This window comes from Lontra canadensis, unplaced genomic scaffold (genome assembly GCF_010015895.1).
Source record: "Lontra canadensis isolate GAN:19392208 unplaced genomic scaffold, GSC_riverotter_1.0 scaffold14, whole genome shotgun sequence".
NCBI lineage: Eukaryota > Metazoa > Chordata > Mammalia > Carnivora > Mustelidae > Lontra > Lontra canadensis.
Genome location: NW_022631008.1, coordinates 26165270 through 26424528, shown reverse-complemented (window position 1 = coordinate 26424528; position 259259 = coordinate 26165270). Strand labels below are relative to the sequence as shown.

At 40.2% G+C, this 259259-nt stretch overlaps 4 protein-coding genes and 1 pseudogene across 8 annotated transcripts in view; 3 read left to right on the top strand and 2 right to left on the bottom strand.

The window, feature by feature from the left end:
* Positions 1-10128, top strand: part of METTL24 (methyltransferase like 24) — a 99330-nt gene extending 89202 nt beyond the window's left edge. Inside the window, exon 5 of the mRNA XM_032858311.1 lies at positions 8109-10128. Coding sequence (XP_032714202.1) covers positions 8109-8423 — 315 coding nt within the window. The 3' untranslated portion in view covers positions 8424-10128. The remainder of the gene's footprint in view (positions 1-8108) is intronic.
* Positions 10129-19000: 8872 nt separating this feature from the next.
* On the bottom strand, positions 19001-69183 carry CDC40 (cell division cycle 40). The gene is made up of 15 exons (XM_032858305.1): positions 68924-69183; positions 56024-56110; positions 50669-50798; positions 41698-41781; positions 39700-39839; positions 37553-37649; positions 36094-36233; positions 35176-35250; positions 32613-32658; positions 30328-30429; positions 29211-29326; positions 28847-28980; positions 22324-22400; positions 20673-20817; positions 19001-19455 (listed from the first exon to the last, which is right to left on the bottom strand). The coding sequence occupies exons 1-15, from the start codon at positions 69110-69112 to the stop codon at positions 19278-19280; spliced, it is 1740 nt and encodes a 579-aa protein (XP_032714196.1). The 5' UTR covers positions 69113-69183; the 3' UTR covers positions 19001-19277.
* Positions 44203-46955, top strand: LOC116868018 (annotated as a pseudogene).
* A 718-nt stretch (positions 69184-69901) lies between the features above and the next one.
* WASF1 (WASP family member 1) lies at positions 69902-130148 on the top strand. Of its 5 annotated transcripts, none has more exons than XM_032858309.1 (9): positions 69902-70088; positions 113005-113165; positions 118701-118835; positions 121177-121330; positions 122422-122539; positions 124240-124412; positions 126504-126683; positions 127767-128395; positions 129292-130148. In XM_032858309.1, exons 2-9 carry the CDS (start codon positions 113033-113035, stop codon positions 129447-129449), a joined length of 1680 nt encoding a protein of 559 aa, XP_032714200.1. In that variant the 5' UTR covers positions 69902-70088; positions 113005-113032; the 3' UTR covers positions 129450-130148. The 5 variants fall into 5 exon arrangements, with proteins under 5 accessions (XP_032714200.1, XP_032714201.1, XP_032714197.1 ...); XM_032858310.1 differs by having other exon boundaries at positions 69902-70115; positions 124243-124412; XM_032858306.1 differs by having other exon boundaries at positions 69902-70115.
* A 104650-nt stretch (positions 130149-234798) lies between these two features.
* Positions 234799-237155, bottom strand: GPR6 (G protein-coupled receptor 6). Its single transcript, XM_032858374.1, has 2 exons — positions 237077-237155; positions 234799-236443 (listed from the first exon to the last, which is right to left on the bottom strand). The coding sequence occupies exon 2, from the start codon at positions 236422-236424 to the stop codon at positions 235336-235338; it is 1089 nt and encodes a 362-aa protein (XP_032714265.1). The 5' UTR covers positions 236425-236443; positions 237077-237155; the 3' UTR covers positions 234799-235335.
* Positions 237156-259259: the final 22104 nt, after the last annotated feature.

Sequence of the window (259259 nt, the reverse complement as noted above, 5' to 3'; positions counted from 1 at the left end):
GGGGCTTGATCCCAGGACCCTGCGATCATGACCTGAGCCAAAGGCAGAGGCTTTAACCCACTGAGCCACCCAGGCGCCCCTGTTTTAATCTTTAATATACATTTTCTGGGTATGATAAAGACGCTTTATCCTTTGAAAGATTTAATAGAGACTAATAAATCATCTCTTATTAAGAGGTTTTAAATAAAAAGGTACATAGAAATAATTTAACATGTACTTAGTTACAGTTGGTTTGTCTTGTTTTTCCTTTCTTTAAATGGCATGCAGGTTTTTGTCTAATCTGGTGACTCACTTAGACCCAGAGACACAGGTATGTTTAGGAACACTCCAGAGTGTCACATGGCTTTGGCGTAAGAAAACAAGGGGTCATTGACCCAGCTGATACAGTGGGGAGGCTTTGGCAGTGCGTCTGTACAGGGCGCCCAGCCTTAGTGGCCCTTCGTTTGTCCTCAGTTTCCCAAGAACACGTACAGGAAGGGTCCACAGGTTAGAAAAATTACTGAAAATTGTAAGCTGTGCCTGTCCTTTACACATGCTGTTCCACTCCTGGGAGTGTCTTCTAAGGAAATCAGAGAACATACTTATATTTAGCTCCTGCTTCATTGATCACATCAGTGGGTCATAGCCAATTAATGATAGGAACCTCAATGTCCATCAGAAGGGGGATTGGTTAAGCAAATTAAACCAATATAAAAGTCATTATGAAACACATTATAGAGAGAGGCAAACTATTTCTCTTGGCAGGAAAGCTCTTCTTCAAGTTAAAATTTACAAGGGAGTCCAAATATATAAAAGAAAGAAAAGGGGAGTTGGTCCTCTTGGGTCGAGGTAGAGGAACCAGAGCCTCCCCCACATCTCCCTCAGGCCTGCAGGTGCCCCAGCCCATGTGTTTGGGGGATGATTGCCAGCATGTATCTTGGGGGTTGGGGGTAGAAATAAAGGAAGTTTCCAAAGGAATTTTATATGTTAAAGAAGACTTACAGTGTCCTGGGGGATTGGGTTAAGATCACTTTTTTCCTGTAGCGAAGTATTAATACCGAGGCAGCAGAGTTCCTAGAGGAATGTCACTCTGCTAGTTTTAAGGACTTGTGAATGGGTTGTAAGTAGTAAGGCAATGTGATAATTTTTCTTATGCCTTTGTTTTCCACATCAACTGGTAGCCTGCTGACTTTTTATTATTATTATTATTATTATTATTATTACTAACATATAGTATATTATTTGTTTCAGGGGTACAGGTCTGTGATTCATCAGTCTCACACAATTCATGGCTCTTTCCAGAGTTTGGCTATTGTGGACACTGCTGCTGTAAATATTGGGGTGCACGTGCCCCTTTGGATCACTCCATTTGTATTATTGGGGTAAATACACAGTAGTGTCTACTGACTTACTGATTTCTGAGCAGCTCATCACAGCCTAGGTTTTGGGAGCTAGGACTAGGTTTTAGTACCACATCCAGCCCAGCAAATTGTCACCCAGCTGTCTGAGATTGGATTCTTCGGAATAGGCTGAAGATCTGACGAAAGAGTCTTTGTAAATATTTCCCTTATTTCCTTGAATCTCCTTTGCAGAGTGTTGCTCCTTGCTGGGGCCATTTCTGTGATCTGATCACGTGCTTGTGACATCCCTGGGGGACACAGAGAACACTGATGGAAATGTATTGGCCTGGAAAGATAGCCATGGTTTGTTACATTGTTACATTAAAAAAGCATATTTGAAAACACAGTATGATTCTAATTTTATAAACAACAGGTGTGTTTGAATTATGCCTGTGTATGCTGTGATCTGTGTGTTGTGTGTGTGTGTGTGTGTGTGTGTGTTTATGGCAAAGAAAAATGTTTAGCAAGAAATACACCAGGTATTCAAGAGTTAACTCTTTTAAACTCCGGATTATGGGTGTCTTAACTCCTTTTCTTTTTTCTTATCTGTAGTTTTCATTTTTAAATAGTGACCATGTATTGATTTTTTAATAAGAGAGTATTTTTGGTTATATATATATGAATCTCTAGGAATCACAGCTTTGGAATATACAGTACTTGATACTGTACAAGTAACCTGTAACTTTTGCATAAATAGTATTTGGTCTCTGTTCTAATTATCTACTGCTATATAATGGGTTATCCCCCAAACTCAAGTTCCGTGATGATGACATTATTGATCCCAGTTTCTGGAGTCAGTGTTTGGGAAGGGCTCTGCTGGCTAGTTTTGGCTCAGGGTCTCTCCTGGGGTTACAGTCAGACGATGTCTAGAGAAACCAGGGTTGGTCGGCATCTCTTTCTTCTTATTGACCAAGAGCCTCTTCATGTGGGCTCTCTGCAAGGGCTATCTTGGACTTTCTCACGGCCCCATGGTCTCGGGACAGTCAGACACCTGGCCTGGGGGCTAAAGTTTTAGAGAGTGAGTGAACAAAGTAGAAGCTTTTATGGTCCAGGCTTGGATGTCGTCTAGAACCACTTCTACCATACTCTTAGTAAATGGTAACGAGCCCATCAAGATTCCAGGGGAACATCACAGGACAGGAGACCTAATCTGTGGGGCTCAGTGCAAAATGAAAATTCAGGGTCCCTTGTTCAAAACTTATTAAGAATTTCAGCAACAACAGAGCATTAAGCCAAGTATGGAGTCCTTCAACTTGGGGGGTCGGGTGTGGCTGTGTAGGTTGCATCCCATGAAATCATCCCTGGGGAGGGAACATCAATTCCATCTCTTGATGAGAGGAGGGTTAAGGCCACGTTGAAGAAAAGCAGGAGATGGGAGTTAATGGGGACACATCTTTGAAAAAGAAAATCTGCCACAGTCTCTGTGACTCATCTTCAATTAAGGAGGTGGCTCACATTTTTATTCCCCAAAGCTGGAGTTAGCCATTAACCACAAAGGAAGGACTACCGGCTCTCCTGCAGTCAGGCTGCCATAACAGTGACAGGGGTATATTTTAAAACTCTCTGTGGAGAAATACTGGTTGCCTCTAAATAGACTCTAACAAAAATGCTGGTTTTATACCCCCTCCCCCCGCCAACCCCACCAAATTAATGGGTTGAAGCACTTACCCTCAGTGGGACTGTATTTGGTGATAGGCTCCCTAAGGAGGTAATTAAAGTTAAATGAAGTCATGAGAGCAGGGCCCTAATCCAATAAGACTAGCATCCCTCTAAGAAGAAGGAGAGATACCAGGAGAGCATGAGCCCAGAGAAAAGTCTATAAGAGGATACAGTGTAGAAATAGCTGTCAGCGAGCCAAGGAGAAGCCTCAGGAGAAATCATGATCTCCCACACTTTGATCTTGGACTTCCCAGCCTCTAGACCTGGGAAAAAAAATATAAATGTCTATTGTTTAAGTGCCCCCCCACCCCCCAGTCTGTGGCATTTTGTTATAGCAGCCCTGGTACACTAATAGGATATCTGAGACTTACATGTATTTATTTTACTTGCCCTTTGCAGTATTGTCTTTATTAGTCATGCTTAATCCATTCTCTCTCCCAGGGTCTTTGTCAACTTCCAAGGAAAGCCAGCTCTCATAGCAAATGCCATGTTTTGATGTTTCTTCTTTAATAATATTCCGATGAATAAGGGCTTTATAATTTATTTTTCTTGGAATGTTACTTGGGCCCAGCCAAGGTTCGCATCTCACCTAATACTGTGGCTCATTTATGGATTTGCATATAAATTTGAATATTGCTTTCAATCCCTGGGGTCAATTATTTGCGACCATGAATAGTTTGTCTCCTCCTTTCTGTGTAAGCCACTCTTCCCCTCAAGGGCTGGAAATCTGTTTCCCCTCACCTTGAATCTGGGCTGGCGTTGTGATTTGTATTGCCCAATAGAACACAGTGGAAGTGATGCTGGTGAGCCCCAGACCCAGTCCTTTCAAGGGGCGGAGTGCCCGTCCTTCCCCTTGAAAGGGAAAAGGCTCGGATGGGGAGCTGCAGGCATGAGGGTGACGGGTGCCTGAAGAGTCCCAGGAGCGAAAGGGAAGCGGCTAGAGAATTGGGGGGAGCCAGAAGACAAAGTGCACCTACTGGGCCTGCTTGTGTGGCAAAGAAGGAACCCGGGAACAAAGCACAGGGCTTTGACAATGGTGGTTTTAATTGGCCTTGGAGCCCTGTTGACCTGCCCTGGATGTTGCAAAATTGGAGCGGTCAGAGCTGGCTGCTGAGGGACTGGCAGGACACAGTTGCCTCAGAGAGTCACTGGCCCTTGGGTCTCTGGTATGGGACACTTTTGCCAGGCACTGACTGGCGAATGGGCTCTAGGTCATGTACCGCCTCACCAAAGCTCTGGCAGTGAGAGTTACCTCACGCACTGTGTGGTTTGAGTTGTGTGCCCCCAGACTCTCTTGTGGGAGTCCTAACCCCTAGTACCTCAGAATATGATCTTTATTGGAAATAGGGTCACTGCCGAGGTAATTAGCTTAAATGAAGTCATAAACGGGTATAGGCTGGGCCCCTAACCCGGTATGAATGGTGTCCTTATAAAGGGGGGAAATTTGGATGCAGGCAATGGGTAGATGAATGAATAACCCAATGTGAAGATGAAGAAATAGATCAGGGTAACGCAGAAGCCAAGGAATGATGGAGACTTCCAGCAAACCAGCAGGAGCTAGGAGTGGGGCACAGCCCTCAGAGGGAACAATGCCGTCAGCACCTCCATGTCAGGCGTATAGCCTCCAGAACTGTGAGATGGTATGTTACCGTTGCTGAAGCCCCCCAGTCTGTGGTACTTTTTTTTTTTAATGGCAGCCCTAGCCAATTAATACAAAGGCCACTGCCCCTTTGCCCACTTTTTCTCATCTCTGCTGTTCCGGGCAGATGAACCCAGACATAAGCTCATGCCCATGATGAGGGGGCTGCCAAATGGCCTCACACCCTAATCCAGTTAAAATTAAAATTCTAATTTCCTCAAAAAGTTCTGCGAAAGGAGATTTGTTGGGTGTTTTAGGCACAAGGGAAAGGAGTTTTTTTTTTTGGCGGTAGGACCTCTTTAATGCCCCTGAAATTGTAGCAGGCAGGTTGCTTGACCTACCTCCTTCTAGACCCTTCCAACCAAGAACATGTCTTTCATTATAACAGAGTTTACAGAGAGTTAACACCTCATTGCTTTTCCTCAGGAAACCTGATTTAACCTAACTGGATTTGGATTGGCACTTGGTTATTCGGATGTAATCATTTGCGTGATTTTTAGGGCCGTGATTGTTGAGAGCTGATGTTCGAATCTGAACAGTGGTGTACCCGATGCAGAAATGTTTGGTGCCTTATACAAACAATGACATTGCATGCATTATGCAGTAATAATGGAAATTACATTTGCAGAATAGTTGTGGTGGTAGAACATTCTGAAATACAAAAAGTGGAAAAAGCGCACAGGGAAAGAAACCCATGTTTTATTCACAGCATTTGGCTTGCTCTGCTTGCGGGCTGGAAGTCAGGGAAGAAGTTGATGAGCTCCTTGGTCCTGCGCGCTCCCAGGCTGTGTGATTTAGATCAACCTGCTCAATTATGATTGAAGGGGAAATTTCCAGTCATTGGAATCAAACAGGGTGGGCAGAGTTGTCGTATGTGGAAATACTTTCCACTCTTTTGATAGGAGATAATATTTTGTAAGTGAAAATTGTATTTTCACAGTAAGCATATATCTGCTATGATTTATCCTACTTTTTTTTTTTTTTCTGTTGCTCATAACTTCTGATTGATAGCTTATTTTAAAAATAGTTTGGGGTGGGGGCGCCTGGGTGGCTCAGTGGGTTAAGCCTCTGCCTTTGGCTTGGGTCATGTTCTCAGGGTCCTGGGATTGAGCCCCGCATGGGGCTCTCTGCTCAGTGGGGAGCCTGCTTCCCCCCTCTCTCTCTGCCTGCCTCTCTGCCTACTTGTGATCTCTCTCTCTCTGTCAAATGAATAAATAAAATATTTAAAAAAAATAGGTTTGGGGGTTTCTAGGAGGTTCAGGTCATGATCCCAGGGTCCTGGGATCAAGCCCTGCATGGGGCTCCCTGCTCGGCCTGCTTCTCCCTCTCCCACTGCCACTGCTTGTGTTCCCTCTCTCTCTATGTCTCTCTTTGTCAAATAAATAAACAAATCTTTAAAAAAAATAAAAATAAGTTTGGAAAAAATATGAAACATATATATATTCTAACTCCCCAATGTAGTTTTTAGGTCAGTTGCAGGCTGATTAGCTTTGCCCTGTCCCTTTAATAGTTTGATATATTGGTCACGTTCAGCATATGTGAACTCACAGAAAACCATGGTAGAAATACATCTCTAAAGATTTTTAAAAAATTCTTAGCTATATGAATTGACACAAAATGTGAGTTTTGGATATTTTCTGTACTAATTAGACAATTTTGTAAAGTTTTAATTACATACTTCTTCTGGCAGTTTAATCACCCCAATTCAAGAGCATTAAGCTTAAAATTTCAGTGATTAAACAAAGTCAAGAAAGTGGCAGGGCAGCAGGGATGAAGACAAAAAGAGTGAGTTAATTCTTTTGTGTCCAATTCGTAAGAATTATCTTAGCCTCAGGCATGTTTGCATGGAATCTGCCTTTGTTCAGTTCCTCTCAGAAAAGAAAGGAGTTTTTGGTGTTTTGTTTTTCATTTTACTTTTTCTCTTTGAGTTTGGACAGGGTGGTTTACAGATATCTAGATGATTCCGAGGCCTCTTGATATTCTTGGCGTGTTACCATCACTCTTTCCCTGGTGGACCATGGGGAGCTACCGTCCAAGGCAAGATAGTGAAAGCAAGCATCTCCTTTGGGATGTCAGGACACTGGACAAGGACCATTTTCCTGGAGCAGTTGTGTCTAAATCCTGTCCATCTTCTCCTCCACCCAGCTCTTGAAATCTCACAGGAGATGTTGGGAGCCCAGACTCATTTTTACGAAAGCCTCGTCTGCATATAGGGCTGTTTCACTGAGATTATGTATGTAGAGAGTAATTCTTTGAGCTGTAAAGTGCTCTGCAGATGTAAGCTGGGGATATTGATAACAAGGCTTCTACTCATGGGCCCTTATTCACTCTCTAATGGCACCTTATTTTCTAAACCAAAAAGCCTTTTAGGGAATCCGAGTTGCCTCATAAACCTCTTGTGGGTTTATGGGGAGTGAGCATCATGGAGTGGGTAAGAACAGGGGCCATGTGGACAGACTCATTCCCATGTCCCCATAGCCTCTCCAGCTGCGTGACTGGGGACGGGTTCCTCTCTTGAGTCTGGTTTCCTCAACTTCAAACAGGGAGAGCAACAGGGTCAGGCTCGCAGAATCGTTGAGAGGAGTGAATGCATATTGCAAAATGCATATTGCAAGCGAAGCACTTTGTGTGGTGCGGGGCGCACACAGGCGCTCAGTAAGGGATTAGCTTTTGTTGCTTCCTGGAGGCATTTGGGGTTCTGTTATTCTAATAGCAGAGCCAGGAAAAATGAGCTGATTCTCCTAACTTAATTAATTGCAAAATCTCTCCTAGCCTACTCTTCTCCGTATATTTCATCCTACCTTGGATGTGAACTTAGGTTCATTAAATGAATAGAGAATGGTGTTGCCTTTTTTCCTGCCTCTTTAAGATTCTGTGCTGGTGTGTACCTTTAAAAGAAATTATGTGATAATCATCATTTTTTTTTTTTTTTAGAAGTCTAATGTTCAGATACCCAAGAACTCTCCCTGGCTTCCAGTCCTGAGAATTTGGAGGGGGGTGGGGTTTGTGACGTGGTCCCGGCAGGCAGTGGCCGTCTGTCCATTCCTCCCCTGTGGGCCACCATGCTGTCCTGACGTGGCTGGGTTCCTGAGAGCAGAGTCTGGGTTGTCGGGGAGAGTCTGCGGACATGCAGCTCTGTGAAATCTCCAGCATCTCCTTCTCAGGCATCCATTCCCACTGGGCAGAAAGTAGGGAAGGTCCATTATGATTTCTGACTGGCATTTCATTATTTGTACATTAACATTTGGTGTGGCGTGCGGTTAGAAACTCACGTCATTCGTGGCCCCAGAAAAAGGCCTCTAACTCTGAAACTTGAAACATTCTGCTCTTATAGGAGGTCCTTAGTTATACAGCGCCGCTCCTGATGTCAAGGTGGTATTTTTAACAATGTTTATTGAATCTGCTAATCTTGCTTCATCATTTTGTTACAGATTGATGTTCTCAAAGCAGATCTGGAGAGTGCAGAATGGAAAGTTTTAGAAAACCTTATTCTGGAAGATGTCCTGCAACAAATTGGACAGCTCACCTTTGCGATTCACCTCCACTGGCCCGGTTTCGAGGTCAGTGGCGGCGACAGCAGTGTTGTGCGATTCTGGTACAGCCTCCTCAAGGAGGTAGAACTAAAGGGCTTCAGGCTTTTTCATAGTTACAAAGATTTATCTAAACCCCAGCTGTTCCTGAAGAAGGACATTTTCAATGCAAGTAGCTGTTATACTCTGAGTTGGGTGAATACAAGATGGAGCTAGGGTGACAGACCTCATCAAGAACTCCGGGACATAGCTGCAGAATGAGGCATGTCCCGCGTGCTAACGATTGGTGTCCTGTCCAGCCTCCTCCCACTAGCCTGTCAGCTGCTCTGGGCGGGGGTTGTGTGATTGCCTGTGGCAGGGACACACTCAACACCTGTGGATGGGATGGACACAGGAGTGCCACCGGGGTCGATCTCCATCTGTCCAAAGCCCAGGCCTTTCACCTGTTTGCCTCTGGCAGAGCAGGGATGCTTGTCCTTCTTCGTTGTAACTGGGAGGATAACCCCCCACTCATCTGTTTTCTCTAAAATCCACTATGTATCTAAAATCCATGAATTCACCAACATGAAAAAGAAATTACGTAACATTTCCTTTTTTCCTGGGTTGATGAGATTCTTAAGTTTGTAGCTAACTGTTTAAAATAGGGCCTTTCCCTTGACTTTCACTCCCCTCTTTCAAGATTGTTCTTGTTCAGCTGGTCCACGACATTCTTTAGGACCTTGTAGATTTCAGCCATTTGTCCTCAGCCTTTGCGGAGGCCATGCTGTGGCTTTAGAAGCACCCCTGATTCTGGTTTCTGGGGACTCAGACACACCAAAGTCTGCCACTGAGTTTCAAAGACTAGACTGTCAAGAACTTGAACTCAGGATCTTTTCATACTCAGCCTTAAATCCCCTTCTGCTTCTACGAACTAAACACAAAGCAGTATTTGGGTGTCTGTGCTATTGTCTCCACTGACTTCAAACGTGATTTCTCAACCACCGCCTTGCTTATGCTGTCAAATCTTTTTTTTTTTTTTTTTTTTTTTTTTAGCACATTTTGTCAAAGATTAAGTGAGTTTTTCCTCTACTGCCAGTGGGCATTTGTTAGAAGACTGCAGCCTGAGAGCCCAAGTCTGTCTCTTTCCTGGGATGCTTACATTGGGTTTCAGTAACCCCAGTCCTTTCTATATTTTTAAAAATTAAACAGGAAATGTAGGTTCTCAGTAGATCAAGTGATCTCCATCATTTTTATTTACAGGATTAGACATTTACCCCCATGAATGATTTTCAAAAAGTCTACTTCAGACAAGTCAAGTAGTTAGCATAAAAATAAACCAAATTATTGCCTTATTATAAATTAAGTATATTTTCTGGCTTTTTTTTTTAACATCACAAGAGAGCAAGAAAACTATACACTCATTGTCCAAGAAACTTGGGGAGAGAGTAGAATGCTGGTTGCTACTAGACTTTATTCCTTCTCCCACCTTTGTACCGCCTTCTACCCCAGATGTTCCCTGGGTTGGCTTTTTGTTTCTTGCAGTGGTTTGAAAATACCATGCCCTCAACTGAGAAACCAAAATATAGTAGAGTTAGATGATCTTACTGACTTCAGTTCAAAAGGGAACAAGACTTTCTGAATTTTTAGAAGTACAAATAAGCTTTTTAAAATGCACAGTACATTAGTAAAAGTCATTGAGATGGGAGCTTAAAATAGCAGCTAAGTTGCTTTCTATGTCCTTGGGCATCTCAAAAGCACAAAGGGTCCATGAAAAACTCTGAAATGCCTGGTGTCACAGCCCCTAAAACAAAGTTACCTTTAGTCCACTTCCTGCTTGGATTGTATTACAGATCCTCTCTTTTATTTTTTTAATTAAAATTTTATACAGTGAAGTCTATACAATAAACCTTTTTATACATTAAACCTTGTGAGCCTTCTTCTACACCGGAGTATGAAGTGTGCAAATCTGATGTGTCCAGTCTGATCAGATTTTAGGTATGTACACGCCCATATTAAGATTTTTAATTCAGGGGATTGAAGATTGATGGACTCACTGAAAGCCCCCTTTGTTTATTGCAGACTGGTGGTACAAACATAGACTTCATCACATGATATCTATCTATCTATCTATCTATATATCTATATCTATATCTATATCTATATCTATATCTATATATCTGAAGCAAGAATGGCTGTACTGTTAAGGAAAAAAAAAACCACAAACTCAAAATAAATTGCAAACACACCCACTCACACCCACCTACAAGGCAGCTTGTTCAATAGTTTTTTGTACTTATTTTGTGCTTATTTCTAAGACTGTCCTTCATTCCCTTCATGGATAGTTTGAAATTTATGATGACTATCCTGACTGTTGCTATGGTTTCCCCTACCTCTGAAATTTATTATGCCTATTGTGTAGGCTGGGGTTTCTTAACCTCAGTACAGATTGTCATTTTGGGCTGGATTATTCCTTGTTGGGGGAGAGAGTTCTGTGCCTTGTACAATGTTCAGCAGCATCCCTGGCCCTCCCCACGAGCTGCCAGGAGCACCTCTCCCCGCCCCCTCAGTTGCAACAACCAGAGACGTCTGCAGACCATCCCCCCCGTGGAGAGCTACAGGTGTGGGCCACGAGCAAGGGTCTGGGGTACCACAGCATGGCTGTTTGGGAAAATCCAAAAGGCAAAACAAGAGCCAGCACCACTGTGACCCCCATAAAAGCAGCACAAACAGAACCCAGAGAAGGGGCAGAGTCAAGAGCTGCTATGGAGAGCATCCTGTGTGCCCAGCACTGTGCACAGATGGTTCCCAGTTCTCCCAGCAGCCCTGCACAAAGGTGTAATTTTCCCCATTACGCAGGTGAGGAAACTCTGAGAAGGTTAGTAGCTTATGCAGATGCTGCCACTAGTAGATGGTACAGTAAGGATCCACTCTCGCTTTCAGATCCCTCCACTGTGCGGCCTCCACAGTCTCTAACAGACGTGGACTTATTTTTACTTCCTTACTAATAAATTGGGGCGGGGGGGGGTGTGCTACAAATACACTAACACACTAACATCAGACCTGCCAATCTGTTAGAGTTTGGGACGTTTTGGTAGCATGCAAGTTAATAGTTTAAGCAATCTACTTAATTAAAATATGCCTGCCAAATGGAAACTTCCTGAAAGGATGGGGGCGCCCAGTGACTTCTCTGTCAATATTTCAGGTTGCCAGAAAAGCTCTTGCGAGGCCTGGAAGCAGCTCTCGGCCCTGGCTTGTCCCACTTTGTGGCACTTTCCTCTTGGGTTTTAGAAAGGGCCCAGTCACTTGGAAATGCACTGTTTCCTGTGTTTTCAAGCCAGTTTTGACCTGCAGGTGCACGAGCCTCATCTTACCAGACCAATGCCCATAAGTGAATCTGAAAATATAAATTTAATAATGTTCTTCAAATGATTTAAAAAAAAACCTTATTTAGGTGAAAGACATAAAAGACCTATGTCAGAGATTCAGAAATCACCTTTTGGCACAAACTCTTTCACAATTCGAGATTAAATTCAAAGGAAAGGAATTTCCCTTTCGCCTTCTCTTAGAGTGATTGTATCTGATGCAGCTTTAACAGGTTATCATATAAATACTTGCAACTCTTTGATGTGTTAAAATGAAGAAAGTCATGGAGAAGTAAGCAAATATCTGTTAGAATTCACCCATCTATATTAGGGTAGAACAAAAGTAAATTCATGAGTTTACAGTGTTTAGTCCAAGTTAATTACTCATGTATGCCATCTCTGCCTTGGCTATACAATCTTAGATACAGTAAATACAGTATAAGATCTGTATCTCCCAAGTATTACATGTTTGGGTTTTGCAAAGCTTTAGTTAATACCAGGGAGCTTGCTTTATCATCGCATTTTGTCAGATTAAAAGTGAAGCCCTCATTAAAACATTATTATTCTTGACAACACAACAGTACCTCCAGGCTCCATTAATATAATTGTTCTTTTCAGCTGGAGATAAGTTTATGTTTGCCTTTGAAGCAATAACATAAATCTTTTTGTATTAGCCAACTGCCGCTTCTTTGTGAGTTCAGAAACACATTTTAACTTTATGTAAAAATGTCTTTTTCTTATTGAAAGGGGTATTTGAACTTGACTTACCACATGAAATCATAACCCAAAGATTCAATGTATTTTTTTTTAAGATTTTATTTATCCATTTGACAGAGATCCCAAGTAGGCAGAGAGGCAGGCAGAGAGAGAGGGGGGAAACAGGCTCCCTGCTGAGCAGAGAACCTGATGCAGGGCTCGATCCTAGGACCCTGAGATCATGACCTGAGCCGAAGGCAGAGGCTTAACCCACTGAGCCACCCAGGCGCCCCTATCCAATGTATTCTTAAACTGCCTAAATTTAGAAGATACTGAAATTCTTTAAATAATTATGTTTCTGTCCTTAAGGAAAATAAATCAAGTGAGCTTAATGTCACATTTTAACACTATATGGAAAAATGCTAGTTTCATTAAAATTAATGCTTTGTGGGGCATCTGAGTGGCACAGTCAGTTGAGCATCCGACTGTTGGTTTCAGCGAGGGTTGTGATCTTAGGGTCATGGGATTAAACCCAGTGACAGACTCCCCACTCAGCACGGAGTCTGCTTGTGATCCTCTCTCCCTCTTCTCCACCCCACTGTGCATGTGTGTGTGTGTGTGTGTGTGTGCGCACACGCACGCATGCTCTCTCAAATAAATAAATCTTTGGGGGAAAAAACAGTAATTAATCCTTCTTAAAACAAGCAACATTCCCGTGGGCACACTGATGGGGCCCAACTCTAATGGAAGAGACGAAGAAAATGTCGTTCACTAGGTTCTGTTTTACTAAAGGATGAAACACAGTCTCAGTAGCTGAGTGTTTCTCTTGAACTACCTCACTCGGAGAGAGCAAGCCACAAAGATTATGCCACAAAGCTGACAGTTTAAAAAATCCACAACTAAGTCGATTATGGGGAGGAGGCAGAACAGTAGGATGAAAGAAAGATTGTGCTGCTGTCGCTGACTAGCTGTGTGGCATCGAGCAAATCATCACCTTTATTGGCCTATTTGCTTATCTGAGGTTGGAATATTTGATTTTTGAGGTTTCTTCCAGCTTGAAAATCTCATTATTCTAAGATTTTTGTGATTAGAGAAGGCTCAGACAGTGGCAGGGTAATTTCTTGATTTGTGTGCTATGAAGAGAAGCCTTGGGATAAATTTAGAAGAATGCAGATGATGTGCTTATTCAGAAGAAAAGGCCTGGATAACAGAGGAATGAATTCGTGATGATGGCTCTCCAGTCAAATGAAGTGCCCTCAGGCCAAGTACCTCTTCGGATAATATGCTTAAACTCACAGGGTTCTAAAAACTGGAGTGTTTCAGACTGTACTGTTTTATACATCTGTTTACAGAACATCCTAATGAAGTGGCACTATCTGAAGATACTAGATTGTGTATATCTGCGGTGATCCTTCTGTATGTGCACGTGTGAACGTGCATGTGTGTACACGACACACACATATGTACATATACATTTATATGTATAGCAGAACGCCCAAGAGGGAAAAATCTTCAGACATACCAAGCTCAGAGGGAGCCTAGACCCAGACAGGTAGAGCGGGAACCTACTCAGCAGGAGTCCGAAGGGGTTAGTGGACCAGCGGTGCTAGAGGCCTACAGCACCAGAGATAAGGCTGTGTCGGTGGAAAGGACTGGCACGGAGACACCTGCACAGTGGGCCCTGGGAGGGCTATACGACCTCAATGCAAGAGCCCTAAAAAAAAACCTACCGCCCTCATCCTCATCCCCCAACACAAGAAAGCCTATCCTTGCTGCAGCTCTGGGAGGAACTACAAGTTTCCCATGAGAATTTGAAACCTCTGGTCTGCTTGAGGAGTTGAATTTATATTAATCTCATGGGGAGGAAAACCGTAAGCTGAGAAATGAAGATAAAAAACTGGGAGTGAACCTAAGGATGTATGGCAGAAATGAATGTAAAAGCATTACAGGTACTCTTCAACTTAGGCTACAAAGATTTCTTCAAAAAAGAAAAAGCAAGACCTGCTTAAGATGAATGCCTGATAAAAAATTACAACTGACAAGGTAGCGGCCCACCATGAGGTAAACGCTGGGGTTTTCAGCTCAAGCACTTGATGTAACAAGTCTTAAAGTATAATATCAATTGTTTAAAATGATTAAAGGCATGAAAGACTATATAGAAACCTTAAGAAAATGATATATGAAGAACAGGTAGATATAAAAATCTATAAAACTACTTCCATAAAGGGAAAGTCACTGGAATACATTTAATGGATTAAGTGGCTGATTAGATACAGCTGAAGAGATTGCAAAGCAAACTGGGAGATAAACCTGAGGAAACTACCCAAAATGGAGCAGAGAAAAAATTATATTCTTAATGTATTTTGAGTAGTCTAAACCTTTGATTCCTTTCCGAAGATAAAGCAGTTTAGTTGAATATTTGAGCCATGGGTGTATAAAGCGGTGCTAGACCCATTTCATGTAATATGGTAGCCATTAGCCACAGGTCGCTACTGAGCACTTAGAATGTGGCTAATGTGACTGAGGAACTGAATTTTAAATTCTGTTTACTTTTAATTAACTTAAATTTAGAAACGTCTACCTGATTCAATTACTAGAAAGCTCTGATATATTTGCAACAACTTGGGCTTGGTACATCGACTTAGTGTGAAACAGGTAAAATTATCTGATGAATATTTAGTGTCTAATTGAGACATGCTGTTATGTGTGAAATACATACCAGGTTTCAAAGACTTTAGTATGAGGAAAGTAAAACATTTATTTAAAAAATAATCGAGGGGCACCTGGGTGTCTCAGTTGGTTAAGCTTCTGACTCTTGATTTCAGCTCAGGTCATGATCTCAGGATCTTGGTATCGAGTCCCACATTAGGCTCCATGCTCAGTGGGAAGTCTGCTTGAGATTCTCCTTCCCCCTCTTCCTCTGGCCCTCCCTCCCAGCTTACGCTCTCTAAAATAAAATAATTTTTTTTTTTAAAGATTTTATTTCCAGAGAGAGAGAGAGAGAGGGGAAGAGGGCAAGAGTACAAACAGGGGGAGTAGCAGGCAGAGGGAGAAGGAGGGTCCCTGCTGAGCAAGAGAAGCGGAGTCCCTGATGCAGGACTTGATCCCAGGACCCTGAGATCATGACCTGAGCTGAAGGTAGATGCTTCACCGACTGAGCCACCCAGGCATCCCTAAATCGATCTTTTAAAAAGATAATTGAATGCTGAACTAATACTTTGGCTATATTTTATTAGATGAAATGTATTATTAAAATTAATATCCCATTTTTTAATGTGGCCATTAGAAAGTTAAAAATTGTACACATGAAAAAAAATTACACACATAGCTCACATTTTCTATTAGCACTATCCTGGAATGTGTACTTAAAAAATGTTTGAGATTTGAGTCAGTCCCTCAGATTGCAAATGCTGAAGAGTGAAGAATAGGATGTGGGGGGCTAGAAAATTCCCCTAAAGATTGTGATTGCAGTTACAGGAAGCTGTACAGGCAGAGGAGTTTGCTCTTTCTTTGTCACTAAAACTAAAGCCCCTATAAGGACTCTGGTTCCAAGCTGCAACTTTTTTTCCTTTAAGTTCCAGATAAAATGACAGTGTTTAGGTTGAGAAAGCTGTTTCCACAATGATTAAAGTGATTACGAACATATAAATTCAGAAAATGTATATACATACGTATCTTCACATGCATATATATACACATACCTAAATGTACACGCACACACACATGTATTTATGTCTGGCTAACAAAATTTCTCTTACGTGTACCAAAGAGTGCCATTTCTGAAATACTTAAGACAAACTCAGACTCTGCAGTACCGGCTCTCATCCTTAGTGTGAGGATCAACTGGGGACCTTGCTAAAAGTGCTGAGTTTGACCCAGTGAATGAACATACAACTTTTTTGGTATATTCACATTAATATACATTCAAATATATATTAATATAAATATCTCTATATTTCCCAATGGCAGTCTTTGGTTGGTTCATTTGTTTTATTTACCCATTGATCAAAGCGAGAACATTTGAGAACATGGGTGTTCTCTGCAAATTTATGGGCTCTCATGAATTTGGAGCCACGTGCTGTGATAGAACCTTCTTTCTACTGGATCATCTCTTCTTCATAGGACCCCTAGCACCTGCCTTGTTTCTACTGTATTTTATCAGTTACTGTATGATCCACTAAGAGAGAATGCAGCCAATTAAACCATGACACAGCGCTGATTTTAAGACACAGCCCTATTTCAGAGATGTCAGTATGTGGAAAACATGCATCTTTGATGGCACACAGCATCCGCGTTCCCTAGGTCTCACCCTGAAACCCACATTGACTGGATGGCACTTCGTACGTGCCTTCCTCATACCTCATTTCATGATGGCTCTTTCCTCTTCTGTATCTCAGCGAGCAACACCGTCTCTAGGTGATTCTCATGCAGAGGGTTCTCAGTCTGCACTGAGAGACACTGTTCTTCAAGGAAAGCGTTCTATAATCATTGGTGGTGCCGCAGTCCTTACGGCTGTCATTCAAGAGTTTAATATTTCACTGTCACTGTTTTCCCTCTGGTAATTTATAAATATGCCAATAAGGGCATCAACCAGCCTCACAATGCATCGTCAAGAATCACTCTACACTTTTTTACTTAGAGAAGTGCCTGTTTGATACTGTTTCCTGTTCCTTATCTTAAAACTGTCTCCTTATAAGGACAAAATATTCCCAGCTTCTGCTTCAATATTTAAATATTTATTTAATTAACACTTTCAGTAAAGCATCACTTTTATGCTAACCTTTAGGAGGGAAATCTGGGTGCGATCAAAAGGCTGCAGTGAGGAAAAGGGGCCAGAAGGTAACCAATTAATTCCAATAACAACACAATTTTGAGACTTTTTTAAGCTGGAAAAGAACCCCACTCATTTGTATACTCTGAAATGGGTGCAGTCATAACTCAGTGCCACCACTGAGTGAACAAATATGGAATGTGTTAGACTCAATCTGTGTGCTGTCAGCGTGCTGCCCCATATTTCTGATATTAACTAGAATAAATCCATTAATATACCATATTTATATATCATCCCCACTTCTAAAAGCATTTCTCCCCATAAAATAAAAATGACCATTTAAAATCTGCAGATGGTTTAAGCTGTTGTCTCAACAGTTAAGACTTAAGACTAAGAATGAAAATTTTGGTAACACTTTCTAGAAAAAAATGCTTTATTTAAAAATATGATTTTTTTAAAAAAAGAGACAACTTTTATATACAGTTACTTAGTTTAGAAACAGTCAAAAACACAATAAAATAAATCCAGATTTAGAAATTATGATTTGCAACATATACAATACTGATGCTAAACAAGATCACTTAAATGTATGATTAATTCTTTCTGTCCCATCACAATTCAATCATTCACATTTGTTAAAACCAGTGGTTTGGGACTAAAGAAAAGGTCTTGTGTGAATTCCTTCCTCTTCGGGAAGGGCAGCCACTCTTGCTGGCAGATACACAAAGGCAGAGGCCGGGTAGTATGTTCGTATTTCTTTGAGTGTCTGTGTGCCCCAAAATAACATGTCTTACCATTTTTTATTCTCTTTTTCTATCTTCTTTGAAATTTATTTATATGTGGCCATAGTGCCAGGTCATCTATACCGGGCCTTTTTAAAAGTTAATTTTTTGAAAATGGAAGTTCTTAAGCACAAGGAGCATGAATTGCTCTCGAGAGCCCAATGCCCTTAGGATATCAACATTCAACATGATTTTGGTCTCTAAGTCAGCACTCTGAGCAGCTATGAACCAACGTCTTTAAGCATGGTACTGAAATATTTCAAAGCACATTCAAATATTCACATATCTTACAGAGATTTGTAATAAAACAGGAGAAATGGCTTGTCAACCAAAGTGCTGTTAGCTACTCTATTCAAGAGGCTATCCTGATTTCACAATCCGAGTTCTTAAACTTTTTTTTTTTAAACCAACTAGTTATTGCTTCTCAAACTGGGGAATGACAGCCATCTTCCTGGAGTGTCAATTTTATTCAGAGATTCGGAGAGAAGTTAAAAATTTTTCTACTCCTTAAAAGTTCTGTTGCATATATTCATAAGCAAAATCAGAATAATTTTAAAGATCAAACACACTACTTCAAAGAAATTACAAGTTGACATTTTGGACAACGCCCTCATACCCTATCTCCTATGAGGAGTATTTCAGTAGTAACATCTATGAATCGATGACCTAGGAGACCCTGATTTCTGGAAGTGTAGCCAGGTTCTTACAGATAGTAAATACAAATAAAACTCAAAGTCTTGACTCAATTCTCTTGAGTTTCACTTTCAAAAATAACATAATTCTCTGATTACCTATAGTCCTGTCTATACTGACTGGGAAGAAAGCCAAGGAAAAAACTCTGGACTGTTTATTTTCCATTGTTTAATAGTTAAAGGAACACTGCAGTCAGAGAAGATTGCTGCCTTACAAGTAAACATACGATATATCTCATAAAAAATAGAACTCTTGAATCCAAAGATTTGAACTTGACCCACCAAAAATAATGGGAACAGTAATTGTGCGTGGTTTTATTTTCTTTCAAATTCACATTAAATTACATCGTCCCTGCTCCTACTTCCCTTTTTGTTGAAGAGGTAAACATGGTGCCTTTCAGAATTATCTGTCATTAATTATATTACCTCCTTTAAAACCCCCAATCCACCAGGGATTCTTCCTCAACCCCAAAGAGATCCTTTTGCTATGTCAAGGGGGGGGGAGGGGGGTAAAACCAAACTGCCTGCCAACAAATACTACTCACCACAATGAAAGCCAATGGCCATTTCTGTATAAATAACATCTATAAAGAACAAAATGAAGTTGCCAATGAGATTGTATGAGCCAAATTTACCAAAAAAAATTTTTTAAGCAATGGGTCAATTTCATAAGGCCATGTAAGGAAATCATAATTTGTAAATCAAGTTGTCATCCAATACATTTAATAATTAAATATAGTTAAATATGATATTGGATCAAAAATGACCCTAGATAAGGATTAATCTCATTAATCCCACAACTTAATGAGACCATCCCAACCACACGTTATGACTTTAGATGTTTCATGAGGGTGCCACACTGCCCCTATACACACTTTATCATGAGCTTTAAATCGACTGTAGAGTTTTGTCGTCTTCCAGTCCCAGATGTTCAGTTTTCCATTGCCATCTCCTGAAATCACATAGCTAGAATGGGAAGAGAAATAAATTCAAATTGTTAAATTCACCTTGATTAAATTGTTAAATTCACCTTAAACTGACAAAATGGATAAGAAACAGGGAGTTTATATTTTCCTTTTTTTTTTTTTTTAAAGACTTTATTTATTTGACAGACAGAGATCACAAGTAGGCAGAGAAGCAGGCAGAGAGAGAGAGGAGGAAGCAGGCTCCCCGCTAAGCAGAGAGCCCCATGCGGGGCTCAATCCCAGAACCCTGGGATCATGACCTGAGCTTAAGGCAGAGGCTTTAATCCACTGAGCCACCCAGGCGCACCGGGAGTTTATCTTTTTCATGGTAATGTAAGTAAGTCAGTGCGAACACACAATGCTCAGTGAGAATAACAGAGTAGAGCATAAAGCAGTCTATGATTTAAACTTCTACCCGAAACACTCTCCCCATCGAGCTACCAATCTGTGAGTAAAAAATGGATTAGCCTGGAAGGTTGGGAAACCCAGGGGCCACAACAGAAGCAGTATCCAATCACTCTTTAGAGAGAAACAGTGCAGGGGAACCGGCCTCACACAGTGCCCGGGGACACCTGTTCTACTGTAATTGGACTCAACCACCTTCATAATTACTTTTTGGCTTCAACACTTCTGAAAATGTTTAAGACTAACTCGGAGGCAGGAGTCTACGGTATAATTCCTAGCCTAAAATATACAAGGTTACACAGACTTCTGGATTACTTCTCCTTATATATTTTAGTTAAGAATGAGGGAATGAATGCAGAGTTTTACTCATAGAGAGACTTTGTTCGGGTTTCACAAACAGTGCAGCCTAGAAAGACTCAAGAGCTGGATTTGAGGTCTCACCACAGAAAAGCTACAGGAAGTTTTTAATGTCAACACTGCAATACAGAATTAATTCTGCCAGTGTTTGATCACAGCCATATAGTGATTCAGAAAAGCAGAGAGAAAATACGGCATAGACTGTATGGACAGGAACTTATGCTGTGGTTAAAGGGCACAAGACTAAGCAAGATAAAGAGACCCACTGAAGAACTTAAAAAAGCCAAATGTAGTTTTCAAAACTTGTTCTTGTCCTTCCATCAGGCGTTGTGACAATCTGCATAGTAATCATGCGATTACATATGGGACAGTGATTTTTAAACTGTTACTATTTGTACGACATTGTTTATGTCATCACATTTGAATACGAGAATATAAAAGAAAATTTAAACTTACCTCATGTCTGGTGAAAAGTCCACCTGACAAGCATAACCCGCTACCATATGGCCCTTAAAAATTTTTTTCTTATTCAATCTAAATCTGTTCTGTGCTCCAAAAATTAAGATTTGATTGTCCATTGATTGGCAGGCTAGCCATTTCCCTGTGAATTCAATAAATGAGACATGTTAGAGCAAGATTGAAAATTCTGAAAAGACTCATTTTCAATCTGTTCAGATGTTAATATTCTTTTGTTCCCAATTGCTTTATAATAATAGGAAAATGAATTTACCATACCAGCTATAAAGCATTACAAATTTGTCACTGACAAGAGGGATTTATATATAAAGAAGTAATGGATTTCACTCGAATAATCCCATATCATTGAGCACGCTTCATATAAAAGCCTTTTTTGTTTGAATAAGGATATACAGAAATTCTGAGTTTAGCATTAACAAAACTAAAGAAAATTTTATGAAATGAAATTAATTTTAGGAGTAAGCACAGACAAGAGAACCATGGGGGAAAAGAGGCTTATCTGTGTTAATTATGGAAAAAGGAAAGATTAATGCTAGGTGAGAAAACCCAGTATTATTAAATAAAACCGTACAAAAAAGAGATATTGGAACTGTTCCTGAAAGGCCAACCTGCTTTTATCTACCCAAGATTCACCAAAGTCTCTAGAGCCCAAACTGTAGTTATCTTCTTGCATCCGACATACTTGCACACTTATTAACGAAGGGAATGCTCTTAACAATATTCAATCTGAGAGGGTAGATGGCCTTGTTCAAGATGGGCACAATATTTGTGATGGGGAGTGTAAAAATTACTACATAAGGTGTAGAGAGAGACAAATGTGATGGTATACAACGTGGTGGTTATCAAAATCAGACCTGGTTAGGTGGCTCTTCTCATAAAAATCATAAGGCGCTTGACAAAAATGATCACTGATCTGCCTGTGGCAGACGCCTGGATGGATGAGCAAAGGATTTCTTGCCGCCTCCTCCTTGCTCCACACTCACAGGAGCTATGGGAGTTAAAAGGGGCCTCGGTGACAGTGCTGCCCAAACATCAGACCGTCTACTCCAACACCCTCATGGACAGGGCTGAGTCTGTCAGTATACTGTCAGGATATCTGCAGTATAAGTTACTTCGTACTTAGAAGGCGATGCGCTATTGAACAGAAAACAGTAGCAGCTGGATTTATCGTTTTTATTTTGCCTGAGAACATCTTTTACAGTAAATTGCTAAAGTATTCTTATTATGGGGAACAAGATCAAAATTGTCTATCCTCTGAAAGAAAAAGAGCTCACAATAAAATCACTAAATGACTGAACATGATTCTGCTGGAAGGAGAATTATTAAACAAACAAACAAACAAACAAAAAACCCTGATCCTCAGATGGAATGTTCTGTCAGTGTTAGCTGCAGTTCACTGTTTCTCCTCCTCCTTCTTCTCATTATTATTATTTTTAAAAACAAGAGAATGGGTGAGGTGACTCACAGATGAAAACCAGTGACTACTTTTAATATCGAAAAGGTTTCCTTATACAAGTATGGCCCTGTGACAGACTTTCCCTAGGAGGAAACGGCCAAAGTTCTTTTGAATACAGAAATCACACTTTGTCTTAGAGGCTCATTTAAAACCACATTCTACCTACTCACTCACCGTTTGGAGACAAAGTCACCGCAGGCATCGAGTGCATACTGGGCTCTGCTATATACTTGAAATCCACAGGGATGTCCCTAAAATTTAAAAAACAGCTTCTCAGAATTAAGTAATTTCTAAAAAAGTACCTTTGGAAGAGTTCTCTCTTAAACTAAAGAGATATTCTTGAGATTATATATTTAATTAACCTTTCATGAGACTTCCTGGGGGGGAAGGAAAAAAATCACAAAATGGCCTCCTGTTGCTTATTGCTTATTACCAGTCTTGTACTTCACAAGTGCCTTTCCATGATAATTATAACAGTGTTAGTGACTTAGTTTTCCAACTCTATTTGACTTAAACTTTGGCCTTTATGTTAAAAAAAAAAAAAAGTCTGTAATTGAAGTTCTCTGACAATGAACTCATCCAAAAATGTACCATGGTAGGCAGCAGCAAGATGTCTGAGGCAAGCCTACAGGGAGGGAGGTGTTCTTAGTTTACCTGCCAGTCAGCCTTAACTTGTTAACTCTGCAAGCAGGTGAGAGGGTTAAAGAGGCTTCGGCAGTGCAAGGGGATAGAGGCGAAGCTGTACAGGGATCTGCAGGCAGGCAGAGCCCATCTGGAAGTAATGAGATTTCTGAATGGGTAAGGGAGATTTCCTTACCTGGGTACCCGGTACCCAGGCACCGGGGCATCTTCTATTATTCTACATGTATATGGTGCAGGAGAAAAGTGCATTAAAGAAATTCTTATGTGAGTGACACAAAGAATAAAACAAAGACAACAAAAATCCAAAACTAGTCACCTAGAGCAGCGAAAAGTTCCAAATGCCTTTTTGTTTTTAATATTCTCCATGATAAAAAAAAAAACCTCTTTAGTAATTCCGAGGGATCTTGATCTTGTTGCTTTTCATGAGTAACCAGAAATGTTTTTTTACAGAATAACGTGTGGAAATCTGCTGAATAACAGAATATCAAGCAGCACTATCACTTTCTAACTATGGTTCAAGTTCCAAAGCTTTGATTAGTTAGAATAACAATAATAATAATAATAATAATAATAATACTTTACGTAAGGATATTCTCTATCCATCTATTTACCCAGCCAGAAGAAGCAAATGATTAGAAAAAACATCTATGAGGCTGTTGGTTAGAACAAAGTATTTTTAGGTGTAACCTGGGGAACAGTATCATTTATCAAATTTCCAACCCTTTATTCCTCTCTAAAATACCAATGAGAAGTGACATTCAAAATAACCCACATGTACTGAAAAGAACCTCAGTCTGAAAAAGGTTCAACTGTTTTTTCCTCATATAAAATTATTAGCCAATAATAATCAATAACCTAGATTAAAACAGAAGAGCATTTCTAAATTAACCAGAGTCTAGGTTCAGATCAATCAATGTTTTCCTAAAAGTAAACAAACAAACAAAAAAAACTATACGCAGATCCCTTATTTCAAGGACTCGATACAGTGAGGTCTAGAACAAGAAATGGGTCTGAACACTCTGTGAACATTGTTAACTGCTAGTGAAAATGTCTGCTAGGCATAGTTACATTTAATAAACACACTATTTTCTCATTTGAAACTAATTCAGTATAATAAGCTAGTAATTTATATCTTACATATAATCTTCAATCCGGAAATGAACTCTTTGAAAAAAACTTAATAAAAATCTGTGAAATTTTAGGGCACCTGGGTGGCTCAGTGTAAAGCCTCTGCCTTCGGCTCAGATCATGATCTCAGGGTCCTGGGATCGAGGCCTGCTTCGAGCTCTCTGCTCAGTGAGGAGCCTGCTTCCCCCTCTCTCTTTCTGCCTGCCTCTCTGCCTACTTGTGATCTCTATGTCAAATAAATAAATAAGATTTAAAAAAAAATCTATGAAACTTTAAAGATACAAGATAAACAGTAGGATCAACGTTTGTCAAATTTTCTTCTAAAAATATTTTAATGTAATAAATACCTTTGGGAAAAAACACGTCTATGACATCTCAAGAATCCAGCCAATGAGCATACCAGGCTGTTCAATATCTAATGATAATCTCTTATTCTCCTTTAAAATTGTCTAATAATCTTAATAATCTAGCATTGTTCATGAAAACCAAGTTTCCCTTAGTTTGTCTTCTTGTATCATTGTGCTACTCTTAGCAGGCATAGGGTGTGAAAGTTTGGCAAACATCATCCATCTGAATCCTAGTAATAAGAATTTTCCTACCGTTGGGGTCAGTTTTCACTTTGAGGTGGTTGGGGCCTCCCTTTTTGCAAGCTGCCAGTAACACTAGTAATTGCCTTCAGGGACGGGTGTATGTGGTAAAGGTCAGCTCTAGGGATCCTGAGGTAATTTTGCTTCCTATCTGGCTTTGTAGCAAGACTGATGCTCACGTTTCCTTCTGACTCACTAAACTGGATGCAAGTTACCTTCTCTCCCCACCAGACCCTTCATCATCTAACTAACCAGCCATATGATTAAGAATGCAAGACCTGCATGTTTTATGTAAGCCTCATGGTATGCACAAAGTAAAAACCTATTGATACACAAAAGAGAAACAGAAGGAAATCAAAGCATACTACCATAGAAAAATCATCAAATCACAAAGGAAGAGAAGAAGAAAGAAAGGAACAAAGGAACTATAAACAACCAGAAAACAATGAACAAAATGGCACTAGTAAAAGTCCAGACCTCTCAACAATTACCTCAAACATAAATGGACTAAATTTACAAAAGACTCAAGTTAGTTGAATTGAAAAAAAAAAAAAAAAAAAAAAAAAAAAAAAGACCCAACTATATACTGTGTATAAGAGACTCACTTCAGTTTGAAGGACTGATAGTGAAAGGATGGAAAACATATCCCATGAAAGTGGAAACTAAAAGCCGGGGTAGTTGCTATGCTTGTATCAAACAAAATAGACTTTAAGCCAAAAACTACAATAAGAGACAAAGAAGGCCATCAATTCATTAAGAAGATACAACAAATACAAGTATTTATGCACCCAACATCAGAGCACCTAAACACATAAAGCAAATGTTAACAGATCTGAAGGGAGAAATAGATAGCCAGCAATACAATAATAGCAGGGGACATCCATATTCCATTGTCAACAACAGACAGGGCATCCAGACAGAAAATCAATAAGGAAACATTGCACTTAAATGACACATTAAACCAGATGGTCCTAACTGATGTATACAGAACATTCCACCAAACAGAGCAGAATACATTCTCAAGTGTGCATGAAATATTCTCCAGGATAGATGATATATGATGCCACAAGACTATCTTTAATATAGTTAAGACTGAAATCATATCAAGCATCTTTTCTGACCACAAAGGTATGAAACTGGAGATCAATTACAAGACAACTGGAAAATGTACAAGTATGTGGAGATTAACAACACGCTACTAAACAAAACATGGGTCAAAGATGAAAACAAAAGGGAAATCAAAACCTATCTTGACACAAATGAAAACAGAAACACAACATACCAAAACTTATGGGATGCAGCAAAAGCCAGTGGGAAGTTTATACTGATAAATACTTACATTAAAGAAGAATCTCAAATAAACAACTTTACACTTCAAAGAGCCAGGAAAAGAAGAACAATCTAAGACCCCAGTTAGCAGAAAGAAAAAAAATACAAATGTCAGAGAGAAAACACATGAAATAGGGACTAGAGATAATAGAAAAGATCAATGAAACTAAGAGATGGTTTTCTGAAAAAGAAAATTAATAAACATTTAGCTAAACTAAGAAAACAAGAAAAAACTCATATAAAAAGAGAAATGAAAGAGACATTATGACTGATAACAGTGAAGCACTAATGGTCATAAGAAACTACTATGAACAATTATATACCAACAAATTAGAAAACCTAGAAGAAATGAATAAATTCCTAGAAACATGCAACTTACTAAGACAGACTCATAAAGATATAGAAAATCTGAACAGACCAATGATAACTAAGGAGATTGAAACAGTAATCAAAAGCAACAAAAAATGCCCAGGACCAGATGGCTTCACTGGTGATGTACAGTAAACATTTAAAGAAGAATTAATAGTAATCCTTCTCAAACTCCCCCCCCCAAAAAAAAAAAAAACCAGAAGAGGAGGGAACACTTCCAAACTCATTTTATAAGGCCAGTATTACCCTGATGCCAAAGCCAGACAAAGACACTACAAGAAAACTATAGGCCAACATCCCTAATGAATATAGGTGCAAAAATACTCAGTACAATTTTAGGAAACTGAATTCCACAGTACATTAGAGGAAACATATACCATGATCAAGTGGGATTTATCCCTGGGATGCAAGGAGGTTCAATATATACATCAATGAAATACAAAAGGGAATGATAAAAAAAAATCATACAATAATCTCAAAAAATGGACAACATTCAATATCTTTTCATGATAAAAAGTCTCAATAAACTGGGTATAGGGGGAACATAGCCACGTGTGACAAGTCCACAGCTAACATCATACTTAAATGTAAACGGCTGAAAGCTTTTACTCAGGATCAGGAAGGATGTCTGCTCTAACCACTTTTAGTCAACGTAGTACTGAGTGTCCTAGCCAGAGCAATCAGGCCAGAAAAAAAAGACATCCAAATAACAAAGAAGTAAAACTGTCTCTGTTTGCGAATGACATAGTGTTATATATAGAAAACCCTAATGATTTCACACACACACACACACACACACACACACACACACACACACAAACTGTTAGAACCAATAAATGATTCAGTGAAGTTGCAGAATACAAACTCAGTATTAAAAAATCAGTTGCAAGGAGAAGAGTAAATGAAGCAAGATGGGATTGGGAGGGAGATAAACCATAAGTGACTCTTAATCTCACAAAACAAACTGAGGGTTGCTGGGGGGAGGGGGGTTGGGAGAGTGGGGGTGGGGTTATGGACATTGGGGAGGGTATGTGCTATGGTGAGTGCTGTGAAGTGTGTAAACCTGGCGATTCACAGACCTGTACCCCTCGGGAAAAAAATATATGTTTATAAAAAATAAAATTAAAAAAAAAATCAGTTGCATTTCTAGACACTAACAATGAACTCTTGGAAAGAGAAATTAAGAAAACAATCCCATTTGTAATAGCCTCAAAAAACAAGAAAATACTTGGGAATAAATTTAACCAACGTGAAAGATCTGTACTTTTTTTTTGCTGGACATATTTTGCTGACCAATGTTCTAATTTCGAAAGCACATGCAAGTGTTCTTAGAGCCCTGTAACTGCTACTTCATTTAAATATTTACCAATTTCGTTTAAACCACTCCACGTTTTAAAATGGAGCGGAAATATCATCTGAAGATAGAAACATCTGAAAGTTTAAGTATAATCAAACTGTGTATAAACAAAACAAGTACACGGATATGTTTATGCTTCAGGCTATGGTGCAAGTAATGTAAGGCGGCTCATATAAAACTTTAGGTCCGTATGGGATTTTTGGCATGTAACATCATTTCTGAAGTAAAAAAAATCTTAGTTATGAAACAGTCTCAAATCTTGGACTTTTAAGGATGACATTAAAACTGTAGATAGAGTACACAGCTGGCTCTCCATGAGTGGGGGCAGTTTGAAGAGGTTTACTGGTGGTGAGCATGGGATAAACTGTGGTTCAATCACATGAAACCTTCAATTACCCAAATTTCCCTGACGAGGGTTAGGGACCTGCTGAGTTCCCCAGAGAGACTCAGTTTCAGAAGCAAACTCCTGGCTTCCCACTTCTTAAAGCAGAGCATCTTCCAGGGTGTGAAGTCACACTTTTTAGGCCCTGCAAGGCTATAACCACGGCTGAGCTGTGTTTCATAACGGACTATAAAAACGAGCTGGGCGCCATCCAAACATTCCTTTGAACAAAAAGACTCTTACATATTTCTTCATAAATAAATGAAAAAACAAGATCTATGATACTTAGTGAAACCAGTTTTAGTATTTCTTTAGGAAAGTTTTTCTTTCTCTCTCAAGGAAAGCAAAACTAACTAACATATTCTACAAATAAAACATTCGATTTTTACCATTATGTGTTACGAATGGCAGGACACAATGGGGCCATTTTCAGTACTGAATAATCATAATGTAGACATTTAAAAACTTAAGAGATTTTTAAGTATTCTTTCTTTTTTTGGGTTGACTCTGAGGTCAGGGTCTAATGTTTAATTCCAATGGTGAATAACAGAGTCTATACATTTGTGGGCCCTACATCTCATCAGTCATTTTGCAAAGACAAAGTACCTAATAAACAACGAAAGGCAACACAATATATAAACATTTCACCAATGCAAGAAAAAATGGCTCAAAATATATAACCTTTAGATAGACTGCCCAAAGACTATGAAATGTAGCGTGTCTAAAGTTTTATTTCCATATTCTGGGTACTTAAATGTTTAAAACAGTTTGGCTGGCAAGCCAGATATCATAGTTGTGGAAATATTCACATAGTTGCCTATTATCAGGCTTTTCTTTGGCTACAGATTTTTAAATTGCTTGATATAATTATATAAATCAGATACTCTACTGACAAAAACTCACCATTCCCAAACTCTTAGGCTCTTATCATCAGATGTGCTCACAAATCTCCTGTTCTCGTCAACAAAAACAATGGTGTTGACGGCCCCCAAGTGCCGGTCATACTCCTGAACAATTTCCCCACTTCGAATGTCCCACTGTGGATCAAACAAGAGAAAAGGTAAAGACAGAAGTGGAGCAGATGTGAAAATAAAGATCAGAACTTTGGAAAGTGAAGAAAAAAATCTCTAACATAATGACTGTTTTCTACTAAAAATAGACCATTAGCAGCAAGCACTAAACAAGTTAACATTCCTTATTCCATCCCCTTAATACAACATAAACTATAGGAATCTTACTAAAAAAATACTGTAAAAAAAAGATTTACCTGCACAATCTTTTTATCAGACATACCAGCTACAAAGAGATTTTGCTTATCTTCATCGGGATTAAATTTAACACAATAGGGCACTTTTCGGTTTGTAAATCTTGATATACACTGTCCTAAAACCAAAGACTCAAGTTAAAGTAGGGAAGAGAAATTTGACCACTTCAAAGACCGCCTGAGGATTAAAATCTAGAAATCATTTGCTTAATACATTTTGGAGAAGGCAGACTGCTTGTTCCTTACTATAAACGCTAATGTTCCTTTTCACAGATTCCTTATGATTAAAAATATTTTTTTCAAAAGTAAATCTGGATCATTGACTGCAGAAGAGAGAAAGTGATTACGATGTGGAGCCGGAGTTGAGAACTACTGTGGGGTAAGTGTAGGGGCTCTGGCATCAGAGAGACAATGGTTTAAATCAGTTCAGCCACTTATGAGCTATGTGGCTCTGGAAAAGCTCCCCCTTTAAGCCTCAATTTCTTCATCTATAATAATAATAGTAATTATAGGGCTATTTTAAGAATTGGATGTGATGCTGGATACAAGTGCCTAGCACAATGCCTGGTAAACAGTAAGTGTTCGATAAAAGCTATTATCTTGATCCTTAGAGCTTGGTAAATGAAAGATGGTTCTCTAATTATGCAAAATTATAGTAGCCACAATGTACTAAAATAATTAACGTCTGTGAATACATTAAACCACCTGACCCGTGGGTCTGTAGACAGACTTACTTTGTAATCAACAGAGGCAATTAAATTAATTCTGTTCGTCAGAAATTTATTGTGCTTCTATGTGCAATGCAGTGTCCTTGGTGGTGGAGGGGAACAAGAAGATAATTAACTCATCTACGGAAGATTTCAAATTTGCTTTGCCTATCAGGATGTTCGCTTTGTAAGTTGCATTTGATGGAAACAAAGGTTCAGAGTAAAAGAGCTACTTATGTAGCTGAGTTTGAACTCTACGAACATTTTATGGTATTAGCTGACAGTCGATGATACGAGAATGAGCAGCTACAGAGGCACCGTTTTGCCACAGAAGACCGCTCAACGTTCTATGGTTTATACGTGCTAATTTGTAAAATGAATGCGTATTGGCATTAGTGTAAGTGAGCTCTTACCTGTCTCCGTGTCCCAGAGCTTAAGGTACCTGTCGTAAGCTGCGCTGAGGAACTGCGTCCCTGCGGTATTAAAGCAGATATCCCTAACGGCTTTGCTGTGGCCTAAGGCAGGGACAACAGAAATGGAGGTGAGGGGAAGGATTTTCTCTTAAAACAGAAACACCGCGAGAGAAATAGCATTTGCAAGCCACCCTGTGAGTCAGAATCTCCGGAATCCTATCCTGACTTACTGACGCAGAATATGGTAGGAGTGGGCTTGGGAACATAAGCGGTTTTTTATTTCTCCTTCAGAAAGCTCCCTAGGTGTTTCTGATGCCTAACATTTAGGTAAGAGCCAAGAGAAAAGATCTAACATTTAGAGTTTGTCAGAGAAATCTTTTAATATGCAGTATACATAATTGATGACTAAGCAGCCAAGAATTTAAGGAAACATAACCAATTATTGCCAACAAAAGAGGAGGGCCAAGTGACATTTGGGAGGTTTGTTCTCCAGACTATTCACTAAGTGAAACAAAGCGACCCAATCCTAAATTTCATGGAATCATAGCTCTTCTCCAATACCTGCGGATTTCTGTGATCAAGTTACCAAGTTTCAGAGAAGTGACTTCAGAACCTCAAGAGACTAAGCCTTTTGGAATCTAACATGAATGTCTATCTTGTTTTAAGATATCATCCTGACAATAAATTACCTTAAAGGTGCTTTGCTTGGAAACCAGTCTGCCAGACCAAGCCACTCTTTTGAAAGTTACAGGGACGAATAAAATGTGGCTAAATCAAAGCAGAAAGTTCTGTTTTTTACCACCCCTCATGACCAAGACTGACAGAATATGGGTCGCATGAATCGTCAGCCACACACAGCAGCCCTGGACCGCCATCACCAGTGAATTCTAATTGGGCTACGTGCGACAGTAATTAGGCATTCTTTTCTACAGCAAGAGTCCCTTCTTCCAAAACCAGTCATTTCATTTTCCACTGAAAAACTATCTGCTGGTTAGATAGTTTCTCCATCTGTCCACTATGGAGACCAAGTCCATTATGCGTACAAGATGGAGACCAAGCCCACTATACGTACAAGATGGAGGCCAAGCCCACTATATGTACAAGATGGAGATCAAGTCCACTATATGTACAAGATGGACACTAAGTCCACCATATGTACAAGAGGCATTTTGTTCCCATCTGCTCCTGAGAGTCTCCCTGTAGGATGCTCTGGCACCTTGGGCAGTATTCATTTGTTCAGCGAGGCCCCAAAATTCTAACAAGGCATGCAGAATGGACTCCCACTTAAATCTAAAAACAGAGCCACTACAAGTCACACAAAAATTCAGTAATGTACAGTTACATTTGGAAACGTAACCAGCCTTCACATGAAATCTCACAAAGACAGTAAACTATCCTCTATCCAAAAGGCTAGTTGGCCACAAAGCTGTTCTCTTTTTGGCCTTGTTTTCTCCTTCAAGGAGTTCGCTCAGTCTTATTCTTTTGTGTGCTTTAGCTGCTGATTCCTAACCTCTTTTCGAAGCTCAACACCCGGCTAACTGCTCACTGGACATGTGCATCTCCATACTCCAAAGGCAGTTCAGGTTTAACAAGTGATACATCGTCACTGTCTTATGTCCCCTCTCATGGCCAATGGCACCCCCTGTTCAGTCAGCCAGCTGGAAGTCACCCTAGATTTCTGCTTCACTCTTATTACTCACATCCAGTGACTAAGTCCTGCTGATTTTAACTCTTGATTGTTCTTTTCCTCTCCATCAGCTCCTTTAGGCCAGGCTCTCATGGTCTCTAATCCAGGCCAATGACATAACCCTGTCATTTGTCTCCCTGCCTGCAGACCTGCCCTACCAGAACATCTTCATACTACCACTGTGATCTCTGTAAACTTCAGATTGGACCGAGTCAATTTCCTCAAGAGCAGTTTAATGGCAGGCTTTCCAAGGCCCTCTGCATAAATTCTCCACTCCTCACTGATGGCACCAAAGGTCTGTCATGCTCTGCCCCCGGTTATACTGCTGTTTCCTCTTGGCACCTCTCACCGTGTCCCCTCCTTGGCAATTCTGCATTATACCCGGCTGTCCCAAAGAGCACGCTTTCTCAGACCACTTTTGCTTCTGCTCTTCTCTCTTTTTTTGTCTATGTGCCTTCGTGGGAGGACTTCCTCTTCAAGACTCAGTTCGAGTCCTTGAAGACTTCCCTTCATTAGCAGTGTAGTAACATTATGGTCAATGATGGAGTTTAAAAAGTTTTTCCAAACAGATTATAGACAGAAAGGAAAGGAGTATTACCAATAAATGTTCGCAGACAGCGTCTGTCTCCATAAACCTCCCAGAGCTGGGGAAAAAAGCACACAGAAATATTAAATTGAATACAAGACTTCCATAGAATGACAAGTTTCAATCAAGAGCAACAACCATTTGCCAGCTATGTGTGTGCGTATCTGCGGGTACTGGGGATTTAACCAAAGGCATCATACATCAACGAACATGATGCTTGGTGCTGTTAGTCTGTGTTGTACCATTTGGACTAAACACACACACACACACACACACACACACACACGCACACCCCCCTGAGATCTGACAAAGTTACAGCAAAATATCAAGAGCACTTAGGTGGAGCTGATACAAGTGATCCTCCCTTTCTTCTTATTCTTTTCTGTATTTGACATATTTTCCATGATGAAAAGTTTCTACTTATGTAATATGAGCTACTTCCAGAAGAACTAAATGTTATTAAAACTGCCATGTTTATAACATTTTGGTACTGAAGATTTTTTTTGAACTTTCTAAAGTAACAAAATATTATAAAAGCTATATGAAAATGATCTAAAGTATAATGGGCTAATAATTCTCATCATACCTAAAGTGAATTAGTATATACAATAGCTTCAAAACTCCCTTTAGGGGCGCCTGGGTGGCTCAGTGGTTAAAGCCTCTGCCTTCGGCTCAGGTCATGATCTCAGGGTCCCGGGCTCTCTGCTCAGCAGAGAGCCTGCCTCCTCCTCCTCTCTCTCTCTGCCTACTTGTGATCTGTCTGTCAAAAAAAAAAAAAAAAAAAAAACTTAAAAAAAAAAAGGAAAAAAAATTATTAAAAAAAAAAAACCTCCCTTTATTCTTTCTTCTTTTTTTAAAGATTTTATTTATTTATTTGTCAGGGAGAAAGAGTACAAGCAGGGTGAGCGGCAGGCAGAGAAAGAAGCAGGCTCCCTGCTGAGCAAGGAGCCCCTTGCAGGACTCCATCCCAGGACCTGAGCTGAAGGCAGATGCTTAACCAGCTGAGCCAATCAGGCACTCCTAAAACTACCTTTATTCTTGCATGCCTCCAATCTAATCCTCAATAATGTTACAAGTGTTCTAAAAGAAACAGCACTCTGGCCACCCTGTGCCAGTAGGATGAAGTCTCAATCCCCACAGCATAGAAGGCAAGGACCTCCAGCACCTGATCCTTTGCTGATGCCTGTCGCCATTCTGTATCTCTCAAATTCGAGACTCCAGCAGCCACAAACTCATAGTGTTCAGCAGAGGCCATGTCTATCTACTACTACTACCTATGCTCCCCTCACCCCCACCACTTTTTATTTAGTTACCTTTCTGCTGAAGGACGTTTTCCTCTTAGAAACCAGAACTTTCCACCTAACTCTATAACCATCATTTACATCATAATGAAATGATCACCCTGAGGGCAGGGACAGGGCCTTGATAAGTTTTCAGTCTCAGCCCCTTGCAAGTAATGGATACCTAGTAAATGTTTATGCATATGAACAAAATTGAACACTAGGCTTTTTTAATTGGTCAGAAGACCTTCATCTCAACAAACATAGCTTGTATTAAGTCAAAGTTAAAGGAAACAAAGGGGGCCCCTGGGTGGCTAGTTAAAGCCTCTGTCTTCAGCTCAGGTCATGATCCCAGGGTCCTGGGATAGAGCCCAGCATCAGGCTCCCTGCTCCTCTCCTCTCTCTCTGCCTGCCTCTCTGCCTACTTGTGATCTCTGTCTGTCAAATAAATAAAGAAAATCTTAAAAAAAAAAAAAAAAAAAAAAGGTTTTCACTCCAAACAGTTGGCCTTTGATTTTAAGCTACTGAGTAGAGACAAATGCCTAAATGATTGCTCTCATCAAGAAAAGCTACTTTCATATATTGTTAATATCCATGAATTGTTTACAAAGAGTAAAATTTTAATGATTCAACTTTCCAAGCCTCAAGAGTATTACAGAGTTGATATTTCTTGACCATCATAACAAACTAGACACAGAAGACACAGAAAAAGAACTATTCTTTCAGATTTACGATTTTTTAAAAAGGCTTTCCCCATGTTCAAGCTGACATGTTGTGGCAAGTGAATTTTTCCCCACATACTCTATAGCAGAAATCTAACTTAAGGTGGAGCCTCCCGAGACGAAAAAAACTGAAAGAAGCTAGGAGCATTTCTGCTACTTGGTATCTACTTGCATTTATAAGAAAAAGTGTGAATTACATTATCTATTTTCTAAAATGGGATTTCTAATGCATGTTCTCTCTAGCTCAAACGGTTCTGAGGAAAAAATGAACTCAGTTACATATCCAAAACCTCTAAAAAATGCATTACTAGTGGTTAAATATTTGTGTATCTAAAACCAAAGTGACTGATTACATTCTAATCAGTTATCTAAGCTTACAAAAGAGCCTAGCCAATTGGACCACAGAGCCACACATGTTTGGAAGGAATTCATAAATGGCTGTATTCACGGGGCCTAAGAGAAAATAATTAGGCTCTAATTGCCTATCAAACACAAATTTCTTTATAATTAACCAAACAGACTTCACCAAAGCACTAGCTCTGCAGCATTCCTACTCGGTTACTGAAAACTCACCTTGATTTTACAGTCCATGGAACAAGACAGCAATAAATGGCCAGATAGAGGAAATAATCTGACAGCACTGACGCCCTATAAAAAGGTATTATAGTAATCAATCAACTGAAATGAAACATAAGGAAAGGACAGTGTATTTTTAGGCAATCTAATTTACTTTTTTCTTCATTCCAAAAATCATGCTCCAGAATAAGCTTTGTTAGTATTCCAAGAACAGCCTTTTTGACACTAAACTTTTGAAGATATGTTCTTTAACCACATCCTCTCCAACACTTGTTGTTTACTGTTTTGTTAATTTTGGCTGTTCTAACTGGTGTAAGGTGCTATCTCAATGTGGTTTTGATTTGAATCTCCCTGATGGCTAATGATGATGAACATTTTTTCATGTGTCTGTTAGCCACTTGTATGTCTTCTTTGGAGAAGTATCTGTTCTTGTCTTCTGCCATTTTTTGACATCAGCTTTTCTGTAATTTTAGAATTGGTGGTGGGTTTTATTTGTTTATTACTACTGACTTTCTCAACAAGGGAATTCTTAAGTCAATCAAGTTGGTAATGCTCTCTCTCCTCTTCCTTCTTTCACTCAGTTCCTTTGCTCTTTGCTAAAAGCTGGGAATTATCAGTTGGAATACTGCAGATGACAAGGAATATCAACATCAGAAGTTTCAAGTATCTTGCCTCTGCCTTAGTCTCAATATGATCATAGTTTATAAACCAGAAACCATCTAATCTTCTCTTAAGCACGGTAATCCCAAGAGCTAAGGCAAAATTACTGACGTTTTGGTGCTACTACCGACCCATTATTCACTGACATTGTACCCTAGAAAAAGCAGAATGTGGCAGGAATTTCTAGGGAAAGGCTTGGGCTACCAGAACACTGAATTATGAATCATGGCCAATCCCTATGACAAACCTGCTTACCTTTGTATGTCCAGACCACACATGAATTTGCTTTTTGGGAAGGTAACACTTCTCAGGTGGCACAGTCGACCGAAGATTAACACCAACATCCTGAGGTATGTGAAGATAGGATCTACCTTGGTAGTCATACATTTCTTTAACTGAACAAGACAAAGGAAAGCAGTGAACAAATACAAGCTATGGTCAAAAAACCTGTATCCTTAAATGGTAACAATTTACTCACAGGACTATTGTTCCTTATTAAGGTTTAGGTAACAACACTCTGATGAAGTTAAGCTAAGAGTCAGCTAAAATTGAGCTGTTTGAAATCCGTGCTATTATTTACAATTAGAGGTAGTATTTTGGAATTTCTAAATACCCAGAGACTATCAGTCCTTTAAATAAGATGTGTAATTCTTTTACTTAGTTACACATTTTAATGATATTTAAAGAAGATTTCACCGCAGCATAATTATATCGAGGGAAGAAGAGAAAATGCTTGGGCCTTGTGAGTCACTGGCAAAGACCCAGAAGCAAAACAGGATAGAAAAGAAGTTAAAACAAAAATATCAATTATCCTTGACTTCCTCTTTTGTGCCCTTCCAGGTTCCTTTTCCATTCTCTTTTCCACTTTCAACACAAAGTTTGCAGTGAAGTCACTAGTGGGATTTAAATTGCATAGTGTGCATAAAGCATTTAGTAACCTGCCTGCCACACAGTAAGTTCTGAGTAGCTGTTGGCTGTTATTTTGATCATGGCTGCAAGCAATTTAGTATTAAATTGCGTCCTTGGAGAGAAAACTGGAGTTTGAGAAACCAAATATGGTCATCAAACCTAAATATTTGATATTTGTGATCTAACATTAGAATAATCAATACAATGGTACTAAATTATTCTTTACAGTTTGATAATCACTACATAATTTTCCAAATATAACTGGTTATGAATGAACCAGGAACATTCTAGAATATTTATAAATCCTTTTGGAGTACATTTCCTGAATATGTATTTTCTTCCACATATCAAAATTAGTCTGAGAATCTTAATCTCCAGTCTATTCACATGAAAAATAAAGTCTTTCTTTTAAAGTATAACTTAGTTATGAATGATGTAGATATCTGGAGAATATTTGATTTGGGTTAAAAACAAAAGGGTGAAGTGGCTGAGGGAAGAATCTGTTCTTAGGAAAGAACAGATTATGGGCAATTCAGATTTCTTCTTTATCTACTATTTTTAAAAAATTCACTAGCACTTCAAAGAATCATCCGTGGCGATCATTAATCAAGTTATTTTCTCTCCTTTATTAGAATATGAAGAGTCTGCTGTAATTTCTTTGAGATGCAAATTGTCAAATATAATTATTCTTAATATAGTGAAGTACAGCAGCTGATTAGTAAGGGCAGCTGATACATATGGACAGAGAACAGCCGAATATATGAAAGTTTATCATGAAAATGAAGAGGCATAAAAAATATATTACCATGTAGGATTGTCTTCTCCTCCCCAGGTTTCTCTTCTTCCTGTTTGCCTTTTTTCTGCCTCTTTGCTGTAATTTCATCCAATTCTTTTTGTTCTTCCTAAGGAAATTAAGGAGTGAACTTTGAAATAGATGTTCTAGAACCCCACTGTGCCCAAAGCTGCTTATAAATACTTTATACTGAGCACCAATTTTGCGTGAAACAATAGCTGTTACGTATGTCTCCTGGGATAATAGTCTCAACTCTCTGACTGATTACAAATGACATGAAACACATAATGGGTACTAGTTAATACTTTTAAACTCATTTTATACAAAATCCACATTTCTGGAACACCTAGAAACAAATTTATTGTAGTATGCTAATTATGTAAGCAAAAAAAACAAAGTAGCTAGAAAATCTGGTATTGGGAAGGAAACTCAATTTTTGTACACAATGCTGTTCTCCAGTAAACAGCTTTTACTAAATCATAAGGATTTAAGCAACGACCACAGATTTGTGACACAGCTTTTATGGGAGGAGCAGAGGAAAGAAGGTGGGATAGTAGTAAATCTTTATCTATAATAACAAAGAAGTCAACAGATGATGTCTAATGTAAATAAAAAGCGGCACATGTATATGACTGAGATACATGGATGAAAGATACAGCTAAAATATAAGCTTCACGAGGACAGGATTTTCTTGATCTTGTCCACTGCTATATCCCTAAGACCTAGGTCACTGGCTCATAGAGACAGTAGGATTAGGAGATAGAGAAGGACAGGTAGAGTTCTATGGTTTTACCTTATAAAACTTCATAGTATTATTATTTTTTCAAATATAAATTATTCTTTGTTAAAAATTTTTTTGAAATTTTTTCAGTGTTCCAAGATTCATTGTTTATGCACCGCACCCAGTGCTCCATGCAATACGTACCCTCCTTAATACCCATCACCAGGCTCACTTATTCCCCCACCCCTTTCTTTTCCAAAACCCCCAGTCTGTTTCTCAGAGTCCACAGCCTCTCATGCTTCATCTCCCCCTCCGATTTACTCCAATTCACTTTTCCTTCTCCTTCTCCTAATGTCCTCTATGTTATTCCTTATGCTCTATAGGTAAGTGAAACCATATGATAATTGAATTTCTCTGCTTGACTTATTTCACTCAGCATAATCTCCAGTCCCATCCATGTTGATACAAAAGTTGGGTATTTATCCTTTCTGATGGCTGTATAATACTCCATAGTATATATGGACCACATCTTCTTTATCCATTCATCTGTTGAAGGGCATCTTGGCTCTTTCCAGTTTGGCAATTGTGGACATTACTGCTATGAACACTGGGGTACAGATGGCCCTTTTTTTTTCACTACATCTGTATCTTTGGGGTAAATACCCAGTAGTGCAATTGCAGAGTCATAGGGAAACTCTATTTTTAATTTCTTAAGGAATCTCCACACTTTCTCCAAAGTGGCTGCACCAACTTGCATTCCCACCAACAGTGTAAGAGGGTTCCCCTTTCTCCACATCCTCTCCAACACTTGCTGCTTACTGTTTTGTTAGTTTTGGCTGTTCTAACTGATGTAAGGTGGTATCTCAATGTGGTTTTGATTTGAATCTCCCTGATGGCTAATGATGATGAACATTTTTTCATGTGTCTGTTAGCCACTTGTATGTCTTCTTTGGAGAATTATCTGTTCATGTCTTCTGCCCATTTTTTGACATCAGCTTTTCTGTAATTTTAGAATTGGTGGTGGGTTTTATTTGTTTATTAAAATTTTCATATAAGTTAACAAATAAAACCCACCACCAATTCTAAAACAACAGAAAGGCTGATTCTGTGGTTACTATCGGAGTACGTGGTATCAAGAGCAGCTACCAAGGCAGCTTAATAGCATTATCAATTTTTACTAAATTTAAATTATTAAAAATTGTTCAATGTAGTATTTTAATTAAAAATATGGAAGAAAATAAATCAGAAAAGGATAAATTAAAAATATTCCCAAGAAAAATTAAAAAATCTGACTCTATTTTCTCAGTCAACCACAGCAGAGAAATACTGATGAGTCATCATTTGGTTCTCTAAGGAAATCTCAAATTTATTAATATAGATCTCTTTCACAGACACACAGCATCTACCTGAACTGTCAATGAAAAACATCAGAACTTACTTCTGAGGGTTTGGCTACATCTTTTTCATCCACATATTTTGCCCATGGTCCCAAGAAACCATCAATATTAGATGCATCATTTTCTTTGAACTTTTTCCTCTTCTCTATCTTTTTCTGACCAGTTTCAAACACGGTTAAACCTACATTAAAAAAAAATGGATATTTTCTAAAGAAACAGTAGCATATATATAATTTTTACTTTATGTGGTTAAAGAAAAGTAATTGTTCAAGTGACCAAAGATTCATTAAAGAACACAAAATAAAGTCTGTATGAATCTGCCAGGTATACCAACTCATGCCATACAAAAAGAAACTCAACCTTCTGGGAAGAGAAGCTTTCTACTACTGCAATGTTTTGAAAGTCCTAATATATTTAAAGAAAAGACCTGTTTATATAATCCTACAAGGTACACAATCCTTTTTAATGAATCAAGAACCTATATCAGTGGATTTTACCACTTTCTGAAAGGAATCCAGCAACTTAGTATCACTAAATAATGATAAAACTACTTTTTTGTTGTTGTTGTTTCAAGAGAGAGTGTATATACATGGACAGAGGGAGAGGGTGAGAGAGAATCTTTAACAGGCTCCACGCTCAGCGTGCAACCCAACACAGGGCTTGATCTCACGACCCTGAGATCATGACCTGAGCTGAAATCAAGAGTGGGGTGCTCAACCGACTGAACCACCCAGGTGCCCAGATAAGGCTACTTTTGAAAGCAAGAATAAATTTAAATTTATCATTTAAAAAGTGAATTATGGTAAGGAATTAGTAACTTAAAAATTAACAATATATATATTAAGCAACGTTTCACAAGAATCTGGTATTCTTTTAAGTGATCGAAATCTAAATTGGACCTCTCATACCATAAATCTTAGATTAAAAAGAAAACAGGAAAGAGGATGTTTCTGGTTGAGATTCTGATTTGATCAGTAGGATGCAGCAAGTTGCGTAGTCATTAAATTGGAAAAAGAAAGGTTTATGGGAGTCATAATCACAATTTAACTGTTAACAGAAAATCTAACTACATAAAGATATGGCTTGTAGACGTCTAACTTATTCGAAAAAGCCTGCCTATATTAATTCAAATGAGTTTCCTTTAGGTTGTGAGCTACAACAAAAGCTTGTCAAATTCTATTTTAACAATAATGTAGCTCATACACTGAAGGTTGCTGGATGATACAGGGTCTTCTAAGTAGAAGTATCCTCGTACAAGCAGCATGTTCTTTTCCTTTTTAAGATTTTATTTATTTATTTGACAGAGATCACAAGTAGGCAGAGAGGCAGGCAGAGGGGAGGGGGAAAGCAGGCTCTTTGCTGAGCAGAGAGCCTGATGCAGGACTCGATCCCAGGACCGTGAGATCATGACCTGAGCCGAAGGCAGAGGCTCAACCCACTGAGCTCCCCCCGAGCTGCCCAGCATATTCTTTTTCTAATGAGCATATTTTATGGGTAAGATTCCAATGATGAGCTTTGTAACAAGTCAGCATTTAGAGTATGATACTTTGTCTTATAAGTACAAAATGAATATGAGCACAAACACATATTCTAAAACATATTCAAACTCAGCCTTCAAAGCAACCCTAAGACAATCTCCACAGACAATGTATAATAAAACTTGTTCCGCTCTGTAAAAATGTAGCTTGACATCTGTGCTGAGAAATAAACTGCAAACATTTGTTACACATTAATTATAATTTATTGAATGAGTTCTACAAGGTTGGCACTGTGCCAAGTACTCATAACAACACGAATGATAGGTACCAACACCTTCCCTACATTGCATTCCTCATAAGTAGCAAAAACAAGCTTTAAACTATAATAGTTCTCAACTATATTGCTCTATATTATTTGTCTCAACTTAAAAATAAAATCAATCTAATAAAACACTAGTTTTTCCTACTATCTCAGGTCAATCTGCAAGACAGTAGTTGTAAGTGTGTGTATATATACATTTACTTGATATGAAATATTTCAAATAAATTTGAATAAATTACCTTGATTTTTTTCAGCTTCTTCTACTGAACCAATATATTTAGTAGACACTTGATGGTTATCTAATGAAGGATCTAATGCATAACCTGTAAGGAAAAAGTCCATATTACTCATCCCACTGTTGCCATTTAAAATTCATTTTCTTACATACAGATACACTCATCTCACATTTTCCTTCCCAGATGCTGAAATGGTTCTCAGCATCTGAGGGTGGACCATGAAGGACTTCAGCTGAGTAAGAAGTATCTTCTAGAATGAATCTAGCATGCTGACCTTACATTATTAACAGTCTCTCTGGCCAAGCAAACGTTAGTCAAATTTCTAAGATCTTACAAATATATGTACATCACACATTTGGAAGTTTAGAAACCATTCCTTTTTGCTTTTGGTACTAGATAACAGAGGGCTGTAGCTTATCAAATTATATAAACTATTAAATACTTTTAAAAAGAACAGAGTAAGAAGAATTATATAAAATCTAGCTATTATTTTGAAAATGCTATGCTCTGTAAAGACACCCGTCCCCCTCGATTTTAAAATAATACATTTTGACTTCATAAATCATCATGTATGTTTCCTTGGTAAGAAAATTAAGTAAGAATATCAAGTGGCATGTGAATAACTCCTTCAATAAGTGATGAAAGTATGTAGCTACTATCTATATAAAAGTAGTCTGCAGTGGTGTCTGGGGACTTAATTAAGGAAAAAATCTATATTAACTCAAATCAATTTTTCTTAAGTGGGGGTGCTATAACATGATATATGTTTGGTAAAATTACTTCTAGTAATCAGCATATTTACAAAAGAGACCCAGTCATTAATCAGTTTATGGTCTATGACTCATGTGAATGATCACAAAATACATTAAAGTACTAGCCACTTTTTTAAGGGTACATCCTAATGGATAAAGTTGACACTTTAATTTTCCAGCTAAAGATTAAAGAGAACTTCCTTTGGGGAACAGAAAAAGATTTGTCATCGAACACACTTTCCATATAAGCTAAGGATGTAGGTATTCAACGCACCCTCATGATAGACTAGACTAGAACCTACCACCTGGCTATGAACTGAAATGCATATAGTTTTTTTTAGTATTAAAATATGTTCTTGGCCCGAGGAGAGAGCTTGGTGGCAGAAAAGCAGCTTTGGAGTAAACTCTCTGAAATCACAGATCCAAATCCCATGAGTTACTTTTATCTTTTGTCTCTTTGAGGTACAGAGCAGTCTTCTATAAAGGCCTTTTTAAATGAGATTTTATAAGGCTCATACAAAATTTAGACCAACATATCTGATGTTAAAAATCCCCATCTCAATCTAAGAACTGATCTACAATATAATTCTATCTTCGGAGAGATATATGTCTATACAGATGACACTGTGTTATTTTTGTTTGGAGGGATGGATTGGGAGGCAGAGAGGAAAGGGAGATCCCTGGTACTTCCTGTGATACCTATAGAAGCACCAATCCCCAGCTCATCTGGCCATAGCCTTGTTTCTGAGCACAGGAATTCATGTTCTCTTCCTTCTCCACATCATCTACAGTAAAATAAATCTTTACTGCCAGTATCACCATTACTACTGCTACTGCCTCCCACCTCAGGTAGTTAAGGGACAACAATATTCTCCCTTCACAAATGAGAGAAGTTAAATATTTAGCTATATGCCCTACTAGAAGTCAGCCAGGCACAGAAGAAGATACAATTCTAACACTACAGAATTTTAGTCCAATTAGTTTTCTAATATCCTATGCTTCAAGAACGTGACTATGTCTGCATTTTAGTTCTGAGGTAGTCTCATCTATCTTGCTAAAGTTTATTTTCCTTTTTATATTTTTAATATAGTTAGTATCTACTTTCTTCCTTTATAGTCTTATTTGAAATGGCTCTATTTCTTAAAATTTTTTACTTCAATTCAATTCAATTTTATTTAAATTCAATTCAATTCAAAGTATACCAATAGAGTGTATTATCAGTTTCAGGGGCAGAGTTCAGGAGATTTATCAGTAGCATCTACCACCCAGTGCTCGTTACCTCGTGTGTCCTCCTTAATGCCCATCCCCCAGTTACCCCATCCCCCACCCACCTCCCCATCCCAGCAACTCTCAGTTTGTTTCCTCAAGTTAAGAGTATCCAATAATACCACTTTTATTATTAGATCCGAGAAAAACAATCCGCAAAGAATGGTCACAAATACAGGGAAAAACCTTCAACCTCACTGGAGGTCCAAATGAAACAAATTAAAGAGATTAAATATTATATATTTTTGTTATCACATAAATAAAGGAAAAATGATCAACCAGATCTTGCGTAAAGAGAAAGAGGACTTGCACATGTGGTGGTGGCCGTGTAAGGTGGGAGAATTCTTTTGACAAGATGTAACAAAACCTTCAAAAACATTTATATTCAGTTAACGTGCAGGAAACTGTTACACCACCACTTGGACCATGTTGGCTGGCTCCTGCCACCATTCCAACCCTTGCCTCTGGTGCACAAGAAAGATCCAGAACCATGACTGACTCCAAGTATTTCCCAATCAATAAACATGGAGAAATCTTTGAATTGAAGGCTGAACTCAACAATGAAAAGAAAGAAAAGAGGAAGGAGGCTGTGAAGAAAGTGACTGCTACCGTGGCTGTGGGGAAGGATGTCAGCTCTCTCTTTCCAGATGTAAACTGACAATCTGGAATTAAAGACACTTGGGTATCTCTGTTTGATGAACTATGCCACGAGTCAGCCAGACATGGCCATCATGACTATCAACGGCTTTGTGAAGGACCGTGAAGATCCCAGTCCTCTCATTTGGGCCTTGGCCATCAGGACTGTGGGAGTGCATCCGGGTGGACAAGGTTACGGATGATCTCTGTGAACCCCTCTGCAAATGCTTGATGGAGGAGGAAGCTATCCCTGTGTTTGGAAAACAGCAGCACTCTGTGTGGCAAAGCTCCATGGTATCAATGCCCAAATGGCGGAAGATCATTTTGAGATTCTCTGTGCAATCTCAGAGCAGATTCTAACCCAACTGGCTAATGCTGTAGGAGCATGCTCTGAAATCGAATCTTGCCCAAACAGCAACCTACTTGATCTGAACCAAAGAACATTAATCAGCTGCTGACAGCCCTGAATGAGTGCGCTGGATGGGGTCAAATTTTCATCTTGGACCTCCTGTCTCATTACAACCCTAAAGATGACCGCCAGGCTCAGAGCATCTGTGAGCCTGTAACTCACCGGCAGTTTCGTGCCAACTGAGCAGCGGTGCTTTCAGCAGTAAGAGTCCTAGTGAAGTTTCTAGAGTTGTTACTCAAGGACTGGGACTACTGCAATATGCTGCTGAAGGAGCTGCCCCTGCGCTTGTCACTGTGCTGTCCAGGGAGCCGGAGGTGCAGTATGTTACCCTGAAGAGTATCAGTGTAATTTTCCAGAAAGGCCCCAAATCTTGAAGCAGAAAATCGAAGTCTTCTTTGTGAACTACAGTGATCCCATCTATTCTAAACTAGAGCAGTTGGACATTGTGATTCGTTTGGTGTTCCGAGACAACGCTGCTCAGGTTTTGGCAGAATGAGAGGAATACACCACAGAGGTGGATGCTGGCTTCGCTCGCGAGGTTGTGCAGGCCACTGGCTGGTGAGCCATCAAAGTGGGCTATCCGCAGGGTGCCGTGTGTGCACGCTGTTTGAGCTCCTCCAGACTAGAGGAAATTATGTGATCCAAGAGGTAACTGTTGTTATCAGGGAGAGCTTTCACAAATACTTCATCAAGTAGGAAAGCACCATGCCACTCAGTCTGAGAACTCAGACCGGCTGGATGCACCAGACGCTCGAGGAGCTATGATCTGGACTGGGGGAGAATATGTGGAGAGAACTGACAGTGCTTCGAGTCACTGGAGAGCTTCCTGGAGGGTTTTCCTGGTGAAAGCCCAGGTGTAGCTCACTCTTCTTACTGCCATCGTGAAACTGTTTCTCAAGAAACCATGAGAAACACAGGAGCTGCTATAGTGAGTCTTGAGTTTGGCAACACAGGATTCTGCTAATTCTGACCTTCGAGGCTGGGGCTGGATTTATTGGTACCTTTTCTCAACAGACCCTGTCACAGCCAGAGAAGCAATCTTGTTTGAGAAGCCACTGGTGTCTGAGGAGACAGTCTTAGTAAGATCAACTCTGCTGGAGCTACTAATCTGCCACATGGGTTCTTTGGCCTCCATGTACCATAGCCGCCCAATGCTTTTGTAGAAGGGAGTCATGGAATCCACCACAAACACTTGCCAGTACACCATGGGAGCACTGATGCAGGTGACAGCCCTGCCCACACCACCACTGCCACCAACCTAAAACAGGCTGAGGTTAGCTGCTCCCAAGGTGACCTTCTAGGAGACCTTTTAAACCTTGACCTTGGCCCCCAGTCAATGTGCTACTGGCGTCCTCCATGCAGATGGGAGCAGTGGATCTCTCGGGAGGAGGACTAGATGGTCTGGTGGGACAATCCTTTGTCCCTTCATCAGTGCCTGCAAACTTTGCTCCTTCACCTACTCCTGCTGTGGTCAGCAGTGGTCTGAATGACCTGTCTGAACTCTCCATGGGGATAGGCATGGCACCTGGTGGATGTCTGGCTGCCTGTAGTAAAAACTAAAGGCCTGGAGATCTCTGGAACATTTAGTCACTGCAAATGGCACATCTATATGGAAATGAACTTCACCAACAAAGCTCTCAAGCACATGACAGACTCTGCAGTCCAGTTTAACAAGAATAGCTTTGGGGTCACCCCAAGCACTCCTTTGACCATCCATGCACACTGATGCCAAACCAGAGCATTGATGTCTCCCTGATTCTCAACACCTTGGGCCCAGCCATGAATATGGGACCTATGAATAAACTGCAGATAGCTGTGAAAAGTAATACTGATGTCTTCTCATCCCACTCAATGTACTTTCTGTAGAAGATGGCAAAACGCAGCACCAGGTCTTCCTTGCAATGTGGAAGGATATTCCCGAAGAAAATGAGCTTCAGTTTCAGATTAAGAAATGTCATTTAAATGCTGACACTGTTTCCAACAAATTGCAAAACAACAGTGTTTATAACTATTGCCAAGAGGAATGTGGAAGGGCAGGACATGCTGTACCAATCCCCGAAGCTCACTAATGGCATTTGGATTTTGGCTGAGCTATGCGGACAGCCAGGAAGCCCAAATTATATGCTGTCACTAAGTGTAGAGCTCCTGAAGTCTCTCAGTACATCTATCAGGCCTACGACAGCATTTCTGAAAAATGAACAGACCGGTCTGGTGACCTCTGGCCCCCCTGTGATTGGTACAAACCAAGAACTCTTATCTGAAAATACCAAGACATTGTATTACTGAGTAAAATCTGAATCCCAAAAACACTGAGGCCACCCACCAAGGTAGTGACTAGTCTAACCTGAGCTAACACTAAAGCACAATCTGTTGGATAGTTTTAGCTTTCATTTTTTAAGTCTTTAACTCACTAAATAGTTCAATCTGTGTTTTAGCCCACCACTCCCTAATGGGAGAGGCAAAAACCACTGGCTATTAAAAAAAAACAAAACAGGCCTATTTTTGAAACCAGGTCTAAAGCCAACTTAGTAGTTTTTTCTTTTTTCTTTATTTGACCCACAGAGAGAGTGAGCACAAGCAGGTGGAGTAGCAGACAGGAGAGGGAGAAGCAGGCTTCCCGCTGAGCAAGGAGCCCAATGCCAGGCTCTATACCAGGACCCTGGGATCATAAGCTGAGCCCAAGGCAATCCCTTAACCCACTGAGCCACCCAGGAGCCCCAAACTGAGTAGTTTTAAATGCTTATTCTTAGTATAGGATAATTTAAGAAGGAAAATAGATATCAGATAAACTTAAGCCTTTTCTTTTCTGTTTTGTTTTAAAGTAGTCATAGCTCTCTAAATTATTGCTTAAGTCCTTTCTAAAGTCTAAGAAAACAAGCAAAGTCTTTAAAAGTCTGTTTCACAGTTAACAAAACCAAAAGACAACTGACAGAATGGGAGAAGATATTTGCAAATGACATATCAGATAAAGGGCTAGTGTCCAAAATCTATAAAGAACTTAGCAAACTCAACAACCAAAGAACAAATAATCTAATCAAGAAATGGGCAGGAGATATGAACAGACATTTCTGCAAAGAAGACATCCAGATGGCCAACAGACACATGAAAAAGTGCTCCACATCACTCGGCATCAGGGAAATACAAATCAAAACCACAGTGAGATATCACCTCACACCAGTCAGAATGGCTAAAATTAACAAGTCAGGAAATGACAGATGCTGGCGAGGATGCGGAGAAAGGGGAACCCTCCTACACTGTTGGTGGGAATGCAAGCTGGTGCAACCACTCTGGAAAATAGCATGGAGGTTCCTCAAAATGTTGAAAATAGAACTATCCTATGAACCAGCAATTGCACTGCTGGGTATTTACCCTAAAGATACAAACGTAGTGATCTGAAGGGGCACGTGCACCCGAATGTTTATAGCAGCAATGTCTACAATAGCCAAACTATGGAAAGAACCTAGATGTCCATCAACAGATGAATGGATAAAGAAGATGTAGTATATATACACGATGGAATACTATGCAGCCATTAAAAGAAATGAAATCTTGCCATTTGCGACGATGTGGATGGAACTAGAGGGTATTATGCTTAGCGAAATAAGTCAATCGGAGAAAGACAACTATCATATGATCTCCCTGATATGAGGAAGTGGAGATGCAACATTAAGGGGTAGGAGAATAATAAATGAAACAAGATGGGACTGGGAGGGAGACAAACCATAAGTGACTCTTAATCTTACAAAACAAACTGAGGGTTGCTGGGGGGAGGGGAGTTGGGAGAAAGGGGGGTGGGGTTATGGACATTGGGGAGGGTTTGTGCTATGGTGAGTGCTGTGAAGTTTGTAAACCTGGCGATTCACAGACCTGTACCCCTGGGGATAAAAATATATGTTTATAAAAAATAAATAAATAAATAAATAAATTTAAAAAACGTTGAAGAGAAAAAAAAATAAAAGTTTGTTTCACTATAGACTATAACAAACTCATGATTCAATAAAGTTGATTTTTGTGTGCCGCATATATACTTGATATTTACGTGTGATCCCTCTCCAAGTTACTCTGTACTATAATCATTCTATACTGAAAAATATTTTTATTGGTGTTCTATCATAAGCACTTTCCAGTGTTAATATGTAATCTCAGTTCATCATTTTTAAGCACTATGTCGTGACTGTACCATAATTTACATAATTATTCTTATGTTGGAAAGTTACTTTTTTTCTAATTTTTAGAGAGTAATGTAAACTGACTCACTGTAAAGTAGTTTGAAGTTTTAGTACAGATAGTCTTAGTGATTTATCACAATGTAGTCTTGGAAATTGGTTGTAAAGATTGTCATATTTCATTGATCATATTTCACCATGACAAGGTTATAATTGACAGTGTGCCAAAAGCTAAGACTATGTACCTCTGAAATCACCTAGAAGGGTTGGACACTTCCAGTCCAAAAAATGGTTATCCTGCATTGTACGCATCACAATGCATTATAAAGACCATCTGCTTTTAAAGTAGACTCCCAATCTTGTGTGCATGTTAACTTTCTTAAAGTCTACCACTGATAGGATATAATTATTCTACACAATAAATCTGTAGCCACTCTATTTCCTGATGTCCTTTAGTGAACAAAAGAAAACATTTCAGAGATAAGATCTGAGAATAAATAAAGAATAAAGTCCATCAGTAAATAACACGATAAAAAGAATGTGCCAAAAAAACAAATAATCTGATGAAAAATGGGCAGGAGACATGAACAGACGTCTCTCCAAAGACGACATCCAGATGGCCAACAGACACATGGAGACATGCCTGACATCACTAATCATCAGGGAAATGCAAATCAAAACCACAATGAGTATCACGTCACACCTGTCAGAATGGCTAAAATCAAAAACACAAGAAACAACTGGGGTTGGCAAGGATGCAGAAAAAAAGGAACCCTCATGCACCGCTGGTGGGAATATAAACTGGTGCAGCCCCTATGGAAAACAGTAGGGAGGTTCCTCAAAAAGTTAAAAATAGAATTACCATAGGATCCAGTAATTTTACTACTATTTACCCAAAAGAATATGAAAACACTAATTCAACAAGATATATGTAACCCTATGTTTATTGCAGCATTATTTACAATAGGCAAGTTACGGAAGCTGGCCAAGGTCCAGCTGGCGGATGAATGGATAAAGAAGATGTAATACATATGCACTGGACTATTACTTAGCTATAAAAGACAATGAAATCTTGCTATGTGCAGCAACGTGGATGGATCTAGGGGGTATAAGGTCAAGTGAAATAGGTCAGTCAGAGAGAGACAAACACCGTATGATTTCACTCATATGCAGAATTTAAGAAATAAATGATCAAAGAAAAGAAGAGACAAAGCAAAAAACAGACTCTCAACTAGAGGAAACAAACTGATGGTTACCAGGAGGGAGGGAGGTGGGGAGATGGGAGAGATAGGTGAAGGGGATTAAGAGTACACTTATCATGATGAGCACTGAGTAATGTATAGAACTGTTGAATCACTATACCATATACTGCAAATTAATATAACGTTGCATGTTCACCATACTGGAATTAAAAATAAAAGTAACCTCTTAACACTATCTGGTCATTTACCAACTTCAACAGCAATCTGCATATGATGGGCATTCAATAACAAGTGTTCATTATCAAGTAAAACAGAGAATATTCTGTTTTTAAGGCCACAGACTATTTATTTCTAGTACTCAGAAATAACAGCATATTTAGAATGATAGCTAAAAACATGAGTTCATCTTCCCATGTGTATAAATACAGATGTGTTTAAGGAAATACACTACCTTAAAAAGGAAACTAGATTAGTAAATTTAAAAAGAAGATAAAACAGATTATTCACACAAAAGCATGTCAAACTAAATCTTAATCACCTTACCGTATGTGGCAAATGTTCTTCTTTGCTGTTCAAACATAAAATCATTGATATGAGCTGGTTCGGCATATCCAGAAAGCATATTCCTAGGGGCAGCCATCTGCTGTGTCCTAAAGGGATTTTCTGGTCCAAACTGCAATGTTATAAGAAAAAAATAAACTTAAATTCTGATTTATAAAGCTAAAAGTACTAGAATTATTGTACAATATATTATCAACTCTAAATCATTAGGGGCTATTGGGGGACATACTGGGTTCCTATTGGGGAACATGCTCCCCACACTTGGTTCGGTACAGCTGGGCAATGACTGATTAGCACTGTTTGTCAGCCCCTAGGTCAGAAAGAGAGGAATCCAGCTCTCCTAAGTCTATGGGGGCGGGGTGGCTGGGGGGGGAAGCTATTTAAATTTAAATTAAGTAAATTAAATTAAGTAAAAATTCAGTTCCTCAGTCACACTAGCCAAACTAAGACTTCAAGAGTCACATGTGGTTATTGGCTAATACATTTCCACCATTGCAGGAAGTTCTATTTGACAATGCTGCTCTTGATAATTGAAAGTAACTGTATTTTTGTCTAAATCCTGATTTGGGATTTTTTTGGCGGCTTTTTTTTTTAATTTGTAAAGATGATTTTTGGTGACTTTTATTTCAATAATGGCACTGTGATGTAATTTTAAAAGATACATGTTTCTTCTCCACTAGATTATGAGTTCCTCAAAGGTAGAGACTTAAAATCTTCAATTTTTCCCATAATGCCTGGCATACAGAAATCACTAATGAAGGAAAGATTACTCAGAATCCCACTGGGGGCAGAGAATAGGAAATAGAAAATAAAAGTAAAATGCTTGAAAAAGTCCCCAGAAAAGACATTACAAATGAAAATAAAACTTCTCTACTGTGAAAAGCCACACTAACAAGTCTTATACAAAATAGTACATTATTCTGTGTTTGGTTTATAATGCTTTAAGCTTCCACAATGGTTTCTAAATGTTACTTACTTTGATCTGTGCAAAAATCCTGGAAAGTTAAAGCGGTATTCTCCTTTTCATGTTAGAAATGAAGGAAGAAAACTGAAGATGATGTATTTTATCTGTCCTAATGTCGGAGTTTTAGTCTTAATTGGTAGAACCAGGTTAGAACAAACCCTAGTCTAGGATTCCACTGCACTGTAACATTCTTTAAATGTCAATCATAGTAGCTTTTTAAAAAATTGGGTAAAAAAGTACCAGATTACATCAAGCACTATTAACTTAAAAATATTTATTTAATGGTAATGGAAAAATCCAACTTTGTATTTTTTTTTAAAGATTTTATTTATTTATTTGAGAGAGAGGGAGAGAGAGGGAAAAGTGCAAAGGGAGAGTGAGAGGGAGAAGCAGACTCCCAGCTGAGCAGAGAGCCTGACATGGGACTCAATCCCAGGACACTGAGATCATAACCTGAGCCAAAGGCAGATGCTTAACTGACTTAAGCACCCAGAGAAAAGCATTTTTAAAAAAAACTTATTTATTTATGTATTTGAGAGAAAGTGAGGGCATGCGTGTGTGGGGAGAAGGGCAAAGGGAGAGAATCCCAAGCAGATCCCCCACGGTTCGTGGAGCCCCACACAGATCCCACGGCCTCTGAGATCACGACCCACGCTGAAACCAAGAGTCCAAGGCTCAACCGACTGAGCCACCCAGGGTCCCTGAGGAAAGCATTTTTAATTTGTTAAGACACTGGTAGATAAATCTAAGAAACCTGTGTATTGTAAAGCAGTGGTTCTCAAAAGTCTTCAGAAGGTAGAATGCTTGAAGGTCAATGTCTTAGTAGTAAAACATCAGAGGAATTAAGAAAACTTACACTGGTAAAAACTGACTGTATGAAATCATAATAATAAGTTTACACATAGAATACCCCCCCAAGTTACTGAACTAATAGTCATATAATACTTAGATTGCTGGTAAGTTTTTCACTAATATTTACTGTAGTCATCAATGTTTAAATACTTATAAACAAACTTTAAGGTAAGAAGAGCCTTTTGAATAACTAAATTATTTTCCACAAATTTGGAAAAGATCACCACCATTCAATTTTATTGGCAGAACACCTTGATCTTTTAAGATATAAAAGCAGTTTAAATATTATTAATATAAGAATATTTTATTAGTGTGGGTTTTATGACCTTGGGCCTCAGTTTCCTCATCTACAAAATAAAAGAACTGAACTATCTGATTTCTAAAGTTTACTCTAACATTAGTATTTATAGCAGCCCTCTGGCCAAAAAAAAAAAATCTCTGGCCAGATTTTTTAAAAAAACTAGGATTTTTTTTTCCTTTTAATTTTGGTATTTTTTTCTATTCCTAAAAGTACTATTATTTTAAATCTGAAAATCTCCCTGAGGCTTAGGGATTTTATATGAGTCTACAAAAGCTGGCAAATACACATTTCTCTAAGTAGATCCAAAAAGGATGGAGTGAAAGGAAGAAAAGCAGTGGACTAAACAATGGCTAGTATCTCTTCAAGTTCTGTCTGTAATTTGAGAAAGCTTATCTGGATACTAAGTTAGACCATTTAGGAAAAGTCCCTGGTTGGGAGGGAAAAACATATTTTATAAAATGAAATGGTCAATTCAGTTAATTTACTGAACTAGCAAAGTCAAAGTATGTGCATAGGGGTGTGACATGTAAACCCCATAACAGTCTGCAAACTGGTCTTCCAGCCACAGAGCAATCGTTAGGAGTTACATGAACTCACATTCTCAAATATGTTACTCCCTCACAGTATAACCTGAGACTTGGTTTCCTCGAAACAAAACAGGTGTTAGAGTACTTATTGCACAGGATTATTGTGAAGACTAAAAGAGATAAGGTACCCAAATATATAAATTCCTCACTATGCTACCTGGTATACAGAAATAAATGACAGTTTCATTTCATTAGTTTCTGTTCCTGTTCTTTTCCATCATGCAAACCCTTATCAAATTAGCCTTCCTACAAATTCAGCTCTGATTATGCCACTCTTTAATAAGAATTTTAAAAATCTATTTATCATCTATTTTAAAAAAAAGATTTTGTTTATTTATTTGACAGAGAGAGAGATCACAAGTAGGCAGAGAGGCAGGCAGAGGGAGAGGGGGAAGCAGGCTCCCTGCTGAGCAGAGCTGGATGTGGGGCTCAATCCCAGGACCCTGGGATCATGACCCGAGCCTAAGGCAGAGGCTTTAACCTACTGAACCACCCAGGCGCCCCAATATTCCTTAATTTAAATAGTTCTTCCTCTGCGCAACTTTTTCTTATCTTCACAATCAGATACAATTTCTCCCTTAACTTGAATACCACTTCAGGCATATACAAAACAGTCTGGTCTCTATCTTTTTTAACAACAACACTGAACGTATCATCTCTGGTAAACAGTAGCTCGAGGAGAAGGATTGTATCTTTTTTCCAACAATGGATTCTCACCATATGGGAACGTGAATTTCATCAAGCAACGTTCCTGCTAACACCTTTCCACACTTTGCAAATTATACAGATCCTAGTCATAAAATTCAAAGGTAGTAAGTTCATTTAGCAACCAGGAAAAATAGTAATTTTTTTCTCATTTGTCCACGTCATCTCTCTTTTCTTAAACTGATGACAAGCATCAGTGTTCTAACATAAATTAATTTATATTTTGAATGCGAGGCTCCTTAACATGAGAAAAAAAACCCAGAATACTAACAGGATTGGTAATCTCACAGAGGATGATAGGCCTAATGCCTCACCAGTATCACCAAAAAAATCTTAATCTCCTAAATTTCAAAAATTCTAGTCACACAGCAATATATTGGTTATGCAAAAGGTCTAAAAATGGAAGAGAAAGAGACTTCATATAAAATGCACTGACATAAGAACGTCACACCACACTACTTCCAAATTTTCTTTTTCTGCATTTAGTGGTCCTATTTTATGGAGGCACTTTTCATTTAAAAAATCATGAAGCATATATGTGATATACAACCTTTCTTCATTGTGCGAGCTAAAATGGTACCAAGGGATATGAAACAGTCTATAGGTTCAGCAGGCTAGAAGGATTTAAGAAAAATAAAATAAGATTTAAAATGTGCTGCAGTACGAGAAAGAGATCTCTGCTTACTGGACACCCTAGGAACCGCCGGAGCCCTGTCATCAGCTGTGCTACATATTTCAATTGCCATATTTTAAGTAACTACAGAAACCTGAGCAGGCAAATTATACAGAACAGCTTTATGACTCTGCTTTATCCAAAAAAAAAAAAAAAAAAAAAAAAGGGACAAGTGACTACAAGCTAAAAAACAAAAAATTAAAAAGTACCTCTTTCTCTATCCAGTTGCAATAAAATATGATCCCATACCCCATTTTTAAAGTATTTCTTAAAGACCCTGCTACTGAAGGCCTATTTTGTTTTATAATGACCATTTTTTGGCATCTCTATTTCTCAATCAGGCATTCTTTCCTTTTTAAAAATGAAATAGCTAGAAATTTTTTTACACCAAGACTTTCCTAAATGGACAATTTTCACTGTTTTTTTTTTTTGCCTTTCTTCCTTCCTCATCTTCTTTATGCTTCCATCACCATTTATCACCATCACCATCATCTTCACCATCACCACCATCTTCATCATCACCACCATCATCATCATCACCATCGTAAGATATCTTACCCAGAGCAGGCAATACACACTGTGACCACTACTGAGCAGCGAACACGTTAGCATGGCATTTCTTCCCAGCATTTAGCACAGGAGCATTTGTAACCAGATGTTTCACAATATACTATGCACTGATGATGTTAATAATAAATTCTTTTTCCCTCATGGTTAATTTGTAATACTCCCTAAACAAAACTGAGGAAGATGTTAACTACATTCTCGTCCAAGAATCAGATATTTAAAAATTTCTTTTTTCAAAAGGCATTGTTTCATTCTGTCAGATGTCATATGTTGGTAGATGAACAGTAGTGGATTTTTAAAAGTACATTTTCTTGGGGCACCTGGGTGGCTCAGTGGGTTAAGCCTCTGCCTTCAGCTCGGGTCATGATCTCAGGGTCCTGGGATCAAGCCCCGAAGTGGGCTCTCTGCTCAGCAGGGAGCCTGCTTCCCCCTCTCTCTCTGCCTACTTGTGATCTCTCTCTCTGTCAAATAAATAAATAAAATCTTAAAAAAAAAAAAAAGTACATTTTTCTTTTCCTTTTATTTAAAAATTGAGATATAATTGGCATATAATAGGACATATTTTTTCAAAGTTTAAATAGCATACTCTCTTGAGAAAACTCTGAAAAATTCACCAACTGTTTATCTAATTATGTATAATTCAAATGCTTTAGCAAAAGGCAGAATCTTGAATAGAATGTCTTCTTACCTCAGGAGCAAACATGGTCTCATAGGTAGGATTATACTGAACTTCTTTGACAGCAGGGTCAAGGTGAACTCCAGTCTCCAAATCTTCCTAAAAGAAAACCAAATGAACATTAAAGATCTGACAAGTAATCATTTTATTCTGGAAACTATATTAAGGTCACACTAGCTATTTTAATACCAATTTTATGATTATTGTACTAATACCATATGATTAATAATTCTAATACTCAAAGACTAATAAAAGTAATGTATATAGGTGTAAAGGTTAGAATGCATAACAATATTTTTTTCCTTCCAAAATGCTGATTTTATCCGACCTGAACAAATTTAAAAAATTTCTAAATAGGCTAATAAGCTACTCAAAGCTTTAAATTAAGAGAGCCCAAGTCCTCTTTTTTATGAATTCAAAAGACCTAACCTCTGGTTCCAAATTCAGGACAACTACTTCTTTATTCAGCAAACCTTATTAGACATATACCCAGATGGCACAGGTTCTGGGCTACAGAAATGTCAGGGCCCCAATATTCTAAATCTAAATCTTACATTCTACACCAATGTTTCAACCTTCTGAAATTCACCCCCCAGTTTAATGAACATAAAAATCTCATGTCCACTACAGAATCACTGGTGATCTCTATTTTATGTAACTACACCACCTGCTACAAATATAATAAGTTCCAAATTGGTATCTCTAGCCTGGGCCTCTGCTCTGAATTCTAAAGACTTGTGTATCTAACTTTTAGCTCGACATCTTTTCTCCCAGGATGCCTAACAGACATCTCAAATTTGCTATATCTCACTTCCCGTTCCCCCCTTCCCCAGTGCCTTCTTCCAGCCTTACATTTGCTTAGGCAGAAACTCCCAGAGTTATCCTCACTTCCTCTATCTTTCCTGTTGTATCTCCAATCCATCAGCAAAGCCTCTACCTTTTACATACATCCAAAGTTCAACCGCTTCTCAAGTCCTCTTTCATGGTCACCTCACAGTCTAATTTACCATCTCACACCTGATGACCAGGCTCCCTGCTTTTACCCTTGTCTATCCACAGCCTCACTTCATGGAGGAAGCTGTGTGATTTTAAAATACTATATTATGTTTGGGTTATGAACATTGGGGAGGATATGTGATATGGTGAGTGCTGGGAAGTGTGTAAGCCTGACGATTCACAGACCTGTACCCCTGGGGCAAATAATACATTATATGTTAATAAAAATAATTAATAAAAAATATTATATTATGTTACTCCTGTTCCAAATCCTCAAGTAACTTCTCCACTCAGAGTAAAAGCCTAATGAAGGCCAAAGGCTCATTACCAGTTGTTCTCAGTGAGTAAGTATGGCTCCCCGGGTAGTGCTATAGGGGATTTTATCTTCCTGTATTGTCCTGCCTGAGTATTTACATATTAAAAACATGTTATTCATACATATGTTTAATTCACATATTAAACAGGCTATATATACCTTTCCTTTAATTAGGCCAGTCAAGTTATATTTTGAAATTTTTAAGGAAGTTACATATCATCTCTGAATTACATTTCGGTAAAGCAGAATTACAGAACTGCTATTAGAAAATGAGGATGTTTGAATCTATCTGGTTGAGAATTAGCCTCCTCTTCTGAGATCTCAGAATGGTTGCCCCCTGTGAAACTTGCCCCCACAAACTTCCATCTTCACCAAGTCCTGTGCCAGTGCTCATCAACTCAGGCCTCACTGGCTCACTTGCTATTCCTAGAATTCACCAAAGGTCGATCCTGCCTCAGGGTCTCTGCATATACTATTTCCTTTTCCTGGAATGTTCTTTCCCTTGATAGCCACATGATTGTTTTCGCTCCTTTATCAGGTCTCAGTTTTTCTACTTTCCTCTTACCTTGCTTTATTTTTGTACATTATATTTATCATCATCTGCCACAGATGTACTTATTGTCTACATCCCTTACTAAAGATTGGATTTCAAATGCACGCATGTATCCTCGACCCCTAGAATCAACCCTACCATATCACCTTCTTTATTCTGTTGGCCTTTTGCTAATGTAACATACATCTGTCTATATAATACAAAACACAATTCAAAGCAGTATCAAATAATTTTTTTAAAAGGTGAGATATCATGAAGTTGATAGTGATCGTGGAGAAGAAGCAATGTCACTGACCAGTGAAGACCTGGTAGACTCAGAACAACTAATGACCAAAGACTAGAAAACAACAACAAAAAATAGTACTAGAGGCACACAGTGAGTATTCCAAAATTTTACCATTTGTAAACCATCCCTCACCCAAAGCAGGCAACTTAATTTCTCTACTTCTCAAAGATAGGGTTCCTCAGGTATGACTCCCTTGGACTTCCATCCTCTCTAGTTTTGGAACTGTCCATATTTTTACCTTATCTTCTTTCTCAGGACTTCAATCTCCTCCTCAAATTTTTATCTGCAATCTTGACCACAATCCTGGCCTCTGGATCTATATTATCTAATTGCCCACTGAACTACATGATATGGATGTTCTACCACATCAAACACTTTGCTATGTCTCATTCCATGACTCCACCTTTCCTTGGTAACAAATAAGGTACTGAATCTTACTGATTCTATCTCTGAAGTATTTCTCCAGCAACCCTACTTCTACTGGCCTTCTCATCCTTGTCCCCATTATCCTAGTACAGACTTCATCATATCTTGTCTCATCCATTGTAATACCTCCTTATCTGATAATACACTCCCACCTTTGCCTTATTAGATAAATCTCTGATTTTTAAAAATATCAAGCACTTTCACCCTAGCTGTGCTATTGGCGATATTACAGTCTTTGTTCCTTATGCATTTCCCTTTATTATCTGATAATACGTCATCTTCTTATTTTCTCTTTTACCTTCCCTTCTCTTGACTCAGGAAAACTGCTCTTCTACAATCATTTTACATAATTCCTTACAGCAACTATGATATTATATCACTTGTTGCACATGGTTTTTACTAACATTTTACATCCTCACTGCCTAGTAGAATGCAGCGTAATCAGTGCCTGTTCAATAAGTATTTGTTAAATTGAAAAAAGAAAGAGTCAAATCCATTGAGAAAGAGGACGAAGGCTGACTAAAGATCATTGAATTTGGGCAATTACGTCACATGAAACCTTTGCCAGAGCGATTCAGGTAGTGGGGTAGAGTATGGAAAAGCAGTCGTAAGAGACAGAACTATACCTAAGGATTTAGAAAAACAAGACAGTAATCATTTCTACTCTCTCAAGACATTTGGCAATAAAGAAAAGAAGAGATGGGGTGCCAGACTGAAGAATTTTTGAGGTAAAATTAAGTTTGTTTTTTCCCTCCTTAAGGAAAGACTAAGCCAAGATTTAGTCAATTATAAGCTACAGGATAAGAGAAAGTAGGGAGAAATCCAGGAAAAAAGCCAGCACAGTTGGAAGGTTATCCTCTGAGAAGAGGCGAGTCCTCTCTGAGATGAAACAGAGAGGACAAAGACAAGGATAGATGTTCGGAGTTGGTGGGAGATGTTAGAACTCACAACTGATGTTATTTTCTTTGCGTAGTTGGGGGAACAGACCTCTTCACAAAACAAGTGTGGTAACTTCAAATTCATTTATACATTTAACAAATATTGACTGGGTGCCTACTATGTGTCAGGCATTGTTCTAGGCCCACAGAAACAGATATTGCTCCCCGTCCTTGTGGAGCTTATATTCTTGTGGGGGAGACATACAATAAACCATATACTAAGTGAATTATATAGTTTGCTAGAAGAGGGTACGCACTATGAAAAAAAGTGCTTAACGACCTTACTGTTGTCTCATATTGTCTCATATAATTCCTATAGCACTTCTATGAAATAAGCACTAGCAACATTAAGTCACTGACCCCAAGAAGCTAACAGAATAAATGAGGAAAGGAAAAAATTGCAAGTAACCACAAAGAATGATGTTAAAGACACCCAATTAGCAATAAACCAAAAAAATCACTGACAGATTCTCAGTCAGGGTTCTTCACTGCAAACAGGGGAAAAACCCTTACAGACCAATTAAACAGCACTGAATCCTTTTGAGTATCTCATCTTTTCTCTTGGAATTGCCAAGAAGGGTAGAGACTTGGTTTGGGAAAATAGGGTGAGTATACAGATGGAATCCCAACTGAAAATCAAGCATGTCACAGAACCAGTCCACTGAGGACAAGAGTTCACCATTCCTGAACATCATTACTAAACCACTGTGGCTGCCACTGGATGCTGTTGAGACTACTGCCCTAGTTGGGAAACCAGACGTTGGCCACCACTGCCACTCAACATATTCTCTTTTCTTGCTTCTTTGTGGGTTGGTTTTAGATTAGAATTTAGGTGCGTGCCTTTGTCTGCTCAGCCTAAGTTACTGTCCTGAGCCTTAGCTGAAAGGGAGCTGGGGGAATGAGAATCTGGGCTTTTCACCACTGAAGGCTGGGGGCAGCAAGGGCTGTTCCTCACATTAAGACTCTTAGGAAGGGGATTCAGATGCGAGGCCATCTAAAATATGATCCCTATACAGTTAACCCCTGCACAACAAGGGTTTGAATTTGTAGGCAGATTTTTTTCAATAAATACGGTACAGTACTATAAATGTATTTTCTTTTATGGTTTTCTTAATAACATTTTCTTTTCTCTAGCTTCCTTTATTGTAAGAATACAGTATATAAAAGACATGACAAAGTATGTTTTAGTTGACTATTCATGTCATCAGTAAGGCTTCTGTCACCAGTAGACGATTTGTAGTTACGTTTTTGGGTAGTCAAAAGTGATAGTCGGGGAGGGGGGGAGGAAGGGAGAGGGTTGCTGTCCCTAACCTCTCATTGTTCAAGGGCGAACTGTTTACTACCCTAGAATGCACACTAGAATCTTCACCGATGAGAGACAGTATCTGCTGAATGTTGAGTAGAAAAATTCTAGGATCATAAAATTAAAATGTCATATACAAATGGCTTCAACTGCATAAAAACTAAATTAAATGCATTTCTCAATATTCAATTCTAGAGTAAACTGCTTAAACTAACAAGGCTTAGCCACATTCAGACCTCCCCAGTGGATTTCACAGAATATGTTTGCTAGAATCACTTTAAAATGTGGTTTATCAGATCTTTCCGATTAGGAGTATTTTGAATTTGAATTATTTTGAACAGAGTGCCATGAGATACCAAATTTTAAGGGCAAAGTATAATTTAAAAAGAATTACTCTTATATACACATCAGTGGCAACTGATAAAAAATATAAATAGATCCCAGTCTCTGGTTCCTGCTAAAATTGTAGAACAAATTGAACAACCCTCCAGAAAATGAAGAGTTTTTAATTAATTATACATTTAATTAGAAAAACTTGGACAATATCACAACCTTGTTTTAATACCCAAGAGGAGTTTAATAATAATTAAGCATGCAATTGAAATTACCACAGAATTAGAGAGGACTTCCATTCAGTTTTAATTATCCATAAAAATTAAAGTGCAGTGAGTGAACGGTACCCTATGGGTCATATAAGTTTGAACGGGTTATCTTCTGTTGAATCAAAGTAATTTGAGGATAATTAGATAATATTTACTTTTGAGTCCTTTTCACATTTTTTACTCATGTACATGATAGATGGAAAAGCACTCTGTAAACTATAAAGCAGAAAACAAATATTAATCATTATGAGCTATTTATCAATTTATAGTGCCCCCCCCAAGAAAGTAGAAATGAATAAACTTCCTAAGATGGACATTTACATGGATGAGATAAAAGAATAGAAATTCACATAAAGATATCCTTTGGGTTTGGCCCTTAATAAATGCAGAGGAAAAAAGTGATCTAGTTGAAGTTCATAAGTATAAGAAAGATCACCCATAAAGAAATTAGAGGCCGAATTCTCATTTTACTCAAGTTGGCTATGTTAAAGCAGGGAATGCACTCGGGAAAAGTAATATTCATGGACTACAATGAGAGAAAGCCAGGCCTGCTTTTACTTTTTTAACTTTAAAGTCAATTAACAAGCAACTCTTGCAACCCATTCATTACATGATTTCCAAAGTGCCAAATCTGACAGTGTTGCATTAAAATACATTTTTAACCAGAAAATAACTGTTCTCATACACTGGAGAAAACAAAAATGTTTGATGGGAGTCCTAGCAGAAAAGAAGTGAGAACAGGACTAAGATAATACATGAAGAGATAAGAACTGAGAACTTTCCAGAAACACTGAAGATCCATACTCCAAACCCATCAATTCCCAATTAAAGAAACCCCACAGATTCTGAGCAGGACAAACAAAAAGAAATCCACATCTGGGTATCCCATAATGAACGTGAAGACTGAAAACCACACCCCCCACAAAGGAGGCAGAGGGTAAGGGTCTTAAAAGCAGTCTGAAGAAAAAAGAAAAATATTTTAAATATGCTGAGAGAAAAAACTGCCCACTAAGTAAACCAAACCTGGTGAAAAGATCCATCAAAAAAAGAGGGTTAAATAAAAACATTTTAAAACAAACTGAGGGAGCATGTAGTTGATGGCTCAGTCAGCTGAGCGGCCAAGTCTAGATTTCAGCTCAGGTTGGGGTCATGGGATCCAGCTCATGTGGGGCTCTATGCTCAGAGGGGAGTCTGCTTGAGATTCTTTCACTCTACCCTCTGCCCACCCTGCCTCACTCAATCACTCTCTCTCTCAAATAAATAATAAATACTAAAAATAAAAAAAAAAAAAAAAGACAAACTAAAACTACAAGCATTTGCCACCAGTTAGCCCTTACAAGAGGACATGAAGTATGCACTGTAAGGAGAAAAAAGCAACCTCTTGCATACAAGATGCAAGAATCAGCTTGGCTTAAGGTCATCTTCTGAAGTTTAAATATATGTGAAAAATACAGGATGCTAATAGCTAAAGCAGGGGTAGGGGAATGTTAATAAAACTGAAATATTCTAAGGCTTTTGCACTGTTCAGTAAGAAGCAAAGTACTGATTAATTCAGGTTTTAATGTCTACGGGTAACCACTCAAAGAGCAGAAACTGAGGGCATAATTTACAAATCAGCACTGGAAAAGGATGGAATGATTAAAAAAAAAAAAAACAATCCAAAAGCATGGATGCCTAGTATACTAACTTCCTGTGAAGTCTGTCTTCTTTCCCATTACCGGTATGTAAGACTATACTTAAAAAAAAAAAAAATTGCTATGGCTGCACCTCACAAGTTCTGGTGAGTATTATTTTCCTTATTGCTCTGTTCAAAGTATTTTCCATTATTATTATTTTTTTATTTTGGCTCCTGGGTTACTGGGAAGTACAATTTCATAATTTTCAAATAAGGGAATTTTACAGCTAACTGGTTAGCTTAGAAGCATCGTGGTCAGAGAATGCGATAACATGATTTAAAGTTTATTGAGGCTTGGGGCACCTGGGTGGCTCAGTCGGTTCTGCCTTCAGCTCAGGTCGTGATCGTGGGGTCCTGGTGATCAAGCCCTGAATGGGGCTTCCCTGCTCAGCAGAGATCCTGCTTCTCCCTCTGCCTCTGCTGCTCCCCCTGCTTGTGCTTGCACTTTCCTCTCTGTCAAATGAATAAATAAGATCTTTAAAAAAAAATTATTGAGACTTATTTTATGGTTTAGAGGGGTTGCCAAACTAGTTTATGGGGAAAATCTAGCCTACAGTCTGTTTTTGTACCAACAAGCTAAGTATGGCATTTATTTTAAAGGCTTGTTTGAAAAAAGGAAGACAAATAGAAGGTATGACAAAGACTGTATGTGGCCAGCACAGCCTCAAATCTTTATTATTTGGCCTTTTACTGAAGTTCACCAGTGCGTGGCCTAGTGTATGGTCAGCTTTTAAAAAATGCTTTATTAGTGCTTGAGAAAAATATTCTGCTTTGAGTGCAAGTTCTTCATACCCTTTACATAGTTTGTTAATTTTGTTGTTCAAATTCACTCATAATTTTTCTTTTTTGCTTGTTCTATCAATTATCTAAAGGTATAGTAAAATCTCTGCTGTGATGGTAGATTTATCGGTTTTTTGTTGTAGTTCTATCAATTTTTACTTGAATATTTTCAGGTTACATTATTAGATGCATATGAATTTAAAACTGCCATATACCTCTTTGTGAATTGAACCTGTATCATTATGAAGTCTACTTTATTGATCTTAATACAACCAATGGCACTTATTTTTGTTGTTGTTGTTCAGTATTTGCTGGATATATTCTTTTTCCACCTTCTTACTTTTGATCATTCTGGAAAACTTAGCAAGCATGGCAAGAAAAAAAATGAAAGAAATAGAGTCAAAGAAAGAAAAAAATATTGTCATACTTGCAGCAGATCTAACTATATAAGTAGTAAGACCAGTTAAATTAATAAATAGAAAAAATAATGCTATTTATTAATATATTAGCATAAAAATAAGACACACTTAGAAATACTGACAGCAAAACTGCAAGATATTGATGGAGAAAATTAAATACTTCGGAAGAAATTAAAAATCTAAAGAAAACCTAAAGAAAAAAATAGATATAATATTGTCTCTAAATTGATCTGTGGTTCACTATAATCAAACAAAATCCCACCTGGATGTTAGTAAAACTCCACAAGTCAATTCTAAACTGTATATAGAATTACAGGGGATAAGAATAGCCACAACATTCTTGACTAACAACAACAATAAGGGGTGAGGGAAAAAGTCCTACCAAAAGATCAAGCCATAGTATTAAAAATGTTCACACCATGGGGCACCTGGGTGGCTCAGTGGGTTAAGCCTCTGTCTTCGGCTCAGGTCATGACCTCAGGGTCCTGGGATTGAGCCCTGCATTGGGCTCTCTGCTCCTCCTCTCTCTGGAGCCTGCTTCCTCCTCTCTCTCTCTCTCTGCCTGCCTCTCTGCCTACTTGTGATCTCTCTCTGTCAAATAAATAAATAAAATCTTAAAAAAAATAAAAATAAATAAAAATGTTCACACCATAAACAAAAATTAATTCCATGAGGATTTATGACTTAAATGTAAAAAGCAAAACTTTGCGCTTTCAAAAAATGAAATGGGAGAATATTCTTATAACTTTGGGATAAGAAAAGCTCTCAAACAAGAAACAGGAACCACAATTCATAAAAGACTAATCTGCTAAGACTAGACAAGTAAACAACTGTTTATCATGACAGAATAGAGAGTGAGAAGACAAGCCGCAAACTGGAAAAGATATCTGCAGCACATGTAACTGACACAGGATATTATCTGGACTATACAAAGATTTCCTATAAATAAGAAGGAAGACGACCCAATAGTCAACTTCAAAAAGGAAAAAAAGTCAAATCACCAATAACATATATGAAAAGATGTTCAATCTCATTAGTGTTCAGTTAAGCAGTGTTCACTGCTTAAGTTTATACTCTTATCAAAATGCTTGCTATTTGTCATAATACAATTAGTCAAATACAGATGAACATATTTGCATGCTTCACATTGCCTCCCTTGGTCATTTTTCTATCCTCACACTTACTATGTGTAAGGTTTTAAGGGCTTATTTGTTTATTTGTTTTGCCTACAAGCATGCGTTGGTTCACAAACTAGTGATAACTGATGTCCCTGACTCTCTTAGTCATAGAACCTTCATCAGCTGGGGCAGGCGGGCTCTGTACTCTGCTTCTAATGGACCTTTGGTACCTTATACAACCTCTCTTTCTGGATTATCTTACTTAAAAGTTCAGGTGTTTGAATTCATTCTTTCACCAAATATATCTCCCTCAATCTTGTATACTAGGCATAGGAGACATGAAAATAGACACAACCATCTCTGGTCCCCAGGGTGTCCCAAGAGTTCAGGGTAAAGGAATAGTGAACAAGTCACAGATATGCAGCAAGTACTACATCTGAGGTACCAAGGAGGGCTGCCTGGACAGACAGAGGAGGAAATATGTGCACTGAGATGGAAGGAGAGTAGGATTTTTTTTGGCGGGTGGGGGAAGCAGCATGAGGAACAAGGAAAGGGATTTCCAGGCAGAGAGACCAGTGTGGCCAAAAATCTTGAGAGAAAAAAAAAGAAAATAGGGCTTTGGGGGTTTATTTTGTAGAGAGCTCAGTACGGGAGAATGGCAGGCCTCAGGTTACACAAGAACTTAGGAATTAGTAGTAACACAGTGTCTTTGGGCAGGGAAGTGATACAACACTGGACTTTAGAAAGATTACTTTAGATGCATTGTGAAGGAAAGAATGGATTATAGAACGAGGAAACAAGAAAGGAAAAAGTAGAAAGATCAGTTAGAAGGTTATTATAATAGTCTTGCAGAGAAATAAAAATCTGAAAGAAAATATTTGATAAATACCATTGTGTCACGATGACAGGATCCACTACCCAGAAGCAGGGGTTGAAAGAGAAAGGAAAAACAAGAATGACTCCTGGGAGAAGTAATGCAGACATGAAATAAGGCTGTATCAGTGAAAATGGACAGGAAAAATTAATTTTAGAGAAATTAATGGAGCAGAAATGTTAGAACCAGCTGAACGACTAGCTCCAGGGGCTGAGGAAGAAGGAAAAGGAAGCCCCTTCTATTTTGGCTCGGACTAGTAAGTGGGTTGTGGGATCATTAACCAAAACGGGAAAAACAGGTGAGGCTGACCTTGAGAGGAAAAAAGTAGTCTTAATTTTTCAGCACATTGGACTGGAGGTGCCTGAGAACCCTCCAGAGAGAGTTGTTTAGTAGTTCTGGAGCTAGGAGTTGGAAATAGCACAGATAGTGTGTCTGACAGTGTTATGTATACATAAGTGCTGAATGTGCTTTGTAACAAATCTCTCCACGAGATGGGTCCTAGTGTCATCCCCACTTTACAAAACAGAAAAACCTTTGGCACAGAACACTTAGGTCACTCATCCAAAGGGCGCCTGGGTGGCTTAGTTGGTTAAGTGTCTGCCTTTTGGCTCAGGTCATGGTCTCAAGGTTCTGGGATTGAACACCACGTCGGGCTCCCTACTTAGCGGGGAGCCAGCTTCTCCCTCTCCTCCCCACCTGTGCTCTCTGTCACTCTCTCTGTCTCTCTCTCTCTCAAATAAATAATTAAAATCTTAACAACAACAACAAAAAAGTAACTCATCCAAGGTGACCATTTGGGTGAGTGCTGGAGCAGTATTTGAATCCCGGCAGTCTTGCAAGACTCCAGAGCCTGTGTGAACCACAGTGCTCACTTGTGAGGCATCACAGACTGAAGTTGAAGGCATGAGAGAATATGAGGAGTGAAAGGGGGACAAAGGGCAGAGTCAAAGGAAACATACAAGGGAGCACAGAAGAGCAGGGTTTCGGAAAATGGATGATGGCCCTATGGAAGCCACGGGAGAGAAAGTTTCAAGAAACAAGACCTATTTAATAGTGTCACTTGATACAGATATTCAAGTCAGATGGCAGAACTTGACAAGTTCTCAACTAGTTTCCTAAGAGGCTAGGTTGCACTTGGTTGAGAAAACGAGATGAAGTGAGAGCTCCAAAAAGCTAAGCTGTGCAAAGAATGACAACTCAGGAGGCTGCTGGAGTGGGTGAAACAAATTTGGGGAGTTTGTTTTGTCATAAAGATAGGAGGATCCTAAGCATTCTTTCATACCATTCTATTAATAAAAACTAAAATTCATAAAAACTTGCAGAAGACCTGCCTCGGGAACATCTTTTTTTTTTTGGTCTGATTTTTTTTTTAATTGAAGTATAATTCGCATACAATGTTCTATTAGTTTCAGGTATACAACATACTGATTTGACAATTCTATAGGAAACATCTTAAGTACAAAGTAATTTTTGCACACTGCCTCCCATCATCCGATCTTGAACTTCTGATCACCCCCATTAGGCTCTACTGGGCGTACACTACCAATTGGGAGATGCTTTCCTCTGGTTCTAGACACACCAACCTTTCCTCAGATCTTCAAACCCACTAGGCTCTTTGTCATCTCCAAGCTTGCTTGGAAACTCTTGCCTTGTCTTGCAGATGGCTGGTTTCTCCTCCTCCTTCAAAGCTACTCTTTCAGAAAAGACTTCCCTGACCAATCTATGGAAGTCATAATCCTATCTTCTTCTCTATCACAGAACTCTTATTTTTTCCTTCATACTATTTAACTCAATCTGTAACCACTTTATTTGCTCACATTTTATGGGCTGCCTCTTCCACTAGCATGTATGCAAAGATGTCTGGCTTGTGGACCTCTGTGTCTTCAGCCCCTAGGATAGTTCCTGGCAAATAACATGTCTTCAGTAAATATTTGTTAAATGATCCATACAACCAATGTCTCCCTCTATCACTTTCCTCAACTGGGATCAAGCACATTGTTTCTTAAACCTAAGGGCTTTTGTCACTCTTTGACATATACAATCACAAGGGTTAAACTAACTAACATTTACTGTACTTTCATTAGATACTAGGCTCTGTACTATAACCTACATTTCTATCATTTCACTTAAGTTTTACATAACGCTCTCGTATAAATATGTACTTCTAAAATTATCTCCATTGTACAGGAGATGAAACAGAGAAGGTTGTAATTTCACACAAGTGGTAGAGCGGGGATCAGAATCGAGTTCTGACTTCAGAAACAGAACAAAGCCGGGCCACTACTCACTTCAAGTGAGGGTACATACTCTAGTTTGGGAAGTTCTAATTGAAACCTGCTCTACCCAGGCCACATCCTAATCACAATAAATTCAAATTTCACAACCGGACTCCCCTTCCCACTTGCTTGCTGGCGGGAGGCGAGAGCGGGGAGCAATGGAGAGCTGTCCTGAACTTCCAAGTCCCGGCTTCTCCCGAGGAAGACGCAGGTAGGAAGAAGAGATCCGAGCGTTAGCAACTTAAGTCTCCTCACCGAGGAAGAGGTAACCCGGGGGCTAACGAGAGACTGCCGGACTTTGGAGTAGAAGCAGACAAGTCCCGCACTGCATCAGTGACCAAAGAGCTTACCTTAACTGCCACCTCCGGAGCGGAGTCCACCGCCACTGCCAGAGAGGGTTTGGTCGAAGCTGATTTCGTCAAGTGCATGAGGGAGTCGGCAGCTGGCAGGGAACACCGACCGCCCTCACTGTCCGAGTCCGATTCGGACCCTGAACCCGAACCGTAGGACGCAGCCAGAGCTGCAATCGCAGCCGACATGACGGCACCAGATCCTCTGCGGAGACCAGGCCCGGGCGGAAGGAGCGGCTTCCAGGTCCTGACAGATGACCATAACACACAGTATTTACTTCCTTGGTAAGAATTCACTTACGAAATTTTAAACTGTACACTAATTAGCACTTGAATACGTATAAGAGAACCGAGAATATGAAAGCATTGATCTAGGGAAATAGAATTATAATACCTTTAAACTTTCAGGACCTTTGTGGCCTGATTAAAGACTACGAGTTCCGAAATACCTCGAGGCCGCAAAGTCCTACACTCCCGGCGTGCAGCGCGGCGGGAAGTTGGAGAGGTACAATGGGAAATGTAGTTTGGAGCGAGGGGCGGGGCGAAGTGGGCAGGCCTCTCTTTGACCCCTCCCCTGAATGGATGGTTCATTCAATTGGCTATCATCTTCCCTCACTCCCCGGCCAAGCACTGTTCTCTCCGTCCCCTTCCCCCAAATTGAGGATTGGGCAATACCAAACAGCCTCAGGAAATGGGGGGGAAAGCCGTATTCATTCCCTCTGTTGGGTGGGTGGGCGGAGGCTGAGTTTTCCACCACGGCTGCACCTGGGCACTGGGAGCTGAAGAGGAAAGCGAGAATCTTAAGCTGGAAGAGCCTGAGTTGTGGAGAATAGCTCCTGTTGGGAAGGATGGGAGATTAGGTGGCGTGGGTCAGCGGTCCCCCCTCCTTCAGGCGCGGATCGCGGCGCCCGGTTGTGGAGCGTCGCGCGCGGGGAGGGGGCGGGCGGGGGGCGGCGGCGGCGGCTCTCGGTGTTGTTCGCTCGCGCGTCGAGCACACGGTGGGACCGGCGACCGGCGGGCGCCGCAGGCGGCGTTCCCAGTAGTCCGGTGCCTCGGCCGCTGCCCAGAGACGATTCCACGCCGGAGCCTGTCGCTCCTGGAGGCTCTAGGTGGAGTCCCGGGAGCTGAGGGGGACCGGCGGCCGCCACCGAAGCATGAAGACGGGGTAAGGCAAGACCCCCATGATTTCACGGTGAGCGCCAGTCTCTCAGGAATTGGTATTTGGTGGGGAGAGGGTGCCGGGAGAGGAACTCTTTCTCACCGGCCAGAACGGAGAGAGGTGTGTGTGGCGCTCTTGCCCCGCAAAGGTGACGGGGATGGGCGCGCCTCCCCCGCGACGGCCCCCACCCCCATTCGCGGGTTTCCGGAGCTCCGGCCGCCCACCCGCCAGCCGGGCTGGGCTGCCGAGGGAGACGGCAGCCGGCCGGCGCGCCTGGGTCTCGGTTGCAGGGACCGCCCGAGGCTGCTCTAGGGGGGGAGACTGCGGGGCTCACCTGGGGTGCCACCGTCTGAGCGCCGCTGCCCTGGCCGGGCACCCCCTTGCCTGCTTGCTCTGGGGGCGGCTGCAGCACCGGGTGGTAGAGAAGCCCCCGCTTGCGCTACGTGCGGGAGGCTCCGTAAAGCCGGCTAGTGCGTTTGCGTGTTTGCGCCGCGCGTCTTTATATTACAGACATGAAGGTAAAGCGAGTGCGGGGATCCCTTTCTTCCCCTGAAGAGGGGGCGAGGCGGGGAGGTCGCCTCCGATGCGTGGTAATGGGGGAGTGCCTCGAGCAGAGTTAGGGAGCCGCTTACTCAGCTCCGATGTCGGCAGGACTCGCCCATTGTGCCACCCAGATAATTATTCAACTATGCAGCATCCATTGCACCTTTCCCATTTTTCTTTTCCCCTTGCTACAGCATGCCCCCTAGCTTCGGTACTCTGACGCCTTCTCTTGCATGCGCTTGGGTGCTGAACTGGAATAATGATGAAAAGAAAGCACCTCTGACCTGAACATTCACAACCTGTCTTACAGCCGATTAATTAACTAATCTCTAGCTAGACTAGATACTTTAATATGACTCAGTCTAATCCTGACCCTTTCTGTATAAGGTGCGCTTTGGATTAAAATTTTATTTTTTTCTTTGGTGTTAAGATTCACGTATTAAGTCTTATTTCTTGGGCGGTAATTGGTTTATTGCTTATTCAACCCATCTAATGTTCTTAAGTGTAATATGTGTGATAGGTAACTTTCATCTAATTGTTGATAGTGCTATCTCGTAATTAGAAATGCAGTCTGTCTTTGAACTCTAGGGCACAGCTTTTCCCATATGTTCTAAGTTTCTGTTAGCAAAGTATTTTTATTTATGGCGAATATTTGAATAAAGTACTGGATAGAAAATTTCTCAAGTTTTGGATAAAAAAAGTTTTGTATTTTGTTATTTTTCGGTAATATTTTATTGCTATTCATAGCTTTCAGTTGAATGAAAGGAAGCATTTAATATTTAAGGTGGGGTTTCAACTGCCATAATGAGCATTCGCTAATTTCTCTAAATTTTATTTTTCATTCAGTTCTTTGCAATACCATGTATTTAATTACTTGTTGTGGAATTTTTTTCCTATTTTTTTTTCTAACTTCTCTCTCCAAGGATGGGCAGGCTCCAGTTTTGCACGAACTACCTGAAAGATGGAATATTTTTTTGAAAACGGAAGAAACAACTGTTGGTTACTTGATTTTTGTGTTAAAAACTGCTTACCTCTCCTTACCTAAAAATAAATGATTCACTGCCAAAAATAAGTGTTTCCTTTTTGGTTTTTTTTGTGAACCTCCCCTTTGGCCTTTCTCCTTTAAGCTTGTTGCCATACCCTCTTGATAAAACAGAATTGCACATAGGCATTGCAGAGGCAGTTGTTTTAAGGTACAGTAATTGTTTTACCGCGTTTGGAAGTGGCGCACTTATAACTTGATGGTGTAGAATCAGTGCTTGGTTAGGAAATGACCTTGCAATTTACAAAATGGACACCTCTGTGCCTTGGTTTCCTTATATGTAAATGGAGACAATACCCATTTAGGTCATTGAGTAGTATGCATAAGTTCAATAAAGATGTTTTCATAATGCTTTTAAATTTTTAGATATTTTAACTGATGGATGATGAAAATATTTCAGGGTAAAATACAAGATAAAAACGTCATTAGGATATCACCTGGCATGTTAGAATGGCTGATTTATATTGAATTTTGCCTTGGAGATATAGGGCTATAAATTGAAAAATGTTTCTCATCCATAAAGAGTTTTTAATAATTGCAAATTTAATGGGTATTGTAGTTAATACCTATATGTAGATATAACTATGGATATAGTTCATATTCATGAGAAAAGTTATATGACTTGATAATTAACAAGTAGAATCTTGAATTAAGTTTGTAAACATAAAATTTTTTTTCCCAAAAAACATTAAGGCCTTTTTCATTGAAAAATTTGCAGATGACATGATCCAAAATACATAGTTGGGATCATTTGTAAGGTGTGGTATGGAGTTTTGTTCAGGTTTATAAATAATTCCATATTCAGATGCAGTGTATTAATGTTGTATAATACTATATTACCCTTTTTTTTTTCATTTTCAGAGTAGTTTAAGGTATCCATTTCCAAGTGTTTGGTTTTCATTATCACAGAGATAGTAATAGTAACTTTTGATCTCCTTATTGGAATATTATTAACTCAGTTAATTTTCATAGCAAAAGTTACTGTTAAAATATATTATTAGAACTTTTACCAAAGCTGTATTTCTGGTTACTTTGTGGGGAAGCTTCATATAGAGGATGAGTTTATTCAAACGTCTTTAAAATTACTATTGTGTAGTTTCTTTTTTTGAGAATGAATTTGATTACATTTTTAATGTTTTCTCAAATGACCAACTTAAAATTCAGCTGTCATTTTCACTTGGGTAAATACAGTTAATTAAAGGATTTTCTAAGCTTCTTGAGGACAGAAACTATCCTGAATCTTATTGTCAAAAATCTAAAATGGCTAGCACAGTGTTTAGCAAATAGTAGGGCCTCATTTTTGTTGTTATGAGACAAACAGAATGAGTGAAGAATATCCATTGATTTAGTGGATTGAATAGAAATTTTTAAAAATATATTTATCCATAAATTTTAAATCACGAAATATAGCTTTATTTCAGGAGAAAAGAGAGAAATGCTTTGGAGGTTCTTGGAACTTTTTTTGCCTGCTCAGTTAGAATTCCTTTACTCACATTTTTTGGAAGAGTACTAAATATCTGTATACAATAATGTGAGGGATTGTCAACCTTTCATTCATAAAATGATTAATTTTCTTACCTCTTCTAGGTCACTTCATGAAAATATGCATTAAAGGTTTTTTGTTGTTTTTCCTAAATTAGATAAGTATAGAAATGTTTTGGTTCTTTTTTGCTTACTTCAGTTTTCCAGTGAAATATTATTAAAAAGATGCATGTTAATCATATCCTGTGTCAAATGTGCCTGAATACCAAGTTTTGAAAATAAATGACCTTGAGGTAAAGCTTTTTATGAAGTGAAGAATCTTGAATTTTTAATTTATCACATTCAGTTTATAATTTTGAGTCTTTGTGTACTGCTGTTTCCTAATTAGCATGAGATCTTTATTTTAGAATTTGTAAAATGGTTTGGAATTGGGAACTTCCTCAAAAACAATATTCTTGGTGGCTAGATTCGCAGGCAGCCCACCAAATTTAACCCATAATGTACCTAAATTATAAGATTTATAATACTAGAGAATTCTATTACTAATAATTAGGATAAATATTATATTGAAAATAACTACAGCTGTGTACAACACTTTTTCTTTTAGAAAATCCATTCAGAATTTTCTTTGAAATTCTAAGAATACATTTCTATTGTGGTAGACGTGACAACATTATTAGGAACTGGTTCTCTAATACCCAGTGGATGTGAAGAGGAGGATCTTCCTCAGTTCAGTGAGCCTTACATCATATGGGGCAGGAGGTGAGAGAATGAGAGAAATTGGAAGGAGCTAAGGTCTTCTGTGTGATGTTTGATAAGTCATTTTACTTTTCAGGGTCTTTGGTTTTCTGGATTGTAAAATGAAAAAGTTGAAGTAGATAATCTCTGAGGTTCCTTTCAGTTACAGATAAAATTCAGAGGCATTTCAATGCTCAGTGTAACCACTTGTTTATGAGAGCTGATTTTTCCTTTCTAATATTACTGCCTCTGTACTTCCTCCTCTCAGGGAATTTCTTCTCTCTGGATCTACCCCTGAAAAGATTAGAGTCTTAATCTTTCTCACATGCCTATTCTTGGAAGCCAGACTTTTTAGGGTTTTTAAAGGAATTTTTTGTCATGTTGTTTTGTCTGCTTTTCTTTTTATTCTTTTTTGTTTTTTAACTCCTGGTTCCACCAAGAAACAAAGATGATTTGCTTTGTTTTATTCTTTTGAGTTTTTTACCGACAGCTGTTAGATAAAGTCAAGGTAGATTTTATTTATACTTTGGAGGAAGATCATATCCAGTGAATCTTCAGAGAAATTTTTTTTTATAAGGAAAAATATTGGAACTGGGGTTTTGGAATGGGTTTATGAAGGTAAAGTGTTGGAATATGTCCTGAGAATAGGGTTGTCACATACTGTGTGGGGTATCCCGCAGTTTTATTTGTTAAATCTGACAGTCTTGCATTGGGTGCTGTGGAACTTTGGGCATGGCCAGAGGATGAGTATGGTGGGGTTGGAGGCAGAGTGAGAAAGTGTGTTTATGGATCCATTGAGAATAGAGACAGTTTTTTTGTCTTGGTTGGTTGTTTTGTTTTGCTTCATTTTTGTGTTTCTAGAACTCGTTCTGTAAGTTAAATAGATATTTGAATGGGTACTTAAATTACTACAGAATAGCAAGTAAGTAATTCCCTTAGGTGGAAAGATCAGGATGCTGTGAGAAAAAGGGTTATGAAACATAGCTATGTTGGTCATACACATTGGAGTATTTTGTAGATTTTTAATTAACTTCTTATTTGGAGGTTAATAATATTACAAAAAATAATAGGTAACATGTTTTCCTAAGTAGATAAAAAATAACATTGCATGCTTGCTATATATACAAGTCACTGTATAGCTACCATTGTATTTGTTATTTTATTTCATTGGTATCATAATCCTATTAGAATTTAATGGAAGAAGGGGGTTAACTGAAATAAACATGTTGTTTATTGGCTCAACAGAAGCACAGGTTGTCTGGAAACCACTTTCTCTTTCCTTTCCTCAGTAAGTTAATGTGGAGCAACCATATTAATAACTTGATAACAGTAATTCTGCCTGCCTGCTACCCTTCCCCTCATCTGTAATTGGTCAGTCTAGTGGTGGTTACCACTTGTCCTAGGCTAAACCAATTATTCATTCAGCACATAATTATTGAAGGCCAGCTGGGTGCTAGAAGTATACAATGGAGAACAAAATAGAGGTCTCAGTTCTCTTGGAGTTAACAGTATAGTAATAGAGACAGATACTGAACAAATACATGAGTCTGTAATTAGAAATTGTGGTGAATGCTATAAAAGAAAAGAACAGGGAACCAAATTTACCTTGGGAGTCAGGGAGGGTGCTTTGAGGAAAAATTAGTGGAAGTTAGCTATGTGAAAAAGGAAGAGAATGCAAACGATACATATTCAACAGTTTTGAAGTGGGAAAGAGCTCATTAGATTCCACTAAGAACTAAGAAAAGGCCAAAGTAGATAAAACGCAACTATATCGTGAGCAAGAGGGATTGTGGCATAATGTAATAAGGTTGTTAAAGGTAAACGGGGGTCAACCATGTAAGGCCCACATAAGTCTTATTTCAATTAGGGTTGTGGATTTTATTGTAAGTGTATTGGGGAAAGCCAGGAAGGGTTTTTAATCAGGTTAACAACTGGACCAGATCCATCTTTTAAAAAGATCACTCTGGGAGATGAGTCACAGTTCTGCCCATTTCTGTAGTTTATAGGTGCAGTTCTATACACCTGCACTAAGCCAGGAGGACACTCAGAGCTTTTCCTGAATTCTAAGTGCCCAGAGGGTTTTGCTCTAGTGACTGAAACTGGAAGATCCAAACCCAGAAACTGTTAGTGGTGGTGTTTCTTGTCTTGTGAACTAGATAAATGGGCATCTGGAAGAAAGAACAAGAGCAGATACAGTCCTAGCTGTAGTCACCTGTCCATGGTCCTGAGATTGGGTTCCAAGAGACACCCAAGTGTAATACCACTACTACTACTGTGTTTTTGTAATAAGTTGTCTTTTTTTTTTTTTTCCATAAACTAGTTGGAATTATATTTCTGGTACTTAGCAGCCAACTAGCCAAGTCCTATCATAGATTAATTTGTATTCATAAAAATGATAAAGGTGAAATTGAACACAGATTTTAAAATCCCATTTTTTTCCTAACTGCCCTGTGCTGGTAAAGTACCACTTCTTAAACTAATGGTTCTAATGGAATTCTAAGGAGGTGGAGGTTGGGTGTGGTTAACACCTATTGGGTGATGATGGCAGCAGTGCTTTATTTTGGGTATGTTTGACAATGATAGAGCTTTCTGCCATTCTTTCCTCTTGAGTAACCGTTACTCAGGTCTACTCTAATTAAAGTAAATGTTTCTATACTGACTAACTCATTTGAAAAGAAAAAAGAAAAGCTTGCATGTCAGGGCATAGATTAACTTATTTGATTTCTCTACCAAAAATACGAACTTTGTCATTTTTTTCCCATTGTGCTACAAAAGTAAGTCTTTGTTTTCCACTTTTTAATAAGACTCTATTGTCTCACCTGTGTCATGTTTTTGGAGGGGCAGTGATAAATTTTGTAACATACATGTGCTAGAAATGATGTTAGAAAATTGTGGAAAGGTTAAGGAAAAAAGGAACAGGAGAAACATTTTATATTTTAGTTGAGGATGAAGACTAGTACTTATTTATTCTAAAAACCAAAATAAAAGCTTTGTGTGATACATCATCATGTCCGGATAGAAATTTATCAATTTTGTTGATATTTAAAAAGAATCATTTGGTTTCATTTGTTTTCTCTGTTGATTTCCTCTTTTTAATTTTGTTGATTTCTTTGCTGCTGCTGCTTGCTTTTCCTGTAGTTAAGATGGAACCCAAGATTATTGATTTTAGATCTTTCTTCTTTCCTACTATATGCATTCAGGGCTATTAATTTCCCTCTAAGCACTACTTTTGATGGATTCCACACATTTTGATAAGTAGTATTTTTCATTTTCACTTACTTCAAAATATTTTAAAATCTCTCGAGACTTCTTTGACCCATGTATTATTTAGAAGTGTGGTGTTTAATCTCCAAATATTTTGGGATTTTCTGGCTGTCTTTCTGCTGTTGCCTTCTATTTTAATTGTTTATAGTCTGAGATCATACATTGTATGATATCTGTTCTTTTAAATTTTGGAAGGTGTGTTTTATGGCCCAGAATGTGGTTTGGGTGAATGGTCTATATGAACTTGAGAAGAATGTGGTTTCTGCTGTTGTTGGGTGAAATACTGTATAAATGTCAATTAGATCCAGTTGATTGATGGTGTTGTTCAGTTCAACCCTATCCTTACTAATTTTCTGCCTGTTGGATTTGTCAGTTATTTATAGAGGGGTGTTGAAGTCTCTATAATCACGAATTCATCTATTTCTCCATGCAGTTCTATCAGATTTTGCCTCACATATTTTGGTTCTTTGTTGTTAGGTGTTTACAACATTAAGAATTGTTATGTCCTCTGTTTCATGAATTTACCCCTTTAGATTTTGTAATGCCCTTCTTTATCCCTGAAAAATTCTCCTGCTCAGAAGTCTGCTTTCTCTGAAATTAATATAGCTACTCCTGCTTTCTTTTGATTAGTGTTAGTATGTTTCTATCCATTTATTTTTCATCTATCTGTATCTTTGTATTTAAAGTGGTATCTTGTAGGCAACACACAGTTGGGTTTTTCATCCACTCTGGAATTGTCTTTTAATTGGTGTATTTGAACCATTCATATCTAAAGTGGTTTTGATATAGTCAGATTAATATCAATCATTTTTGTAACTTTTCATTACAGTTGTTCTTTGTGTTTTTTTTTTTTCTCTTTTTCAGCCTTCTCTGGCTTTATTTGTGCTTTTTATATGGTTCCATTTTCTCTCCTCTCTTAGAGTACCAATTATACTTCTTTTTGGAATATTTTTAGTTATTGTCCTAGAGGTTGCCTGCCGTTTCACAGGTATTGCAGATTTCTTATAATGGAGAATTCCCAGTTTCTCTTTCCCATCTGTTGTAACAGTGCTGCCATTTATTTTGCTTATCCATATGCTATAATCAACTGGAATTTTGTGACTGTTATCACTTTGAACCAACAATTATCTGTTAGATTCAGGAATAAAATATTTTTTTTATCTGTCCTTCATTTATTCTTCTGTGTAGCTCTTTCTTTATGTAGATTGGAGTTTCTAACCTATATCATTTTCCTTTTCTCTAGAGAACTTTTCTCTTGCAAAGCAGGTCTATTGGTGACAAATTCAGTTTTTATTTGGCTGAGGAAGTAGTTCTTTTCATTTTTGAGATAATTTCTCAATGACAAATTCTAGGTTGGTGGTTTTTTATTGAAATATTTTACTTCACTCTTGTTTGCATGGTTATGGATGAGAAGTCCAGCATAATTCCTATCATTGTTCCTCTATAGATAAAGCGTTTGGTTTTTTTTCCTGATTTCTTTCAGTGTTTTTCTCTTTAGTTTTCTTCAGTTTGAATGTTATATACTTAGGTATAGACATTTTGGTGTTTCTCTTTGCTTGATATTTTCTGAGCTTCATGGATTTATAGTTTGGCTTCTGTCATTAATTTTGGAAAATTCTCAGGCATTATTACCTCCACCAGCGCTTCTCAGCTTTTCTTCCCCACACTATAGGTATGTCAGTAAGGCAAAGGTGGGCGGGAATTGGGTAGTTTTCGTTTCTCCAAGTTGGATAAGGCTCTGGTGAAGTCTTTTCCTTTGCTAGTGTGGAGAATTCTATGGACTTGTTTCGAAATGTTATTTTTTCTCTTCCCCCCAGCCAAGCAGAAGGGGATTTTTCTTTGATTTTAACTAGAGAAACTTGTGGGGCACAAAACCTTGGAAAGTGTTACCAGCCCCCTCAGACTAGACGTCCAGGAGTTTTAAAGTCTCAAACTAGTCCACAATCAGCCTCCAGCAACTTGTTTAAGTTACCATTTAAATGTTCATATCAGTTCCTGACTTCTGTACCTTCTGCTTCTGTTGGCTAATCTGTATTCTCTGTATCATTCTTTCTAGTTTCTTGGGTGAGTGTCCTCTGGTCTCAGTATCTCAAGAACTAGGAAAAGTCCATTATTTTTCGGGTTGTTCAACTTTTATTTTGTTGTGAGAGAAGAGTAATGACTTTCAAGTGTTTTACATGTCGGAGTGGAACCTGGAAGTAACCAAATATGAAAAAAAAAATGTGTAGTATTCCACTGTATGGATATACCAAAATTTATTTCATTTGTCCCCCCCGTTAGATGCTTAGGTTGCTTCCTTTCTTTTATATGGCAAGCCATGCTCTAGTAATTCTCCTTGATAAACTGCAATTTTGATTTTAATGGCTATTTTTCAGTTATCTATATCTCCTCCTGTAATTACCCAGAGATTAATTAGGAATTGGCATACCTAAACCAGAAGACTGGGTTTAATTCTTAGTCCTTTCTCTTAGTCCTTTATCTTGGATCATTTTACTTCTGATCAGTTTCCTCATTTGTAAAATGTGTATGATAACCACCACATGGAAGAGCTATTATAAGGATTAAAAATACCTTAGAAGGTGTTTGTGAACTATAAAGCACTATGTAAAAGTTAGGTAACTTAGGTATATTGAATTGTGATATAAACTATGAAGCTCAATAATAATCAAGCACCTCGGTAATTAACTAGCTTGGGACCAGGCTGCCTAGGACAATGTTTTGAAAGAAGATATTATGATTTATTGATAATTCTGAGAAAGGAGGCACAGTTGGTTCTGAGGGAGATAGCTAAGTAACAAGTACGCCTTAAAAACTTGATGAAATGATATGTTGGTAGGGAATATTGTTTCACTTATGATATGCTGGCATACATTGTTATGTTTGATACTTTGAACTTCTTTAAAAAAAAAAAAGATTATTTGGGAGAGAGGAAGAGCATGAATGGGGCAGAGAGGCAGAGGGAGAGGGAGGAGCAGACTTCCCCTTGAGCTTGGGAGCTCTGTGCAGAGCTCCACAAGGGACTTCACCCGGAGCTCAGTCCAGGACCCTGAGATCATGCCCTGAGGCCAAATCAGATGCTTAACTGACTGAGGCACGTAAGTGCCCTTGAACTTTCTTAATATTTCACTGTCAGTGTTATATATCTGCTTCTAGTAGCTTCCCCCTCTAAATTGTCACATCTGATCTACTACATTCTAGGAAACCAAATGAAATTATACATCATAAGACGGTCTTGTCCTCTCTATTAATTAATATTATATTTATTGAGCAGCTGTTAGGTGCCAGATTCTGCTGAGTGCTAGGTATTCAGTGGAGAAAAAACCAAAATCCTTGCTCAAATGGGGCTTGCATTCTAGTGAGTGAAGTAGGCAATAAACAAATACCAATATGGTATGATGATAAGTGGCAATAAGTGCTATGAAGTAAAATACAGCAGGGCAAAGATACAGAAAGTAATAGGAGGAGCCACTACTTTAAATAGGGTTGTTAGGGAGAGAGAGGAGAGCAGAGACCTGAATGAAGTAAAATGAGATGTAATAGTTTTTAAAAGAAAAGTACAAAAATTAGGGGCTTCCTCTGCCTGGAGTCCTTAGGTGTTTATTTAAGGTATACATTTTAAGTATTTCTACAGTTTTGATTTTGTTATATAACATGGGAACTAAAAGTATGCATCACACCATCTAAAAATTTTTATGCTTACTTCTGGGATGAAAGGCAGGCTGAAAGATGAAGTTTAGATAACAAAATGTTGGAACTTTAGGAACTTCGAAAGGTTTAAAAGAACCATTGTAATACAGTAATCTAAATTAAAGTTGCTCTAGAAAATGTAGGACATTGATTGATTCAAAATAACACCGTAACAAATGTGTGCTATAAGCAGTGGCTTGGAGGAACAGAATGCCTTCCCATTTGGCTGTATTGCTCCTGACCTCATAGTGACATCAGTAATAACAGTAGTACCATTTTTTTGAGCCCTTATTTTATGCTAGGCACAGTGCTAGGCATATGTGATAATACAGTCTGACAACAACCCTGTGAAAAGGTGTAGTTCTAATTTTTATGAGGTACAAACTTAAGCTTTAAGCTGCAGAATCTTTCAGTAGTAGCTAAAATTTAATTGCCCATTCTCGTAATGCTTATGCTTGACTCAAGCTTTCTCTAGATGTAGGGGAAAAATGGAATTATTTTGATTTACTTGTTAGGTTATAAAACTGGAGGTATGTGTTGGAGATTGGTTCCAGAGTTTAAGCCATGCACAGCATAAAAATAGTGTTCCAAATTAGTGTACCATCAAAGGAATTAAATGAAAATGACTATATCATATTCCTTTGATGAGCTTGCAGTTATTTTTGCCAATAATTCCTACACAATCAAAGGATTAGCAAATTGATTAGTAAGGAATCTAGTACTTGGCTTTAATTTAAAGGTGATCTCATATTCTAAGTGATTCAGTGCTGCTAACCGGAAATAGAGAAGTCCAAAGAATGAGTACATTTTCTTTTTGAAGAGTCATGGAAAATGACTTTGAATGTGGATGTGTTGAATTTGGATTAATGAGACATTCTTGTGGTATTGACTGGTAGACTGATAGCACAGATTAAATATTTATAGGGATGTTGGGGTCATTTGTATAAGTAATTTTGAGGTGATAGTTCAAGATTTGAAAACAGATGGATTTATGAAGAAGAGAGTGGAGAGGAATGGGGTGTAACAAAACTCCTGACTTAGGATTTACAAGGTAAGAATTAAAAGGAGAACCAGAAGAGAAATGCTGAAGATGTGGTCAGAAGGTATATAATATGTTACATTCTGATACGGCGGTTTTTTGGGACCAGAAGGTAAGGTCTTGTGGTCTGGGGCCCTTTTCCTTTGAAGAGGCATCTGAAATGCTCGTGAGGTAGGAGGGGGAAGCAAAGCCAAAAAGTTATTGACGGTTTTGAAAACAGAGGAGTGTGAAAGGATTACAAGGACCGTCTAAGGTTAAAAATTTATAATGAGGAATTGAAGAGGTAGGATAGACTATTTAAATCAGGAACATTTCAGAAATGGAGGTCTTGGAGGTAGAACTGTGTAAGAATGTGTACACAGACACTTCATATAGTTTGTAGAAGGGAAGGTGCTCACTCCTCAATCCTCAGGTCTGGAAGTACTAACAATGGAGCCCTCAAGAGAAGAGTGTATGCTTTGGAAAGCCTTGCTTTAGTCTACATGCTTCTAACACTTGATTTGGGGTTGGCAAGCAGTACATGCCATGTCATCTGAGGTGGAAATCTTGGAGGGAGGAAAGGAGTCATGGACTACTAGTGAGTGCTCAATTACAAATGCATTCTACTTCTTGCTTGCTAAAGTAAATCTTTTTCATTGGAATAGAGGCAGCTAACCAACATTCATGTACCTTAAATCTTCGTCAGTCAGTGTTAATATCATAAAAATCATATTTTCATTGTCAGTCTAGTCATGGAAGTAAATGAAATAAAGCATATCTCTACCGATTTTTCTATAAAGGACTTAGTTTCATTCATTAGCATTAAAAAGAAAATGTAAATTTCCTTTTTGTAATGTTATACTAAATACAGAAAGATGACATTAATGACCTGCCATCCTTTGAGCATGAATTTTAATATATATTCCTTGTGGTGGGGATGGATTTAAGATTCTCCAACTAATTTTAAATTCATTAAATTCACTCATTTAAAGTCTTACTGTTATGTGAGAGGTCATATTAGGAGCAGAAACTGCTGGTTAAAACAGTATTTACTGAAATATCCTTGTGGAGTCTTTTGTAGGGTAAAATGAGATGATTGTTGTAAAAGGGCTTTTGAAACAAGTCTATATTAATATAGGATGTTATTGTTATGTTATAGGCCCACAGGACTAGGACTGTATATAAGGCCATGATTGACGTTTTTAATGAAATATTTAGTGTAATATTTAAGTGTTTCTAATTTAATAAATGACTAGACTGAATATAAATTATTTGTTTTGGTACTCATTAATTTAACTTTATTTTTAATTTTAAAGTAACTCCCTATCTGTTATAAGTAAAACTAAAGAAAGATGGTGATGACTTATTGAAAATTAAGTCACTTACTCTACTTAAGATTTTTGTTTCTATTTGAATCTGTTTTTATAGATAGCTGCATCTGCAAATAATGATAGCTATATCTATAGTTTATTTGGGGATGACAGTAAAGCGTACAAATTCTTCAAGTTAAATATAGATATATCTCACTTTAAGAAAATGTAATATGAAATCAGTAATGAAGTGAGTGTAAATAAAAATAAGAAAATAGGTCTAGGGACTAAGTCCTGCCTGAAGTACTTAGTAAGTATCTTAGTAAGTAAGATTTAGACGTACAGAAGATGAGAAGGTGGTAGGAAGCAAGCCAGGAATTGAAGTTTCCAGAAAGCCCGATTTAAAAAGCGTTTTCAAGGAGTGAACACCTGTGTCAGATGTAGTTAATAGGTTGAGTGAGAAGAGGCCTGAGAATTAGAGCAGATCACTAATCGTGGTGAGTGGTTTGGTACGCTGCTGGGAATGAAAGCATGGGACAGATTTAAGTAAGAATTAGTGGAGAGAATCTGAGAGCTCAAGGAATATTGCCATAAAGGAGCCCAGAGAAATGGGAGAGGGGTTAAAGTTGCTAGAGGGAGAAATGGGACCAAGAGAGGTCTGTTTTTGTTTTTGATCTTTTTTACAGAACAATGAACTTATAGCATGTCTCTATGTTGATGGCAGTGATCCAGTAGAGGGAAAAACAGTGATGCAGAAGAAGGAGAGGCTAATTAATCCCTTACTGCTTAAATAAGATTTGGGAACTGGTCTGGAACTTTGTCACCATATGAAATGGTTTCTGTGAAAAAATATTTGATTTTGACATAGACAAATTATAAATTTCTAGTAATCCAGTTCATCTTCTATTTTATAGTTGTGTGGATTATTTTAAGTGATGGGGTGGGAATTGTTAAAGTTTTACTCTTACTAGTTTTCCATGGTGATTACTGTATTTACTTTCAATTCAGTAGGACTGTTGTATGTGGACAGAGGATAGCAAAGCTCACTGATATATCTGAGCCTGTCCGATTTTGTTAGTCCTTAAGATTTTTTAGTCCTTAAGATTTTTTGCTTGCATATTTCCAGAAAAATTTTTATGAACAACCATATCCTCTTGTACATTGAAGTTGATGTCTAATATTACTATTGTAAGTTTACATCATCTATTTTTTTGTTTAAAAGCATTGTATAGCGTGATATGAGTATTGACTATATTGGAATAAATAGTTAATAAATGCTATTTGATTAAGTGGATTTTTGATAGCTTTATTGAAATATAATTGACATACAATTACACAATTGGATAAGTTTTGACTTATGGATACTTTATTGAAACCATCATAAGATAATGAATCCTCCCAGATTTCCTAGTCTTCCTTTATATTTTCTGCATCCTACCTCTCCCTACACCTTCCACCAACCTCACCAACCCCACCAAACCTAACCTTCACCCTTGGCAACTGCTAATCTACTTTCTGTCACTATAAGTTAGCTTGCATTTTTCTTGAACTTTATATGAATGGAATAATGTAGTGTATAGTCTTTTCTTTGGCTCCTTTTGCTCAACATAATGATTTTAAAATTCACACAAGTTGTATCATCCATAATTAGTTCTTTTTTTTTTTTAAAGATTTTATTTATTTGACAGAGATCACAAGTAGGCAGAGGCAGGCAGAGAGAGGGGGAAGCAGGCTCCCTGCTGAGCAGAGAGCCCAGTGTGGGGCTCCATCCCAAGACCCTGAGACCATGACCTGAGCCGAAGGCAGAGGCTTAATCTGAGCCACCCAGGCACCCCCATAATTAGTTCATTTTATTACTGAATGCTATTTTATTGTATAAACACTATTTCAGTGAATAACAGTTTGCTATTCATTCATCTGTTGATGGACATTTGGGTTGTTTTCAGGTTTTGGCTACAAATACAGCTGCTATGACCATTCATGTAGAAGTCATTATTTGGACATGTGCTTTAATTTTTCCTGAGTAAATGAATAGAAGTGGAATGGCTGGGTTATATAGTAGGCATTTCTTTATAAGAAAGTCCCAAAGTGTTTTTCCAAGTGATTGTGCCGTTTTATATTTATCTATTTATTTTCTTGGATTTTAGATTTGAGAGAGAGAGAGAGAGAGCAAGCACAAGTCAGGGAGAAGGGCAGGGGCAGAGGCAGAGGGAGAAGCAGACACCCTGCTGAGTGCAGAGCCCCGTGCAGGCTGATCCCAGGACCCTGAAATCATGATCTGAGCCGAAGTCAGAGGCTTAATCAGCGGAACCACCCAGGTCCCCAACTGTGCCGTTTTTCTACAAGCAATTTATGAGTTCAGTTGCTCTACATCCTTACCATTCTGCTTTTAGCCATCTTAATACGTTTGTAGTGGTATCTCATTGTGGCTTGAATTTGCATTTCCCTAATGACTAATGATCTTGATCCATCTTTTCATGTGTCATCTGTATGTTTTCTTTTGTAAATTATGTGTTCAAATCTTTGGTTATTTATTTATTGGGTTGTTTTCTAATTGAATGTGCAGAGATTTTTATTCTGAATGCATGTACTTCATCAGATCAGTGATTTGCAAATATTTTCTCTTAATCTGTGCATTGTTTTTCCATTCTCTTAACAGTATCTTTCAAAGAGCAGAAGTTCTTAATTTTGATGGATTCTAGTTTACTAGTGATTCATTTTATAGATTGTGCTTTTGGTGTTATATGTAGGAAATCTTTACCTAACCTAAGGTCACAAAGATTTTGTTTTTTTTCTAAGAAGTTTTATCATTTTATATTCTACATTTAGGTCTGCAACCCATTTGTGTATGGTGTGAGGTAAAGATAAAAGTTTTTTTTGATGGAAAAATTAATTGAGCATATATATATATATATATATATATATATGGGGCTATTTTTATAATAAGTATGAAGTCCAGTAGTATAAATTCTTCGCTAGTATTTTCTTTTTTCAATGGGCTATGTAAGTTACTTGTTTCTTCTCGAGTGAGTTTTAGTAGTTGTTTCAAGGAATTTTTTCATTTCACTGAAGATGTTGAATTTATTAGGATAGGTTGTTTATAACATTCCCTAACTATTCTTTTTAAAAAAATATTTATAATTTTTTTTTAAGATTTTATTTATTTATTTGACAGAGATCACAGAGAAGCGGCAGAGAGAGAGGAGGAAGCAGGCTCCCCGCTGAGCAGAGAGCCCGATGCGGAGCTCGATTCCAGCACTCTGGGATCATGACCTGAGCCGAAGGCAGAGGCTTTAACCCACTGAGCCACCCAGGCGCCCCTAAAAAAATATTTATTTAAGTAATCTTGATTTACACTTGAGTGGGTGGGGCTTGAACTCATGACCCTGATGAGATAAAGGGTTGCATGTTCTTGGGACTGAGCCGGTCAGACGCCCCTCCTTAACTATTCTTTAATATCTATAGAATCTCTGTAGTTATATATGATATAGTTATCACACTGCTCATTCCGGATATTGGCAATTTGTATCTTTTTTTTTTTTTTCTTCCCTGATCAGTCTGGCTAATTGTCAGTTTTACTGATGTTCTCAAAGAACCAGCTTGTGGTTTCATTTTTTTTTCTTCCATTGTTTTTCTGTTTCTGTTCCATTGATTTCTGCTCTCATCTTTGTTATTTCCTCTCTTCTGTTTATTTTGAGGTTAATTTACTCTATTTTTTCTAGTTTCTTGAGATGAATGTAGTTGAGGCCTTTCATTTGAGACTTCTTTGCTAATATAGACACTTGAGTGCTAAATTCCCCCTGTGTGCACTATTTTAGTTTCTTCCTTCAAATTTTAATATGTGGTTTCCATTTTCAGTTAGTTCAAAATAACTTTTTTCATTTTATTTCTTCTTTGATTTGGGATTATGTAGAAATATGTTTTCTAGTTTCCACATATTTTTTTATTTTCCAGGTATCTTTCTGTTACTGATTTCTAATCAGACTGGTCAGAAAACACATTTTGTAGGACTTGAATCCTTAAAAATTATTCTTACATGTTTTACATTACAGAATATGGTCTCTCTTGGTAAATGGTACTTGTACATTTGAAGGAACATGTATCTGCTGTTTTGAAATAGGACATTCTATAAAGTTCAAGTAGGTTGGGGTACCTGGATGGCTCAGTTGGTTAAGCATCTGTTTTCCACTCAGGTCATGATCCTGGGGTCCTGGGATGGAGCCCCCCTCAGTCTCCCTTTCTTTCTGCCCCGCCCACCTGCTTGTGCTCTTTCTCTCACATGCTCTCTCTCTAAAATAAATATTATAAAAATTTCAATTAGGTCTAGTTGGTTGATGGTGTTCTTCAACCTCTATATTCTTATTTTCTGTCTACTTGTTTTATCAGTTATTGAAAAAGATGTTGACATTTCTGACTACAGCTGTGCACTTTTTTTCCTTGAAGTTCTATTTTTGCTGTACTTTAAGGCTATTTTTATTAATTTTTAAAGATTTTATTTATTTGAGAGAGAGAGAGCAGGGGGAGGAGCAGGAGAGAGACAAACAGACTCCACACCAAATGCAGAACTGAATGTGGGGCCCGATCCCATCCCGAGACCATGAGGGTTGCTAAAACCAAGTTGGATGTGCAACCGACTGAGCCACCAGGTGCCTCCAAAGTTGCATAAATATTTTAGATTTGTGTGTCTTTTTGATGAATTGATTTTTATTATTACAAATGATCCTCTTTATTTCTAGTAATATTATTTGACTTTTCGTCTGATGTTAATGTAGTTGCTCCAGCTTTTTATTCATTAGCATTAGCATGAAATGTCATCCTCCATTCTTTTACTTTTATTTAACCTATCGGTACCTTCGTATTTAAAGCAGATTTCTTGTAAACGGTATATGGATGGGCCTTACTCTTTTTTAATCCAGTCTCACAATCTCTACCTTTTTATTGGCATGTTCAGATAATCTATGGGTAATGTGATTATTGATATAATAGAGTTTAAATCTATCATTTTGTTATTTGTTTTCTTGCTGTCTTGACTCTTCATCAATCCTATATATCTCCTTGTTTGTCTTTTCTTAGATTGAGTAGTTTTGGGTTTTGTTTTTTTTTTTTACTGCTTCCTTAATGATTCCATTTTGTCTCCTTTGTTGGCTTAATAGTTATCAACTCCTGTGATATTTTAGTGTTTGTTTTATAGTTTATAGTATACATTTCTAACTTACTGTTTTGTCAGGTGGAATGGTGAGTTTTTCACAAATTAATTTATCCAGTTTTCAGGTTAACATTATGTCATTTTGCATTCATATTCCTTTAAGTTTTGAAGTCATAGCTACCTGATTCAAATCCTAGCCATGCTACTTCCTCATTGTAGGATTACTTATACTTTCTGTGTCTTAATCTTCTCATCTATAAAGTGGAGTTAAATTCTTTCATACTCTTTTGTGAGATAGAAAGCATTTAGAATAGTACCTGACATGCAGCACTAGAATTGGTAGCTACTTTTACTAAAAATCATGTTGATGAAACTGTCTTGGGAATTTTAGTTATCTTATCCTGCTTCTCAACCACCCTACTTAAGATACTTAGGACTTCTTCAGATTAGTCACTGGTCTGCTACTCTTCTCCTTTTTCCATTTTGAATCAATCCTGCCAAATTAATCTTTCTCCAGGGTAATACCAATCATATCATGTCATTTCTCTGTTCAGAATATTTCTAACTAACTACTCACTCTCTCCAGGATTAAGGACAAACTCTTCATCCTGACAAGCAACATAACCTATTGTATCTGTACTTCAACTTTCTTTAATTACTCTTTTAATTTAACTTGATACAGTTTAGTCAAACTGCAATTCTCTTTCTTCCTTCAGTGTGTACTGTATGGGCGATTCTTGAACAACATGGGTTTTGAACTGCATAGGTTCACTTATATATGTATTTTTTTTTTACAGTATACTGTAAATATGTTTTCTCTTTCTAATGATTTTTTCATTTTTTTCTCTAGCTTACACTAAGAATACAGTATATGATACATAATAACATACAATGTATGTGTTAATCGACTATATTTTGGTAAGGCATCTGGTCAACAATAGAATATTAATGGTTAAGTTTGGAGTAGTTAAACATTACAGGTGGGTTTTCGACAGTACAGGGGCTTAGCACCTCTAACCTCTGCATTTTTCAAGGGTAGTTTTCTCTGAATTTGCTGTTTTGGGGAGCAATTATGTCTGAAAATTACCTTTTGTAAGGTTTTCCTGTGTTCATTTGTCACAGTCCTTTCCATCTTTTTTTTTTTTTAAGATTTTATTTATTTATTTGACAGAGAGAGATCACAAGTAGGCAGAGAGGCAGGCAGAGAGAGAGAAAGGGAAGCAGGCTTCCTGCTGAGCAGAGAGCCCGATGTGGGACTCGATCCCAGGACCCTGAGATCATGACCTGAGCCGAAGGCAGTGGCTCAACCCACTGAGCCACCCAGGCGCCCCTAGTCCTTTGCATCTTTGAAGGCTCTCATCAAATGCTATCTATTTCATGAAGCTTTTAATGGTTGTGGTCTCTCTGTTCATTATGTTTTTACAATTATCCTGTGCTTTTCTTTTATCACTGCCCTTACGTTCCCTTGTACAGGCCCCAAATTCCTTATCTGTATTTCTGAAGTCCAAAAGACTCTGAAGGCTGGGAGTATTTTTTTTTTTTTTTAACTTACTTGGTGGCTGTGGTGTACAGGGTAACGCACCCTCAAAGATGTCTGCGTCCTAATCCCTGGAGCCTGTGACTGTGCTGCCTTACTTGACAAAAGGGACTTTGCAGAGGTGATTTAATTAAGAATCTTAGAATGGGGAGATTAGCCTGGATTATTAAGACAGGCTCAATATAATCAGGGAAAGAAAGAAGCAAGAGAGTCAGAGAAGGAGATGTGATAGCAGAAGCCGAGGTCAGTGTGATGAGATAACTGCTCTGAAGATGAAAGAAGGCCAGGATCCAAGGAACACTGACAGCCTTTAGAGACTGGAAGGGACAAAGAACAGATTCTCTCATAGATTTTCTAGAAAGAACCCAGCCCTGTAGACATCTTGGCTTTAGCTCAGGGAGATGTCTGACTTCCAAAACTGTAAGATAGTAAATTTGTATTGTTGAAGCCACTAAGTTTGTGGTAATTTGTTATAGCAGCAGTTAGAAACATACAGTGATAAAACCTTACCTGAACTGATGTGAGGCTATTTGTAGTCTTCATTTATACCAGTTAATATAAATGTTCATACATTTTATTATATAAACAATAAAGTTTGATCATATGGTACTGACCTAAACCTTGCTGAGAGGTTAATAGGAGTATATATATTGTATTACCTTTCTAAAATTTGAGAAATTCTAAATTCTGAAACACATTAGTCCACAAGGGTTTCAGAAAAAGAGTTTGTGGATCTAGAGTCATTTACACTAAATGACCTCTCTTTTTCAACTACAAGGTTATAAGCTATGTGAGGGCAGAAACTGAGACTTATTACTCATCTCTGTCTGTCAGTTTAATGATTTACAGGTAAAGTTTGAAAAAATATATTGAATTGACCATAAGTTTCTATATACACTAAAAATGTGGGAGACTTGGGAACTGCGCAGATCATCTCAGATCCTAGTAAGGGAGATAAGACCTATGTTGGCCCATGATGAGGAACCATAATGTAAGTGACATACAAATAGTAAAGGACTGAAATAATCTGTGGAAGTCCGACCAAAGAGGTGACATTTAGCCATAACAGTGACTATTATTTGTATAGCACCTACTGTACTAAGCTCTTTATGTGTATCATTATTATTATTTTAATTGAAGTAGAGTTGACACACCATGTTACATTAGTTTCAGGCGAACAACAGCAATTCAGCAACTCTGTACATTATGCTTACCCACAAGTGTAGTTACCATCTGTTACCATCCGATGTTATTACAATATGACCTACATTGACTATATTCCCTAGTTCTATGATTTATTCACTTATAATTGGAAGCCTGTAAATCCCACAAAAATCTTGTAAAACAGATGCTCAGAGATGTTAAATAGCTCTCAGTCTTAAAGGTGAGTAGATTAACATTGGGTTCGTTCATTGAGGAGGGAATGGCATGAACAAAAATCTGAAAATGAATAGGCACAGAATATATAGAATTAGATTCTCTTTCGGAGTGTATCTACTTAATACTGTAGTAAGTCTGAACTATGGTTATTTGTTGAATAAGATGTTAACTGTTCTCTGCTTCCTGGGATTTGAGATGATTTTTATTTTTAGGTATGTGAATATTTCCCAAATTTCCTTCAAGAAACGTATTGATTATATAAAAAGCAGAAGTAAATGTTCTTTCACAAAATTAAGAGATAGGTTTGTTGTTTCTGAATATATTTGGAACACTTTGTTTGATGCCAGCTACTATTTGAAAAAAATTTTTAAATTAATGACCTATTTAAATTTAGTTCATTATACTGATTTACATGCCATACAGATATGTTAGTCCCCTTTAAAATAACTGACCTTAGAAATTCTCTCTTTTCAACGGCCTGAAAACAACCATTATTTAAAAATCTGTTTCAACACAGTTACTGCTTTTTTACTAGAAACAGTGTGATCCTGTCTTTGGAACTACACTATGCTGTGTTTGGGAATTACTATATAAATTTCATTTCTGTATGTTTCAACAACCTCGTATTTAACCTGGTAAATGCTCTTATAGTGAAATAGGAAAAGTGGAAAGCCTATTGTGAAGTCACAAAGTCACACTAGCAGTGATATGATTATCCCTGTGTTTCTAAGTAGCAAGATGCTTATCCTAGATACTCCAGGCACATTGGAACTAGGTTTTATTTGCCAATTAATAATTTAGGTGATGGTAACAGGTACACATTTTTAGGTAATAAATTTTCTTTTCAGGTTGGGTGTTGACCCTGGAGACTTTCTCATTTTAATTCCCTGTGGTGAATTTAGTTTTGTCCCTTCTTTTACTCTCTGCTCTTGGAGAATAAACCAATATGGTGCCATACAGAAAGTAAACATTGCCTGTTTTTAAAATACTTATTGAATACTTACTATGTAACAAGCAGTATGCTAAGTATTGGGACAGTAATGAATGAAACATAGTTTCTACTCTAAGGGAGGACTTTATAGCCTAGTAGGAAAAATACATTAAACAAGTAAATACACATTTATAAATTGAAAACATGCTATGAAGGAAATAAATAGGACACTATAATAGGATAACAAGGGGATCTATTTAAGAGGAATTAGGAAAGGCTTTCTGAGCCTTGAGAAATGAAAAGGAGCCAGCAATGCTAAGGGGAAACTGTGCATACAAAGGCCCTACAGTGGCAAAGAGTGTTGTGCCAGGAGAGAGTGTTTTATACAACCACTAGGATCTTGTAATCAGTTTCCAGACAAATAGGGATACAGTGGGGGGGGGGGACATTGAACCTGATTTCTAATTTTGATTCAGCTGTGTATAAATAAGTATTTTGGACTAGTTACTAGCTTCCTAAACTTCAATTTCCCTTCATGTAAAGTAGGAATAGCCTCTCTCTCCCCTAAGGACTTTGTAATGACTTAATATGATGGTTAAATACATAAAAACTTGTACATCTACATGTATATAGCATTTAGCAAAGTTCCTGACACAAAGTAAGAGTTTCATTTCTCTAAAAGACCTTAACATAATACCCAGTATGTAGGTCTGTGGTAGATCACAGAAATGACCAAATGAGCAGCTTGGCTTGGTATATCACCTATTTTTCTCATGAATGTTTCTTTTTTTCCAACTATACCCCATATATCTAATTTTGCATTACTGTATCCCTATTCCTTTGATAAAACCTTGGCCTATCCATTTGACTTTTGTACCTTGCTCCCTTTATTTCTTTATTTCTAGAATTCATGCCCCTTGTGAGGAACCTACAAGAAGAAATAGAGGCGTGCTAAGTCTTCTAGAATACTGTACCCAAACTTTACCATGCATCCTGATTACCTGGGGATCTTGTTAAAAAGCAGATTCTGATCAGAAGCTCCAGGGTGGGACTAAAATTCTATAGTTTACACGTTCCTGGGTGATGTTAATGTTACTGCTGCTAGTTTTAGGACCATACTTTGAATGAGCAATGCTATAGAAGGTCTAAGCCAGAAGGAAGTTGTTAAAAAAAAAAAAATTGCCTTAAAGGAGACTTAAATGATAATTTTTTAAAAGATTTTATTTACTTATTTGACAGACAGAGATCACAAGTAGGCAGAGAGGCAGGCAGAGAGAGAAGAGGAAGCAGGCTCCCTGCTAAGCAGAGAGCCAGATGCGGGGCTCGATCCCAGGACCCTGGGATCATGACCTGAGCCGGAGGCAGAGGCTTTAACCCACTGAGCCACCCAGGCGCTCCATTAAATGATAATTTTTAAAAAATAAAAGCTCCCTTGCTTTTTCCATCATGTGAAGACACAGTAAGAGTACAACCATCTATAGATTCTATAGATTAGGAAGGGGGGCTCTGATCAGACATCTTGGTCTCGGACAGCCTTGATCTGCATTGATATTAGACTTCTGAGTTTCCAGAACTCTGAGAAATAAATTTCTGTTGTTTATAAGCCGACCAGTATGTGTTATTTTTTTACAGAAGCTCAGATGGACTAAGACAGTAGTTTGAGTAAGAAGAGATGGAGAGGAAACAGACATCTAAGTAAAATATCTTCTTGGTTCCTAATGTGGCTAGAACCCTCTTACGACTTTTTGAAAATGGTGGTAAAGTATACGTAACAAAATTTATCATTTTAACCATTTTGAAAGTGTACAGTTGCATGGCATTACATACATTCACATTTTTTTATGACTTAAAATTTATTTTTTTAGAGCAGTTTTAGGATTACAGCAAAATTGAGCACAAAGTACAGAGACTTCCCACATTCGCCTTCAGGTCACATGTGTATCTCCTCCCCCGCTATCTAACTTCTTAACATCCTGCACCACAGTGGCACATTTGTTACAGTCAGTGAACCTACACGGACACATTGTTATGACTTGGAGTCCATAATTTACTTTAAGGTTCACTCTTGGTGTTATATATTCTGTAGATTTGACAAATGAATGATAACTTGTATCCACCATTTTAGTATGATACAGAATGCTCTAAAAATCCTCTGTGCTCTGCCTGTTCACCTCTGCTTTCCTCCCTAACCCTTGACAACCACTGATTTTTTTTTTTCCTTCAGCCTTTTCAGATTGGCTTCTTTCTCTTAGTAATACACATTTAGGTTTCCTCCATATCTCTTCATGCCTTGTTAGCTCATTTCTTTTTAGCATTAATATTCTATTTGGATATACCATGTCTGTCTAGCCACTCACCTATTGGAGGACAGCTTGGTTCCTTCCAAGTTTTGCAATTACGAATAAAGCTATAATTGCTATAAACATCTATGTGCAGGTTTTTATGTGGACTTAAGGTTTCAACTCATTGGATGTGATTGCTAGGTTATATGGTCAGGGTTTGTTTAGTTTTGTAAGAAACTGCCAAACTGTCACGCAGAGTGGCTGTATCAGTGTGCATCGTCTCCAACAAAGAGATTTCCTGTTCTTCCACATTCTCATCAGCATTTGGATTTTGTCATTGTTTCAGGTTTGGGCTGTTCTAATAGGTATGTAGTAGTATCTCATTTTAATTTGCACTTCTCTGTTGACTTCCGATGTTTTGCATCTTTGCATATGTTGATTTGCTATCTGTGTATCTTTTTTTGGAATTGTTTAGGTCTTTTGCCCAGTTTTTCACTAGTTTGCTTTCTTCTGTTGAGTTTTAACAGTTATCTGTATAGTTTGGATAACAGTCCTTTTTCAGTGTTTTGTGAGTATCTTCTCCCAGTCTATGGCTTGTCTTCTCGTTTTCTTGACAATGGCTTTCACAGAGCAGAAGTTTTTTAATTTTGTAAAGTCTAGTTTATTATTTTTTATGGATCTGGTGTTATATCTAAAAAGTTATTGCCAAACTCACAGGTATCTAGATTTTCTTCTGTGTTATCTTCTAGGAGTTTTATGGTTTTACATTTTACATATAGGTCTGCAACCCATTTGGAGTTAATTTTTGTGAAGGGTATAAAGTCTGTGTCTAGAGGTGCCCGGGTGGCTCAGTTGGTCAAGCATTTGCCTTTGGCTCAGGTCATAATCTCAGGGTCCTGGGACCAAGCACCATGTCAGGCTCCCTGCTCAGTGCAGAGCCTGCTTCTCCCTCTTCTCCTGGTTTGTGCTCTCTCGCTGTCTCTGTCTCTCTCAAATAAATGAATAAATAAAATCTTTTTTTAAAAAGGTTGTATTTACCTTTTTTTTTTAATGCATGAGGATGTTCAATTATTCCAGCATCATTTAGTGAAAGACTATCATTGCTCTATTGTATTGCTTCTACTCCTTTGTCAAAATCATGTATTTATGTGAATCTGTTTCTGGGTTCTTTGTTTGTTCCACTGATCTGTTTGTCTGTTCTGACATCAGTACCACACTGTCTTGATTACTGTAGCTTTATAGTAAATTTTGAAGTCAGATATTTCAGTTCTCTAACTTTGTTCTTCAGTATTGCATTGGTTTTTCTGGTTCTCTTGCCTTTCCGTGTAAACTTTATAATCAGTTTGTCAATAGTCATTAAGTAATGTGCTAAGTTTTTATTAGGATTTGCATTGAATCTAAAGATCAAGCTGGCAAGAAGTGATGTTTGACAGCATTGAGTCTTCCTATCGATGAGCATTGAAATTTTTCTCCATTTACTTAGTTCTTAGATTTTTTCAAAATCAGAATTTTGTAGTTCCTCCTACAGATCTTATGTGTATTTTGTTAGATTTATACCTAAGTATTTTGGGTTTTGGGGTGCTAATGTCAGTGTGCTTTTAATTTCACATTTTAATTGCTTATTGTTGATATATAGAAAAACAATTTGAGTTTTGTATATTAACCTTATATCCTGGAACCTTGCTATAATAGCTTATTATCTGGGAGGGTTTTTTTTGTTGATTCTTTTGTATTTTCTATGTAAACAGTTGTGTCATCTATGAATGAAGACAGTTTTATTTCTTCCTTCTCGATCGTATAATTTTTTCTTTTTTTGTCTTAATTGCATTAGCTAACACTTTCAGTATAAGGTAATGAGAGAGGACATCTTTTCCTTTGTCCTGATCTTGGCAGGAAAGCTTCTAGTTTCTTACCATTAAGTGTGATGTGAGCTATAGGTTTTATGTAGATGTTCTTTGTCAAGTTGAGCAAGTTACCTTCTGTTCCTAGTTTGCTGAGTTTATCATGAATGGGTACTGGATTTTGTCAAAAATTTTTTTCTGTATCTACTGATGTAATCAAGTGATTTTTCTTTAGCTTGTAGATGTGATGGATGTAGATGTGACGGATTACAGTAATTGTTTGGGGTTTTTTTTTTAGTAATTTATTTTTTTTAAAGAGTTTATTTATTTATTTGACAGAGATCACAAGTAGACAGAGAGAGAGGAGGAAGCAGAGAGACCAACGTGGGGCTCCATCCCAGGACCCTGAGACCATGACCTGAGCCGAAGGCAGAGGCTTAATCTGAGCCACCCAGGCGCCCCCATAATTAGTTCATTTTATTACTGAATGCTATTTTGTTGTATAAACACTATTCCAATGGATAACAGTTTGCTATTCATTCATCTGTTGATGGACATTTGGGTTGTTTTCAGATTTTGGCTACAAATACAGCTGCTATGACCATTCATGTAAAAGTCACTAATTGAATTTTGAATATTGAATCAGCCTTTTGTAACTGGAATGAATCCCACTTGGTTGTGGTGTATTTTTTATACATTGTTGAATTCACTTTGCTAATTTTATTAAGGATTTTTGCATCAGTGTTTATGAGAGATACTGGTATGTAGTTTTCTTGAAATGTTATTTTCTGCTTTTTGTTTTAGTGTAACACTGGCTTCATAAAGTTAGGGGGTAGTCACTGTACTTCTGTCTTTATTTTATGGCTTTTGAAGAAGAAATATGCTGTCTTCCTGGCAATATCTTAGTTTATATCTTGCTTTACATGAGAATACTATACAATGAAAAAAGCAAAAATGTGATTAGGTCAGAGTGGACTCTCACAGAAGAGTCATTGTGGAAAAAATAGGGGAAGTAAAGTAGAATTTATTTCCTATGTTCTAGGACCTGTCCCTAAAAAAGAAGAAAAATTTTCTTACATGTCTGATCATTCTTGATGTGTTGACATCACTTTTATTCTTCAAAAACATTTTGAATTAGTTTTCTGAAATATACTCACATAAGTTCCCTGTAATCACTTCAGATATGTCTATGAGACAGAATTCTGAATTTCACCACTTATTTTTATTCTTTCAGAATTGCCTAACAATAAACTCTGGATTTATTAAGTTCAGGTGGTGGTAATCAAGTCCCCTCATTGCATGTTTTGTTTTGGATCCCTTTTCTTTATTTGCTTTTAATTGCAAAAAAAATTAACTGAGGTCTTTCCATATGGGCTAGGTTCTTGCTAAAATGCGTCCTTACACTGTGGTTATGTTAAGGCTGTGCCATGGTTCTTCTGTAATATAGCCTATTCATAGAAGATAAGTAATATTGCTCATCATAGTAAATGAGAAATCTGGAATGCAGACATCTTTGTAATAGTGCATTGAAATGCATTAAATGTAATCTATATGATACTATAATTTATTAGGCATATAAACAACAGAATCAAAACACTGAAAAATATGTTGGAGGGGAAAAGTGGAATTTAGAAAGAAGGGACTTAAGTCTTTGCCTATCAACTCATCTTCTTTGCTATTATTCAACCAGTTTATAGACTCTCACTTCTTGAACATTTCTTCAGATACAGGAGAGGTCACAACTTCTCCTGAAATTTACTTTTGGAAGTCAAAAGGATCCCTCTCATTTTTCATTTCAGAAGTACCCTTAATTCTTCTCCCACCTCCCTCTCACCCCAGGTCCTTAAAATGAACTTAGGTGTATTACCCATGAAAAACAAAAATACATGGCCACACACAACCTTATACAAAATGCTCATAGTAACTTTTCTTGCAGTAACTTTAAACTGAAGATAATCCTAATGTCCATCAACAGATGAACAAACTATTTATCCATACAATGAAATATTATTCAATAAAATGAGTGGATTATTGATACATGGGACAACACTGATGAATATCAAAATAATTAGGCTGAATGAAAAGGCAGGCAAAAAAAACTTTATAGTTCCATTTTTATAGACTTCTACAACAAGCAAATAAATCTAGTGACAGAAGGGAAGTCAGCGATTGCTTGTGGATATGGGTAGAGGGAAGTATTACAAAGGGACACAAAATTAAAGGGGTGACTGGTGATTTCACAGTGTTAAACTGTGTTAAAACTGTTTTAAAACTGATCAAACTGTATACTTTATGTACAGTGTATTAGTTTTCTGTTGCTGCTTAATGAATTACCAGAAATTTAGCAGATTAAAACAACCACTATTATCTAACAGTTTCATAGGTCAGAAATCTGGCTGGGCATGTCTATTTTTCTGCTTAGGGTGTCTCACAAGGCCAAAATCAGGGTGTAAATTGAATTATGTTCCTTTCTGGAGACTTTGGGGAGAAACATCAGTTTAATTTAAGCTCATTGAGGTTGTCAGAATCCATTTCCTGCCGTTATAGAGTTCAGGTTCCTGTTTTATTCCTGCCTGTCAGGTCGCTCTTAGCTCCTGGAGGCCACACTCAGGTCCTTTCAAGTGGCCCCCTCCCTCTTCAAGCTAGCCATGGCACAGTGAATCTCCTTCATGCTTTGAATCAGACTTCCTCTTCTGCTATCAGTTGGAAAAAACTCTGCTTTTAAAGGGCTCATGCGATTAGAGTAAGCCCACAACATTTAATCTCCCTATACTAAGTTAGCTGATTAATGGCTATAATTACATCTTCAAAATCTCTCTTAACATGCAATGTAACAATCATAGAAGTAGCACTAGGGGCAGATTTGGGGGCCATCGTAGAGTTCTGTCTACTACATGTAGTATATCAAGCCTCAGTTATACCTCATTAAAGTTTATATATTTTTTCCTAAAAATAGGACAAAAGACCAAAAGTAATAGTAATGATAGTAATAATAAATAATTGCAAATGGATGATTGTGAGACTCAAATAGAATGCAGATTGATTATTCTCCTTGATTTGATTCAGCATAGCATTTCTATGTCCAAGTCGGGATAACTAAAAGGTTAATAATATTTGTATTCTCTCACCTGTCAAGAGAGAAAACACTACAAAAGTGAGGATGTAACTAAGAATTGAATATGATAGAAGAGGTGATTTTGTAAGTTTCACAAGTTCTTGACTCAAAATTGTGATTAATATTGTCACTCAATGTATGTCTATAAATATAAATTTAATATTTTAAAACCTCAATTTTTAATTAAATTCATATAATAGATGACTTAGTGTAGCTTTGTGCATTTTGTTGATCTTGTTATTAGTTAGACCAATCATAAAATTCTTGAGTTTACAGAAATCCTTACAGAATGTAGGGAATAGTGTTTCTGTAGCATGGAGAGGTTTTATGTATTGATTGTTTACTTCACAGAAAAGATTTAATCAAGAATAATACATTTAATATTTTATTATAATAATTAATGGCAAAAGACTTTAGATATTAAAATCTTTGATAGATTAGATGAAACTTCAGAATAAAATGTGGTTAGTCTTGCTTGGGTCATCAAATTATTAAAGTTTAGGGGCACCTGGGTGTCTCAGTTGAGCATCCAACTCTTGGTTTTGGCTCAGATCATGGTATCTTGGGTTGCAGGATGGAGGCTAGTGTCAGGCTCCACACTCAGCAGGGAGTCTGCTTGAAGATTTTCTCCCCCAACTTGCCCTCCACTCACTTTCTCTCTCTCTAAAATAAATAAATCTTTAAAAAATTATTAGTGTATAATACCAAGTGTTAGCAGGGATGTCAAATTGCTGGAATTATGATAAATTGCTGGTGGGGGTATAAATTGGTTCAAACACTTTGGGAAACCATTTAGCGATACTTACTAAAGCTGTACATACATATGTATATATATATACCACATATTTGATCCACTGGTTTACTGCCTCATCCTTTCACATTTAGTCCAGAAGAAACAGTAAAATCTCTTTAAAATTCTCTAAAATCGAATGTTTGTGATCTTTTACTCCTTAAGAAGAATCATGTGTTCTTCCTTAAATATCCAAAAGTTCAAAATCTACAATTTGATGGCATTTTTTATCTTGTGTTTCCATCTCCATGTACATTTCAGTCAAGTTTCCTTATATTTCTTTCCTTATGCTTGACTTAACCTATCTTCTTACCATTTTATCCATTTTGGGCTTCAGTGCTATCCAACAGACCTTTCTGCAGTAATGGTGTAATGTTCTGTAGCTGTGTTGTCATATGTGGCTAGTGGATTGAAGAACTGATTTTTAAATTATTTATTTATTTTTAAGTTAGCTACATGGGGTTAGCAGTGAAATATAGTACACAGGTCTATTATCACTATTGTCTTGCCTTAACCTCTTTAGCTTGTTTTGATTTCATTCTCTTTGATCACCCAATAATGTGTTTTATCCTACTTTTAAACCTTAGTCATCCATATGTTCAATTTTAATACTTTTAAGTTTTTGGCATATATCATTGATTCCTCATTATCTTGTAAGCTTTTGGGTGGTAAGGTATTTTACTTCTTTTGTATCTCTTTTGCCACCAAATTTTGATCATCATACATAATGTGGGAAGTAATTATTTAAGGAGGTAGTCATCTGAGAATTGGGGAACTTCAAAATAACCACTGGAAAAATTTTAAGGTATTGTGAAATTTGGGAAACTGTTTTCTCAAGAATATAAAATGGATTTAAAAAAATTTTTTTAAGATTTTATTTATTTATTTGACAGATACAGATCACAAGTAGGCAGAGAGGCAGGCAGAAAGAGAGAGGAGGAAGCAGGCTCCCTGCTGAGCAGAGAGCCAGATGTGGGGCTCGATCCCAGGACCCTGGGATCATGACCCAAGCCGAAGGCAGAGGCTTTAACCCACTGAGCCATCCAGGTGCCCCTATAAAATGGATTTTAAAAATGCATTTTAAAAATGGATTTTATAGGAGAAGGAAAGAAAAAGAAATTGGAGGGGGAGACAAAGCATGAGAGACTGTGGATTCTGAGAAATAGGGTTTTGGAAGGGAGGGTGGGGGGGATGCATGAGCCTAGTGGTGGGTATTAAGGAGCACACATATTGCAGGGAGCACTGGGTGTGGTCCATAAACAATCTTGGAACACTGAAAAAATAAAATAAAATAAAATTGAAAAAATAAATAGGGTCCCCTGGGTGGCTCAGTGGGTTAAAATAAAGCCTCTGCCTTCGGCACAGGTTGTGATCTCAGGGTCCTGGGATCGAGCCCCGCGTTGGGCTCTCTGCTCCGTGGAGAGCCTGCTTCCTCCTCCCGTCTCCCTCTGCCTGCCTCTCTGCCTACTTGTGATCTCTATCTGTCAAATAAATAAATAAAATCTTTAAAATAAATAAACATGGATTTTAAAATGCATTTTAAAACAGATTAAGAGAAGAAGAGTAGGTTAAAAATCTGGAAACCAGATAATCATAGCCTGCTGCCAATTTTGTTGATAACTCAGACAAGTTTCTTAACTGTTTCAGGTAAATTTGTTCATCTACAAAAATGAAAGATGAATTTCTTGGCTTCCAATATATGTTCCAGCTTATGAGTCTTAAAAATAGCTGGGTTTTCTGAATTGAAAACTATTAAGAGTGGGAATTAATGTTGGTACTAGTTTTATTTTGTATTTTTAAAAATGTTCAGGAAGAGAAGTAGATGTTGAAATGCCCAGGTTTGAAATGCCAAAACACTCCTCTCTGTAGTGAAATGCCAAGATAAAAAGTTATGTGAAGATCTCATGAGACTAACGAGTGGTCAGGAAAATAGCAAATCACCTTTTTCATAGCAAATAGTAAATGCAACTAAAGAAAAATTAAACTATATATGATTATTTTTTCCAAGTAATTAGTTGCAAATTCAGGAATGAAATTTAGGAGAAAATGTCAGCATGTTATAATGAAGGAAGCATCTGAACTGGAAGTCTGAGTGAGAGGATTATCCCTCCAATGCCAGTAATTAGCTGTAGGACAGTATGTGGTAAAGTTTGAAAGCATATTTACTTTTGCATGCCATAGCATCGTCTCTTGACACCTTTAGGACCATAGCATAAACCAAAGAGAATGCCCATATTCTTTTCAAAAGACCTAGAAATAATTCCATTATGTTTCATCTGACTGTTTTTCTGAGTCAGCTGGCAGAAGTACAAGCTGCCTTTGTTTTCTGTTATCCTCTGAACTCACATCTTACACTGCTTTGAACAGTTCCTCATTTGACCCATTTCTCCATCTTTCCCAAATCCTTCCACTGTGCTCCAGAGAGCTTCTGCTTCTGTTACTTGCAGACTTCCCTGTGTATAGTTATTTTTGTCCTCTTATCCAAACTTAAACCTTCATTCTCCTTGCCTTAACTGATAACTAGCTAGTCCCTAAAATTAGTTTCATCCGTACCCTCTTGTGTGAGAGTGCTACCTATATTCATAAATCCCACATATATTAAACTTGGAAAAGATGTGGGTCAGTATCTTCTTTGCTCTCTGATGTTGCTTCTGTATCGTTTTTCCTGCATCAGGCTTCCTGCTCATGGGGAGTCTGCTTCTCTCTCTGAGTCAAAGAGGGGTGACTCTGTGGCTCAGTCGGTTGAGCACCAAGTTTTGGCTTCCACTCAGGTCAGCATCTCACGGTTGTGAGATTGAATCCTAGGTGGGGCTCCATGCTCAGAGCAGTCTGCTTGAGATATTCTCTCTCCACCCCCCCCCACTCTCTCTCACTCACACATATTATCTTTAAATAAATCTTTGAAAAAATTAACCATAGAGTACTGTCAATTCTCTCTCTTAGTGATTAATGTTGGTAAGAAATTACAATAGTAGTAATGTTTACTGTGCACTGACCATGTAACAGGGACTCCCCTCTAAGCTTTCTTGATATGTAAGTAATATATAACAATGTGATAATTTGAAATACATATATTGTGAAATGTTCACAATAGCACACCCTTGATGTCACATAATTACCATTTTTTGTTGTGAGCACATTTAAGATCTATTCTTTTAGCAGTTTTTAAGTATATAATACAATATTGTTAACTGTAGTCATCCTGTAATTACATTCCCAGAACTTACTTGTCTTATGCTGTAACTTTGTACCCTTTGTCTAACATTTCCTCATTTCTCCCAACCCCCGGCCCCTAACAAGCACCATTCTGCTCTGTTTTCTGTGAGTTCAGCTTTTTAATTTTTATTTTGTTTTTAGTTCAGCTTTTTTAGATTTCACATATAAGTGAGATCATACTGTATTTTTCATTCTCTGACTTATTTTACTTAGTATAATGCCCTCAGGGTTCAGCCTGTTGTTGTAAGTGGCAGGATGTCATTTTTTATGGCTGAATAAAATTTCATTGTATGTATTTACCACAACTTTTTTATCCATTCACCCCCAGTGGCCACTTTGGTTGTTTCCATGTCTTGGCTATTGTGAATAATGCTGCAGTGAACATAGGGATGCAGATATATCTTCAATCTAGTGATTGCATTTTGGAGAATATATACCCAGAAGTGAGATTGCTGCATCATATTGTAATTGTATTTTTGATTTTTTTTTTTTTTTGAGCAACTTCCATACTGGTTCTTGTAGTAGCTGTGCCATTTTATAAACCCACCAGCAATGCACAAGGTTTCCCTTTTCTTCTTATCCTCACCAGCACTTGTTATCTCTTGTATTTTAGTAATAGCCATTCAGACATAGGTGAGGTGATACCTCATTATGAATTCGATCTGCATTTCCCTGAGATTAGTGATGTTGAGCATCTTCATGTACCCATTGGCCATTTGTATATTGTCTTAGAAAAATGTTTGTCTATTCATTCCTCTTCCTGTTTTTTAATTGGATTGTTAGTGGTTTTTGCTGTTGAGTTGTGTAAGCTCCTTATGTGTTTTGGATAGTGACCCCTTATCATTTAAATGGTTTGCAAATATTTTTTTTCCATTCTGTAGGTTGCCTCTTGATTTTGTCGATTTTTTCTTTATCTGTGCAGAAGTGTATTAGTTTGCTGTAGTCACATTTGTTTATTTTTGCTTTTGTTCCTTGTGTTCATGGTATCATATTCATAAACTCATTGACAAGAGCTATGTTAAGGAGATTTTTCCCTATGTTTTCTTCTAAGAGTTTTATGGGTTTTGTTCTTATACTTAAACTTAACTTTAATACATTTTGAGTTAATTTTTGTGAGTGGTGTAAGATAGGGGTCCAGTTTCATTTTCTTTCATGTGAATATCCAGTTTTCCCAGCACTGTTTATTGAAAGGACTATCTTTTCCCTATTGAGAATTCTTGGCTTCCTTGTCAGGTATTAACTGACCACGTATGCATTGTTTATTTCTTGTCTCTCACTTCTGTTCCATTGACCTGTGTTTTTATTTTCATGCCAGTACAATACTGTTTTAATTATTATAGCTTCCCAGTGTTGTTTAAAACCAGTAAATGTGATGCTTCCATCTTTTTTGTTCTTCAGTATTGCTTTGGTTCTTGGGGTCTTTTGTGGCTTCGTACAAATATTAGGTTGCTTTTTCTATTCTTGTGAAAAATGCCATTAGAATTTTGATGGGGATTGCATTGAATCTGTAGTTTCCCATTTATTTGTGTCTTTAGTTTCTCGCATCAGTGTCTTATGATTTTCATCATACAGATCTTTCACCTCCCTGGTTAAATTTATTACTAAGAATTTTACTGTTTTTGATGCTATCATATATAGGGTTGTTTCTTTTAGTTCTTTCTCAGATGGTTTGTTGTTTCTGTATAGAAATACAACTGATTTTTGGTATATTAATTTGATTCTGCAACTTTATTGAATTTATTAGTTTTTTTTTTTTTTTAAGATTTTATTTATTTGAGAGAGAGAGCATGAAGTGGGGAGGAAGAAGCAGAATCCCCACTGAGTAGGGAGCCCCGGTGCTGGACTCAATCCCAGGACTCTGGGATCATGACCTGAGCCAAAGGCAGACAATTAACTGACTAAGCCACCCAGGCACCCCAGCCTATAGTTTTCTTGTAGTCTATCTGGCTTTGATAAGGTTAATGCTGGCTTCATAACAGTTTGGGAGTATTATTTACTCTTCAATATTTAGGAAGAGTTTAAGAAGGATTGGCTTTAATTCTTCTTTAAATGTTTGGTAGAGGAGCACTTATGTGGCTTATTTGGTTGACTGACTGACTGCCTTCCGCTCAGGTCATAATCCCAGAGCCCTGGGATCAAGTCCTGCATCAGGCTCCCTGCTCGTGGGGAGTCTGCTTCTCTCTCTGATCCTCTCCCTGCTCATGTTCTCTCTCTCTCTCTCTCTCTCTCTAATACATAAATAAAATCTTTTTAAAAAGTTTTTAAAAATCAGTGTTTGGTAGAAATCACCAGTGAAACCATCTGGTCCTGGACTTTTCTTTTTTGGGAGGTTTTCGATTACTGATTTGATCTCCTTACTGGTTTGTTTGTATTTTCTGTTTCTTCCTAATAATGTCATAGGTTGTATATTTCTAGGCATTTACCCATTTTTTCTAGGTTATCTAATTTGTTGGTGTATAATTGTTCTTTGTAGCTGAATATGAAATTCATATTTCTGGTATCGATTGTGATGTCTTCTCTTTCAGTTATGATTTGTTTATTTGAGTCTTCTCTTTTTTCTTGGTTAGTCTAGCTAAAGTTTTCTCAGTTTTATCTTTTCAAAAACCAACTCATAATTTCATTGTTGTTTTTTTTTTTCTGTTGTCTTTCCCTATTTCATTTATTTCTGCTCTAAGCTTTATTATTTTCTTCCTTCTAACTTTGGGCTTAGCATGTTCTTTAATTCCTTGAAGTATAAATTAAGGTTATTTATTTGAAATCTTTCTTTTTTCCTTAATGTAGGCATTTACCACTGTCAGATTCCCTCTTAGAACTGCTTTTGCTACATCCCATAAGTTTGATATGTTGTGTTTTCATTTTTGTCTGCAGATATTTTCTGATTTTCCTTTTGATTTCTTTTTTTAACCTGTTGGTTGTCCAGGAGTGCCAAGGACTTTTCTGAAAACTCTTAATGTAACAACCATTTTAACTTCCATAAAATACCCTTGAGTTAGGTGGTCTTATTCTCCCTACTTTAAGGTAAAGAAACTGAAATATAAGAGGTCTTATAGACAATAAATAATGGAGTTGAAAAAGTGTTAAAATAGTTTCATGTGTGGTAAAAATGAAAATGGAATCATTTTTTAAAATTTTTTTAAAGATTTTTATTTATTTGACAGAGAGAGGAGGGAGAGAGGAAGAGAATAAGCACAGGCAGGGGAGAAGCAGGCTCCTGGTTCAGCAAGGAGCCCGATGTGGGGCTCGATCCCAGGACCCTGGGATCATGACCTGAGCCAAAGGCAGTGGCTTAACTGACTGAGCCACCCAGGTGCCCCCAAAATGTTATAATTTTATTGGAAGCAATTTGGAAATAAATATTTAAAAGTCTTGAATTTTTCATACTTCAAGAAAATAACCAGGAACTTGTATAAGGACTTATATAATGTAAGTTTATCAAGTATTATTTATTATAATAAAAATTTAGAAGTAACCAAAATGTCCAGAATTAGGAGAATGTCAGATAAATTATGGCATATTTTACAGAGTGTAACATGGGTATTAGAAAGCCCACATGTTTGTGAGGATATGGAAATAGAAATTTATACAAAAATTTTGGAAGTTTTTCAAAAATTTTGAGGAAAATACCAACAGTTGGATACCAACAGATGATCTCCTGGGAATTGAATAGATGTTCTTATACAGATTAGATTTGTTAAGATTGAAAGGAGTCAAAGAAGATTCTATCTAACTAGGCTATACTTTGATGGGGCTGTTAATTAATATAAGAAATAAAGAGCTAGGTTTTTGCTGGGGAAAAATAATGACTTTAGTTTGGGGCTTGTTATTTTAAGGTTTTATTCATGGGGATATCCAGAAAGAGATAGTCAGTATTTGGAATTATGTGTGTGGAGATAAACAAAGAAAACATGAAGGAAAGATAGTGGGGAAGGGGTAAAATTTTCCATATTTTGGGTTAAATCAAGTACAGAAGGAGTCTGTTGGTGGGCTTGTTATCATCCATGATAAATAACTGATGTGTTTCCTACTCTTTAAAATTAGGAAAAAACAGTGTTCATCTGTTTTGGTTTGTGAAAGAATCATTTTGTTTCTCCTCTTATGTGAAATTTTGCTCAGTCCATGAATAGTGAATTGTTAGAATGGTTTTTTAAAGTGCAGGTTGTATAATACATCTTAATATGAAGAAACAGTAGAGTTTGATAAAACATGCATGTACACAAATAGATTCTGTTCCTAACCCGGCTTCTTGAACAACTCATTTCACCTCCTTAAGTGATGTCTTTCGCTTGGCCTAGAATGGTTCTCAGCCTGGACCTATTTTTGGATGTTTATGAGTTTTCTATGTGAATTTTAAAATTTTAAGAATTCTTTATTTAAACTTTTTTGAATATAGTTGACAGTGCTACTTTAATTTCAGGTGTACAGCATTCAGTATACATTATGCTAACCTTACCACATATGGAGTTACTATCTGCCACTATACAATGCTATTACAATATCATTGACTGTATTCTCTATGCTGTACCTTTTATTCCCATGACTTATTCATTCTATAACCAGAAGCTTGTATCTCCCACTGTCCTTTACTCATTTTAGCCCCCATCCCTCTTCCCTTAGGCAATCTTCAGTTCTCTGTATTTGTATGTCTGATTCTGCTTTTTGTTTGTTTATTCATTTGTTTTGTTATAAAAATTCTTTACTTTGAGGGGTGCCTGGGTGGCCAGTGGGTTAAATAGCCTCTGCCTTCGGCTCAGGTCATGATCCCGGGGTCCTGGGATCCAGCCCCGCATCTGGCTCTCTGCTCAGCAGGGAGCCTACTTCCTCCTCCTCTCTCTCTCTCTGCCTGCCTCTCTGCCTACTTGTTATCTCTGTCAAATTTTTTAAAAAAATCTTTAAAAAAATTAAAAAATTTTTAAAAATTCTTTACTTTGAAAGGACTTAGTGAAAGCATATTCTGAATTGTTTAGTTGTCTACTTTATATGAATCCTGGGAAGTAATTTTAGTATCTCTGTTTATGATTGTGTTTATCATAACTTCAGTGCCAACTAGTACTAGTTTAAATGTTTCAGTCTAAATGGTGATACTGCAGGGAAACACTTGCGCCTAAATGTTGTATTTGAACATAATAAAGCCCAATATTGTCAGTTAGGTAACAAATGAATAAAATTTCACAGTAGTTCAAATAAAGGAAAGGCTGTTTGTTACATAGCAGGATAGGCATGAACAAAATAAAGCAAATTTTTGGAGCAGTCAGTACAAGATTCATATGGCAAGCAATGATTGAGTTAAAGTGATTTTGTCATATTAAATAATGTTATTTTGAATTGTATTAGTTTTGTATTTTTCTGTTTAATTTTAAATCTATTTTGGGTTTAGGGGCGCCTGGGTGGCTCAGGAGGTTGAGCAGCAAGGTCTGGATTTTGGCTCAGGTCATGATCTCTGGGTTGTAAGATTGAGCCTTGTGTCGGGCTCTGTGCTCAATGCAGAGTCTGCTTCTTCCGCTCCCTCTCCTCCTCCCCCTGCTCACATACTCTCTCTCTCTGTCTCTCAAATAGATGAATGGAATCTTTTAAAAAATAAATAAACATGATGCCTTTAGCAGTATTGTAGCTAATTTTATTTTTAATTTTACCATTCATATCAGGATTTAAAATTAAACCCATAAGAAATGTTCTTTGAATTAAAAACAGATTTATTAAAATGATAGCTGAATTATTTTATCTTAAGAAATAATTTAAAAATCCTTAGGGGATGTAGACTTCAGTTTACATTCTCTCAATCTCTTGATGTTTGCTTCAATAATTGGCAGTTTAATTGCTAAGAACCCAGGAAAATAGATGAAGAAGTCTAGGAATTTTTTAGCAAACAATTACTTTTATAACCACATGGGTAATATAATAGTTGGGAAATTTTTGTTTGCTGTATTTAGTCATGACCTAAGAAAATAGATTAACAATTTTTAAAATTAGTTATTTTATGTCTTAGCACAATATACTTTAGCTTTTTTTTTAATTATTAAAGATTTTTACCCTTAAATAGTCAAGTTAGTCAATGGTGGATCAAAAGATGTTAAAATATATGTTATTGGTTCATCCTGTGCAGTATTTTTTATTGTTTTTAAAGAGGAAATAGATCGTTTGCAGTATTTTATTTTTTTAACTTGATTTTATTTTTTCAGTGTTCCAAGATTGTTTGTGCACCACACACAGTGTTCTATGCAATACGTGCCCTCCTTAATACCCACCACAAGGCTTACCGAACTCCCCACCCCTCCAAAACCCTCAGTTTGTTTCTCAGAGTCCACAGTCTCTCATGGTTCATCTCCCCCTCAGATTCTCCCCAACTCACTTCTCTTCCCCTCCCAGTGCCCTCCGTGTTATTGCTTATGCTCCACAAACAAGTGAAGCCATATGATAATTGACTCTCTCTGCTTGACTTATTTCACTCAGCATAATCTCCTCCAGTCCCGTCCATGTTGATACAAAAGTTGGGTATTCATCCTTTCTGATGGAGGCATAATACTCAATAGTATATATGGACCATAACTTCTTTACCCATTCGTCTGTTGAAGGGCAACTTGGCTCTTTCCACAGTGTGGTGACTGTGGCCATTGCTGCTATGAACATTGGCGTACAGATGGCCCTTCTTTTCACTACATCTGTATCTTTGGGGTAAAGACCCAGTAGTGCAAATGCAGGGTCATAGGGAAGCTCTATTTTTAATTTCTTTTTTTTTTTAATATTTTATTTATTTATTTGACAGACAGAGATCATAAGTAGGCAGAGAGGCAGGCAGAGAGAGATGGAGAAGCAGGCTCCATGCTGAGCAGAGAGCCCGATGTGGGACTCGATCCCAGGACCCTGGGATCATGACCTGAGCCGAAGGCAGAGGCTTTAACCCACTGAGCCACCCAGGTGCCCTATTTTTAATTTCTTAAGGAACCTCCACACTGTTTTCCAAAGTGGCTGCACCAACTTGCATTCCCACCAACAGTGTGAAAGGGTTCCCCTTTTTCCACATCCTCTCCCAACACTTGTTGTTTACAGTCTTGTTAATTTTGGCTCTTCTAACTGGTGTAAGGTGGTATTTCAATGTGGTTTTGATTTGAATCTCCCTGATGGCTAATGATGATGAACTTTTCATGTGTCTGTTGGCCATTTGTATGTCATCTTTGAAGAAATGTCTGTTCATGTCTTCTGCCCATTTTTCTATGTGACTATCTCTTTTTTGGGTGTTGAGTTGAGGAGTTCTTTATAGATATTGGATATTAGCCCTTTGTGTGTAGTGTCATTCATTTGTAGTAAAAATACTGAAATGAATTTGATTTTAGTTTTGCTTGCTAATCAAACCTAGCATTTAGGATTTTTTTCACCCTTTCCCAGTATGACAAAAGATTCTCCATTAAAGATACTGTTATAAATTCTCTAAAACAGAAATTAGGCAGTTTTCTTAGGATTTAGGATATTAAGTTCTTAGGCTTTATTTTACTTTTGCCACCAAGATTTTGATAGTTGAGTTAGATAAGTGAGTTAGATAATGAGTTAGATAATAAGTTACCATTAAAATCACCAAGGAGTAAGACAGAAAAAATATGAAAAAAATATAATACTGAAACTGAAGTAAAAGATGAGGAAGAGAGTTTTTCTCAACAAAATGAGATGAGGAAGAGGGTTTTTCTCAACAAAATGCTTTTAAATTTTACCTAAAGGCACTATTCTAATCACAACAAAAGCTGTCCAACCTTTTTTGGATTAGGGTAATATTTTGAAACAACTTTCTTTGTAACCATTATTTATCCGTGGGTGAGTATAGGCAGTCCTCATTTTGCATGATAGTGTGGGACTTAAAAAGTGACCATACAAAATAAAACTGCACATAAGGGTCTTAACCAGTGGGAAATATTACCATCGTTCTATGATCTTGAAAAAAATTTTGTCAAGATGTTAAAAACTCTCTTATAAATGTATATAGGGAAATGAAAATGTAAAACGAAATTAATTTAATACAGTGTTCTATAAAACATTAAAAGCAATTAGAATTAAAGTGTTTTATTTCTTTGTAAAAAACTTATAAAGAGTAGCTTGAACAGTACTTTGCCATCTCCTTGTAAGAATTAGAATAGTAGATCTAGCCAGAGTGAGCATCTTTTCTGTGCCTTGGCAAATTGTCCGTTTGGATCAGCTCCCAACATTTTACTTTTGCATTTTTAATGTTGGGAAATATCTCCAAGAGTTTCTTTAATGCAAAGTTTTTTGCTTGCATCACTTCCTAAGGGACATCGTCTTTTTTGTCTCAGCCATTTTCCTTATTTATATCAATAAGTTACCTTTGCTACATTCTTCTGACTGCAGATCTAGAGTCTCTCATAATGGGAACATTTCCACAATTAGCTGTTTCTTCTATTACTCCATTTACATTTAAATTCAGTTTCACTTCCAGCTTTATCATTTTCTCATTTCTTTGATGTACTTTTATCTTTGTTGGCCAATTCCTTCTTTTAGTTACCCATTTTATAAAATTTCAGATGGGTGTAGGAGGCAAGAAGGTAACCCAGAGCTACATGCTTTGCTATCTTTAGACAGGTGAATTGAATGACCAGTCACCAACCAACTTTGGAAGGAAATGATCAGTCACTGATCATGATATACATGTCTTATTAACATAGTGCTTTGTAGACTAAAGTGCTAACAAGGAAATTTATATTTGTGCAGTTGTAGTTAATATAGTGTGGTAAGTGAAGTTGGAACCATGTTGTTGGAAACTGGCATTCTTGAACTAAACCTATGGTAGCTGAAATTTGTGCAGATGTGAGACCTGGGAAATAAGGGCTGCCCATAATTGGAAGAAAGTTGAACTATTTGATCAATTAAAGATATGGTCGGTGTTGATAAGATTGGAGATATAGGACTGTTGGACTATTTGATCTCTGAGTCATTGAACTTCAGCCTGATACATTTTTATGTGAAAGTATAGATTTGATCCTATTCTTCCAGCTTCTTTAATTCTCTTTAAGCGCTTCCTTAGAGAGGACCTTTCACACCATTTCTCAAAAAAAAAAAAACAAAACAAAACAAAAAAACAAAACCAGGGGCACCTGGGTGGCTCAGTGGGTTAAAGCCTCTGCCTTCGGCTCGGGTCATGATCCCAGGGTCCTGGGATCGAGCCCTACATGGGGCTCTCTGCTCGCCAGGGAGCCTGCTTCCTCCTCTCTCCTCTCTCTCTGCCTGCCTCTCTGCCTGCTTGTGATCTCTGTCAAATAAATAAATAAAATATTAAAAAAACAAACAAACAAACAAAAAAACCTCTAGTTGTAGTAAGTAAAAACTGTGGTTTTAGGAGAATAATAGTGATAGTGATTTATGAGTTCATTATGAAGCAACTGACATTGAAAGTTGTTTTTTTCATTTTTTATAGAATGTTAAAATTCTGATAATTGAAGGTGAAAAGCTGGTTAATAAATAAGTTTTGATTCATTTAGCCAGTAACTCCATTTTCATTGTCTTCCTACTAGCAAATATTTTATTATTAAATGTGAAAGATGAGGTCTTACTCTGTTTTGGGTTGAATTGAATAATGTTAATTTATTGTTTGATTTCCTACAGGTGACCTGGCACAGACGTTGATCTCAAGATGCCATTAGTGAAAAGAAACATCGATCCTAGGCACTTGTGCCACACAGCACTGCCTAGAGGCATTAAGAATGAACTAGAATGTGTAACCAATATTTCCTTGGCAAATATAATTAGACAACTAAGTAGCCTAAGTAAGTATTTTTATATCAGTGAAATACATTTCTTGCAAACCACAATGTTACACTAAAGAGTATAAGTACTAAGAAGATGTTCTTATGATTAATTTGGGGGGATGTTTCATGAGAAGAATACAATGTTGTCTTGAAAAATGTACCCATTTTAAGTTAATGAGTTTTACTAAATTTTTTTTTTTTAAAGATTTTATTTATTCATTTGACAGAGATCACAAGTAGACAGAGAGGCAGGCAGAGAGAGAGAGGGAAGCAGGCTCCCTGATGAGCAGAGAGCCCGATGCGGGACTCGATCCCAGGACCCCGAGATCATGACCCGACCCGAAGGCAGCGGCTTAACCCACTGAGCCACCCAGGCGCCCCCCAGTTAATGAGTTTTAGAATCATTTTTTTTCTGCGTGTTTCCTCTGGTAAAGAGAAATAAGGACAGTTTTAGGAACAGGATCACATGATGGAAAAGAATTACTGAAATTATTTTTAAAATATTTGTTCTATGAACGATAATGCCAGGGTTGTACTTTTGCTTGCTTATTATTATTGTTACTTTTTTAGAGGCTTCAACTATTCACTAGTATTTCTTTCTTTACATATATTTTATTAGCCTAAGGAAATATTTTTATATTATCAAATATCTAAAATTAAGAGGTGTGAGGTAGTCACTAAGAGAATCAGGTTAGTCGGGTGAGTTGTCTAAAGGACATTAGTAGTGTGACGTGCAGAACACTGTGAAGATAGCAAGTGAGCTTGGCCTCTCACAGATGAAAGGCAGGCAGGTTGGCCCGATAGTAAAGGCCAATGGGAGGGACAGGTATTGGTGGAGACAGGCAGTTTTTTAAAGAAAAAACACTGCCTGTCTTATCCCATGATAAGAAGAGAATTGCTGAGTTAAGGAATTAAGTAAATTATTCAAAATTTAAAATCTAGAAAATTTAAAAAAGTAAATCCAATCTGTCTTTTAAAGTGATTGCTTAGATTTTTAATGAGACATTTATATTTCATTTTAAAGAAAAAACAAGGTCTTCTTGGCCTTAAGTATATTCTCTAAGTGGTCCTAGACATATCTTAGCCCCACATGTCTTGTCCTTACAGGCAAGATTGACTCTTTTCTTTTCCTTTTAACTTTTGTTCTTTCTTTTGAGTACCTAGCACAAGATAAAGAGAAGTTGTTAATGTGTTTCAAGTGAGAACATTTGGACATACACATACATAGCTAGAGCAACATAAAAATTACTTTTGAATGCTCTTGGTGAGAGCACTAAATTTCTACATTTTCTGTGAAATAGTTTTAAAAATAAAAGGATATTTATTTGAATTTAAGTATATTCCTTGCCTCTTTAGGTGGGTATTTTTTCAACTTAGTTATTGGCAGTGAGTCATTAACATACTATATTATTTACCTGTTTTTTTCCTTGGGGAAGTCAATATGGAATGTACTTTTGAGACAAATCAAAAGAAGAGTCCTAAGTATCATACTAATATATGATTAACCATATTTTTACAGATATTTGCTGACCTTTTTTGTGACATAGCACTAATTGAATCTAACATAACTTCATATAAAATTTGTATTACTACATGTACATGAGTATATAGGTTAAATTAAAATACATATTAAAATAGCATAGAAATGACAATAAATCTTAGTTAAAATATTTCTTAAAGTGAATTTTGGGTCTAATACAGGCATGTTGTTTTAGGTATATTCCCAATGTCAAATTTAGAGCTAATATAATGATTAAGAGTGTTAATTTGCTGTACCAACCCATATTTTATATGACCTAACGATGGAAACTTAAGGAATGTTCAAGTCTGGTATAATGCATGTAAGTGACATCTAACAGCAGGGATATGGTCATGTTGTAGCCAAACTCTGAAAAAGAAATACCTTGTAAAATATAGCTGGTGCTTCAGATTTGGAATCCGAGACTATTGTAGACATTTTCTAAGCGGTTTGTAGAGATTCAAAAACAAAAGAAACCCCATTAATACTGTAGCAAGGTGTAACAATAATTTACTGCCCTGGAATTAAACTCTCTGGCAGCTTTCCCACGGACATAGTTGAGAATCCGGAATCAAACCTAAAAAGCCCCTAGCTAGCCAAAATAAACAAGCCCATGCACTAAAAACTATGTACATAAAATACCCAACTGATCCTTCTCTCAGAGTCTGTTTACTTTTACTTTGATATTTCATACAGGTTTGATGATCTGATTTCCAAACATTTATGCTTCAGAACATTAAAAGAGGGAGGCGTTGAGGAGATAAAAATAGAAGCAGGTATTACCTAAGCCAGTCAAAAATAGTAGTTTACAGCAAAGGAAGAAGTGACATAGGGAAAAAGCAATATAAAAACCAGAAAGAGGCCATTTCATGTAAAAGCAGATAATCTTAAGCATTTCAAGTCTGCTTTCTCACTGAGAACATTTTGATTTCATAATCAACTCATTACTGAGTCCTCAAGAAAAGGTTAAATTATGTTTAATTTTGTATTTCTACTTAAGACAGGGAAGCTTAAAATAGATTTTACATCAGTTTTTATCCAAAGTAGTTAAAATAAGTAATGCATTAAATAATCTCTGAATTACTTAGTGAACTTGGCTATCCAAAATGGTTCTAGGTAATTGAAATGTTGACTTTGGTGCTATCATTAGCACCAAAAGTGTTAAGGGAACACCAAAATAAAGGTCAATTGCAAGGGACATCCTCCTGTCTTCTTCCTCACAAGAATGTTTTTCCTAGTAGAACACAGTTCTGTTTCCTAATAGATAAAAACTGAAAACATAGAATTCAGTTTCTATAAATTTATTCTGTTCTACCAACATTCTTTCCCATTTTATTGTTGTCTTATTTAATGATCATTGAGCCTCTAATTACCTGAGGGATCTTTTACCATTCTCTCTTCCCAAGGCCACCCTTCTATTGAATACAGTCAGTTCATGCTGCCAGGATGAGCTGATAGAGCCTAAATTTGACAGATAGATAGCAAGGTAGGAGGGAGGATAAATAGATTGGGCTGATAACACTAATTAGAAACATAGACAATAGACAAATAACACTGAACACTTTGCTGTATGATAAAGCTATGTGGTTCTTGTCAGAAAAGAGTATATACCCCATTTGAATTGAAGAGTCAAGTATGATTAATACTGAAATCATTCTGAATAGTGTGAGCATGTATATAATTAAAATCATGAGTTTTAGATTACAGGAACTGAGAAAAGATGAAAAACAAGGTGAAGTCATTACAAGAGGCTTGCTGAACAAAATGTGAATTGAATTGGGCCTTTAAGAAACAAAAGAATTTAGAAAATGGAGAGGAAATAGGAAGGAAGGCATTTTTATCTTGCAAGAAGAATAGCCAAATGAATAGAGTCGAAAATAAATACATAGTGGGGATTAAAGGGACAAATGGTATTGGATAAATATGGCAGACCCTGATTTTGGAAAACATAGAATGTTAGCTGAGAGGATTTTGATTTAGATTTTTAACATTATAGATGGTAAGACAGTAAGGAGACCAAGTAGGTTTTTGAAAGGTAATAAGTACAGTATTTCTAATAATTCAAATTCAGATACATGCCCAATCAGTTTTACATTACAAACTTTATTCCTTTTGCCTCAAAGAGAAAGAGGAGGTAGATTTGGCAAGTAAGAAGGGATATGAAAAGAGAACAGATGGGATGTTTATTTTATCCACTGAAGTACTTTAGTAGTTAAACGTCTAGTGAGGGGGAACATAGACTCTTTTAAAAAAAATTTTTGAGAAACTGTGGGTCCTCTCTCCAGAAAAATGCAAATACATTCAAAAACCTGTGTATAGTTTTCCGTTGGTTTACAGCTTATAAATTAAGGATCCCTGTGTTAAACTAAGCTCTTTTAAGGACGAAATTGTCTCTTCTATCTCCGTGTTCCTAACATTTGTATCCCTAACATTAGATGAATAAATGAATGACTTTATACCTGCCTTTTCTTACCCTTGGGACTTGGGGTGCTTTCCTTATCTGCTGAAGGAGCTGTGTCTCTGGAAGTGTCTCCGACACCACCCCACACCCAAAAGTTAGGGGCTTTTTTCTCTGTGTTCTGTGGCTTTTACCTTATATTATAGTAAGGGATGCCCCTTGCTGACCTCCTACCCTGTATGTGGAATTCTGCGAGGTTCTTTGCTCACTCTCTCCTTTTCTTACAAGTTCTTTTTGAAGCAGATATTTTTATCCCTATTTTACAGGTGAGGAAATTGATACCAAGGCCTTAAAGTAAATGGAATAAAGATTTGGACTTATTTATTAAATTGCTTTTCATATTTGTTTAGATGTCTCTTTCTCCCTCTGTTCAAAACTCATCAATGGCAGAGACCTTGTTCAATCTTTTTTATATACCCAGGGTCTGGTACAATGTCTGGTACATATAAGACCCTTTCAGTCAATTTGGTTTAAAGATATATGTGAGTAAATGAATATATACAAAACAATTCTTTTTTATTATATTTTTGTAGACATTAAAGTTCTTAGTTTATTATCAAGACTTAAAAGTTTCGATTTTTTTTCTTAAACATTATAGAATCTTCTAGGACAGGAATTTTGTGTTTTACTTTTTGGTGCCTTCAGAAGGTCATACATCTGCCTGGCACAGGGTGAGCCCTCATTAAATGCTTGTTGATTTAACAGGTAATGTATTGGCATACCTTGGAAAAATGCAATATTACTCAAATATAAACTAGTGAGATTAATGAATTCATTTAATAAATATTTATTACCACTGTCTCAATAGAACTTACTATTGAACTAGATTTAACCTACACAGTATCCTTGGGTCTAAAATGTCTTAATTTAGGAAGACTATCAATTTTTTTTATTCAAAGGTGCACATAATAATGACTCACCTTTATATCATGATAGGTTGCCTAAACTTCTCCCTGGCTTATTTACTAGATAGAAATTTCTCTTTTTTTTCTCCTTTTATAATGGATTATTTTTGCTTATTCTTTTCAGTAAGAGAAATGTATATGACTAGAGAAAATACAGTGATTTTAGATTTATGATGCTTTTTTGAGAAAATAGAACAAGAAGATGTTTTAATCTCATAAATTTTCAGAATCTATGTTTTGGGTCTATCTGAGACTGGTCTTCAGTTGGGTTTATGAAGACTTTTAGATTCTGCCATTTGGCCTGAAAATCAGTTCTAGTATAGAGTTTATTTATGAATGCTGATTCAAAAGAGGTATTATTTGTATATACTTTAACATCATAATGTTCTCTAACCTCAACAACAGGGCAGGTATGGATAAAGCAGATTGAGTATTTCCATTTTAGGCACAAGACACCTACGAAGTGGCAGATATCTATTTAAAATCAGATATCCCAGGTTTTATGTTGTGTTCCCACTCTGTCTCAGTTGGTCACTTTAGGGTTTAAAGTATAATAAACTAGTTCCAAATAAATGCCAAATTTCAGGACAGCACTTTTAAAAATGTCAAATTGTTTGGTATTTATCTCTGATCCCATTAAATGTTATGGCATATGTTTCATTTTTGCCTAGGTAAATATGCTGAAGATATATTCGGAGAATTGTTCAATGAAGCACATAGTTTTTCCTTCAGAGTTAACTCATTACAAGAACGTGTGGACCGTTTATCTGTTAGTGTTACACAGCTTGACCCTAAAGAGGAAGAATGTAAGTTTATTCATATTGTATTTTCTTTCACATGTATCCTAGGTTTGGTGAGATGAGCATTTAATTTAAGAACAGTATTAAACACGAGTTTATTACAAGTCTTTTTTACCCATGGCCTTTGATGTATATGTTGCAATAAATTATGGGGTACGTTAGAGAAGGATTCAGAATCTAAAAGCTGAACTGCTTAATTTGTTACCATTTTGGGGATGTTGGAAAGAAGACATTTTCACAGTTACTTATATAACTAGATCTATAAACTATATAATCTATAATCTAGATTTTTAAACTCCGAGTTCACATGAAATAACATTATGAATATGATACAAAATTACAGAGTATAATACCAGTGTTTTTGTTTTCTAAATTACTATTAAATAATTTAAGGAATGGTGAGAACTAGGAATATAATTTAGAAACTGTGTAAAAAGTGATCTTTTAAACAAAGATCTATATAATTATATTTAATTACATTTACAAATACTGTGTTGACTTACTGTGTTACATAAAACTGTTTAAATATCAGACGTCATGTTGGCAGCTGGAAGGGCCTATAGCACGGTGGCATGTTAATAAGACAAATGGTAAATGAGAGCAGTTGAAGATGTAAAAGTGCATATTAATGGGGCACCTGGGTGGCACAGTGGGTTAAGCGTCTGACGCTTGGTTTCAGCTCAGGTCTTGGTCTCAGGGTCCCGTGATCGAGTCCAGTGTGGAGCTCCATGCTTCGTGCAGAGCCTGCTTAGAGTTTCTCTCTCTTCCTCCCTCTGCCCCTCCCCCTGCTCGCTCGCTCTCAAATCAATCAATCAGTCTTTTTTTTTTTAACTGCTCATTACTTTATACATTCTTTACATCCTTGACTAAGAAAGGTTTGGGAGATTAAACACTAGTTTCCATCCTGGTCACATACTTACGGTAAATAAGTGGGGTGGGGTAGTGGCAAGAATTGATCTATTTTGATTATAGAAAAGGGGCCACATCTGACAGGAGCCAGAGACCAGTGTGTGGTGTTAGGGCTAAAAGGATCAGCCTCGGAGGCAGACAGATCGGGGTTTTCTCTTCTGGCTCCATTGCTTATTAACCATTTTGCCTTGGGCCAGTTTTATCATGTTTCCTAGCCTTGGTTTTCTTATGTTTAAAATGGAGTAATAATTTCTTTCTCGTTGAATTGTTTGCAAAAATTAAGTGAAATAAACATTAGTGAGAACATCAAGCACATATAGTCTGTTCTCATTAAATACCTCTTGTATCACTCTTTTTAGCGATAGTAAGAAAAAAAAAATTTTCCTTCTCTGAATTTCATTTTGGTGTTTTTGAGTGTGTTACAAATCATGCATCAGTGGAGTTGCTGGAAGGACATTCGTGGTGTAGCCATCCAGAGCTACATTGCTCCAGCCGGTCCATAGATCCAGACTCTCAAGCTGAGTGAATTTTACTTGTGAGGATGATAAAGATACTGTTTTAGGGAGAAGAATTAATTTAAGAATTGTGTAGTACTGGCCTTGCTATGGTATTTACCTACATACTTAAACCCATATTAAATATTTAAGAAATCACCTACTTTCTTAACATCAGAAAATCATTCTATGAATTAAGAATGTACAAATTTGGTACATTTCTTATTTTAACATGCTGCATAGTCCAAAAGAAAATGAGTAAATGAAGTTATTTTAGATTATCATGTATGTGATGGAGCTCTGCTAGTTACTGGAGATACTGATGTAGGAGACAGGGTCAGTCTTCAAGAGCTTATAGCTATATAGAGATCCTTAGAGTATAAGATAAGTAATAAGTGAAATAGATGATGATATAGATTGCCTGGCACTTGAAAATATTTTCTTTATGGTAAACTTTGTTTTAAGTTTAAAGCGTATGTATAATATTTATAGGCTAGATAGCATAGACGTCAACAGTATGTTTAGCCAAGAATGCCACTGAGGACTAAGTAATTCTTTCACTGTTGTTGGTGTAAGCTAAATAAAAGTAAGAAGGGGAATTGGGAAAAAAGATGATTTAAAAAAAGGAAGAAGAAAAATGTGGGTTAGTGGGGGCTGGGGATGGCAAGTAGGAAAAAGATGTTTGATGGGAAGTGTAGATGATGCTTCAGGCTATCATTAGAGCCTTTTGAGCCTTAGAAATCACAGGTACCTTCAGACTTACCTGGTTGGAACAACACTGTGATATAATGGTAGAGCATTTAAAATGTGCTTCCTGATTCACAAGCCTCTACAGTCACAACTTCCTGAGCTGTGCTAACTCTTAAATACAGTATGTGAATTTGTGTACTATGTTAAATCCACTTAGAAAAAGAAATAAAATAGATTTTTGATTTTTGTTTTAGTATCTTTGCAAGATATAACAATGAGGAAAGCTTTCCGAAGTTCCACAATTCAAGATCAGCAGCTCTTTGACCGCAAGACTTTGCCTATTCCGTTACAGGAGACGTATGATGTTTGCGAACAGCCTCCACCTCTCAATATACTCACTCCTTACAGGTCAGTGGGGTAATAAATGTGAAGGCTGGCGATTTAGCGCAGACTTTCAATCCAGATCAGTAGCACTCTACCCTTAAACGCTGAATCCCCAACATTTTTTATGTCACTGAGCATTTCACCAACACATAGAACCCTCCTCATCTACCACCTTTAGAAAACTTTTGCTTTATACACTAGGTGGGTTCCCAAGGTTCTGGCATACAAAAGACAAAACTTACTCAAGGAAATTGTTTTGAAAAGTATTATTAATCAAAGCCAATGGCAAACTTATTAATACAAAGGGGCAAAGAGTTACTGTCTTTTTAATGTAATAGCTGGTCAGGTGAAAAATAAAAAATGAAGAGCTCAAAATTCCACCACACTAACAAAATGTAGAAATATCATTTTTGTTTGCTTATGCCTACTCTTGATCTATATGCATTAAGTTTTTACAAAATGCATGTGTAGTATCTTTTAAAGATGTTTTGTACCATTTAAAATAAAATCTGGAATTCCTTAGGCTTTCTTAGGGGGTACTTTCACATAATTTGTTCAGTTGGTAATATACACAACACATTTCCTGAATAAAATGGTATTCAGATATTTATCTGAAACTGTTTTGTCAGTATGCAAGTCATTGGCTAAAAATAACTGTTGCTACTAGAATAAGTTTTAAAGGATATTTTTGGGGTTTGGTGAGATAATAAGCAAATTAGAGTAATTGGCAGAAACCTGTATAATTTCTCTATTCTAATGATATTATTGTCTTTTCAGGCTTTTATCTTTGGCAGAACCTTTTGTAACTATTGGAATTTCCCAAAGGACTTTTAGAAAAGTTGGTATTCAGCACAAGTTAGGGATGAAAATCGTCCAGCTGTTCTTCAGATTAGTAACACCAACTCTGAAAAACACCTGGTTTTCCATTTTCCTTAGTTTTTTTTGTCTGATTCGTGAGAAATATTTTATTGATGCAGCATTCTAATTTATTTTGTCAGTATTTTTACGCATGCTGTATTTCATTAATGTAAGAGAAAAGCATTTTAGTAAAATTACTCTGATTGCCTCTCTAAGTCTTACTGGTATATGTTTTAATTGATATTTTTATATTTCAGAGATGATGGTAAAGAAGGTTTGAAGTTTTATACCAACCCTTCATATTTCTTTGATCTATGGAAAGAAAAGATGTTGCAAGATACAGAGGATAAGAGGAAGGAAAAGAGGAAACAGAAGGTATTATAAGAGATTCAAAAAATTAAAGTTAGTTTTCGTGTATTTGTGTTTTGTTGCATGCAGGGAACTTGACTAGGCTTGTATGTTGACAGTTTTATACTGAAGTCTTTATAACCACACAGGAAGATCACAGTCTAATGGGGGAACAGATGAACAATTAGTATTTTAATGTGGTATAAGTGCCATACCAGAGGTATGCATGGAGAGTTTAGGTAGCACAAAATGGCACCTGCTTTAGCCAGAGGACAGGGTTGGTAAACACTTCCAACAAAGCTTATAATACTGTAGAACAAATAGGAATTAAGTGGGCCAGGGAAGAGAAGGGCATTCTGGTAAGAAGGGACAAAGGAATATTGTGCAGATGTTGGCAAAGTAGATTAAGCTATATTTTCTTACCACAGATCATCTCATAAATGTTTTGGAAAGATTATATTCTCACTAAATTCCTATTATCTGTCTGCTATGTTGCTATTTTCTACTTTGTAACAAAATGTTCTTGGATCTGCTTTATTATATGTTGATAATAACTGGAAATAAAGAAGGAGGCAAAATTGGGATTTAGGCAGAATTATGAAGGAGGCAAAATCCGTTTCTTATCATCCCTCTGTTTCTCCTGTAACTATCTCCTCTCCCCTTTTCTCCATAATGCCTTCGTGTTATTATTTTCTGTACTAGACAGTATCCCAGCGTTCTAGCCAGAGTTTACAGACTGGTGACTGGCAGCTCAGATTATGCCTGCAGTCAGTGTTTTGTTTGACAAACACAGTGGTTTTAAAATCCTTGAAGTGGAAAGCCTTGAATGGACATGCCTGTTTTTTCATTGCAATCCCCATCTTACACCTGATTTTCTTCATTCATGTATGTGATCTGCTTCGCCCCTTTGGGCATTTGACTTTGTTACACCAACTCTTGACCTCTCTCTGCTTTCTCCCACAATTTGAATCATTCTGTGTTTTATTTTTTGAATACCCTGTTTCTGTTGAGTGACATGTTGTTATGGGTTAATTGAATAATTATATTGGCTAGCTAATTGGTCACTTTCCAGATTACATAGCCTTAATAAATTTTAAGGTTTTGGTTAGAGTTAGTGCCATTACTGGTAGAAATTTCACTCATTATAGCAAAAACTAGTAGATTTGGGAAGAGAGTTGGTGAATCTTTTTTCATCTGAAAGGACTTTCTAACCTCAAATTTTATTATTTAGGCATACTACTTTTTTAATTAATTATTTTATTAACATATAATGTATTATTTGCCTCAGGGGTACAGGTCTGTGAATCATCAGGCTTACACACTTCACAGCACTCACCATAGCACATACCCGCCCCAATGTCCATAACCCAACTACCCTCTCCATAGCCCCCCTCCCTCCAGCAACCCTCAGTTTGTTTTGTGAGATTAAGAGTCTCTTATGGTTTGTCTCCCTCCTGATCCCATCTTTTTAGGCATACTGTTTCTATCTGATGCATCAGTTAAAATTAGAGGTAAAAGAAACGTGACCAGAAACTGGGATTGCAAGCAAGCTAGCTAAGATTTAATTCTGAATGTACAAATGAACTGTCTCTGTGTTACTTTAACTTTATTATGATGGCATTGTCTTTTTCAGTATTAATGTTAGAATTTTATTTTGATTGTTAATAACATCTTTTTAAAAACTTAGTACTTCAGCATTTGGCTTTGTTTCAATACATCTGTTATAGCAGAAAAATCTAGATCGTCCTCATGAACCAGAAAAAGTGCCAAGAGCACCTCATGACAGGCGGAGAGAATGGCAGAAACTGGCCCAAGGTCCAGAGCTGGCTGAAGATGATGCTAATCTCTTACATAAGCATATTGAAGTTGCTAATGGCCCAGCCTCTCATTTTGAAACAAGGTTTCTTTTCTTTTGTTTGTTTTTTAACAAAATTAATGATAAAATACTGGCTTTGTTTCTGATATCTATGCCTCTAAGTCTTAGGTCCTGAATTGTTGAACCAGCAGGCCCTGCTTCAGCTATAGAAATAATTTTGAAACCCTGACTTTTGTGAGCCTACTAAAGTCTGGTCTTGGGCAGGTCATTTTCATACCTGGATTTTAGTTTTATCATCTATAGAAAGAGGTGGTTGGAATAGATGATCTTTAGGGTTGTTTAAGCTTTCATATGAAGTCTCAGTGCTCTCTCTCAATATTTCAGGCAGAGTCTGCTAGAATTTCATAATAGAGGAATGGGGTCTGGAATTTTTTTTGAAATATTACTGTTTCACTACATATAAAATAGGAGCTGAGAAAGGGTAATATTTTGTTCCTTTTCTTTCTCCTGACTCCCTTTCTATGCCACATCTCCCACCTCAGTCACCTCAGGACTTTTAAACAGAATTACTCATCCCCTTTTGCGGAACTATAGAATAGGTCTTTTTCCTTTCTCAGTCACCATGGCCCCATCTAAGTAACATGCTACCCTAACTAAACATTATACTAGCATATCTCTGTAAAGGAATTTGTTAACTTTAGTTGAATGAGTATAGTCATTATTATATATATATTGTAGTTATTTTTGAATGGAAAAGAGTTTCAAGTTTTCTTTGGAATAATACATGTAAATTATTAGGCTAATATCTTTGCCAAGTTTAGAAGTATCGTACATGTAAGATACTATTAATATACGCATTGAAAGAAAAAGGCCTAAAGAATTGAGATTTATTTGAAAAAGCAATCTATAGATAAACATTTTCTCTTCTACTGTTAAGTAATTATTGTATTACCTTACTTACCCAGTAGTGTAAGTTCAGTACAGTTAATCCTTGAACAACGAGGGAGTTAGGGACACCCAATTCCTTGTGCAGTCAGAAATGCACATGTGACTTTTGACTCCCCCAAAAGCTTCAGTACTGATAGCCTCCTGTTGACCGGGAGCCTTACTGAGAACATAAAATAGTCATTTAACACATATTTTGTATGTTATGTGTATTATATACTGTACTTTTATAATACAGTAAGCCACAGGAAAAAATGTTAAGAAAATTATAAAGAGAGGTGCCTGGGTGGCCCAGTTCTTAAGCGTCTGCCTTCAGCTCAGGTCGTGATCCCAGGGACCTGGGATCAAGACCCACATTGGGCTCCCTGCTCTGCAGGAAGCCTGCTTCTCCCTTTCCCACTCTCCCTGCTTGTTTTCCCTCTCTTGCTGTGTCTTTCTCTGTCAAATAAATAAATAAAATCTTAAAAAAAAAAAAAAGGAAAATCATAAAATACATCAACAGTGCTGTACTGTAAAAAAAAACAACCCCTCATATAAGTGGGCATGCTCAGTTCAAAACTGTGTTCATAGTCAGTTGTATTTTCTAACTCACTTTGTGTACATTCATCTCCAGCATGCACTACAATCAGTAAATATTTATAAATCTAAAGTTCTGCTTAAATCTGATCTTAAGTCATGTGTTGTTTTTTACTCAGTTATTTTCTGAGTACCCTGCCACCTTTGAAAACACCAAAAAGACCAAACAATGTAGTTCGCCATCTCTGTGGTGTCATGGAGGCCTTTCTCACTAATACAGACATTTAGAAGTCATTTAAGTTTAAGAGAGCAACAAGATATCCTGATGGTAGAAAATTCTAGTTTTCATATTCTGGCTTTTTGTCATTGACATCATATTTTGAAGGAAAAAAATGAAATAGAGGCAGATAGCTTTGAACACAATTTGCCGGAAGTTAATTACTTTCTTGCTTATAAGATTCTATATGTAATACTTTCTATCCTTGTGAATTGAATTAGTATTATATTATAATATAGTAAAATAACTGCAAGGAAAGGTTACATTGTGAGCAGCATTCTTTGTTTTAAAAGTAGTAATAAATTTCTGAAGTTTCTTAGTAGTGGTTAAAATATTAACAATCAAAAGATACATGTTAAATATCTCCTGTAGAACACTGTACTGCACCTGTAATTCAAGAAAAACACACTGATACTGTATTTTTTTTTTTTTTTTAGACCTCAGACATATGTGGACCATATGGATGGATCTTACTCACTTTCTGCCTTGCCATTTAGTCAGATGAGTGAGCTTCTGACTAGAGCTGAGGAAAGGGTCTTAGTCAGACCACACGAACCTCCTCCACCTCCACCAATGCATGGAGCAGGGGATGCCAAACCCATACCCACCTGTATCAGGTATGCTGGGATGGGCAGGTGATACTTGTTCTCAGGGGCTGGTAACCTTTTTCTTGAAGGATCAGTTAGTCAATATTTTAGGCTTTGTGGGCATTCGTTCTCTGTCACAGCTACTCAGCTCTGCCATTGGTGACTATACATAAATAAATGCCTGTTTGTGTTTCAATGAAACCTTACTTGTAAAAACAGCAGTTCAGATTCGACGGTGGAACGTCATTTGCCAGCCTCTGATAAAAGCTGACGTGTTCTCTCGGGGAAGATTTAGTGAATGAGAATTTACTGTAAAGGTTAAAGTGTGTTTCATTTTATTATAGCTTTATTATCAAGCCCATAATGTGCGGTATATTAATAAAAATGAAAAATTTTTGGAATGTGGTAAGGGACTAAGAAATGGGAACCAAAGAATGTGATTCTAAGTGTTAATTTGGTATTATGGGGAACACTCTGAGAATTTGAGAGAAAAGAGGCAATAATCTTTCAGTAAAGTGATTTTAAAGTTTAATTTTATCCATTGTTATCCAGCTTATAAAATTTTTAATAGGTAAATAGAGACCAGCTTTATAATTTTCAGTTTAAAAAAACCAGCCTTCTATCACTGAGTCATTTGATGTTCCATCCTCAGGAAGGAAGAGAGCCATAAATTTCCTTCTGTGGCTTATAATTAGTTGTTATTGATTTAACTGAAATGACATATGATGAGTCTTAATAGCTTCAGTATCAGTGCAGCATTGTAATGGCCACAAGTATTGCTGCAAATATTGTCATATGATAAATGTTGAGTCATTATAAAGACTCCTATCACAGCATAAAATTGAATATTTTATTTATCAAAGTAAGCATAAAATGCTTGAGTGCATATGACAGGTGCATGGAAGGATGAGACCATTTAGAATATTACAAACGAAAACACCACCTCTTAATTTTCTTGTTGGTGTTTTCCCTTCATCCTAAATCTGAAGAATTTTTAATTTCTTTAGGAACGTGTTAATGCATCTGCCCTGATATAATTACTGGTAGTCATATCTTTCCTGTGGTTAGTTCTTTCTCTTTTAATAACTTGCTAGGATTTCTTTATCATTTCAGTTCTGCTACAGGTTTGATAGAAAATCGCCCTCAGTCACCAGCTACAGGCAGGACACCTGTGTTTGTGAGCCCCACCCCCCCACCTCCTCCACCACCTCTTCCATCTGCCTTGTCAACTTCTTCATTAAGAGCTTCAATGACTTCAACTCCTCCCCCGCCAGTACCTCCCCCACCTCCACCTCCAGCCACTGCTTTGCAAGCTCCAGCAGTACCTCCACCTCCAGCTCCTCTCCAGATTGCCCCTGGAGTTCTCCACCCAGCTCCTCCTCCGATCGCACCTCCTCTAGTACAGCCCTCTCCACCAGTAGCTAGAGCTGCCCCAGTATGCGAGACTGTACCAGTTCATCCACTCCCACAAGGTGAAGTCCAGGGGCTGCCTCCACCCCCGCCACCGCCTCCTCTGCCTCCACCTGGCATTCGACCATCATCACCTGTCACAGTCGCAGCTCTTACTCATCCTCCCTCTGGGCTACATCCAGCTCCATCTACTGCCCCAGGTCCCCATGTTCCATTAATGCCTCCATCTCCTCCATCACAAGTTATACCTGCTTCTGAGCCAAAGCGTCATCCATCAACTCTACCTGTAATCAGTGACGCCAGGAGTGTACTTCTGGAAGCAATACGAAAAGGTAATTTCCTTGTGGCCTTTAAAAGCATTGCTAGGGTATCATTAGAACCTTCCTAAATATTTGACAGAATAATGTTTTCCTCACTTAAAAAATTTTAAGTATCTTTGCACACATGGTTCTTGGAAAGGAAAGCTGTGTTCAACGTGTATTTTAAATCATTTTCCAGAAAATAAATCACATTTAATTATTTTATTTTCATACTTTAGTAGGGATTCTTAAAATGTTCATTAAATAATGAGAAATTGAAAGAGTCAGACTTACAAGTTATAGAAAATTTAGTTAAAACCCTTTATATTATGTTTAATTTGTATATTAACTCCTTTAAAAACAGTGTTTTCTTCAGTGTTAAGGCTGTCCATTTGGTGTATCAGTGACACTTGCTCTACCAGATGCCTTTATAGGATTAAAGTTCCTCCCTTAGTAACAAAGGAAAAACATCTCATACTCATTTATTTATTCAGCCTGCATTTCCTAGGCACCTACTATAAGCCAGGCATCAGCAGCAGAGAATGAATAATACTGCCTTTCCCTCAAGCACTGGAGAGAATAAAGCCCAGAAGATACGCTTAACAACATTAATTTGACCACCAGTTGACTTTTTTGGGGGAGGTGCTGAGTAGGGAGGCACAGTAGACCATCATGGCTAAATAAGCTGTAGATAATTCACCGGGATAGCTGCTAAGTTTGACCAGTTAGTTTTACAGATAATGAAAGAATTTATTGACCAAATTAATACGATTCTAAATATGATCCCTTCAAATTCTTTTTAATAGATCTTGCTTTCCATTTTCCAGTTAGTATTTCTCACATGTACTTGATTTTATTCCAGAAAGATTAATAATATGTAGTATATAGTATTTTGGTTTACAATGAATGCTTTGGTTTTTCTGTACCAGGTATTCAGCTACGCAAAGTAGAAGAGCAGCGTGAACAGGAAGCTAAACATGAACGCATTGAAAATGACGTTGCCACCATCCTGTCTCGCCGTATTGCTGTGGAATATAGTGATTCAGAAGATGATTCAGAATTTGATGAAGTAGATTGGTTGGAGTAAGAAAAATTCATTGATAAATATTACAAAACTGAATGCAAATGTCCTTTGTGGTGCTTGTTCTTTGAAAATGTTTGGTCATTCCAGTGTTTTGCTTTCTTTTCCTTATGATAAATAACCCTTTTCCTCCATAATTTTTGATTTCTAAGAAAAATATTAGCATACATTTCAAACTAAATGTTTTACAGTGGCTTATCTTTTTTTATTTTTCCCTGAAAAGATAATTTGGTCAAATAAACCACTAAGTATTAAGCATGGACAGCTGTTGTTAGAGTAGCAGATTCAGTTTTTTGATATAAATTGTGCACTTTGTGAATTTTAATTTAAAGAAAGCAACTGAGATTGAAATCTTGAGGGCAGCTGTATCAATGAGCCTTACTCCATTCCTGATGTTTTAAAAGAAGAAACACTGCCTTGATTATATGAATACACTCAGAAAGTATGTTTAGCTAGTAGTATTGAATTCTCTTAAAGGAATGCTTGAATTTTTTTTAATTATTGTTTTACTGTTTTTAAATACTTGCCTTATTTGAATGTTTAGCAGTACCCCCTTCCCACTTATATATTGTGTGGTACGATTTTGCTTGCCTATAAGAGTTTAAAAAATTTCCATGTGAAATACTCTGACATAAACATACATGTAACTTACATTAACTGTTAAGAATAACAGTCTGATTTAATAAATGGTTCATTTTAAAGGTTCATGGGTGTTGCTCTTTGAATAAAACTATTTCTGATAATTTATCAAATATATATAAAGTAGGATTTTAATACATACATAGTAAGCAAAAAACTTTAAAATCACTTAAACTATATAATTTCTTCTTAATTATACAGATTCATGTTGTCTAGTATGTAAGGTAGCTTTTATATCATTTTTTCAAAATCAGTATTTTTCAACTCCTTAGGTTCTTAGATTAAAATCTCAATTTGCTGTCTAATTTCAACACACTATGACTTGACACCCTAACAGCATTCTTGAAATTATATTTTGCAGTGATAGTGTTGTTAATGTTTACCAATCCAGATTTAAGGCTGGAGGGAAAGCAGTATTAATATTAGATTGTTTAATGTGAAGTTCTCTAGTTGGACTGTAAAAGTATCTGCAGTCCTCATCCTTTTACAGTACAATCTCTATCTCCTCCCATCAAGAGATGGGTTCTTTTCCCAGCCACCTTGGATCTGATTGTTGCTGAGACCTGTTCTGGCCAATAGCATTGTCTCAGGTTAAGCTCAAGGTACCCTGCTAGAAGATCAGAAACCTCATACAGAGGGCTGTGCCAAGTGAGACCATCTTACACCAGCCAAGTACAAGCTCACCCGCTGGCCGGCTATAAACTGATGAGCAAGGCTAGCTAAGATTAGCCCAGCTCAGGAGAATTGTTCAACTGACTTGTACATTTATGAGCAAAAAAGTAATGCTTATTGTCTTACACCTGAGTCTTGAGATGGATTATTTCACACAGCATTAGTCCACAATAATAGAGAGCTGTTAGATGAGGTCATTGGTTACTTGATAATTGGGGGGTTATTTAGGTAAATAACTAATGACCCGTACTCTGTGGAGTAAGAATGAGGAACTAAGTGGCAAACTATCACGGCAATAGTTTGGACATAAAAAAAATTTCCTTTTAGCTCTAATTAACAAAAGATGTGCTTTGTTCTTTTGGGTAGCTTTGCCTAGAACAGGAGATTAGATAGTGGGGGCACCTGTGTGGCTCAGTCAGGTAAGTGTCTGACTCTTAGTTTTGGCTCAGGTCATGATCTCCGGCTCGGGCTCTGTGCTGAGCGTGGAGCCTGCTTAAGATTCTCCCTCTGCCCCTCCACCCGCCTGCTCACATGCACACATGTGCTCGCACTCTCTCTCTCTCTCTTAAAAAAAAAAGATTAGATAGTGATTTGAGGTTTCTTTCAACTTTACAAAAATATGTCAAATTCAACTCAAGAAAATATGACACGATTTAAAGTTTATCTTCCTAAGTGTGTAGAAGACAGTGGCAGTATATAGTTTTTATAAAGCTCAGTTGTGACTAACCAAAATGCAATGATACTGGCATTGGAGTAGTTAAAGGTAATAATAAAGGAAATAGTTGGGAATTTCTTAATAATAGAAGTGGATCTGTTTTAAAGCCTGGCAGTACATATACTAAATAGCTCATGAGATTATTTTGTTTTTCAGAACATTTCTGAAAGATAAGAAAGTGCCAGTAGAAAGCAAAATAACCTTTCAGTCTAGATAATTCAGCTTAATTTGGTGAGAGAATTTTAGAACAATCATCCAGTGGTCAATTTTAATACCTAAGAAGAATGAAAGTTACTGGACAATTATTGTCTCCTTATGAATTAGATCGCTATTTGTGGAGCCTAGAGGCAGGAAAAATGAATTGTATATCATGGAGGAATAATTAGCTTCACTTTTTTGATCAAAATTGTTACCCATTTACCTCCATATTGCCAAATTCAACAAATATTTTTTAGTCCTTAAGTTATTTGACCTTTAGTCTGTAAAAAATACATAGAGAATATATTCTGTGTATATTTTTCATTTTCACTCCACTGTTCCTTGAAGCTGTCTCTGGCTTTTTTGTGTGTGATGCTGAAAGGGAACTTCCCAATCATGGTAAGATGGAAGAGGAGGGGAATATTTAGATACAGTGGAGTTTAGGATGATATTCAGTCATTACAGAGGGAGAGTGTGTCTATAACTTTTTCTAAGGAATATTTGTAAGCTCCGTATTTTTAAGTAATCGTAAGCTAGAACCACTGCTTTCCATTTATTTAGGCAGATGAGATGACTTCTGAAACATTTTCATGTTATAAATATTTATTAAAAGACAATTAAGGAAAATGTTCATTTGGATTGTGTTCTGTAAATTATGAAATACCTTTTATTTCCACTTTCAGAAAGCCCTACCCTTCCTTCAACATCCATCTCACATCCCATATTCTCATGCAGTCTTCTCAGATCACCACAACTGGAGTTAATATGTATTTCTTTTCAATTTCTCTAGTTCTTTTATTATAAGCTTTCTTCAAGTACACTTAAATGCCATTTTGCATTACAGTTACTCCCTATTTGAGCTTGCAAATAGATTACTCACAAGAGAGCAGGGGCCTCATCTTAAATAGGCAACTCATAATTATCTCTTATAAACAGATTCAGAAATACCTTTGTTTCTTCTGTCCACTAGAGCTCTTAAAATCATATCTTCCTAGGCACTGCTCTTACGTAGAAAAATTTCCTCCACTAATCTCAGTAACACAGTTGAGCCTAAACCAGTCCTAACTTCATCAATACCGTGAGTGTGTGTAATTTAAGAAATAGAAAGCATAAGATTGACTCTTCTGGCCAAAAGTTAAAAGTTACTAATATTAGCGAAGTCTTTTCTTAAGGCAGAGACCAAAATTGATAGTGTTTTTATTTAATGGGAATATCATGAATTACTTTCAAAAGCTCTAACTTTGCCCTTCGTAAACATACTACTGCTCTTTATTTTTTCATTTTCACTCTACTGCATTTACCTTGACCCCAGCTTTTTTTTTTTTATTAACATGTAATGTATTATTTATTTCAGGGGTACAGGTCTGTGAATCATCATCAGTCTTACACAATTCACAGCACTCACTATAGCCCATACCCTCCCCAATTTCTATCACCCGAACCCAGCTTTTTTTAAAACTACCTTACCTCCCTAAAAATACTGAAGCAGGTATAAAATAAATTCCTTAAAGCTCCTAAATAGTTTAAGAAATTCCTTTTTGGAATTCATGATCTATGTTGTGTCTACATAGTAAAAAAATGTAAATTAACCAATGCAGGATATTAATCATGCAGTATCAGAATTTGAAGATGGCTTTGCTCCGTTGAAATAATGAAAATAAAATATCAAAGTATGATATTTCTGTATCTTTTAACTTTAATTAATAAGCTAATCATCTTACTAAAGCCAAACAGTGCATAGGAGACCCTTATAATACAAAGAATAAGTCTTTTTCCTCCCTTTATTCATTGCTGTACGAAGAACAAATTTATTTATGTTCTCCATGACTTGGCTGTAGAATGCATCAGTAATCTCTTGCCTTTCAAGCCTGACAGCCAGGCTCTGAATAAAGAATGAATACCAGCCCTGAATGAACATTTCAGGCACTTTTTTTTTTTTAACAGACTAGTTATCAATACCTTTTTCTCATTATTGTAAGGCCAGCTGCTCTGACTTTTTTCCCTTTAGACAAAAAATTTAAACCACTGACCACGTATTGAAGTCATCTTTCTCAGGATATTTATAGTTTCTCCTCTTTCTTACTATAGGTAAATTTGCTTAGTGGTAATGATTTTGAATATTTTATAGTATCTATATAAATATGTTCCTTATGTATATGTGTGTGTTATACTCAAAGACTTCTTAATAAATTTCTTATTTATCGATCCTGCCTTTAGGCTAGCTTTTTCCATGCTACTCTTTTGATATAGGACAGTGATGTCTCCAGGGGTAATAAAATTTCCTATCCATCTTTTTGGCCTGGAAACAACATAAAAGACATAAGAACCATCAAATCACAATATATCTTCTATTGTAATAGCCTCCACTATAACTTAAAAAGTATCTGTTTTATTCTTACCTTTGAAATCCATGAAATGTTGCACTTCAAACTTGAAAGGAAATCTATAGGAACTGTATCTAGACCACTCCAAATGAAGGAGCACATCTCCTATCATTAATGCTTTATTTTTATTTTTTTTAATTTTATATTTATGATATTTCTTTTCACTTGTTTAATAGACTTTTTTGATGCCTAGAGTTACTTTGCTGGGTATTGGGGCCAGTGAATTCAGCAGTGAATAGACAGAGCCCTACTTTCTGAGCATACAGATAAATTAACAAAGAACAATGAGTGTTATGTTAGGGGAGCACATAGCACAGAGACCAAACCTAGTCTAGGAAGTCAAGAAAGGCCTCCCAAAGGAAATGACATTTAAATTATGAGGTAGACCTAGGCAGATAAATATTATAAATATATAGTAAATATATTTTAAATAAATAAGGTGAGGGTAAACAGTCTACCAGGCAAAAGAAGTAGGTATATGAATGTCTGGGAATGCTTAATGCAAAGCATGCATGGATGGAGTAGTAAAACTAGAAATAAATGAGGAAGGTAAGCCAGAGCAAATCATGAGAGGGTTAGGAGCCATATTAAGGAGTTTGCATTTATTTCGTGGACAGTAAAATTGAAGAAGTGACCTATCAGAATAGCATATTGGGAAGATCATTGGCAGCTGCAATGTGGTAAATAAATTAGAGACTAGTCAGCTTGGAGGTCAAGAGTTCAGTCAGGCTTTGTAAGAGATGACTAACAATATTTAGGGATGGTGGTGAGAGAGGAAATATATGATGAGATAGATTAGAGAGAAATTCAGGATGTGGAATTTACTGGATTTGGTAATTAGAGAGGAGTTGAGGATAACTTCAGAGTCCTGGCTTATAGACCGTTAGAGATGAGCAGTTTGGGACATAAGGTAGGGAAAGGATCACCTACATGGTTGGAGGGAAGAATTAGTCTTGGATTTGTAAAGGGAAAGCTCTTTGCAGGAAGGAAAGGATAGATGGGTAAGCCATTAGATTTAAAGGTCTGGTCCCAAAAAGTTGAGAAAGTTTCCTTCTAATGGGATGTTTCCTCTTTGAAGTAGATGGCAGTGCTGCTGAGGGTGATTGGGGAGATGTGAAGAATGTCAACAGTTTTAAGAAAAGTCCTTTAAAATGACTTTTAATGAAATAGTCATTATGATAAATGGGAGAGCTTTCCAGGGAAATAGGAAATTGTCAGATCATATTAAAAACGTTGTTGAGATTGGTGCATGAGTTTATAGAGGCTCCAGGCTATAAAAGGAAGTTGCCAGAAGGAAACCATTGGATTCTTCCAGCTTCAGGTTTTGATTGTACTGTGAGATGGAAGGACAAACTCTAGGAAAGATTGACTGATCTCCTTGCTATCTTAACCCCATGATTAAGCTCCCATGTTGGAGTTCTGCTCTATTTTGCCATAATGCTAATTTGATCTCCTTTTCTCATTAAGTACATTCATAGACTCTTCTAGATTGTCAAGTCATGCAGCTGAGTCTTCTCTTGTTTTGAGACTTTATATTCCACCTTCCCTATGAGCAACATCATTGTGGTTTTCTTTTATTATGAGGCTCCTCCTTTCTATCCTGTCATGTTTCCAGAATTCCTGCTCTATTCCCATTTTAACGTGCTCAGCTCCCCTTTATTTTGTTAACTTTCAGATCTAGAAATCATCTTCTCAGGATTCTGTCAAAGATAATTCTGCACAAAGGTTATGTAATTCAAAACAAAGAAGTAGCAAGGGATTTGACTTTTTATCTATCCCTTTCAAGTCCAAGCTGTCTCATCTACCTCATTTAGTTGGTCGCGGGAATCCACTTTCCTTTGAAGATACTTCCCTCAGCTCAAAAAATAAATTCTATGCTTGATTCTATTGATTTTGTTTTTTGGAGCATATAAGATGAGGCCAAACTTTTTACATTTGATTCTTGGATTGGTTAATAGCCAACCATCTCAGAAATGTCTGGCATAGGGTCTCAGTGAAACAATCTAGATAATTCAATGTGAACTGCTTACCATTATCAAAAAAATTAAAAATGGGGCCTATTAACCAAGCATAAGCCTTCATTCTGATATCAAAGATCAGCTTATTCCTTTTGCTTGGTTGTTTAATCTTTTTTATTGTAAAACATGCATAACAGAAAAGTGCATAAAATTTTTGACTCCGTAATTACCACATTGTGAGTGCCAGTGCAGGTCAAGAAATAGAATATTACACTCTAGAAAGTGCATGCCCCCTCCTAACTACTGGCCCTTTCTTCATCTCCAACCCCAAGAGTAATTTATAGTAGTCACTTCCTTGTTTCTATCTTAGACTTTCACCAACCACCTAAGCCTGTGTTTCGACTATAATAGTTTAATTTTGCCTATATTTTGAACTTTACATCAGTGGTTCTTTTAGTATGTGCTTTTTTTGTGCCTGACTTAAAATTTTGTTTGTGAGTTTCAACCGTGTTATATGTAAACTACTTTGTTCATTTCCATTGTTTTATAGTAGTCCATACTATAAATATGTCACACTCTATCCGTTCTACTGTTGATGGATTCAAGTTTGTAGTTTGGGGCTTGTATAAGTAGTACTGGTGTGAACATTTTTGCATATGGTTCTTGTTGTGTGAGCATTTCTGTTAAGTAGATACCTAGAAGTGGAATCACAAACTCCTAGGACATGAGAATCTTCTGCTTTAGTAGCTAATGCCAAAGAGTTTTCCAAAGAAGTTGTACCATTTCATACTCCCACCAGCAACCTGAGAATTCCTGTTCCTCTGCATCCTTGTCGCAGCTTCTGGTATTACTCTGTTTAGTTTTAGCTATTCTGGTGGGCTTATGACAGTGTCTGGTCGTGGTTTGTTTTCTTTTCCCGGATTACTAATGAGGTTGAATACCTTTCCTTATGTTTATTAGCTTTATCTCTTCCCCCTCTGTAGCTTCTCTTCTCACTTTATTGGTGCTCTTTGAAAATAAGTTATTAACTTTCAGGTAGTCCATTTTATCCATTTTCTTCATGGTTAGTGCATTTTGTGCCCTAAGAAATACTTTCCTATGCCAAGTTTATGTGATTGTTCTATACTGTCTAAAAAGTCCAGAGACTTCGTTGTGTTACCGTTCACAGCTGGATCTGTAATCCGTCTGGAATTGATTTTTGTGTGCCACGTGAGGTCAGAGATAAGTTTCATTTTCTTTTCCTATGGATAGCAAATCAAGTTAACACCATTTGTTGAAAAGACTGTTCTTTTGTCTCTGTTCTGCAGGGCAAATTTATAAAAAGTTGTTATGTATTTAGGCTGATATGATTGCATAATTTGACTGTAGAATGATGACAATACAGATATGCACAAATGAGTCTATTTACAGACCTTATTCTGTTCTACCAGTCTTTCCTTCCACCAGTATCACAGTTTTCTAAATGGTTTGCAGCCATATAGAAAATGTTGATATCCAAGAGAGCAAACCTGTTCACCTTGTTGTTTTTCTTTAAAATTACCTTTACTATTCTTGGCCCTTTGTACTTGTATATACATTTTAGAATCAGATTGGCTGCTGACAGATTGGACATTTAGATGCAGCTATAGCTAGATTTGCTTGGTAAGTGGGAGCCCACTATGTGGTCTTCATTTTTTGCCACAGTGGCCTCTCTGTTCATATGCCTTCATGTAAATTTTCCTGGCCTTTCCATCGTAGACATCCATCAACTGAGCAATTAAATGTCTCTGAAATTCTGTAACTCGAACAAATCTCCAGTCAGCTGCTCAGTTATACCTGTTCTTCTATAGCCAGAAATAAGGGCCTTTTTGTAAGTAACCCAACTAAGCTCTCACCCTTAGCCTTGACCTGCTTGTTAACAGCCCTCACATTCTCACTATTCCTCTGCAGAACATCATAGCAACTTGGCAGTAACCAGCCAACCCTACTGCACTGTTAGGCATTGTTCTCCTCATTTTGTTCAAATATTTGAATCATTATGCATGCAAGGGCAATCACCTCTCCAGGATGTTTTCCCACATCACCTTAGGTGAAATCTGTAGCAGTTTGGCTGCTCCCCTGTGCCAGAGACTCCCTGTCTATGCCCCGCAGACCACTCAGGGTAATAACATTCCTCTTGGCCAGCCAGTCCAAAATTCCATCCCACCACTTGTGTTCTTAGACAATGATGCCCTAACCCTGCCTCCACCTGTGTTAGTTTACGTCCTCCAAGATGCATATGAAAGACAGGACTAGATGTGCAGGATATTTATTGGGGGAGGGAAAGGGAGGGGACCAAAGAAGGCATGTGGAGAGCCTTTGCATGGTGAGAGGAGAGGAGGGAAAAAGGGAAGACTGGTTGAAAAATGTCTCAGACTACAGAGCTATTCTAAAAGTTCTGACTAGGTCAATGGGGAGTCTTCATTCCAAAGTTGCCCGTTAGAAGGATGGGCCACTATTACTAACCTGCTGTGCTTAATGATTGGCTGGGAACAATATGAGGTAAGCTTGGCCTTGGCACGAACATAATAGTCAATCCAGAAGGGTAGCAGCTGGGGCCTCAGTTCACTATGCTTCCCCCAGCAGGAGATCTCAGTACATTTTTATGGCCACCACAGATTGCTTTGGTGCCTTTGCCAAATTCAAATGAATATATGAGTACGGCTTTATTTCAAGGCTCTCTTTTACCCCATTGGTTTCTTTGTCCTGTGCCACTACCCCCACAGTTTTGATTACTGGTAACTTTATAAGTCTTGGAGTCAGGTACTAAAAACCCTTCAATTACTTCTTTTTAAGATCGCTTTAGGTATTCTAAGCCCTTTATATTCCCATGTCAATTTTAGAATAAGCTTGTCAATTTGTACAAAAATATTCTTCTGGCAGTTTTGACTAGGATTGCATTGAATCTATAGCTCAATTCGGAGAAGAATTGACAACAATATTGAGTTTTCCCATCAGTGAACCTGGTCTATTTAAGTCCCCTTGAATTCTTAGCAGTATTTTGTAGTTTTCAGTGTAGAGGGTTTGCATGTTTTCTGTTAAGTTTACTCCTAAAGAATTTTGTGTTTTTGATAGTAGTTAATTTTTTAAAATTTTACTTTTCAGTTGTTTGCTTATAATATAGAGAAATACAATTAATTTCGTGTATTGAAGTTATGTCCTTTCAACTTGCTAAACTCATCTATTCTACTAGTTTTATAGAATCCATAGAAATTTTTATGTAAGCAGTCATATCTGTGAATAAAAACAATGTCCTTTTCTGATCTGTATGCTCTTTATTTATTTAAATTTTGTTTTATTACTCTGGTTAGGACTTCTAGTGCAATATTGAATAGGAGTGGTAAGAGAGGCATCCTTGCTTTGATCCCATCTTCAGTGAGAAAGCATTCATTAAGTACGATGTTACCATTAAGAATGATGTTAGCTGCAGGTTTTTGTAAATGCCTTCTACCAGATTTAGGATGCACTCTTCATTCCAAATTTGAGGTGCATTTTTCTGTATCTGTTGAACTGATTATATGGTTTTTCTCCTTTCTTCTGTTACTGGGATGGATTATATTGATTTTCAAACACGAAATCAACCTTGCTAGAATAAGCCTTTGTTTGATCATGATCCTTTGTATATATTAGATTTGATTTGCTAATGTTTATTAGAGATTATTTTTGTCACTGTTGAGGAAGTGTAATAGTTTTCTTTTTTTGGAATGTCTTTGTCAGATTTTCACTTAAGAGTTATGCTAACTTTATAAAAGTATTCCCTTCTCTGTTTTCGGAAACAGTTTGTGTAAGATGAGCATTCCTCTTTTTCAAATGTTTGATAAAATTTACCAGTGAAACTATCTGGGCTTAGAGTTTTTTTGTAGGGTGGTTTATTATAAGAGATTTAACTTCTTTCATTGATGTTGGGTTATTCAGATTTTCAATTATGTCCATTTCATCAAAATTATTGAATTTACTGGCATAGTTATTTATAATGTTTTTATTATCCTTTTAAGGTCTTGAAGATCTGTAGTTATATGAAGTTTTTTGTTTTTTGGTGGTTTTATTTTTTTTAAGATTTTATTTATTCATTTGCCAGAGAGAGAGCAATTGTTCCCTATTTTCCATTTTTTGTTTCTCTGTGTTAGGTTTGGGTATTTTCTTATGACCTCTTTTATAATTTACTTAAGTCTGTGTTTAATCTGCTTTTATATCCACTGAATGAGGTATTTACCGCTTCTAGAATTTCCAATTTTTTAAAAGTTTCCAGTTCCCTGTCAGAACTTTTAATCTTATCTTTCATTTCCTTGAAAATAGTAAGGATAGTTTTGTATCTGATAATTCCAGGCCCTGGAATGAATCTGGATAAATCAAATATCCCTGATTTCTAATGTCTGTTATTTCTGTTGTGTTTCTTTATATTGTATTCCCTCCTTATGTGCCTCGTTATTTGTGATTATAGAAATAGCTCAAAGCCTTTTTCTTTTTAATCATCTCCCAAAGAGGAATTACTTTTGTTATTTCCAGGCAATCAGTATATCACTTCAATCCAGTTTTAGGAATGTAGGTATTTCAAAATAAGTTGCAGTCCTTGCAGAGCCTATCTGCTTCTGATTTGACCTGACTCCTGGGGTGCAGCCCTTTAAGGTCCCAACCTAAAGTAAGGAAGTTCACTTGCCCTCCCCCTGGGGCAAGTCCCAGACTCCAGTTGCCATATATTCCAGCACCATAAAGGTGCTAGACGTACTGCTTATTTTCTCAATAGCCCCATCCGGAATCAGTCAGTTCATCGGAGGGAGTGCCTGAGCCATCAAATACCCCCAGACCTTGGCCTGTCAATTCTTTGCTATTTTCTTATCTCTCAGATAGTTTCAAGCACATGTATTTAATATTTCGTCCAGCTTTCTAATTGTCCTCAGCAATAAGGTAGATCCAAATTACCCACCACCCATTACCAGAAGAGATTGGTCAGCCCACATCTCTTTTTTTGTTCCTTTATCAACAAAAAGAAAATTAATGAGAAGTCCATTTTTGGTACTTATGAAAAGTTAAAATTAATAACCAGACATTTTTCCGTCTTAAGCATGAGTTACATAAAATGCACAATTTCCAAATTTTAACTGAGTTTTTTAGGCTCACAATTAAGCTGTTTGCTGTGAAACTGCATGCAGCTGTATTTAAAGGCACATCAGAACAAAAAAAGAAAACTGTGAACAATCCAGGTTATTTTTAACTAACAAAGGGAAGTGTTCAAAAGCATGGATACAGAAGGTTATGTAAGTGGAGACAGTGCATCCTTGGAGTTTTCTAAAGAATGAGAAAACGCGAGTGACAGATCCGTCAAATGGCTCCCAATTTATTGCTTGGGGACTTGTAGGATGCTATTTGAAGTTACACATATTGTGAAAACTTCATCATATATTAAAATTCCCCAGTGGCACTTTTCTTTGAAGCAGTCTTGCTTGAGGGAAGGAGGTGTGTATTTGAAGCATTTATTTGTACTTCCAAAGTCTGTTTTAACTTTTTGGTGACTGTAGAGTCTTTGTGGATTATAAATGGTGCCCTAAGAGGTATCACTGATAATACCTTTCCTGGAGGATACATCTTTCTACTTCCGGTTGTTGGTATAATATATGTTTGTTAAAATATTAGCTGTCTAGAATTCATGAAAACTAAATCATTCTGGATAAATCTCCCTTCCGTATAATCAAGGATTAAAATTTTACATATTATAAAGGAAATATATTACTGTTATTACCATTACCACTCCCTTCCCCCACCAACCATCTGTTCAGGCACTGTCCTAAGTAGTTGACCTTTTTTTCCCTCTGTTGAAGTATACCTTTATTTATTTATATTTTTAATTTTTATTATTGAATGTATTATTATTATTGTTCAAGGTTATATTAGTTTCAGGTGTATAACATAATGATTTGATAGTTCTATACGTGACGTTACTCAGTGCTCACCATGGTAAGTTTAGTTACCATCTGTCCCCATACAGTATTATTATATTATTCGCTACATTGCTGGTGCTGTACTTTTCATCGCTGTGACTTATTTATTTCATAACCAGAAGTTTGTACCTCATAATCCCCTTCATCTGTTTCACCCATTCCCCCACACCCTCCTATCTGGCAACCACCAGTTCTCTGTATTTATGAGTCTGTTTCTGTTTTATTGTTTGCTTGTTCATTTGTTTTGCTTTTTAGATTCTATATATAAATGGAATCATATGGTATTTGCCTTTCTTGGTCTGACTTATTTCATTTGGCATATACTCTCTAGGCCTATCCATTGTGTTGAAAGTGGTAAATCCTTCTTTTTTATGGCTGAGTAATATTCCTGTGTGTGTGTGTGTGTGTGTGTGTGTGTACCACATCTTTGTCCATTCATCTGTCCGTGGGCCCTTGGATTGCTTTCATATCTTAGCTATTGTAAATAGTGCTATAGTAAACACAGTGGTACGTATAGCTTTTTGAATTAGTGTTTTCATTTTCTTTGGGTAAATACCCAGTAGTGGAATTACTAGATGATATGGCATTTCTATTTTTTAATTCTTTGAGGAACCTCCATACTGTTTTCTACAGTGTCTGCACCAATTTACATTCCTAACAGTGTATGAGGGTTCCTTTTTTACACATCCTCACCAACACTTGTTTCTTGTGGGTTTTGCTTTTGTTTCTGTTTTTTCTGACAAGTTATGAGGGTGGTGTCTCATCATGGTTGTGATTTACATCCCCCTGATGATTAGTGATGTTGAGCATCTTTTCATGTGGCTGTTAGTCATCTGTATGACTTTGGAAAAATGTCTATTCTGGTCCTCTGCCCATTTTAATTGGATTATTTGTGGAGGTTTTTGGTATTAAGTTGTATAAATTCTTTAAATATTTTGAATATTAACCTCTGATTGGATATATCATTTGTACATACCTTTTCCCATTCAGTAGGCTGCCTTTTCATTGTGTTGGTGTAGTTTACACTCTGTATCTCATTTAATCCTCCTAACAACAGAATGAGGTAGGAACTAGTATTACCACCATTTTGCAGAAGAAGGAGCTGAGTTTCAGAGAAGTTGTGACCCATACCTCACAGCTTATAAAGAGTAGAGCCTGAATTTGAATCCAGGTCTGTCTCACTCTAAAACCCATGTCCTTAGTTACTATGATTGCTGAAAGTTACCATGAATTTTCTACCTTTTAAGAAAGGATATTGTGGACATCATTTCCATTTTAAAAAGTGAAACTAACATGACACTTAAAAGAATGTATTGTAATTATTTGTTTATATCACTATTTCCTTATATTAGACTGTGAGCATCTTGAGAAGTCCAACTTGTTCATTTTTGTATCTTTAACCCCCAGTGTAAGCCCTAGCCTCTTAGGAGACTCTGGAGGTCTTTAGTGAATGTTAAAATAATGAAAGAATGAGTTAGTGTCACTATCACCAGTATTAGTTATTGGGAGGTGCTAAAAAGCAGATCTAAGGTTAGTTTGTGGTACATAAAGCTAAAAGGGTAATGTATTCATCCTTGTACTTGAATTTTTCTCTTTGGAGAAAAGTCCCAGGTGTCATTTTTCATTTTTGCTGATTTCTTTTGATCATTCAACAAATATTTACAAATTGTTGCTATGTGTCAGGTGCATATGATTATTATGTGCTTGTAAGGAAAAGAAAGACCCAGATCTAAAGTAGCTTACAGTCATCTTCTCATAAAGGAGTGAAGCCTGTACAGCTGTACCTCTTTTAGGAAGGGTAAGATAGTTTGGTTTTTTTCCAGAAAAAAAAATAATTAGAAATGAGAGATGGAAACATACTTAACACAGAGAATCGTCGGGCTCTAAACCAAATCCTCTGCTGACCTATTATGTTGACTGGTCAGCGTGATTCATGCCTCATTAATGCAGCGGATACAGATACCTCTTGTAAAGCTTCTATCTACACTTCCAGTTCACTTGCGCTATTAGTTCATGGAGTGAGGAGGAGTTATCTACCCTGTACCCAGTGGTTTTTAAACTGGGCTGATCATCAGGTTCTTCTATGGAACTTTTAGAAACCTCTCAGCCATTATCTCGGCAAATTTCTTTCCTGCCATGTTTTCTTTCTTGTCTTCCTCTGGGATTTTAATTACATGTGCTTGATTATTTGATATTATCCCACAGCCCCTGGATTCTCTGTTCTGCTTTCTTACCCACCCTCCCACACACTCTTTTTTTTTCTTTTGTGTTTCAGATTGGGTAATTTCTATTGCCTTATCTGTGAGGTTCGCAGATTTCCTTCTTGGCTGTGTCAGGTTACTAATGTCAGAAGCATTACCGCTCCTTACTGGGCTTTTCATTTCTAGCATTTCCATTTCATCTTTCTTATCATTTCCATCTCTCTGCTTCAGTTCCCCTTCTGCTTATGTGTGTTGTCTACTTTTTCTGTTAGAGACTTTAACATAGTAATCATTGTTGTTTTAAAATTCCCTGTCTCATATTCCAGCAAGGATAGGTACTGACGATCTTTGTAGTTCTGGTGAATGTGAAACGTTATCTCTTTAGTTATTTTCTTTCATATCTTTATTGGCCATTTAAGTTTCTTCATCTGCATCTGTTTGTATCCTCTGCCTATTTTTCTAATAGAATATTTGTCTTTCTCTTAGTGATTTATATTATACAATAATATGAACTGTAAATATCTTCTCCCAGTCTGTACCTGGCCCTTAACTTTGAGTATGAAGAGTTTTATCATACAGAAGTTTTCAGTTTTAATGTGCAAACTTGTTACTAATTTTCTTTATGGTTGTATTTTTCATTGCTGAATAAAGATAGCTTTTTTTACCCCAAGGTTGTAAAGATATTGTCATATAATTTCTTCTGAAAACGTTAGAAGTTAGCTTTTTTACAGTAGGTCTTTAACTATCTGGAATTTATTTTTATTTGGGGTATGCAATAAAGAATCATTTTTCTTTATGAATAATAAACAATTATACAGGCCTTCTTATCCACTGAATTGTAATGCCACCTACTCTCACATATCACATTCCAGTGTATGAATGAGAATGGTGGTATTCAGTCTTTCTCTACAGCAGTACATTTTATTATTATAAATGTATTATTATAGACTTCTAAGTCTTGATTTCTGGAGGCCAAATTTCTTTTGACTTTTCCTAAAAAGAATATTGGTTATTTCTGGCCCTCTAATCTTTCAAATGAGCTTTAGTACCAACTTAGCAAATGCCATGAATACTTTTTTTGAGATTTTGATTGAAATTGCATAGATTACTATCTGTGCATAGATTGTATAAATATAACATGACTCCACTGTCCAGGGAGCACCTGTCAAGCCACTCCCAAGAACTCCCTTTCCATACTTAGTTGACAATCTGGGTGCCCTGCAAATTTTGCAGCTCAGTTAGCAACCAAACAGAGAACTCATTGTTAGGCATCTCCAGTCTATTAGTCTCTCTTGAACCAACTGCCCTCCCTACACCCACTCAGCCAACCATGAATTACCACACTTTTCTTAAGGTTCCTGCTGACCACTCCTTCTTTGGCCTCATAAATGCTCTACCTAATACGTTGTGCGGAGTAGAAGTGGATGGTGGTAATCCTGTATGCTCTAAAGGGAAGAATCTGGTCCCAGATGTGGTTGGTTCATGGTAGTGTTCCCGCAGGGTGTGTCCTTGATTACTCTTGACCTCACTTTCAGTCTTAACAGTTCTGGGATGATAAAGCACAAAAGTTCCAGTTAGCATCCTGTTTACATATGCCTTACAACCTTAGTTTATAAGGCAGAGATGGTAAAATCTTTGGGAATAAGCACCTGTCTTGATAAATGTGATATCTCTAGCATTAGCACAGTACTAGGAGGAAGAAAGTGATCAATACATGTTTTGTGGAATGTATGGAAGCCCTATGTGATGTTTTAATTCTTTTTTTTTTTTTTTTAGTTTTTAATTCTTGATTAAAAAAAATAAAAACATTGAGTATCTCTGTACCTTTGAGATCTTGGGACTGCGGGAGAAGTTTTTGGGAATTTGAGAAATTAAATTCTGTTCGTTTCAGTGTGAAACTAGAACCTTCAGTAAAGTCTAAGATACAAAGGAGGGACAAGAAGCAAATGACTTCAGCTAGTATCGAGGACTGAAAAACACCTCAGAGGAAAGCAGTGCAAAGAAGGGCCAGCCACCAAAGTGCCATCCCATAGAGGACAAAAGGAGAGGCTCAGGTAGGAAGAAGCAGCTGCTGCTTCAAGTGAAAGTAGTACAAGTAAAAGAGACCTTTCCTACTGTCGTTGGGAGGTTCTAGCCTCTAAGTCATAAGCTCCTGCTCTCTTCTTCTACACTTTCTATTTCTTCATCAAAGAGAAAACCTTGGATGAGCTGTACTTGCCTGCCCCTCCACTTCTGCCCATTATTTTCTACACAACACTTCATCAGCTCCATTCTGAAAATGTTTGGGTTATGACCGATAACCTGCACTGGACCACTCATCAGCGATCTATTACTGAGAAGGGACTCTGCTGGGAGACAGACACTCTTCTATACTCTTGCACTCCAGCAAGGCCCAGACCACTCTTTACCTGGGCCATGTCTCAGCCTTGTTTTTGCAGTGAGCAACCTTAAGGAATGAGGTAATCTCTCTCTCCCCAACAAAGAGGAAACTTGCTTGCTTCCTGCTCTAAAACATGGATACCCCAAGCTCAGTATTATTCTCCCAGAATATAACCCACTGGGTATGCAGGTCCATCTACGTCTAGGCCCATTCACACCCCCCAACCTCCGCGGGACCAGGAGCTTGGGGAACCACTGAGAACATCTGACACTCTGGCTACTGCTTTTGCTGTGAGTAATAATGAGTTCACTTTTTACTCAGCTGTCTCATGTCCTCTGTCAGCATCCAGGAAAACAGCTTGCAAACAGGATGAAATCTCAGACCTTTCACAGCTCTTGACAGACTACATTGTAACCACGCAGCCAGTGAGGTTGTCTGAGACTTACCTGCAACTGGAACCATCAAAAAATGAGTGAATTTTCTCCTCTTGTGACCAACCTGTCTATAGCCTTGCAGGAACATTCTAAAAATTGGGCATATCTTAGAGGAGGGCCTTTTAGAACTGGGGTTTGGGACTCTGAACTAAGGCCAAAAAAGAACACTTTTTTTTTGGTCAGAAAATTTGCTATAAAAAGTCTTTCTTCCTGTAATTAATGAAAGATGATAGCCAGTATCAGAACCAGAACTTCTAGGTCTAGGCCTCAGCCGACTCCTGTGTGCTTGGCTGGAAACTTAACATCTACCCCTTTTCTTCACCTTCTTCCTACCCTCTCTCTCCCTTAAACCCACAAACTGGCTAACTGACTTTTTAAATATGTTTTATTTGGAAATAATTTCAAACTTACAGAAAATGCACAAGAATAAGAAATAATACAAAGAACATCAGATACCTTTTGTGTATCAGCTTATACTTAATTCCATCCTACTGTGAGAAACATTAGCCTGGAGTTGCTATGTGCTCAGAACAGTGTTACCATCTTGAAATTTTAATAAGGAACTTTGTGGTTGAGAGTTTGGGCACCTAGTATTTCTCCAATAAAGCTATTTTCACCTCACAGGAATATTATGATATTTTGTATCATAATTCCACATGTGTAATTTGTTATTAATCTTCAAAGCATGATTTCTAGAGGTATCATTACATTTTTTTTTTAAATTTCATTCCTTCCTTAGGGTGAGATCTGATTTAAAAATCATGCTGTCTACTGTTATTTGGAATGTATGATTTTAAAGTATTTACTTAATTTTCTCCGATTTCATGGATGTTAGTGACAAATGATTTGTATTAGAAAACCACAGCAAAGGAATTCTGACTGATTACCGCAGGTTGAAAAACCTTTGCACATGCCAGCGCCACACAGATATTTCTTGCGGCTTGCAGCGAGCGACTGCACACGGTACCAGTCTGGCATGTAGAAAAAAGAAAAGTAGCTTAAAGGAAAGGGAAAGCAAAGCAGTTGATAACAGATTAATTATTCGATTATCTGGGATTCTGTGGGCATGGTCTTGGTGCCAGTCTGCTGCCTGGTGAACATGGCAGAAGATAGTCTCTGAATATTTTAATGAAAATTCATAAATTCAGAAATACTAATGGTGGTTATATTTCATTAAAACATGATTTTAGTATTGGCCAGTGGCGATTTGTGACACTGAAACCTGAATAAGAATGAACAGAAATCAGAGCGAGTTTGCTTGTATCAGTTTAAAAACTTAGTGCCAGATCCATATTAATAACACGGTTAGTTTTAAGAAAGAAAGGAGCTGGTTTTAATTAGGATTGAAGCTTCCTACTGTGACTTGTACTTGGAGAGTGTCACATTAACTTAAAATGACACGGAAGCTATCTTCCTAAGAAAATAAAACCAGCACCTTCTTACCAGAATTTTACATTTTGGGAAGGCAGATAATAAATGAGTCCATGAAAATTTCAGCTCACTTTAATAAAATATCTGAACTAGCTTGTTGTAGCAAAAGCTGGAAGGCATTTTCTTTTTACATGTTTTGCAATACATAAAATTTATGAAATGTATGCACCGAAGCATATGAAATTTCTGTTTTCCCAGGAAACTTTCTAACATGCGAATGTATACATGAACGATGTGGTTCATGAAGGAATACGTTCCCTGATACGACTTAGATATTCCAGGAACAACAGAGACAAGGGTATACAGCAGTAGGAGGCTTTTCAGAGAAGATGTGGGTATAGACATACACTCCTGGGAATCAGAATGAGGTAATTCTGAATAGAGAGGTTGGAGACGCTCAGCTCACTGCATTAAGAATTCAAATGGCAAGGACAGGAAGAATAAGCTTGAAGGTTGGAATCCGCTAGTGGAGATGGTCAGCTCTGAGTAGCAGATTGGGTAAAGAGCTGGGGCACAAGGGCCAGGAGAGAAGGCATATTGGTGATTTCTTAGCAGAGCCCAAAGCATGGAAAGCAATTTTGATGTTGGAAGGGTATATTTGGGTCCAGACAGGGAAATAATCTTGCTATTCCAAAAACATGGACAGCCTGTCCGAAAGAACTCAATTTAACTGGGGCTTAATAAGCCTTCAGGCCGGCAAACAGAGTCCATCTTGCCCCCTTTCTGTCCCCAGGGCTGAAAGCTAGGGAAGGCACTCACAGCAAGGTCCGAACAGGACAGTTTAATCTGTCAACTGTTTGAGTACTTAAGATTTGCTTTGTACTATAGTAAAGATCAGAACCAACACCAATCCTGCTATGTTACAGCACAAGGGAATGGATCGGGATTGAAGAGAGTGAAATAAAATCATGAGCACAAGAGAGCGGACTGTTCAGGTGAGGTTAACCTTGTCTCATGGGGCAGGGCTGGGGTGGGGGGGGTACTTCGGAAGAGCAGCTGGAAGCAAACCAAAGCTAATGGTTAAACCATGACAAAAGGGCAAGAGTTTGGAGGAAGGAGAGGGTATGCCATGGAACTTAGGTTTTATCTGTAGGGAAAAAACAGGATTGTTTAAAAAATAATAATAAGATAATAATTATAATCATAATTCCTTTCCTTAGGAAGGGAACCTTTAATGGTTTTTGCCATTTACTTGTTTTGTCTTGTTTTGTTTTAATCGTTGAAGAAACAGGAGCGCTTGGGTGGTGCAGTCGGTGAAGCGTCTGACCCTTGGTTTTGGCTCAGATCATGATATCGGGGTCGTGTGAGGGAGCCCCAAGACTGACTCCCTGCTCGACGCAGAGTCAGCTTGAGACTGTCTCTCCCTCTCTCTCGGCCCGTCACCAACCCCCATGCTCTCTCTCTGTCAAATAACTAAGTAAATCCTTAAAAACAAACATATATCCAGATTATTAAAAATCTTATTGACATAATCCCAATTATGCAAAAATAATAAAACATTGAACTCTTGAATGAACTATATATCAGCTCTATCTCTGGATCATACAATTGCCACTTTTTTCTACAGATAATATGCATTTTCTACATCAAAATTGTATTTCAAAAATGAGATTTATTTTAAAAAATCCTACTTGGGAGCTTTAAAAAATCTGCAGAAGACCATGCTGATGGTGGGTTAGAATCACCAGCCAGGGCCAGCCTGAGGTAGGAGGGAAGGAAAAGATAGACACAGACACACACACATGTATGTATACATTTACATATATGCAGAGACAAAGTGTTTACTTCTTATACTTTCCATTCTCTCCTGGAATAAATTTCCCACCTCAGTTCTAAGGACCTCTCCATCTCATCCCATGCCACATACCCCTTCCCAACCACCTCAAGGCTTCCTCCATCCACTGTGCAGCGACTCTGCGGCCCCCTAACCCCACTGGGCACACCCCCCACAATGCTTCACCCCCATCTCACCAACAAAACTCACTAGTCCTCTTCTGTGTTTCAAGTGGGCTTGTACACTATCAGCAAGTCAATAAGCTAATCCCCCATAAGGTTTGTTGCTAAGAGTTTAGTACCTATAACATCTTTAATAGGAGATACTGAAGACTGGAAAAGCTTAAACCAAAAGAATGATCATTTAACAGGTGATTTTGGCATTTCAGGAAAAGTGTTAGGCCAAGGTTTCCTGGATGCCTTTCAACTCACACCTAAGACTTGAGGTGTCTTGGGTTCTCTTGCGATTTTAATACTGTGAGAGAGTAATGTCCAACAAACACAGCTGTAGAGGAAGGAATATCCCGCTGAATCCAGCTATATCAGCTGAGCTCATCCAACCTTACCTACCCTTTCACATTTTACAACCCTGAAGAACCCTATTTTTCTGTGGTAAAACTCCTGTTATTCTAGATGTAACCTTTTGAGATCTTTAGATAAATTAAATTGTTCCAGGGGAGCCTGGGTGGCTCAGTGGGTTAAGCCTCTGCCTTCAGCTCTGGTCATGATCTCAGGGTCCTGGGATCGAGCCCCTCATTGGGTTCTCTGCTCAGTGGGGAGCCTGCTTTCCCCTCTCTCTCTGCCTGCCTCTGCCTACTTGTGATCTCTCTCTGTGTCAAATAAATAAATAAAATCTTTAATTAATTAATTAACTAATTAAATCTTTAAAAAAATTAAGTTGTGCCAGATATCCCATTATCCAGGATGAGATCTAGTCTTTCTAGAAATAAAAGAATAAGAAATTGGGTAATATAGGATATGAAACAGAGCCATCTCTGGGCTGGTTCAAACTTAAAATACTTCATTCAGTTTCTAGGAAAAGAGATCGAAGGAAGAAAATATATATCATACATGTAAACTTATCTAATATGTTCTCCTAGAATGAGCTGCCTTTTAGGTATATTTATGTACTTCTGTAATTCTTCAGTAAGATTTATCAGACCTCTAACATCAGTATTTGATTCAGCCTTTTATTTTCAGCAGGAAATGATTTGTCTTCTCAAAGAAAATATGTAATCTCTGGAGTTCATTCAAACATGTTCCATTTTCATATCTAAAAATAATGCAATCAAAGTAAATTTTTTATTAATAGCAGTATGAACTGTCTTAAATTATATGTGGCTTTAATTTGGTAATCGCTAGCTAAGCTAAAAGGTAAAATACTAAACTCACTATGTTTCTTTCTTGGAATCCTGCTGAACTCCACAAAAATAGAAACTGTTAAAAATATATGGAGTAGAGTTTTTTTTCTGCTATGCTATTTTAGAAAAAGCTACCCTGGTTAGATGCCAGAACACAGAGGAAAGAGTATCTAAATGACAATCCTTCTAAATAATTTTCAACCACCAATTTAAACGCTTAAGGTTATCCTAACTTTTCAACAGATCAACAAACATGAAGTAACACTTAGATGAGAGGCATTACACAGAGAGGGAAAACACCAAGCAGAAATATTCAATAAATATTTGTATAGCTCCACAGCACTGAAATAATAAAATATCACGATGAAAAGGACCCATCCGGGGCGCCTGGGTGGCTCAGTGGGTTAAGCCGCTGCCTTCAGCTCAGGTCATGATCTCAGGTTCCTGGGATAGAGCCCTGCATCGGGGGGCTCTGCTCAGCAGGGAGCTTGCTTCCTCCTCTCTCTCTGCCTGCCTCTCTGCCTGCTTGTGATCTCTCTCTGTCAAATAAATAAATAAAATCTTTAAAAAAAAAAAAGAAAAGGACCCATCCATTCAGAGTGTCTTCAGGACATGGGTGTGGAATATATCTCTATGTGGTGTCTTTGAATGGTCTTGTCTCTATGTCGGGGTGCTCACTTGAAGCAGAAGTGAGAAGTTGTTGGCTGAGTTCAGTCGAAACTGGAGACTCTGCCAGAGATGACAGCGTGACATTGAAGGGATATGGAAAGGGCTTCTGTGGCCTTGATGGGCAATGAGAATTGAAGGGTGGCTCTAAAGTGTCCCCAGACATCCCTGCCATCGAGTGTGTGGCCTGTCATGTGTGAACATCACTACTAGACCATGAGACATCCAAGGGAAACTGGAAATGATTAAAGAGGCTAGCTACCGCTTTCTTTTCTTTAGTCTCATTTTAACTAAAATCCCTTGCAAAATTGAATGCCTGCAAAATCTGAAATGATAAATGTTTCAGTCACTGAAGTCATTAAAAGCTAACACTAACAGCTTTCCATACATGATGTCATTTTGTGTTCATAACCACCCTGTAGCGTAGGTGTGAATAGGGTGCCCATTTTCTAGAATCCAAGACACAGCAGGTGAAGTAAATATCTTGAGGTCACCCAAGTAGTGATTGGCAGAGCAAGTCTTTAAACCCAAATAGCCTGGCTCCAGCGTCCGTGCTCTGCACCGCTCTACCCTCTACTGATGCAGCGTGAACATTTTCAGTGTCCAATGCCTGGAGGAGGCGAGGCCGTAAGTGTCTCCTCGAGCTGGACCTCTGGTAGACCAGCTGAGTTGGAACTGGCGACTGCCGGCTGCATGCATTGTTGAGTTCCTGGCTCTGGTCCGAGAGCACTTGCTTGCGATAACAGATCAGCTCGTTCTATTGCATTCCACTTAACGGGGCAGGCGGGGAATTGTCTCTTTTAGAAGAGTCATGTGTCTCTCCTAAAGGTCTGGATGTGGGGATGGAGTTTTCATTCTTCTTTAATGAGACATTATACATCACATTTTCCCAGTAAGAGAGGACCTCTTATGGACCACAGAAAAACCCACCAGAACAGACCGTCAGGAAATGTGGAAGAATTATTCTAACTCTACTGTTATCTTTTATTTTATTTATTTATTTATTTATTTATTTATTTATTTTTTAAGATTTTATTTGACAGACAGAGATCACAGGTAGGCAGAGAGGCAGGCAGAGAGGAGGAAGCAGGTAAGCCAAAGGCAGAGGCTTAACCCACTGAGCCACCCAGGCTCCCCTACTGTTATCTTTTAAAATAAAAAAACAGATGGTTAGAAAGTAATTTTGTCAAAAAAAAAAAAAAAAAGAAAGAAAGAAAGAAAGAAAAGAAAGAAAGTGATTTCGTACCTCCCACAAGAACAGGACTAAAGCTCCAGTGATAAGCAGTAGTCTGTCAGGCAAGAAAAGCTTTGAAATTAAGCAATCCCAATAGAACAGAATTAACCTTGTGATTAACCAGTCATGGGATTTTAGCACTACCAGCTCATCTGAAAAAATGAACCCTAGGACCCGTTAATTCCACTCTTGCAAGTGCCTTCTGCTTTTGTCTTAACACTTTATTTCTTCCTGAAACTCCTTTTAAAATGTAGCTTCCCCTGGGAGAGGGGACAGCTTCTGCCTTTAGCAGCTCACACCTGGTACAGCTCATCACTTTAGCAGGGGTTAGAGGACAGGCAGCCGAGGGGCAGAGCAGCCCATGGAATCCGGCAGAAAACGTGCAGAGAAGAGCTGGAGAAAATCCATTGCCCACAGATATCCCCATGCCCGATCCGCCTCGGAAATTTGAAAAGTACAGTATTCAACCTAGAAAAAATGAAGTTTTGAAAGCCCTTTACAAAGGATGTCTTGTTTAACTCTGACCCCACCATTCTTCTGGTTGCTTGAGCTTCCAATCCTGGATCCTAAGGCTTAGCCAGCAGTTCACTCCTCTCTCTCCATCTATGAACTAGTAGGTTATCGAGTTGCATTCCTCTGTGCATTATTTCTTCTACTTAACCCCTCCCCTTGCAATCCGACTTTTAACATCCTAGCTCAGACTCTTGTCACTTGCTGAAGTTACTAAGTGCCAGCTTGCCCGGGCTGACCGTGGATGGCAAACTGCTCTGAGATGGATGATTCCTGAATGAGGGCAGGGTACCCCAGAGCACCCTGCTGATCCGAAGCATTGTTTCCCTGGGGCTGTCAGCTTGGACTGGGACCGCTCCCTAGTGAGAGGCACTTTCAGGAAGAAGGACAGAACAAAGCACTGAGCGGTGTCAGGGACTCCAGAGGCTGGGGGAGGGATGCTGAGATTTGGAGAGCTGCACCCTCAGATGTAGAAGAGAAAGGAAGAGAGCCACAAGCTCCAGCTCTTAGGGGGCACGGAACCTAGACATCGGACTATGACAACTTTTAAGGTTCCGGATCCTCTGGATGGGCCTTGTCCTTATCCTTCTCATTCCCTTATTTATTTTTTAATTTATTTTTAAATATTTTATTCATTTATTTGACAGAGCAAGAGAGGGAACAAAAGCAGGAGTGGTAGGGGAGGGAGAAGCAGACTCCCCATTGAGCAGGGAGCCCGATGTGGGGCTTGATCCCAAGACCCTGGGATCATGACTTGAGCTGAAAGCAGACACTTAATGACTGAGCCACCCAGGCGCCCCACATTCCCTTAAACAAACAAACAAACAAACTAAACTAAAAGAAAAAGGGCCTCTATGCTTAATTTTGGAGATAAAAGAGAAAGGGGGGGGGAAGCAAGTTATTGATCAGTGCTGAGAAGGTTACCATTTGCAGTCAGTTAAGCTTCCAACTCTTGGTTGCGGCTCAGGTCCTTATCTCCAGGTCATGGGATTGAATCCCATGTGGGGTTCCATGCTCAGCGGGGAGTCTGCTTGAGGATTCTCTCACCCTCTCCCTCTGCCCCTCCCCCACCCCAGCTCTCCTGTGACCTTGGGCAAGTTTCTTAACCTGCCTAGGCTTTAGTTTCTTCATCTGTACAATGGGGATAATGATTGTATCTATGTCATAGTGATGCTGAGAGGATTTAATGAGAAATGCACACAAAACCCTAGCACAGAGCCTGCTAATAAGCAAATGCCTACTGTTGTTAATTATTCTGTGTGTAGAATCAGAAGGCCCCACAGAGGACAAGAAACCATGTAGGCCTGCCTGCTTGTTTTAGATGGGGAAATTGGCCCAAAGGGTCTGACTTGCTCAAGGTCACGTCTTTCACCTTGTATGCTTAGGCACAAGGACCAGGGCAAGTCCTGGCAATGCTATTCGGCCACCAAGACTTCATCAGGGCCACACACAGTGCTGAGTCTTTGAAAGTGATACAATTAAGGAACACAGAGGATGCCGTCCACCCCATGTTTAAAGTCAGTAAACTTATTATTGGGGGACAGCAGAGCAAAACTCAGTTAAAAGTACTTTTTAAGCAGACATCACACAGTACCTTGTAGTGAAAGAAGTAAAAAGGAAAAAATTCCAAATACAAAAGGCTCCTTTCCACTTAAACTAAGATTAAGTTCTGAATGCTTGCTTTACTTATTCCTACCCTTGTTTATAAAATGCTCGAGGCAATTTCTTCTATTGGTTTTACCGTTTAACAGTAGTTAGGACTGGTTCCACCATAAAACCTCCCTGCTGCCCTCTCCCCAGGGGCCAAAATAGCTCCCTGAGGTCTTTCAAGCCAACCAGAGAGAACAGGAAATGTAGACCTGGATGTACCCCCATTTGTCTATTGACTGCTGTGTGACCTTGGCCAAGTCACCTCGCTTGTCATTGCCTTAGCTTTTTCTTTCTTTTTAAAAAAGATTTTATTTATTTATTGGACAGAGAGAGAGAGAGAGAGAACAAGCAACAGAGGGAGAAGCAGACTCCCCTTGACCAGGGAGCCCGATGCGGGGCTCTATCCCAGGACCCCTGGATCATGACCTGATTGTGACACTTTACCGACTGACACACCCTGCCTTAACTTTTTCATCTTTAAAATGAGAAACCCTTCCAGCTAAGAACAGAGAGGTTATGCAGGTGATGAAGAGTGTGGATGCTGAAATCCAGCCTCAGGCTACATCCTGGCTCCGTGTCTTAACTTGCGTCCTATCCTTGGACGCGTCATTTAGCCAGTCTGTGCTTTGGTGGTCTCATCTGTGAAGTGGGACTACTAACTGTGCTACCTCACAGGGTTGCTTTGAGGATCAAACAAGTGAATGGCAAGTATGTTCGTTCATGCTGAATGCACGGTGCTATTAAGTCTGTAATTCTGTAATGATGTGGAGAGAATCTTTTTTCTTTCTTTCTTTCTTTCTTTCTTTCTTTCTTTCTTTCTTTCTTTCTTTCGTTTTCTTTCTTTCTTTCTTTCTTTCTTTCTTTCTTTCTTTCTTTTTTTTAGCAACTAGAAGGAGCATTCTTCTTGGGGAGGCATCTGTCCTGGGAGGCTGGCTTGGTGATCAAGCATGGGGCCTGTGAGCCCATAGGACACAGGGTGGGAGGAACATATGTCTCCCTTGAGGGAACAGGTCTCTTCCAGCTCCGAATCCTGTTCTACCTCTCTGCACACTCCTCTGTTAGCTAAATTTCCGAAGCCTCTTTTCTGTCAGAGACAAGGGCTAGCACCATGTCTTGACCCCAGATGTTTTTAATTCTCCGGCAGAACGATTTCTCTTACCACCTCATTTGTTACCAGAGCCAGATCATTTAGCAACAAAACCAAAAGGCGCTTAAAAACCGCTAGACCGTGACATGTCCCAGCCGACGTAGCACACGGATGTGCAGATGTTTTCTTCTTGCGCGTGTGTATTCGCTCATTTGCAAATACCTGCGGGTCATCCACCACGCGCCGGGCACTGTTCTGAGGCCCGGGGAGGGGGGGCGGGCAGCGAGCGACAACAAGTAGCCCCTGTTTTTATGAACCTCACCTTCTGCGGAGGGAGAAAAACCCTTCTGATGATACAGGCATCGGTGGGGCAGAGAGAAGGACAGAGGGATAAAGGGACAGAAGGAAATGTGGGGCTGAAGGTGTAAGGAAGACGGGGTGGGGGGGAGGGTCTGAGGAGAGAGCATAGCCGGGAGAGGGGGATGAGCTAAGCCAGGTGTTCCGGGCAGAGGTTCTAGCCAGCGTGAGGCTGTGACGTCACGTCTGGAGTAGCAAAGAAAGCCAGCGTGTGGGAGCGGAGTGGGCAGAGCGGAGGCTGGAGAGGCGGGCGCACCGCGGCACCACGGGCCCCAAAGGCCCCGGTACGATCTCCAGGCCGTGTTCTTACTGGAACCGGAAGCCATCGGAGCAAGGTGGGCGGTGGGAGCTGATTTGTGGCTTTCAGAGATTCTAGGTGCCGAGTGGGGCATAGACTGTAGGAAAGAGAAAAAGGCAAAAGCGGAGAACTCAGGACGGACTTAGCACAATCCAGGCGCAAATGACGGGGCCAGCCGGGGTGGGGCCTGGGCAGAGGTGAGAAGGGCTCGGAGCGGGGCCGTACTTGGATGGCGAAGCCACTGTCTGTTTCAGGAGGACGGTTGCGGCCCGTGTGTGTGTGTGTGTGTGTGTGTGCGCGCGCGCGTGTGTGTGTGGTGCCTGCTGGCCCTCCACGGGCACCCGGTGAGCCGGGCTACATCAGTCTCGACTCTCAGAGCTGCAGTCCGTGTAGGCGTCATCAGTGTGCAGATGTTGTGAGCCTGCTGATGGCGAGCGAGATGACTCAGGGTGAAGGCAGAGGAGACAGGAGGACTTCCAAGCCCCAGGTCAGCTAATTTAGGGGAAAAAGGGAGATCCCACGAAGGGGAGTGAACAAGGGCACTCAGCTGGCTCAGAGGGAAGCAGGAGAGGGGCTCTCTGGAAGTCAGGCGGAGGAAATGTGAAGGGACAGAGGCCGCGATCCGCTGTGCCCGGTCCTGCAATGAGATGCGTACTCTGAGCCTGAGTCCTCACTGAGATGCCGCTCACCGGGCCCTTCCCAATGCGAGGGATGCTCCCCCTCTCAGAGACAGATCGCTAACGGTCACTGGACTTAGTCTCATTCTATTTGAGGAGCTCTTTTCCCTCCAGATTTTGTCATGACAGCTATCACGCATATAATGAGAAGACACTGTGGGATCAGCTCTCTGCAGTTTACTAAGAGTCAAACATAGAATTTTTGCCACAGCTACAAAATCTATCTAATGAATGGTGGGATCCTGGAGTCAACTCCAGTCCCTCCTTCCTCTTGAATGGGCGGAACCATATCCAGGAAGAAAGACTGTGCTCCCTGACCCCCTCCGGCTCCCCTCATTTCTCTCTTCTTGATTATGTGCTTATCTTTCTCCGGGTCCCCACCTAGTTTGCATGAGAATGGCCCCCACTGGGCTGATGTATTCATTAGGAACACTTTGCATTCTGTTTGCCGTTCAAATCCCAGTCTTTCTGTTGAGACCTCCTCATTCTTCTTCTCCTCCTCCTCCTCCTCCTCCTCCTCCTCCTCCTCCTCCTCCTCCTTCTTCTTCTTCTTCTTTTAAAGATTTTATTTATTGGCAGAGAGAGACACAGTGAGAGAGGGAACACAAGCAAGGGGAATGGGAGAAGAAGAAGCAGGCATCCTGCCAAGCTTGGACCCCGATGTGGGGCTCCATCCCAGGACCCCAGGACCATGACCTGAGCCAAGAGCTCCGGGAAGCCAGGATCATGACCTGAGTCAAAGGCAGACGCTTAAGGACTGAGCCACCCAGGCACCCTATGCTCCTCCTGCTTGTTCCTAGTCTGTGGCTTCAAGAGCCCTGTGGGGCAGTGCTTAAAAGGGGTTCACTTTCCTTGGTGTGCCCTTTTTGTGGCTGGCTGCCGCCTTTGCTGAATGGCTTCTCCCTCCCTCCAGTGTGACAGTGGGAGGGCTGACAGGGCACACCTGATTTTTGGCTGGGAAAGGCCAACTTCTAAAGCAAGTTGCCATAGTTACCAAGTCCTTTCCCGCTGCGTAGCAGTCACTGACTCTGCTCCTTTCTTCGTGTCGCTCTATCAGACATTCTCCTTGGGTAGAGCAGCTTGGGGGGTTATTATTAAGCATTTCATGCCCACTTATGCATGGGTTGCACAGAGCGAGGAGCACAGGGGCTGTATGATAAGGAGCACACACGTACACCCACACACCCATACACGCATATTTCACATTCGATGTGCTTTACATCACAGACGTTTCTCAGCTACACTTGCTTGCACTAAATCCACGCTGGAAGGTTTTCTACAACGATAACAGATTTTTGTGTGGAATAATTTCGTACATTTGGAGAAATGTTTGTTTCCATGTTTCCGAACACAAATTATTGCACGTGGAAAGTTTTCCCAATTCTTCTCTCCGTAATTATCTATTTTCTATCTCGAGGAGAAAAATAACATAAAATAGAAGTTGATTGTGGATGAAATGATTCATTTGTGAGCAGTTCTGAAAAGTTAATGATTCAAATCACACCCATTGTTGAGTTTTTTTCCATTGTTTGTGCCTGACGCTAATTACTAGAAACTGTGACGCTTGGAGCCTAATGGAGCTCCTCTCTTATCTGACAGACACCGATGTTCTAAGTAGAAATTCAGGAAACTAATGTAGTGGGGGATGAACAGTGTGTCGACCTTGCTTCACCCAGCGCTCAAGGAAAGCCGACACGCAGACCACAACCCAGAGCTGGGGTTATTTCAAGGTCACGGTGAGGGCCTGGGGACAGGGCTCTGCAGGACTCTGGCTCCTAGTCCTATCTTCTCATCCTTTCCAGTCTGCCTGGCCTGGCTACAAGGACTGCTGGGAGGGGACAGGCCCCTGGCCCGCTCTCGGAGCTGGCTCTCTGGCTAGAGATTCTTGATGTGGCATGGTAGCCTCTGGCTGTCTGAGGCCCATGGAGCAGGCCCTCTGGCAGACTGATTTGGGGATCACTTCCTCTATGTGAAGCTGTTGGTCCTAAAAACCCACAGGAAGCCTCTCCCTGTCCCTGCCGTGCGGGATGGGCCACCCACAGGGAACGTCAGCCTGGGGACTGCAGGAACTAGAACATGCAAAGAACATGCACGAACGAGAACATGAACTAGAACAGGCAAAGTGCTTCGGAGGAAAAACATGGTAGCTGTGTCTCTTCCAGGGGGGTGGGCTTCTGGGGGCTGTTTCTTACTGGGAAGTTGGCAAACACAGGTGTGATGTTGAATTTCCAGAGAGGTTTTCCGAAGACAAGCCTGAGGAAGGGCATTCCCAGTGTGGAGGAGAGGCACTGGTTCTGACTAGGGCCCCGGAACCCCCACAGGCTGTGTCCACCCTTCTCAGCCAGCCCCTCACCCCTACAAAGGTTGCACCTCTTTCCCCCTGCACCTGGACTTTTCGAGAAGAACGGGGCCTCTCTGTCAGTCTCCCAGCCAGGCTGCACGCTTTATTTTTATCTGCTCACGAGGCTCCTTACAGCTGGTTCCAAACAGTCTGCCCCCTCTCCTGCCACACACACACACACACACACACACACGCACATACCATGAGACCCAGATTTCAAAAACACTTCAGGATCTCTGCAAGAAGAGAAAGAAATGACTCAGGAGGTCTCCCCAAACTCTCACTTCTGTCTCCCAGAACAGGAAAGCCATCAGGCTCTGCCTAGGTTTCCCCCACGGCCCAGCAGCCTGGAAACTCTCTCCGGGCAGTGGGCTGGGTGGCTTTCTTGTGCTTTCTGTTTTTCAAAGTCTGAAAACCAGCATTCCATGTGCCTTGTCATTTCAGACGACACACGCAGGAGGGTAAGTTCGGTCCCTGTTACTCCACGGGAGCCAGAAAAAGAATTCTCTTCTTCAGGAGACATGTTCTTTTCGATGGGATTCCGTGACCTGACGTTCTCTGGCTTTGTCTTCTGCTTCTCTAGAAGCTCTCCTTGAGCCCTGCAGGGTCATACTGTTAGAGTCCCTCCACCATCCACAGCCCTCTCCCTCCTCCTGTTCTGTAACTGCTCCCTGGGAGAGCATGTCCGCGCTTGGGACTTTGGAAACCACACCTGTCTCAAAGCTCTGCCTCGCCCAGAGCCCCTGCCCCAGGTATCCAGCTGCCTCTTGAACCATACAACTTGGGTGTCTCTAAGCACCATCAAACTCAAGTCCAAAATGCATTCATTGTCTCTCACCATCAGATATGGTCCTCTTCTTACGACACAACCAATCATGAAACCAAAACCCATGGGTCCTGCTTGGCATTCCCTCTCCCTCTCCTCCTCATGGAACCTACTGCCAAGTCTCGCTGACCCTTCTTCATCAGACTCTAAAACCTGTTCCCTCCTGTCCACCTGTGTCATCACTCTGGTCCAAGCAGTAACTCCTAACTGGTCTACACCATCGTTTTCTATTTTGTTCTCTGCTGCAGTGAATCCTGATTTGTTTTTGTTTTTGTTTTTTTTTTACTATTATTATGTTCAATTAGCCAACATATAGTACATCCTTCGTTTTTGATGTAGTATTCAATGATTCATTAGTTGCGCCTAATACCCGGTGCTCATTGCAACACGTGCCCTCTTTAGAATCCTGATTTTTTAAATGAAAATCTGGTTATTTCACAGCACTGGTTCACAGATGTTAAGGACTTTGCATTTTTCTGGCCAATCGGGACCCTCTCCAGGCTCACAGCACACCCCTCCTACCACTCACGGTCATCTTTCTGTCCTTACAGACTCACACTCCCTCTTGTCACTGTTGTCCTCCTCTGCCTAGACTGGACGTCCCTGCTTTGTCTGTTCCTCCTTTGGTCAGCCCAGCCACCACCCCCTAGGCAAGCCCGATTAGCTCGCGTCGTACTTTCCTGGTACCTTGTAAGTCCTTTTCTTGGCACTTGGTACGATGATAGCTTTACTCCTATTTGTCTAAGTTTTGTGTTTAGTGTTACTTTTCTCCCTAGACTTGGTAAGTTCTGTGATGGATTTGAAATTTATTTTTCCCCTTGTCGTCCTGTTCCCAGCTCCATTGAGGAGCTTGGCTCCGGGTGGCGACTCCAGAAGTACCCTGCAGAGCGCATGAGGGCCATGTGGGTGTCCAGGAAGTGGGAGGAGCGCCAAGCAGGGGAAGTGCACAGACTCTGGGGGGCAGGGACCACAGCTACTCCCCCAAGAGGAGGAGCGGACCAACATCTGCTGAGGCCAGGCCTCCCCACAAGCTGCTGGGCCTCTGATGTTGCTAATGTCCTTTCTGCTACCAAAATGGCATAACTCTTCTAAGTATTTCAGGCGATATATTCGACTTTCTTTCCAGTATTTTAATAAAACGTTTAGGGGGAAAAAAAAAAAAGCTAACCAGGACCCCTGGAGCTGTCCTCTCCACGCTCAATGGAAAAGGCCGCTGCTCGAAGCTGTGGGCCCTTGGCTGGCGTGTGGGGCCTGGCCCCGAACCTCTGTCCAGTGGCTCTAAGAGCTCCAGAGCATCTCTGGCTGTGGTCTTCCCCATCCCCTCCCAGGCCCCTGTCTTCTCTCATCGGCTCTCCCAGCACCAGGAAAGCAGAGGGCAGGCCAGAGCCAAGCCACACACGGTCCCTCAGGAATTTTGGATCCTCTGTGTGAAACGAGGAGCATGGGTTGTGTCCACGATGACCTAGTGGTTAGAAATCCAGCTGGAGGTGCTCTGGAGGCCGGTTTTGCTGTGGGGGTGCTGCTGGCCCTCTGGGCGAGATGGGGTGACCTCCCAGCTCGGGGTGCCTTTCTGACATCAGGAGGGCTCAGGGTGTTTCTGCTCCAACACAACAGGATCCTCTTTTTAAAAGGTCCTAGGCAGAGAGCAGACATGTTTACCCTCAGAAAAGATTTCAGCACGCAGCACACTGATGTGGGCATTCGGAGGAGAGTAAGTGAGTCAGTGAGTTAGTGAGATCGAGGCCCCGGGAGAGTCACTAGCTGGGCTCAAACAGCAGATGGCATTTGTTCTTAAAGAATGCATCAACTCCTGATTCTGCCTGGAAGAAGGAAAACCAGCATTTCCCTAGCTCTGGTCTCTTGGGCAGCGGGGGAGGACAAGAGGAGAGGTGGGGACACCCTCACGGGGGCAGCCGCCATTCTCGGAGCCTGGGAGGTGGCTCTCCCTGCCCAGGACTCTACAGGGGGAGCACCGCGTCAGCCCTGATGGGAATGCCAGGCAGTCAGGTCCCCTTTCCCAGCCCAGGGCCAGGCATTATGCTGCTGAAGTTGCAAAGACATTTGAGGCAAACCTTTAGAGGCTGCAGTTCCCACACGTCTTTGGGAATTTTTGACATGGAAGAGTTGGTAGTGCAAAGAAGTGTGTGTGTGTGTGTGTGTGTGTGAGAGAGAGAGTTATGTGATTATATCTTGGGGGCATGGTGCAAGGTAGGGAGGATCTGGGAGCCAACAGTTTAATGAATGTTCTTTACTCCACATTTCCTGCCCTAGGGAGGGCAGGAATCCCTCAGACCAAAACTGTATCCAAAGGTCTGAGAGTCAGACAGATTTTACAGTCAAGTCTCAAATTTCCCCTTTGACCAAGTACTTAAGTTCCCTGAGCCTCAGTTTCCACATCTGTAAAGTGTGAAGACGTGATATCCATCTCTTCGTTCTAGTCGTGGGAGACAGACTTTGAGGCAGAGATCCACGTGCAGGAAGAAGGGCCTTGGAGGGCCAACACATGTAGGGGAAGGGAAGGAAGCAAGACTGGGCAGCAAGAGAAGTTGGGACAAAGCCTCTGCCAGCTTCACAGGGAGCTCCAAACTTGGCCTTTCAGAGCTGTGTCACCTTGAGTCAAGAGGGGCCAGTCCTTGGTGTCTCACCCATTATCCCTCATCAAGCAGCCACTGGACTGCTGGCTGTCCCTGGGGAGAGGGTGTGACCTTGGGTAAGGAAAGTGACTCAAACACCCCTCCCCCAACTCTAGCACCTGGGGAGGATCTGGGCAGTGAAGAAAGACAGCAACTATACAAGGTGTTGGAGGAAATGAAATGACATAACATCTATATAGTAAGGTCAGAATTAAAAATAAATAAATAAACAAAACTTACCTAGTTCATCTTTTCCCAGCCTTGTCCTTGGAAAAAGTGGCATTGTGTTATTAAAGTTCTGAACTGTCGTCCTTAAACTCAACACCCCGCAGGGGAGAGGAAAAGCTTTCGTGTTTCAAATTCATTTAGGGGGAGCAGGCTGGATGGTCCCAGCCCAGAGAAGATGGAGGCATGTTTGGAAATAAAGAGATGGGAATGGTATTGATTTTAAAGGGACGGGAAGAGAAATCCTGTACAACTAAGAAAAGATCAGAGGACGTGGATCCTGATTTGTGAGGGTTGGTCCTCTCCACTTCTATTGAAGGAGCAGGTAGGGTGTGCATTTGAGAGGAGGGAGGTTGTACATTTCCAGCTGTTGCTTTGGAAGTCTCAGAGGAAACCCTCTGGGATGACGCCTGGCAGGGAAGCAGCAGACGGCCTCTGTCCAAAGACTCCCCAGATCCTCCAAGAGAAGCCAGTAGGAATTAAAAAGCAGATGCCCTTTCCAGAACATTCTAAGCTGCCTAAGTTCTCATTCTCCTGGGACTTCTGCATGACTCTAGGGAGGGAAAGCTCCCTTCATCCCTGAGATAGATTTTTTTTCCCACTAGCCAGGTGGGTGGAGGCCCAGGCTGGTTATCGGATTTAGAGAAATAAAGAAATGAAACAATCTTTGTGGAGCAGATTTCATACCCACACACATATTTAGCATCTAGCAAGTGCCCAGCCCTTAGTGGGCACACAACGAGAAATCCATTTATTTCTCCTTCCTACCCCCAGGGATATACCTAACCCTTATAGCCAGATGAAAACCTTTTCCCGTCTAAAACAAACAAAAACAAAAAACCTGGACAGAAAGACATGCTTCTCTGATAGCTTTGCTAACCAACCACAGACACTTATTAAATACTTACTATGTTAGATTGCTACCAAGATGGAAGACTAGATTGGACCACTTGCCAGTCAATACTGAAGAAACACAGAAGCAAGAAGAAAATGTGCATTTGGGAAAACAACAACAACAACAACAAAAACACACCCCAAAACAACAAAAGAAACAAACAAACAAAACTCCCAACAAGCCCCTGGGAAGGGTGTCTTGAGCTCTTAAGTGAAGGGAACCAGAGGCAGCACAGTGAGGAGACCAGCTGGAGAAAAGCCCTTTAAGGGCTGTGCTCGCATCTCCCCAGAGTGGCTTCATGGCACCCGCCGCCTGCTTCTTCAGGGTCGACTCCTGCGGCCGCCGATGCAATCTCTGGTACAGGTGTCAGCAGGGCACATTCATGGCAGCTCAAAAGCCCAACCAGGGTGAAGAAGGGATGAAAATCGACGTGGACCAGGGGAGCCTCTGTGGCTCAGTCGGGTAAGCCTCTGCCTTCGGCTCATGATCTCAGGGTCCTGGGATCGAGCCCTGCATTGGGCTCCCTGTTCAGTGGGGAGCCTGCTTCTCCCTCCCCCTCTTCTGCTTCCCCTCCTATGCTCTTTCTCTATCCCTGTCAAATAAATAAATCAAGTCCTAAAAAAAAAAAAAATGGATGTGGACCCAATAGCTAACCTCTGAGAGTCATCCCTGTCCTCCTCCCTTGCTATACCCCCAGGGATGGGTAATTACATGCTAGGGGACTACCTCCCCTGCCATTCCCTAAAGATTCAAAGATGAAAGCTTAACCAAAGTTGTTGCCTGATAGAAGGCCAACAGCCCCGAGGAATCAGTAGTAATCCCATGGTGCTGGGGACTCTCCCTGGGGGGAGACTGGGGACTCTCTAATCCACAGTTGTACCCCTCTCTTCCCCTTAAACTCACTGGAACTGACACGGTCTCGTGTCTTTGGCCCTATGTATTGAGAACACATATTACAAAATAGAGGAATTATTAACAGGTGAAATAAGTAGAAGAGAGGAGAGGAAGAGAAGCTCATGAGCCAAAGTGACTGGAAAATTCAGTGGCTAAGTAATAAATAAATAAACTGCACAATGTATGCCACTGGGCAGAAGTATTTGAACAGATGGGCCAAGAATTTAAAACAAGCACTATAAATACACTTAAAGAAATAAAGGAAGATTTTAGCAAGAGTAAAAAAAAAAAAAAAAATCACCAAAAAGAACCAAGTAGAAAATACTAGGTGTGAAAAAGTTAAGAGGTAAAATTAAGAAGGGCACACATGCGATAACTAATAGGATTGATACAGCTAAAAAACCATCAGTGAGTTGGAAGATCAGATTAAGAAATTCTCCCAGAATGCAACAGAAAATGGTAAGATGAGAAAGGAAATAGGTATTAAAAAAATAAAGCTAAAAGAAATGGAAGATAGAGAAACGTCTACAACCACATAGAGTCCTAGAAATGGAGAAAATAAAAATGAGAAGAGGCAATATTTGAAGAAATAGTAAAGATAAATTTTCTGATACTAAAATCTTTTATTCAGCCAACCTATTCTATCATTCAAACATAAGGCCACACAAGAAATGTTCTCAGGCATATAAAGCTTCAGAGGTTTTGCCACAAAAAGAGCCATATTGATAATACTTTCAGAAGAAGTATTTAAATAATAGGAGAAATAAATCCTGACTGTGGAGGGAGAGTTGTGGGAAAGAAGAGTGACCATGTATCTTGGTGAAGTTTTCTATTGTCTTAAAGCTAGGATGGAAGGAAATGTATTTACATAATGTGATGTAAGAAAGATATTTGGTCTTTGTCCGCAATTCCTGGCACAGAGCTCCTACGACTCTTGTACTAAGGTGGTAAGAGCACCTTTTGTGCTAATGAGACAATTCCTGGCAGGCCCGTAGATAGCCTCAGGATAGGGGCTTCATGGCCAGAAAAAGCAAGCCGTGCTCAGAAGCTTGGAACTTTCAACCTTACTTTCCAACCTCCGAGAGGAGAGAGGGGCTAGAGACCAATGGTTAATCACCAATGGCCAATGGTTTAATCAATCATGTCCACGAAATGAAACTTCTGTAAAAAATCCATCAACGATGGGGTTTGGGGAACTTCTAAGTTGGCGAACACATTCACATGCTGGGAGGGTGGTCAACGCCAACCCCACATGGACAGAGACGTTCCCACATGGACAGGGCTCAAGACGTTGCCCTGTGTGTCTTCTTCATCCATCCTGGGGTTGGGGGCGGGGGGTTGTGAAAAGCCTTGACTCTATAGCCGAGTTGGACGGAAATGTGGGTGACCCAGGAACCAATACTTGTGACTGGCATCTGAAGGGAGGGCCGTCTTAGAGGGCAAGGCACTTGAACCTTGTGGAATCTGACTAACTCTGGGTAGTTAGTTTCAGAATTTTAAGGCTCGAAGTTGATGTTAGAGAGTTGAAGGAGTAGTGTTGGAAAAAACAGTATGTCTTTGGTGTCAGAAGGGAAAGAAACTTCTCACTTCATAACCCGGAAATAAAACTCTATCCACATTATAGAGGGGGCAAAGTCAGAGGGAGCATGAAAGAGGATGTGAAATCTAGTAAAGGAAGTGGGGAGGTAAGAGAGAGCCACGCATTTATGAGGAGAGGGAAATAGGAGTACGGGGCTTAAGGAAAACTACCATAAGGACAAAACTGGAGCGTATCATCTCAGTCTTACAGAAGAAAACTTGGAATAGTCAGCGGAATTTAGGAACAGAGCAAAGAAGGAAAGAGAAAGCAAGTAGAACAAATGGAAAACAAATGGAAAGCAAGGAGACAACATGGATGGACCTACAGGGCACAACCCTTAATGAAGTAAGTCAGATGGAAAAAAATAAATACTGTATGATCCGTTATATGTGCAATCTTAAAACAAAACAAAGCAAAGCAAAGCAAAAACCAAACTCATAGATACAGAGAACAGACTGGTGGTTGCCAGAGGAGGGGCGTGGGGTTGGTGGCGAAATGGACGAAAGCGGTCAAAAAGTACAAACCTTGGTTCTAAGAAAAATAAATTCCGGGCATACAATGTATAGCAGGGTGACTATAAAAATAATAAAAGTAAATAAGATAGTGTAACTAAATTCTAGTGTGGCAGCAAAAAGGTTAAACTCCACCAAAGATAGAGGCTCTTGGAGTATATTCAAACACAAATAAAATACGATACAATATATTGTCTGTAAAAGACACACATATGACAAAAATATAGAAAACTGACAATAAAAGTAGATAAAAATATAGACCAGGCAATCATGAACAAAAAGAAAATTGAGACAGCAATATTAATATCTTACAAAATGAGAACTGAAGGCAAAAAATATCACAAGACACAGATGATTGTCTGTGTCTTGTGATTTATGTGATTTATGTGTGATTATGTGATTCTTGTGATTTATGTCTGCATAAAAATTAAAGGAAGAAAAGATATACCCATTGTAAACATTTATATATACTATTTAGAAAGCTTCAGAAATAGACCAACCAACAGAAAGAATGGCAGAGAGAAATAGATAATCCTACTTAAAAAAAAAAAAAGAAGTAGAGCTATCCATGACCTAACAATAAAATAAAATGAAGATCAAAACAAAGATTTCTTTTCAACCATACTGGAACATTTACAAAAACAGATCATGTTCTAGGCAACAAATTGAAACTGAATACATTTAGAAATGAATAAGAAACACAGAACCAAACAAGTCCTTTTGTTAGGAAACAACATAATTTGCTACCGAGCAACCTTTGAGATACAGAGAAAATCAGAAAGGAATTTAAAGAAGAGCGGAGCTACGGTGAACGCCGTACATCAGAACTGTGGGCGCCGGCTGAAGGTTTCAGGACAGTTTACAGCTTTCTATACATTTATCAGGAAACAGGAATGTGAATAACAAATGAGGTAAGCAATCAATAAGAGAATTTGGGGAAGAGCAACAGAGCAAACAAGAAAGAAGGAAATATTTATAAGGGCAGAAATCAATGAGGTACTAAAACACAAACTGCAATTGACAGGATAACAAAACATGTTTTCAGGAATTAACAAGACAGATCCCTGGCAAGATTGATTAAGGAAAAAAAGAGAAGTAATTTAAAAATACAGAATCAGAAGAGGGAAAGAACAGAAAGATGAAAGGGGACTGGAAAGACACGTGCACAACTATCTGTCACTAAATTTGAAAGCCAGGATGAAAGAAATGAATTCATAGAAAAATATACAAAATGTTAAAGTTGGTCTAAAAGAGAGAGCTTGAACTAGAGCAATAAGCATGAAACAAATTGAAAAGGAGGTCAAAGACCCACCTCTCCCTATATCCTGGGCTCAGACAGACTTACAGGTGAATTTCACCAAGATTTCAAGGAATAGATACTCTTATCTTGTGCAGTTATACCGGTTGTATCAATAAAGAGGAAGAACAAAAGCTGCCCAGGTCATTTTATGAACCTAGTATCACTTTGATTCCAAAGAAAGATAAAGAAAATTCTAGATTCGTTTCATTTATGAATGTAGATATATAAGCAGAGAGTAAAATACTGACTGAATACATGAGTTTATTTAAAAAAAATAATACATCAAAGGACACCTGGGTGGCTCAGTCGGTTAACTGTCTGCCTTTGGCTCAGGTCATGATCTCAGGGTCCTGGGATCGAGCCCCGTGTCAGGCACCCTGCTCAGCAGGGAGCCTGCTTCTCCTTCTGCCTCTGCTGTTCCCCATGCTTGTGCTCTCGCTCTCTCTCTTTCTCTGACAAATCAATAAAAACTTAAAAAAAATAATACATTAAAACCAAGTGAGGATTATCCCAGATATGAAAGGTTGGCTCAGCATCAGAAAATTAATCAATGTAATTCCCCACATTCTACACATATAAAGAAGAATTATATAATTATCTTAATCTTTGCAGGAAAAGCTTTCAGAAAGGATTAATACCTATTTATGATAAAAACTCTTATCAAGTTAGGAATAGAAAGGAATTTCTTAAGTCGATAAAGCTTATGTACCAACATCTTCTCGCAGATACACACTTACACCTAACAGGAAAAGTTTAGCTGTGGCTCCTTTAAGATAGAGATCAGAACAATAATGCCCTTTACATACTAATAAACTCTACTCCTGCTATTACAGATACCCCTTAATATTACCTTACAGACGATTAGAGGTCCTGGATAATATTTGAAAGAAAGGAAAAAATATGTGTAAAGATTGAAAGGGAAGAGTAGTCTTTTATTTTCAATGGTCTTTCTAGAAAAAGCAACAGGAATTATAAATTATGAACAGTAATACATTTAGCAATGTGCTGGCTAAGATCGACCTGTAAATATTAATAGTATCTTTTACATTATACAATCAGAATTAAGATAATTTATAATAAAAACAAAAAAATTATAAATTATCCAGAAATTCACTTGATCAAGACTATATAATAATTCTGAGGAGAAAACTTTTAAACTGCTATGAACACCCTAAAATATGTCAGTGAAAGACGAGAGAGTCCAACTCTTGGATGGCATGATAAGATACTATCAAGATGTCAATTATTCCTCAAAGTAAGCTATAAATCAAACGTGATTTTAATCTATATTCAAGTTGGATTTTTTTTTTAAGGAACTTGGTTAATTTACTCTAACATTTATATGAAAGAATAAAGATTCATGACTAATCTGCCTTAAAAAAGAAGAGTAAAGACAGGGAGGGGGCTAATCCTCATAGATTCTGACACACTACCAAGCCATTATTACTTGTTTTAAGTGTGGTTTTGGAGTAAGAACAGACAGATGGATCAACAGGATAGCTCAGAGGCAAATCCAAGCTGTGTGTGAACTAATAGCATACAGGTGACACCACAGGTCAGTGGGGGAGGGAGAGATTGTTTAGTACAAATGGGAAATCTGATTCACTATATAGAGAAAAACACAACTGGATCCTACTGGACACCACATCACCAGGGGGCTGGAGAGGAACTAAAACCCAAAATAGAAAAGATAAAAGTACAGAGTTAATCCAAGAAAATACAAGAGTTACTTCAGTGAACCAGAAACAGGGAAAGAATTATTCAACAAAACTTTGAAAGCACAAATCACATTACAAAACAAAGAAACAACAAGCAAACAAAGGAGCTGGGACCTAGACACACAAGAACCTCCTACAAATAAAGAATAAAATGACAGAAGCCCTAATAGAGAAAAGGAGCAAAGGATAGGGTCTGCCATTTCTACTTACCCCAGCAGCTAATTGCACAATCCCGTGTAACGCAGGTGAAGAGATCCTTCAGATAATCAGCAATCCGACAACGGAAACTGAAGCAACAATGAGATGTTAATTTCTACTCATGAGCCTGGCAAAAATATGAAGTCAGATAATGCCAGGTATTTGTAAGGATGTAGGAACCCTTAGGTGCCACTCAAGGGAGGGAATGATTCATTCAAATCCTTCTGGAAAGAGCAGTAAGTTTTCTGGTCCTACTTAGAAAAATGTGGCATATGCATCTTGCAATGACCCATCAATTGTGTCCTGAGCGTTAGGCAGAGAAACTCTCCCCCGGTCCTTAAGGAGACTGCTCCTCACAGAATAGTTTGTGGGGACAGAGAGTTGGAAACTTCCTGATAAGGAAGACAGTGCTGAATGAAATGGGGCTCTGCCTGGATCCTTTGCCACCTGGCTACTGAGAAAGTAGCCTAGCTGGACCCCAAAAACACAATGCCCAGGGAAAAAAGTCATGAGGACAGTGAGCTTTAGAATGCCGTCTCATCCATATAAATAAAACAACATACATTTTAGAAGAACGCAGATTTCCAAAAATACGTACAGGAAAGATACTGCCTTGTTTGTGCACGTGAACGTGATTAAAGAAGACTGGATGTGGGATATGAAGATAAAGTAATAAACTTTTAAAAAATGAATAACAAATAGGCCAAGCGAACGTATCTAGAATTCATACAAACCGCTGGGTAGAGGTCATTTCAATAAACACATTGCTGCTAAAGTTTCTGTTTAACCAAGTCAATTTTGATGAATTTGTTTTGTGCAAACATTAAAAAAAAAAAAACCTACTGTCATTTTCAAATTGTTCCCTCAATGACTCAGGATATCTCATATAATGAAGTTTAAAGGTAATTCTAAAAGCGAAATTCTATGTTGATCTGTTTAATTAAAAAAAAAATCTATAAAATATGTAGCATCTAAGAGGGAAAGAAAACAAAGTCACCAAGTCAGACAATGATAGGACAGCCCATTCCAGGATGGCGTATCATTTCAAATGATTGTCATCTGTGGCTTTTTTCTGTATCAGTATATACTTTGTGCTAAAGTGGAAACTCATTATCTCCTGTTTTGTCCTCCAAGAAGGTCCCCAACCTCTATGCGGCCGAGACCAGTGGTACTGGGCTTCTGTTTTTCCATCACCGGAGGCTGGCTTTCTCCAGGCTTCCCGCCTCCCTCCCTCCCAAAGAGGCCACTGGACCTTTGCCCCCACAGGCCTGCGCTGACTGCTGATTTCTTGAAGGCTTCTCTGTCTCTCTAGGCCCATTAATAAAATGCAAATTGCTTTGTAGGGAATTCTTAGTTGAAGCAGATGGGCCTCTCCTCCTGGCTTTTCGGATTAGCTGGAAGGGGGCTGGCAGCTGGGTGGATGGGGACAGGACGTGAGGATTAGGGAAGAAGAAGGAAATTGAGCAGGACGGTGAAAACATACTTTCGCTTCCTCACATCTTTATGGGGGAGGAGAACTGTCTCCTTCTAAGCCTCAGGCACGCGGAAGACCAGAGCAAAGTGCACCATTGGCTGCGGAGGCCCCCTGGTTTGATCTGGTTGGGGGCGATGGTTATCTTTTCACAGACTCCCTGGGACTCTCTGCTCCTTCTTTCCCGGAGCGGTAGCTCTCTCCAGCCGCAGGCGCTGGGGGGGTGCTGGAGGGCTCACCCCTCCACAGGGACACTGCTGACCATTCGCACGCCCAGGGCTCAGCCTGCTTTTCTTTTCTTTCCTTTTTTTTTTTTTTTTTTTTAATGATTTTATTTATTTATTTGAGAGAGCGAGAGAGAGAGAGCAGGAGAGGAGAGAGGTCATCGGGAAGCAGACTCCCTGCTGAGCAGGGAGTCTGATGTGGGACTTAATCCCAGGACTCCAGGATCATGACCTGAGCTGAAGGCAGTCGCTTAACCAACTGAGCCACGCAGGCGCCCCTCAGCCTGCTTTTCTAAGAACGCTCTCACTGGTGGGTGATTTCAGTTGGAGACGGACTGCGTGTCCCCTCAAATCCACCCCCGCACCTCTCCCTCGGGCTCCCTTTACAGCCTCATCTCCCCAGATCATCTTTCCTTGCTTCTCTAGTGCTCCTTCCCAGACTTTTCTCTTACTCTCCCACTCTTGCAGAAGTAAACGATGCTTCCCCTTTCTATTGTCTCTGCAGCTAGCAGACCAGGAGAGACCCTCCCAACCCTCAGGGCTCTGAGTATGGGAAAAACAACTTGGTGTTAACCTCTGCAGAGTATTAAAATAATAAGTTTTATGTCATGGATACTATTCAATGCTCCATAGCATAGGGTAGTTCTACCCTATGGTGGGGGCGGGGGGCGGGGAACTCAGGCTAAGATTGCCTTTTGCCCTTAGCAAGATATTAACATCAAGGCAGCTGAGTCCTTTGGGTGAATGTCACTCTATTTCAAGGACTTGTCAATGGGCTGTAGGTAGTAAGGAAATTGAATAATTTTTTCTGCCTTTGTTTCTCACATCAGAAACTATAAAATGGGCCTCTTTTTCGGGGAGAATATGCCTCAGATTCTCAAGTCATCGCCAGGGGGGCCTTTGCGGAAAGAAGAGGTTTGCTGTTGGCAGGCGAGGCTGACAAGGTCTTCTAACCACCCAGGTCCAGGGCATGGAGTAACTAAGCCTGATTCTGAGGCTGGACATCTGAGAACGAGTGAGACGAAATAAGTGAACATGTTTTAGATATAACTCATGTGCTTAATGAGTATAAGCAGCATTTCAAAGATTTTACAATAAAAGGTTTTTTTTGGATTGCTGTAATTTGCAACTGATTTTCCTATTTTAGCAAATGTGTCAGTCACATTTTTAGTTTAAGATGTAACACATCAGGGCTGTACAGGTACCTTGGAGCCCCCTTTGCTCTTCCATTTCTGTGGCTGACTGTGCAACTTGCAAGGCCCTGTTTTTCCAGGTGCTGGAAACCTTCAGAGCTCCAGAGTCACAGACCTGGGGGCTGGGGTTGTAGGGCTGCTGCTTGCTGCCAGTCATTGCTCACAAGCTTTGCTGGGCTCTCTGGCCCGAGGGGTTCTTCACATGGGGAAGCCTCAGTTCCTTCACTTGGGTTGTGTGTGTGTGTGTGTGTGTGTGTGTGTGTGTGTGTGTATGGTGTGGGGGCAGATCTGGGCTCCTGGAGGCAGCAGCAACCAATGGTGGTTTGAGGACACCTCACCTTCTGTTGGAAAAGATGGGAGGGAACCATTCCAATAAATGTGGGGATAATGAATGTACAGTCATCTCCCAGTCACCCTCTAGATTTGAGACCCCTCTTTTCTACAGGCCAAGTAAACTGTTGTTGTCTCGTAACAACACCCTGCAGAGGCCTCAAAGAGAGCCTGTCTACTAATTTTCTTAAAGTAGAACTCCTGCAGTATAATTTTCCTAAAATTCACTTGAAATGTCTTACTACATTAGGTGTTACTAGGTACCCAGAACCTATAGGATTGGAGCTGGAAGTCCCACTTTCCTCACTTACCAGAGGGCCTGTCAGGGGAAGGGGCGTGGCCAGCCCCACAGCTAGCAGTAGTCATCCAAAAACAGAGCCCGGGACTCTTGAACTTGAAGCTTGAGACTCCTTTACTCCTCTGACCCTATATAACTTTCATAGATGTATATGCAATCATCACCTGCTTATTCAGAGGTGATTTTTCCAATAGGGAACTGGTGAAAGGTGACTTTTAACTCTATTTGCAGTTATTTGTGCAAAAATGGACACATGGAGCAAGAATGTAAGATACCGAATTTTCTAAGTATTCAGCACTAGTAAAAAGGCTGGATTAATTTTTACCAAAGCGCATGCGCATGGAAATTGGTTCGTGCTCAAACAAGGTTTCTGAATGATCAACAGGTGGCAGTATTTCCCTGCCTTATGCAGTCCCGTGAGCCTGCTGAAGGGAGGGGTACCCTTCCTGAGCCTCCCCGTGGAGCACAGACAACTTGTCTAGAACCTTCTCTAGAACCGTTGCCAAGCAGAGTGCAGGAGCTAGTGCCTGGCAGTGCCCCTGGGGCCCTCCACACCTGCCTGCCAGCACCCTCATAGAAGGATCATGTGGCAAGGTCCCCTCCCCCAGAAATGCACCCCCCCCATCTCTCTGAGGGGAAAGAATTGAGAGAAAGGAAAAGCAAAGCCCACCCAGCTGGCCTCAGCTGTACTGTTACTTCAAGTTTAATTTATAAAAGACTTGGAAAGATTTCTTTTCCTTCACTTTTAATTTAAAACATCACGGGGCATACCGGACGTAGGGGTGAGACTTGGAAAGGTGTTCCCAGTGGCAGCAGTCGCCAGGGTAGTGGGGTGGGAGGCCCTGTCTGATGAGGAGTCTGCGGGGTCGTTGGGCTGGAGGGAGGGCAGGGCAGGAAGGAGGGCCAAGCTCGAGGCAGCAGCACAGACCACCATGTCCTGCTGGCAGGCCCCAGCCAGAAAATAAAGAGCGCAAAAATCCTAGCCAGTGTTTATTGTGGCCTAACTCTGTGCCAGGCGCCGTTGTAAACTTTTGACATGAACTGTTTTGTTTATATCTTACAACCCCCTGTGAGGTAGATCGGATTGTTATATCTGACCGATGAGCAAATCGACTTTCAGAGAGAGAAGCTTGACCACATAACTGGTCATGGAGCTGGGATGGGGTCTGCAAACCCAGGGAGTCAGACTTATACTCCACGGCGGGTTGGGTCTCCTCTCCTAAGCGGAGGGCACCTTCGGCCCAGTGGGGGGCAGGTGCTCATTCTGGGCAGGCCTGAGGAGGAATTCTGTGTGGAGTGAGCCCCTGTGCGTCGCTGGGGCTGCCCTAACCAGGGCCTCCTGGGTGAGAATTACACTCATCATTTTTGGAATGACAGCAATCTTAGACTCCTATGGCTTCACCAACTAGCACAAGTCAACACCTGGAGTAGAAGTGGCCCAGATGTTTGCATTTTATGAACAGTCCTCCAGGGCTGTATGGGACCTCCATTATTTGGGGAGCCCCATATGGAATCATAGCCTAGGCTTTGGTTTGGTATAAACAACACCAAACCCCCATATTTCAAGCTTGAGGGATGCTTGTGAAAGTCTGTGGACTGAGGAGCCGCATTTTTTGAGGGACACTGATAGGTACTGATCTTGCCTGGGGGAAACATCTCACCTCGATTGTTTGGTTCATTTTTGCGGCTTCTTCCACTCCACAGAATATGGCTTAGATCTTCATTCATTCAATCCTTTTGAAAATGTTTACTGATGCCTCTTATGCACCAGGCTTTGTGCTCAACATAGGAATGATGATGATAATAATATAATCATCAGCAGCAGCAACAGCAGCAACAGCTGACATTGACTGAATTCTTATCATATAGCAAGTTCCGTGCCAAGGATTTTTAAGTCTTAGGAAACTGGGTCTGCTCCGCATTCATAGTGGGTGACTGTGATCTTCCTTAACTTTAACTCCAGTATTAGCATCCTCGTTTACATATGAAGAAATGGAAGAACAGAGAAGTTGAGCAGCCTGTCTGAGGTAATACAGTTGGAACATACGGATCTGGAGTTTGACCTAACGGTCTGAGTCCCTGGGCTCAGCCACTGAGCCCAGGTCATGCTGAAGACATGTGATATATGAATGATTGTCTCTTAAGTAGGTCTACAAAGGGGCTGTCAAAGAAGATGAACACAAGAATCAGAGACATCCTCCTGGGTGGGGTCAGGATTTGAACCCAGATCCATCTAACCCAGAGGCCTGCTTCCATCCAGCCATGCCATACTACCTACTGGAAAGTAGATTGGGATGTAAATTTGGGTATGGAGGCAAAGATTGAGAGATGAGCAGACAAACTAACTCAAAGTTTATTTCTTTTACATCCCAAGCTGAGCAGGGCAGTCCCGGGCCCTCATGGTGGCCATGGGGATGGGCACTAAGGCTTCCTTCATCTCTGTACATGGCCGCTCTCAACACTCAGCTTCCCTCTTATGGTGTGAGTTGCTCTAAGTCCAATGACCATGTCTGCATTCCAGCTTTGGGAGAAGAGGTAGTCTCCCTCCCTCTGAGGGCACCTTCTGGAAACCGTTCGCGTTAATTCTTCTTTGGGGACTGCTCCCAGTGCTTAGGCACACGGCTGTGCCTAGCTGCAAGGAAGGCTGGGAGTACAAGGGAACCACTTACAATTTAATTCTTTTTTAAGATGGAGAGAATGGCTAAGGGCGCTCATCTAGCATTCCCTTCTGCGGAAAATACGAACCAGAGGTGAGGCACAGGCAGGACCAGGTAGGTGAGGAGGGCTGTCAGGAACATACACTCCCTGGTGCAGGGTCCCAGGTGCGGGATCTGGAGGCAAGTGCATGGGTGGCACTGCTCCCAAAGCTTTGGGACGGTTTTCAACACACACTACTGTATCTGTATCACTGTGATAACAGTATGTGGGTGTCATGAGGATTAAATGAGAGAATTCGATCTGAACGTTGCTCCTTTTGAATCTCAGCCTGGGTTCCCTGGAAAGCAGAACAGGAAGAAAAGCCTAAATGTTAATGCTTTGTCAGTAAGTGCAACCTTGGGGCAGCCGGGGTGAGGCAGGGAGGGTGGGGAGGCTAGTATGGGGCAGCGAGCTAGCGTGCCGGCCAAGGCTTCAGAGGAGACCCAGCTGTTAGCTGGCCCCATGAGATGTCTGTTGGATAAGAGCAGGGGGTGTGGAGGGGGCCTTTATCTCCTGGGTCCCTCCTGAGCCTCAATCCCTCGCTGGCCCAAGTTCATCCCCTGTGGAGTTAAATGCCCCACACCCTTGGGTTGCGTCTCCTGGCCCCTGGGATGACTGCTGAGGAATCCTCCACCACGTCCTGTGGCGTGGCTCTCCCTCCAGGTCTAGGGGTGCTGTAGGGAGTCAGTCATAGATGCGGGGTGTCAGCCTCAAGCAATGGAACACCTGGCGCAGTGGTAACCAGAGTAGCTGAGGGCAGGAAGACTTAGAACTTGGAGCATCCAAGTTGGCTCATGAGATGTACTAATAGATTACTATTTTGTGCAGGAAGAACGGCAGTTTTGGAGTTGGGCTCAGCTGCCATTTCTCTAGCTGTGGAAACCTAGGCTTGGGGCCCCCTCTCTGATACTTGGCTTTCTCACATATAAAGATGCAGTGAGGGGCGCCTGCATGCCTCATCTGCCTTGAGGTCCTGGGATCTTGGGGTCTTGGGATCGAGCCCTGTATTGGGCTCCCTGCTCAGTGGGGAGTCTGTTTCTCCCTCTCCCCCTGCCCACCACCCCCCAACTTGTGCTCTCTCCCGCTCTCTCTCAAATAAATAAATAAAATCTTCAAAAAAAAAAAAAAAAAAAGCAGTGATACAGCCCATTTGACAAGGTCGCCATGAGGATCACGTAATGTGTTTTCTGTGAAAGGATCCAGTGCCATGCCCCGTAGATCAGCAGCTTCCTGCCTGGTTTCCTCCTCTCGAGATGTGGGAACCAGACTCTCCTTCCATTGCCGGTGTTTGATGAGAAACTGACATCTCGTTTTCAATCTTGCACGCAGAGCCATGCAAACAAGAATTAAGTCACCTCTCTTACCCACCTTCCGACAAGATTGACGCTTAGAATCTTGCTTTGTACGAATTCTAGAGCCAAGATGGTCACCTCAGGTAAAGCTAGGGAGCTCCTGGTTGTGGCCCAGAAAAGCTTCTCCAGTTATAAACTAGGCTTTGGCAAAAACCCCTGACCCCACAGCTCTTCACATCACTTTATCCTCAACATCTGGAGGGCAGGCAACACGTTTATCTGGTTCATGGCTATCTCCCCCCTCACCCCACATCTAGGCCAGAATGGAGGAGAGTGATGGTAAGTTTTATTCGGCATTTTGTGATGTATGAAGTACCATTCTGAGCACTTCTGTGAATTTAATCTACTTTAAGTCTCATGCAAGCCTCTAAGTGAGGTCAGCAGGCACCTTCACCAGAATCACCTGGAGGCGTCTTCAAGCGCAGACTTCCAGGGTCTTCCTCAGATCTGAAGCAGGGCCTGGATGCTGAATTTGTAACCAATGTTCAGGTGCCTCTCTTATCCCAAATCTCAGAGATCCAATCCTGTCTCAACTTCCTTTTGGGATCCCAGCTGGTCAAATCCTATAAATGAATGTACACTATTCATCCCCAAGTAAGAATGTTTCTTTAACCATGTAACTCTGCCACACAGAGGGAAGTTAAGTGCTTTGGGGGTTATGGGGGTTAATAAAAAGTCAATCCTATTGTAATGACATTGTGTGGTGATAGATGGCGAGCATGCACTAAGGTATAGAATTGTGGCATCGCTCTGTTGTATACCCGAAACTAATAGAACATTGTGTGTCAACCATACTTCAGTAAAAAAACAACAAAACAAAACAAAAACCGAGACCACCGGTCATGGCTCTAGAAACTAGACAGCCTCTCTTCCCAACATGGAGTAATAATAATAATGTATTAGATACATCTTAGATTTCTTAGGCTGTAAGTCTTCTGGCCCAAAGTGAGCTTGAGTAGGAAGTCACCAAAGCTGGAGTCCCAGGGGTTTGGGTGCTAGAGCTACAGCTGTGGTGTTGGATCTCCACAGCTACTGGGGACAGTCCTTCCAGGACCCTACCCCTAGCCCCAGCCCCCAGACTGGCTGTGTGGCTGCTGCTGGGTGCCTGCCTCCCTCCTTCTTCCTAGGGCCTTCCAATGAGCCCCTTGTAACCGAGGTGCTCCAAACAAACCAGAAGAGCCTCCTAAGAGGGGCAGGGTCCAGGAACGAGGGCCCTCAAATCCTGGCACTGTACCTCACAGAAGGATGGCCTGGTCCAGGGCCCTTGCTCTCAGCTCACAGATTCTGGGTAAGAGAGGCACGTGGATACTTTGTTAAAAATGCAGTTTCAGGGGCGCTGGATGGCTCAGTGGGTTAAAGCCTCTGCCTTCGGCTCAGGTCATGATCTCATGATCTCAGGGTCCTGGGATCGAGCCTAGCATCGGCTCTCTGCTCGGCGGGGGGCCTGCTTCCTCCTCTCTGCCTGCCTCTCTGGCTACTTGTGATCTCTGTCTGTCAAATAAGTAAATAAATAAAAATCTTTAAAAAAAAAAAAAGGCAGTTTCAGGCCCCATGTCCTTTGGGAAACTTGGAAGTTCCAGGTGGCTTGGGGGAAGGTGACCTTGTGGCCTCACTTGTTGCCCCTTGCCTGAGGCCTCCAACTCGGTTTGCTGGTCCTGCTAAGAGCAGGCAGGGGATTTTTTTTTTTTTTAACATAAGCATTTATTTCATTTTCTTGTATAATATTTAAAAAGTAGTTACTAAAGAAACTGGCAAACATTCTAAAAATAGGCAGAGGACAGGGCATGCCCTTTGTCCCACTGAGCCTCCCCACCTCAGGGGCCCTGTTAAAATCTCAGTCCCCACCAGCGCCAGCGTGGACTCCAGCCCCCCTCCCAACCTGCAGGTGCGGGTCACTGTTGATCTGACTTTTTGTTGATGTTTCATTTCCCCAAACATAAAATAACTTGAAAAGAGAGGAAGAAAATGAAAGCCAAGGAAAAATGGGCTGTCAAAGCAGCCTCCGGAGGTTAAAAGCATTCATTCGGCTCAAAAGGAGTTTTCCTTTCCTCTGACCCAGGTCGCTGGGGAAGCTCCCCTGCCTCCAAGCATCCTGGCAGGAGACAGACTCTCCCGTTCCCATGGGGGACACCCCAGCCGCACCTAGCCAGAACCAGGGGGCAAAGTTCAAAGTTCACTTAATACTGGATCTTGCCTTCCTCTGGAGGTCCCAGTTACCAAGGCACAACTCACATTGTATCAACTCACCTTGGCCTGTGCAAGTGAGAATGTTTCCTTTAACTTCGTCACTCTCTCTTACTTATGAACCAAAGCGTCTGCATGCTCGATTGCCTTTCTTACGTGGAATCACTGTTTGGGGCTCCAGCAGGGAGAACATCATTGCTGTTTTTACATGGCTGACTTCTTCCTGATGGTTTCCAACGATTTCTCTAGTGACTCCCTGCCAGGGTTCCATCCAGGGTTTGTGGGGCCCAAAGCTTACTTAATTTTGGCGGCCTTCTTAAAAACAAAAACACACATGACAAAATTAGGTATAATAGTGAGTATTTATTTAGCATGAGAAATCACAAAGAACACAGACATTATAAAATTCAAACAATATACTATTTTCATTAGTTCTTTGAAATGCCCTTATAACACTATTCCTTTTTGGTTTGGTTTCTGTTTTTTTGCTTGCACACTCAATGACTTTGTAACTTTTTTTATGAAGAAAAGAGAAAAACGCTTCATTTTTCATCCAATCTGGCTGATCAAAATTTGTTTTTCGTGATTATGTTTTAGTAAAGTTTCTCCCAACTTCACAAATCTTCATTGGCAATGTCATGTTTAGGCTTGCTGTCAGTGTTCTGGAAACTGCTATCAAGTTTCTTTTCTATATGAGCTGTAAGAACTGGATGGCTTTTCCAGACTGGTTTCTGGCTTCCTCCATTCCAGATCTTGGCTCTCCTTCTCTGCCCCAGACTTCCAGAATGTGCTCGCCCTGATCCGTAGCCCCTGGCCACCTTTGTATCAGGAAGACAAATGAGTGTCCAGGGGAAGGCCCGTTTCCTGGAGGCCATTCCTCAGGGTGATCAGCAGTAATCTCGCAGCACGTGGAAGTAACCACAGACCACAAAAAATGTCCCATGAAACCCAAATTTCAGTTTGTGGAAAGGAAGCAGAGTCTCTTCCTGTCTTAGCTCTGTGTTTAGCTACTGTGTGGGATTCACCCGGGGCAGGGGCCGGCCTCCTAGTGGCTCTTCCCTCTGCTCTGGGACTGCTGTCACTTTAGCCTTGGGCCCAGGATGGAGCAGGTGGGACCTGCTTTGAAACCCCAGATCCTTTGCTAAGATACAAGAAATCCAGGCCTTTAAATGTCTAGCTAGAAAGAAAGCACTGGAAGCAGCTGTTTCCCCATTCTAGTGATTTCTGCCCTGAGAAGAAGGAAGGCAAACTCTGTTTCTCTTCCAAAGAAGAGGGCGTGGGAGGAAGGGGGCTGACGTCGAAGGTCTGTGTGACTGGTGTTCCCCCGGTGTTCCAGTTTTTCAGCTCAGCTCGTGTGAGTGGTTTCTTGGGAGAGGTCCACGTGTCAGGAAATTATTTCCTGTCAAATTAAAAGTGATAATAGGCAATACCTGGCAGTGTTTGAAGGTATTGAGCAGGCAGTGAGACAGAAGACAGGATTTCTTCGCTTGTCTCTGCCAAGCCAAAAATGTGGGTCAGCACCGATAGCCTGGCTTATAGGGAAACGGGTTCAGGCGGTCACAAGTCTCGTGAGACATTCTGCTCAGGATTAGTTTTTATGTTTTTGTGGGCTGCGCATAATGATTGTCTTTGATAATGCACAGGCTCTGCTACAGGGTGAGGACCCTTGGGACGGGTCAGGCCAAGCTGCCGTGTGTATTCCCACCCTAGTGAGATTTCGTTCATCGGCTAATTCCACACGCTTGATCTCTGGGATTATCAGGAAGGAGACCAACCTTGTAAAGTGTTGGGGAGGACAGTGTTGGGGAGTTCAGAGCTCTGGCCTCTCTCACCCCTCTTTCCTAGCACCCTGTGAGGGACAAGAGAGCTCCTGGCATCAGGAATGAGGGGCGAGTTGGAAGAGTGTCAAGGGAAATTCCAGTTGTCTCATGGGCTAGGCTAAAGCCGACCCAGAGTCTTTCCAGTAACCTATGGTCTTCTGTTCCCAGAAGTCTTGCTGAGGAAGAAAGGAAGGGATGTGGCTCTGGGATCTGGTGCTGACATGACTTCTGTTCTCAGGATGCCCCAGGATCTGGGCCATCCCGGGTGGTAGCCATGATGGTCATGGCCAGTGTGCCATGCTTGCTTCTTCCTGTCTCCTCCGTCTTTCTTCCTTCCTCAAATATCCCTGAGTCTTAGCCATTTTTCAGGTGCTGGGATTCAGAAGTGAACAAGCACAGACTGTCACAGGCTTACACTTGCATGAGGAGGGACTCACAGAGGGTACTTTATGACATGCTAGACGCTGTGCTCTGTGTTTATCTCGGATCCTCCCAACTGCTCTGTAAATGCGAATTATTATTCCCATTTTACCAATAAGAAAATAATACCTAGGACAGTGTCTGAAAGGTGGTACTCACTCTGTAGAATGAGTGAACTAGTGAACAGAGGCACCGCGAATGTAAGTGACTGACCCACGACCACACAGCTCTTAAGACAAGTAGCCTGGGCCTGGCTCCAAAGCCTGGGTCTGGCTTTCTAGACTGGGTAGGGTTAGAATCTCCGGAGATTCTGGAAACAAAGGCAAGTGGGCTTCTCCCTTCTGAGCTCATCACTGCTTTACCCTTTGTCCTTCTCCTCTCCTTTTAAAAAAAACTTCCCTTCCCCCTTCTTCTTTCCCATCTCTCTCCCATTCCTCCTTGTCCTGTCTGCTTCACAGCAGATCTCAGCAGACAGGACAACCAACGGCCTGGCTGTCCTTCCCAGGGGCCTTTGGGCCTGGAATCAGCGGCCTCCCGGAGAATAGTGTGTGGTGACTGGGAAGCTAAGGAGAAGAAATGAGAATCTGGTCATCCTCGCCCTGATGCCACACACCCAGGGAAAGGGTTTCCGACGGGACTGGTGAGTATTGACAAAACAGTCCATTTCGAGAAGCCTCTCATGGGCCGAAATGTGTCCCCTGAATCCATACATGGAAGCCTTAACATTCTAACCTCAGAATGTGGCTATATTCTGAAATTGTATTTAAAGAGCAGATCACATTAAAATGACGCTGTTAGTGTGGCCCCAATGCCATCTGCTGGTGTCCTTCTAAGAAGAGAGGTTAAGATACAGAGAGTGACCAGGGGCACCTGTGCACAGAGGTGTGGCCCTTCTGAAGAAACAGCAAGAGCGCAACCACCTGCAAACCCAGCACGGAGGCCTCAGGGGAAAGTAATTCTTAGGGCACGTGGATCTTGGGCTTTTAGGCTCTTGGACTTGTTTAAGCCGCCCAGTCGGTGGTATTTAACATACTGAGATTGGAGATGCTTCTGCTAGCTTGAAACTTCTCAAAATATGGTTAAGAAGCTTCTTCCCCATGTCCTCTAATGGGGACTGGGCACCGTGAGTCAGGATGCCTGGCTGGATGGTCTGGGCCTCCCCTCCTGAGACCTTTCGCAGGCTCCCGGCCCTGCCCACCTGAGAGGGCTGACAGGTGTCATGGTCATCCGAGCAGGACTCCGGGCCCTGGGGCCCAGGAGACAGGGCAAATGGCTGTTAGTGTGCATGGCTATTTTGGGGCCTAGAATTTATGTAACTGGAACATGGAGTCTTAACTCCTGGGGCCAGAGAGGGATTTGGGTCGACGGGAAGTTGAAAATAGAACTAGAATGAGTCCAAGGGGTTCCACTCACGTGAAGCAGGACTTGCCTGCCTCCGAGTGGACCACGTGAAATAGGAAATAATTAAATGTTGTTTGGTGCCCGTGCAACCCATGGGGTTCACTCAGGAGCCGGCAGGGAGCAGCTGCCAGCGACGGCCACGTCCGTTCTCAGAAAAGTTCTAATTGAAATAGCAGCTTATTCCGAAGTCAAAACAACCATTTTAATTTTGTTGCACGTGGAAAGGCCACTTACAGTGGAACTATTTTTTTTTTTAAACAAATCAGAGGTACACTTAAGTGTGCTACAGCCTGGTCTTTCCTTGGTGCAGAATTCAGCAATGCCCCCATCCTTCTCCCCTCTCCAGGGCAAGACATCCTCGCCTCCTTTCGGATCCTGTGCACTTGGTGGAATGAGTATCTTTCGAGAATTTTTACCAGGCTGTGGATTTCTTGAGGGCATTAGCCATGTCCTATTCATTCTGCTGAAGCTAGCATATGTGAGGGGCTCGTAAGCATGTACCAAAGGAATAAATTTTTTTCAAATTATTTATTTATTTGATAGAGAGAGAGATCACAAGTAAGCAGAGAGACACAGAGAGGGAAGCAGACTCCCCGCCAAGCAGAGAGCCCGACGCGGGGCCTGATCCCAGGACCCCGAGATCAGGACCCAAGCCGAAGGCAGAGGCCCAACCCACTGAGCCACATAGGCGCCCCAGGAATAAATATTTGAACCAGTTAATTCTCAGTGAGGACGGTGGGAGTGAAGCCAACAGCACTAGCTGCTGAGAGGCTGAGAATCAGCTGTTCCAACTGAAGTGAATTTCCTTAAAAGTGAAAACCTGACCTTTGTACAGTGCTTCACAGTGTGTACAAAGCGTTTCCTCGACCAAGAGCCCTGCCACCCTCTCCAGGTCTTTCCAGCCCCTTGGTCGCCAACTTCTACCTGGAGGTCTGAGAGCTAACCCTCCATGCGTGTGCCGGCTTTGACCGTGGCTCTGACTGAAGCAGGCGTGGGCTGCACCCCGGCTTCAGGTGTGTGCCGCTTGGGGATGGAGCCTCCCGGGGACTTTGCAGGTGACAGCTGAATTCTCAAGACGGATACCCCGCAGGGGGCCTCCGCTCTTCTCCTTACACCCTCAGGAGCTGCCATGGATCCAGATCTCTGGCCCGGGCTCCCGCGGTCTGGATGTCTGCCGTCCTGTTTTAAACTCCCACACTCCCGAAAGTTCCCTCTCTATCCGGGTGTGGGCACGCAAGCAGGCACACGTGCATTTGTGTGGGTGACAGCTTTGTTATCTTTCTGACCCGATTTCCTACTGTCCCTATGGTCTGATTAGACCTTCAGGTTAAAGACGACTGCTCCTGCACCTGCTCTTCTGAGTTCTTTTGAAAACGTACTACCTGCCGGGAGTGGACCGCATACCCCTCCTTGCCTTTCCTTCCACGTTCGCTGCCCCTTGAGGCAGAGAGATTGCTTTTCGCACACTTCAGGCAGAGGGATTAGTGTTAACCCCTCCTGAGGCTTTTGCTTGAAGGCAAGCGTTCAGCCAAGGCGGCTGAGACTGTTTCGCATTTCAAAGACATTTTAAAAGCAGCAAATCATCAGCACGTGCTGCCCTAGTTCACCATCATATTTTTACATTACAGTGAGCCCAGAAGCCCATTTTACTCCATGGGCTCCATAAGAGAGGGGGTCACCCAGCAGAGAGTACAAAGCTGCAGGGTCCTTGGTGGCGGCTCTTGGAGGTCTGAGTCCCTTTGGATCCGTAAAGACAAACGGAGCTGTAGCACTTCAAGGCTGCCTTCGGCAACCAGCCACAAGTGACAACCAAGTTCCTGGACGCTTCCTTATTTAACCATTTAACTAGTCCTTCCTGATTTCAACTGAGCACTGAGGAAGACAGCTTGCAGGTGCCAGGGGTCAGGGCAAGTGCTGCCTCTTCCATGCAGTGCTCCATGATAGCCGGTTTCCCATCTGGTGTTACTCTTCCTTTCTCCTCCCTGATCCCAGAATGCTCCCCTGTTCCTCTGTTAGTTTATTGTGTGTTACCCTGAGTTGTGGGGTATTCGTTACATGTCCTACCCATCCACGTAGACCTCTTTAGGGTGAGGCGTGTCACCTAGGGTACACATCGGCAACAAGGTAGATGCCTAGGGTTTGCTGAATGGAAATGAATTCAAAATGTAAGATTCTCACTATTTCAAATCCTCTTCACAGCCAGGTACTGGCGGTGCTATGTCCTGGGTTCCAAATCACCTAGGGGTCTGGGAAGTGGAGGAGAGCTCCTGGTCCTAGGAGCAGCCGTCTGCCTGTGGGGGTGGGGTGGCTAGTCCGGCCGGCCCCCAAGGTCTTTAGCCCAGCGAGTCCAGAGCTCTCCTGTTTGGGGGTCTGGACTCCCTCGGGGGCTGCTGCCCTGCAGATTCTCTGTCTTTCCCTGCCCTTCCTGGGAGCAAGGCTCCCTCCTTGCCCTTTCCAGCTTCTGCCACGTGCTGCATGAGACTTCAGACAGCACGGGTCTGTTTTTAGATTCTGCCTCACGTGTGCTCTGCTAACTTAATGAGCTCTCTATAGGGGTAGCTGTCTTGAGAGACCGTTGCTAAGGGCCAGTCACACGTTTCTCACTGTGTTGTGATGGAAACATGATTAGATGCTGATCCCAGCTCGGCTGAACCTGCTGGAGTGTCTGGTTGGAGTGGCCTCTTCTGCAGGAGCCTGTGGGATTTCACAGGCCAACGGAGGCAACCTTATAATTTCGGCAAATGGACCGAGGGTGGTAAAATGCCGGGAGGTGAGGGGGTTCGGGAAGGCTTCGGAGAGTGCAGTGAGGGGCACATGCCCACTTCAATGGCTTTGCCTGAGCGCCGCCTGCAGTGGGCACCAGAGAAGGAGGACCTGTGTGGTCACCCTCTCCAGGAGCGTGGAAGTGAGAATAGACAGCAATAGTTCATTGGCAATCGGGGGATGCCTAGGCCTAAGTCCAGAAGGTCAGGGAGTCCAGACAAAGGAGAGTAGCTCATGGGGAGTGTGGGCGGGGATTGCGTGGGCTGGAGTGTTCAGCGTTCAGTTGCCCTTGAACTAGAAGGTAAAGGGCCCCCAGCACAGTAGGATGGATCAGGACGAACTGGGCTGGAGGAAGGAGTGATCCATCTGGCAAACTGATGGCGATGGCCCCCGGTCACTGACCACCCTGTCTGGGCCAGGCTCCACTCTAAGTGTTTCTTTTCTCTTCCTCACCAAAAACAGTTGGTGCTATGGTCCAGTTTCACCAACGAGAACCGAGGCCCAGGGAAGTCACCTGTGGTGTCCATGTTCACACAGCTGGTAAACTGCCGGCTGGAGTTAATCCCAGGTTTTTCTGGCTCTAAAGGATGGAGGAGCGGATTGGGGCGACTGTGTGAGAGAAGAAAGGTGTGGACGGGGGTGGAGAAGGTGTTAAGTCAGTCTATGGAGAGACAGGAGAGCCCCTGAAGGGCTTGGCTTGGATCTCCAAGGAAGGTGGTCACTTCAACTGAACCACAGGAAAATGCTTGGCATAGAGAAATTAATGTGTGTGTGTGTGTGTGTGTGTGTGTGTATGTTTATATATATATATCTATATATCTATCTCTATATATGATATGTACTACTATACTGGTAGATTATATGCTTTCATAAAGCACAAAAATATAAAAAATGGTGAAGAATGAGATAAAATGAAACACATCTTCTCTCGTATAAATGCACACACACAGAGACATATTTTTAAGGTAGAATTCTTCATTTTTTAATTTTTTTTTTTTAGAGAGAGAGGGGGGCAGAAAGGGGAAGAGGGAGAGAGAGAATCTTAAGCAGGCTCACATCCAGCACGGAGCCCTCTAAGGGGCTTGATCTCATGACCTTGAGATCATGACCTGAGCTGAAATCAAAAGTTGGATGCTTAACCAACTGAGCCACCCAGGTGTCCCAAGGTGGAATTCTTAAAATGGAAAATACTAATGTGTATATTACATAATATATATAAAATATTAGGTGCATACCTAAATGCTGTGTATATAATATATAATAAGTAATATATGAAATATTAAAAAATAAGAGTACTTTATCTCATTCTCTAACACGTTCCATATTTCTCGTGCTTTCTGAAGTATACAAAATATTGGTATAGTAGTACGGGTCTGTAGTGTACATATAAGTACATGTATATATATTGGAAGTACAGGTGCACAAATGTTTTACTGATGGGATCTGTGATGAAATTAGTTGGATCTACTGTTGAAGATGCTGTTCAGAGAAGGGCAAGTGGGTACATGGAGTCCCTATAAGCATCAGGATTATGAACTACACAGAACCCCAAAAGAAGGTGGGAGCTGGAGATTTTATACGACTCGGCTACAAGGCTTCCTGTATGGCTACTGGCATTAAGGCAGTGTAGTATCGACATAATGGTAGCTATATCCATTAGTGAAACAGAGTAAATACCACATATATACAGTCATTTGATTTTCAATAACGTATTGAATTTTCAGGTGCTAACATAACTCAATGGGGGAAAGGATAGTCTTTTCTTTTTCTTTTTTTTTTTTTTAAAGATTTTATTTTTAGGGATGCCTGGGTGGCTCAGGTGGTTGAGTGTCTGGCTTCTGCTCAGGTCATGATCCTGAGGTGCTGGGATCAATTTCCCTGTCCTGCTCCCTGCTCAGCAGGAAGCCTGCTTCTCCCTCTGCCTGCCCCCTCTGCCTGCCCCTCCCCCCATGAGTTTTCTCTCTCTCTCTTTCTGATGAATAAATAATTAAAAAAAAAAAGACTTTACCTTTAAGTAATCTCTACACCCAATGTGGGGCTTGACCTTACAACCCAGAGGTCAAAGCTTGCCTGCTCTACCAGCTGAGCCAGCCAGGCGCCCCAAGAGGATAGACTTTTCAACAGATGATGCCAGTATCCCTTTGGAAAAAAAACAAGCCTAGTATCGTACATCAAATTATATGCAAAAATTAATTCAAAATGGATCACAAACCTAAATATAAAAGCTAAAATTGTAAAACTTCTGGAAGAAAACACAGAATAAAATCCTTGCCATTCTGTGGCAAGCAAGGAGTTTTAGGACACATAAATCACACACCATGAAAAAAAGATTGAGGTATTGGATCTGTTCAAAACTAAATGCTCTGCTCTTCCAAAGATGTTAAGAAAATGAAAAGGCAAGCCACAGACTGGGATAAAACATTCACAAATTTATGTGTTTATATTATAAATTACATATGTAAATAATATATTTATTTTATACATTTATAGAACACATACAATATATAAATAAAATAAAAAGGAAATATGTGTATTTATGTTCATAAATACATAAAATGTATCTATTACTAAATGTAAAGAAATATATTTGTGACTATCTTGTGGCTATTTCTACCTGTCTGTCATCATAAAAGATTTGTATTAGATCTCAACAATAAGACAAAAATCCAGTGAAAAAATGGGCAAAAGATTTGAATAAGCATTTCGAAAAGGAAAGTATACAAAGGGTCAATACGCATATGAAAAATGCTCAGAATTATTAGTCATTAGAGAAATGCAAATTAAATCCACAGTGAAACACCATGACACAGTCTCTAAAACGGCTAAAATTTAAAAAGACTGACAATTACAAGTGTTAACAAGGATTTGAAACTACTGGAATTCCTCCGTTGCTGGAGGGAGCGTAAATTCACTTTGGAGAGCAGCTTGGCAGTTTTCTATGAGGTTAAACACACACTTACTTACTATATGACCCTGGGTATTTACCCAAGAGAAATGAAAACATATGTCCAAAAAAATTTTTATGTAAATGTTCGTAACACCTTTATGAGACCCAAACTGGAAACAGACCAAATACCCATCAGCAGATGAATGAATGAACAAAATGTGGAGAATCCCTATGACCGAATATACCCATCAATGAAAATAATCGAGCTGCTTATACATGCATCATGAATAATCCCCCAAAACATACTATTTGTATGAAACTTTACAGGGAAAGCTAATTTATGATAGAGAGCAGTTAAGTGGTGGCAGGGGTGGATGTGGGGTGAGGGATAGACTGGAAAGTAGCACAAGAAAAATTTTGAATGCTACATCTTGGTTGGGGTAATTGATCTCTAGGTGTCTGCATTTGTCAAAACTTACAGTCTGTCCCCAGCTGTACTTCTTTAGATTGTCAGATGCCTACAGGAGGAGGGTCAGAAACTCTGACAATAGGCGTAATTCCATATTTGATTAATCTGTGTGCTTCCTTCTCTCAAAAATGGATTGGAGTCACTTTATAAAATTATCTGCAACAGGATAAAAGATAAGTAGTTGGGAAAACTGAAATAAAGGGAAAATAATGGAAGGAAAAGCAGATAAAGTTATAGGCGAGGTAGAAACACGAAGGTAGTTACCGACCATTAACTTCTGGACAGCGGAAATGGGCTGCGAAATTGACTTTGAGCTTCCTAGCAACCGAAGCAAAAAAGGGAACATAATCATAGTGTAATCATAGCAGCCACGAGAGAAAACAAGTCTGTTGCTAAAAATGGTGTATTTATCATATCAGCTTTCTGAGAAAAGTGGTTAAGCAAAAAGGAGACTTTTCGATATAAATTTGTGTGGGGTCTTGTCAGGGAATCTAAATGCTTTTTATTTTATTTTTTTTTAATTAACATATAATGTATTATTAGCCCCAGGGGTACAGGTCTAAATGTTTTTTATTGTCATTACTGTTTTAGGTTTTGCAACAATTCTGTCCTATTCTATGTGTGAGTTGGAAATACCATGACTACTGAATACGTGGTTCTTTTTAGCTCCTGATCAAATTGAAAATCATAAACTTGCCATTAGGTTTGGGACCCAACCTAGATTCTCACTGTGTTTCAGCCTCAGATATATCCCGTTCCCCCAGTGTTATTGAAATATAATTGACATATAACCTTGTGTGAGTTTAAGGTATACAGCAAGATGATTTTATGTATGTATATATTGAGAAATGATTCCCACAATAAGGTTAGTCAATACATTAATCACAAATAGTCATGATGTTGTGTGTGTGTATGGTGAGAACTTCTAAAATCTGCTCTTAGCAACTTCAGACATACAATAGTTTGTTAGCGGGGCACCTGGGTGGCTCAGTGGGTTAAGCCTCTGCCTTCAGCTTGGGTCATGATCTTGGGGTCCTGGGATCGAGCCCTGCGTCGGGCTCTCTGCTCAGCGGGGAGCCTGCATCCCCTTCTCTCTCTGCCTGCTGCTCTGCCTACTTCTGATTTCTCTCTGTCAAATAAATAAGATCTTAAAAAAAAACAACAACACAATAGTTTGTTAGCTGTAGTCACCGTGCTGTACCTGAATTTATTTATGTTATAACTGGAGGTTTACCCCTTGGCCGTCTTCACCCATTTCCCCACCCCCATCCCTTGGCCCTGGCACCTACCAATCTATTCTGTTTCTATCACTTGGTTCTTTTCTTTTCTTTTCTTTTCTTTTCTTTTCTTTTCTTTTCTTTTCTTTTCTTTTCTTTCCTTTCCTTTCCTTTTCTTTTCTTTTGTTTTAAAGATTTTATTTATTCATTTGAGAGAGAGAGAGAGAAAGCGCACAAGCAGGGGGAGTGGCAGGCAGAGGGAGAAGCAGTCTCCCAGCTGAGCAGGGAGCCCAATGCTGAGCTCAATCCTGGGACTCCAGGATTGTGACGTGAGCCAAAGGCAGATGCTTAACTGACTGAGCCACCCAGGTGCCCGATCTGGTTTTTTTCGGATCCCACATATAAGTGAGATCATTCATTATTTGTCTTTCTCTGTCTGACTTACTTCATTTGGCATGATGCCTTCAAGCTTCATCCATGTGACTGCAAATGGTAGGATTTCTTTCTTTCTCATGGTTGAATAATGTTCCATTGTGTATACATGCCACATCTTTATGCATTCATCTGTTGGTGGACACTTAGGTTGCTTCCATATCTTGGTTTTTGTAAATAAAGCTGCAATAAACATAGGAGTGCAGATATCTCTTTGAGATTGTGAGTTAATTTCCTTCAGATGTACCTAGGGGTGAGATTGCTTGATCATATAGTAGTTTTAATTTTCTGAGGTCCCTCCATACTGTTTTCCACCGTGACTGCACCAATTTACAGTCCCACCAACCGTACGTAAATGTTCCTTTTCTTCTACATCCTCACCAACACCTGTTGTTTCTTGTCTTTTTGATAATAGCCATTCTAATAGGAGTGAGGTGATATCTCCTTGTGGTTTTGATTTGCATTTCCCTGATGATTAGTGATATTAAATACCTCTTCATGTATCTGTTGGCCATTTGCATATCTTCTTTGGAAAAATGTCTACTCAAGTCCTTTGCCCATTTTTAAAATCGGATTATTGGCTTTTTTGCTACTGAGCTGTGTGTGTTCCTTATTAGATATGTGGTTTGGATATTAACTCCGTATCAGATATCAGTTTGCAAATATTTTCTTCTGTTTCATAGGTGCCTCTTCATTTTGTTGATTTTTTTTTTTTTTTTTTGGCTGTGCAGAAGCCTTTTAATTTGATGTAGTCCAATTACGTATTTTTGTTTTTGTTGTCTGTGCTTTGGGTGTCATATTCAAAAAATCATTTCTAAGACCAAGGTCGAGAGGAGATGTAACCCTTTTGAAGCAGACCCCAGAGAGGAACAGACATTCTGGGCTCAAATGTGACTGAGATAAGATTGCCTCTTTGGCACCTGGTGAAGTGAAGGATTGTGGGAATCCAGAGCTGGGGCAGTGGATTCTTCCAGAGCATCATGGGTGGTAGGGGGTATTCTAGTAGGCCTTGGGGGAAGATTGGCCTTCACCACTCCAGTCATCATTCTTGACAAGATTCACAATTTGAAAATTATATTAAAATAGATATCAATTCTAGGGAAAGATGTCTTTCATCTTACATTTTAATTAAATTAAAGGATAAAAAGTAATAATTCAAGTGGGTACAGATGTTTTCATATTATATTCTTGAGATACCTATATCCCCCAATATTAGATGCTATTTACATCTATCAGCTATGAGACTTTTAATATTTCTATTGCGTGGACAAAATTATTAATAGTTACAAGTATCAAATGGGAAAAAATTCACTCAATATTTTCACCACAATGTATCAAACTGCTTTCATTATTTTTGTTCTCCAGTTCTATGCTGAACAGTGGCCCTGAAAGGATTAAGGCAGAGGAATGTTGCTTTGTGGGACTTGGGGGCCAGACAGTGGACTGGATTGGTTAGTTTGCATATCAAAGCCATGCTCTGGGCTGAGTGCTTTTGTTGTCTCTAAGAACTGGCTAGCCAGAGGAGCACAATCTCTCCTTAGCCAGAAGGCGTTTTTAAAACATCAAAACATCATAATATACAGAATGCTGCCGGCGCACACGCACAATTCACAATCAAAAGATCTGAAGATTTTTTATGGCTTTCAATATATATTGACAAATTGATTTCCAAAGTTCTGTGTCAAATTGCAGTAACACTTAACAGGGTAAAAATGTACAAGTTTTATTAGTCTCATCGTTGTTGGGTTTTATCAGATTTTCTACATTTTGTCAATTTAATACATATTCTCTAGTTCTTCCTTTTTAGGTTAATATTTTGGTTTGTCGGTTATTTTAAGAGATGGGGGGATGAGAACACTTTCCCTATATATTTGGCTAATTATATCTCTTTTTGTGTGGACTGTATGCATCAGTTCTCATTTATAAGTCAGAGATTCAATCTTTTCTTAATAAATCTTTATGTTATTCATGTAATATAAATATTAACCCTTTGGATCTTTAATAAAGATGTTTTCTCTCGTGTACTGTTTTCTCAGTTTTTGTCTTTCCAAACTATTATACTTGAGAGACCCTGCAAGCATGTTAAAATCTGTTTTAATTTCCACAAATTGCAGGTCCACCCACGTAGCAGTCAAAATCTAACATTGCCTGACTCAGGCCCTGTCCCAGCCAGGGCAGCCTTTCCTTTCATGTTGACATGGATTGCAACATAAATTATGTTTCTTCCCCACTATCTCATTTGATGGGGAAAGCAGGTTTCCAGGCCAGTGTGAATGGGGAGTTGGGAAGGAGAAGGAGGGAAGGAGAGAGAGGAATGGTATTCTATAACTCATCCAGAAAGGACTGCTAACACCTGCCCTTTAACCAAGGAAAACCAGAATGGGTCCACAGATGCCCAAACACAGGAGGGAATGTTGCTTTTTGTACTTGCACTGGGCTAATTCCTTGCTGGCGTTCTGGGTACAGCCCCTTACATTTGTCTGGAAGGGTCATTCGGTCAGCAGCATGTATGGACCCCCTATTCTGGTTCCTCCTGGGAGCAAGTTAAGTGCAGCTACTGCTCCCCTACCAGAGAAATGGAAGTCATTGGGTCTCCTTTGTTTTCTCTCTCCAGGGAGAGAATGGATCATAATGAACGGTCTGGAGCATAAGCAGCTCTTTGAACACGTCCCAAGAAGGCTATTCATGATAAAATAATGAGTATCTTTTATAGCAGAAATCCTTCTATCATCTTATATGAGAAAAAGCAACAGGGAGCTAAGAATGGACAAGATGTTATTAACACAGATTTCAGTGAGGGCAGTGGAAAGCAAAGCCCTCCACATCACCCCATAACTCCAAAAGAACCAAATATGGATTCACACACACACACACCTGGCAAACATTACACACAGGCCATGTGGAGACTGTCCGACTCTGGGATCTATCTTTAGCTAACAGTGTAACTCCAAGCAACTTGGTTAATTGGGGTGAGTCTCCATTTCTTCAGCTGCAAAGATGTAAGGAACTTGTTAATTCAAGCAATGATAGCAAGAAAAAAATTTTAACTCAGTCTAAGTGCCTGACTGACAGGGATTTTGAAGGCCTTTATCTACTTTAAGATGCACTAACATTTTAAAGCTGTGTTGTCCAATACAGTAGCCAATGTTATATGAAACTGTTAATTAAATTAGGGGTGCCTGGGTGGCTCAGTGGGTTAAGCCTCTGCCTTCAGCTCAGGTCATGGTCTCAGCGTCATTGGATCGAGCCCCACATCTGGCTCTCTGCACAGCAGGGAGCCTTCTTCCTCATCTCTCTCTGCCTGCCTCTCTGCCTACTTGTGATTTCTGTCTGTCAAATAAATAAATGAAAATCTTTAAAAATAAATAAATAAATTCATTAAATTAATTAAAACTACATAAAATTTAAATTTGAGTTGTTCAGTCCCCTTAGCCACATTTCAAACACTCAACCACCACAGATGGCTAGTGGCTAGTATATTGGACAGATATAGAACATTTCTGCCATCAAAGAAGTTCTATTGGGCAGCACTGCTTTAGAGTAGAGGTCAACAGACTTTTTCTGTAAAGAGCCAAACAGTAATATTTTCAACTTTGTGGGCTATAGGCTTCGGTCGCAAGCATGTAATACTCTGTTGACTGAAAATAGCCTTAGACAATATTTAAACATAGCTATGTTTCAATAAAATTTTATTTTTGAAAAAACTGGTAACAGGCCAACCCCCGCTATAACGACTCTGAGAACTTCAGCTCAAGTCTCTTTGCAAACTCTAGTTCAGCCTTAGACTGTAGATGGTCTCACAGAATCCCCATTTACAGAATGCTTGAGCTGGAGAGATAAGCCACACTTCTAAGGAGAGCCACTGACTATAATTGAGTCAAATTCATGTATATGTGATCATATACATATTACACTGTAATCTGGTGGCCTGTGGGAAATAGTCCAAGCAGAAGTTTACTCTCTTTCTAATCCATTTGTTAATCATACCTAGTTTTGCAAAGGGTGGCAAGGTTCCCCGAGAGGGTAGACAGTGTGCTTAGGGGGAAACACCGCAGTTCCAGTCTTTCTTGTAGTTATGGGTGGCCATGTGACCCAGTTCTGGCCAAGGAATTAGTTGTTGTTTCTGGGACACTCTTTAAAAGAGGGGGCAGACTTGAACTGCAACCTCCTTTTGCTTTCTGCCTATCTTTTCTTTCCCGCTTAAAACCTGTCCCCGTGCCGAGGATGGACCAGCCAGCTTGTGCCCATGAGGTGGCAGGCAAACACTAGGGAGAGCTGAGTGGAAAGGCAGAAGGAACCTGGGTCCCTGTGACAATAAGAAGCCAGTATGCCGACTCTGAACCTCATAAATCGGGACTTTCTAAAATGAAAAAAAAAAGTCCATTTAAACAAGTCATTGTCCATTAGGTTTTCTGTTCTTTGTAGCCAAATGCATTTCTAAGTGATACAGAATCCTTGCACAAGGTGAAAAGGAATCACTTCCCTCTAAAGGCAGCATGAATTATGGTGGGAGCCAGACAGAACTGGGTTTGAATCCCAGCTGTAACAGCTGGACAAGTTACTCAGTTCTTAATCTAATTTTCTTATCTTAAACTTAATCTCAGTTTTCTCATCTAAAAATTATCAATACAAGTAATAGAAAGAAAAAAATGTTGGCATAAGTGTCTGACTGACAGGGATTTTAAAGGCCTATATTCACTTTAAGTTGCACAACATTATCTTCTTAAGACTTTTCTGAGACTCAAAATAAGATAATGCAGATATTAGGCACATAAAAAGTGCTCAAGATCAATATCTCTCTTGAACAAAGACACAGAAATTCTTTAAAAATATTGCCCAATTAAATCCAGCAAAGAAGACCATTATGACCAAGTGAGCTTTATCCTAGGAATGCAAGGTTGGTTTAACATACAAAACTTAGTCAATGTAATCCATCACATTAAACAGACTAATAATGAAAAATAGTATGATCATCTCAACAGATTTAAAGTATAAAAAGCATGAGATAATATTCAAAACTGACATTAAAAAAAACAAAACAACAAAAAAAAAACCTCTCAGTAAACTAAGACCAGGAGGAAATATTCCCATCTAGATAAAGATCATCAACAAAAAACCTATGGCTGTCATCATACATAAATTAAAAAAGACTGAATGCATTCCTCCTAAGATTCGAAACAGAGTAAGAATGTTTATTCTTATCACTACTATTCAACATTGTACTGATTCTAACCAGTAGAATCAGTAGAATCTAATCTCTTCCTAAGATTAGAGAAGAAATAAAAGATATATGGATCAGAAACGAAGAAATAAAACTGCATTTATTTATAGATGACATGATTGTCTATATAAAGAAATCCTAAGAAATCTACAAAAAATCTACTAGAACTAGTAAATGAATTGAGCAAGGTTGCAAGATACAAGGCCAGTATACAAAAATAATTGAATTTTTATGAATGATCAATGAATAATTTAGTAATAGCATAAGAGTAATACTGTTTATAATGGCATCAAAATTATGAAATATTTAGGAATAAATTTAGCAAAATATGGGCAAGACCTATACAGCGAAAAATGTAAAACATTACTTAGAGGAATTAAAGGAAATCTAAATAAATGGAGATATATACCATGCTTATGGATGGAAAGACTCAATGCTATTAAGATGTTCATTCTCCTCCAATTGCTCTAAGATTCAATACATTTCCAGCCAAACTCCCAGAAGGAATTTTGTGGAAATTGCAAGCTGATTCTGAAATGCATAGGAAAATGCAAAGGACCCAGAATAGCCAAAACAATTTTGAATAAAAATTTGATCTTCAATAAAAATAACAAATTTGGACTTCTTTAGTTATACTGCATGATTTTGTGACTTAATATAAAGCTACAGTAGTCAGCACAGTGAACACATAGATACAGAGAAACATGGGTAGTTCTGGGCATTAGTGTATCAAGCATTTAAGAGGAAGGTGGGGGTGCCTGAGTGGCTCAGTGGGTTAAGCCTCTGCCTTTGGCTCAGGTCATGGTCTCAGAGTCTTGGTATTGAGCCCTGCATGGGAGTCTCTGCTCAGCGGGGAGCCTGCTCCCCCCACCCCCCCACCCCCCTGCCTTCCTCTCTGCCTACTTGTGATCTCTCTCTTTGTCAAATACATAACTAAAAAAAAAAAAAAAAAAAAAAGAGGAAGGAGAACTCTGTGTGGGCTGAGGCACAGAAGTCTTGGGCAAGAAGGGACAGGGGACCAGAGGGTACACATCCCAGATTTAATCTGCAGATCTGAGGCACTTGATGGAATTTCAAGGCGTCTTTGTCTGGGTTCTCCGGAGAACCAGAGTCAATAGGAGATATATATAGTTATGGAGGCTGAGATGTCCCCAGACTTGCATTCAGCAAGCTAGAGACCCAAGAGAGTGGATAGTACAGTTCCAGCCTTAGCGCCAAGGCTTGAGAACCAAGAGAGCTAGTGGTGTTAATCCTACTCTGAGCCTAAAGGAAGGAATAGGCTGCTGCCCCAGCTCAAAAGATAGTCAAACAGAGAGAGCAAATTCTCGCGTTCCTCCGACTTTTGTGTCTTATCCAAGCCTTCAATGGATTGGATGAGACCTGCCCATATTGGGAAGGGCAGTCTGCTCTAAGTCTACTGATTCAAATCTCATCCAGAAACACCCTCAGAATATTATTTAATCAGGGGCTGCCAGGCGGCTCAGTCGGTTAAGCATTTGGTGCTTGGTTTCAGCTCAGGTCATGATCTCAGGACTGTGAGACTGGGTTCTGCACTCAGGGTGGAGTTGCTAGAGGTTCTCTTCCTCTCCCGATCCCTTTGCCCCTCCCCCACTGGAGCTTGTGCCCCCCCCCCTCTAATAAATAAATAAATAAATAAATAAATAAATATAAAAAAGCACACCTATTAAGAAAAACAATATTGTTTAACTAGATATGTGGGTATCCTGGGGCCCGGTCAACTTGACATAAGATTAACCATCTCTGAAGGCCTTGGCTCCACCTTGGAAAATTTTGATTTTATGGGTCTGGAATTGGATCAAGGAACTGTATTTTTAATGAATGACTCCAAGTGATTTTGCCATACAGATGTCTTAAAATGTTTCTTAGCCAGGATGCTGTGGAAGGGTTCTCACATGGGGGAAAGAGTAGTACTGTACATTTAGGGCCTAGTGAGCCCATTGAGACTAGCCTGGTCCCTTGTTGGAGAGGAGTGAGGAGGAAATGAGAATTGCCAGGAAGGACATCAGGTGATGTTTTTCACTTTATATATTTTATGGTGCTTTGACATCTTGGGGCCTTGCTAATCCTGGAGAGACTGTCCCTCCCCAGGGTTAGCTAATTCCTAGAGACAGTAAACAACTTGCCTGTGAGCACGCCTTTCACAGGCAAAGCAACCAATCCAAAGTCCATATTTTCAATCACCTCCTTTATCTCTCTCACACTCCAACCCACTGTGTCCCCTGCCCTCAACCACTTTGCCGCAGCCATTCCTTTCTGGGAAAACCATGATAAAGGCTTTGGCTTAGGTTTTTCCTTCACTCCTCTGCCTCCTGACCAACCCTGGAGCTTCCCAAGGTGGCCCTATGTGGTGGTATGCCACGCCTCCTATTTCTAGAAATCTCCCAGTAAAAATTTTTTCTTAATACTTGTTTCCATGTCTGTGTGTCTTACCATCCATGATTAAGATGAAACCCAGATACGTTTTATTTATTTTTTTTACATAATTTAATTTTTTAAAAATTTTAAATTTATTTTCAACGTAACAGTATTCATTGTTTTTGCACCACACCCAGTGCTCCATGCAATCCGTGCCCTCTCCAATACCCACCACCTGGTTCCCTCAACCTCCCACCCACCGCCCCTTCAAAACCCTCAGATTGTTTTTCAGATACGTTTCAGATACGTTTTAAAACAATGTGCCTATAGAAGAACAGGGGAGAGACAGTGTTTCATTGCTAAGAATTCCTTTTGATTTTTGTCTTAACAAATCTATGGATAAAAGAATCTTACCAATGATGATTGACAGCCATCCCCAAGCACAACAATCTCCAGGGGCCATGGACAAAACTGCGAGCTCCTGTTCGAGCATGCTGCACACGTACCCAGTCAGACCCTTTGTTATCTTCACTGATGTTCCAAAGCAAGTGCTAAATTTGAGAAAGTGCCATAGAGAAGCTGCATATAATTCTGTAAGCCACTAAGGGGCTTTTGACTTTTTGAAAGGCAATGGAGGGACCCTCCCTTAACAAGAGTTCAAGATAGCAGGAGAACACACTTTTCGATTTTCACCTGGAGTCCATCTCATTAGGTGACCAATTTAGAAGAAATATAATGTAATCTTAGCTTTCATGACAAAGAGTACATTAGGCTTGGTTTCCTGCCTCAGGAGTAATCTTTTGCAAAAGCTTCAAAGACGACATTAGGGGCTACTTGTTCAATGCAGGAGAAAGATGTCTATTCTGTTCTAAATAGCATATTTTTTTTAAGGCCACCAAGATTATGAATTTTTCCTCTTTCCTTCCCTCTACTCCACCATAAGATCATTTTTGAGGTAGTATTGTGTGAATCCAGTTTTGAAATACATTTTGTTTTATAGTCAAATATTTCTTAATAACTAATTGCATTTGTTCTTTCTAATATCGTTGGCTAACTCGTCTAGCACATCGCTGCCAGAATGAGAAATATTTCCTTGGAAATAAAGAGCTCTACACCCCACAGTGCTTGGAAGTGAGGAATGTGTAGATTGGGGATGGTTTGCAGAGTTTGAGTAGAAGCCTTACATGGTGACATGAAAGTCATTCTGAGCCCGAAGATGAGTTGTCGTTTATAAGGAGTCGTAAAAGATACCCAGAGTTTTTACCGCAGCTATTCTATAAAAGTTACTCACATTTCTGAGGCTTCCCAAAGGTGTGTAGAAAAACATTCCATAACATGTTACTCTTTGAGAAATTTTGTGTTTCATCAATTCTTTGTACCTCTGTTAAAAATTTGGAAATGGTAATTTGGTTTGCATCCTCCTTTTTTGCTGTGAAATTTCTCCATGTTTGTAGTGCCAACGCCAGCCTTTCTAAGTTGTACTTGATTTAATGGGTCTAATGAGAACAAATGAGAGATTTTCAGGTCAAGGATGCCAAGTGAAGTCTCTGAGTCTCAGAGTTTGGTCCTCAGACTTCAAGTCTCACATTCTGCCCTTAAGGAAGCTCTGCTGTCCTCAGCATCCTCCTTCCTGAGCTCTGTGCTCTAGCTCCTGCCCTGACCTCCTTCCCAAGCCCAGGTCTGCATTTTAGTCATTTCCTACAAGTTTCTGTTAATGTCTCTGGATTCTACTACATATCTGTGATTCTGTATCTCCAACAGGTTGGAGACTATGCCTGACCTATCCTTCACCAAAGAAAGCTGGGATGGGAGTGGGTGGGGGTTGGGGTCCTGCTCCATGAAAGGTCGGGCCATTCACCAAGCTTACAAAACCACAGTCTTCTCTGTCCTGGATTAAGGAAACACCAGAAACACCCTTTAGATAGAAAACCAGGATTTCCATGGTGAGTCTCAGTGGACTGTGGACTTAGAGGCTATTCTGTTCTTCCTTGAAGTGGGGAGGGGCAATGAGAAGCAGCCAGGCTCCAAGGGACATGATGATTCCACACCTAGAAAGCTGGGCTGGGGAAAAAATCCAAGAGTAAGAGCCATAGTCTTCTGAAGACTGCAGACAGTTAGGCTGCTTCAGACAAAACCAACAGAGAGAAGTATGGGATGGGGGAAAATGTAGGATCCCATCACCCTAAATGCCTTCCATGGGACTCTCCTGTCCTGAGAAATAAGTCTCCCATGAGAAATAGTTCAGTAATCAAATATATTTGGGAGGACATGAGCAAATAAAGTTCAGTAGGTTTCTTGATAACAGAATTCTCAGAGCCCTTAACAAGCTAATGTGCTTTGTAAAGGGGAGTGCAACACACATTGTTTCCCAAAGGTACCTCTCAGTCATGTAATAATCTCTTTCTCTCTGTCTCACATATACACACGAGGCTGTGAAATGCTAGAATTGTGTGGAACAACTTCTACAATAACTCGTTATTAAGTGAAACACTATCTGCTTCTACAATTACCAAACACAAACATGGTAGTGGGTTCGCTGGGATCCAGAACTGTGGAATGACTGGGGAGGGGAAAGAAGATAAGACAAAGTCCCCAAACAGGCCATTTAAATGGTGCAAGGCTGGGAGCAAGGGCTCTCTTGGGGTCAGTATTCCTGAAACAAGAGTGCATGCATGGTAGGGGTTCCCAGGCCCATGAACACAGACTTAACCATTCACACCCAGCCAGGGAGACTGATGAACAGAAGCGCCTCATGGCGTAGGCTGATAATAGATTCTGGAAGGGATTGAGGACCAGTCAGGGGAAGAGTGAAGAAACCTAGAACATCTGCTGTCATTTTGCAGACCACCAGACTTTGAGTCAGTTGTGTGAGCTTTTGGGAGCCCTTTCCCCAGGAAGGTAGCTATTTAGGGGACAGGACAGCCCTCTGACCTGAGAGAGAGGACGAGGTGTAGTCCTGGTACCCCTCTCTCCCAGCCAGGTGATCTTCAGTGAGCCCCCTTTCTTCATGTCTGCAGGGGAGGCCTTACCTCACAAGGTACTTGTGTGGAATAATCCAGGCCAGCATATCTGCCAGTGGACTTCATAACCAGAAAGCCCTATTTGAAGGCTGGGACTGTCAGGAATCCCCACCCTGTGGGAAGTGAGTGGAGGGCAGGGTAGGGTGGGGAGATGTGTTTGTGCCGGACCTCGGCTCATCCTTTGGGCTCTGATTACAAGAGGGAGTCAGCAGAAGGCCCAGCATGTGTTGCTGGGCTTGGGTAGAGCTCAGTGGTTTTCTGTTCTTGGTGCATGTTACTTGGGCATTTCTCTTCCTCAGACATGGTCGCTGCTGAACATCCGACTGAACATTCCTCAGAAAGTTTGCAGGACTTAGCTCCCAGGTGCTCCATATTAGCATCACTGGAAGAAGTGACTTAGCCAACGGTTGTGCAACTTCAGTGCACCCCGTTAAAAGAAAGTCTCTGATTCAGCAGAGATGTGCATTTCTAGTAAGTTTCCAGACTACGCTTTGAAAACCACTGCCTTGGGCTGGCCAGCTTGGACAGTGTAGGGAACCCTCCTCCCTTCAAGGATTCTAGATTCGAGCCCTCTGCTGGCCTCTGGCCCCTCCTCTAACAGCTTTACTCAAAATCCCATGGACACTGTGTGTCCTCCAATGCTACTGGGTCAGTGGGTTCTGGCTGTCCGCTATGCCTTAGGTGAGGATTGGGGCAGGTCCTGCTTGTTCGGCAGCATAACCACCCAGGCCCCTCGCCCACTAGGATTATGATAGTGCAGCCCATCGACCCTACGTTGTGTACTTTTTCTCAAAGAGTTCAGGGACCCGTGTTCTAAGTTGGAACCTTAACTGAGGGTCTGTGTCAGGATGCTGCTTTTTGACTTGGTCAGTTTGGGGGTTTTGCTGAGGGCATTTTGCTGAGAGCCAGTTGTGGTCCTATGACCTTCAGCCAGCAGATGGGCCCGTAGGCAGAGTGGGGGTTACAGCTGGACCATTCAGTTATTGCTTCTGGCCCCCACCTCCAGTGTGCCCAGGGCCCCTCCTCATGCGTGTTGCTGGGTTACCGGCCAGTACTTCCTTACGCCACCCAGTCCTCGCCATGGCTGCTCTCCGGGTCACTGAGGACCTGGAGTCTTCATTCAGGCACCGTTTCACATCCCTGAATGCCTGCTTTTTATGTAACTTTTCCTCACCTCATTTCTCTACTCCTCCACTCATTTGGTTTGTTGTATCTTTTCCTTTCAATGCCCCAAAGCCTGGGGATCAATTTTTCTCCAGATTTTACTTTATGGGAGTAGCGTCAAGCCTTGGGGAAACTTGCATTACATGAAATCATAATCATCCATCTCATAAAGGTGTTCTCATTCTAGCACCACTGGCTGGTTTCCTGACAAAAACTTAACAACTTAGGAAAACAGAATTTAAAGAAAAAAAGCTTATGGAGATGTAATTCACACAGCATCGTACAATTCACCCAATTAAAGGATACGATTCACTGCTTTTTCGTGTATTCACAGAACTGTACAACCATCAGCACATTTTATTTTATTTATTTATTTATTTTTAAAAGATTTTATTTATTTATTTGACAGAGAGGGAGATCACAAGTAGACAGAGAGGTAGGCAGAGAGAGAAGAGGAAGCAGGCTCCCCAATGCAGGGCTCGATCCCAGGACCCTGAGATAATGACCTGAACTGAAGGCAGAGGCTCTAACCCACAGAGCCACCCAGGCGCCCCACCATCATCACAATTTTAAAGCATTTTCATTACCTCCTAAAGAAACTCCACACCCTTAGCAATCATCTAATTTTTCCCCAGCCCTGAGCACCACAAATCCACTCTTTCTATAGACTTCCCTGTTTGGGGAATGGAATCGTGTGATATGCAGTCTTTTGAGCCTCATTTCTTTCCCTGAGTATGAGGGTTTCAAACCTCATCCATGCTGTAGCCTCTATTAGAACTTCATTCCTTCTATGGCTGAATAATATTCCATTGAGTGGCTACACCCTGTTTTGTTGGTCCATTTGTTTCTCTCTTCTGTGGAAACAAATCTGTTAGAGAGATTTGAAACTGTATTCAGAGTTTCCCAAAGTAGTTCTTGGTGTCATAAATGTTTCGAGTTTCCCGCCCCTTTCCAAGAGTCGTTAGAAATTGTTGAAAGAAGTTGGAGTTTTGTGCACATGATCTTTCATGACACTGTCATCCTCCATATTGAAATCACAAACATCTGTCTGGTGACTAAGAGTTCTGTGGTGAAATAGAGTAGGGAAAGAAGCAGGGCTGGAGAGGCAGCATCTATTGTCATGTAATTCTCCTTAATTTCTTTGAATTTACTTTAAAGAAGGCACTGAAATGGTTTTATAAGGAGGAAGTACGTATCAGATAGAGTCATCGGACGGGCCTCCTATTACTGTGGCTTCTAGATCCATTTCCTTCCTTGCAGCATCTCATGGTCTCCCTCTCCCCCCCACCGAGCTTCTCTGGATTTCACTACCACCTTCCCTTATACCTCATGTCCACTCTGTCCCCTCCCTCTCCTCCACCAAGCCCATCCCCCAGGCCTAGGAGTTCTAGAGAATTCTGGGATAGAGAAATTGCTCTTTTTCTCTCACAGAGGGTCAGGGAATCCTGATTTAACGCGAATAGAGTTTCTGCAAAGAAGGGACAATTAATTAAAGATGAGAAGCAAGCTGCTTCTTGAGGGGAAAATTGCATTGGGTAATTTTTCTTTTTTCCCCACTAGCTATGGGAAAACCAGATCGGTGAGCTGCGGAAGTGACCCAGTTCACACAGGAAAGCAGGACCGGGTTATTCTGTATTAATGTGAAATCATACGGTTTCGAATGGAGAGGACGGGATCTATTCACACACAGATCCCCACATTATGGCTGGAAAGAAATCCAAAGGTGTTAGTAGTTATTCTTACACAAAGAGAAGAAAGTGAAAATGAAATCAGACTTAAAAAAGAAACCTGGAACATTTAGAAATTTGGATTAGGTAGGTCTGAAGGGGTGTGGGGAACATGCATTTCTAAAAATTCCCAGGTGATCGTGAGGCTGCCAGTCAAGGGCCATGCTTTGAGAACCACTGATTTAGAGAATTTTCCAGCCCTGAGTTTTCCCTTTGTCATTCCTGACATTTCCTCCCTCTACCCCCTCTAAAAATATTTATTAGGGAAGGCCAAGAACGTGTCCCTTTCTTTGAACTAGCTCCATAAAATCATCCACACACACTTCCCCCAATACTTACATTACAAAAGGGCCTCACTGCATGCAAAAATGATTTCAAAAGAACTATTACCAAAGTGTTTTTAGTAGGATCAGCACCAGGAGGATAACGTCAGAGCCTCCATGAGAATTTGCATTTCTGGACATGGAGATTGCTTGCATACTACCTGTGAAACATACACAAGCATCCAGCCCTGTTACCTTATAGTTCCTTCTTCTAGCTGGCACCCTCTGTATTTCCAAGGAAGTTCCAAGAAAGCCAGGGGTAGAGGGTGGTCATGGGGAGTGTTGATTGATCTCTAAATTCTTCTGGCATCTTCCACTGGACTCCAAGCAAGTGGGGGAATTGAGGGAGGGACTGGGTGTGTGGTTCAGGGGAGCTGGAGAGGGGACTGTTCCTTTTTTCTTTCTAGCTCACTGGATGTTTCCTTTCCCCGGCCCAAATACATTGGGAAGGAATATGTTTGCAGCCAGCTCTGAAAGAACTTTTATTTCTGTTGAGATCAGAAACCTAAGCTTTCAGTCTTTTTCTCATTCACTCAAAGAGGACAAAGAAACAAGGCAAACACTTGGAACAAATATTTTCCCTTTTGCCTTACAGGTGGTAACAGTATGAGGTTAGACAAATCTTCAGTCCAGGATGCTCATGGAAGGGTACCTTTGGGTTTCCAGATCTTTGGACAGGAATACATTGCCTATGACCTTGACCAAAGAAAAACCCAAGCAAACAGAATGCCACAACTTCCATCAAGAACGAATTTTGGTCTGAAAAGGTAGCAACCTGATGAATTCCTTCTCCTCATTTCCAAGGGCAGCCATTGGTGGCAAGGATGGTGCTTCGGTGAGCCTCGGTGGTCTCAGTGTCCCAATCTGAGACTTCACTGAATTCATGTTTCTTAAAGGGCCTGTCAGTGCCTCCCAAACAGGAGACATTCACCTCTGAAGAGAACTGAAGGCGGGGGAAGCTTTGTTGGTGATGTAGCTGTCACATCCTATTAGTGCATGGGTTGGTCTCACCAGGTACAGGAGGGATGTCATTTACAGACAGAAATTGCATAATTAAGCTTGATAGAATTTTGACGTTTTCTTGGCAGTGCAATTTGTTCATCAAGTAAAAAGCCTTTAGGAAGCTGGTCACATGGAATTTGAAACTCCAGAGTTCAACACTAGGTATCTTTCCCAAGTGGGACTTGGAACTTGGGAGCTGATTTGATTTCGAGCAATACTAAACATCCCTGGGGACACTCACTCTTGCCTTTGGTTTCCAGCCTCATTGATCCATCTTTGAATGGGTACAAAGATGAAGACGAAGCCAGTTTTTTTTTTTTTCCCAAATTGTTAGAGAATGTGGGCCATATGCACTGACTTTAGTTACTTCCTATTTATTTTCTTTAAAAATATCATTTCATCGCTGTTGTGAAGTATAACTCACGTGTGGAAAAGAACAGCAAACACACAATATGTAGCCCGCATCATGATTAACAAAGCAAACACCATGGTAGCCATTATTGCTGGAGATTTTTGAACTCCGTTATACAAGTAGACTCAAACAATATGTCTTCCTTTTTGTCTGGCTTCTTACACACATCACTGTTTACGAGGTTACTCATGTTGTTGTGTGTAGCGATAGTTTTTCATTTTCACTGTTGGGTAGAATTCTCTTCCGTGACCAGACCTCATTTATCCATTCTACTGTTGAGAGACATTATGGCTGCTTCTGATTTTTGACTTTTACGAAGAGCTCTGCTATGAATATTCTTGCACAAGTCTGCCTAGCTGAAGCCCTTGATAGGATCATACTGCTTGGGGCTCCAGCTTAGAAAATGCCAAACTGTGACAAAGAAAATGGCTGAGGTGCAGGGTGTACATTTGTCCAACTTTAGTAGCTAAGATATTTTAAATTTTATTTTATTATTTAATTTTTAAAAATCTTTTTTAAAAAGATTTTATTTATTTATTTGACAGACAGAGATCACAAGTAGGCAGAGAGGCAGGCAGAGAGAGAGAGGAGGAAGCAGGCTCCCTGCTGAGCAGAGAGCCTGATGCGGGGCTCGATCCCAGGACCCTGGGATCATGACCTGAGCCTAAGGCAGAGGCTTTAACCCACTGAGCCACCCAGGCGCCCTATTATTTAATTTTTTAAAAATATTTTTTAAATACTAAAATATTTCAGTAACAAAACCATTTTTCAAAGATAACTCTAACAATTGCTCACCCAGTGAGGTAGCCAAATTCAGGACCATTTGGAGAGCCCCACCGCCAGGTGACTGCTAATCAAGAGGGATATGAAAATTCGAGTTTCATAAGAAGACTCAGCTCTGCCTGCTTCAGAGGCCTTTTAGAAGAACTTGTTGGAATGGCTTTGTAACAATAAGTAACCAGAAGAGAAAAAAAGGTGTAATTTGAGGCTTCACCTAAGATTAAAAATGTCTTTCAACAGTTTTCTACAATTTGGCCATAAGCAGATTTATATTTTTCTATAGGCTGATGAGAAAAAAAATCTTGTTTTGAATCGCAACAGACCTAGGGTAGAAAAAGCACACATTTCTGGCCACCCGGTTTTCTCTAACGCTGGGTGGGACACTCCATGGGCCCCCTTTAAGCCTCTTTAATCCTTTATGTACAGTCTAGCAGAACAAAGCGTGTGGGGATAAAAAGCAGTGGAACTCTGGGCCTACCTGGTTCCTGTGAGAGCTGTCACTTGTGTGGGAAAAAGACAACTGGGGGTTTTAGTCTCCCCCGTACTCTTTACTAATAGATCCAGATGTTGATATGGGCACGGATGAGTTTCCACAGCAGTTTTGTGCAGGAAGCCGAAACAATGTATTTCCTTTCCCCATGCAGTCCCAACAGCATGGACAGTTCCAAGGACGGTATGCCAACATGGGGCAAAAAAAACCCAACACCACCTTGACCTTCCAGCGAACTTGTGCTTTTTGTGCCTCTGTATCATTTTGGGTGAAAAAGATTGAGGATTTGGGCCCTGGCCCCTTGCGTGCTACCAGCAGCTTCTCGGTAATAGCAGTGCTTAGTGTTCCACGTGAGCTGTCCGTGCGTGCCTCTGTGTGCCAGTCCTCCAGCTGGCATTTAAATTTGAGATGGTATACCAGCCAAGATGGGGAAGCCATCCAAAAGGCAGCTTGAGGAGAAGGAGGAGGAGGAGGAAGTGGCAGAGAAGGAGGATTCGTTGAGGGGTGGCAGGACGCCTCTGGGGACTTTCAACAAACCAGCAGACTGACCCCATGGCCTCAAAGCTGGGTGAGACCACAACGGGCTCTTTCCCTCTGCTGGGAAGATGCTGAAGAATCAGGTTGTTAAAACCATCCCAGCCTTATGCGAAGACCTCCTCCACTGTCCTAGATCAATTAACCAAACTCCCACATTCTCAAAAGGGAAAGTTCATAGAATTTCGCAAAATAGGTTATCTGACTCAAAAACTGCTTTTCAATATTTGGCAAACTCCACTTGAGCTGGAGTGGTTAGGAGTAAAATCCATCAATTGTGTACGTGAACAGCTTTGGGAGGCAGCGAGGGGCAGGGTTTTGGAGAAGAGTTTCTGGAATGAGATGCTTGGGACTGAACCCTAGCATTATCACTTCCTAGTCTGGGTGACCTTGGTAAGTTACTGAACTACTTTCTGCCACAGTTTCCTAGGAACACCTGCTGGCATAGGGCTGCTATGGCACTGAACGATAAAGCTCGGGCCTGACCCATAAGGAGGTATTCAATAAATGTGAGCTGTTAATGCTCAGCACGAGAGCAAGAATGCTGTAGGCATTCTGGTCATGATCTTGGTCATGTAGGAGATCTTGGTCATGATCCGGAGGCTGGCCTTCTAGGATTACTCAGCCTGGTTCCTCAGACACAAATTCAGACTGATGAAGCAAGTTTAGGGTAACCTGTCCTGTCTTCTGGCATCTTACTGAGATACCCCCCAACACCCAGTGGCTTTTTAGATGACCACCCCTGTTGCTATCTACCATGAGATGACCAGGAGTGTGGTCAACACCCATTCCCACAGGTCTAGTAAGGCAATGACTTGGGACCATAACCATCTTCCCTTAGCACCAGGAGGCTCTCCCTTTCCTGTCTGAACTCAGATATGTCATTTCTCTGATTTCAAATCTTCTTTCTTGCTTTGCTATGACCTGTGACTCATTCATGTATTTAAAGATATTTACTGGACACTAACTGTGTTCCAAGCACAGTGATAGGCACTGGGAATATCAGAGTGGGCTTTATGTTCTTGTGAGGGAGTTAAAAGACACATAAATCAATGATAAATGATGAGATATATCATACTATGAAGGAATCCGGCTAGGGATTGAGAGTGAGATTAACAGGAGGGGAGAGGAAAGGGGATGTTCATTTGAACTGGACAGATAAGAAAGGGCCTTTCAGAAGAGGCGACAGGGCCAAGTTCCCACCAATCCAGAGAAAGGAGGTTTTGTGAAAATTCAGTGGGGGGGGGGGGGGAGGGCACCCTAGGTGGAGGGGACCACATGGCAAAGGTCCTGCAATGGGGAAAAATCTTGAGACAGGGACAGCAAAGGGGCCGGAGAGGCAGAGCAGAGTGAACCCCGGGGAGGGCAGTGAGGGGGTCAGAGCAGGTAGCAGGGGTCTCAAAACGGCAAGAAGAGGGGATGCTCCTATTCTTAGTTCAAGCACTGCCTCATTCTTCCAGCAGGGGTATGCGCTATTTCTCTTCATGGTCCGGTCCCCCACTCCCACCCAAACTGGCCCCATCCCCTAGCACAACACCGTGGATATAATAGAAAATAGTTGCCAGATACAATGGCAACTTCTCGTGGTTTGGGTCTACATGAAAGGATGAATTAGTCCAAAAACTTGGAAAATGAGAGCTGGTAGAGCTCCCAGCTGATCACTCATCTTTGCACTTGGTTTTTCATTTGGAATTTTCTCTTTCGTAAACCTAAGTACTAGAGCTTGTCCAACGCAGGAGACAATTTCCTCAGAAAGCTCTGTGTAGACTAAATTCGATTTTCTATACCAAAGGGCTGGCAGATGGAAGAAACCTCACTTTGGGTCATTTTTTTAATAATACCTATTATAAAATGTAAATGATGAATAATGAATGCTTCATCACTCATATACGAGTTAATATTTTTGTACATGTCCAATGCCTGGTCTGGGTCCAGTGTCCTTGGGCTGACCTCACTGCCCAATTGATTGGTAAAATCCTCTATCTGGGTATAGCTCTCCTTTTCCAGGGATGGGAGGAAACAGTTGCCTTTCACAGCAAAAAGCTGGTAGAAATGAGAACAACTTTATTTATTGCCACGTAGAAAAGGCAGCTAGTATTTTTAAAAAATATTGTGCTTTGGGAACCTACAGGCATTGTATTAAATGCATTCTAGGCATTCTTTATTTCATTTAACAGGTGAGGAAACCAGTACTTGGAGAGAGGAAGGCTGATCTCTGGGCTTACGTAACTGGGCTTACGTAACTTTGAATCTGGTTTTTTGGTTTGAATTTAACTGCTGATGGGCAGCTCTCCCAGATGGCATTCTACCACCACACTAGCCTGAGGCTAGTGTTCACTTCATTTCTCATATTTTGCCACAAGCATGGATACACAACTCATAGTATACGATGGACTAGGCTAGAATTTGAAACAAGCAATGCTGTGGGCTGGGGGAGGACAAAAGGGGCAGAAACACAGAGAGGAAGATAGAATTACTTGTACTTATAAAATATAATGCCTTCATCTTTAGTCCACAGTGCCTCTTTCTAAGTGATTTCCACCTAGAAGAACTTTAAAAAAGGCATTTCTACCCCACCTTTAGGAACTGGCCCAAAGGACTGGGCTGGAGCCTGGGAATTCACATGTTTGAAAAGGTCTGTCCATGGGGGCGCCTGGGTGGCTTAGTCGGTTAAGTGTCTGCCTTCAGCTCAGGTCATGATTCCAGAGTCCTAGGATCAAGCCCCGCATCGGGCTCCCTGCTCAGTGGAGAGCCTGCTTCTCCTTCTCCCTCTGCCTGCGGCTCTGCTTACTTGTGCTGTCTCTCTGTTGAATAAATAAATAAAATCTTAAAAAAAAAAAAAAAAAAAAAAGGTCTGTCCACGGACCAGGATGTGTAGTCAGCTTTAAGAATATAAAATACCTCACTGCTTGGCCTCCAGATGGCCTCACTAAGGCATGTTCTGGTTTCCATCCACCACCCAGACCATCCTTGGAGAGCTCTGGACTCCTAGAACACCTATCTCAAGGGAGAAAAAGAGTTTTCTCCCACTGACATCTTGTTTGTCGCTTCGGGCAATTTCTTCTTCAAGGGAAAAGCATCCATCTGTCAGGCCCTAACCAGATTTCAGTGCAACACAACCAACCCAATGTTCAGGCAAGGGACCCACATCAGGCCACAGGGCTAAGGAGTCATGGCGTCATCATAACCCACAGTCCAGAACACCCCAACCTCTTCCTCTTAGGAAAAATTGCCTTCCTGTGTTCCATTCACTAAGAGTCTTACTTTTTGCTTCTGAGGCTGATAAGCTAATCTGTTGATGTGTCACTGAAGTCTGATACATTAGGGCCAACACCTGAAGAGCTGTTTTCCTTAGATAATAATGGGAGGAAAGCCCTTGTTCTAACCTTAGTTTTGGAATCAGACAAACATAGGGTAGAAACTCCCTGTAAATTTCAAGACCTCTCTGAGCCTATTCCTTCCTGTATAGGATAGGAAAGGGACACACTCACTTCATGAGGTTATTTTAAAGAAATGAGATCACAAATATAAAATGCTGGACTTTCGACTTGGGTTCATAGTGGAATCATCTGGGCAGTTTTTAAAAAATACCTATGCTTGGGGGCGCCTGGGTGGCTTAGTTGATTCCCCATCCAACTCCTGATTTCAGCTCAGGTTATGATCTCAGGGTGGTGAGATCAAGCCCTGCCTTGGGCTCCATGTTCAGCATGGAGTCTGCTTGAGATTCTCTCTCTCCCTCTCCTTCTGCCCCTCCTCCAGCTCACATGTGTGTATATACTCTCTCTCTCTCACAAATAAACAAATAAAATTAAAAAAAAATATTTATGCCTGGATTCTGCCCCTAGAGACTCTGATAGAATGAATCTGGGGTTTGACCTGGGCATTAGGAGCTTTAAGAGGTCTCCAGGAGACTCCACGTGCAGCCTGAACCATTAAGTGGACAATCAAGCAGGCCTATGTGTAGGGGTCTGGGGAGAAGACTGATGTCAACGCCTCACAGATAATTTGGAGAATTATCTCTGGTCTGCTTGCTTAAAACTCATTTTCTAGGCTTTCCCAAATGGCTCTTGAGGGAACTTTGTTTATCTGTGACCACATTTACTAACTTTTCATTGCTCCTATTGGCTAATATATTAAATGTTCCCAAGCTTCTAGAGAGTTATCTTAGAGATAGGACAAATTTCAGGTCTCAGGGACGCAGTGAGGGCAGGGACCAGGACGCAGACATTCTTGAATTCTCAACATAGAGTTAGTGCCTAGTACTGATAACTGTTTGATAATGTTGAAGGGAAAAATGTGATAATTGATAATGGTGTAATTCCTTATTCCAACTTAACTTGATTTGAAATGAATTCCCCATTTCCATGATCTTTGGTTCCTCTGGCTGGAGTGGCCGTGCCTAGAGCATGCCCTGTCCCTTTGCTACCCAGGAAGGTCAAGCTTCGATTGCCTGCAAACGAACCAGAGTTTTGGTTAAGTGAGGCTCTATCTAAGCACTGATCGTAAGTGGGTGTAATGGTGTAATATCCCTGCTCATGGTGCTCCAGCAGAACATTCTTTCTTTAGTTCTTGAATGGTCAAAGTCATCTTTGGAGATTTGGCTCTAGTTTAGCAAGAAAATTGCTCTCTACTTTTGGAATCTGAGACTTAATGATGATGGGTGATGAGATGACAAAGAGGAATGCAGAGTAATCTCCAGCAGAAAGTGTCCCCCCCCACGCAAGAGGTACTAGAACATTCGTACTTACATGTGTCCGTTTACAAGGCATGGACTGCATGTCCATGACCAAAACCAATCTGAGGAATCATGAAATCAGAATTTGAAGTGGATGTCACTGAGGAAACATAAAATTCTTAACGGGGCAACTTTTCTGATCTTAACCACATTTCAGTCAAAAGCAAATCTAACATTCTGTATATAAATAGGAAAGTTCCTCATCCTGAGCTTGAGTGATGTGAGCCAACTGAACAAAAGGGTCTCATGACAAGATGTTTGCCTTTTTTTATGCAAATATGAGATAAATATTCATAGGGCTTTATTTTAGGGAGAGAAATTTTAAATGGCAAAACTAATTTAAGTTTTATTTCACATGTGCACAAATACCTTAAATCCTTTTGGGAACAAGGTAGGGGTGTAATTATACATTTCTAAATGTGCAGGTGTAGGTGTGCTTGTTCATATTTGCCCATTTTCAGTGAGAATCAGGTATTGAGTCATGGTCAAAGCCAATGAGGGGCCTGAGGGCTTGGAAAAATCACAGAATCTTTATTGTGTGAAAATATCATAGTGTTCATCCATGAATTCCTGAATTCCTTGGGCCTTATCATATCTGGATCGCAGGTGGGTCCACATTGCCCAGGGACCACCCAGATGCTGTGGAAAAGGAACCCCAAGCTGCCAGCATTCTGGGACTGACTCACCCACACTTGGGTCCAGCAGGTCTGAAGACTCAGTTCTGGACTGAACTGTATGAACCATCTGTAGATGTCCTCGGTGTAGACCCTGGAGAGGGCATTTAAGAAAATGAGGTTAATTAACCACAGTTCATCCTTTTCTGATGCTAAACTAGTAATTAGTCTTAATTTCTTTCAACTGTCTTCAACATAAATAGTTTTTCCTTTTTATTTTAGAAAACATCAAACATACCAAAAGTAGAAGGAGGAGTGTGACCAATCTCTACGTACTCATCCCCCACCCTTGGCAGCCCTCAACTCACGGTCCATCTTTTTCATCCATAACAATCCACCTCCACTCCTGGATTAATGCAAAGCAAATCTCACGTATAATATCACTTAGTCAAACCTTTTGTTTTCTAAACCATCATTTAAATAATCAACCATTTAGAAGGCAAAAGTATTAACCCATTACTGTCCGGTTATAAGCCATTGGATGAGATCAAATTCAGTTGCTAGAGGGAATAAAATAATTGTTGGGGCTGAATTTAACTTCTTTTTCCAAAATAGTTTATGTAGTCAGATACAACCACTGTTTGTAAACCAATTTTATTTTATTTTATTTAAGATTTCATTTATGTATTTGAGAGAGAGCAGGAGCAGGGGCAGGGGTGAGGGAGAGGAAGAAAACTCCCTGCGGAGCAGGGAGCGAGATGTGGGGCTCGAGCCTATGACCCTGGGATGATGACTGGAGCCAAAGGCTGACGTTTAACTCACTGAGCCACCCAGGCGCCCCTACACTGATTTTAAATTAGAAATGTTAAATACTAATCCTCACCTTCCAGATACATGTCCCAGATGTGTTTCTATCTGCATCTGTGCAAGCAACTCCAGGGCCTTGGGGATCTCACAACATACATGCAACTTTTTCCAATCTGCAATTTCAGCGTTTCATCTGTTGGTTTGTGACTTACAGAATGTAAAAATTGTTTTTTCATTGTTTCAAAATAAGACTACAGGAGAAACATTAGGACAATGAGCAAACACTTATGAAGCTTTTGTATATATTGAGGTGTATAATTTGAATATATTGGGGTGCATTTTTCAATTCAAAGGGTGTTTGATTTTTTTCAACTCAACAAAGGAAGGCTTTATAATTCACATCCTGAGTTGTCATAAATAGTGATTATGCCTGTAAAAAAATCTTCACTTTACATAGGTTTCAAACCATTTAGTTTTCACTCATTTAACTGTAGTATAATACACAGGGGAGGGGCGCCTGGGTGGCTCAGTGGGTTAAAGCCTCTGCCTTCAGCTCAGGGTCCTGGGATCGAGCCCTGAGTTGGGCTCTCTGCTCAGCAGGGAGCCTGTTTCCTCCTCTCTCTCTGCCTGCCTCTCCGCCTACTTGTGATCTCTGTCTGTCAAATAAATAAATAAAATCTTTAAAAAAAAATCATAGCTACCTAGAGACCAGAGAGTAAGTCATTTAGGGGAGCTGAGTTTTCTGGGCAGTTGGGGCTTTACCCTTTCAAGCAAATTAGAGTAGGGCGGGGGGAAGCATTTCTTAATTTTTGTGAAACTTCTAAAATCATCCATACACTTCTGTTTCCCCCTCCCCCTTACCCCTCCTCCTCCCTCCTCTCCTTTCCTTCCCCTCTCCCACCCCTTCTTCTTCAGTAGGCTCCCTGCCTAGTGTGGAGCGCAATGCAGGGCTTGAACTCATGACCCTGAGAAAAAGACCTGAGCTGAGATCAAGAGTTGGACAGTTAACTGATGAAGAGATCCAGGCACCCCCTTCTCTGTTTTCTTAAGAAGAGCTAGCCACACATTGTTTTCCTTTCCTAGGTGATACGAAGCTAATTTTTTAAACAACAGTTATTTTGCATTGTTCAGGGCACACTGAAGGAGCCTGGGCTATTTTTTATCTGCTGGAATGGAGACTCAGGAAGGGTCTGTGTGTGAGCCTGCGTGCTCATCGAATTTCCCACACACGTCTTCAGCCCCAGACCTCACTGATGCTGTGGCCATTGTGTCCGCCTATAGTAAATCACTCCCTTCTCCTTTCATCTCCAGTCTCCTCGGGAAATCAGGTGATCACATTTGTGTTAGAAAGGTAATTAACATGGATGGGACTGGAAGAGATTATGCTGAGTGAAATAAGTCAAGCAGAGAGAGAGTCAATTATATGGTTTCACTTATTTGTGGAGCATAACAAATAGCATGGAGGACATGGGGAGTTAGGAGAAGGCATTTGGGCGAAATTGGAAGGGGAGGTGAACAATGAGAGACTATGGACTCTGAAAAACAATCTGAAGGGTTTGAAGAGGTGGGGGGTGGGAGGTTGGGGGAACCAGGTGGTGGGTATTAGAGAGGGCACGGACTGCATGGAGCACTGGATGTGGTACAAAAACAATGAATACTGTTGTGCTGAAAATAAATTAAAAAAAAAATATTCAAAGAGAAGACCAAAAAAAAAAAAAAAAAAAAAAAAAAGAAGGAAATTAAGTAAAGTAGTGTGGCTCTGTGTGTGGGCCTGATGGCTCTCCTGAGAACGGAGTACAGGCAGCTGAGTGGGGGTCTTCAGGACCTCTGGCTTGGGAGGCACACTCTTCATTCCTGTTCGCTTCCTAGCTGTTAACTGGCTTCCAGATAGGTAAGGGCTGTTCCAGGCTGGAACAGTATTCTCATCTGTGCCACCTGTGGTTCCTCATAAGACTAACAGGAATGATGCCAATCACAATCTTGCATCTATCACAGGAGTGAGAGGGCACGTACGGAGGATGTAGTGATGGTTAGAAACTCTGAGATTTTAGAATAAAAGTGCTGTGAAATGTGTAAACTTGACGATGCACAGACCTGTACCCCTGGGGATAAAAATACATTATATGTTTATAAAAAAATTTAAAAATTAATAAAAAAAAGAAAAAAAGAAACTGAGATTTTAGAATAAAATGGATTCATTTCTAATCAAGAAGACTCCATTTAATCAATATTTTAATTTTAAAATAAGCATTTTTTTAATCACCTAAAAAAAAATTCTTGGCCTTCATAGCTGAGACGAATGCCACTTTTATTTAAAATTTCCATCTTTGTCAGGAAAAATGGATGAGACTATTAAAATGTGAGTCCTCTCTAATTTGGGCACTTTTCTTGTTGTCACATTGTAATATCATTATCACATATAACAGATATTAAAATACTTTGATTAACTACAAACCTGTCTGCTCTCTTTATTTTCAAGAAGTTTTATTAATTTTTACCAAATAGAGAATTTGGATATACCTAGTGTGGTAGATGGAACAGTGACTGTTCTCCAGTCCCCAGCCCCCGAAGTTGTTCATGTCATAATCCCTGGAAACCTGTGAACGTTACCATACGTGACAAAAGGGACTCTGTGGGTGTGATTAAGTTAAGGATCTTGAGACGGGGAGTTTATTCTGGATTAAATGCATGGGTCCCATGCCATCACAAGAGTCCTTGTAATCGGGAATCGGGAGGGTCAGAGTCCGACAGAGAAGGCCATGTAATGATGGAGATGGGGAGATGAGGAGAGGTTCTGGGGAGCGGGGAACGAAGGAAGGATAGCCTCAAGAAGATGGAAGAAGCAAGCACTATTTTCTCTCCCTAGAGCCTTTGGAAGCAACCAGCCCTGCTGACTTGAGCCCAGTAGAGATCGATGGAAGGCTTCTGACCTCCAGAACTGCAGAAGAATAAGTGGGTGTTGTTTTAAGCCACTAAATTTGTGACGATTTGTTACAGCCACAGTAGGAGACCAATACACATCAGAAATAAGCTCAAAGGCACTAAAGACCTCCTTCTAAAAAATAAACAGACATTAACTTAACACAAAATTCATACAACCAGCTCAGATTTTACCTTCCTCATCCTGTTTATTCTTAAACAGAACAGTAAACATCAGCTCTCTCTTTTTTTTTTCAATTTCCAAATGAATTCTTAATTTAGGATTAATTCACCTCAAAGAAGAAAATGTCCCTCTTAAGCCTCTTAAAACCTCCATGGATAAGAGCTCAAGAGTTGGACAGTTAACTGATGAAGAGATCCAGGCACCCCCTTTCTCCTCACTGGGCTCCCATGTACCATGGCTTCCACTATTTGCTGCTATGACTTTCTGTAAAACTCTACCAGCAAGTGTATTTTTGAGTGACTCATCCTTAGTCCTGAAATGTGTTGCAGGGTGGCTGTTCTTATAGAGATGATTGCTGCTGCAAACCCACGCCATCCCAGCTCTCACTACGATGATTAAGAGTTGATTAAGAGTTGACCTTGCTACTGTGTGAGGAGAATACTGGCAGGAAATTGAACTAGAAATTTGGAACAAGAGGCCAAGTACTACATTTGCAACTTTTTTAAGGTCATAAAACTATATTGTCTTTAATACTAAACAATACTCCATTGTATACCTTATTATAAATGTATATTTCCATTAGTAATGTGCCATATCAGAAATACTTTGGGATACAGCATAGAAGCTGACAAAATCAGCTCATTCTTCTGCTCTTCATACTCCTTTCTCTAATGGGGTTGGAGCTCTATGGTGAACTCTAGAACATGAAAGTCCACCAATTTTCAAAGCATTTCTGCCTAAAGCTTAGGGGATCTGTTGGATATGATGATCCCCTTCTTAAGGTGTTTAAGCAAGGGCTCCCCTGAGATCCTGATGAAGAAGTCGATTCTCAGCCAACACAGCATCTCTCTACGCTCCATTACAGACAGGATCTTGGCCGGTGAGCTGGTCAGAGCAGAGTGGCAGGGCTGAAAGAGAACTTAGCAGGCGCTTCCAGCAGATACCCTCATTTTGCACGTGAACAACTGAGGCCCACAGAGGTGAAGGCCCTCGCCTGAGGTCACACAGCCATTCAAGGGAAGGGTCAGAGCGGAGGCTCAAGTCTGACTTTCAAGGTGCCATCCTCTGGGAAGCGGAAATCACACCGCCTGATTTTCAAGGACCTTATTGCCTCCTGAAGACTGTGAATGGATCTGGGTGTCTGGGGTCTGTCCTCACATTCGTCACCCCCAAAGATGGCCAGAATGATGATTCTAAAGAGCAGGGTGTAGTTTAGGGTGGGTTCTTTGTGCACCCAGACAATCTGTGGAGAGATTTATCTGGAAGTCTGGCCCAGCCTTCCCTGTGTGGAAGTGGGAGCAGTTGGGTCAGAGGTGTGGGCAGGGGGGCTAAGCCAGGTGAAGTCCAGGTGAAGGTGTACAGGGTGGGTGGCCCAACTCCACACTTGTTCCGATGCCTAGTATCTAATGTGTCCTGGAGAACTGCTGGAGTCCTTTTTGTATCTTTCCACTGATCTGTTTCCAGCACTTTCCACAAGGTTGAGGTATCAAGAGTCTGAACACCAGAGAAAAAGAAATTATGATTAAAAGGACGGGTAAAAGGGCACCTGGGTGGCTCAGTCGTTAAGCATCTGCCCTCGGCTCAGGTCATGATTCCAGGGTCCTGGAATCGAGTCCCACATCGGGCACCCTGCTCGGTGGGGAGCCTGCTTCTCCCACTCCTACTCCCCCTGCTTGTGTTCCATCTTTCTCTCTCTCTCTGTCAGATAAATAAATAGAATCTTTAAAAAAACAAAACAAAACAACGATGGCTAAGAACCTCAGGTAAGAAGACTGAAGGAAAGGCAATGTGTCTAGAGAGTTCCTCACCAAAGCACCAGAGGCCTGGGGCTGGCCCTAAAAATCTGCATTCAAAGGCAAAAATGCAAAGTGAGAAGCTGCAGGGAAAGGAGAGGGAAGAAAGAAGGAGCAAGGGGAGGGCCCAGCAGGTATCAGAGGCGGTGAGAGACGCGGGAACAGCTACCAAGGAGCCACCATCCCACCCAAAGAGCACAAGGGCCATGAGTGGGGGAGAGCGAAAACCAGTCATCAGAGCATCACAGCTCTCTGGGGACGTTGAGTGTGGCACAAACAGCCCTCTGTACACCTCGAGAATTCTTGAGTGCAGCACTACCAATGGATAATATTCATAAAGATGCCACTGGTCATCTAAAGCTTCAGCTGGGGTCAGTAAACTTTTTCTGTGAGGGTCCAGGTAATGGTTTAGACCTCGTGGGCCGTACAGTCACAACTCTGCCTCGGCAGGTTCAAAAGCAGCTATGGACAATATATAAATGAATGAGTTAGCTGTGTGCCAAGAAAACTACTTACAAAAAAAGGTGCTCTGTCTCCAAAGACAGGAAAATAAGCTGTATATTTTCTTAGGAGCTAACTGGTTACCAGAAACTTAGCCTGTTTAAGCTAGCATAGGTAAAATTTTAAATTTTTTTCTTTTTTCTTTTTTTTTTTTTTTTGAGGATTTAACAAGGAGACATCCAAAATGGGAAACAAACATGCAGCCAGACCCACAAGGACCAGGTCCAGAGAGTCACGGAGATAAAGGGCTTCTTTCCTCTCCCGCGGAGCCGCAGGTCAGGCCCCTTGTCGGTGTCTCTCTGTGCCCATTCTCCCTGCTTCGCTCTCAGTGCAAAAATGTGCGGGACTGGGTGGATCCAGTCCACTTCTGACTTTATATAAACTTTCACTTCAAGAGTCTGCATCCTTAACTGGGTCGTTCGGTGTCCTTGTCCCAAATTTTTGGTAGAAGAGTATCCGATTGGCTCAACGTGGCCCCGGTGTCCACCTTTGACCAATCAGCTGTGGCCTGTGGGGCCAGTTAATGTGGTAAAACTGAGGAGGCCAGAGCAGGAAGCAGGGGTGAGGCCATGATAATGAGCATCCCTGCCGTGTCCATCCTGCTACCAGGAAAACTCCCAACTGCTGGATATTTCTGAGATACTGGACAATTATACAGAGATAAAGCCATTTGCTGAGTGAAATAACTCAGTCTGAGAAAGACAATTATCATATGGTTTATCTCATATATGAAATATAAGAAACAGTGCAGAGGATCTTAGGGGAAAGGAAGGAAAACCAAATGGGAGGTCATCAGAGAGAGAGAGAGAGACAAACCATGAGAGACTCTTAACTCTAGGAAACAAATTAAGGGTTGCTGGAGGGGAAGGGGAAGGAGGGATGAGGTCACTGGGTGATGGGCATTAAGGAGGGTACATGATGTGATGAGCACTGGGTGTTATAAGCAGTTGATCAATTATTGAACACTACATCTGAGACTAATGATGTACTATATGTTGGCTAATTGAATTTAAATGTAAAAAAGTCATTTGGAGAACAATATAGTAATACTTCAACAAATTTAGCAATTATTTTGTATATTAGCAAGTATACAAAAAAATTCTGACTCAAGGGATATAGTAATTCTGCTCCTGGGTATATATAATTCAAAGAAATTTTCAGGCTGGTGAATAAGGGGGCAAGGCTGGGAATGTTCCTTTTCATAGTATTTGTGGTTGTAGAAAGTTGGGATCAATGTGATCAATTATTGGGAGACTGGCAGGGGGCCCACACTGAGACGCAGCAGTGGGCAGCATAATCTTTAGTCCACAGCAGCTGTAAGGACAGCTACAAGGCACGGTGCTGAGAGAAACATGGGAAAACACAAGGTGATTCATGCAGCACAACACCATCAGTGTACCTTGAAAATACGCACACAGAAAACACACATTCTGGAGGAGTCCATCCAAACAACGTGGTAACTCATCGAATTCACTCATGAGAAACATATTAGGGACCTCTGTCTATGACAGAGGCCTAGCTTGTGAGAAACCAATTCTTACACCAAGAGTAAGTAAGTATACGTTCTGAATAAAACACGTTTGAATGGGACTTTACTTAGGAAAGGGATCTTTGTAGATGTCCTTAAGGATCTCAGTAGAGGAGATCATCCCGGATTACCTGGGTGGGTCCTTATCAGAGACAGGTGGTCCTTATCAGTCCTTATCAGAGACACACGCATGTTCTCAGGGCCATGTGAAGATGGAAACAGAGATTGGAGGGATGTAGCCACAAGCTAAGGAACGCTCAGGACGACCAAATGCAGAAATAGGCAAGGAAGCATTCTCTCCTTCAAAGGGAGCATGGCCCTGTCTACACCTTGATTTGACTTTCAGCCTCCAGAACTTTGAGAGAATACCTTTCTGCTGCTGTAAGCTACCCAATTTGTAGTAATTAGTTATGGCAGCTAAATGAAACTAATACAGCACTGTTTCCATTTCCCAAACAATGCACAGTTTTCTCCACCATGCATTTTTTTCTAATTCATGAGTTTCCGCTCTTACGCAACAAAACGTTATTGCTGTCTTACATGTTAGTTCTACGTATATTTAAATTTTTATTTATTTATTTATTTTTGAGAGAGAGGGAGAGAGAGAGCATGAGCGCCAACACAAACGGGGGAAGGGCACAAGGAGAAGCCGACTCTGCGCTGATCAGGGAGCCCAATGTGGGCTCGATCCCAGGACTTTATCCCCAAACTCCAGGATCATAGCTGAGCCCAAGGCAGATGCTTAACCAACTGAGCCACCCAGGTGCCCCTCTATGTATATTTGAAACCCAACAAGACAGTGTGAGTTTTGATTTGTGTATATATATATATATATGGAGAGAGAGAGAGAGAGAGAGAGAGAGAGATTTATCTATTTGAGAGAAAGTGTACTCATGGTGGGGGGGGGCAGAGGGAGAGAGAGAGAGTCTCAAGCTGACTCTGCACCGAGGGTGGGGCCTTATGTGGGGCCTGATCTCATGACCTTGAGGGCACCACCTGAGCTGAAACCAAGAGTCGGATACTTAACAAACTGTACCACCCCAGTGCTCCTGTTTTGTTTTGTATTTGATAATTTCATTTAAAATTACCTGACTTGCTAGATGAAAGCTGGCATCTCATTGTAATTCACATTCTTTGGGTAATATAATTGAACCATTGTTTACCTTTCTTTGTGAAATGCCTTTCATGTTTTTGTCAATTTTCCTGTTGGGTTCATTAATATTGTCTTGGTTTGTAAAATTTCTTCAGATGTAAGAGAGTAACACTTTTGTCATATATATTTTAGAAATATTTTCTCTACTATGTTCTTTTTGTTTTAATTTTACTTATGGCAGGGTTTCTTTTAGCACACATACTTTAATTTCTTACTTACCTTGTATTTTGTTCATTGCTTTTAAACTCAGAAAGCCCTCCCTTCTCTAGACATAGATAGGGACTCACTTGAATTTTCTATTAATTTTTTAATAGAATAAAAATTTAACCTTTTAAAAAAGATGTTATTTATTTGAGAGAGAGTGAGCACACAGAGGGAGCGGGAGAGGGAGAAGCCGACTCCTGGCTGAGCAGAAAGCCTGGGACTCGATCCCAGGACCCCAAGATTTTGACCTGAGCCAAAGGCAGATGCTTAACCAACTGATCTACCCAGGTGCCCCTAAAATTTAACTTTTAACTCATTTTTCTATATTAAAGTTAATTGGGGGAGGTAGAAAACTCAACTCATTAGACCAAAAGCTTTGCCTAAAGTCCTTAAGATGGTCAACTGCATGATTTAGCTGTGGAAGCACCAAACAAAACCCAGAACAAGTCTTGGATTGAATTCCAGGGCACAAGAGAGTTTGGCTCTGGTGTAGGGCTGGTGACTCAGCTTGTCTACCAACTCATCAGATATTTAGCTAAAGATTGTCATCCCCAACAATGGACCTGAAAGCTGCCACCAAACTCTCCTTCCTGGGTGGTTTCATTCTGTCTTGTGGGCTCTGATGGAACAATAAAAAGCAGCCAAACTTTGAGTCTGGAGAGAATAAGAAGCAGAGTCTGGGGTGAAAACTCGCTTCCCCCATTACACCAGAGAACCAGGACTCTGAAGCAGTGGGCCCTTGGGATTGTAGACCGGAAGAGAGCACATCAGGCTTTGCTAATATTTTCATCAGCAGCCCCTTGCCAAAGATCAGGCCTGGGTCTCCAGCCCTACAATGCTCAGAGCTCAGTACAGGCACTAGGGCTGGTAGGGAGTCCTGGCCCTGCTGATTTTCTAAGAATAAGGAAGGAACATCTCTGAGCACACAGGGAGGGGCCAAGAGTGGCTGTACGAACAGATGGGAGCACACCTGAGTCTATACGGTGGACAGATCACCAAACACCTCATGCAACATGGGAGACACACTGGGAGCCTTGGATAAACTGAGTTCCGGTTGTGTCTTCCTCATTTACTAGCTGTGCAATCTTGGGGAAGTGACCTGCTTTCTCTGAGGCCCGATAGCACTCTCTGAAACCCAAGGCAACTGTACTAGATGTCTTCTGAGGTCCCTTCCAGCCCCGATCCTCTCTGATTCTGCCACTCAAACCACCAACAGATGTTAGACAGAGAAGGCGGCTCTTACGTGGAGAAGAAGGAAGGGAGCCACAGCCTCTTGGAGTTACATGGAATCTGGGGAGCTGGAGCAGGCTGGTTTTCACATGCACATTGCATGATATAGAAAGTTCTACCTGTTTGGTACCAGCCTGTCCAGTGACACCAACCACTGATTAAATGTCTCAGCAACAAAAGATAATGTTATCAGCTGTCACCATTTCAGTAATAAAGTGGATGTGCATTCAGGGCAGTGGAAATGTAATTTATCAAAATGTTATGGGACAAATGATTGTTTAGCTGTCTTGACCTTCTGCCATGGTTTCCGTAGGCACCTTTGTGTAAAATATGTGCAAAACAGATTTCACACACTTCCAGCAAAAGAAAGAATGCTGCCTCCTGCTTATCCTGCTTATTTGCTGTGTGTTCCCATTAATAATAGTCATCATAACATCTGCAGCAATGGTTCTTTTAATATAAGGCTGATTTGAATATTACAGTGTCACCCCACAATCAGGCATTGTACTCGTTCTTGGATTTGGTTGCACTACGACTTAACCCAACACACTGGGAGGCTTCCACAACACAGCTGTCACCTGCACACCCAAGTGGCTCGTAAAACATAGACCCTTTCCCCTAACACAATATTCCTGGACTAAGTAACTATACTCAGAGGGTCCTCTCAGTGATGATAGGTCCTTCTCCCCACTCCTGCCACTCACGGGGCTATATTCAAGTGTGTTCATTTGGCTACCTGTCTGCCTGGGAATGTTCACTCTGCTGGTCATGTATGCCTCTGGAGAGGATCCCGACAAATTTCTTTCTTATGGCTGCACTTCTCTAGAAAATAATCCAGCTCTGCAGAGCATCCCTGAACCCAAACTACTACTGGGTGTGTAGTGTATCCTCCTAGTGAGTGAGCCCTAGGAATCATAGGGACTCCCAAGCACATTACATAGTGCGTGTGTGTGTCTCTGTGTGTGTGTTAGAGAGAGATAGAGACAAAGAGAGACAGAAAGACTCTATGTATATTTACTAGTTCATTTTTTGTTTGTTTTTCTGTACAAGGAATCTGGTTTGAGGAAAGCTGAGATGACATAAACAGCATTAATGTTATTCTCTTCAAATATTCCTAAGTATCAAGGTTCTATTTGAAAATTAAAGATCAATATTTTATGTATGTATTTTTAAAGATTTATTTATTTATTTGACGAGTTTTGACATATGAGATAGAGATAGACAGAGAGAAAGAGAGAGAGAGAGAAAGAGAGAAACAGCACAAGTGTGAGGGACAGGGAGAGGAGAGAGAATCCCAAGCAGACTCGGCGCTGAGGGTGGGACTCGATCCCATGACCCTGAGATCACAACCTGAGCTGAAACCAAGAGTTGATGCTCAACTGACTGTGCCACCCAGGGGCCCCTAAAGATCAGTATTTTATCACAAATATTCACATTCAGATCTTGATTTCAGTCCACTGGAAAAAATAGGCATAATATCAACTTGGATTGCTGTTTTGGAGATAAATCTTAATCATGTGTCAAAAATGTTATATGAATATCATATGTTGTATTCGTATTATTTTCAGAGAAGCAGCTCAAGATATTGAAATGAAAATTTTTGAGATATATAGATCACTGAAAACAGATAACTGAAAAATAGGAAAGAGGGCAACTTGAGAAACAAAATGCACTTCAGGCTATAAAATCTAGACTATGGGAAATTCAGCCTACATTAAGACTGCTTGATAACAACACCACCAACAGTCACAGTAACGGTATTTATGATGCTACCACCTACCAGGTACTTTTTGATCTTTATATATTAACTCATTTAATCCTTACAACAACCCTAGCAGGTAGTTATTATTATGATTTCCCACTGTACAGGTGAGCATTTGCTTAAGGTCTCACAACTAGTTAGAAAGTCAGGGGACAACCACGCTGTAAGATATAGTTCTCCTCTTCCCATTGCCTTTCTCACTCCCACCCTTAAATGGCAGGAGTGCTAATCTGACTGGTCTGTCCAGTAAGTGGCCAGCTGCGTGCTCGCTTTCTTCTGGCTGGAGCGATAGAGACAGTGGTATTCCTTGTCTGGAGTCTTGGCCAGTTCCTTTTGTCTATCCTCGTAGGCAACCAGGTCCAGGCTAAGTGGACACTGGCCATTTCTGTGTTTCTCTCTCTCCTGATTCTCTTCTTCTCAGGTCTGCAAATTCGATGTTGATTTTGCATTGCAACCATTAATACCAAGATCTGAGACATGGGAGTTGAATATTGAGGGCTTAAATTGGGCAAAGCAAGTCAATCTTTTGATGGAGCCTCTTTGGGCCTGCTTGGCTTCAGGAAAAAGGACAGAAGCCAGCCTCCAAGCATGTTCTGCCTTTAGGTGATATGCCAAAGACACAGCTCACAGTCCCAGCAAACTTTCTCCCTCCCTTCCTCCAACAACTATTAATTTTGACTTGATATTGTCCCTCACTATTTCCCTAAGGTGTTTAATAACATTGTGGGTGGAATTCAGGTATTTCTGGATCCTCTGACCGCTGTCATTAAATGCACTCTTAACCTCAATTTGCATATCCACAAAAATCCAACAGCATGGGCTTAGGATTGTTTGTTTTCAGAGAAGGGTTTGTGCTAAACTTTCATAATTCTCTCCTCCTGTGTGACCAGGGGCAAAGTCTGATTGAGTTAGAACATCAGGCTCCTCTCTGGCACAATGCTTCCTTTCTGCTCAACCTCAAGTCTTGTTTTCATACTGTGTTCTGCTAACCAAACTCAACAGTCCTCATATATGTTTTATTAAAGGACCACAAAACTCCATCTCATATTAAATGATACTTGAAAATCTGGGCTTGAATCTTGAGAATCTCTTCTCTGTCTACAACTTGATGGTCAGTTTGGAATGGCAGGGACCATGGATTAGTTCTTGAAGTCATGAATGATGAAATATTCTTGCATCTGTCCATTTCTGATTCGCCTTTCTTTCTGAGCACTCAACGGAATTACATTTCCGCACACCCTCGAGTTAGGTGGCCCTCTTTGACTAGTTCTTCCCAGTGGGTTGTGAGTAGATGTGTAATTTATGAACCACAACATTGCATTGCTGGCATGATACTTTCCAGCATTCCCTTCCCTTGCCCCGGTGAATGTAGAGGAGGCTTCATGTTGCAGGAATAGAGCCAGAAGATGAATCGCTATCTTGCTGGATGGGAAATAGTTGCCTTGGGAAGTCACCCAGGTAGTGCAGTTAACACGGTACAAGTGAGAATTTCTTTTTGTGTTAGGTCACTATGATTTGGCCTAAATCGTAAACTAGTAATTAATTAATTAATAACAAATTAATATCATATTAATCATAAATTAAGCTACAGCATAGCTTAGTCTATTCTGAGTAATACACCATGTCATATTGAAATTTTTGCACTTTATTTTCATATAGTATTATTCTTAATTAACTGCTATTTTACTGTGATTCTTTCTCTGAACTTTATTTATTACAATGACATTGAAGCTATAATTGACATATAGTGAACTGTACGTATTTAAAGTACACAATTTGACGAACTTTGACATATGTGTACACTCAAGAAATCATGCTTGTGACCCGTTATGAATCTTGGTTCTCTCTCTTTCTCATCCCTATGCCCCCAACTCCCAACCAGACCTGCTTTCTGTCACTATTTTCAAGAATTTAATATGACTAGAATTTACTATGTACTTTTTTTGGACCTGTCTTCTTTTACTCAACACATCTTATTTGGATCCTGCCATATTGTTGTGTGCAATAATAGTACTTTCCTTTTAACTTCTGGTTGTGCCATTGTATAACTGTACCACGGTTAGTTCATTTGCTTATCTTGTGAAAGACATTTGAGCTCTTACCAGTTTTTGGTTATTTCAGATAAAACTGCTGGGAACATTAATGTACAAGTCTTAATATGGACATATGCTTTATTTCTCTTGGGTACATACTTCGGAGTGGAATGGCTGGATTGTATAGTAGGCATAGGTTTAGCTTTTTAAGAAACTACCAAACTATTTCCCAAAGTGTTGTACCATTTTACATTCCTACCATCAATATGGTATGGGCTGGCCTTTAATTTTGATTAAATAATTATGCTATCTCAAGGTCACAGCTTTGTTCCCAATGTTGTTAACTCAGGTTCTTGATACTTCTTGCAATAGTGTCGTAACTGGCACTCCTCCTTCAGATAAATTGAGGTTGTCAGATAGGAACTCAGTGCACTTCCTCCCACCACTTACAAACTTAGCTCTATCAGTACCAATCATTCCCGCCTTGCCTCCTGTCAGAGCAGAGGAGCTATGTCTCCGCTTCCTCCTGGGTAAGTCCCTCTCTCCCTGTGACACCCTGCCTGGACCCTCATTCTTCTCCTCTGAAGCCTCACCCCGACAGCCATCTTTCTTCTCTCTGCTTTCCTCATTATATGGTATTTGCCTCTTAGTCTAATAATATATTCATTTTTTGCTTCTCTTTAAGAAACAAAACAAAGACTATCTTGTGACCCCCTTATTGTCCTCTAGATACTACCCTATCTCTTTTCTTTCATTTAAAGTTAAATTTATTGGGGGAAAAAGTGGGATAAATTCCATTTTCCTGGTCACTGAAATCTAACTTTGATCCTGCTCTTCACTGAAGTTGCTCTCCCAGAGGTTCCCATGACCAACATGTTCCTAAATCTAACATTTTCTAAATCCTCTCTTACTTAACGTCTGGGTAGACTTTATGCAATTTGGTCACTACCTTCTTAAAACATTTTTCATTTTGGCTTTCCAAGGGTCGCCCCTGGATGCTCCTCATCGGTCTCCTGTTTTCTTTTGCTTTCCTGCATTGTACTCCATGTATTATTTGGCCCAGACTGTGACCTTGACCTCTCCCCATTCCTTCCCATGGCGTCACACCTATCTTAATTTAAGATTGATAATTACCAAAATGATGTCTCCATCCCAGCCATCTTTGTGAACTTCAAAGTCACTAGCTTCCTCTGAGTGACTATCCCACAGATCCTGAAATATAATATGGAGAAACTTGATTCACCACCCTGTTCCTCAAATCTGCTTCTCTCCCTATGTTCCCATCTCAGAGAATCCACCCAGCTGAATATCCTTGGCTCCTAACCTGTTTCTCAATCCCCACAATCATTCACTGAGTTGGAGATACTCTATTTTGAGATCTCTTGAGTTCATCTCCTTTTCCTCACCCTTTCTGCCCTTCTTAGCTGAGGCTCACATCACCTTGACTGGGATTGCTCCCGGGATTGGACCTGCCTCCAAAGTGGTCTCTTGGCTTTCAGTCTTTCCCACCTACAATCCATTTCCAATACTTGTTTTTTGTGACTGGGCTCCTGCCTTTCTCTCCAGATTTAGTTGCTGCTACTTCCTCTTTAAGGTCTCAATCTTATACAGTCCAGCCATACAGAATGGCATACATTTTTCTAAATGGGCCACACTTTTGTGCTTCATTCACATTGTCCCCCTGGTCTGAAATGCCGCCCTTCAATGTCCTTTGCCTTGCAAAGTTTTTTGTTCTTCTGGACTTAGTTCAGTATTGCTACCCTAGTGAAGTCTTCCATAGGATTCCTCTAGCCTTTGTATGGGATCCTTACCACTCGGATTTATTTTTATCATTGTACTTTTTCATCAGTACTGCTCTCAGAGCAATGATTATTATCTTAGATGGCAAAAGAGACTTTGCAGATGGGATTAAGGTAAGGGTTTTGAGATGGGGAGGTTATCCTGGATTACCTGGGCAGGTCCTAAATGTAATCCTAAATTTCCTCATAAGGGGGAGATATGACTACAGAAGATGGCAACGTGATCATTTAGGCAAAATAATACACTGGAGATGGAGAAAGGGGCCACTGGCTAAGGAATGCTACTCTAAAAGATGGAAACATCAACGAACAGATTCTCCCCCCCTCCCCCAGCAAAATTTATTTCAGACTTCTGACCTCTATAACTATGAAAGAAAAAATACATGTATTTTTAAGACTTTATTCATTTGAGAGAGGGCAAGAGTGGGGGCTGGTGGGCAGAGGGAGAAGCAGACTTCCCACCAAGCAGGGAGTCTGATGGGTGCTCCATCTCAGGACCCTGAGATCATGACCTGAGCTCAAGGCAGATGCTTAACTGACTGAGCCACCCAGGCACCTGTAAATGTGTATTGTTTTAAGGATACCATGATTGTGTTCATCTGTTACAGCAGCAATAGAAAACTAACATCCTGGGCCATGCAGAACCCTTCATGCCTTAGAGGCCCCTGCTCTAGGGCTTTTCCAGTTGTGCTCCTTCTCTTGGGGTAAAACATCTATGTCCCCATGTTTAGGCCAGGTATCAGGTATCCAGAGTTCTTTCCTCAAGAAATTCTTACTCAAGGCCTATTTCCAGGCTTAAATATTACTTTCCCCAAGTTTGTCCTCTTGAAACAGACTGTTTGTGGTCTCATGCCTGGGTCTGAAGAGTAGTCAAGGGAGCAACTGTTCAGGGAGGTGAGCCACTGTGTAGACAGTAGAATGTAGGGCACAAGGACAGAAGCCAGGAGACCAGAGAAAGGCTTTTACAGCATTTCAGATGAGAGATGATGATAGTGATGGAGACGGTAAGAAAGGCTGGACTCTAGATATATTTTGAAAGTAAAGACAACGGGCTTCACGGATACATTGAACAGGAGCTATGAGAGAAAGAGAAGGGGAAGTGTGATTCCAAGTTTTCTGGCCTGAACACCTGGAAAGATGACATTGTCACTAACCTAGATAGTAAGGAGGGGGAAAAATAGAAGGTTCGTGGATAAAGATCAGAGGCCCAATTTTAAATGCAGGAAATTTTGGATGCCCATTACATAGCAAAGCGGGTAGACAATTCCATGTTTAAGTGAATCTTACCTTTCTTAAAGACTATGCTTCCAGCAACTAGCATAAGGTCTTGAAACAGGGGATTGTTAATATTTGATAAGTCAGATGAATATGTGACCTTCCTCTATAGAAGTATTTCAAGATCTATTCACTTTTGTATCCCTACATAATCAAGTTGGTTAATCTGAAGCCTACTGATGATACAGCCTGGCCAACTGCGTAAGCCAGGATATTAACAACCTGATTGTTTAGTATCTTCTTGTTCTTGGCTCTCTCAAACATTTTGATTAGGACTAGCGCTGAAGTTGAATATGAATACCAAATGGATTGAAGTGAGATCCATGGTCCCTGTCTTATTATCCTAGTGTTGAACTTTCTTTATTCACTGATTGCAAGGAATTTTTCTCTGTAATTATAAAATGCATAGTAATATTGACTTCTTTGTTCCATCTCTGGAATTATATTGTTTTTCTCCACCACATGTTTGGAAATGTTTACAGCTCGAGCTCTTGTTATTTCAGTATGCTTGAACGCATCCTGGATACTAATAGGGCCTGAAAGTGTCGGATGATGCTGAAAACTTGATGAAGGTTAGTTCTTTAGAAAATGTTAATGTAATGAATGAGCAATAAGGCCGATCCTCCTGGCTCTGAATTTACAGACACTATAAAACCATTTGTCTATAAAACTTAATATATTTCACAGCATTAAAAAGGTCAGACCTCTGTTGCACGATGTTGGAGACTAGGTTGCTCATGCACATTCTCTTGTATCTTCTATAATCAAGCTATTTTCCCCCTTCACACTCCTCAAGTTTCTCTTGTCAAGTTCACCAATGATATCGACATTAAAAAAATCTATAGTCATTGTCTTTAATCCTTATTTTACTTATCTTCTCAGCAACATTTGGCACAGTTGACTGCTTCATCCTTAAACACTTTTTCTTCTTTATTTTGGATGATTGTGCTCTTTTGGTGTAATGGTTAATTTTATGTGTCAACTTGACTAAACCACAGGATGCACAGGCATTTGGTCAAGACTCATTTCTGAATTGTTTCTGGATGAGATTAACACTTGATGGTAGAATGAATAAACAGATTGCCTTCCCTAGTGTAGATAGGCCTCATCCAATCAACTGAAGGCCAGAAAAGAATAAAAGGGCTAAGTAAGAGGGAATTTCTGTTGCCTGAAAGTCTTGAGCTGGAACATTGGTCTTTTCCTGCATTTTTTTAAACTTTATTTTTTCAGTGTTCCAAGATTCGTTGTTTATGCACTACACCCAGTGCTCCATGCAATATGTGCCCTCCTTAATATCCACCACCAGGCTCACCCAACCCCCTCCCCCCCACCAAAACCCTCAGTTTGTTTCTCAGAGTCCGCAGTCTCTCATGGTTTGTCTCCTCCTCAATTTCCCCCAACTCCCTTCTCCTCTCCAACTCCCCATGCCCTCCATGTTATTCCTTATGCTCCACAAATAAGTAAAACCATATGATAATTGGCTCTCTTCTTTATCCATTTGTCTATTGAAGGGCATCTCGGCTCTTTCCACAGTTTGGCTATTGTGGTCATTACTGCTATGAACATTGAGGTGCATATGGCCCTTCTTTTCACTACATCTGTATCTTTGGGGTAAATACCCAGTAGTGCAATTGCAGGGTCATAGGGAAGCTCTATTTTTAATTTCTTAAGGAATCTCCACACTGTTTTCCAAAGTGGCTGCACCAATTTGCATTCCCACCAACAGTGTAAGAGGGTTCCCCTTTCTCCACATCCTTTCCAACACTTGTTGTTTGCTGTCTTGTTAATTTTGGCCATTCTCTTGCATTTGATCTCAAGATGAAACACCAGTTCTTCTTGGGTTTTGAGCCTTTGGAGACATACTGGAACAATACCATCAGCTTTCTTGGGTCTCCAGCTTTCTGACTACAGATCTTGGGACTTCTTAATCTCCAAACTTCCACAAGCCAACTCTTTATATAATAAATCTCTCATTCTTTGTGTGTGTGTTTCTTTGATGTAAGTGAGCTCCTTCACTAGAATTTAGCATTAAGAGCACAGAAAACTTTTTGTCTATTTTGTTCACTTCTGTATTCCAGCTCTGGAATTGTGTCTAGCAAACAATAAGCACTCAACAAATACTTGTGGACTGTAGGAAGAAAAAAATTTGCTTGTGGTATTTTCCCAAGGTCTAAGACCAATAACAACTTGTGCTCATGTGCGTATTTCTTCACAGATGCTCAGAGCATGTCCACATGTGTTACCTTATTTATCCTTACATCATCCTATAAGAGGGGGAGGAGGGGAACCATTTAACTATGACTCATATCCACTGGTGAACTGGGAATGCTTGGTTCTTAGGAGTCTTAATGCCCTGTTTTTTGAAGCTACAAGCACCTCAAAAGGGGCTGCTGGGCATACCTTCACTTATCTCATGAACACAATGTATCTTGGAATCCTGTCTTGGAAGAATTGATTTCTTTGCATTTTTCTACAAGAATGGGCCAGCAAAAATACACTCAGTCAATATGAATTTTAAACATTTAAAATTCTTTCCAGACTGAGAAAGTGATAAGTAAAAGTTGTTTCAGAACTCACAAGTGCACGTGTGGTAAGAGGAAGGAAAGGTTTCAGGCACCCTCTGGAGTTTGTCTTCAGAACCCAGAAACCAAAGAGTAGATTAATTTGTAGATTAATAATACCAATAACCCTTTAGTGTCCTCTGAATACTGTTATGTGACTCTCTTACTCCCTGTCAGTACCCCCCCCCTCAAATCTGTATTAGGTATTTCCATGACAATTTGTGAACAATATGCAGATGCATATGGTTTTTGACATTAAGATTTCATAGGAGGGAGATGATACATAATAAACTTTTTAAGTAAATGTACCAATATTCCAGCTTTTAAATAGTAATCCGGTAGTCACAGGCCCCAAATTACATTTTTATTTTGTGTTTATTTGTGTACAAAATATGTTATAATTTACTGATGCATGTGCAGCAAAATATACTATCACATACAACAAAAATACACCTTTTACTCTTCTTCCCCTGCCCCTGAAAAATGGCAACACTGTTTTGGCAGTTCAGCAGCTAAAAATAAAGTGCTATAATTAAGCAGTATCATAATGTCTTCACTTGACAAATGTGATGTACAATTTGAGTACACGACCACATCCTTTGTTAGTTTTTTTCACAGAACAGGAAAGCCCACATCCTGAACCCCTTCAGAAGATACAAATACTTGTATATATATGTACACATGTATACACTGTATATGTAAAGTGCCAAAGAGCCTCTTTGTCTTTTGTGAGTTTGATGTAGTTATGTTTATTCTCTCTTCCTTTCTTTCCAAAGTCAGAATCACACCACTGGGATCTCAGAGTTCATCAGCAGGCACCGAGAAGCTCACTGAAGGGTGGCTTGTTGTGAGTGTGGTGTTGGCAGGAGGACGGAGGGAGGGAGCCTTCAGACCTCACTGGGGGACCTAGAACGGAAGGGCACTTTGGACTGGAAACAGCCACAGAACAGGAGCCACAGGGCACGCTGGATCTCCTGGTTGCGGAAGGCATAGATGATGGGATTGATCATGGAGTTGTAGGTGGCGGGCAGCAGGGTGGCGTAGGTATAGACTGCCGGGTCCTCGCGGCTGCCTACCACGCAATAGATGGCGAAGGGCAGCCAACTGGCGCCAAAAGTGCCCAGTACTACGGCCAGCGTGCCCACACCCTTTCTGGTGGCTGCCAGGTGGGGCGGAGCCAGGCAGTGCTGCTGCAGCGCGATCTGGTGCGCGTGGCGCCAGACCACCTGGCAGATGCGCACGTACAGGTGCAGCATGATGCCGAAGACCGCAAAGAACGCGGCGGAGAGCAGCGCCACGTGGCTGCGCGTCAGCGGGCGCACCACGCTGCAGGTGGAGCGCTCTGCTAGGCAGTTCCAGCCGAGCACCGGCAGCAGCCCGAGGCCTAGGGACACCGTCCAGGTGGCGGCGAGCAGGATGTGCACGCCCAACAGGGTCCGGCGCGAGTAGTAGGTGAGCGCGTTGTAGAGAGACAGGTAGCGGTCCACCGTGATGGCCAGCAGGCTGCTGACCGAGGCAGCGAAGGAAGCCACGAGGAAGCCCACCGTGAGCAGGCTCACCGTCTCTGAGGGCACCACGTACTGGAACACGAAGTGAAGGATGAGACCGCAGCCCGCCAGCAGGTCGGCCGTGGCCAGGCTGCCCACCAGCACAAACATAGGCGTGCGCAGCGCGGGGGTGGACGCGATTAGAGCCACTACCAGAGCATTTTCACCTGCGATCACCGTCCCCGACACGCACAGGAGCACGTCCCAAGGATTCACCGCCGACAGCAGCAGCCCGGGCGGCCCGGCCGGCAGCTGAGAAGACAGCTCCAGGGACACGTTAGCCGCACCGCCGCCCCCCAGCGCCGCCGCTGCAGGGGGCCCCCATTCACCGCTGTCCCGCGCCCCTGCCGCTGTGGCCGCCGCCGCCGCTCCCTCGGCGGTCACTGACACCACCTGGGACTCGTTGAGCGAGGAGGCGCTCGCGTTCATTGCGGCCTGTCGCTGCACCCTGCTTGGAAAAGGGAGAACAAGCGTCAGGTGTGTGGTTCGAGCCTCCCGGGAACTTCCCGTGCTCAGGTGCCCGACTTATATTGCTCATCCCACCGCAGGACCCCAGAGCAGAGCGAGGAAGCAGTATCGAGAGCCTTAAATTAGTAAATACCTGTTGAGTGACCGAGCGAGCGAGTGAAATGCACACGAATGCCCCCACAAATAGATCTGAGTTTTTGCACAGATATGTGCATGGACAGCATGCACTCGCTTGCACAGAGATCAGTCCCGTAAGTGTGCCTGTGATTGCACACGCATCAGTTTGCCCCGAGCTAGGGGTATCAGCCTTGGCCGAGTCGCGCCTGGGCTCTGGCGGCCGGGGTTAGGCTTTCTCTTAAACTGGGCGGCGGAGTCTCTGTCCGCGGTGCTGAAACCGAAGTTTCTGATGTCGCGGAGTTCAGCGGGCCCTGAAGGCCACAGAGATCCCTGGGAAAGGGGTTTTGGGGAGGGAGGCTGAGTGTCTGTGTGCCCGGAGGATGTGCAGCCAAGCGTGCCCCCATTTCTCCGGCTTTAAGGACTTATCCCTTGGCCATCCTTCACCCCTTCCCTACTCCATACCCTTAAAGTTCGTCTCGGGAGCCGGGCTGCTCACCTGGGGAGTCAGGGCTTCAGGAAGTCGCTGATCATGAGCGCTGAAGCGGGGCGCCAGGCTGCGCTCCCCGCGCGCGCGGACTGAGCCTATGCCTGCGGGGCGACAGGGCCCGCGCGGAGCAGAGCGCCGGGCTCCTGTGGCTGTGCTGGCGCCGCCGAGAGTGAGAGACACAGTCAGAGGCAGAAAAGGCGGCTACGAGCAGCGCGCCCGCTGGAGACTGACAGGCAGGGCGCGGTGACGTCAGGCTCCCGGCTCCTGGGTGCGAGGCGGCACTCACTCTGTTTCACCGCCCCTCACTAAGCCCCCACCCCCACCCCCCTCCCCCAAAGTATGTCTCAGAGGGTTCAAGGAGGGAGCAGAAGCCGGAGCGGCCACCTCCAGTCCAAAACGTCCAGGAGTGGGATAAGGGAAAGAGGAGCGAGAGAGAAGAATGAAGTCTTTGAGGAGGGTGAGCTGGGAGGGGAGGGGTCAGGTGTGACCGCTCAGCCCCCGGTCAAAGGTCACTGAGAGGCTCAGGTGGGTGTTTACGTCCCGAGAAGGAGGAGATTAGGGTAGAGACGTCAGACCACACAGGTGCTACCTTTAAAAAAGATACAGTACTCTGATGCGTGCAGGAATGAATGAAAATGAGCTTTTGAGAGGATGTTTGTGGTGGGTGTCAGTCGAGTAGAGCCAGAGGAGAAATGTAGAGTTGAATAAACAAGGAAAAGATGGGCCATTTGAGGAAAACAGTCTTTTTGGAAGTTACCTGTGCAATTCCTCTCTCTTTCCCTCCATTCCTTCCTCTCCCTCCCCAAGGTCTTTCTGGAACTCTACACATCAGGTTTTACCATGATTTCCCAGCTCAGTGTTTCCCAGTTTCGGTGTGGATAGTGCCCTTGGAACCTGCTCTTCAATTAAATATCAGGTCTGTGTCTTTTCAGAAAAGAAGAAAACAGCAAAATGTGATTTACTTTCCTGGCAACAGACTTTGCCCTGTTAATTAGTACCCTATAAAACAAATTACAGGATGAAAATAGTGATAACTCAGCTGCACCAGACTTCAGTAGGCAGGAGTTTTATTTTCAGCCCAGATAAATCATTCTTTTGGTTTAAAGGTGTTTTGTTTTGTCAGTAAAATACAAGTAGTAGACTTCTTCTTTTATTCAATCAGTCAGAATCTCCAATAGTTGTACTTGGGCAAAAGCTGAAATAATTGACCTCTTCGAAAGCTCTAAAATAAATGATTGCACGGTGGCATGGTGGCATAATACCAAGTTCACAGCCATGACTTTCAGGGACCACATGCTCTGGGCAGAAGTGAAAATAGACAATATTTGCTATTGGTGCTTCCCCTGCTTTTCCCTCTTCCCTTTCCTGGCTTCACTTCACCTCTAGCCCCATGGGCTCTACAAAGAAAAATCAAAACAAACAAAACAAAACTCAAACTGTGTACAGGCTGGTGTGGGAGGTAGATTTTTACTCTGGTTTTTTCTCTTTCAACATAACCCCCAAGTCCAGACTCCTTCTGGACAACTTGCCTCAATGCAGCAGAACTTAACTAGAGGAAAGAAAGACAACTATAGGACCATTTAATTCTTGGCTGCGATAGCCAACATTGGACCATAGAATGAGTTTTTACACAATTTTTCTATTTGGGAGGTTTATAAAATTCTCCAACTACCATTTTCATGAATCCTCAAACTGACAGAAGTTCCAAGTTTCTAAAAAGAGTTTTAGTAAAAGATTCTCATGTAAAAGCCAAGAATTTTGTTTCAGAGCTGTCAAATGAACTGCCAAAGCACTATAACAACACGTTAATTACAAAATTTCCAATCAGATAGAGGCCCAAGAGGAGGAGAATCCTTCTTAATGTCTGTATGTGTTACATTTTTACACACAATGCCGTCGAAAGTGTGAGATTCACCTTGAACACCTTGAGGCTTTCACCATTGCTAAGAGTGAACGTTTTGGTGGTCTTAAGAGGAAGATAGCATATGTAGAATTATGTACATAAATGCTGGTTGAGGGTTCATAGACTGTCTTTTCGTAATGCCAGTTTGTGGTTGCTAGGCTGAACCTTGAAAGTAGACAGGACAACTTATTTCAAGCTCCTTCTTAGCTCCCCTCCTTCCTGGGAGGCAGAAGATGGGAAAGAAGAAAGGTGTGTTACGGTTATAAATAAATATTACAGGTACTTCATTATCTACTCTGCCAACAGCTCCTCATAAGTATTTGCCCCTCCAGTGGTCTTCTAAAATGTTCAGCCTGTGAGCATTTTCCACTCCCAGCCCAGCTTTTGGAGGAGATCAACACTGGACCCAAGGCTAGATAAGACCAGCCAGCTATTCTCTGTTGAGCTGGTGACCAGATTCTTCTTGAAAATTTGAATTAAGACACTTTGTGACAAGGGTCAGTCAGCGTTGACTCTGGATATAAAAGATCATTAAAAGTTAGTGTTGGAGCACTCCTGTTGAGCCTTGTGTGAAATGAGTAATCATGGAAGCCAGGTGCAATGAAAGAAAAAAGCAGATGTGTAGAAGAACAGAGATGAAGATCAAATGACTGAGAGATGGAGGGGGTGACTGTAGTCGCTGAGTGTCTTATTCCTGACTCTGGGAGCCTGGGTTCCTGGATGCCTTGAAATTGCCATTTGTATCTTGACTACAAACCTTCCTAATCTTGAGCTACCTTGAGTGAGTTTCTGTTCTGTGATCATTGATCATTGATGAAAAGTATCATTCATCTACCAGCTTGTCTGGTTTCTGGTTATGTTTTGGGGCAAGCAAAATTTGGTTTCTGGCTTGTAGTCACTCATCATTGCCAACTCTGGTGCATGCCCATCATATCCTCTGGTGCCTTTCTATTCTAGCATTATCTAAGCACTAACATGAGAATGCTTTCCTTGTCTGAGGTTATGCCCAGAAATTATATCCTCTCAATCACAACTCTTTCTCTGGCTCCCCTGGGTAACTTTTGCCCATTTCAGCCTAAGCCAGTGGTTCCCAACACTGGCTGTGCATTAGAATTACCTGAAGAGCTTTTAAAAACTATTCCTTCTTGGATCCCTCACCCAAAGAGTCTGATTCATTTGGTCTGGAATGAGGATTGAGCATCAGATTTTCTGAAGAAGCTAATAGAAAGCCAGAGTTGAGAACACTTGTCTCAGCAATTGTACAATCTCCTTCCTTATTAGTTTAGCATGCAACTGAAGTGGTGAACTGGAGTTTGGAATAATCACAACAAAGGAATTTTAGCAAAATCCAGTCACTTAGTTTAATTTCAGATTTAAGGCACTAACCAGATCTCCTCTACAACCCTTTAGTTTTCCACACCCACAAGAACCTCCATTATGGCCCAGGATGATTGCTGACACTTGGTTTCCTGTGAACTCAGAACTCAGTGGCTCCCATCAGGGATATCTAAACTATGGTTGCCCTGGACCCTCTATTTTTCTGTAGAGGTACAGAATACTCTTGAGATACCTCAGCATCTGCCTCCTTCCTAGTTCTGAGTTCACAGCCATTTCCCAGTTGTGCCCTCTCCTGGCCCAGATTTTTGCAAGCCAATTCTGTTTTACAAAATTAGAGCTGCAGTCAGTCAAGCTGTCTAACCCTTACAAAACTAGGTTGGAAAGAACCATGCTAGCAATTCTGGCCCATGTCTCTGAGCATCTGTAGACACCCCTACACACACACACACACACACACACACACACACACTCGATCTATGTTCTTAGAGGCAAGCAGTCTAGTTTTCTACTGGAAAGTCTAAGTCTACTTGGTGGTACACAGATACTTTTGCTGACAGCTCAGGAAGAGAGCAGGTGTTTAGTGAGACATATGAAGCTGTTATTAAGAAAGATTGTTGCTGAAAGAGGCAGCGATAATAAAGGACCATTGAACAGCTGATATCGTTTGTCCAGGTCCAGCATATTGGATGGAGTGTAATCTTTTGGGGACACATACTGAGGCAGATGAATGATACTCAAAATATCTCCATTTCTCTGCTCTCACCATCTTCAGGGTTTCCTCTCCCCCTCAGACACTGGACATGTGCCATGATGCCCAAGGCACCTACCTACTGCTTCTGTATGCCCAAACACATTAGGGATATTCCTACTTCATGCCAGGTGAGTAGCCTTTACTCCAAGGACTGTTATTCTGGGAGGTCAGCATAACCTGATGTTCCCACCAAATTTAGAAAAGAAGAAGACCACTATTATTATCATTACATGTCCACAAGATGTAGAACATTGGGCAGGGCAGTTGAAATTTTTTATTTAATTCAGTGGTGAGCAACATTTTTTTTTTTTTGCATGGGAAACAAATTAGGAAAAATAGTAGCATTTAAAGACATTATGTCCTTTTTCATAGAGAGCAAAAATAACTTTCATGGAGTTTCATGGGGATATGCATAATGTTACAAGTTAGATTCAGTTAGACTGGATTAGTACTGACTTTTTGAGCATGAGAATGACAAAGTTGGCTCTACTGGTATTTTTGAGAAGTAACACAGAAGAAATCTTCTCTGTCATGCCCTACATTTTCGAGGTGCTTTGGACATCACAAAGCAGATTCATACTCTTTATCTCATTTCATTCTTTAAAACAATTACATGGATTTGGGGGTTATTTACCTTGCAGCTGGGGCAACTGAAGTTCAGAGGGCTGAAGTGAGTTGTTCAAGGGCACACAGGACACCAGAGGTACGTATAAGATATCAGCAATATTATGAGAAAGCAAACAAATATTGATTCAATATACACAAAGGTATGTAGACTCCAAAACTCTAAGAGGCTTTACTTGAAATAGATGTATTCAAAATGATAGAGGTTGTATTTTATAACTTCAGTATTACTATGAACAGCTGTTTATAGATGACCTTGGCTGCCTTATAAGTTCCTTTTTAAATGTATTGTTAAAAAAATTAAAGGGAATTTTGAAAGATAAACTTTCACCCACATTCCCATCAGGAACTAGGATTGCTTTTTTTTCCCCCCCCAGATCACAACTTCTTGAGGGTTGAACCAGTTCCAATGAATTTTTCCATCAGTATAATCTATCTGGTACAGAGTAGATACTCAATAAACATCTAATGAGTGACTTTTCAGAATTTACCACATACATACATATCTTATATATAATGCATATACTATGTATATAGAGCACAATTTAAATCTTCACTTCATAATAAAGAGTATGCCATAAATATTTTTATATGTTATATTATAGTTATTTTATAGTTACTTTTGTTTACTCATTCACTCAATAAACATTTACTGAGCAGCTACTACATTATAGACATTGTGCCAGAAAATGAAGATACCAAAATAAGTGCCTATCCTCAGAAACAAGTAAATAGATCCTATAAAAACAGTGTGGAGTAAAGGGGACACTCAGGAGGAGATTCTCACCCCACCTGGAGGAGTCAGGAAAGGCCTCTCCGAGGTGATGATGTCTGAGCTGAATTTTGAAGGATGAGTAGCATTTAGGTTAGGAAGATGTCGAAGTGTTCCAGGCAGAGGGAGCTGTAGGTGCAGAGGCATGAAGTCAAAGGCACTTGGCACAAGCCACTGGACTGTGGGTAGTTAATTGTGGCTGGTGTGTCAGACAAAAGAACAAGAGATACACCAGATAGTTGGAACCAATTCATGAAGGGCTTGGTCTCCTATGCCATAGCAGGAGTTGGATTTTATCCTGAAGGTGATGAAGAGCCTGTGGCAGATTTTCTTAAGCAAGGGTGATTGATATCATCAGATTGGATCCCTCTTACCTACCAACAAATGTATGATGAATGGAGTAGAGAAGGGTAAGAGTGGAGCCAGGCAAACCTGTGGGGAGGCTGCTGTAGGGATCTATATAGGAGATTCTGGGGGCCTGTCAGGGGGGACTGATGGAGGAGATTGGAGGAGTTGATGGATCCATTGCATGTTTTGGGTATTATATTAATTAAAGCAAATCTAGATGCTGTGAAAGATACTTCTCCAGATCTTGGTGACATAACATACTAGAAGGTTGTTTCTTACTCACATGAAATTCAAAACAAGTTTTTTGGTGGGCAGACAGCCTTTCGCATAGTCAGTCCAGAAACCCAGCTCCTTCCATGTTTAGTTCTACCCTCCTCTAAGACTTCAAATTTTCAACATTCACCTTTTGGCATTTCCCCATTCTGGTAATTAGGAAGTGAGCTTGGAGAATTCTACCTGGAGTATTTTATGGGACATGCCTGGGAGTGGGTGGGGAGGTAGACAGACACAGATAAAGGGAGTGAAGGTATCAAGAATGACTTCCAGTCTTTAGGTGTGGACAGAAGTGGGCCTGGAGAGAGGCAGTGTGGCAATTGTGAACATACTGAGTTTGAGGTGGGACAACCAGGTGCAAATCTCCAGTAAAGATGAATAGAGGGGTTGTTCTAAAACTCAGCAGGGGGTGTAGATTGGAAACATAGGTTAAGATACTATATAATAATAATAATAAGGGGCACCTGGGTGGCTCAGTGGGTTAAGCCTCTGCCTTCGGCTCAGGTCGTGATCTCAGGGTCCTGGGATCCAGCCCCACATCAGGCTCTCTGCTCATCAGGGAACCTGCTTCCCCCTCTCTGTCCCCCCTGACAGGCCCCCAGAATCTCCTATATAGATCCCTACAGCAGCCTCCCCACAGGTTTGCCTGGCTCCACTCTTACCCTTCTCTACTCCATTCATCATACATTTGTTGGTAGGTAAGAGGGATCCAATCTGATGCTATCAATCACCCTTGCTTAAGAAAATCTGCCACAGGCTCTTCATCACCTTCAGGATAAAATCCAACTCCTGCTATGGCATAGGAGACCAAGCCCTTCATGAATTGGTTCCAACTCTCTGTCTGCCTCTCTGCCTACTTGTGATCTCTCTCTGTGTCAAATAAATAAATAAAATCTTTAAAATAATAATAACAATAATACCATTCATTGAATTTGTACCATTTACTATGGTACTCTATGGGGTGGATCCTATTGTACTTCTCATTTTACAGAAGAGATGCTGAGGATTGGGGGTGAAGTAACTTTGCCATATGGTTGGAAAGTGAGAGTCAGAATTTGAACCCCATTCTTCTAACTCCAACTGAAGGGAGTTGATAAGCCTAAGCAAAGAAGACTAGAGACAGTCCCTTGGGGAATACACCCTTTACTGATGGGGACATGAAGAGGTCACCAGGGAGCAAACAGAGAAGAGCCATCCGAGAAGAAGGACGTATCACGGAAACTCAACCTCGGTCAGAGAGTAGAGAGTGGGTGTGGAAATCAAAGGAAGAGTGAGTTTCGGGAGGAAGAGGGTCAAATTATATCCTGAGAGGTCAGGGAAGAGAAAGGTGTTAGCTGAACACTTTCCAGGAGGTTACTGGTGACTTCACTGAAGGTGCAGGAACAGGGGGGCAGCACGGCTGGAGTGAATGGGCTGTAAATGAAAGGTGAGAAAGAAGAGTGCAGATGTAGTGAAAAGAAGGGCCATCTGTACCCCAATGTTTATAGCAGCAATGGCCACGGTCGCCAAACTGTGGAAAGAACCAAGATGCCCTTCAACAGACGAATGGATAAGGAAGATGTGGTCCGTATACACTATGGAATATTATGCCTCTATCAGAAAGGATGAATACCCAACTTTTGTAGCAACATGGACAGGACTGGAAGAGATTATGCTGAGTGAAATAAGTCAAGCAGAGAGAATTAATTATAATATGGTTTCACTTATTTGTGGAGCATAACAAATAGCATGGAGGACAAGCGGAGATGGAGAGGAGAAGGGAGTTGAGGGAAATTGGAAGGGGAGGTGAACCATGAGAGACTATGGACTCTGAAAAACAATCTGAGGGTTTTGAAGGGGCGGGGGGTGGGAGGTTGGGGGAACCAGGTGGTGGGTATTAGAGAGGGCACGGATTGCATGGAGCACTGGGTACGGTGCAAAAACAATGAATACTGTTACACTGAAAAGAAATAAAAAATTAAAAAAAAAAAGAGTGCAGTTTGGCTCCAGGGGGAGGAGAGTAATAGGGCCCCAGCTAGATAGAGATGTAGGTCCAAGAGTGAGATTTTCCTTAAAAATTTGAAGAGGAAAGAGAGAGCTGAGTGGCCAAAGTTGATTTCAGAGAGAGTAGCTAATTGAGGGGGTGAGATGGAGGGGAACAAAGACATAGAGGGTCTGGAAGAAAGGTGGAGGGACAGGAATGACGGGGAGTCCAGATGGAGCCACACACAGGAATTTTAAGTGGGGAGCCACAAACTCAAGACATCGCCTTCTAATTCTTTGTGAAATTTGAGGAGGAGGACCCCAGCTAATGGATGGTAAGTGGAAAGGGTCTTTAGGGTTATCATTTTGATAGCTATACAATATTACATTGAAGACACAGAGTGGCATTTAATTTACCATTCTCCTGCAGTTAGACGTTTAGATTGTTTATATGTTTGCTATCGTAGATAACTCTGCAAAGATTACTTTCATGAGCATAATTATTTTTATTTGATTTGATTATCTCAACATGAAAATTGTCAGCCAAAGGGCAGACACATTTTCATGGCTCTTGAAATGCACGGCCAAATTGCTTTTCAAAATGACTATAATAATTTAGAATGCCAATAGCACTCTGTGAGTATACAAGTTTCTCTGCAGCTTTTATAGCACTGGGTTTTATTATTTTAAAATGTTCTTTCAGCTCAAAGGGTATAATGGTATCTCACTAATGATTTAAATTATATTTATATGATTTCCACTAAGATAGACCATTTGTCTCTCTTTCTCTAAGCAACTTGAATTTTCTCTTATTTGAATGATTTATTGTTAACCTCTGTCTGTTAGGACTTAAAGCTGGTCCTATATACCTGATCAAGTCTACTGTAGATATTAATCTTTTGCATGTCAAACTTGAGGAAAATTGTCCCTTTTTTCCTCTTTACTTTTGATTGTTCAAGAGTATTGAATTTTTATAAAGTTTTTTTTTTAAAAAGATAACATATATTTCAGTGTCTAACCTAAGAAAGGCATAACATGACTTCAGAGTAGAGTTTTTCTGACATTTATTGGAGAAAAGAGAAGACAGAGATCTTCTGGGGAGACAAAAGTTCCCAGGAGGGGCTGGATCCTACAGAAGCTGCAGTCTCCTCTGAGTATCAAAAGCCCAACTCTCTAGCTAAGGTCGGTATGTATACCCAAGGAAGGTATAGGCACGTGAGGACAGCAGAGACTTTGGGCAGGCCTGGGAGACCATGGCTCTTAAATTATGGCACAGAGCTCCTCAGGGAGGTCAGAGATTAGTGCCTCAGCTACAAGGGAGGCCAGTAGGCTCTGGGTAATTAAAGAGCACAGCCCAGTGGGAGCACAATAGAGACTAGCCTTGGTAAAGGTGGGCATCTGGTTGGAACACAACCCACTGGAAACTCTGAACAGAAAAGAAGCCCTAAACAGAAGGAAGTAATTACAGGAGAAGAGGAGGGGGAGAGGAATCATATTCACTTAGACCCTTGCCATGGGCCATGGGCCATGGGCCAGGCACATAATTTTACCCACCCATGGCCCTGTGGGACCGTTGCTTATCACTCCCACTTAACACATGAAGAAAAGAGGTTCAGGGGGGATAGGGAAAATTCACTGCTACACAGCTTCTAAGGGGGGACCAATCTGGTTCCCAAAGTCTCACTTCCTTAGAGAACATCTTGGCTCTAGAAGGGGGATCTGAAGCGTGGTCCATGCAATGTGTGGTCTGAGGACAAGGGAATCAGTTAGGGGCAGTGAGCACATTTTGGAGGGTCCCCTAGGTCAAGGGGAGGAATTTGGATTTCGTGCAAGAGGAAACAGAGACTCGGGGCAGATTCTGAGCATAGAGATGATTTGAACTCATGCTTCAGGAAGACAGTGGGGAGTGGAGAGCAGAAAGTGCCTGCTTTTCTGTGACACACTTGTGGAGACCAAGCAAATAAATCAGGCCCAGTCCATGAGAGCAAGTGGGAACGGATACTTCTGGATTGAGTTAAGATAACTCTCCATTCTGGAGGCTTATCTGAAATGCAATCCTCTGATCTTTTGAGAAGGTTTCTAAAACCTGGGAGAGGTTGCTAAGGGAATAAAGCCCTAAGTATCATAAACAGCTGAATCTATAAAATAATTTTCCCAAAATATCATGAGTTCAATAATCCAGCCAGCAGCACTGGAGGGTCTGGGGGGAGAGGAGGAAGCCTGCGGGGCTCTGCCCTCTTCCCCTCCCTCCGGCCATCCTTCCGTGTACACAGGGGACAATCCTCACCCAGAGTCCTCTTTCTGCCTGAGTTCTCAGGGTGTCAGGGGCCCGAGGGGTTCCTCCAGTCAGAGACCCGGCCTTCTTGTAGGTTCTCACATCCTCCCACCTTTTTACTTGATGTAGAATTATGCCTACCCTGTACCCCAAACTGAATGATGCTTCCAGCAGGAATAATTGATTTGAATGACACTTATAACATGCTTATTTTCTTAGGTGGAGGTGGGTTAATTAGATTTTTCTTTTGAACTTTTTAAAAAAGGATAAATATCTACATATAATCATAAAGAGACATTCCTAAAATGAAAATAACAACAACAACAACAGCAAAAAAACCCACACTATACACTGTGGACTCAGTTTTGTAAAAGAAATTATATATATGTATATGTATATATATACCACACATCAAATGTTAACAGTGATCACCTCTGAGTGGAGGCTATATTTATCTTTTAAAAAAATGTGTCATGTTTAGTGCATTGGCAGAAACCAATAGCTATCTCCCAGTATCTATTCCCTTTTTATTTTATAGTAATGGAAACTCCAATTCTAGCTGATTGTTAGAATAAAAAGTGTATTTCTAGGCATCCCTTTTAGCAAGGTGTGGTCATTTAATTGTTCTGACCAGTGAGATACAAATGGATGTGTTGTATGGCACCATCCAGAAAGTGTTCCTGAAAGGAAGGGGTTTGTCCTTCTCCTTCTTCTTTCTTGCTTGCTGGAATTTGAGCATGATGGCTGGAGGTGGAGCAGCTATCTTGGGTCCTGAAGCTGAAGGTGTTGGAGCAACAAGAGAGAAGCAGCCTGGGTCCTTGATGATCATGGAGTTACTATACTAGCTCCAGACACTCTATACCCACATGAGACAGAACAATTTTTCCTCTTCTGTTTTGCTCAAGTCACTATAATTCGACTTTTCTGTCACTTGACAGATTGATAAAAACACAGATAATACATTTGTTATTTTTAAAATCATAAATACATAGGGGTATATTGAGAATTTGTGTCCAGGTCTTGTACATGAAATGATTTCTCTTGCTGTAAAATTTTTTATTGAAACCATTTGTCCCAAGTTTCACTCATACCTGTTCTCACACTCCACTCAAACAACTGTGTCAAGTCAGCACTTAACACTGTGTTCAGTTTTTTTTTAAAAAAGATTTTATTTATCTACTTGACAGACAGAGATCACAAGTAGGCAGAGAGAGGGGGGAAGCAGGCTCCCCGCTGAGCAGAGAGCCCGATGTGGGGCTCAATCATACCTGTTCTCACACTCCACTCAAACAACTGTGTCAAGTCAGCGCTTAACACTGTGTTCAGTTTTTTTTTTTTAAAGATTTTTTTATCTACTTGACAGAGATTACAAGTAGGCAGAGCAGCAGGCAGAGAGAGAGAGGGAAGTAGGCTCCCCGCTGAGCAGAGAGCCCAATGTGGGGCTCGATCCCAGGACCCTGGGATCATGACCTGAGCCGAAGGCAGAGGCTTAACCAACTGAGCCACCCAGGCGCCCCACTGTGTTCAGTTTTTATAGAAAGGACACATTGTCCCATCCCTTGTCCACGGTGTCTTAATTTTAATTCAAAAGGCTTCACAACCATCCTGGGAATAAGATATTGATGGGACTCCACTGTGATAATTTGGGGATATTTGTAGTAGCCTTTTATATTACTGAACACACTGTAAGTTGTGGCAAAACCAAAGTTAAGGTGGTCTAGGTGGCCCTTTTCCTGCCCAGGTGAGCTGCTTCTATCAAGATATTGAGACTGGGGCTTATGAGAACCAAGAGAAGTCTGTGTGCGTGCGTGTGTGTGTGTGTGTGTGTGTGTGTGGTGCAGCTGTGTGTTACACATGCTATACATCTGGGTATGTAGGGCTCATGTGCTGTTGGCACATAGGTGACATGTTTAAGAGGTGTCTGCGTGTGTGTATGCATGTTTCGTGGGCATGCATTTTTTGAGCCTGTGTGTTATCCAAGGGTGTGTGCCTATGGGGATGTGTACTGCACACTTGTGTCACGTTGGTTGCGTGTGCGTGCATGCACAATATGTAGGTGTGTGTTTGCAGTGTGTGATCACATGCTTGCACACACACGTGTGCAGTGCTGTGTTGTATAACTGGGACAGAGGAGGTAGCTGGCGTTCCTGGGTCCTAAGGAAGGTTACAGTTGATTCGGAAGCTATGCCGGAATCAGTGATATGGAAGAACGGGAGAACGCAACCCCCACCCCTTTCCCCCAGTACGCTTCTAGATCAGAGGTGTCCCCATTCATTCCTAATAATAACACACTGTTTCCATTATGTTTACTTATCTAAACTGTGGGCAAATACCAGCAATTTCATTTTAAGTTGGCTTCAGTGCAGCTGGTACTTTTGCTTTTGCTGCTCCAAATGACTAAAGTCATTTTTTTTTTTGAAAATTAATTTTTTCCAGGCATTTGTTTACACTGTGAAAGGAAAATGATCTCGAAACATAAGGAATACTTAATATAACAAAATAAAAAGGAGCTATCAGATGAAGAAAAGCAGATGTCACTGAAACATAGTGTTGACATTTTGGCTATTCTCACATGTTTGGTGTGAATAACATTCTTCAGCCTCCCACACATTACCACTATATCCCCAAAAAGGTTCCCTCATCTCATGAGGCTGCTGGGTGACTCAGTCAGTTAAGTGGCCCGCTCTTGATTTCCTCTCAGGTCATGATATCAGGGTTGTGAGGTCGAGCCCCTTATAGGGATGTCTCTAGACTGCAAACATAGGATCATTAGCATGGACCATTATGCACGTAACCCTATGAGAAATAGTGTTACCCACATTTTAAACTGGGGTTGAAAGTCCCTACTTCAAGGTTACGTAAGTAGTAATTGTTCATGTTGGGATTTGAAAGCAGGCAGTTTGGTTTTAGAACTCTATTCTTTTTTTTTTAATTTTTTATTTTTTCAGCATAACAGTATTCATTATTTTTGCACCACACCCAGTGCTCCATGCTCTTAACTACACCTCCCCCCTGCACACTGGCAACATGGACCCCATAGGAGCCAGGTGGGATGTTATGGAGGTGTTACGGGATGTTATGGAGGCACAGGCTTGACACCTGTTCTGAGAGGCTTAGCTCATGAGTACACGTGGCCAATAGCCCAGCATCTTGGCGTGAAGCTGCTGTTCATCTTATTAGGAAAATTCTCATGAAGTGAAGAAAACTCTCTTTCCTTGTGGAAAGTATTTAAAGTGTTGACTGGTAGCGTAGAGAGAAACATGGACCTGTAGAGAAGATCTCTCTCGGCTCTCACAGGTGTTAAGAGAATCCACTGGGATATCCTTTGGGCTCTACTTCCGAAGAGAACCAGAAACTGACCATGTCTCACCTCCTCCAAGGTTAACTCTGACCATTCTATTCTCAACACTGACCAAGTTCATTCTATTCCTGACAGAATAAAGCTTTTAAGGTGAAAAGTAGATTCTGCCCCTCCTATACTCCAAAGTCTCAGTGACTCTTATCTTCGAGGCCCAACAGTGGCCATGGGCCCAAATGGCTGGCTGTCCCTCTTCCCTCTCTGAACATAGCTACTGTTTTCCTTTGTGCTAACCCCACTTCAGCCTTATTAATCTTGTTCCACCTCCAACACACTAGACATACTCCCAACACAGAGCCCTTGCGCTGGTCATTCCCTTTGCCTGAATGCTATTCCCATAGATAGCATAGCTAACTCCCTCACTTCCTTCAAGTCTGCTCAGAGTCACCTCCTCCATGAGGCCCGCTGTGACTACTCTATTTAAAATTGCAACTTGTATTCCCATCCTTTACTTTCCCCTTTCCTACCTTTTCCTGCTCTACCCTTTCCCCATGGTCCTTTTTCAACTTTTAGCGTACTATATAATTTAATTATTATGTTATTGTTTATTGGCACCCCCTCCCCACTAGAATATAAGTTCTTTGAGGGCAGGGATCAATGCATCATTTCCTAATGTATTCCAAGCACCAAGTACAGGGCCTGAAACAAGCTACTGGCTCAGTAAATGTACAGGGAGTGAATGAGGAGAAAACCTGCAGCCTGCAGACATTCTCCTCTGGGGAGATTTTAGGAAGCTGTTAAATTCCAGATGAGGGATGGTCCAGGGCTGGTGATGGGGAGGGCTGACAAATCTTCCTGGCTTTAGTGGGAGGCCCCGTGTGAGCTGCACAGGGAGGGCAGGAGTGGGTTGAATCATCATTACTGCATCTGTACCAAAGGGAAGGGTTTTATCATAGCTTACCACTGCATCCAGACAGTTTTTGAAATAAATACACTAAGAACAGGATGCTCTTGGAAAGTGCCATTTTGTCTTATTCATGAAGACTGTCTTAAAGGATGGAATGCATGGCAAATGCTTGGCCCTGTGCTTGGCACATTGTAAGTGTCCCATAAAGATTGGTTGTTATCATGGTTATCTACCTTCCTATGTATAAGGGAAGCCTGGTTACTGCTGTGAGCTTTGCTCTCTGTTTTTCAAAAGCAATTCCCTTTCTGCCTCCTGACCTTGGAGCTATGCTTGGGCTCAGCAACCAAGTTCTGTCCAGGAAGCGACAGAAGCTGAGATGCACTCTATGTAAACCCACCAGTCTGCTAAGGACATTTGGCTCTGCCAAGGGGACATGCATGGCCATGAGGCAAGACTGGGGAAGCACATCGCCTCTTTCCAAGCCCAAGGGGATCACTGATAGAACACTCTCTGGTTAAGTGGTCTTCTAATAGTTGGAGGGACTGAAGGATAACTGGGCCAGTTTCTTCAGCATTCAAAGATTCCATCGTTTAAAAATATCTGTCACTCCAGACCATCTCTAGGTACCAGGCCACACGTCTCGGTAGCCCGTCCAACTTGTCCCATATGCCCTTCATATGTTGGCATAGGCTTTGTTCTGGGGTAATAGGAGTAGAACAGGGCTCTATTTTCATGATGTTTCCTATTGTTTTTTTTCAGGGTGGGGACATAAAACCTCACAAATTTATTATCTCAAAGTTGTGTAGGTTTTAAGTCCCACATGGATCTCACTGGGCTAAAGTCAAGGAATTAACAGGCTTACATTCCTTTCTAGAGGCTCTAGGGGATAACATATTGTTCCTATGGTTGTTGTTGCCTTTACCAGCTTCTAGAGTCTCTCCTATATTTCTTGACTCCTGGACCCTCTTTCTGTCTTCAAGAGCAGCCATGTCTCCCATTCCTCTGCTCCTTCTTCTGTAGTCACATCTCCCACTGATGATGATCAGGAAAGGTTCTCTGCTTTCAAGGATTCTTGTGATTACGTTGGGCCCACCTGGATGATCCAAGATACTCTCAGTCTCTAAGAACGTAACCTTAGTCACGTCTTCAAAGTCCCTTTTGCCATGGGAGGTGACATATTTCCAGGTTCAGAAATTGAGATGTAGATATCTGCAGGGGTTATTATACTATAATTCTGAGGCTCATCCTCCCTGCCTTCCCACCCCCATTTCTGAAACAAACACTGACTTTCTCAAAAGTTGATTTCAATTATGAGTTGTACAGTAACCCACCGGCTGTCTGGCAAACTCATTGATCAAGAATCGAGACAACTGATGTTCCACATTTTATGTGCAACAGTTCTTGCTCATTAACCATGGCCAAATCTCTTACCAGAAACTACTTTTCATTTCTTCACGATGAGGATAAGCGTCAATTGTATTTTGAGGCTGCATTTTAGAGAGCAAAGAAAGGGTCTGTGGTCATGTTCGGAAAGGACAGCTGGCATCCTGATAGCAAAGACAATTAATAACCAGACACCAACTCTGTGAGTAGCGTAGCTGGGACTTCACTGCAGGAGCAAATATCCCTCCAGCTGCAGACTGTCTGGAGCGCTTCCTCTCATAGCACTCGCACTCATGAGGATGACCCGGAATGCATCAAGAGAAGGTTAATTCAGGGGAACCTGGATGGCTCAGTGGGTTAAAGCCTCTGCCTTCAGCTCAGGTCGTGATCCCAGGGTCCTGGGATTGAGCCCCACACAGGCTCTCTGCTCAGTGGGGAGCCTGCTTCCCCCACCTCTTCCTGCCTCTCTGCCTACTTGTGATCTCTGTCTGTCAAATAAGTAAATAAAAAATCTTTTATAAAAAAGAAAAAAAGTAAATTCAAGCACTTTTTTAGGAGGTTGGAGAATGCAGCATGTGTTTTAGAACTTCCCATTACATTTGTTAATATAAAAATACTTCAGAGCTGAAACTACAAGAAACTCAGCTACTTAGGGATATTTCCTGGGAGCACCTGAAGGCCAAGATTGTTCTGTTTGTGGGAAGTAGCAGTGACCTGAAGGTTCACACAAGTGTGGCTGTTGACCCCTGAATGGCTCTCTGAGGTATATTTGAAGATATTCTCAGTCTATAGAGACTTTGCCATGTTTTATAGGCTAAAAATCTGGGAGTTGACCTTGACCAACTCTTTCCCTCATTCCATTTCATCTTGCTGCATCTCATTGCATCTTATCTCATTTCAACTCATTACTTACTTGCTTAATTAATCTATCCGATGTTGAGTGCCCACTGTGTGCCAGGTACTATTCTAGTGCTTGGGATATATTTTTAAAAAATTTTTAAAAAAGAGCAAAATCCCTCCATTTCTTATATTCTAGTGAGGGAAGATAGACAACACACCAAATTTATAGGTAATTACATAGTCTGTAAAATGATAAGTACTATGAAGAAAAATATAACAGAGAAGAAGCCAAGATAGTGCTTAGCTTCCTTTTCAGTGAGAAAGTAATTTTTGAGCAAAAATGCAAGAGGTGAGAAAGGGAGCAACTATATTACAGACAAAAGTTTCAGAGAACAGTAATTGCAAAGGCCCTGAGGCAGGGAATTCCTGGTATGTTGAGGAAAAGCAATGAAGCCTGCGTGGCTAGACAATAGAGGGAGAGAAGAGGAAAAGGTCAGAGTTTAAGTGACAGGCTGCACTGGGACTCATAGCCATTAGGAAGACTTTGACTTTCACCATTAGTGAAGTAAGGACACTTTGGAAGGTTTTGAAAGAAAAGGGGTGAACTTGTATATTAACAGAATTACTCTGGCTTCTGTATCAAAGAGGAAAGAGTAGAAGGAGAAAGACAAGTTAGCAGACTCTTGCAATCATCCAGGCGAAAGATGGGCATCTAGACTAGGCTGACAGCAGAGGTCCAGGGGAACGAGTTATATGAGGAAGTGACAGCAGGACTGGATATATGTGCTATGAGAGAGAAACAGGTGTCAAGGATGACTCAAGGCAGCTAGAAGGATGGGTTGCAGGGGAAGACAAAGAGTTTAGTGTGGGACATGGTAAGTTGAAGATGCTATCAGACGCCCATGTGCACTTGCTGACCAGGAGCTGGATTTACAGATCTGGAGTTTAGGAAAGGGAATCCGAGCTGGGGGTCTTCGTTTGGGAAACACCAGCTTGCAGGTGGCATTTAAGGCCAGGGACCAGGTGAGTTCACCGGGGAGCAGGGGAACATAGATAGAAGAGAGAATGGGTACAGACCTGAGCTCTGGAACTCTCCTAAGTTGAAGGAAAGACAGATGTGGAAGAAAAGAGCCAAGGAGCCTGAGAAGGAAGAGCCACCGAGGTAGGAAGAGAAGTGAGAAGGTGTGATGTGCTTGAAGTCAAGGAACAGACTATTAGAAGGAAAAGATGTTCAGCGACATCAAATGCTGCCCTGCGTTAGGTGTGACAGGCATGGAGGCCAGGCTGCTGGGAGGAGGAGTTCATCTGAGGTGTTGACAATCAGTCTTGAGTGCTGGCAGTTCTTTCTTCAGATGACCACCCAGATCCAGCCTGCTGCCCCGCTGGTTGTCCCAGGCCACCATCCTCCGTCTTCCCTGGCCCCTCAGCCAGCTCCGCCTCCGTCTGGACAGCACTTGGTGGCACAGTCGTCCTTCGTCACGTGCCTCTCCCTAGCCCCTGAGGTGCAGCCAGCCTGAAGTGAGATGTGCCACGGGTACACACTGGATGTTGAAATCTTAGAACAATGACAAAAGGAAGGTAGAAAAATCTCATTAATTTTTTATATTGATTCACATCAAAATGACCATATTTAGGGATTTTTGAGTTTCATAAAACATTCAGATCTGTTGTATCTGGCTTTAAATATTTTTTTACATTTTACAAGTGTGGCTACTAGAAAAATTTAAAATCACATATGTGATTTGCATTTTTGGCTTACGTTATATATTTTTTCAAGATTTATTTTTGTTTATGGTGGGGGAGAGGAGCAGAGGGAGAGAAAATCTTCAAGCAGACTTCCAGCTGAATGTGGACCCTGACCTGGTGTTCGATCCCCCCACCCATGACCCCATGACTTCATGACCTGAGCAGAAACCAAGAATCCCACGCTTAACCAACTGAACCACCTTGGCACCCTGACTTGAGTTATATTTCCAATAGATAATGCGGGGGCAGACCCCTTTTCACCCTGCACCCAAAGTAATCTTTTAAAAGGACAAAACTGACCATGCCCGTGCCATGCTTGTTCCCTTCAGTAAGTGCACAGCTTCAAAGCTAACAGGCCACATCTTTAATCCGAGGTTCTGAGGGCTGGGCCTGGGGTCAGCCTCACCCCAGGCTCAGGGTGAGCCTGGCCACATTCCCTCCCTCCTGCCCCTCTCCCACGGCCACCCCCCAGCCCGGGGGGTGGCTGTCTTTCTGGCTGGAGCCCTCTTCTCCAGCTTCTTTGCGTTGTTCACACTCTTGAGACTCAACGGTGTTGAGTCTTTCCTGTGCAGGGAATCCTTCCATAGTCCTCAACCTAGGCGAGGTGCTCTGCTTGTAATCTTCTGGCCTCCTGCACTTTCTCCTGCCCCCGCTGGTTTGACTATTGCTGTTCACATACTCCATTCTGCTTCTCCTAGACTGTATGCTCCCCAGGGCAGTCAGTGCTCCCCGTTCATTAGTATCCTTTGCACCCAAGACAATGGATGGAATGTGGAGTTTTACGTTTTACGTGACATTGTTACATTATATTGTGATGTGGAAATCATTTGTGCTCTTTTTCTTTCAAATCGCTCTATCAAACCTTCTGATGGGGTGTTGCAGAGTTGAAAAAATACGCTTTTTAAAAGACTTGGATTTTTTAGAGCAAAAATTTTAGGTTCACAGCAAAATTGAGGGGAAGGGATGCAGATTTCCCATATACCGCTGTCCCCTGCCCCCTACAGCCTCCCCCACTGTCAACATCCCCCACCAGAGAGGCACGTTTGTGAAAATTGTCACCCTCCTCTCTCCAAATCCTTGGCAACCACTGTTTTTTCTACCGTTTCCATAGTTTTGCCTTTTCCAGAATGCCATATGTTTGGAATCATACAGAATGCAGCCTTTCAGATTGGCTTCTCTCACGTGGCAATATGCCTTAAAGTGTTCTCCATGTCTTTTCATGGCTTAATGGCCCATTTCCTTTTAGCACGGAATAATATTCCATTGTCTGGATGGACCACAGTGTTTACCCATTCACCTCCTAAAGGACATCTTGGTCCATGCTTTCAGGTGAATAAAGTTGCTGTAAGTATCTGTGGGCAGGTTTGTGTGGACATAAAGTTTTAACTACCCTGGGTAAATCAAAAGGATTATTTGCAAGTTGAAGAGAATTGCTTGCTGGTTGTGTGGTTGTTGTTTTTTTTTTTTTTTTTTTTTTTGTAATTTATTTTTCTTGTTTTTCTAACAACTAGGAAAATTTACATAGAGGGAAATGCACCAGTACCAAGTGTGTGATTCTCTGTCTTTTGGCAAATCAATACATTCATGTGATCAACATTCCAATCAAGGTATTTGAAGATTTCCACCACTCTCAAGGAAGTTCTCTTTATTCCTTTATAGGCAATCCCTGCCCTCACACAAAACCACTCCCTGATTTCTACCATTAAGTTAGTTTTGCCTTTTCATAAGCTTCATATAAATAGAATCATATAGTAGTACATAGTTGGTTGTTTCTGACTTCTTTCACTCAGCATCATAAATTTTGTTTATCCACGTTGTACCTTTTTATTCCTGAGTAACTGACTAAATGTATTATAATTCTTCTATTCACCTCCTGATAGATATTTTTGGGTTGCTTGCAGTTTGGGGCAATTATGAATAGAGCTGCTAGAAATATTTGTGTACGAGTCTTTTGCATTCATGTTATCATTTTGTTAGTAAATACGTAGGAGTGGAATGATTGGCTCATGCGGTAAGTTTATAAAAAGTCATTAAGGCAATTCATGAGAGGTTCAGTTTTCCTACATCCTCATTAGCACTTAGTCTTATTAATTTTCAGTCTAATTAATATCAGTCATCCTGTGAGTGTGAAGTGAGATCTCATGGTGGTTTTAAGTTGCATTTCTTTAATGACCTGATGTTGAACATTTTTTCATGTCCTCATTTAACCACTCTTAAATTTTCCTTTAGCTGTTCAAATATTTTACCTATTTTAAAAGTAGGTTGTCTTGTTAATATTGAGTTGTAAGTTTTTTATATATTCCAGGTAAAGTAATTTGTTTCAGGTATATAGTTTATGAATATTTTCTCCCTATCTGTGACTTGACTTTTTATTTTCTTAAATGTGTCTTTTAAAGAGCACAAGATATATTGATTTTGAAATCCATTTCATTCATTTTTTTTTTTCATTTGTAGTAGACTTATTTTGAGTCCTAAGAAATCTTTGCCTACCCCCAAAGTCTCAAAGATTTTCTCCTATGTTTTCTTCTAGGTGTTTTATGGACTTTACATTTAGGTCTTGATTCATTTTGAATTAATGTCTGTAGTGGTATGAAGTACAGATTGCGGTTAAGTTTAGTGCCTCTCCCCCCAGTTGTTCCAGTACCATTTATTGTAAAAACTATTTCTTACCCCATTGAATTGGGTTGATACCTTTGTTAAAAAAATTTTTGTAAACCATGTATTTATATATGTGTGTGTATGTGTGTGTGTGGTGGGCTGTGTGTTTTTGAACCCTATTCCATTCCATTTACCTATATGTCTGTCTTAATGTCAATACCACATTCTCTTGATTTCTGTAGTCTTATGTAAGTTTTGATTTCAGGTAGCATAAGTCTTCCAATATTATTCTTCTTTTCAAAATAGTTTTGACTATTTTGGGCCCTTTGCCTTTCTACACACATTTTAAAATCAACTTTTCAATCTCTATAATAAAAGCCTGTGAGAATTTTGGTTGGGAGTATATTAACTTTATTGATCAATTTGGAAAGGGAATTTTGGTTGGGAGTATACTAACTTTATTGATCAATTTGGAAAGAACTGACATCTTAACAATATTAAATGTTCCAATTCATTAGCATGATATATTTCTCTATTTATTTCAGTCTTCAATTTCTCTCAACAATGTTTGGCAGTTTCCAAACTGTAAGGTTTTTTTAGGGTTTTTGATGTTATTTTAAATATCTAAATTTTTCATTTCCCAATTTTTGTTCACCAGAATATGTAAAAGAATAATTTTTAAATGGTTGAACTCACTATTCTGTGACCTTGCTAAATTCACTTATTAGTTTTAGGAATTTTCTGTAGATTCCTTAAGATAATTTACAAACACTACTGTGTGGTCTTTGAAAAATATTTTGCTTATTCCTTTTCAATTTCTATATTATAAATTTCTTTTTATTGACCCTGCATGGGCCAGGACCTCTAGTAACATGTTAGAATGTTGTGATAAAAGTGGACATTCTTTATGTTCTCAACCATATTGGGAATGTGTTCTATATTTTTCCATTAAGTAAGATGTTAGCTTTACTAAAATAGAAGTTCCCTTATTTTCTCAGTTTCCAGAGTTTTTGTAAAGAGTGTTAAATTTTCTTTATTTGCTGCAATAATCATCTATTTTTCTCCTTTATTTTATTAATATAGTGGATCACACTGATGTATTTTCCAATGTGCAACAGACTTTACATTGATTATAAACCAATAAAGGGATAAAAAGGGAGAAACCTCACTTTCC

Coding starts and splice junctions, on each gene's coding strand:
- CDC40 (XM_032858305.1), bottom strand. CDS start 69,112: ATGTCGGCTGCGATTGCAGCTCTGGCTGCGTCCTACGGTTCGGGTTCA. Junction 56,111..68,923: donor CTCCGGAGGTGGCAGTTAAG/GTAAGCTCTTTG, acceptor GTTTTCTTTTAG/GAAGATTTGGAGACTGGAGT. Junction 41,782..50,668: donor AAGAACATTTGCCACATACG/GTAAGGTGATTA, acceptor TTTTCCTTACAG/GTTATGCATTAGATCCTTCA.
- WASF1 (XM_032858309.1), top strand. CDS start 113,033: ATGCCATTAGTGAAAAGAAACATCGATCCTAGGCACTTGTGCCACACA. Junction 124,413..126,503: donor GCCTCTCATTTTGAAACAAG/GTTTCTTTTCTT, acceptor TTTTTTTTTTAG/ACCTCAGACATATGTGGACC. Junction 126,684..127,766: donor CCCATACCCACCTGTATCAG/GTATGCTGGGAT, acceptor TTATCATTTCAG/TTCTGCTACAGGTTTGATAG.
- GPR6 (XM_032858374.1), bottom strand. CDS start 236,424: ATGAACGCGAGCGCCTCCTCGCTCAACGAGTCCCAGGTGGTGTCAGTG.